This window comes from Aythya marila (genome assembly GCF_965140915.1).
Source record: "Aythya marila genome assembly, chromosome: 14".
NCBI classification, from domain to species: domain Eukaryota; kingdom Metazoa; phylum Chordata; class Aves; order Anseriformes; family Anatidae; genus Aythya; species Aythya marila.
The window spans coordinates 17,497,888-17,741,680 of NC_139055.1; the positions used below are offsets into that span (position 1 = coordinate 17,497,888).

The 243,793-nt window shown below is 44.0% G+C and overlaps 1 protein-coding gene across 1 annotated transcript; it reads left to right on the forward strand.

Moving 5' to 3' along the window:
- Nucleotides 1-35,303: 35,303 nt before the first annotated feature.
- On the forward strand, nt 35,304-242,221 carry FSTL4 (follistatin like 4). Its single transcript, XM_082771893.1, has 16 exons — nt 35,304-35,327; nt 40,891-41,026; nt 51,911-51,944; nt 102,165-102,413; nt 141,671-141,861; nt 146,161-146,281; nt 202,183-202,349; nt 215,296-215,416; nt 222,930-223,091; nt 224,082-224,216; nt 225,647-225,673; nt 230,734-230,852; nt 232,389-232,538; nt 233,156-233,263; nt 236,345-236,454; nt 239,505-242,221. The coding sequence occupies exons 2-16, from the start codon at nt 40,898-40,900 to the stop codon at nt 240,205-240,207; spliced, it is 2,526 nt and encodes an 841-aa protein (XP_082628019.1). The 5' UTR covers nt 35,304-35,327; nt 40,891-40,897; the 3' UTR covers nt 240,208-242,221.
- The last annotated feature ends 1,572 nt before the right edge of the window (nt 242,222-243,793 follow it).

Here is a 243,793-nt window from a genome sequence, read left to right on the forward strand (position 1 = left end):
GTCGTAGGAACTCGTGAGTGCAGACTTAATTCCCCCAAATCTACAGACAAAATACTCGCTTACCATCTTAACGATCCCTCTGGGAAAGCTGGCCAAGTCAGACAGTAACGTTCAGTAAATCCTTGTTATCTATGCTTGCTTTGCTAATGAGCCTGAGTATCGTATTTAAATCCCTGTAGTTGCATCTCATATATCGGCTGGTGCAAAAATAAAATATTTTCGTTCGGCATTTGGCGTATATCATGGGCAGCTCCGCTGTGCTCCAGAAATGCCTCTCCTGTTATTAGCACAGTGCAAGCCTTCGAAGGGTCACTGTGATGAATAGGATGGTGGAGGCCATGGGAGAGCAACATTTCAAACAAAAAATGGTACAGCTATTGGAGGGTAATTGAGATACCGTGTGTTTACACAGGTCTGTCTTGGAAATGCTCCTTTTGTGAACGCTAAGTTTGATTAAGAGCTTTCCTTTTTGAATCAGGGTGAAGGTGAAGTCAAATAACAAAGGAGGCTGGAAAAATAAAGCAGGACATTTCCAGTACAGCCTGGCCAGCGGGGAGCTGCGGATATTGGTCGAGGTAAGAAGGATGCAGCTCCATTGTGGAGGGGGATTTCTTACGCACCTTGTGTGACTTTTATCACAAACCATTTCTTTTGATTGAATTTGTGCTGTGTTATGCAGAATATTATAAGCAACGTTGTGCTAAAGTATTATTTATAGTAGACAAACTTCAAGAACAAGCATTCGTTGGGCAAGGCTCTCCTTCACCTAAGTGTTTTGCTACTTTCTCAAGCTGAGCTCAGAGGAACAAATTAATATTTATAAATTTGCAGAGGTCTGCGTCCCCTTCAGGCCAGTAGTAAAATCAACAGTCTCCAACCAACGCTGAGGTCGAATTCTGGGAGATGTGTTTGCTGTCCAAGTCCTGAGCTGGAGTTGCAGTGGGGAAAGCAATAGGATTTCAGAGGAAAACCAGGCAGACAGCACAGAGAACAAACATAGTTTTAGCTGCCAACCTTTGGGGATCCTCCTTGAGTGGACCGGAGCAAATGGTGAGAGTGGTTACGAGGAGCTGCTCCCAGTGCTCGCGGGGAAGGTGTGCTTTAAAACAGGTTGTTGCTTCTGGAAAGAGGGACTTCTCTTTGTAGGCAGGGGTTTTTATGGCCTGCTGCCTCATTATCTCAGTAACTTATTACAGTTTTATGTCTGTGTTGTGCTGCAAATGGACTGCCCATAATCCCCTTTTTATAGACTTAATCTGGCTGGTGATAAACGCCTGCAGGGTGAGGGAAGCATCTTCCCCTTGGTGGTGGGCACACAACGCGAGCGACTTTTGGCAAGCTGAGCCCATCCCTCCTGCCTGTGTTTTAAAATCCCCTCTGATCCCACCTGACTTTAAGGAGGTGCTGGTATTGACATTTCAGTCTGAAATACAGCCGTCTGTTTTCTCCTGGAAAGATCAGCGCCAGCTGTCAGAGCTGCAGCCTTCTGCGTGTGCACAGCGATGATCAAATTAACATCCCTTTAGGTACCTGGAAGTTAACGTTAGATGAGCCTCCAAAACCAGTTTTTGGAGATTTTGGTGGCTTAGGCGCTTACTGACGTAGGCTGGCTGAATACTAGAGATTGTCTTCTCAAACGTTCTGTGAAATAACCGTTACAATTTCACATCCCCTGTACACACAAGCTAGTTAATTTGTTTTCAGTGAACATTTGTATGAGTGAATTATTCACCCATCTGCAATATTTATCTTTACAATGGCTAGACAATTCAGCCCTGTGTGGAGATGTGCCTCTGTGTGAATTCATAAATCCCCGATCACTGGCAGGACATTTTCTGCAGGAGCTGATGATCTATTTATTCTCTCTTTTCGCCTCTCCAAAGGTTAGCCAGGGCCCTCTTGCTTTGACACGAACTGCAAGCAAACAACTTGTATAATATTTTACTACTTCCTAGTTTGAATATAAAGCTCTGACAATGCTCTCTGTAACTCCAGCTTGTCTGTTTCACAGCTCTCTTGGCTGATTATAAGGCAGCAATTTTATGTGATTTTTTTCCTCGCGCGCAGCAGATGTAATGAGCAGAGAGGATTATGTGATGAGCTGAAATGACTGAGGTACGTAAGGAATTGAAAATGCAGATCCGGAGCCTTTGGTGCTATTAGCGGTCAGTTTGGAGCCTGCTGGCAGAGGGCTAACTCTTTTAGGGGTGAGCTGCTTCTGTTCAAAGGTGTTTAGAGCTCTGGGATGGTAAGGCAGCACAAAGAGGATACAGAGGGCCATAAAATTGCCCGTAAGGATATTGGAAATCAATGTAAATGTAGGTGCAGATGCGTGCTGCTCGATCACCCCCTTGGTGCCTGGGGAATCTTGATGGGCCAAAACTGGCCTCGCTCACCGCAGGACTGGGATTGCCCTGGGCTGAGGTTCACTGCCAGGGAAGCTGCTGGGATGGCTCTGTGGTTTGGTGGCCACTGCTTTTCCCAGGGGATACCGGGAGGAGTATGAGTTGCAACTGATAGATGCCTGAGCCAATGGTTCAGAAAATTCTTAATGAGAGTCTGGGTTTTAAAGAACAGCAAGGACCTCACTTAAATAGCATTCCTCTGTGGTCATTTAGGAAGCTCTTCTTTGTTGGGGAAGACCCACCACGACAAGCTCCATTTTACTGGTCTGGAGATTTGGGGCTGGATCCCAGCTTGGATGAACTTCATCGGTTCCAGTCAACCGAGCAGTAATTTCTATAACTTGAGGGAGTACTGCTGAATAGCCGTGTCTCTGAAGAGCAAATTTGCCAAAGTATTTACTTAAGAAAATGCATCCTTTGGCTAGACCAATATTTACTGAAGTGCTAAGGATTGAGTAGTGCACTGCAATGTGCTGTGTGAGTGAGAGCTTTCCCTAACAGTCACCAAATGGTAGTCTCACTTCTTTTTCTTCTAACTGCTGAAATGTGGCCTACCAAGGATGATCCCAGAATTCCTCTCCTAAGAATCTCTTCCTTGATGCATTTTCTTTAACCCTTCCCAGAATCAGAAAAGCATGTTACTCTGCAACGAGGGAGTTTTCTTCGTCTGCACAGGAAGGGCTGTATTTGCCCCAGCTTTAAATTGTTCTGAAATGACTCACAAATCTTACCTTGAAAGTGAAGTGGTTCACTACACTGAAATCTTGAGAAGAAAGCAGCTAAAATGCTGTAACCTTTTTTCCACTGATTTTAGGATTTAAGTTCTGCTAATGCATGTGTTAATGTCTACGTGAAGAATAAAGTGCTTTACTCTTGAACTGTAATACCTGAAAGTGAGAATAGTGGAGCTGCAGTTACAGTCACACAGCAGAAATGATCGTACCCACCCTGGCTCTAACTCTTAAATACACAGAAAATAACCCGGTACGGAGTAGACAAGTCTTCTCCTGCTATGGGAAAGGCCCAGAAATGGAAGAGTCTAAATGAAAATTGCCAAGGATGAATTAGACAACAGCTTCCTGACCTGTATAATTTTGTTATCTGAGCTATAGGCTGTGGTGTGCGCCCCTCTACGCTGCTCTAATTAGAAGGCTAACTAACGGGGTGCTGTGACACTGTTAACAGGGAGACTGAAGTTTTCGGTGAACACACAAATTAGCTTTGAAGTTTCCTGCAGTCCTAAAGATTTTATGTTAATTTTCCATTTCTGCTAGGGCATATTTGCATTTTGCATGACAGTTTAGCTCTAATCATTTGTCAGTTAGTGCCAATCTGTTATCACTGGGGTAGAGCCACCAACTTAGAAACCTTTTAATCCTGCTGTGCCCTCTGTCTTAAATGGGCCTCCAGGAGACGGGTCGGGGACTGAACGTGGGTATGGCAGGGCAGGAGAGGCATTAAGGCATCAGCAGGACCCAGGGAACTGCCCAGGCTGTCTGCAAAATGCTGTAGGCTTAGCATCAGACCAAAAATGCACTGCAAGAGTGTGTTACCTCTCCGTCTTTTTCTCCCATTTCCCTTTCCTGTACAGAATATGCTGACCTGAAGCAGGAGGGCTTTTGTAACCCCTGGTTTTGGCAACAGTTGGAGAGGTCTGTTGGTGCTCACCAGAAATATCGGTTACACCAACAGCTCTTCCTTTGGTAGCTGCCTTCAGAAATGAAGGAGCACTGAGGATAACTTCAGAGCATAAATCCTCTGGGTGTCTCTGCTCTCCTGCCAGGTCCAGTTTTTTGTCCGCCTTCCCCTGAGCTGCCTGCACCCACCAGCAGGGCACAGACTTCCTTGGCTTTTTCAGACTGTCCCCTTTGACTCAGTCCCACCTCTTGGGGTGCCTGTGCATCGCCTTACCCTACAAGTTTTAGCGAGGTAGCAGCAGACCTCGAGCCTGTCCTCAGACCCCAGCACCCCACTACGTTACTCCAGCCATGTCCAAAGCTCACTTCTGTTATTTCCCTCAAAAACTAACAAGGGTTTGTCTTTCTGCCTAAGCCTCCCCAGCCCTGCAATGCAAAAGTCTTCCTCTAGACCTTTGGTCAAAGCCTGAATCTCTCCAGACCATGTATAACCAAGGTGTTTCCTTCCTTGCAATGCCTCTTCTTTGTCCCTCCTCTGCAGCTCCTCTGCAGCCAACCTCTCTGCTGCTGCAGCAGGAAAACGTCTCCTGGCCCCTTCTTGTGGGTGCAGCCCTGTTTGTCACCCGCACGTTTCCCTACCTCACCGTGCAGTCTGTTTGCAGACTGTGGAACAGTTCACACGAGCTCGCAGTTCCTCCTTCCCACAGCCCTAATTGAATTTTAACCAGCTGCTGTCACAGCCCAGGCCTCATTTGTTAGCCAATTCCTTGTCCAATTGATTATTTCACTGGCCTTGCTGTTTTAACAGCCTTATTGAAGTTCATGTAAATCATATCTCCGATTTCACTCCTGTGCTCTCTTGCTGTCCCTTTCGCGGAGATATGAATCAAACATTAATATTGATCAGCATTTAATGCCAGACACAAAGGAAAATTTGCTTTCATGTAATATGAAATATTAATAAAACATTAATGAGGGCAAAGGAGAAGGCTGCAAACATGATAGCCAGCTCATCTCTTTCCTCCAGCTCTAATACGGCATTAAGACGTGTCTGCATTACGTGGCAGCTGGGGCTTTCAGCCTCCATTGAAATTTGGATTTGATTCCTAAGTCCAGCTTGGGAAAAGTCGAGGGACTCACCACTCGAACGGATTGACTGAGGCATCTCAGGTGCTTTTATCCTCTGTACACACAGGATGGCTCCTCAAATACTGTACTCTCAATTTTAACATCAAACGTTTTATCAGAGTTGGACTGCGTTAATCGCATTCAAATGCTGTGACTCATTTAACCGGACACTTTACCCATATTCTGGTATCTGTTCTGCATGAAGTCGTGTTTCTGATGGTGTGAACTCCTGCTCAAAAAGCAGCAACTGAGATCAAGTAGTCAAAGGGACTTCGACAGATGAGTCCCAGTTTTGATTTTGGATATTGGGCTCGCTTTAGGTTATCCCTTAGGAAATTCTGATGTAGAACTCAAATGCAGTTAAGTGCCTTCTCATTACTCTCCTATTAGCTCAAGAGTGCGGCGAGAAGGAGAAAATTGTGAGTTCAGGTGTAGAGAAAAGAACCAGAAGTTAAATGCAGCTGAACGTGCTTGGAGAATTTGAAAATAAAGAAGGCAAAATGAGATGTAAAACGTGCCTTTAATCTGAGTTCTAGCCACAGCAGGAGATCACATCTGAGTTGCACCAAGACAGGCAGTGCTCACTCTCTGCTGGGTAAAGGTAATCAGGGATAAAGCAATAAGAAAATAGAAGGGTAGGGAAAAAAGTAAAAAAAGAAAAAAGGGCAATATAGGATGAGAAGAACGGAAGACCAAGAGATGACTGAGAACACAAGCATGTCTATAAAGGAAAAAGACCTCAGAGTACTGTGTTGTGAAATTAAGTTTGTTCAGTGCAGATTGCAGTGATTCCACTGGATAAATCCCTTTACTTGGGTATACAAAGGCATTGCTGGATGCAATTCCGGTGCTTTGGGTTTGATGCTCTCCTAGGTTATGCCTCACTTGGATGTTGTTTATGCAAGAGAGAAGCAGCTGTAATCCGAGAGCAATTGTCAACTAATAACAGGATGCAAGAAAAGCAGGGCTAAGAAGATTGAGAGCCACCTAATCTGGAGATCTATCATTGTACTTCAAACATCAGTTCTTGCCAGGAAGAAGAGCCACTCTTACCCTCTTACCCCAGGCTGGTTTTTCACAATGAACTTTGAAGATGTTTCATTGTTTACCAGCATCTGCTGATCGTTTGATCTCAAGTTAAGTGTAGCCCCTGCTGGATTTACGAGCTGCTGAAAGAAAGAGAAGCAGAGTTATATTTCTACCACGCCACAGAGAACTAGAGATGCTGCAGTCTTCTAAATCATCATCGCTTGTTAGGAAAACTTTCATTTTCACTGCTGCTGGATGACAGTTTGTTTTAATTTTGCTTTCTAAGTATCCTCTCCATCAATGACCTTCACCCTGTGTAAGTGGGAATATAAAGCAATTGACATGAAATCGATATTAATTCAGGAGCGTGTAGGCCTTTTTCCTCCTTTTGTAACAGATACTTATCAGGGTGTTACAACCTGGCGCTCTGAAGCCATCGAGTTTCTGAACTCAGGACTGGGCAGCACTCAGAGGGATGCTCTGAACAACCACAGGCAGCGTTGCTTGGGCCACGGCTGTGTTGTGTGTGCTTGACTATGGACCAAGAAAAAATGCAAGTTTTGTTGTTGTGTTTTATCAAAAAAGCAATCTCTGCACTTATTTCCAAGACTCAGGTTAACCAGTCCAAACTTCACAGCTGGTTCACTCTGAAATTTGTTCAGGAACTGCTTGGTTTGGCCAGTGTTTGAGTAGTGTAGGTCTGACACGGTTTTATTTTGTTTCATTTTAGGTAGAAGCACAGGTAGATAAAAATACAGTGCTTTTGTTTGTCTATAATGGGACTAAAACAGTGTTTGTCACTTGTGAACCTAGGATCAAGACTAGATTTTCCATCTGCTACAGCAGATCAGATTTTAGTGGAAGGTCAAACAGATGTTGCTGGGATTTTATTGAGATTTATTGAGAATTCTGGTGATGTGGGAGACAAAAGCTGCCACGTGGATCAGTGTGGCGTTGGAGTCACGGCAGGATGCTACATCAGCTGGCTCTGCAGGAGGCTAAGCTATGAACAGTTTCATATTTAAAGACAAAAATATGCTATTCCATGTAGATTTGAAACAGGTAACGCTGGAAGGATTTCAAGAGAAACTTGCTTTGCAAAGAGCAATGGGATAAGATGATTTTAGGGTCAACGTTTTAGGAGATGGAAGGTAAATAAGGCTGTGGTGCAGATAACAGTGGAAAACCTTCCAGACTTTCATCAGGAACTAACCCAAACAGCCTTGAACACAAGGGCTTGAGCTCAGGAGATCTGGGGTTTATTTCTGACATTGCAACTTATTTGAAACAGTGAACGAGCCTTTTTATTGCTCTCAGCCTCAGTTTCCCCTGCTTAAAAAAGGCAGTCGTGGTACGACCTCCCTTTATAACATACGTGTTATGTATTTTTTAAGTGTTCAATAAAAGTTTAGCTCTATTCGTTGCACTATGAAAAGCTTTTCCAGTAGCTCTAGCCAGTGATGAAAAAAAGAACACATCATCCAGGGGGCTGGATGCTCAGCATGTCTCCTGCCAGTGCGAGGAGAGCAGCAAGCTGCAGCTGCTGTGCACATCTGCCCTCTGCGTGCCGTGCCTCTGAGAAGAATGAAGGATTTCAGATTGCAGGGCTGTTAATCTGGTACCTTTAACCAGGTATCAATAAAAAGAGGGGAAAATGATGAATCATCAGTCTCGGGTGCTTGTTAAGTGTTCTTGTTAGACACTATTTCCAATGGTCCGTAGCTTTACCCTGCCAAGAGTAATTCTGTTCATCTTCCTGGCTGCCCAGCAGATGAGCAGAGTGACTGACAGCAGAAATATTCCAAAACAGGGGATATTAAGCAGGCACAGTGATGACTGATGTCTGCTGTTCTCCCAGTGGAGTTATCACTCCTGTGATTTACTTTGACTCTGGTGACACTTTTGCCCTTGAGGATTTCTCTCCTCCTTTGCAGAGCTCTGAGCACTTCAAGTTTTGCGAAGAGCCGTGCAGGGAGGATCTTCCCACCACGGGGCTGCGTTTCCATCAGCCACAGGAGGTGATCAAATGGGGCTTTCCCAGTGCCAGCAAGTGTCACGAATGCCCTGAGACCTGTGCCAGTTCTCTGCTAAGGTCCCGATGTCAAACTGCAGAGACCTCAGCTGGTCTGGGACTGCCCCATCTGCGAGTTGGTGCCATCGTCTCTCACCAACACAGCAGTTTGTGCAAGGGGGTGGCAGCCTGAGTTTTCAGATTAAGGCAGGAGTATAAACAAGGGAGGATCTTTAGATCCAAAACGGATTTCTGTCCAAAAGTTTGTTGGCTTTCAGGATGTGCTGGCTCACGTGGTGTTTGCAGAGGTTACTTACAGAGTGGCTGGATGGGAACACAGGGAAAGGCAGGAGAGTTATTGGTGCTTTATCAGCCGAGGCAAGCAGTGCATGCATCTCCCTACATTGACGTATGCATCACAGCATATAAACAGATGTCAAGGGTAAGTTCATACAGTGTCAGACTAGAAGGATGTGATGTAACAACTTCATTATCATATTTCTATCTTCCTAATTGCACTCCCCTTAGATCACTTGCAAGGCTATGCTGGATTTCCGTGTAATAGGATCAAGTTTTATTTGATCTTAAGCCTTTTTCAACAGGAAGCTGAAATGAAAGGCAAGATTCAGAAAAGAGCATAAAACTTATTGCCTAAATCTAATACCAGGAGGTATTTGCTCTTAACAGAACTTTCTGCCTGTAAATGTGTGACCCATTTCCCAGAGTCTCTCCGTGCATTTATTCGACACTGGGTGCAAGAAATGAACACCAAGGACTTCAGAGGTTGGGTTGGCCATGCGCTAAGCAAAGCAGCAGTGATGTGTAGGGAAGTGATTTTTGGCAGGGTGCAAAAGGAAGAAACACGCCTCCTGCATGGATTATGATTTTGGTTTCAGTCATATTAGTATCTGGTCTCAGACATCACCTCCAATCCTGAAGTACTTTGGGATGCTGTTGTCAATGTTGGGTTTAGTTGCTGGTTATTTTAAGTGACAGTTGTGAGGAAAAAATATGTAGAAAGCCCTCTTTAAAGATGATCAGCTTTTGTAGGAAACAGCCAAGGGAAAGCAACTGGTGTTTGTCATAACATGATAAATTGTGACATAGTGTTCTGCAAAGGATTATTTTAAACTTTTCCTTGTCCTACTGCACTTGTCGGAGACTGACAGGAAAGTCTTGCTGCCTCAAAGTGCTGCTGACAAGATTGAAGGTGTGTTAAGAAAACTGCTTTCTCCTGGGCATGAAGTTATTCTGACAGCCACCAGGCAAATGTATTCCAGTAATCTGCTGCCACTTCATGTGCACTGCAGAGAACTGGAGACTGCTGCAGGAAAAATAAGACCTGTGTTAATACTGTGTGAAATAATAATAATACCTCTTCATTCAGTAGAGAAGAACGGGAATTGCAGTAATTATTATTATTTTTTGCATATGTGCATATCATTATTGTAGTCATTTCACAGATGCAGACGTTGAGTTCACAAAAAGGCATCTTAAGAAATCCCACCTTCAGCTGTATGCTCGCACTTTTGTGAGAGCCTGCAGCACAAACCAGGGCAGAACTGAACGTGGGTGAGTCTCAGGCTCACCACCAGCCGCAGCTGCCCTCTCGCCTGTGAAGAAGTTGGTTTTGACAAATTGGCTTGTGTGGATGGTTGTAGCTCTACGCTATGATACAGAGCCATGGTAGAGGCACTCCATCCAAGTATGCCAGGTAGCTGCTCTAATAGGATCTTGCTAAATTGTAGAGTTTCTGGGACAGCGAGAGACGAGTGAAGAAAATGAACAGGAAAAGTTAGTGGAACCACACTGAAAAGTCTTACTGAAGGTTTTTTTTATTCAATATTAGTCTTATTCATAGCTACTGTCAGCATGATAATTGCCAGAAAGACACGCAGGGCTCCTGCTTTGGGAACCATCACTGAAAGTTGGGAAGGAGCCCCCTGGCTGGCTCAATGCCCGAATGATGCTCACTGCAGCGTGCTGTGGGCAGCCCGGGGCTGTGTCTGCAAGGACTGGGCTGGCAAAGGGCTGGTGACGGCTGAACCGTGCAGTCTGCGCTCCCAGAGCAGCATCTGAGTGCACTGCCAGGGTGGCTAGCAAAGTTAAAAATGCCTCGGCATAAAACCGCTGGGCTTTATCCTCCCCATAAATTTGCCCAAGGACTAGGAGTGTTTTAAGGCACATCAACCTAAAGAAGTTTTAGAGTATGCCGGAAAAGAGCTATAGTGCTGCAATTTACAGCCAGGAACATTCACCTGGACAATAAGAAGCCTGGTGCATTGAGCTGAAAAATATGCTGCAGTGTATGGTATTGGCTTGTTTGTAATAAAACACTAGCCTGGTACATTTTATTGGTTTTAAAGCCATTTATTGTTTTGTTTTCAGAAATACAGTATGTAAGCAAAACCAATAAAATAGTTTATTACATGGTAATTGCTCAAGAAGAGAAAGGCTTATCAGAGGAGGCATCGCGTGATCTCTTAGAAGTACTTGGTGGGTCTTGTGTATCTGGAGACAAAATGGAGGGGACGGCTGAACACCATCCCGAGTCCTCTGTTGTCTTTCCTGGGGCTGGACGGAGAGTTTTCACAAGGTCTTGGACAATTTCCCATGTGCTTTATCAGTAGGAGCACAAATGAGCCAAGAATGCAAAGCAGAAGCACAATATTTACTATTGGCCGTTCATCAGGCTTTTATTAAAAGGGCTCAGCTATCTGGTGAGGGAGCAGGGAGAATACGAGGACACTTCTGAGACCAGGCACAGGGAAGGCAACAGTCTGTCAAACTGGGATTGCATTCAGGTGGCCAGCTGTGGATGTCTTACCCACTGCAGATTTTTCTCTCAGAATTTTCAGTGTGCTTGCTCGAATTCAAGGCTAGGCTCTGCAAAGCCCTACCTACATTCTCACCTCTTTTTGCCTGAGTGGGTATGTTACCTCGGTAAGGCTTTGCATATGATAAAAGAACAGGTCCATGTGTATGTTTGTAGGAAAGGGGCCCTGGATTTCAGCACAGTGAGAGAAATCAGTGAGTGGCAAACCAACCTCATAGGGCCAAGTCCAAGGAAACACCATCAAAAGAAAATCACCAGATTTCTGATGATTTAGAACAGAGCTGAGTTTACTGTGGTTTATGCTGGGAATTCTACCAGAAGTCTCTAGAATTGGGCAAAATAAATGGCAAAATACCGTGCCAAAATAGTTAGGGATCAGGTTGTCTTGGAACCTTTATCCCAGTCATCACTGCTCAGCTCCTGTGCACACCAGCACCCAGCAGCAAGCAGCTCTTCCAAACAACAAAGAGCTTTTACTGTATAGTATTAAATTTTCCAACCCTATTGAACAATTTCCATACAGGTTAAAAAAAAAAAAGGAAAACATTTTTTCCTGACTTTCAAAGGTGCAGGTGATCTCCTTTTCTCCTTCTCAGAGGTACAGAACAGTCAGGGACCACTGTCTGCAGCTTTCAGCATGCCGCTTTGGGCTATCAGCCATCAGAGGACCACTTCTCCCTGAAGGATACCTTTGGGAAGCCACATTCCTTCCGTACATGCAAAGAACCTGAGCTTCCACCTGGCCTTACAAGTAAGGAGTGTTCGGTGCCTGCTCAGCTCCACCTGCAGCCTTTCAGCAGCCCGCGGTGTTTGCTGTGTCCCGTGCCCCGTTTAGCCTCTCCACTCAGCCATCTGTAATCAGGCAGCTCTTTCCAGCACACCCACTACAGCTTCATCCTCGTACCGCAGGAACCAATTCCAGGCTATTACTGCACTGCTTAATGATCCTGCTCAGGCTGTTTTGGAAGAGTAGTCCTTAGCTCTGCTTCTCACCCCAGGGATTTAAATAGGCTCGTATATCAAGGCCAAGCCTTGATAATTCCTTTATTTCTGGTGGCATTTTAAATCACATGGAAACCAGGAGCTGCTTCTGAGCAGGAAAATGACTTCCTGCCATTAGGCAGCACCCATCAGCAACCAAGAGCACTCCAGAAATTTATATTCTTAACTCTGGACTTGCTCCTATCTAGTGAATTGGGCTGGGACCAACAAACCGCTGTTGCAAATGTTAAATTTCTCATCAAAGGATTTGCCTTCAGTGGTGTGTTTTTGTAGCGAGGCTTTGTTTGTTTGTTTTGAATTTTTTATTTGTGTTTTACTTAGCTTACAAGCCCATGTACAATTCCATATTACTATTTTGAGCAGTGTCTCTGCGAGCTAGCACAGCAACTCCATGTTTTAGTATACTCAGCCCTGTGTGCCCATCTACTCTGGTTTCTTTGTTCTGAATTTAAATTTCTTTAGCCTGCGAGTTAAGTGCTCGTGATAACATGAAGGGAGCAAACCACTTTACATATTTCAAATCAAAATGAGAATTTTATTTTGAAGAAATAATCTGCATTATAGCAATGATGAGCAATTACAACAAATTGGTAGCATTTCAATAATCATAATCCCGTTGCCTTGTTGAGAAGACACGAGTGCACATTTTGAGAACTCCTTTACATACCACTAAGATCATCCTTCTGAAATGACAGATTTCCTGACCTTTTCCCTCTTCAGTAGGATTTTCACTGAGCATGCTGGTTTTGCAGAGTAATTGTTGGTAGCACTCCTGAACTCCAGGTACTATCGGTTGAACTTCTACCAGCGTGTAGATATTTATTTCCAGAACATGAAATTCTCTTGACCCTTCTTGAGTTCTGACAGAAATTATTGCAGAAGGATTTCTTTGTAAATAGTGTTGTTTAAATAGAAGTTTATCAGAAAGACAGGAGAAGATGATAAAGTTCTTTCATTGGAGACATCTTTATGGAACTTTGAAGTTCCCTTTTGTGATTGTGCCCAGGGGCTAAAATTATCTTCCAAGTAAACTACAGAGGTTGAAAACAGTAGAAAGACGTAATAATGCCCGATATTTCTCATTCAGTCACAAAATCAAACCTAGATCTTATTTAAGGTGCAACTAAAAGCTGACAACAGTCTAAATATGTACTGAATTTTAACCCGAGATTTGCTACACAATGTAAATACTCTTACATATTCACTGCTTAATACTAATCAAGCAATTGGAACTTAATTCATTGATATAACTTGTTTATTAATGGTTGTGGAAACTATTCAACATCACAACTATGCGAAGTTGTGCTGTGTTGGTTAATGGCAGGAGGATTTTTCTTGGTATTTGTGCCCTGATTAAATTCTGTATTTCAAAAATTCAGTATCTTTTTGGATTTTGTTATTTTTAGAGTTACAAAAGGGTTTATTAAAAACCATTGAAGTTGCAAATCACAGCGGTCCCATATTTTTAAGACAGCAAAATTTAAGGGTTAGACAAGCAGACATTACATGTTTTCCTTATGAACACTGGTGCAAGAGGAGTAGCATGTTCCAAATCCAGTCCCACACTGCTGAGATCAACAACCTTATGTGGTTTTTGCAGCTTCGGATCCATATGGTGCCGTCCAAAGTCTCCCTGTGAATATTTCTCCTTTTTTTTTTTTTAAAATGAATTTCTAAAGATATATCCTTCTGCCACATAATATTTGCCTGCAGTCTGGTTCTTCTACCCACGCTTTGTCCATTTTAGCTGTTTCCTCCCGGCCAGCAGAGAGGAGGTCAGGATGTGTGTGCCTGCGGGTGTTTGGCACATGGACGTACAGTAATGGGTAGTGCACTGAGCTCGCTTAATCGTGCTTGCATTTCTGATGTTAGCTCTTGAATTCAAGTACATCTTTGGTCTGTCTTTGTATTCGAGTTGATTGAGAGGGTTTAACCATATACAATATTCAAATTGCTTTTATGCATGAAAAGATTTTCAAGAAATCAATGCACTCTCCGAGTGAAATAATTAATACATGAACTGCCTGCCCTTTAAAGACAGTAGTAATGCTCCTTACGAAGACCAATGTACTAATATTACATGCAGTAATGTACTTTTTAAAAGTTAAATTCTTCATCGTTGGTATTTGAGTAGGACACAGAATTAGGCATGCCAAGCTGTATTTATTAGCAGAAAACTGATTATTATTACTGACCAATCTGCTTTTTAATGATTCAGCGAGCATGTTGGTTTTTATAGTAATGAATACGGGGCTCTTAATCAGGTGATCTGACAAGTGTGCAATTTGCCTGGAAAATTATGCTGTACTGAAAGTGTTTTCGTGAAGAATAAGAAAGGGGAGAAAGTACTATAAAATGTTGGCATTTAGAGGAAAAAGAGACAGGAAAAGTGAAGGAACAACACTGCAATACTTTGCTTCTGTTGTCTATATGCAGATATTTGGCCAAAACTCCTGTCTGTGCCTAGCTGAAAGCAAATTTAAGGTCTGTTGTTTTTTTTTTCTGTTCCATTGGAGGTGAAAGTAATGGTTTGTATAACAAGAGGGTGGTGTTGGAGCTATGAAAGACTGGAGTAAAATCAGACGGGTGCAGTCTCCTTGTGCCCTGGTGGCATGCTAACCTCCCTTCCTAACTTCACTTGGGGCAGTGTGTGTTCCCCAGAACAGTCACCTTTGCTCTTCTCAACTTTCTGAGTCTTAAGTATCAGAATCTGTGCTTCAAGAGAACTTCCTCTGAAGGCATTAAAAATTGTATATAAATAAAAATGGTGGAAACCATTGTTGCCTATTGCATTGGAGGACCAGATACACCGGTGCTTGTTTTTCTCCTCCTCTCCATTTTCTGCTCTTCCCCAGCCAGTATGCAAATACTCTATCAGGATTTCAAGGTAACAGGTGTATTTTCTGTAGTTGCTGTGGAAAAAAAAAAGTGCACAAATATGACAGACAATGGAAGCATGAAAGAATTCTGCTTTCTCATTCTTAAAGGACTAAATGGAGCAAGGAGGCAATTTCAAGTCTAGTCTCATAAATACCCTTATTTTTTTCTCCTAGATTCAGTATTATTTCTATATGTGCACTGACCCCATACAAAACAGGGTGTGAAGCTGGTAGAGAAAAAACACCATCAGTGAATCAATATAGGTGAACTAACCTCGACTCCAGAAGTAAAAGTGCATTGGAGAGAAGCAATATTGCATTATTTTTGTATTGTCTGCAACACCTGAGCCTTGAGTATCATTTGGAAATATAAAAATGTCCTTTTATCTACATTGTTAAACTGAAAGGATTCCCTATCTATTTGCTCTTTGTCATCAAAGGCTGTTGTCAATGATTGCATGGTATTTTGTATTGTCTTCTGTTAAACTCCAAAATGATTGTTTAGATTGAATGCCTGCAGTGAGCACTAGGTAAGTCAGAGTACGTTGTAGATCCTTCCCAGCCCTGGGAGATGGCTGCATCACTCAATAACATCTTTTCTCTTTATTACAATCAGAAGGAGCTCTAGTGCTTTTGTTCCACGATGATGAAAATTACTCTTTTTTTAACCTGTCTGGAAAGCCACTTGGTGGTGTGAAATTTGGTCTAGAGAAACTGGAATGTTTAAGCTTATATTTATGCAGGAGTTAGTCAAAGATGCGTGCAGCTGACCCTGCCAACGAGTAAATAGCTTAGAAGAGTTCACTGTAGTGTCCATCCCTCAGAGACAAAACTCTCTCTAGTTATTCATTATTTTCTTTATGGTAAAACTTGAGAGACTACCAAAAACCTGGGCCATGTTATACCAAGCACTCCATAAATTCCAAACAGTAGATGTTCTGTGCTCTGATGAGCTCACTGTATAAAGAGACAAGGCAGCCCTGGGCTGGACTGAGAAATGTGACTGTGTTTTTCAATAATCTCACATCAACCTATGGATTTTTTTGAGTGATGGAAGACAATCTTCAAATGTTATGATTCCCTGTACGACTTACTATCTTCTTAGTCTCCAAAATGTGATCCCTGAAATTCTATTTTCTTGACAAAAATAGATCAGAGATGCAGTGAGCGCACAGCCCAGCTGAGGAACAAAACAACTCACCTCCTCTAAGCTTCCGAGGCTGAACACCACAGCCCTTGGTGCTCGGAGAGCTGCAGCTGCTGAAGTGAGAAACTGCTCGTTCCTAAAACTTTGTGCAAATCACATCACAAAGTACTGCCACAACTGACTGGCCCTTTCATGAAACATTCCCGGTATTTATGGTTGTAGAAGGCGTACACTCTTATTGCAGTATTTTTTAGGTGTTATCTGCCTTGACCAAGATTTCAGCAGGGACTTAGCTAGGGACTAGTTGCAGATGGATTTCGGACAAACTTACATCTGACCTTGTTCTTGGTGCAGTCCTGCTCAAGCTGAGGCATTTCTGAGCCTTTCTCACCGTAACAGCTGAAGACCAGAGGTAATTCTGGAAGTTCAGTTCTCTACAAACAACAGTAAGAATGAGAAAAGCAAAACCAAATGCCTGTCAAAATGCTGCGCTCATGTAACGAACTGAAGTTACATTCAATAGTATAAAATATTTTTTAAAACGCACGTTACCGAAGTTAGATCACTTTTAGCCTTCGTTGGGGAGGCGGAAGGGATTCAAAATTAATCATCATCTAGAGTAGCCCAAATGAGCTCACGCTTTACATTATTTATTATGAAGATCAGTTATCATTTTGTCCAGTGTCAGTTTCACACATCCCTTGTTTTGACAGGCTCTCAATGGAATAGTTTCACGGTAGTGACAAACTGGGAACCAGTCCAGTGTCACCAATGAAGGTGGTTTGATTTTCTTAGCATTATGTTGAGAATGTGGAAGTTCTGTAGTAAGCTTGTGAAAAATTAATAGGATCCACAAAAAGAGGAATTGGAGATCCAATAATTCTTTTTTTTACCAACTTTTTTTTTGGGTTGGTAACCAGGAAGAATGTGGGAATTAATAGATTTTATTGCTTTCACTATGGAAGATATGGATAAGTACCATTCTTGGAGATGCTAAAGGGCTCTCTTTTTTTTTGTTCCATGCTTAAGTTATACTTTGAAAACTTTTTTTTTTTTTTCAGTTAATGGTTTTGTCACAAAGCACATACACACTTTTCTTTGCAATCCTAACAGCTTCTATTACCAGAGGCTATTATGGCATTTAACCGTTGCTGGTAGCCATAGCAGTAATCACTTTTCTTGACCTAAGGATGTTCTTCTGCTCTCCTGCATGAATTGCATACCTCAGCTTTTTGGATGATGTAAATGTTTCTTGTTTAAATGATGCAATGTGGTTATTGCACTTTTGAAAATATGGGGTATAAATCAGTGAGAGTGGTTGCTCCATACAGAACAAAACATAGTCCTTGCTAGTACCCATATATCACCCATTACCGAAATCTAATGCCATTTTGCTCGCCTACAGACAGAATTTATCCCATGCACCATGTGGAAAAACTCAGCTGACAAAAGAAAATACGGAACATGCACAGAGAGAAAAGAGCTGATATCCCGAGCCATAAAAATCAAAAGTGAAAAAGTTCATAATTTAAAGCTGCCCCAGGTCATAATAAATAATTCATTCCTCAATTATACTCAGTTTTTCCTTAACATAAAACTATCTCCCCAGTTTTTTGTAAAAATCAATCTGTAGACTCTTCCATATGCATGTGTATAGGATGGATAAATATATGGGTATAAAACCTACATGCCATGGTGATTTACTTTGATTTATCGAGATTTGCTTTTTGTTGATGCATAGTTATCCTGATGGGTTCTTGCTACTGCATGATACGCCATATCCCAAGCAGTAAAATACGGGTTTTCAAGAGTGGCTTCATTGGGTTTGCTCCCATATTCTGTGTGTGTAGCAAAGATGCATGAGGCAGTGCCAACAGGAGATTAACTGAAACAGTAAAGCTGAATATGTGCTTTGCCAGTAGCTTTAATTCACCCTCACTTTCTCTTCCTAGGATTGTCACTAATAGACAATCACTACTTCTTAATTATTATTTAAGTTTAATACCATGTTATTACTGCTTAATGATATGAGTGCTTGTAGCTGTGGTTGGTCAGAGAAACCACTTTGCATTTCAGGTTCCTGAATAGGTACGTTTGCAAATATTTTGCCTGGCACTTTTGTTTAGGAAGAGTTGAAATTCCACGTTTCATGAACATGCTTTTCTGAGTCCTTTAAATTCTTTTTCTCTACAAACACGTCAATTACTCTGGGAAAGGCAGTGAACTTTTCTCAGATATGAGCAAAAATAATTTCAAATTTGAATGAATATAGGCTTATTGCTTTGCTTCATTGCTTCTTCAGTTTTATTTGAAATAGAAAAATCTATATTGAATTAGGTAATAGGAGCTGTACTGGAAAGTCTTTGTCATGCAGCAGATGCAGAAGAGCTTTGCGATGAGTTAACGTGGCCTGGCTCATCCCACCCAATTTGGGGTGTTTGACTGAAGCACGCAACTCAACCTCATTTTTGGCAGTTGCCAGAACTGCTCTGTGACGTGTCTCCCTCCCAGGACAGAAAAGGACACGTTATAGTCTGAAGAAAATCAAGAAAATCAGCTCCTTCCTAAGCAGTCATGACCTGAAATGCTCAAACTCCTGGGAGGTGCCTGCTGGCTGGGCTGGGTCCTGCCTCCTTCTGCCTTTGTTCCTCAGGTGGCGTTGGTTAGGCTTTTTATCTCTACGTGAATGGCCTTCCACACTGTGGCCAAAAATATTTATTGATTTGTATTTATTTATTTATTTTACACTCAACCCCGTGAAACTTGACCGTTTTCCCTTTCCAACTGGAAAGCTCAGCTCTGCGGAATAAAAATAACACATCAGCCAGCCGGCAGCCTCGTGTGAGGAAGTAGGTAAATTTTGCTCCTGCAGAGAGGCTCAGGCAATTAAATTCGTGAGCTCTTCCCCAGAAGAGTTATAACGCTCATAGATTTGCTTCTGCTCCTTTCCCTCCCCACCTTGGCTTCCCTCGATCCCGGGCAGGCAGGATTGACTTCCAGCAGTTGGCGGTGCCTCTGGGACTGCCGATGGACTTGTTAAATTGTGATAATAATTTTAGGCTGTTGGCCACACATTTGTTATGAAATGAAGTAACTCTCTTCACATGAGCTGTCAGGCAGAAATTACTTTTAGTCACAATCAATCTAAATTTCAACTGGAGACTTGAAGGTGAAGGCTGTGAACTTTGCTACCTATTACAGGCCTGTGAAGCCATCCAAGCTTTTTCATTTTTAGCTAGATCAGTATTTCTGTATTCCTCTGCTGCAGAAAGTATTGTTTATATGCTATAACCCCATAGCATTAAACACAATAAATCCTGTATTTCAGGAAACTGTCTCCATCAAATTTGAAATTTAACTTCTTTGGGTCAAATTCTGACCCTCTCTCTTCTTCTGGGGAAAGTCTCAGGCCCCATAGCAGTAAAACCCAAAAACAATTAAAAAAAAAAAAAAGTATAACATTTCATTAGGCTCAAAATTATCCCTGTTCTACTCATGCAAATGTTTCAGGTTTATCAAGCAAATGGCACTCTTGTTCTGCTCATTATAAAATATTCACTCTTGGCATCCTGAGCCCATGAACTGAGTGAGGCTTTAAAGAAGGAAGGAGCCTGACTAAGAGACGACGAGTGCTCGTAAGCACTGTGTGTATGTGAGACTGTACAGCATACTTTGTATTCAAACATTTCTCCCATCCACCTTTTGCTTACACTTCATTTTTAATCGAGCAAAGTGAATGCAGCCCAACACCAAACCTTTACCTAATGCTGAGTGTAACGACCCTTTTAGTACTGCTATGAGGGGGCTGCTTCTCTCGTCTAGCTTTGGAGAGTTGTAAAAATGCCTTTTAGGTGTGACCCACAGATGGACTGAAAGGCACACAGAAGCAGTGCACTCATCCAGCATGAAATCAAAAGCTAATCGATGCAGATTATGTTAGATTAGCTAAGCAAGTAAACAATTAGCCAAGTTAATGCCACCTACCCTGTCTTTCTGCACCAACCAGTTCAGGAATTTGTCTTCAAAAAAGAGTGCCAGTTCCTGCTGGTGACATCGCAGGTTATGGGATGAATTTTTCAAACTTGGAGTCTTGAAGAAAAAGGAAGGAAATTTTACCAGGAAGAGGGGTCAGCTCTTGGGAATTAATAGTAGATTTTGACGTGAAACCCCCTCCACAATGAGTCTGGCCATGGTCATGGAAGTGGTGGCAGTTACAGAGACATGGGGTGAATGCAAGCTCCAGCCCCAAATCCACGATGTGGGCAGGGGACAGATGCCCCACTGCCTCTCAGGAAGACAAAGCTGCTCGAAGCCTAATCCTGGAGGTTTGGATCAACTTTTTACTCTTTAAGGTCACAGTGAAAATGAAATTAGCATCTGGACTTCTGGGACAGAAAAGCCTGCTCATTGCTTTGCCCTTTGCTTCAGGTCCCATAAAACTTCATTTGTGCAGACTGGGAGCAGCGTGGGTGTCCAGGTTTTTTTTACAATATCGCGTCTCACTTCTGACTTGGCCTGCCTTGCTTCTAGTTCTGTTTAGATTAACACGAGTGCTCCAACAAAAAGAGTAATTTAGCAATATTAAACTAGTTTGGGAGCATCTGTTTGCTAATATCACTGTTACCAAGCTGCAGAAAAACCGCGAGTCTGACTTTGAGGTTCTCCCACTAACACAGGAATTAAATTGTGTTTATTTGCACAGTTAATTCCCCAAAAACAAACATAATCCATTTTTAGCTGGTGTTTTTACATAATTGTTGATGAAATGGAATTCATCCAGTGGTCGTATCTAAAATATAACATTACCTCCTACCATTAACACAAGCTGTTTTAATTTTTTTTTTCATTTTAAGTAAGTATTGCCAACGTAATATAGCCACCGAGATTTCAGTGGTCTTCATTACTTGCAAAATTTGTGATCACTTGATTTTTTTTTTCATGTTATTATTCCCTTTGCAAAGGATTAAATCACATGTTAAACGAGGTTGTGGCCACTAAAAAAAATTAATTCACATAATGTGCTCGTACTTCGCTCCAGTCGGGGAGTTCCATAGCAGGGCAGCTCGGCACGTGTTTCAGTGGTGGAGAGAGTGCTGGGTGGGAGGGAAGTTGCTGGAAATCTAACATATTTGTCATGGGATCTGACACTGTAGTTTGATTAAACCAGCCCAGACATTTCGTGAATAGGTAAACTGCTGAAAATCAGTTTTTTATTATTAAATTTAATTTAATTAGGGTGTGCCTGCTTAGGACCAGGCAGCATCAGCCATTCCTTTCATTTGGCTTTCCCCAGAGCTTTCAACAGCAGAATTTGCTCATGTTGTTTGGTTGGTTGGTTGGTTGGTTTTCCAGTGCTGGGGTCAGATGATGGGTATAGGCATTGCCCTCATCCTCCTGATCCTTCCATCCCTGAACAGCCTCATGTGCCCAGCACACTGAGCAAGACCCTGCTGTGCTTATTGCTGCTGTGAGGGTATTTATGACTGCAGTTAGCTCCTTGGCCATTAAACGAGATTTGGTGAGTAAGTGGCAGGGGCAAGCACAGGTATATGTGCGTTATCTCACATACTGCTGTGAAATACGGTCTCATAACCTTGGTGGTGGTGGGTTTCCTCTTCCCTCAGCGCAGAGCATCCTGCTGGCGTAAAGTAAAAAGTCTGTCTTCTCAGCAGAAATTGCAGAAGGTCAAATACAATTTTGTTACCAGGGATTTGGGGTATTTTTCCACTTTAACAAATTAATTATATTTCTTTTTGATCTTCAAAGGCTTTGCTGAATCATTGTTTGTTCCTTTTTTTGGCAGGGAAAGCTGTTAGCAATTCTGAGAAATAAATTGCGAACACTTTCGAACCTGAGGCCAAAGCCTGCTGGCATTTAGGTGTTTCCAGATGGCAAATGTATGAGGGAGTGAAAAAAAGTAAACTGACACCAACATCTACAGAACATTTTTTGTTTTTACCAAAACAAAAAAGGAGAGATGTATACAGAAATTCTTAATCTGTCAGACACTGACTGTGATTTGTAAACATACTTTCTTAAACATGAAATTACGGGTCTTGTGGCTGGCTGTGTAACAAGTGAATGCAAGCAGTGATTTCCACTGTATATTTTCCCAGAAAACAACCTAAACATTCAAGAACTTTTTATTTCCTTCAAGCTAGGAAGATGATGCATACTGCAGTGATCTGGGCTGGTCAGTGCTGGTTAGAAATAGACTGCCCAAAGCTCCAGTGATCAGGTGCTGTATTTTTATGGGAAAGGATGGCTTCCCCACCTGTCCAAGCGTGCGTGTGTTAGGACATTTGGGTGATAGATGGTGACTAGCAGGGACATGGGAGCATCACTCAGCACGGGTGCCTGCTAGGTCAGGATCCAGCTGCTGATTTCTTATCACGTGCTGATAACATGACAAACACTCCCCTGCCCACCTGATAATGGACAAGGGGATCCTTTATAGAATTTTACTTCAGATTTTCTCTAGGGGGCATTTTGTTGAACTCAGTGCTGTTTCCCAGGCAGCTGCCCCTAGGGCAGCCCGGCCCCATCACACCCAGCACCTGCAAACCCTTCCCATTTTGTGAACACAGAGGTGGCTCCTGAGCTGCTCCCTGTCCCTCCTCCAGTCCAGCACGTGCCCAGGAGCTCTGGGCCTGTTCTGCTGTCGTTGCGCACACCTTACGCTTATTCAGCTAACAGTCTGTTTGAAATATGAGCCTAATCCCCGGGTAATGTACTATTCCTCTTAGATTTAACTCGAACTGATCCCTACAGAATGAATTTTTTAGCAGGACAATGTAATCTGTCCGTAAGATCTTGACAATGTGCTCCAGAAGGAAAATGGGAACTTCTCAGACTCGCGATGTAAATGAGAACCCACAAGGACACGCTGTGGCTATCAATACTGTGCAAGGAGGGCAAGATTCTGCCAAAACGCAGTGACTTTGGCTCCCCAGAAGGGAAAACATTTAGCATCATCCAGCTGTCCTCCATCGCTTCCCATCACCCAGCTCCTCGCTGACCTTCTGCAGGTGCTGTGCCAGCTCCCAGCCCTGCTGCTTGGCCATGGCTGCAGTACAGATCCGAGGTCCAAGAAGGGTCGGTAACGTTAAAGAGAAAACTTGGTTTATTTTTCTTTCGTGCCAAGTCTGTGGCTGGATTTTTGCCAAGCAGCTCTTTGTGGCTATGTGGATTTCCTTTTATCCAACAGCTCAAATGTGTCTGGGGATCATCGTAACTGATTGTTATATTACCAATACCGTGAGCATTTGTTGTGTGACACAGGTCTCTGGATGCCTCCATGGTGTAAATAATCCAAGGAACAACACAGCAAAATGCCACGTGTCACAGCGCCATGCAGGAATAAGTCTAAGGCAAAAGAGCCTAAATATGAAAGCAATCAGTTTGATGCGAGTTTGTTTGATTTGTAAATAAGGTGGTTCAAATAAAAGGATTGAGCTTTATCAAGTTTTAGTGATAGGCTGACTTCAGTTACCTGGAGGTCTGAATTGGTTCAAGCTTTAAATACAATTTCCTTTTAAGTTTAAACCATAAAAATGTAATTCAAAGAACACAAATGAAGAGAGTGCCTAGTAGACTAAAGGGAAATGGTCTTGAAGTGAATCGTATGCTACTGAAGAAAGACCTGGTACCATTTTTGAGACCTTGACATCATCAATGAAATTCTATTTATTGGTGTCATGTCTTTCCCCTCACCCTACCCCCATGTTTCTGCACTTGTGCAGCTCGGTTCTGGTCCTGCTGCCTCATCCATGCTCATTTCTTTTGGTGGAGCCCATTCTGATCTATGTAGTTATTGTGGTAGAATGATAAGCTACTCCAAATGAAGTGCTTTTGTGTATATATGTGGATTAATGGACAAAAGCATAACCATCATCTGAGATTTCCAGACACCTCCTTTCTCCATAACATCCTTACGATGTTTTCTGACAAATACCACGGAACAAGAAGGATCTGATTATCTCCCAGGCTAGAGCAGAACATCCGAAAACATGACTAGCAGTTCAATTTGGCTCAACTGAAAGTGAAATCTGCAGCTCGAAGAGAGAGTTTGACATTTCTGAAGAGAGAGAAGCTGAAAGATGCATCAAGTCAGGCATCGCAGCTGAGAGACCCCCAGTCAGCACTTTGTAGCCTCAGGCACCTGTGTATTGATCTGCAGGAAGTCATCTGGAATTCACCCACTGCTAATTGATCCAGGAGGTTGGTACAACATGCAAGGGGTATTGCAAAACGGCAGATCTTCACGTGTGTGGAAGAAAAATCTGTCATTTTTAGGGCTGAATGCACCTGGAGGGACGGTGATGGGAGGAAACATTCAAGTTTTTGCATCCTGAAAGTCAGGGGACTTCTGCCAGCGGGTTGCCATGACCCATCCCAGCTCTGGTGAGTAATTGTGGAAGTTTGTGCACTCTGATTCACTTCAAACAATGTGTTGTGCAATGACAGTAAAGAACAAAAGCCTATCAATAATCAAGGGGTTATGGTTAAAAAAATTAATGGCTCTTGGTATAAAATTGGATCTCCAGGTCTTCACTCATCCACTTCAGAACCTAGTTCAAAGCTATCCAAGGTAATAAAAGACCTTGCTAAAATAAAAGACCTATCCAAGCTAATAAAAAACTTGACAGAGTTACTGTGTGTCATTTTCCAGGGAGCTGTAACTACTGCGTTATAGCCAGTTCATTGAGAACTAAGTACAGAGCCCAAACACTGACGAAGCTTTGGAAGAAAAATGAATCATTTTTGAATTGCTGGATCAGATACAGACACAAAAGTGCTGTGTTAGAGGTTAAAACCATTCCAGGAGCTGAATGCTTTTGCTGCATAGAAAAGGATGTGACAATGAGTTTCATTTAAAGATTGAATTCATTTGCCACAGGAACAATGAGGTTTTGCTTTTTTAATCAAAATGCAGACAAGTAATTTCTTAGGCAAGCAAAGCTCTGAATTATGGTAGGGAAGATACAACATGAGTAAACAGTCCTTTCCGTAATACAGCTATAAAATATTATAATATACATATACATGAAATAAAGAAGTGATTGAACTTGTCATTTAATTGTACTATCAGATTTGTAGCTTGTGAAAATGTCAAAGAAAATAACACAGTATGTAGGATAGGTCAATTTATTAATTGTGGATAAATTTTGAGCCTACTCCGGCCTGTGCTATTGTATTTCTTGTTTATAAGCATTCACCAACTAGCTTGGATAAATAATTCCCAGCCAGCAGGTTAGTCTTTTATTAGACTTTTATAGTCTTCCCAGTTTGATTACTTCCTGGATGTCTGCTAGGATCGGTGACTGGTCCCAGGGGTCACAGAGCATCATTGCTGCCTGAACACCTGTAACTTTTCCAGTAGGAGAGTAATGTTTAGCATCTGGCCAGTCTGAGCTTCTCAGTGATCTAACGTTGGGAAACTCTGAATATTTAAAACCTTCCAAACACCACAAGAAAAGGGTTAATCTATTTATTCATGAATATCTGTGTAACTCTTGCCCATTCTCCAGACCAGCTCTGTTACGGCAACTTCATAAAATTGAATCACATAAAAACTGTACTGCAGATAAACCAGATAAACCCACTGGGGACCAAATCGCGGGCCAGTTATTCATTTTCACTCCACATCACTTGGGGGCTTTATCTGTGTAAGAATGCAGGACTCAAACCTATCAACTAGCAAAGCAAAAATGCGGGTTAGAGATGAAGTCTGGGGCTACTGAGATCGAAACGATCTGTCGGGGTGTGCTTGAAGTACAAGTACAAGTCATTGTGCTTATTCGCAGGAAAACGCACAGCGACGTGAAAGTTTCTGTTTGCTAGAGGAAGACCACTTGCGTCCTTTCTCACAGCAGGAATTTGGAGAAACCGCCCTGATAAAGCAGCCCCCCTGTTCATTCCTGCAGAAGGCTCAAACCCAGATTCGAGGTAGTCTTCAGAGCACAGACGGTGCTGCACTTCCAAAATATTTCCAGGGCAGCTGGATGGGTGGAGGCCTCTAGGCTTGAGCACATCTCCTCTCTGTGCTGTGGCACGCTTCTGGCTTAAAGCTGCTCTTACTGAAGGAGACTTGTTTGTATGTGGCTGAGGAAGCCTGGAAGGAAGGAATTATTTCCTGTTTTTTTTGTTTTCGTTTTGAGGTTTGAGGCAGGGAGAGAATATTTAAATGCAGATGTTTGATTGTACCCGTGTGCCCCCAGGGAGACAGGATTGCAAAATCTTCATTAAGACCATGTGAGAGGCAAAAAAATGTAAAGAATGAAAAGGATTCAGCTCTTCATATTATTCACAGACAGGAATATGTTGTCTTGAATATTATTTGTGGGTCTGATCCCCTGAGATCTGAAAACGCTGACACAGTGAGGAGTTTTGAACAGTTTTCCAGACATTAGGGGATTATGCAATACACGAGGAAGGTGAGATGAGAAGAGGGACTAGGGATGTTGTCCCCATCTCTATTTCTCCCTGTTTCAAATGCATTAATATTAAAAATAAATAAATAATAGCTGCATGTTTTGTAACCCTGTCAAAGAAAAAGGAGAAACAAGATACACACCGCCTGCTGTTGACACTAACTTTTTCCTTTCTTTTCCATTTGTATCTGAGCTAATGGGAATAATAACTACCCCGCCTGCCCACTGACCCAGCCGATGTGTTATTGTGCTAATCCTCCTCTACCGGTATCGACTTCTGCTCTCTGAGGGGTTGCCTTGCAGAGTCAGAAATAAATTACCCATCAGAATCAATGAAACTCCTGACTCTGGCTTACACAGATGTGGCTCTGTCACCCATACCGGCACATGATAAGTGCCTGACAATTACCTCCATGCTCTGTGCTTTGAATGGGTTAGGGCACGCAGACCTCCTTAGGGAGAAACCCTCTCATCAGCACGTGGTCACTGTTGGGCCATCGCTATTTCTTCGTCGCACCTTGGCGTTAGATGAAGTATCTTAAAAATCACCATTGGTTTTGTTAAATGGGTATGGAAACAAAATAGGAATTGAGAGCCGTGACATCGGTATCTGAGTGATATTGAGGTTAGGACGCGAAGATGAACTAATGAAGAAAACTTCCTTTTCTTCCCATTTCAACAGCTCTCCCAAAGCTCAAATAAAATTGAGAAAGCATAAATAGATCGCTGCCTGTGTTGTGCCCGGTACTCCTCGGCTTCAAGTTAGTTCAGTTCTTGAGTTGTAAGCTGCCAGATAAAGATAGTTTATTGACTTCAGACTCAGCAGTGAATTTGAGTGTAAGATTGTGAGTGAAAGGACCAAGTCAGTCAATGGGCAACTGCCTCGTGGCTGTGGGAGATCCTCTGGTACAATTAAAATCAGAGAGGAGGGGTGTGTATGGTGGGAGTGGGCCATTGGGTGGTGGTAGAGGTGGAGTCCAGACATCTACAGCAGCACTATGCAGACTTGAAGCCAAATCAAGTAAGCCAAGCGTCCTGCACCACCACCAGAGCGATGCCGTGGGTGCTGACAGCACCATGGCTGTGCACAAGTTCATGGCTCACGTGGAAGCTCTGGGCTGGGGTGCATTTTGCAGCCCTCTGCTGGGCTCTGCAGTGCTGCCCTTAAAGCAGCGTTCAGTATCTCCCCGTGAGCTGTGCTGGCATATTTGCACTGCGGCACAGATGTACCAAGCGTACCACCGCATATAATTCTGCAAAGCCAACATCTGGTGCCATTAAATGCAGTAGAAATATCGCTGTTGGTTCTAGTGGGCCTGGTAGCTCAGTTATTTATTTTGCTTTTTTTTTTTTTTTTTTTTTTTTTTCCTAAGGAAACTGAAAGCCACTCCTGTGACTGAGAAACCTGTCGGAAGCAGTCAGGGCTCTGACTCCAAGGGTTGGCTGGAGTGAGCAATACCATGGCTGCTGAAGGCTGTGCGACATCAGCAGGCTTTATGCTCTCTTCCAGGTCACTGTCTATTCTTTTCAGAATGGAAAATTCAAAGATCAGAAAGCACCTAATAGGTCGAGAGAGACAATGCCTTATAAAAATGTTATTGCGATCGACTTGCTGGAAGATTTGATTACAAGGAATTGGCAGGGAAATGATTTAGTACTAAACATTGATGACTGTAATATCCAAGAGTTATTCTGGACAATAAGATACAAGAAAAAAATGCGTCTTCTGTTACTGTGGGAGAGAGTGTTGCTAAAAGGGTAACAGAGGCTCGGCAGAGTGATGATGAAGAGCGATAGGCTTCTAACAGCACTTCCAAAGCAACAGAAAACTGTTGGTAGTAGAAATTTGGCCAAACAAGTAAAATACTTACAGAAATGTAATTCCACAGGCAGCTAAAACAAATGTAAGATTATTTTTTTTTTCTTACTTAAAGTATTTTATCAAGCAGTGCTACAAGTGAATGGCCATAAACAAGGTAAAACAGCCCAAAATCAATGTCTACCCGGGGCCCCAAGACAGATTCGTTGAAGCCGTTCAACACATTGCTTTCTTACTGGTGTGTGTTTGAGCCTTAACCATGAGAAATTTCTTCTATGGGCAAAATCCACGGTCCCAAAAATTCTCTGTCAAGCTAGATTATTTCCCCACTTTCTCCCCTCTGCCTTTTCCATCTCCCCGCGCATCGTTCCAGCTAGTTTTATAACTGCTTGTTTGGGTTCGGCTCGAGATTGGGTTACAGAGCGGCCAAATAGCCGTCCGCAAGGAAGTAAAAATCTTAGCGCTAGGCCGACCAGAGGCTCTTTATCTTTAAAATACAGCATTACAAAGCCTAATGTCCTCCAGTTTTATTAGCTGTTCTTCAGGGGTGCTTAGCTGGCAAGTGCAGCATCTGGCAGTGCCTCGGCACGGCTCTAACAGCCTGAGCGCAAAGCTCCCCACCGCTGCACAAATAACCTCTTACGGGGCACAGTGCTGGTGGCAGCAGGTCCTGCTGTCCCCTGCTCCTGTCCCCTCCAGGAGCAGGTCCTGCTGGAAGCTATCAGGGTTTGCAGGATGCGACCCTCGCAGATGGGACCTTGTGCCCCGCGGAGAGCGGTACCGCTGCTGGTGGCCGGCACAGCACGCCGAGAGCCACGCGGCGCTGTGCTTTTACAGTAAAACATCTTTTTTTTGCCCCTTTTAGCTCCCTGCAGTCAAAAAGGAGGGGCCGCAGCTGTGGTTCAGAGCAGCCCCTGATGTGTGCCCAGCAGGTACAAACCTGCGCTGGAGCCGGCTGATGGGGGGGGGCCGTGCACAGCCAGCGCCGTTCATTGACCGGGAGGGGAAAATTCCAGTGTAAGTGGTCTCCACTGGGTATAAAACAGCACCAGTGACATTTGCCTCTTCTCTCAGTGATAAAATGTATTTATTTGTGAAGTAGATCTTAATCCATCTCTGAGAAGTGTTTTTAGTTTTTTTGCAGCAGCATTTATAATGATTGAATGTGCAGCTGGAGAGGACATCTTTCTGTAGCAATGAACAAAAATAAGAATAACTTTTCAGCATTACCGTATATCAATAGCCAATTATTTTTGTATGGATGGGTTCTGGTTGGCTGCTAATGGACTGACAATGAGATAAGTCTTCCAGGAGAGAAACCATCATTTTAAAGACAGAGTGGCTGGCCTTTTAATTTTAAGGTATTACCAAAATCACACCTTTCACCTTTAAAAATTGTAAATGATCACAGTCCTCTTCTAAATCATTTCCTTGCTGTTTGGACTGAGCCCGGCTAATGCTTTGCAGGAGTTTGTCTTTCCGAGCCGCGACGGTGCCATTTACATCCCTTAATTTTTCTTGAAGAACGTCATCCTCCTTGCTTGCACTCTCCCTCCCAGCCTGCTTCCTGGCCATCTGTCTGCAGAGGGGATTTAAGGAACCTGTCGCCAAGTCCCCCTCGCTCCCGTGTGTTTCTTGAACTCCACGTACCGCACAGACATGTGCTGGCATAAAGCAGAACCTATTAAGCGATGAGATAAAACACAAAGGTGCTTCAGAAGGCTTCAAATGAGGCAGACTCACATTTCTTGCTGGTTTTTCTTCAGCTGTGGTGCGCTTTCTTTCATCTCCGCACGTTTTATTCCCCTGCCCCTGTCCATCGGACGCGGGGCGTTTTGGCGAGGAGGACGAGCGGCCCCCTCCTCTGCCCGGCTGCCCACTCACCTGCTGCAAGCCCGAGCCCTCTCAGCCCACTAAAGCTCATCGTTTTACCAGTACTCTTAAAAACAAGTTGAAAAAAAAAGCTCGCCATATGCTTCAGAACTCGCACCACGACTTCGCTGTGACATGACTGCACTTACAAATAGCCAAGGAGCCTGGAAAAAAAGCTAAATGCCTTGTTATCCGCTGTGCCCGTGGATCAAAGTGCTTTCTTGTCTTCAGATAAACACCGTCCACTGGCTTTGATGCTGTCTCCAGTGCATCTGGGTGAGGACAGCGACAAAATATTGAGAGATGGGAAAGCCGAGGGATACAGGTGCCGCTCCAAAGCCCTGAGCTGGGTCTCTGGCTGGGGGTCCTGCATCCCTGGGCCCCAGGGGGCCAGCACAGCCCCCAGCCTGCTGGGCTCTGCTTCACGGGGCTGGACACGGAGGGGGATGCTGGAAGCTGCCACACCTTCAGCTCAGGTATTTGGGGTTATTTACTCGACCCATTCGCGTGTCCCATGGAGAGCAGGCAGCCTGCTGCACCGACAGCTCCCAGGGGTTCAGAAACGTGCCTGGAGTCCCTGTGACAGTTTATATTCCAAAGTTTGCCCGGTAGCTGATGGTTCCTTCCTCCAAGTGACATATTGATTGTGGGTACACGTAGGGCGAGTATGATTGTGTTCAGTATTTTGAGCTCATCATCTGTTATCCCATTCGCATTGTCATCCCAGACCCAGACAGTATCAAATTGGAAGCAGTAGTGTAGAAAATTACGAACAAATCAAAAAAGACTACAGCTGTGAAATGAATCAAAGCACTGTTTCTACATTTAGTATTTCCTTTGGTATAAAACATCTTTTACGATTTATTTTTTTTTTTATTCTCTTGGGCTGACAGCTACGGAGGCAGGGACTGAGCACCGCGCGCACCACCGGGGCCAGGTGGGTCACTGCCCTGCCAGCATCCCGAGGCATTCACCCAACAGAGCAATCGTTTGTTAAAACATGACCGAGGCAGAGAAGACCATGTCACCAAGGGCAGCGCCTCTCTAGATGTGAGCCTTGACCCACTTTGACCACCTGAAGGACGTGCCTCTAGTGTGCAGCCTCCTCCACGGCTGTCCTGGTTGGAGCACACCAGGAGAACGGTGCCCACAAAATCCTGCCCGTTCTCAGCTCTTGACCTCGGTCCTCTCCATCTGCTGCACCTTGCGTGGGCAGAAAAGCTCAGGTTTGAGCTCCATGTCAGCTTTTCAGAGCAGCCTCTCGGTGCGCTAACGCTGTGCCGTGCGAGCAGGCTTTGAATATGTGTGTGTTTGTATGAAGATGACCACATTAAATTTAAGCAGAAATAAATGGTAATTTAACTGGCACGGATACACAAGGCTGACATAATCTCTAAAGGTTTGAGGCTGCTATTAAATTTGTTCCTCCTTATTAATTTGTGACCAAGAAGATAATGAAAAACTGGCAACTCTGAAGTTGATATAAAAAGTAAGAGATATACAGTTGGCATGGAGAATTTTATGTGCTGTCAGAGTGAAAAAGCTTTGCTAAATGTATGTAGGCAAAGATACACACTGCCATCTTAATGAGCAATTAAAAGATGGACTCGTAATAATTGAATCGTGACTCTTGTCACATTTGTATTTGTTTAATAGCCCTAGTTTTGGTTGAGTCTGGTTCCGAGTTCCTAGTTTAATCAGGTCTGATTTAGGCTTTTGGTTCAAATAACAAAAAGCGATGAGCGTGAATCTTGTTGTCCTATTACTCCCTCAGCTTCTTGTTCCCAGTGAATACGGCGTTCTTTCAAAACCTCATGCTTAATTACTGCATTTAAACAGCAGGATCGGACACAGAGGTGGGGAGTTGATTTGCTGTCGTTCAAAGTTTGGGTTTTCAAAGTGAAAATCTCGTCTTCCTTTCCACAGATCACTTGGTGGATTTTGGAAGTACTTCAGATGGATACCAGCTAATTCCTTTGCTAGTAAAATCAGGGAGCCTTGGCTGTGCTCATTGCTCTGTTTCTTCTTGCCTTTTTGTTGTTGTTGTTTGATTTTTATTTTTTTAAGCCCGATAAGAGAGGACCATCTGTTCTTCAAAACTCTTTCCCTTAAGCTAACTGCAGTGGTCATTCCTGCATGCTCTCGAATCGTCAGTGGCGCGGGGCTCTGTGCGCTCAGTCTGCTGCTCAGAATTTCTCATCAGGCTCTGGAAGCCGCATCAGTCAGAGCTGACAACATTTTGCACATTTCCAGCTCCTCTCACTGAGATGCACGAGACCAAGGCTGGCCCAGGTGCTATTTCGCAGCCCCTGTTTTTGCCCAAGTCCTGTTAAATATATTATTGGCACTTGCAGCTTCAACTCCCCTACGCTTGCAGGGTGCTTTTGCTTTATCATTGTCTGGTTTTAATATTTTTTAACCTACATGGTGGGGGAGAGTGCTGAATTCTCCTTCCAGTGGGCTGTCCTGTCTTTTTATAAAAAAATAATTGCAAACTCCTTTCTCTGAATAGGAATCTTCCCCTCCTAAGGCTGTCTTTAAAACCATCTATTTTTCTTATCCTTCTAGCTCCGGTCACTTGTTTTTGGGCCTCTCCAATTCCCAGTTCAAAGGAAAGCAACAATTATTTTGCTTCAAACTCATCCAGCCCTGAAGATGAAGAATTTATCAGCTTTGCCCTGCTCTGGAGCAGAGCTGCCGGCTTTGCTCAGGCTTTGCAGCCAGATGACCAGCAGACAACCCCTCTGCAAAGCTCCCACAGCCCTGGGGATGCACAGAGACATCCCAGGGGCTTTTAAAAGGTGCCATCTGTGAGGACAAGTACATCTTCCTCACCCGAGGATTGCCTCCTGCAGCTTAACTCGCCTCGAATTGCAGGCATTTGAAAAGGAAAGGGCCGGAGCTGGCTGGAGGATGGGTGCAGGGCAGGGTGCTGGGGTTTATAAATGGCTTCAGGCGGTGGGAGAAACTGGAAAGATTTGGAACCAGAGCATCAGAGAATTGGGAAGGAGCCAAGTGCGTAAGAGAAGTCACCAAAAAGGGGTGTTGGGACCTGACCGTGCACCTGTAATGTCAGAGAGGGAGGCTGGGGAGCTGGGTTAGGGACACGGTCACCCGTAATTGATAGAGGAGCAGGCAGGCACTTGGTGTGAGCCAGACTGCCCAATCCATCACCTGCACAGGGCAAATCTGCTCCTCGTTTAGCTGTCTAAAGCAAGGGGCTTGGGTTTGGACATGGGGCTGAAATAGGAGGGCCTGGCTTTCCCTGGGGGAGGACGGGGGAGAGCTGGGTTCGTGATGCAGGACCCAGGTAGTGCCCGTGCTCGGGGCCAGTGGGGTGCATGTGGCCTGGTTTGGGGGGGCTTTCTCCAACCCCCTGCTCCTCGGGAAGCTGTGTGGGAGGAGGAGGGGAACCACCTCTGGGGGGAAAAAACGAGCTTGATCTTGTCATTCTGCAATAATTGCCAGGGAATACCTTTCTGCCCCAAATTCAGCTTGCATAGCTGGATTTTATTCCGGATGCTTCAGCTTTTTGGGGTGGGTGGGAAAAAAAATGTGGTGGCACAGGGGGACTGGGAGCTGCCTCGCCGTGCTCTCGTTCATCTCAGCCCCAGGGGCCACGTGGAGACGCAGCAGGCACGGGCTGTGCATTTAAAACTGCACCAGAATTATGTAAAATGAGCAAAATGTGCCAACTGCTACAAGCGTGTCGCAGAGGGCATCATCCCAGCAAGCTGTGTGGGGTGAGGCAAGCTGACTTCCTCCCCACCCCGCATCCTCCGGCGGGTGTGGGTATAAATAAACAGGGGCTGCGTGGATGCTTCACATGTCTCCTGATACATCTCGTGTTTATGTCCGACTTAAGAGAAACAGAGAAATGACTAAATACTTCAAACTGACAACACAGACAGTCTGGAAGATATTTTCACAGAATAAATGATGTGGGTAAGTGGTTAGACTTTTCTTTCTTTCCTTCAGGAAACGGGAAGGAGTTGTCTCCACTGATATTATTTCTGTTTGCTGATTTTTTTTTCCCCTCTCCCCCAGGAAAGAGAAAAAGATCTCACTGAAGATACCTTTTTTTCTCTGATTAGATTTCAGCTTTATTTTTTTTTTAAAGCCCAGACCTCTTAAGCCTATAGGCCAGCTATGAAATATGCACTCATTGCTTCATGCAGAGCACTCCACAAGGACCCGCTTCGTAGTGCCCATGCACAATTCACTGCAGATGCTCCCAATCGCATTTGTGATTTATTTATTTTTAATCCAAATCGTAAATCAGCAATTTGAGATCATTGTTGTTAGGAAGAAGGAAATCAGAGCAAACAAGAGTCCCTAAAAGTCATTAAATAACCTTTTTTTTTTTTTTTTTTTTTTTTTGGTAAATGCTGAAGATATTTTGGAGGTGCAACGTTTCCCTGGCCAGAACTTAAAATGTGAAAAATCCCAGAAAGCTGCCTTTGGTTGGTATCTCCTGCAAAGAGCAATAATAATAATGAAAGAGCTTACTCTCTTAGAAGAGTCTCTTCCTACAAGCTCGTGGCTAATTTTGTGAGCTGCTGTTAAAAGAAGCAGATTGCCTTCCAGCCTAGAGCTGGCTCCTGGAGCTGCCCGTGTCTTCTCAAGCAGCTGAGCAGGGGGGTCCTGTCCCTCTCACGCTGAAGCCAATGACAAATGCAATTTAATTCCCTATAATCCAGCTGTAGGGCTCTGTATCGGAAGGAACATGGAGACTGACATGTTTTAAGAGGTCTTTCAGACTTCTGCTGCTAATTGTGGGCATCCCCTGCTTCGCGATGCATCCAGCTTGTGCCTAATTCCCCTTTGAAACCCAGCACCCCAAACCCCTTTACAGCCCCACTCCTCCCTTGTAAACACTCGATGCCTTTTAAAAAATAAATGAGCAATGATTATATTGATCCCTTTTCTTTTTTTTTAACAGATGTGATGGGGAAGAGAATGAATGAATGTAAATGTTTGCCTTCCCGCATGGCCACGGCTCCTGGACACTAGAAGCAGCCCCTGGCCACGCAGCGTGCCCCACCGCCGGCTGCTGGTGGTCCTGGTGTCCCAACGTGGGGCTGAGGGACCCCAAAAGGACCTCCCCGTCCCCTCGAGGTTTGCCAGAGGTGAGCCCCGAGTTCCCCAGTTCCCTCGGGGGATGTCCCCCCATCCCCATGGGGCTCTCCTCAGCCACCCCCGGGGCACACCACGGGGACAGCGTGGAAATTTGGGGTATGCAGCACCCCACCCAACCTTTCCAGCACCCCCCCAAGCCTCCAGGCTCCCCACGGGGCTGAGCCTCGCTCCCCTTTCCCCAGCACCCCCCTCATCCCTTGGGGGTGCCCGCCAGCAGCCCCCCGACGGGGCGCCCCTAAACCCCCCTCCCCACCCCAGCACCCCGAGGGGGCGGCCCTAAACCCCCCAACCAACCCCTGAGCCGAGCCGGGAGGGCTCCGCATCCCCTCCTGGGGGCTCCGCATCCCCTTCTTGGGGGCTCGGAGCCCCGACGGCGCTGCCCCCCCCCCCGTCCCCGACCCCTCCCGGTCCCCCCCCCGGCCGCTGCCCCTCGGGGGCGGTCCCGGCGCCCCGCTCAGGTGCCGGCGATTGGGTGGAATATGCAAATGAGGCCGTGACGTCAGGCGGCTCCGGCCCAGAGAGCTCAAATAGGGCCCCCCCCACCCCCCCACGCCCCCATCTCCAGCACCGCCGCCGCTCCCGTCCCGGCCGGAGCCGTCCCGCAGCCCCCCGGACCCCCCCCTCCGACCCCCTTCGGTCACCCGGCTCCGAGCCCCAGGTGAGTGCGAGCCCGGGGGTGCTTGGAGGAGAGCTGCCGGGATGGGAAAAGGGGGGTTTTATTTATTTTTTTGACTGATTTTCTTGATTTTGGGGATGCCCCGCTTGGCGGAGTGTTGTATTTTTTTTTTTTGGGGTGGGGGGGACATCGCTGCGGGAGCCTTCCCGCTGCCGGCTCCGCGGGGCTGCTGCCGGGGATGCTCCGGGATCGCTGCCGCTCCGCGTCGAGCCCCCGGGAGGGGCTTGGAAACAGGTGGGCACCCTCGGAGGGGATCGGAGGGGGTCTCCCCACTCCCTCCCTTTCCCCCCTTTCCTTCCTTTTCCTCCTTTTCACCCCGACTTCCAGCCTTGGGGACGGAGAGCTGAGAACGGCTCCCTCCAGGCAGGGTGGGCTGCGCTGGGGCCGGGTCCCCCCCCAAACCCCGAGCCGAGGCAGGGGATGCTGCTCCTGCTCCTGCTGCTGCTGCCGTCGGGGGGGCTCGGGTCCAGCCGCCGCGGTCGCGAGTGGGGTCGGCGCTTCCCCGCGAGGCCCCTGGGTGGCGCCGTGGGGCCGGCGGCGGCCCCCGGAGCGCCCCGACGGGACCCGAGGCTTGGGGGGCTCCGGGGGCTGCGGGCACCGCGGGCTCTGCTGGCGGCGGAGAGCGGTGTGGGGGGGTTTATCGGTGATAATCCCGGGTTGCCCGGCCGGCTGGAGCCGCCTGGGGGGTGATAGAGAGCATCGGGTGCTCCGCTGGGGTGCAGCGGAGCTGCCCCGAGCATAAACCGAGCTGAAACGTACCCAGGTGTGATAGGGGCAGCCTGGCAAGCAAGGGTTAAAATCTGCCAGATTTATGGCCCTTCATTCTGGCTGGACCGATGCTCTCTTTATTTTTATTTATTTTTTTTTTTTTCCTGGAAACATTGTAGTGGCTTGAATTTAAAGTAATATAAATTTAATATAATTCTCTGAAATATCCCAAAGTGTGCTTTTACGCCCAAACAGACCCAACGCCTGGTTCGTAGCTAAACCTCGCTGCTGGTTTCAGTGAGTTCCCAACGCATCCAAACTTCCCGTGGCTGAGATGCTGCAGATAGCTGGCGGAAAGCGTTGTTTGCCTTAATTATGGCGTGCTGAAAGGTCATCTTGGAATGTTTTTTTTCCTAAATTTGTAGTCTTTATTGCACTTGACAGGAAGTTATGGGCATGAAAATTATTTCACAGGCCACAGAAATACTGTTTAGATAAGGCTGAGGCAATTGGAACAGGCAGTGGCAGAGGAACCGAGGAGCAGATCCTTATCTTGTGCTAACAGAGCCAATTTATAGAGGCAATGGCTTGGTCCAAATGCCTTTTTTTTTTTTGCTTATAGCAACAGCCATAACTTCAGGTAATTAAGTTGAACCTTTCTTTCTAATGTGGAGGTTGTTGGAAATTATTAAAACCTATTGTGAACTATTAATTTTTCAGTACTAAAAGTTAAGCTGCAATTTAAGTAGCCCTGAAAACAAAACCAATAACTGGTTTTGGCAAATTGCTTAATATTATTACAGTCACCCTAATTGAATTCTAAAAGCTGCTGTGTTGTGGAGGAAAAAGTTGTGGGCTGCCGGCAGCAATCTGTCTGCCTGCCTACTTGTACCGTGTGTCACCAAAGTGCTTTAAACAACTTGTGGTGTTCTCCCCGCAAATGGCCGATGTGATTAGTGCCTGCCTTCTCCAAGGTGACCCTTTCTGCCTGAGCAGCTCTAAAACCTGCATCCTAAAGCCTGTGCTGGTATTAAAACCTGCGTCCTAAAGCCTGTGCTGGTACCTCTGGCTTACATCTGCTTGCTGTTTCTCTTGGTTCAGATGTGCAGCCCCAATCTTTATGCAAGTTGAGGCTCCCCCTGTATATTTGTGTGCACAAACCCATCCGAGCCCAGGATGGGGGCACGCTGTAATTGCCAGTGTTACACCAGCACCTGCAGGGCTTGGCCAAGTAACAGCACAGAGCATGGTGCTGAGCTTCTTGTGCCAGTGTTTCTTGGCAAAGCAGTGCCAGCTGCAAGGAAAGCTGCAGCTCTCCTCTAGTTTAGAGGAAGAAGCCACAAGCTGTAGGTTTACCTCCAACCTTTGTATAGTATCTGCCATAATATAAAAACCAGGATGGTTTTGGAAATAATTCCTCTGAAACCAGAGGAGGTGTTGCAAATGGATGTGATGCGTAACTTTGTTTACTGGATTTGAAAATAGGTTTAATTGGAGTGCCTGCATTACAATTACTAGCTTGTGCTTTGCATGAGGGATTAAAACCTGTTTGTTCCCATGTTGCTAAGAGCAGGTGGGTGACAGGCTCCCCTCTCCACCCTCAGTTCTCAGGGGGCTTCTAATGTTTAGCTGCAAACATCATCGTGGTGTGTGTGTGTACAACGACTTGTTTTATGCAGGACATCGTATGTCAGCTGTGATTTATCTGGGCAATGCTGTCCATACAGGCTCGTGTCCTGCTTATTGTGCTTTGCTCAGGTGAGGACAAGAGATTGGTGGTGAACTTGGCTGAGTTTATAGTGGTCCATTCCATCCATGTGAATGTTTTGGTTGACTCTGGGGAACTTTGCACTGCAGCCCAGTAGCTGTGTTGCATGGTGCAGCTGCAGACCCGATCTTGCCAGGAGTCTCCTGCTTCGCTCAGGCAGATGTGCTGCGGCTCGTCGGGGTAAGGGGGTGCTGGGGGACGGTTTGGGACACGGAGCAGCATGGAAATGCTACGTGGTATCAGAGTTAACTCTTGCTTGATATTTATAGCGTGCATTTGTTGCTTGGTTTAGGCTATTCAGATCATAATGTATATTGCTGTGTCCTTCTCCTCTTATGAGTGAGACCAATTAATGTTCTGTCAGTCAGTGTGCAATAAAAATAAGTAATTTCTGAACTGAGAGAGAGATGCTCTACCAGTTCCATTTATAAAACAAGTGGAGTTTTAGCATGCAGATGCTGCCCTTTCAGTTTCATCAGTGTTATAGGCATCTTAATCCAAACACCATCATGTTTTCTAGTGGTTATCTACTAAATATACACGAAACTGGCTGGTCCCCTCTTTTGGGCTAGGATTGTGATTTCAAGCAGCGTATGAATGAGAGGTCTCTAGAACTGCAAAGTGAAACAGTATTTGCTGTGGTGGTATCAACAGAGCATACAAAATACCTCTATAAAACGTGAGAAATAGTATTGCTCTGCGAGAGCAATTCATAATGTAACAATGTACTTGTCGCTTATTGATATAGTGACTTTGGTTTATTAAACATTTATTTGTAGCCCCAGTAACATTACATCTGAGGTTTCTAATTGGAATTTAGAGAGCCTAATAAATTTTGATTTCATCCAGAGTGCTCTCAATTCAGGGTGTTTACATTAGTGCTGGGAAAAAGCAATGCCTTAACTCCGTGGGCGAGCGGTGTGCGGTGGCTGGCGGCTGTGTCGTTTTATCGACGGGATGTCTCTGGGCAGACAAAGTAGTTGAGACCAAAGCAGTGCTGGTGTGAATAGTTACAGTCCTAAATTAATAGCGGTGCGCTAAGCCTTGGATACACCCTGCAGCAAATACATGGTATGAAAATGCTGAAATGAGTCCTGTCAAGACTGGGTATGTCACAGGGGCTTAATTTTGCCATTAGCGGGTAACATGTCTTGTTAACCTGTGTCGCTCAAACCAAGCAGCAGCCTGTCACTTGCATGTTGTCGAAGTGCCATCCCTTGCTTCATTAAGTGGTCATCATGCTTTATTGTGGGTCTGTGTTAGCACCTTCTGCTGCTGCTGTGGAAGGCTGAATCTTCTCTCAGCTGCTGTGGAAATGGAGCCAGGCTTGAAGACTCCTTTGGTATCTTCATTATGGGAAGTAAGAGCACAATCTGGTGTCCTGTCCCCAAAAAGGGCAGGTGAAGTACAGAGCTCTCAGGTCCAGACGTGCTTTTGGAGCCCAGTGTCCCTTGAAATGCTCTTGGCTGATCTTCAGGGCGGTAGCTCAGGGTTACGCACGTATGCACGACATGCGGCAGTTCCACCTGGCAACGCTTGGAGTAGCTTGCTTTTGTATTTCCAAATTCATTTAAAAAAAAGGACAAGAACAGCTCTCAGAGGGGATGCTGCTGTGGTGGAATCCTTGCTTATATCTCTCCAGTTCCTTGCTGTTGCAGAGCCAGGGCAGGGAGATGGTGCTGCTGGTGAGCAGGATGAGCCTGAGGGGGCTTAGAAACGTCCTGGCTGGGACAGAGGCAAATTAGTGAAGAAAGCTCAGCCCCTAGATCATAGCTGGAGAACTATGATCTTGGGTACAGAGTTTGCTTCAGGTCTTGTGGGTTTTACTGGGTTCAGCGGCCTCCTGGGCAGGTCTCTCGTGTGACCAGGAGTGACAGGCCCCGTGCTCCCGGTGTCGCTGTGACACCCCGGGCTGGCTGCTGGGCCCTGCGAGGCTGCGAGCTCAGCCTCCGGCAACGCCGTGGCTGAATGTGCTCGAGGCAGGTGTCATCCTCCGAGTCTGAGAGGAATAACAACATCTTCTGTCACTGCTGTGAGCCTCCAGTGATCAAAGAAACAAACAGCGGTGCCTGGTGAGGCTTTTGTGACGATTTGCTGAGGGTACAAGTGCACGAAGTGACTGAGTAACCCTGCGCTGCCTGAGGAGGGGTGGAGGCACCTCTTGGTTTCCACAGGACCACAACCGTGTGTTTGGGGTGGCTTGTTCCTTGCCACAGCAGCTAGATTTGGAAATCCCAGTGGTCCAGCTTGGCAGGGGCAGGCTGGGAACAGCATGTCTGTTAGAGGATAATCTAGGGGTAAGTATTTCACCAAGCTGCTACAGTAAGCTTCTGCGTGTTACTGAATCCGAGCTGGGTTTTGTTTTGAGATCGCTTTATGACTGTTCTCTTGTTTTCAACAGACGTGAAATGATGAAGTCAAGAAGCTTTTGGTTATCGCTCGTATTGCTTGGGGTTTTCCCGTCGGTCACGAGGGGATGGATGGACTCGGCCGGCAGCAGAAGGCACTTTTCGGATGCGGGGAGGTTGCAGCAAGAGGTACTGTAGATCAGCTGCTGCTGCAGCTACAACTCCTGTCTCTATTTTTGTGTGTGTTCAGGCTTTTTGTACTGTGAAAACAGAAAACAAGCAGGGGCATATTTCCTTACGTATTTGTACTAAACACCTGCTGAGGAGGTCAGTGAAGAAGCAATGATTGTGAAAGGACTGTGAAGCACAAGCTCTTACCCTTCTTGCGTATATCGCTGTAGTTCTGGGAGGAAAATTGTGCATCTGGCCGTTGTGGAGATACAATCTTTGTCCCCCAAAGACTTCATAGTAGGCTCTGTCTTAAGGCCACTGGGAACCATGAAACTAAATTCAATAAGCAAACCCCATCCTGGCTCTTCACTTGGTTCACTGGATTGTCAGGAGAAGCCTGAAATGGTTGATTTGCTAAACATACCTGAGCCATGGGTCATTCTGGGAGGACCAACAAACTTCGAGTCCATGTTGGCTTCTGATGGCACAACGGGGACTGAGGGCACGTGGTGGCCTTTGGGTGGCAATGGTGCTGATCCGGCCAGAGAGGACCCTGAATGCACAGCCTGACAGGGAGGTGGGACTCCTGCCTTAGTGCAGAGTGGTGGCATCTCAGCTTTCATGCTCTGGGCTTGTGGCAGTTGTGGAACAATTGAGCCTGCTCTCAGAGCTGAAGGTGACAGCATCGGCTCTCCTTGTGGTGTCAGGAAAGCCAGTGCTGTCAAACAGTTGGCTCCTGCTTAGCAGGACTTGATAATTATTTTAGTGGAGATGTTGAGATTCTGACACTGAGTTCTGTCTCAGGTGTGCTTTTTCCTTGAGGTCTCCCTTCTGTGAAAGTGAAGAAAACACTGCCACCCTCACCTCCTCTTGTGCTTTGTTGCTGTGTAGTCAACATATAGTATACAGGCACTCAAATATTAAATGTTTTTGTATTGGCTTGGATCATTTTAGCTTTTTAGAAATTATTAAATATTTGGCATGGTTTTGTATTTAAAAAAATAATTCTTTGCTAATGCGTATTAGTTATGATTTTTGAAAAAGTTATTCTGAAGAATTAAATTCATTACTCAAATGATTTATTTTAATATAAGCTGTAGAACTATTACACTACATGAAAGACATTCATTCATTTGATCTTGCTCTAAAAACCATGAAGTTATTGCACCAATTACTTGATCTTGCTTGAGGTGAAAGGATCTAAGCTAGAAATGCATTTGTTCAGATTTGTACAGAATTTATAACCGGTGTGAATATTAAAACTTTTAATGTACAAAATGCAGTTAAAATAGCTTCCAGGGCTGTAAGTTATAATGCAGATTTTTAATAAAGTAACTGTACAGAAAGCTTGTTCCCCAAGAAAGTGTTTATATGATGTAACACCAAAGACCAAAATGAATCTGGAGATCCTGAATGTAGCTGTCAGGTAGGACAGCGAAATGGAGGTAACTGCTGTTTTCTCAAAATGCATTTGTTATCTTTCAGAAAACTTAACCTTAATACATTTTCATAAGAAAAAAAACACAATTCTTTTCTGGTGATATTTGGCTTGGTTCAATTGGGAGTTCGTCTCCTGTGCAGTGGAATTGTGGCTGTTCTTCCTTTATGGTGCTGTGGGTTTGGAGCCCGTGCCAGCCAGGGCCTCAGATGCTGCTCTTTATTCCTCAGAAATGTTTGTTAGTTACCAAATACATGGCTTCTGATTAATATGTAATTCCATTAACATGCATTTAAATCATTGAATCACAAATAGAAGCTCGTAGCAATTCACTGAAATTGCTTTAAAAATATGTAAAGGGTTAATTTACAGGTCAAATAATTTGAAGTATGCCCTGATCTAAGATTCCTCCTAACTTCATCAAAGCAAATACTTGGCTATGGGTCACTGACCTTCACTAATACTTGCTTTGATCTACATAGGAACAAGTTTACTGAATCAAAAACATTGCTTAATTTATGTTCAGATTGCTCAATCGATTTCTTCATGGTCTGTGGTAGAATTATTGCAGTTGTGCTTTGCATTTATAAAGGGAAAAATAAGTCTTGAGGCCACAGACTGCAGTACCCAGCCTTTCTGCATGAGGAATTAACTTCCTAGCACAGCAGTGGTGTCTGTTTTCCTGATGCTCAGCCTTCCACCTCTCAAATTTATGGGGTGTTCCTGAGAAGAGGCTTTTCTGAAATATTTGTAGTCTTGAATAGAGCAGTAATAAACATGCATATGTAGTCTGGAGTTCCATAGATATGTAATGAATTAAAATAGAAAACCTAATTTAAAAGGACAGTGTTGGTACTAAACTGAAAAGCTGCAACTTGCTTGGTCCGTATTACTTTTGGATGCTGTTGCTGTCGTTTCACATTGCAAAACTTCTCGGGCTGGTTCAGGAGGGTGCTGAAAAGTTCTTGAAGCTTCTGGGTGCTGCACGTGTTGCACCGTGGAGCTGGGATGTGCAGCTCTCTAGGGTTGAACCATCCTGAAATTAAGTTCTGAGTGGAGTGTATTCAAAACCACAAATACATAGAGCTCACGTGCTCTGGGATGATAGTTATGGAAAAGGCTTTGCCCCTGCATTCAGCATGGCTGTTTTCATGTTAGGCTGGGCATTATATAGGTGACCATGTTTCACAGACAGCTTTGTTATCTTAGAAGGCCTTTGGTTTGCTTTTGAGGCAATAGATGGTACACTCTGGGGTCACATCTCCTTTCTGAAATGGAAAAGAATTCTTAAAAATGTAGTTTGTGAGTTTTAGGCACTGTTGGTAGCTGTGGGGAGTTTCCAGTACAAGCACAGGAGAAAAGGCCCAACCTGAACTTACCCTGGAGTTCTGCATATCAAATCTGAGGGAGAATTTGGTCAGGAGATTAGAATGGAGTGGTTTGTGCTGGGCTGGTGGAGGAGATACTTGGATGTCACTGATAGATCCTGGGTGGTTATGGTACAGACTTCTGACTTCTGGGCTACAGAACCAGAGCTGCTCTGACTTTTTAATTTGTTTCTTAGAAATACTTAATCACTTTCAGCTTTCATACCCAGCTGCATTTTTGCAACCTACCTCCTGCTGAAGAAGTCTCACAAGACACCAGAACCATGATGTGCACAGCACCCCATGCTCCCACAGCGAGCTGAGCTGTGTCCCCAGGGGCTCCTCCAGTCCAGAGCAAAAGCCGAGCTCCCTGTGCTCACACAGGTAACAGCAGCTCTCACAGATCCAAGCACTGGCACATTTGTTTTTTCCCCTTTCCATGCTGCAAGATGTTCAGCCTCACTGAGGTTGCCTTGTGCTGCAACTGGCTGTTCCCAGAGAGGAGCAAGGCACTGCTGCTGTGCTGCTGTCTGCCATGGGCTGTGACAGCACAGTTCAAGTGGATGCTAGACACAGTGTGCAAATGTTTGAAGAGTTCCTTGATCATTTTTTTTTTTTTTTTTACCAATGTTTATCACTTTATCTTGCTTTTGCCTTAAATTGCACCACCAACCTCAAAGTATCATATGCAGCTATGCCAAGTCTTATTTTGATGCTAATGGATGTAACAAACACCTTACTTGCAAGGTGCCATAACTTTCTTATTGGCATCTGGAAGCTTTCAGCTGTGTAGATTATCTATCCTTTGACTTGTTCATTAGTTATTACTTGCGTAGCACCTGAGCTGCTTAAAATCTCCAAGTAATAAATGTCACCTTCACCTTCAGCATGACTGCAAACAGCTGTGTCGTACCAGCCCTTCTGTGCCAGCCTACACAGGATAAACCATCCCTCTGGAGTCCACTCACAGCCTGAACTGCGCTTCTCCAGGAGTATCAATTATTCCTGAAATTTCTAATTATCTGCAGGTTCTTCAATGTTGTTTCACTTAATGCCTCAGCTGAAGACCACAGTTGATGATTCTGAGCAGCAGGGGAGTAATGGGGATGGTTTTGTGCTGCTTCCCCTGGCAAAGTTGTATTTCCTGATCTGACTACGAAGGCACTGCTTTGGGAGGCAAGATACAAAACTGCAAAGGCTTTTGATAAAAGCTTTTGCTTATAATTCAAATAGAGGCATAATTTCAGAGCGTGAGCTTGGAATAAGACAGGCACAGTGTATCAATTTTATATGCAGTTGAAGATCTAATATCCTGGTGTTTATTTTAAGAATTATTAGTAGTAATGTATTCTGCTGTGTGCGCGCTCTTCCTGCTTGTAAGTCAGTTTGGAGAAAGGAAGGAAAGAATCAGATTGGAATTAAAATCTATACTGTGCTAAAGCCTGCTCCTGCTTTAAACCTTAATGAAGGGAAGGGGAGACGAGGCTTTTATTTATTTTTGTATCACTTTTTGGGATATGCTGATAATTCATTCCTTGTTACCTGCATTTATGGTATCTCTTAAAAGCTGTAATTGCTGCTTGTAGATATTCTAAATTTTAACTGGTATTATTATCCCTCTAGGGATGCAAAACTTTGGCTGTAGGTGCTGGTTAGCAGTGTAAATGTAGTTCAAGGTGCACAAATTCTGTAGGCACAATTTAAAGGTACCTTCTTGCATGCAATCCCTTCCAGAACCCAAATCCTCCTTCCTTTATTTTTTTAAAAACTTCTGGTAGCATGTGGTGTGATCCCTCATGGTTGTCTCACATTGCCCAGCCCACTGGGGCTATCACCTCTCAACTAATAGCAGCCACAGCCGGCAGCAGACTGCAGCTGTGGGTGGTTTCTCAGGTGCTAATGACCTTGGATTTTGGTGCTGAAGGTGGCCAGGGTTGGGTGCCGTTCCCTGGGGAGGGGAGGGACTGTGAGGCTCAGGGTGCTCGGCTCTGCTGAGCTGTGGCACAAACTGCCTAGCAGGAATCACATTTTCTGTAAGTTTTTCTCATGTCACAGTTGAGCAACTGTGAAAAATCGTATCTAGGTGGTGAAATGCTGATATATTCCTGAAGCAGAGAATTAGATCAGAGTAAAACTTATCTTGCAAATTAAAAAAAAAAAAAAAAAAAAAAGGCAATTTTAACTCTGCTGTGATGATGTGGATGGTTACATTTTCTGACATCCTGTTCAGAAGCTAATTAACCTTAAAAGACTAAATATTGACCAATTTTTTTTCCCCAAATGTAGTGTATCCTCCATTCAAGAAAGGGTATAGCAGTGGCTTTGAAAGGAAGGCAGTTCTACTTGAGAATCCTCTCTATCATCAGGCTGGGCATTTCTTACCTCTTTAGGTTAGGAAGGATACAGCTGCATATTTGTTTTTTTAAAACAGGCTTCCTATTAGCTTCCAGATGACAACATGGAAATTTATGGAGCTGTACCTGAGCTGCTAATCTGAAGTCCTGAAATAGTGAATAAATCAGAGAAGCAGCAATTATCTCAATTAGCTACCGTATGTTTGAGCAGATGATACTGTGTGATGTGAGACATCAGATTTTCTCAGTTTATACTAGACAGGACAAATCTAAATTGCCAGCTTGTGTCCTGATATTAAGCTTTCTCCAAACTGTAGTATATGGCTTATTTTCTTCCTCATGCCTGATTTAAAAAAAAAAAAAAAAAAAAGGTAGATGTTCTCTGCCTCATTAGCATCTTTTTTCGGGAATATATTGTGTTCACGGCTGTAAGCAGAAAAATCCTGATTGTTAAACCAAGCTACATATTAGCCATAATATTGCACTACTACTGCATGTGCTGCAATCCATACACAGAGTGCTTCACCCTGTGCTGGAGGTCAGTGTAATTGTCTTGACCCCTCACTTGAGATAAGAGCATGCTCTGAAGTGTGGGGGGGAAATCCGTGGGATAATACTCTATTAGTAGGAACAGCCACTTCTTTATTAATTTGCTAAATGAGTTAGGGCTATATATTTAGAAATTGTACAGCAGTTAGGCTGATCTGGAGAGCAGGTCCCTGGAGACTGCCTGTGTGCAGAGGTAATGTCTAATTTTGTGATAGACCCAGCATGAGCCCAGCTGCATGTGCTGAATTGGCTTTATCCTGTGTGAGCACTCCCGAAAGTACCTGGTAAGAGGGCTGCTACAGTCCAATAATAAGAGATCACTTGCTGATCCAAAATGTTACCTGTTCTTTTGGCTCTTGCATCTCTTCCATTTACTGTGGTAATTGGCTCTGGCAAGGACTGCTACACCAACCTTTGCATATGGTTATTGAAAAGCGAATTATTCCTTGTGACTATATCACAATCAGTATTAAAGGACAGGACTGAAAACACTGCAAGATTATCCCCTGAATTGCTGTACTTAGGGGCAGTTGGTACCTGTTTGGTACCAGGCTCGGTACAAGCCAGACATCATGCTCCTGTGGTCAGAGGATGCTAACAAGAGAACAGCAAATGCACAGCCATACATAAATACCTGTAAATACTGGTGCGTAGGTATATTTGGTGTTGTGGTGGGTCTTCAATCATCCAGGAATAGGGGGGGAAAAAAAAGAATTCAGTGGAGACTGCAGTGAAGTATAACAGAAAGAAAACCTTTGACCATAAAGTGTTTTGGTAGGATTTTATCTGAGCATGAAAGGTGCTGTGTGCTCCTTGGAAATAATGTGACGCACACGTCCAGGGGGGTCAGGAAACAAGGAGCCTCCTGCTTCAGCAGGAAGAGCAGAATCTCCCGTGGCCTAGTCTGCCTGCAACAAGGATTTACAAGGAGAGCATTGCTGTGATGTACAGCAAGGTGTTGTGGGGATATAACACTAACATTGATGCATTTTTATACAGAGGTGTTCAAAGAATTTATCTACCCTGATACCAAACGGACCCATAAGTGGTTTTGCTGCTTGGATCCGCCACTAACGACTGTCAGTAAATCCACTTGTAGCTCCTTGGCCACCAAGCAGTGTCCTTGGTATGTTGTGTATTCCTTATGTGTAGTTGCATTTAACTCTGCCCCAAAATACCCCCCACACTTCCCCCAGTGTTTGTTCTGAATGAAATCTGATTCTTCATTCCAGAAGTACTGTCTGTGGACCCCATGATTCAGCATTAATCAGGAGCCTGTAACAGAAACTGGCTATTATGTCTTGGCAGGACATCGTGATGCTGTCTTCTGGAAGGCTGGTGTTCACTGCTATAAAGGCAGAAAAGGGCTTTGTGCAAGAAAGTTGTTAAATTGCATGAGGTTCATGCAAGTATTTGTGCAATGCTTCCATGCAGCATCTTTGGGGAACGAAGTGTTTGATAGTGGGCAGGGAACTGTTTCTGATTTTTGTGGTCCATCTAACCCATCTAGGATTAATAATTGTACTTCTCATCACTGCATCTGCTCTCATGTGCAGACACAGGTCTGGTTTGTCTTTCAGAGATGTGGTTTTCCAGTAGATAGATGCCTTGCAAACAGCGATACTGGAGCAACCATACCACACTGATTTCCACAAAAGCAATGATTATGTACTTCAGGTACAGAACAGAAGGGTCCTTTGTTCTGCCTTCAATTAACTAACTTTAAAAAGGAGGAAAATAGGTACTGAAACTGAGCCTTGACAAACAAAACTGCTGTATTACATTAATTGTTACGGTTTTCATGAAGCTTTGCAGAAGGAATGAAAAATTGGAGACAATTTTTTTCACTTAAAAACATATGATCTATGCTTTGATAAAATTAGATTTTTAGTTAAAGGAATTTGCAGTCACTAAATGGCGGCCATGAAATAAGTCTCATTTATAACCATCTGCTTTATGGCTTCTGCAGAGACGTATTCCTCAGGCAATGCATCTGAGAACTTTAATGTCATTTTTATCAAAATGGTTTGGTTCTCTACTAATGTTATTAAAACCTCTGATTTTTTTTTATTTTTATTTTTTTTAACTTGAGAGCAGTATCCTACACTTCAAAGAAAGGGTGACTGCTCCTTTTTGTGGGGATTGCCACCATCACAGCATGCGTCACGGTGCTGTGCCTGTGGCCAGACGTACCAGCAGTGTGTCTTAGCGGTGTATTAGATCATTAATAGAAAGGTCTTACGTTTAGCATGCCCTTAAGGAGGAAAATTAGCATAGTTCCTTTTGTGTTACAAAAAAAAAGATTAGGTGGAGGCAAACTAAGAAAATACTGGGGTTTTGTTGTAGTTTCACTTCACTTGGAGGGACAGAGGCCTCAGAGTTTTCTCCCCGGAGCTTGTTCTTGTTTGTGGCCACTTAAATCTGTCCATGGCTGCCAGGCGTTTTTCTCCTTTCCCAGGTTTTAGTGTATGCTGCTGAAATACTGAGTGTTCTCAGTGCCGTTGGCCTTTTCTCCATGAAAGGGGATGTTTTGGGGGAGTACCAAGCGCTGACATTCTCTGTGGTAATGAAGTGGTAGCTTGCAGCCTGACCTTGTATTCTCCCATTGTATTGCCATCAAGATTTTTCCTCTGAATCTTGCATCTGGTTTTTGGGTAGTTTGTATTTATCAGAGCTTACAGTGATAAAGAGAAATGGAGTAAAAGAAGGGGAACTTTGAAGACCAACCTTTGTTTTTTTCCTCGGTGTCTATGCAGTTCTTTCATGGAAATACCAAAAGGGTATTTAATACAAGTGAGCTGACACTTGAATTTTTTTTAGCGTGTGATTGTCTTTTTTTCTTTTGATCAATGTAATAGTTGTAATTAGTTTTAGTGTTTCTAAGCCTTTGAACTGCAGAGTATTCAAGCAGCTTGTTAAAGTGAGGGACTCCAGGGGAACTTTAAAAGTACTCTTCCCTTTTGCACATATTACATGTACACGGGCTTAATGATATCAGGCTGTATCTGGATTTTTTCATTCTGGGCCCCACCTCTTAAACTAATATTTTGAAAAGCTTTGAGAGGTCCCTGGAGTGTAACTGTCTGCACAGCTCAGAGCTTTGCCGCCTAAAGAGGATAAATGCTTTGAAGTCTGTACTAATCCTGACTGCCATTTCCCATATTTCTTGAGATCACTGAGGTAGAATCCTACGGGGAATGATAACTTAGTGTTTTTATAAATACCAACTTGTTTTTTTGTTTATCCCCCTCGGTTGGCTTGGAGGATGGCAAGGAGCCCCTTTCTGCCTTCCTGATCCTACTACTTTTCTGATAAGAAAACAACTTGTTTTCAAGACCGGGGAGAGAAGCTGCCTCTTCTGTGTATGCACAAATGGTGATAAAATATAAAATTGTCACCAGGACTGAGCCGAGCAGGCCCAGGAGATGTGTGGTGGGATTCGGCCCTGGGCTGGTGCAGGCCTCGGCTGGGCTGTGCCCAGGCCGTGAGCTGGGACTGTGCTGGGGTCCTGTGGTGACAAGACAACAAGGAGCATTTCTGTAGGTAGTAAATGAATAGCTAAAGCTACATAGCATGTGTTGTGTGAGAAATATTGAATCCTGTAGTGAAACGGCTTGTTTTGGTTGAAGTGATGCTGCCTGGGTCCCAGGCTGGGGAAGTGAGGCCAGCAGTTGTTAGCCGAGCAGGTACTGCTGTTACTTCAGGAGCTGTTTTTCCTTGGTTTATTTCTATCTTCTGTTACTTTGAAAAGCTCTATTTTTATCACATGCTCCAGTAGCAGATTTCTGGTTTCTGTTACCCCATGGCAAGGCACTAATGCAGAAAGGGCTGTGGGTAGATTTGATGAGATGCACAGCACTTTGTTTTACTTCCCTTTGTCTAAGCGTGGTCTGCAGGGAGTTATTTTAAGTGAAAACAGCACAAATAAAACCATAATAAGCATCAGGTGGGATGAAGCTCAGATGTCTAGGAAGACCATTTTTTTTTCCTATCAAAAGGAGAAAAAATTATTTTTATTTCATTCTCAGGTAAATAAACGTCTGGGACCAGTGAGCACAAAGGGAATGAAATGAAGTTAAATAAGGCATATCCACGGGGGTAAAAATCTGCATAGCGAGTGTTTGGCAGGGAGCTGGAGAGGTTGCTTCTGTTTCCTGTGTCCCTGCTGTAGGGGACACCAGTGGGGAAAAAGTAGCTTTTAAAATCTGGGAGCAGATTACCAAATCAGAGCCAAGCTGTTTCTGAGGTACATCAAATGCAGCAAGGATGGTCCTGGGGCCCAGTGGGAAGCAGCTGCTGGCACTGTCACTGCCACCTCATGGGCATCCCCAGTGCCCGTGGCAGCACAGACTGTGCTGGTGTCTGCCAGGATGTATTCGGGGTCTTCCAGCTCCAGGTTTGTGCTAAGTGGGGTTGATCCTGCATGAGTGGGCAGTGTCCAGGTCGGTGTGACACAGAGCAAGTGGTGTGCCGGGCGGTCCTCTAGAGGCCTCTGAGATTCCTCTATCTTCACTGCTGGTTGCAAGAAATAACTGGAATGGTAGAAATTATAAGCATTAGTAATTAATCCATAAATAACTTTCCCACTTGGAATTAAATATTTATTCCTTTGGAGTCTCACCATTGGTGTAAGTAGATAGTGTTGTCTGGGAATGCAATGCCCTTTGAGACTCTAAGCAATGTGTTTTTTAAAGTTTTCTGACTGGAGGTGGTAGTGATGCTTTGCAAGAAACAGGGCAGATAATGTGGCTGTGCAAATATTGAAATGAGCATGAGTAGTCTGATTATTCTGAAATTATTCAGGTACTCATGACAGTCTCTGCTAAAAAGACCCACAACTGCTCCTTCTCCCTCAATTCCAAAATCTTGCTGTATTAATAATAAAACCCCTTATAGCTGTTTCCATTTAACAATAGAAGAAAATCCATTTAAAGTAAGATACTGCGCTCTACCATGTAACCTGTTGTGGAATGATGAATCACTTCAGGTGATATATTAATCCATTAAATATTTATGGACAAACTGAAATGTATACTTGTAATTACTCAGTTATTGTGCAGAGCTTCATAGATGCATCTCTGTGACAATGACTAATGCTTTTAGGGGTTTCTGTTCATGCTGCCTTTGAACAATTCTTGTATTTTTTCCAAAAAAAAAAAACACCAAGCCACAAAAATTCTCTTTTTCGTTATAGGAATCCGGAAGGTTTGAAGTCACAAGAAGAAAAGGTAGGAGGAATTTTTCTTTCAATGTGCTTGTTGGTGTTGAGTATTCTTACACTGACTTCTTAAAACAAACATGAGTTTACAGACTTGAAAAAGCATACTGCTGCCAGGTTTCAAAGACTGCCTCCTAACACTCACCTGACAGATCTTCGTGTAGCAACTTGTAGATGTATTTCAATGAAAAGTTGCTTTTTCAGAGTGGAATGGCATTACAGGCTTGGGCATGCAAGTCAAAGTTTGGGTGCTGGTGTGATCTAAGCTCTGACCCTGGAACATGTTAGAGAGAAAAAGGCTGAGAAGTCTTTCCATGCATCAGTGTGCTGCAAATCCACTCCAAGGCATAGCAGTGTTGAACACAAGTTGTGCAGGTGCTCTGAGCACAGGTCCTGCCCCGCAAACTTCTGCATTAGTAACTAATTGCTGCTGTGAGCAGCTCACTGATGATTCCTGGCAGCTGGGTGAGTATGGGCCATCACAGAGCTCATTCTGGTTATCATTAATTTTGATTTTGTTTAGCAGATGTTTTCCAGATCATGCAGTTGTTTGCCTCATCTGTCTCAGTATAATGTAAAGAGGTTTTAACTACCATTGTTTTATTGTGTATATAGAAAGGTCAGTTCCTCTGTCTTCTTGTCCTCTGGGCAAATAATCCCTTGGCTTTTCTGTTTTTTTTTGTTTTGTTTTGTTTTGTTTTTTTTGCTGTGAACACAGATCTCTAGACAGGAGCTTTATTGCCCAGTGAGGGTGAGACAGCAGAAGCAGGAAGACTTGAACAATTGAAACATATAGCTGTTGCAAAGGCAAAATCTGGTTAGCTTAGATTTCCAGCATGCATGAGTTTGTCTAAACTTCCATTTTTTCTAGGGAAGAAATTCCATTTTATCAGAGCTCTGTCAACGTTAAACTGAGGAGGGACCATTGGTTGTTAAAGTGGCTCTGAGATGCAAAGAACATTTCTTCCTCACAGGTGTCAAGACATTGTTCTAGCTCTGCAGTGTGTGGTTCAATTCATTATTGATGCAGATTGAGTCCAGTCTTGTGCTGGTGTAAATGGGTTTAATGAACAAAACTTCGCAAAAGATTTCTGACTTCAGAAGTTATTTGGAGCTTCATAGCTTGCTTCTGAATGAAGGTAACCAGAATTTCTAGGAATTCAAATAGCAATTTTTGAAAGTAAGTCTGAGTTTATGGGTTATGAAGGTGCTTTGAAAATGTTACTTCAGAAAATCAGGTGTTTGAAGGGCTGGAGACTACCTGGAAGTGAAGAAGGAAATGCTAACATGGTGAATACATGTTGGTCACTAAAAGCTGTGGATTCACCAAGCTGTCTGGGCACGTTCAGCAATGACTAAGGATCTCCCTCTGTGGAGTTGGTCCTCAGTAGTTCCTATGAAATAATTCAACAAAAGCCTCCTTCAGAAGCCTGATGAGTATTAAAATGTTTGCAGAGCAGGTACCACTTCAGGCAAGAAAAGAATATCAGGTGAGTAAAAATGTTTATGCACACAAAAGGATTTAAATTGTTACATGGCAAGATCTGTTTTTTTTTTTTCTTCTTCTATTTTTTTCTATAGAATGGTAACTTCTGTATGGATAATGTTTTTTTTTCCTAAAGAAACCGGAGTGGACTGGAAGAGGTTGAAGGGTGGAGAGTTTCTTTTTGGAAAGGAGGAAGAACACTGTTCCTTGTCCCTGGTGGAAGAGTTGAATTTGGAAAAAGTTGAAAAATGAAACTTAAAAATATCTAACAAACTACCACAAAAAAGAACATGTAGCAAGCATGCCCTGTTTTCTTTTATCCTGTAGTCATGGATGAGCAAGAGTAATTAAAATTTTTTGCTGAAGCAAGGGGCAATCCTGGCTTACACTCTTCAGAATTTCTTTTTTCTCTTTTGGACAAAAGGTTTGATTTTGTTAGATTGAAGTTTGTTTCTTTCAAAGGAAAAAAAGCCTGGATTGTTGAATGGTCCATGTGTAAACACTGACTCACTGTACTTATTTCCTTCAACAAATAGTCCATTTAATTGATGCTGATGGTCAGTTGTGCCTGGGCTTACAGGGCTGTGTTTATATTAGATGAAAGAAAGATGTGAAAACACTCCTAGCTGTGGATGAGCCTAGTTAAACTGGGATGCATTTGGTTTCCAGCGTCAGGACTGCAAATGCTGGAGAAATTTTGAAGCTGCTCCAAAGCCCATTACAGTCGATGAATGGTTTCCTTTGACTTCCGTGGGCGCTAGATGAACAGTAATTACATGATCTTTTAATTGCTGTGGTACAGAGGGGAGATGCCTCCCTGACTGCAGCTGGCAGCCATCTTCCACTGTGATGTATGAAGACTGATTTCTTTCTGAATTTAAGTGGCAATGGCTGCAGAGCTGTTTTGTTCCTGGGCTGCCTAGCTGGTGTTTGAATATTATCCTTTTAGACTAAAGATGCTCTGTGAACTGAAAACAAAACAAAAAAACTCATTCTGGTAGTTGATTAGAAGCTGCAACAACACTTTTCCTATATTCAGTTTAATCCCATTAAGTCAAAATTTTGCTTTCAAACATAACCCACTGCAGTTTACATCCGCATTATACTCCTGTAATGGAAAACAGAACATGTTATGAGGCACCAGATTTTGTGATGCTGGGTTTAAAAGGAAAAACAAGAAACCAGCATGTGGTAAATAAGCACAGGGTTTGAATGATATTTTTTTATTACTCTTCTAAACTCAAATCAGGGGGCAAGTTAGAGGAGGCAGACCTTTTTTCCAACTAACCATTTCTTTCTTATTCCATTTCTATCTAAATACTTTTCCATTATTTACTCCATATGTTTATACACCCACACCCCATGCAGTTCTTGCAGAGAGGATGCAGTATTGGCTTCTGTGATGTTTGTTTTCTAGATTGTTTTTGTCTCCCTTACTATCTGCTGGCACCCCAGTGAGTGTGTGTTGAGCAGATGAGCTCCCTTCACTGGAGATGAGTGGGATTTGACCTGGCTGGGCGTGTCTGGGTGTACAGCTCTCTGGTTTCAGGTGTTAGCATGCTAACTTGTGTTTTTACATCAGCTGTCCAGCATAGGGCAGTGCAGAGGTGCAAGAGAACAGGTTGGGCACGGCAAACAGGAACAGGGTGTCAGGAAATGCAGCAATTTGTGCTGACTGGGTGGACACGACATGTATTTAGTGGAAAGGAAAGAGAACAGCATGCAGCGGAGAACAGGGAGGCTAAAAGGCTTACAGCAATTCAGAAGTGCTAGACCGAGCTCTGAAGGGAAAGCCCGTGAGCATTTGGCTTGACAGCAGCAGGACTTCATTTCAAAGATGAGTGAGTTTTTTACTATGTAATGAGTATAGATGAACATATGATGCTCATCTGTTCCTGTAAATTAAGGATCACAGAATTTAAGCATGTAAAGGCCATGTACATTCATATCTATCAAATTCTACACGTGCAGCAGAAGGGGTCTCTGGTGGCAGTCCTGACTATTCCAAGCACATAAGGACTAATTCTGTGACTTCTGGAGCTGACAAATGCTCCTGCTGCTGTTGGAAGTGCAGGAATAAAAGATGCTCAGTACTAAGAATGAAGTGCAGGCAGAGTATAACTGTACGGCTAAGTGTATGGATAGTCACATTAAGTATAGAGGCAGATATTCAGCAGACACAAATGAGCAAAGCCACACAATTTAATGGACCACCAGTGCTTTTTATTAGCTGAGGATCTAGCTGAAACACTTAACTTTTAATTTGTTTTTGTTGCTCACAATCATCCATTCAACAAATTAGTGTCAAAAGTTGCTTTTTAAACCATTCAGCCAAGAAATGTTCAAGCAGATTGCTTCCACTCTGTTTGTCCATATAATCTTAAATGAGTTGCAACTCCAAATTTATTCAGACAGATGACATCAAACTACCATAAAAATACAAACTATCTGTTTAGCATTAAAAGGATAAAGCCTTTTCTTTGAAGCATTCACAAGCTCTGTATTGTGGAAGTCCTATTGTATTTTTTTTTTTGTGTGTTTATTAATGATACACGATCCTCATCATTGTAGTGAGTTTACTAATCACAATGCTGAACAAGAGAACAGAGCACGCCCAAGTTGCTGTGGTTTTACTGAAAGCTCTGGAGCTGCATCAATTAGTGGTGGAAGATCCAGCCAACAGCTTAAGAAATATTTCATTGCTTGCCACTTGACGTTGCATCTTATGCCTTAGATGAAAAAACAACTCATGGTTATAAAACAGTAATGCCCTTTAGAAATTCTATTGACTTTGTCCTTTCCTTCTGCACATTTCAAATTTCCTCCTCTCCATGGAAGATGAAAGGCTCTCAAAACTTGGCAGGAATGGCAAGTTTCTCTCCTCAGACCCTTCAGGAACACAATGAAGTGATCAGCTGTAATTACTACTGTAGTAAATCACCTATTAATTTTCTATGCCATTGTTCTTTTCCTATTGCTAGAGTCCAATAAACTTGTTTTTGTACCTTAACATCCCCTGGCAAATCAGTAACCGTGACTGTACTGCACTGCTCTTTAGAAACAGCTGTGCTTCTATGATTGTGGCTGTTGGGCAATCCAAATGATGTCCAGATTACATGACACTACACAAATGTGCGTGTTTGTATGTGTATGCTACATGCATATAAAATTGGCACATTCAGAAACATGCCAGCTTTAGCTTTAGGATGTGCTTCAGATGTTCAGAGGAAAGGCTATGTTAAAAATACCTGTTTTGTAGGATCACAAGAACAATTTCCTTGTTTATTGTGCTGATTTTTAAAATTACTCTTTGCTTAAAGCAAAGATTCATGTCTTCATCCATCTGTTCTTTTAATTTTCATAGAAATTTTTATATGCCCTGAAAAATCGAGAGAATGTTTCCAATGAATGGAAATCTGACTGGATATGGATATTTAGGTCAGCGTATTAATGTTAAGCTCCTGTTTTTCTAAGCTTAAACTGCAGTCCCTCAGCATTTTTGTACATTTTGTAACATTGAATCCCACCTGATCATTCTTCACATACATGATACCTACTTTTGCAGCGTCGGCAGGGGAATAGGTAGAAATGAGGGTAAAAATCTTTCCAAGAAACTGCTCAAAACATTCTTCAGCTTGTATTTTATTGCAGAGACAGGCTAATTCAAATTAGGGGTGGAGAGTGGGCAAAGTTGTTCACTCCCACATATCAGCAATGGCGTTTAATTATAATTAGATATATTTTGTGATTCTAGGTGACAGAAGTTAACAGAGGGAGTAAAACCATGCAGATAGGGAAGAACCCACGATAATCAACTCATTTGTTGATGTGTTAGGTGCAGTAAATTAAACAGTAATAGAGATGCTCCTCGGCAGTCTCACCGTGCAGTTGGTACTGTGCACACACATGGAGCTCTGGACAAGGATGTGTGGCTGCCAACACGAGTGGGGAATTGCAGTTCAACCAGGGAGCTCGAGTTGTCTCAATGAAGCAGTGCTGATCCTGCTGGTCATCTTTTGCTCCCAAATTACTGTTTTTTCATTCATGTGGATTACTTCTGAAAATGTGAGTGCAGCTATGGTTTAGCCTAACGTTGCCAGTAAACGTAGGAAGCCCATTGCATACCCAACTGTCTTACTGCTGGAAGCAGAAGAGCTTTGCAGGCTTAAAGCTGTTGTAAATTGGTACATCAGTTTCTATTTTTAAGTACTTTAGGGCAGAAGGAATAAATTCTGCTCATAGCAGAGTGGGCATGAATGTTGGGGAAGTAAATATAGTATTTGGCTTTGTTAGAGCTGCAGATTGATGCTCCCAAAGGAGCTGCAGCAAAAGCTTGAGCAGCAGGAAACCAGGCAGCTGTTACCAGTAGCACAGGAGAAGGAGCTTGTAGGCAAGCTTAGGGTAGTGGCCAGGCTTCACCTCCTTGGATGGGGAGAAGCAGAAAATGGAGTTAAGCCAGAAAACTAACTTTGTGAGAATTTAGAGGGAGATGCAGGAAAACATACATATATGTGCTCCATACTGCTGTTCTTCATAATCCCCTTATAGAGTTTTGAAGCTGGATGTGCCTGAAGGCATCTGTTTTTTCATCTGAATGTAGAATGAACAGTGCTGGTTTGGCAGCAGGATGAGCCTGTTGTGCTGGTGGCCACTGTGCTGCCCATTGCAGCCCTGCTCATCCCTGTCACACCACTGAAGCCATCCTAGTCCCTAATGTGGGGAACAGCTGGGGTATCAGTCAAGTTTGATCTCTTTTCATGCAGAGGAAATTTACTAGAAAAAGGAGGAGAAAAAGATGCAGATCAACCAGGCTTCTCGGAACAGTTAACATCAAAGCAGAATTTACTTGAACAAACTTCTAGCTTCAGGCTACACAAGAATTTTAAGTCAAAAGCATGCAAAAAAGATACCTCCATGCTCAGGAAGCAGCAGGAAACACAACGTGAATTGATGAGCAGGAGGCATTTGCCTTCCAGGTTGGATGCTATTTAGAAACCTCACAAGAAAAATGAGCATATTTCCTGGGGCTAAAAGGAGGGTGGTCTTTTTTTTTTTTTTTTCTCCCTTGGAAAATGCCAAGTGCCACTCCTTTTGGGACCCTTCTGCAGAGTCTGCCCAGTGCCCCCAGCACAGCGTGTAGGGGCACCGCATGCGCTCCCCAGCAGAAGAGCTGTCTGGACACGTTGTGGGGCTGTGCTGGTGGTGTTGCTTGCTCCTTCTGAACTGAGATGGATTGGCCTCCTGGTCACCTTCAACCCTCAATTTAGATGAAGACTTAATAGATTAGTTTTATTTCATGGGTCTCTCTCCCTCATTTTTTTTCATCTGATAATCTCTGTGCTCCACAGCCTCTAAATTGCCTGTCTTTCCCCAAGAGATAACTAACTAAGCATTTTTCAGTCCCCTAGCATTCCTTGATTCCACTAGCCTCTCCGTTTCTTCCAGTTATACTAATCACTCCTTTAGAAGATACCAGTATTAATTACACACCTTGTCTTGGCTGCATCTTCCCCCCTCTGGAAGCACTTTTCTTCTCAACCTGACCTACAGAGCATGGCGGGCTTACACTGGTCTTTTAAGATGACTTGACCTTAAGAGAGGGATAGATTTTCAGACAAACAGTCTGTGTTGACTTAAACATCTTTAGCAGCAGCCAGGTTGAAATTCAAAGTGAGATTTTTCCATGTACGTTGGCTGTTGTTCTGGGTGGTGTGTTGCTATTCATGTGAGAAATAAATATTTCACGTAATTATGCTAAAATTGTGGAATTGTACGGGTTGTGAATGACCTTCAAGACCAAGTGTAACCATCAAAATGACCTCCTGAGTTCTGTCATTAAACCATGCCCTGTAGGGCTGTGCTACGTGTCTCAGATACCCTGTGCTTAGCCTTGTACAGTGTCAGCGTTTGGACTCGTACCATTGATTTTTGCCTATCTAGGACCCTCAGCAGCACTTTCCTCACATGGCTCAAGAGTCCTGCCTAGCTTGGTATCATCCACAAACTGATTGTGGGTGCACTTGATCCCCTCATCCAGCTTGCTGATGGAAATGTGAAACAAAACAGGCCCCATCCTGAGCCCCGAGGAGTGCTGCTCGAGGCCAGCTGGCCCCAGGCCTGGTCACTGGGATTATTTGGGCCCTGCCAGCCAGTTCTTCACCCTGTGACCTGAGCACCTGGCTAAAGCTGTGTTTCTCCAGGAAAATACTGCAGAAACAACACCAAATTCCTTACTAAAATCTAGGCCACTGACATCCACAGCATCTCCCTCACATACTAAGTGGGTCACCTTGTCACAGAAGGTGATCACATCAGTCAGGCGGGGCCTGCCCTTCATGGGCCGATGCTGGCTGCATCTTATCACCCACTTGTCCTCTGTGTGCTGACAGTAAAAAAGATCTGCTCTGTAACCTCCTCGGGTACCGAGGTCAGAACGACAGGCCTGTAATTCCCCGGATCCTCCTTCCTGCCCTTGTTGTGGATGGGAGTCATGTTGGCTGACCCCCAGACAGCTGGGGCCTCCCCGGCTGCCCAGATCTGCTGGTGAATTATTGGAAGTCAGATGCTGTTCATACACAGAGTATTGCAGGGAATGGAAGTCTCTCCCCATAATGAGAGGGTGTACACTGCTTGCACACAACACTAAAAGGTGCAAATTTATTGGAAACCTTCATATTCCAGAGAAGCAGTTAAAAAAAGCTCTATTGTAAGGGTTAAATAAAAACCGGCAGCAGATGTTTCTGATAAAGGCAGTAGAGTGTAGTATGTAAATACTCTTCAACAAGTCAGCTTCTCCAGCATGTCTCAGAAATTAACAAAATAAGCATCTCTGCAGACTTCCAGCCAGAAAGCCCAAAGTCCAGCATCGCTTATGAGCTTAATCAGGTTTTTGAGTCACGATTTTAAATGCGCTGCTGGGCTGCTTAATGTGTAAGGACATGGTATGTTTTCAATTACAGACTGACTAGGTTTCAATATGCCATTTCTTCCCGAACTGAGCTTTTACCATAAGACAGAACAATTAAGTTAATACTTTTAGTGCTTTAACTTACTGCCCAAGTATGAGATAAACTAAGACACAAATTGCCCTCTTCACGCTCTCTTAGTTCAGGCACTTGTAGCCAGGTGCCTGTGGCCTTCACCTGTGATGGGTGTTGAGCATCAGCCTGGGTGGTGCGAGCTGGAGCAGTGGGGTTTTCAGCAGGGAAGGTGCTGCTACTGCCCTCGTATTTTCTCCTGGGGCTGCTTAACTTTGTCAGGGCACCAACAAATCGTCACCAAAGCCCACGGGTGGAGAATGACTTGTGCCGGGGGGTTGGTGCCATAGCCAAGACCCTGGGTGCTTCTGTAGCAAACACAGTGTTTAAATAAGTGGCTTTTGAGAGGGTTCTGCTGCAAGTGGTAAAAGTTCCTTTCAGACATTACATTTCTAAGCAAGACTTCAGCTCGGTGATTAGTGTCAGTATATTTTTAATAGGAAGTTATGAGTCTGTAAAATGGTCCGGTTGTTCTCGGTGTTTGGGAGAGAAAAATCTAGTGTGTGTAAGGTAATGCAATTACTTTTCTGAAGGGTTTTTATTATGCACCTAACAGCACATTTACTGTACTTGGTAGACCAAAATAGAACCAGAATAGAATGAATAAGCCATTTTGATCCGTTGGGTAAATAAAACAGTTAAAGCATTTGTAAATATGTATTTAGTCAGCAGAGCTGATTGGCGATTCTGAAAGTGCTCCAGTCTGAGATAAGTAATCCAAGTTTAATAGCCTTCCATAAATATTTCCTTGTTTGTCACGAGGCAGTAGTTATTTATCCATGCCATGCTGCTTGTTTATTGTTTGATGAGATCTTCAGGAGAATATTAGAGCAGTTCATTGTTTTGCATATAGCTGTAAGGCAGCATAACCATTGCTAGTTGCTTTGCTTGTGGGATGGGGTAGAAGGGACAGGCACCATGTGCATTTAGCACGAGTGTGGTTCTCATATCTTGTCCTCCTCTCCTTCTCCTTTCCAAGTGGTATGTCTTATTGTCACTGCCTATCGTTCAGTTTTGTGAGGTTAAAATGTGCCTTTCTTCTGCTGAACTTCTACCTTCTGTGTGCAAAAGTGTCCCCAAAGATGTGCCATTCGTCAGGGCTGAATCCCTGCCCAGCTGCAATTTCTAATCAAATATAAAACCATTTGGCACTTACTGTGGAATTCATCAAGTTCCATATTTTACCAGAATGAAATTAATATGTGTGAAAAGTGATGCTGGACCTATAGGGCCTATGAATTTCAAAGCCTCTTCCTTCAAAAGGGTAAATTGGAGCCTGGCTTTTAAGTTTGTTCAGCACATTGGCCCAGCTCTGCTGGGTTGTCAGTAAACGACCGTTCCTGGGGTTTGTTGTGTGAAATAGTTGGTAGGAAGGCCATAGATGATATCCACCTTTATATAATAGCATAAAGTTACGCTCTTGCTTGGAAAATAAAAAGTACAAGGGAAAAAAGTGTCATGCTTTCCATCTGCAGAATTGGAAGTCTTTACAAATGTCACTTCTTACAAGATTTCAATTTAGCTTCTCATTGCAACTACAAAGCAGGTGACAATAGTATGCAATGACCCTTCATCTATTTGTTTTGCTTCTGCCATTGAAATTCTTTGATGTGAACTGCCTATAACGTTTGTTCTTTGCTTGTCATATTTGAATGTTTTAAACAACAATTTTTTTTTTCTCAGAATTACTTGTCAGATTTTTTTTTTTACTATTCTAAGTTTTCTGTTTTTTTTTTTTTGTTTGTTTTTTTCTTTAGTATTCGTTCTTCTTCCCCCCTATTTACTCTCCTAAAATTGTTAGTTTTTCTTAAATTCTATAAAAGTCCTGTTTAGTTTCAACTCTTCCTTATTGCCCATTAAGTACATAAGTTCATCAAGCACATTTAGCAGAATCAACATCATGGCAAACTTTACTCCCTGGGATAAAAGTCAGCGAAGCCAGAAATTGGAAGCAGCCCTGTGCAGCCTCTCAGCTGTTACCAGCACGTCTGACTCTGTTGGTACCCGTGTCAGTGAGGGATGATCCATTGCCAGAGACGTTTGTACGGAGAAACAAGGGTTTGTGAACACGGAAGCTTGCTGCAAGGAGAAGAGAGGTGCTGCTGGGTTTGAGGTGGGCGTTTCTGCACCCTGGGCTGGGGAGGATGCTGATGAGATGTACCCAGCATGCAGGAGTCAGGATTTGGGCAGCGTCTCTACAGTGAGGGAAGTTTTCAGCAATAAAATGTCTGTGTGACACATAGAAAACCCTCATGAATGCAGTGTATTATCCTAGCTATACAATAATGCTTCAAACAGTGAACCTCAGCAGCAGCAGCCGATAATTGGGCTAAATTCTGGATGAGCCCATGGATGGGGCTGTGCAGTGGGAGAGCTCACTGCCTCTCTGCTCCACTGAATGCTGATAAGGCTGGCTGGAAAAGTGTGCTGGGTTCTCGAGGCTGGGAGCTCGAGTAGTGCACAGCATCCAGGATCATGGAAAAGTGTGGGAGAAGGCTTGTTATAAAAACAAAGCTGTTTCTGCTGCTGTGGCAGGGTAAGCTGCCCATCCTGGGCTGCAAGAAGTTGAATGGATGTAGAGCTGTGGCGGCTTACTGTGGTCTGTTAGTCTGAAACCAGTGAGGAGCAGCTCCTCGCTGTGAGTCCCAGCATGGGGCATAAGTCCAAGCACATACAGGTACAGTAAATTATCCCTGAAGCCCTGAGTGCTCTCAGTACAAAGCAGCATCTTAATTAGAGGAAAATCTCACATGAAGGTAGCAGTGAAGGGGCAGAGACAACAGAAAGTCCTCTCTTTTCCTTTTGGAAATATCATAAATGCCTCCCACAAAGCTTGGAGGTTTGCATTTGGATGACATCTTGAAATGTATTCACACAGGTCAGCTGGATTAGAGGCATTGCTAAGTGATCGTTTCATTAAGTCCCAGAGTTTGTAATTGCCACTGGGACATCCTAATGCATCTCTGGGAAGTGTGGAAGTGCTGGGGAAGTAACCGGGCTTTGAGCGAACTTCAAAAAGATTTCTCTTTCAACGTGAGACAATGCCGAAAATGACTCTTCGCCACCTTTTAGTGTTCACACAACATAAATAGCATCATCAGAGCAAACCCTTGCTGATCTGTGTCTCAGGATTGTGATTCAGCCTTCAAAGGAAGATTGTTCGTTCATCAGGGCCTGTTTATTTATCACAGCTGCATTGCATCTGATTAGACAACCCCATCGTCTTCCAGGTGTCTTTACCTGAGCACCTCCAGTATTTTAAAACAGAAGTAATAATCACAGCCCTCTGTCTCTTCTCTCACCCCGCTCCCTTTCCAGCAGGTAGGAGCTGTGTGATTATTTCACGAGGTGATGTTTGCTCACTGGAGGCTGAGAATCTGGCCTCGTCGTGAGAACAGCTCTGCTTGCTGCCCCTGCCCTGCTGCCTGAGCAGCGCCTTTTGCTGGGGTTTTGGTTTTCTGTTTATTTGGAAAACCTGACGCGTTGTTTTCAGCTGTATGTATGGCAATTAGCAGAATGAATGACATAGCAAACACACTTTATTGTATTCATTTAACAACAGGAACCCGATGAAAAGCAATAAAAGTACCCAACTCGTTTTCCTTTGTATGTAATACTGTCTCAGCACTCGGGCAGCACCCTCCCCTTTTCAGAGTTCTCATTTTACGTGCGTGGTTTTGCAGCAATAAGTTCCAGACCTTCCTTAAACCAAGCCTATCGCTCATTGTTTCAGCGTGTTCCCATGGGACAGCAGGACTTCTGTCAAAGCAGCAGTGGTGTTGCTTTTGGGAAGCTGACTCGGAACAGGAGAGGATGGAGGGGAGCGGGGCCGTGCATGTCCCCATCGCTGCTGCCGATTTGTAAAATTTGCTAATTTGTAAAGCCACCCCCTAGCTGTAGCTAAATTCCTTATAAGCAAGAATAAGATGGAATTAATAGAACTAATAGCTTTTAAAGCTGGGACCCGTGCTGACAAATACAACAAAGTCCAACTTTTTAATTAATTTCCAGTGAGAAAGGATGAGTTTGGATTCTGTTTCTTTACAAAGATGAAGCTCAACATCGTTTATATCTGTAGCAAAGCAAATTCCTCATCAGTTGTTGCTACAAATGCTGCTGTAAAGGTAACTGAGTTATTTTCCATAAATATTGCCTGTGCTAGTATTTTTTTAATTACTCATCACCTATGCTAGTATTCTTTTTTAGTTCCTGGAAAGATTCCTGGTGCCACCGATGGCACCGTCATTTTCCCTTAAGGCATCCTATATGGCAGAAGGATCTCAGGTTTCCATGGATGTACCGAGGAGCTACTGGGAAAGCTCTCTAAAAGCAAAAGGTTGAGTTTCTTTTAATAGGATTCAGTTAGTCCTTGGGGAGGACACACAAATTTTCCTTTTAAAATTAAGATAGAAATCTTTGTTCTCTCTGCCCATTATTTATCGGGTAGTAGGATATGAAAGCCAAGGCTTGTAGGGAGAAGAAATATCTTTTGTTAGGCCAACCGAGATAGGAGGAAGCCGGGGAAATGGTTGAGCACGGGAGCAGTTTGTCAGGTCTAGAACGTTAATGGCAATCGTCAGATAGCAGATTCCAGCTCTTTATTCTTGAACAGAACTTGCTGATTTAAAGTTGCTGTAAACACAGTCTGCTTTCTTTCCTCGCTATCAGAATCTAATTATGTGTGTTTGCCAGCTATTATGATAAAAATGACTTTCAAGTCTCCCTTCCTTATCTTCCTTGTCTGTTATTTTTAATCTTTCCTTTTTGGGTGAAAAAAAAAAAAAAAAAAGAAGACAGTTTTGATGAGGAGTGTTTAACTTAAGGACTTCAGAAAATACTCAGATCTGGCAGCCAAGGCTTTGGGGGAGCACTGTCATGGTGGGACGTCACCAGAACTGAGACCGCAGCAGATTTCTACTTGGCGCTTTATTTCCCTTATGCTTTAGCATTTAGGTGTGATATTTTGGATTTTCTTTCTGCTGGCGGTGTGGGGACCAGTGGCTGTCTGCTAGGGTTGAGTGGCAAGATCCCGCTGTCTTCTAGGGCATGCGGCTGGGGTCCTGTCTGTGGGTGAGGAGCGTGGATGCTGGCAGGGGGCTGCAGCTGGGTGACCGGGCTGTAGCACGGGGTCTGCGTCAGCAGACTGGGATAATATTCCTCCTGGAGCTGGCTCCTATCTGAGAGGCTGTCAGAAATGAAAATTCAGGGAGCAGATCCTCAGGCAGCGATGCATTTGGCCGCGGGTGATGCCACGTTTGTGGATGCAGCTCCGTGCCTACAGGCGCAGGGCGTGCGGCCAGGCTGGGCAGCGCTGCCAGCTGGCAGCAGGGTGGTAGCCACAATTCTCTGCCTGCACCTCCTCCCGGGACCTCACTCAGGATTTAATCAGAATTAATTCTGGTAGAAGAAGTTAAAAAGTAATAATCACTTCTTCAGCCATGTTCTTAGGTATTTTTTTCCCTTAAGATTTTCTTCTGCATCTGCTGATAGGAAAAAGCGTGTAAAAGCATGACTCACTGCAATGCTAACATCACCAGAGCTGAGACAATTTTCAAGATAAAATCTACTGAAAGCTAATTATCATAATATTTAACTTCATAATGCTAGCACAAATGTCAGTCCCGTGTAAGCCCGTCGTGCCTGTCCCTACAGAGCAGTGGGGAATCCTTCAGGTCCCGGTTAGGGTTCAGCCTGAGCGCGCCGCAGCTCGTCGCTGCCTGCTGGGGGCTGGGGCACTCTGTCAGCCTTCCCCATCCAGCCCAAATGGCTCTGATGAGCTCCAAGTAATTAAAACAGCATGCGTATATTAGAGAAGAAAAAAAGGCAAGACACTGAAGTAGCAGATTACCCTCCAAAACTGCAGTGTAGCTTTTTGTGTTTTTCTTGTAATTGTCGCTTCTTCTGTGATTTTTTTTCCCCGGTGTTTGCATTTTGTTTTTAAGATTAAGAGCCCAGAAAAGTGGTTGGTGCTCTGAAGGATGTGAGCTGTGCCCCTGTCCCTGGCACTCTATGTCCATCGGTGTCGTGGTGGCTTTTGCAGAAGCAAGCCAAAGTGCCATGGATTTGACTCTTGGTGCCTGAGAGACTTCATCTGTTCTGGTGCTTCCAGGAGCAGAGCAAAGCAGAGATTTATGAGGGTGGCTAAAAATACTCCTATTGATTCCTGGAGCTATATTAGCCTGAGTGATTCGGTACGCTATACTTTCTCTGTGTGCAAACCTCATTTGGTTGCTATTTTGTGCCTTTGTCATGATTTCAGGGAGGCAAATTTAAAGGGAAAGTAATATCCATTGATCTGATACAAGTTGTAAGTGGGAATCCAGGCACCGCTTTGGAGATGCTGGTGCCTCCATTACACATAACTCCGACTCTTTGTCCCATATTAGCAGGATGTGGATTTACTGGATTTGTGTTATTTATTTGGTCAGTAAGTTGCATCATCAGGTCAGGCTGTAACCAATAACTAAACCCTACCCTTGGTCTTCAGGTTGGAGACCCCGAGATGCATCTCGGCTGTTCAGAGCCTCATAACTCTAGCTGAAGTCTCTGGGATTCAAAAATAATTCAACTCCTATTTACACAATTTTGAAAATAACAGGAATTAGCAGGAATTTCTCGTATCTTTATTTTGACTGCGTATATGTTCTTGGATGGCTTTCAGAGTTTCATGTTGAGTTTATTTTGAACGTGGCCTTTTTATCCTAAAAGCCACTGTATTATCTTTATCACAGCACGTAACCTTTCTCATGTGCGAAGTGGGGATAACACGCAGTAAACTTAGAAACATTGCGTGGGGTGGGGAAAGTATTTTGGTACCTTTAAAATAAAGCTGTTAGAGAAACTGTGTGCGTGTGTGCCAGCAATATACCCTGCGCTGGCAGGCGACAGCTTTCTGACTAAGTTCAGGAGATGACACTGAGTCAGTGACAGATCACAGCGAGCTGCTAAAAATACTCACAGGTTGGGGACCTGGGCTCAGGGCACTGGGCAAGGGCAGCTGCCTGCCGTGCTCCTCTGTCCCTCACCCAGCAGAGCTCCTCTCCTGGTGTGGTTCCTCCTTTCTCAGACTGAAGCCCGCCCAATGCCATCCGATATTCAATGTTAATCATATGGAGACATCAGGTTTTTTGGGGAACCTAGTGAAAATCAAAACCGAAGCTGTTTATTTCTGGCCTTGTGTTGTCTGTCCTGGCACACGTCAGTGATGCTGGAGGAGCTTGGGTCTGACCCAGGCTGCTGCTCAGGCTGCCCTTGGCTGTGCTTTGCTTCCTACAGATCCCAGCCCTTCAAAAGTGCTGGTCCTGCTGGGCTGACGCTGCAATACTGCATCACGTGCAGGCGGGCAGAGAAGGCCATTCTTCAAGTCTTTTTAGAAAGAGCTTTCAGGCTTTCTTGTAAATTTATTGGCTAAGGGCAAGTTGAATTGGAGCCCTTTTGAAAGAGGAGGAGCAGCAGAATGAGAAGGCTGCCAGAGAGCCTGCATGATGCTGGGAAGGAAACGCTGACAGGAGACACGGGAGGGTCAGGAAGATGTAAGTCCTGTCCTGTGGCAATTAATGTGAGAGACAGGGTTGTTTCAAAATAAAATAAAAAGAAGAAAAGACCCAGATACTTCAGAGGAAAAAGCCCTGGGTCTCATCTGTCGTACTGATCTAAATCTTGCTTGAATTGTTCATTCATGGAGGTGAGGCTGTGGCTGTAGGATGCCGGAACCTAAGAGCTGGATATGCTTTCTAGAAAAGTTATTTACTGGCGCTTATTGGTGCTTTCCACTCTTTCTCCTCCGTGTGCTTTTGGAGCAGGTGGTTTTCCTGTTGAAGAACTCTGAATATGGTTAGAGTAAAGCTCGACATCCTCAGGTGCGCTCATCAAAGCAAATATAAAGGGAAGGCTGAGGTGTTTTAGCATCAGCACCCCACAGCGGGTGCTGGTGTCCATTTAAAGCTGAAAGACAGCAGCGTGCTCCTGTCCTCGGGGTGCTGCCACTCTCACTTCAGCACGGGAAAGTTTGTTGTCCTGACCCAAAGTCCCCCGGGAAGCGTGTCCCCCTTTCAATCCCCTGCAGCATCGCCGTGTGCCGGAGCCGCCTGTTCTCCCCAGCCCGTTGCACTGGCTGCTGTGGCACTGGTAAGAGTTGTGTGCCTGGCTGGGTTTGCAAATTTGGCCTTTAGCTGCTTGCTCTCCCGTTCTGCTGACGGCCGGAGAGATCATGCAGAACGTACAGCGGGACGTGGTGGTGTGCCATGAATAATTATGGAGCGCCTGGTTTGGTCTACTGCTTGAGCCAGGTTTGAGAGGCTGCCTTCATGGGGATGGTGCTACGGAGCCTCTGCTGCATCAGGGGTGATTTTAAAGACAGAAGTGATGAAATTCAGCATCTCAGTGCCTTTGAGGACCAGCACCTATACCCTATTGTGCTGGATCTCTTTGCACCCATCCAGTGGCACTCCCCACGTGTAACGCGTAGCACCAAACGTGCTGGAGGTGTCTTCGGAGGAGAACTCCGCTGTCAGAATCAGACCGACTGTTCTGTTTAGCTGAGCGAAATTATTTCTGATGGATGTTTCTGTGGTGTGGACCAGCCTCGGATGACTTTCCTCTGTGCCTCGCCGCGATGCACCGCGCTGCGAAATGGCTTCTTTCAGCTCTCTCTGGGGAAGGCTGTGCTGTACGCTGAGCGGGAGATGAGATCGCAAGGTCTGCACTTATCTTCCCTGAAATGTTTTTTACTGTTTTTTAACAGCCCAAAGTAACTGTTACCCTGATATTCTGTAGCGACTTTTTTTAAAGATAGGGAGATTTCGTGAATACCATAGCACCGAGGCAATACTCTACAGCTGATATCTGCAAAATCTCGTCGGTTTTGTATTTCATTTCAGTTGATCCTTCTCATCACTGAAGGTTTTGGTTTAGGCTGAGAGAAGAGATGTGTGTACCTGTAATACCGAGCCAGGAAGGAAGAATGTGTGTATGTGAGCTGCTGGCTGCCCACCTGTAGGAGCTGGGACAAAACTGAAGCCTTTATGGATTTGTCCATGGTCACGGTGAACACGGGAAAGGGCATGGAGAAGCACGGGCATGAGTAGATCATGAGCACAGCTCCTTGTCTAGAGCTTGCGAAGATTTTGCCTCATATAACTCATCCTGCTCTGTCCTTCCTATCTCTCCCTCAGCTTTGCAAAATGTATTTCACGTACACAGTGTCTCTCTGCTTGAACCAGTTATCTGGCTCTCAACAGCTACTTACTCTTTCAAAGTACTCCATTACTGCTAGGATTTGATTTTTATATACACACAATCATTTTGCTATTGTGCTGGTTGTGTGTGGCTGCAGAGGCAAGAGCACCTTACCTCTGCCTGCCCGTGCGCCCCTTCTCTCGTGGCAGTATCAATATTTCTGTACCTGGTGGTAAAATTAATTAAATTGTTCTCTATTTATGAACTACTTTATTGCTTTAATTATTTATCGCTTCTGCAGCTAATTTGATTCAGGCAATATTTAGTTCTGTTTCAGTAACTTTTCATTTTGAAAACAAACTGCTGGTTCGAATTCATTGGCATTAACAGCCTGTTATTGATTAGTTTGGCCTCACGCTGTGTGATGAGGAACGAGTGGCTGTATGCCATGCGGAGCCTCGAGACCTCAGTGTTAGCAGCAAGTTAAGCCATAGCTTTCTGGGAATGGTTGGGATACTTTGGGAAGTGTATGAAGACTCGCTGATGCTTAAGGATGGTCAAACCCCCTCAAAAATTTCTGTGACTCGAGCTCGTCTTTATAGGGAGGAATAAAGTAAGGGATGCAGTAGTAAAAAATCGCAGTACCTCCTCCCACTTCTGTACATCAGTCACGGCAATGAGATGTTTGCTGCAGAGGTTTTTTCATGGTCGATAGTAACATCTGTAGTGGTGAATGCAGCCCTGCCAGGCTGTGTCTCTTAAGCTCTGCTCTCCATTTTGAAGAGCTTAATTTCAAACCCATTAAAACCAAAGGGAGGTTTCCTCTTTCACTTGTACTCATTTCATGCCGTATCTCCAGTAATGACTCGTGAGCCTTTCTCTGTATCGTTATATTCTGCTGACTCGTTATGATTGAAAAGCCTCAGGAACTCTGTCCTCATATCCAGGAGGTTAAATACCTTCTCTTCTAGCGTCTCTGGTTACCTGCGAGAAAGGCTCAAGGGCTACACTTGAAAGCAGAAAATGAAGGTCTTGTTTGTAAATTAGTTCAAGGGCAGTTTGAAGAGTGTTTCTGGAGGGACAGGAGCTTTTCTCTTCATACCAAAGGGGTATGGCTTGCATTTAGCACTTCTGCCATAAACATAACTCTGGTTTTGGTGAGCTGTGCCCAAAGGCCGAGGAAATGGGCCTGTACCCAGGGGGCTGCACAGACCACCAGGGACACGGGCCCTGGCGGTGTCTGACTAAGCAGTGGGTGCTGGGAGAGCGCTGGTGGGCACTGGGAGAGCACTGGTGGGTGCTGGGAGAGCACTGGTACCGATGGGGCTTGGGGCAGGTACACAGCGTGCGGCTCGTGGGCAGCGTGTGGGCCGCAGGGCCTTGTTGTAGAGCCCCTGCTGCCAGGTCTTCGAGCCTCTCAGGTCGCCAGGGGATAACAAAAATTCCACCCTTGAGCTCCTGTGTGGAAAAGCGAAGGGCTGGGGGAGCTTTGCCTGTAACCCCCTCTTTCTCTGGATGAGCATCCTCCGTGCACTCCATCCTATGGCGTGGTGCTCTCAGCACAAGCAGCCCTACAGAGCAGCTGCCGTGGCTCCAGCCAGAGGGAGCTGCAGCAAGCCTGGAGCGCTTGCGTTGAATCTCCAGGGATGAAGGGGCTTTATTAAAAATATAAGATCATTATCGCTAATCTTGAAAGTGGACCGGTGCATTTAACATATATAATTATAAACTTTCAAACAAGATGATTTCATCTGGCGGAGCATCTGGGAATTGTTTTTTCATTATTGCATTTCAAAGAGTGAAAAACCTTCCCGTTCTCTCGGAGGATTTTATGGGATTACTTACTGCTGTTTGCTGTTATGTATTCCTGCGAATGTTTGCATAATTATGCTCGTCTCTAATTCATTCTGCTTCCTTTTGGGGGCAGATTGCACTGTGTTCCCTGGCGCTGTGCTGGGATGGTCCCTTTCAAATGGCAAGGAAAATGGGAACAGGCTTTTCCCGTGGTCAGTCTGAAAAATGCCCTGGCAGCGTGTGCAGGAGCATATTGGTGCCCAGGGTATTTGCTAGCACAATCCATTTGTGAATAACCAGACTGAGAAAATCACCCAATAAAATGATTTGCATGAATATTTCCAGCATGAAATGCAATAGTAAACACACACTGCCCTATTTTCATCTAAAATTGTCTAAATTCCCTTCAAAGCCCCTGACAGGAGGTCATGCTGTCCAGCAGCAGCTCTGACTGCTCGTTCACAGGGATGAGGTGAAAAAAGAGCTCTCCGGTCCTGCTGACTGAAATATTTTGCTTCGTGAAGGATGTGCTTTCTCAGTACGGCTTGTAAGATGAATGGAACAGTCAAAAGTTGCTATCAGAGTGTGTTTTTACCTGATAAGAACAGTTTTGGGTTTTCAAAGTAAGGAGCTATTGGCATGATCTGTTCAGTGACATCAACCGATCTCGACTTTTCCCTTAGAATAAAACCCAGTAAAGGCAAAACCAAGACATCTACATTTCAAATTACTAAGTAAGGACTTAATTTCGTCCTCTCCTTCTTCCTAATCCTAACTTTTATAGAGAAGCTTCCCTCTTCTGGCTGTACTGGGGGAAATGTTGGTTGCTGTGGCCCAGGGATATTGTCACAGACATTTAAAGTCCAGTCCTTGAAGAAGAACCAGGGCAAATGGACATAAGAGAAAGGCAGAAGGGCGTTAGTGTGGTGCTTCTAGGCATGTTGCTTAGGAAGCATGGGTATATTTGCCATGCTACAGCCCAATGTATGGCAGCACTGGGCTTTTGAGGTGGGGTTTTTGCTCTCTGTTCACAGACTTTTGGCATTGTAGCAACTAGAAGTCCTTGTGAGTGACGCCAGGCACTTTGCAGAAGGTGGAGTGGCAGGGACGGGGAAGGAAAAGCTTGGGAAGGAAACCAACGCATGGAAAAGAGGCTTGCTTCTGGTACAGGTAGGATTTAGCCCAGATGCTTGGAGATGGCACTGCTGGGGTGTCTCTGTTTAATCAGGATGCTCTGGGGCTCCTGGTTCTTCTCTCTCTAATGGAGAAGACAGGTAGAGCGGGGGAGATTTATTGCTTTGAGCTCTGTTCTCCCAGCATTTTGATCTTTACAAAACTCAAAGGACATTAAGAGTCGAGAATTAATCCATCCTTTTCGTGTCTTAATACACCTTAATGCAGGTCTTGTGTGGTAGCAGTGGATAACTTCAGACAAACTGAAAGTTTTATTTCTCTGAGTTAGGTGCAGTGATGGAACATCTTTGGTACCCTCATCCTGTTGTTACTCTAGTAATCAGTGGGATTTGCCCCAGTCAGCATTTGTAATGGAGAATTCAATTGTAGGGCACCTCTTTCTCATGAATAAAGGCCATCATTAGGTGTTTCTAATGATGGTCCTAATCTTGGTCAGATTAGAGTTAGTAAAGCTATAAAGATGCCATTGGATTTCCCGTTTGAATGATAGCTTTTTTCCAGAGCTGCTGCTTTATTCCTTCTCCAGTTCCATAGTTTCTCTTTACATCCAGGAGCTCTGGGACTAGCAGGGACGTTGGATGCCTTATCCTCTATTTAGCCACCTGGTTACATCACTCCATAATTCCAGGAATTTAACTGGGGAAACGAGAACGGGAAAAGTTAAATAGTATGAAAATGGAAAGGGAAGAAAGGGTTTGAAAAAATAGAATGGGGAGGCCGGGACAAGTGCAAATCCTGGGCTTGGCTGGGCTGGAGATGGGGTATGGAGCTGATGTGGCCACAGCTGGGTGGCAGCTTTGTGGGAGTAGGACCAGGCAAGCGTGAAAGTGGTGGAAGTAGCTTGTGCTGAAAAATGCTCAGGTTCCTGTGGAGGAAGGATCGTGGAACATTTATCATTTTGTGCAAAAGTGATCCAATTCTGGCCTGCCAAGTGTGTTTAAATTAGATCTGTTCATAAGGCTCTTAAATCACAATCTTTTATAGGATGTTTAAAGAGTATTACACATTTTTTTTTCTTGTGATATTGCTTTCCTGTTTCCAGAGTCTGAGACAGGAGATACTGATGGAGGAGTGGGCAGAACAGACTTGCTTGGGAATAAGGATCCTCCAGAGAGTCTTAAAAGATACAAGCTAAATGGGAAACTTCTCCTTGCTCTTGCTGGGCAGGGAAGAAGCACTGTGGCTGCCTGCCAAGGGCAGAAATGTATCTTGCCTGGCAATCAGAGAAGCTCAAGGTTTATGGAAACCTGCGTCCCTCTCTGTACAGCATCAGGAGCCAAAGGGTTTTGTAACAAGATTGGAAAAGGTTTTCACTGGTGCAAGCATCATGGAAAGCAGCTGTAAGTCTGCCTTCTAGGAGTTCCCTCTTACCCTTTGAAAGGAAGATGCAAAGGGGATTTTTCACTCAGATTTATTGTCTTTTTTTGGGGGGTAGAAATGTTACAGCCCTGCAAACTAGAGCACTGACAGAGGAGGAGAAACTCGCACAGAATTTGAGCACCATGAGCAGATGACATCTCATAGGTGTTTGCACACATTGGAAAGACACTGTAAGACCTGCTGAATTTACAGCAAGGTCTCAACCAACCTATGATCTCGGTATCTAAAGTTTTAGTGATCCTCCCACGAGCAAGATACTGGCAAAATAAAGCCTTTTTGTAGACTTGTAAAACTTAATTATTTTGGTAGGGTAAACTTAATTAATAGAATTCATTGACACCTGCAGCTGAACCAGCTAACACATTCTCTCTCCTCAGATGTTTAACCACCAATAATTAATGCTATTTTGCAGTCTTCTAAAGCATCCCTGACTTTGTTCAGCCTTGGAGAAGCTGGGGCTTTCTTCTGTAAGATCAGACCTCGAACACTGCGATTCCAAATGCCAAGTCTCTGCTTTTCCTTGAAGTGCCCTGGTCTCCATGATGATAGAGAAGGGTTTGAGATGCTCTTTGTTTTTTCAATGGGCTGGCACGGTTGCTCAGCCTGATTGCGTTGTGATCCCTCCTTCAGGGGACCTTATGCCATATGGAGCTGGGCATCCAGCCCTGAGCAGTTGCTGGCAGCGATGTCCCCGTGTCACCTCTCCTGGCAGAGCCCCATGGGCTGGGGCTTCCTCCCCTCGCAGCGCCCAGCTCTGCAGCTCCACATGGAGCCCATTCACTTCTCCAGAATCCCTTTCAAATCATTTCAAAGTTAGAAATGTGGGAGTGCATACACTGTGTGAAGTGATTCCATGATAGCACTACTTGAAACAGAGGAACTCCTGTTATGCCTCTCTCTTTGCTCTTGATTTCCATCAAGAGCATTTGAAATCAATGGCTTCAGCTCCTCCGAGCATCTGAACGCCTCGCGGAAGGAGCGAGGGTGTTGCTGGAAATTTAAATAATGACTTTGGAAACCAGTAGCAACATCAAGTGAGCACATCAGCCAGTCAGTGCAGTCTCTGTGCTGCATCAGAGGAGAAGCAGACGTTGAAGCAGACCTTGCAAGGCAGTGCCCTCAGTGACACCGTGCAGGGCAAGGGTCAGCAGAGGAGACAGAGGGAAGGGGAAAGAGCAGAGCAGTGCCGTGCTCCGTGTAGTGTTGTCCAGGCTTTTTGGACCTCTTCTGCAGGCATTTTTTCTCATTCCTTTTCTCAGGTGATTCAAATACGAGTGTCATGGTTTGTGTATGAGAGCAGAGGGAAGCAAGGCACTGCCCTGATGTGGCAGGGAGGGCACGGCCGTGGTGGCTGGAGGACGGCGGGCAGTCCTGGTGCTGCCCAGGGACTGCTCCTCCATCCTCGTTCCCATCAGAGCCGAGCACATGCAGGCTGGAGGCAGATTTACACTCGTAATATCCTTCTTGAAACTCAGCCTGACAGTGCCGTGCATACAAAGAGACTTCTCATTTAGATGCCTAGGTGTGCTTCTCTTGATCAAGACCAGCTTTTTTTTTTTTTTTTTCCTTAAGCACAGAACAGGTGATTAAAGTCAGGGTAAGTTTTGCATTTGTATGACGGCTTGATTATAACTTTAAAACACGATGGTTAATAAAAAGGATCCGAAATAAAAGGGGATATTAATTTTACTTGATCTATAATACTGCAGCAGTTACGTTCAATCATTTGTAAGACAGAAGGCTGTAAAATACATCATATGATGAGGTTATAGTAAAACTAAACATCATCATAAATAACAAAACTCAACTATTTATTCTCTGATCTCTAAATAAGGTGTGATTGGAGTAAATATGATGGGAGACATTTAATTAAACTGAATGAAGAAGTGTTGTAAACATCACAACATTGCCAACGAAAACAGAAAATTAATGTGTTGGCAGACCAAATAGTTAAGACTCTAAAATGCATCTATAACAGTGTCCTTTTGATAAATGTTGCAGTACCTCTGTGAATGCTTTCAAATTGATTCAAGGACATCCAAGTGCCATAATATCTTGCCTCTCAGTCAGGGCTGTTGTCCTTACTTTCAGGCAGAACATAGCAAGAAAAGAGAAAGCTGGCAAATCCCCACAACTCCATGAGATGGGAACACCGTTTGTATCTGAGGGATTGACGAGTGCGTTGTCACAGATGTCAAACTGTTCTGATCTTGGTAGTAGTGAATCCTTTTCTGTGGATTGTTTCTTTTCTCTTTTTGGTATTTTCAGTAAAAATGTCAAAACACATGTTAATTGATCTGCTGCTATTGTTCTATTCCAGTCTCCTGCTTTATGTCGAAATTGCTAGATCCAGAAAAGGGGACGATTCTGCCTTTGTAATGGGGATGAGACCTTGTCTAGGATGCAGTGTCTGCCAGAGACAAGATTTTGAATAGTCAATAAAATCAGCCCAGTGGCTGAATTTTACTGAAGGCTGTGTCCTGCTGTGCTGCAGTAGAGAGTGTATTTCTTGTCCCTACCACGTGAAACTGCTGAGCTGCTGTTGTGTAGCCCCATTTAGATTCCCTCACCCTTTTTGTATCCTTTTTTTTTTTTTTTTTAAATTATTTTTCAAGGGCAATCTAGTTAATCATGCTTGGATTCCAGTTTTCCATCAGACAAGCTGTTGGTACCCTGTTGCTCGTGGTGTCACCATGGGGGAGCTGCTCAGGACACACGACCGAGTCCGACTCTGAACGCACCTGCCTGGCACAACACGAACAGCACCTCGAGGCTTCTCTGCTGCTTTTCACTCTAGACCAGTGCTTAATGTATGAGGAGCCTGTGTCCGGTCAGCAGTCATGTTCACACCATCAAACCCCCAGATTTCTTACTGCATACTGAACAGGTAGTAGGAATTGGCGTTCACGGGAGATGTCAGAGCCCTGAACTGAGCCCGTCGGTGAGTGCCGGCTTTGTGCTTTTGGAGGATGTTCTCCACACAGCGAGGTGGAGAGGAGTGGAGGTTAGAACACCAAGTACACCGCGCAGGCAGATGAAACCAGAGGCCATTAAAAGCCTTGTCTCTCGAAGTGTGCTTTGTGATAAAAGTACACGAAAATCCTTCACTGCAGGTCCCCGTGTGTAACAGCATAAATGGCGCTTGGAATGACACAGAGCAGCACTGCTGCATTTGCATGGTTTGACCACGTCTTTTCTGTTCCTTCTATTTTATGTTCAGTGGGGACTGGACTCATCCTTTCTGTTCTCTCTATTTTTTTGGACATAAGGCATGCAGGACCCTGCCAGGCAGGCAACTACTCGTGTGTCTCCCTCCTCGTCTATTTAAATGAGTTGGGAGCAGAGCCCCTGTGCTTGACGTTTTATCGATACTGCCTTCATTAGAAGTTCACTTCTGTTCATTAAAGTTCCCTTTTTGGATGTAATTTGTCACTTCAGTTCAACCGAGAAGAAGGGGATCTGGAGAAGTGGGGTGAATGCATTATTTCCTGAAGTTGTAGATTCCCAAAGAAGCAGATGTTACTGGCATGTTAGCTGATGCTCCCACTGCTGGAGTTGATTCAGGACCAGATTAAATTCTCATCCTGCAAGTTCAGCCCCTGTTGTAGAACCAGTCTGTGCCAGCAACAAGGAACATTCATACCCATCAACATTTAAGGACTACCCTGATTTAAAACCCTTTCAGGAGATAAAAAATCCCTGCTGCCCCGCACCTTGCAATAGCTCTGTGAACAACATTTTTGCTTGTGGGCAGCTCCTGGCACGTGCAAACTCCTGCCTCGTGGAGAGCAGCAGCATCAGGCCAAGGGCTTTTCTTTGTATTCTTCAGTGTATACTTCGATGTGTCTCACTGAAAGAGAGGAGTGTTACTTGCATTCAAAGTGCGCTTTGAAAAGCACACAAGTGTTTTGATAAGTTCTAGGAGTCACCACTTCTACTGGTGACTTGTTTTTTTTTTTTTCATAGCCTGACTTGATGTGAATGGTATCTCTGCAACCTGAAAGGAAATTGTCTCCTGAAAAGGCACCTGAGCTGGTGTTGGCTTGACTGTCATTTTCATGCTAATAGGTTATAAGAGGCTGAGTTAAACCGAAGCCATAAGAGACAGGCAGGAAACCTCTAGGTTCTGCTTAAGGTGTCATAAATATGAACACTGCTGTCTCTTACGTCCTGGAACTCTATTGTTAAGTAAAAGAAAAAGCACAATTACCATTTTTGCTTCTGAAGGCCTGTCTAAAAATTATTAATACATCAGTTAATTTTTTGCTGTGATTCCTATTCTGAACGTTTCCATGGTCGGCAGCATGGTCACAGCCTCTGCAGCCCGGTGTCCTTGCAGGATGAGACCGATGGCACTGCCTGGGCAGCCCCCGCTGCTGTGCCTGCCTTTTGCAAAAGGTTTAATTCTTCTGCCTCACCCTGCAGTGCCAGGATCCAGCAGTGTCAGCTGTGTGACACCTACCAGCACTGGGCAGAGGAACTGGAAAGCAGGAAAACGTCTTTGGAGAGAGCTGAGGCTTACGGCTTTAATGGAAAACGACGGATGGTGATCTGGCTCTCAGCTGGCCAGCACAGCGTTTCGGTTTGCTTATGGTCTTTGCTGTTTTTCCTGTTTCAGCATGGAAAAGGTGCACAAAGTCTGTGTGTTATAATAGTTTGGGATGGGGGGGAAGTAATCCACGTGTAAGGCTTCTGGTTGGGATTTCTAACCTCATCGCTGTGCCGCTCGCTATTAAGCATTGCATTTTGGTGGGGGATTTGTGCACAAAGCCAGCAGGTGAATCTGCTTCCTCGAAACGCCATCGCTCCTTGCTGGTGTCAGCTTCTTTCTCCTCCACTTTTTTACAGCATACGCCAATCCCATACAACAGTTTGGGTAATGTGGCAGGAAAATGTGAAGGGTTTAGAAGGATTTGCTCATCTGGGCTGCTTTAAGAAACTTTTCTGCAAGAAGGGTAATGTTCCTAAAACCTATTGCACTGCGCTTACATTTGCAGGGACAGCTAGTATTGCAGTGGCATTTTGAAGGAGTGTGGTGGTAAATTCCTTTATGGTTTTCCATCGATGAGCCCAACATGAAATCCATGGACATGCAAGAAACAGACCACAAACAAGACAAGGAGATGGGTATCAGCATTTTGCATCCCCTGTCCTATGTGTTCCTGCCACAGTGCAAAGCAAAGCAGTGGAAGTTGGGATTCTCCATCACAGAAGTTTCTCACTCTTCACTCCTCTTTCCCTACTCTGTACCGACTGCTCTGTCTTCCAGACTTCAGATCTATATTAATGGAAGTTTGTTCGTTCTTCTGTAAATAAATCAGGTAGATAAGAAGCAGTTACTTCAGAGTGCAAGGCTACACTCTCAGCAAAGCTACCCACAGCTGAGACTTGCCAGAAGCAAAATCAATTGCTTAAACTTTGAATATTTCAAAGAATTTTGGTACTGCATGTGAACAGAGGTGAAGAATGCTTTAATACGCTCAAGCTATGCTTCCTAGCTCCAAAACCATAGCTGATGGGAAAAACAGCATCTCAAATTTGCAGAAGTAAACAATGCCACCCCAAAATAAATTAATTACTGAAATGCCTGGTCTCAGTCCTGCAATAATCCAGCTCAGATGGAGGGCTTTGATATTCGGTAAACCGATTGTAATGCAACTGTGCTGCAGAGCTTCAGAGGAGGACTTGATTAAAAGTTAACCAGTCTGAAATGCGTTCCCAGTTGTCTGCACGAGCTGGGCATTGGCAGCGTACGAGGCTGTGTGAATGCAAGCGTTGCTGCCAGCGCGGCCCCGCTCCAAGCCAAGCAATGAGCATGAACAGAGGCACTGCTGTGCGGCTCAGCACCACCCGCTGCGGGTCCTGCGGGGTCCCCATCGTCACTTTTTCCCTGTCCCCCTTGGGCGAGGGACACCCCATTTCGGCTGGGGGGCTCCCGTCAGCAGGCAGCCGAAGTGATGCAGAATAAACGGGGGCTGCTCGTGTGCGAGGACGCAAAATGACATCTCCCAGAGCTTTTATTTATGGCTGGGATCCTGAAGACTCTTTGGGTTTCTTCAGAGAATTTATTGTATTCCTCGGTGGCTTGTTAAACTGCAGCTTCTTTAAAGTCCATGATGTGCAAGGAAGAGCCAGGAGCTCTCCTCTCCTTGAGCAAATGTCTCTGTTGTATTTAAAGGTAGGGAGGCCCCTTCTCTCTCCACAGTCGCTTTCAGCATACCCTGCTTGGCGCTTTAGGAGAGCTAACAGGGAAAATACATTACTGTGGGTTTATAGGGTGACAGACAGACTTGGTCTGCAAATCTCCGCTGCCTTTTTATTGTCTTATGTAGTGTTCAGTGCTTTTTGAGAACCGTCTTTTCAACGTTTGTGAGCTATTCTTAGCTGTACAAACTTCTGGTAGTAAAATATATTTAAGTTCCCTCTTGGAAAAGGGGATAAAGTGAGGAATTTATTTTTTATTTTTTCCCCATATTCTACCATAGTCCTTCCAAATTTTTATGGGAGAAGATGTAAAACCACCACAAGTAGAAATATTTGAAGTGTAGTGTCTGGGGAAGCAAAACCAGCGAATTGCTACGTGTACCCGTAACACTGGAGAACGTTGTGTTTTCTGTATCTGAGGACACACACAACACAAGCTGCATGTTTAGGGCTTGGTGTGCTCAAGGCACTCCTTGGGGCTGGGCACGTCTCGGGAGATGGACGTGGACCTGGGCTGGGGTTTGGTCCCTCCTGGGCTTGGATGTTATTTCCTCCAGCAGCCTGAGCAGTGCTGCTGTTCTGCAGCCCGTGCGTGTGGGCGCAGCCGCACGGTGTTAGGGAAGTGTCAGAACGACTCGGAGAGACAGAGCAAATCTGAGGAAATATTGAAGGGCAGCATCACCAGGTCACGGAAAAATATTGTTCTGAGAGTGCCTATTTCACCACCATGGTATTAAGGATAATGCTCTGCGATCGGAAATCATACGGTGTGGCAGGATGAGCTCCTGGATCAGAAGAGCATTTTGGAGCATTTGTCCCCGTTTTATCATGAAACGTTGATTTTGCTTTCAAGCAGTATTATGGGGAGGAATTACAGGGCTAGCCTGACAAGATTACCCCTCTCCAATGACAGGGTTAGTTGTGTCTGCATATGGGAGCACGAGAAGGCTTCTCTGAATTCAGCGGGATGAGGTTTGCTAACCAAAAGCACTGGTTTTGGAGTCTTTCCCTAACTCAACTCTCTTTGCATATATCTCTATACGTTTTCTCCTTTTCTATACCCATTTTGTATTCGGCAGCAATGAATTAAATCTTTCTGCTCACCTGGCTTCTGTGGTGTGCCGAGCCCTTGGCGGTGACACTGCCATGAGCCTTCGGCTTGCAGGGCTCCCAGCGAGCCCAGCAGTGGCCAGCATGTGACCATGCAGCATCTGGAATTAAAAACAGCTTAAAATGCAACTAAATGCATACGGAAAATGCAGATCTGCATAAAAACCTGTGTGTTTTGGGAGCGTGCAAGTAAGTGCAGTTGTGTTTTTCTTAATGTTGCAAACAAGTTCACCCTGGAGCCAGGGCGAGCACCGTGCTGCTGGCACGGGCAGGTTCTGCACAAAAATGTCCCAGGAAAGTCATAATTTTTCTCATCCCTCTCATCTCTGTTCCTTTTTCATTCAGAAAATGGTACAGTTTCAGCAAAGGCTGATGCCTCTCTTGACGCTGATGGTGTCTGACACAGCATTAATGGTGTAGTCAGACATGAAAAACAATGCAAGTAGCATTGATTTGTTGTTTTCCAGGTTGGTTAAGTTCCTTCCTATTGAGGGAAGGGATTTAAATATAGCTTGGTGGATTGGAGGGAATAAACACAGCTAGGAGTTCCTGTTCTCACAGACACTAATAGCAAAGCTCCCACTGCTTTCAGGGGATTCAGGGTGGGACCCTGATGGTGCTTCCAGAAATAAAAGGGGGATTTTTAGTTCACCTTTCACTGTTAGCTGTGAAATGCAGCGCCTCCATCCATGCTCACACCAAGCAGTGCTTTGGCTCTGCTCATTAAATCCAGTAATGTCTGTGGGGCAAAATGCAGCTACAGATGAGCAGAGGTATTAAACGTGGTCCTGAGCAATCAGAGCTCTGGTTACTGGATGTAACGTTTCCTCTGGCTGAGTCTGGATGATTTTCCTGTGCTTTGTCACGCTGTAAAATTTGTCCTCTGTGAGCTTTGCTCCTTCCTGCTGCTGACGTCCCCAGGCACGGGGCAGGGGCTGTGCCAGGGCTCGTTGGGCACACATGAAGCACACGTGAAGCAGCACTTCTAGCAGTTTGAGGTGGTTTAGATGCAAAACTTGCTGCAAGGGAAACTTTCACCGCATGGTTCTGCAGGCAGCACGTGAGTAGGAAAGGTCTCATCAGTACAGTCTCTGTCCTTAAAATGTTTTGGATTTAAAAAGGATAAACTTGACACATCCAAAGTTTCGTATTTTGTGGGCTTTGTGCTTCGTTTGAAGTGAGAAATTGATTTCTGCCATGTAACCTCCTGGGGAGGCAGATCTCTGGGCGCACAGGATGGGGCTCAGGTGTGGGTGGGAGCAGGAGGAGCCAGGTTAAGTCTCGTTAATGCACCGCATCTGGTGCTGCTCGTTGGGGCAGGGGTGGGGAGCTCCTTCAGTCCTGATCACTTTGGGCTTGCTGCTCCTCAGCACGGCCATATGGAGTCAGTTTGGAAGAGGAGGGGGAAGAAGGAGCAGGAGGCAGACCAGCGGGCAGAGGTGGACGTCCTAGAGTGACCAGAATGCTTCAAGGAGTATCTCTGACTTGGTGTGGTCAGTGAAGAAATGGTCCTGCAGCAGGGATGCTTTGTGTTCTCCTGAATGCGATGTGGGATAGCTCGGAGCCACCCGTAGCTGTCCGAGGGACCCTTGCAGCCGTATCAGCCCCGTGCTGGGCTTTCCCTGCTCACCCCACTGCTTACGCTGGTATCAAACTTTCCCGATAAGTTTTTCTTAAGTCTTTTGTTTGTTGTGGGGCATCCATCACCGTGCTTATTCATGGGGCTGTGAGACGACTTGGGCAAAAGTGCTGCTGGTCCCTGCAGGAGGGACCCTTCAGCAGAGAACGAGCTGAGGAATATTTAAAAGACTTCACGCAGAGATGCCCTTTGGTGCAGAAAGGCAGCTGTGGAAGTCCTGCGTTCGGTTGTTCAGGTTGGAGCATGTGGGGGTGCTTTGTTTTGTTTTCACTGTTCAGGAAGCTGCAGGGTACCTAGCCTAGAGGGAGAGATTGGATCAAGTTGCTCATCTTATTAATTTGCTCCAAATGCTCGTTGGTTCCAGATGTGCCAGTAATTCTAACTCTGTCGGGGTAAGGTGACAGCAGGGATGCTGTATTGTGAGCCAAGGAAAAGCATAGTCCTGAGGTTTCCCTGAGCTTCATGGGTGCGGGGAGTTTCAAGTGTGCAGGGAAGTGCTGGAAATGCCTCATTTAAATTCTTCTCTGGTTACTGGAGAAAAAAAAAAGCAGATTTATCATAAACAAACTTAAATTCTGTTCTGCCTTCTTTGCAGATCTCTCTCCTCACCTCCCGTGGTAGAAAGATTTGTGCTGTAAATCCCACGTGAAGTGCTCAGTTCATGTGGTGGTGGTAAACGGGACGCTCGCTGCCGTGTTTCAAACGTGAGCCTTTTATTCTCCACTCACAAGTGTGCTCCTGGGTGCACCTGGAGGGGGAAAGGGAGCAGTTTGTCTAGACAATGTGCTCTGCAGGAATCATGACCTAAGGAAAAGAAAGAGTGGAAACAGCCCACAAAGCAACTCGGGTCCTTTCTTCCTTTAGGTGGTGTGGGACACGTTGCTCAGCACGCCTGGGAGGGAGACCCAGCTGCATGGGGGCAGTGAAATTGAGAAGTGCTGGTGCTGCTGGCATCAGGAGCAGCGGGGTGGGAAAATGGGGTTTGTGTTCAATGAAAGCGAGGGGAGCAGCTTAGTCTGCATTACCCCCACCTGCTGTCGTACTGATTCTGCCTGGATCTTGTTAGCTGGATCAGCAAAACCAATCCCACCTTCCTTGTTGATGTGTGCTCAAGAGCACGTCGGGAAGCGTCTCGTCGTTGTTACACCACGGAGGTGCTGAATCTGCACACGGGAGGTAGGAAAGGGACTTTTTAACCAGAGGTTCGTGCTCTATGCTGGTGCTCTCTCTTTATTTAAACACAGCCCAGCTCTGCTTCCTGCTGAGCGCAAATGCAGGAAGCACAAACCCTGTCAGCCTGGTGTTAGTGCTGACTGCAGGAAAGTGGCACTTGGCCTGGTGGTGAGTGATGGCACCCCAATGTGCGTGGCGTGGCGTGAAACCAAGAGGATGGTGGTGACTTTCATCAGCTCCCTCTCTTTAGGGAGCTCTGCCTTCAAGTTCTTCTCGTGATTTCTACAGGATCCGTGGCCTCTTGCAGAAAGGCTTTGGCTGAAGAGGAGGAGCCGTGGCCAGGCTGCAGGCTCCGCTTCAGCTTTCTGGGTTTGGCACTCATCAACTTTAATTTAGTAATTGTGGATGGTATCAGTTTATGTTCTGCCTCCTTAGAGTCAGTCTGTGACAAATTGTTCTCTGCCTCCTCACTCCCACTGCAAATTAGTTGAAAAAGCTAATTTACAGGTGCAGCTCCTGGTAGTCCCATTCGCTGCACCTGGCCCTGCTGTTGGGTTTGTGCGGTGCTTCGGGACTGGGGAGTTGTGGTTTCCTCCTGAAAATACACCCTGTGGGTGAACCTGAGGTTGGGTGGAGGATGCAGTCGCCGTTCCAGGTTTCTCTTGCTCCTGCAAGGCTTCAATAAGATGCATTGACTAAAAGCTGGTTTAGATTGAACAATCAATTAATAACCCTCAGCGCGCGCACATGCTGCATTAATTTGATAATCCCGTGTGTGAAAGTCAGTGGAAAGAAGAATATTTGTTGTTAGTATACAACAGGAAGACAGCGTGTTCTCCAAAGGTAAATGTCACCGTATTGATCAAGATGCAGAGCAGCATCTCCGAAACCTCGTGCCATTGCCAGACTGGCTGCATTTTCAGAGAAGGTGCCAATATCTTCTCCCTTTCTCCACTCCTTTAATTTTAAAGGTAGCACCTCTCATAATCGATTGCATCGCAAAACTTTTCAAGTTCTTTGTATTTTTTTTTCACGCTGGTAGTACCGTGTAGCGTGTGCTTGGCCAATTGCTCCTGGAGAAACCTCCCTGAAGTGGGCTGCTGGTGCAAGGCTGGGGTGCTGATCTCAGGAAGGGATGGCTTCACGCCGTCACGGAGCTAATAGCATCGCGCTCAGGACAGCTGCGGGTACATCTGGTGTTAAACTACCGTTATTTAAACTTTATGATGCGAGAGACTGCCAACTCTCCCGCTTGCAGCATATAAATTATGTCAATTGCTCATGCACTTTTTTTAACCCTGATTTCTCTTGAATTATGGATGATAGACAGGGCCAGAATTTGCTTTTAGTGTTCCCTTGTGAGCATCTGTATGCCGAGTGCACTGAGCAGTCATAATCTCAGTGTGCGCAGTCAGGGGATGCATAATAGAATTTGGGCTCTGACCATACAGCTTGTATCCTAACCATTAAGGGAGGCTGGACACTGACAACTCGAGCTATTTTTGGGCCAGGTGCTGCTTTCCTTGGGGCAGGGAACGCTTTGCTGCCACGTCTGGGCAAAAGAGCTCCAGGCTGGAAGGGCTCGTAGCTGTGGGCTGCGTGTCCCAGGCGGGTTTCTGAAAGCAAAAGCCGGCGTGATGGCCTTTTTCAAGACAGCCCTCTGTTGTGGAGATCAGAGGCTGTCTTTCAGGCCTCGTTCTGGGGTGATAGAGCTTGGGTTTTTAATGAAAACGTTGTGATTGACCTTCTTTGAAGTTTCTGAGCCCGTACTCATGGCAGTGGAGTGCATTTGTCAAGCCACGCACGTAGCTGGGAATTGTGCCAGTCGTGCTCTCGTGTCGGGAGGTAACGGGTTTGGGGGACACCACCACTACACAATACTCAGCTGTGTGTGAGCAGCTCGGTTCCCTTTGCTGTAGCCAGGGTGGTGGTGGTGTCAGCGCTGTTCTGGGACACGGGGCTGCCCCAGGGACTGGGAAGCAGCCATGGGGACCCCCGGGCACAGGGCATGGAGGGGAAATGCAGGAGAGGACTCGTGTAGTGCTTGGTGAGCTCTGCTCCAGGGCCATTTGAGCAGGCTGCATCCCCGTTACTAACACTGAGCCGAAGCGGGTTGCATTGCCTCTGCAGCCCAAAAATGTATTGAAATCAGTTGTATGAATATCTCACAAATCCTGGCTGCAGTGTATCGCACCTGGCTGCTTCCTTTCCTGGTGCAACATAAAAAGGTACACTCGGAAGCTACTGGGGATCCTGCTAAAGTTGCTGGTCTTGCCACAATTTTGGTCACTGACACTGTTCCTCTGAGGAGTAAGATCTTTAAAGGGTATCAATGCAGTGTGCAGGTATCACAGCGCTGTTGCAGAAGCGAGTCAAGGCGCTGCCACTTCTCGGATAATTTCTGCAGCATTTATTGAATAATGTGTGTTTTAAGGTGTATCAACAGCAGGTGTTGGTAAATTACAGACACCAGCTACAGACATGCAGCAGAAGTGTCTGCACTCCTGTTGCATTTGAATTCTGTATAAAACTTAGGATTTTTTTTTTTTTAATTTTTCCCTGTCTGTTGCTGTCGGGAGTTGGCGCTGCCTGTGATGTTGGTATCTGCGAGCTGCGCAGCACCCTGGGCTTGGATGTAAAGGTTTCTGTGAACAGCTTCGAAGCAGCCACCCGGCCGGGGGGATTCTGTGTACTTCGTTAGCGCTCCCGCGTGAAGCCAGCCTCTCTGCAGCATATTGATTTCACAAGCATTAGCCCTTTAATCAAACAGCCCTGAAGTTTTGCACTTCATTAACTGTTCTTTGGGAGCGAAGCACAAACCAGGCACAATGGGCTGGCTGGGTGAAGTCTGCTCCTGCTGATAGCATACCAAATGCCCAGCGTTGGAAGATCTGAGGCAAAAGTTGTGCTCAGAGCAGAGGCAGCAGAGGCTGTGGAAATGACGTGGGGGAAGAAATTGGGAAGGTCGGGTATTGTGGCGAGTGTTGCTGAAGGAACAAAACAGCAGCTAATAGAGAAAAGTTTGGGCTGTGCAGTTGTATCCAAGTGACCCTTGGGATCAGAGGAGATGGGGATGGGATGAAAAAGCTTCCAGGTGGCCGGATAAATCCTGCTGCTGGTCCTGTCCCAGCAGGAGGGACGTCCTGTGTCAGGATGGGACCCCAGGTGCTCAGTCTGGGTGCTGCTGCCTGCACCTGGCTGCGTGCCTGCTGCTGCGTGTGCATCAGCCGGTTGTGTTTGTAATGCAGGGATAAGCTGTTTGCCTGTGTAATTATCAGGCCTTATTAATGCTAAGTATTGTATAACAAACGTGTTTGCAAATAATGACTCCATAATAGTGGAATCACAGAATCACGCAGGGTGGAAGAGACCTTTAGGATCATCGAGTCCAACCAACACCCTGACCTACTGAGTCCTGTCACCAAACCATGTCCCTTACTGCCCAAATCACTGCACTTTTAAAATGACTGGACTATTAATTTTTATTTTTAAGTACATGTCCAAAGCTTTATTTTCTGTTGTTTTATTTTTTTCTACATTGCTATTTTTTTTTGGACTTTCGGGCATATCTGGATGGGCCCCAGTAAGATATATAGGCTAAAAACACTCAGCAATTCCACAATATTGAGTTACATCTCTTCACAGCCTGCAGCCTGCCCCACACACATGTAAAATCCCGTGTTTTGAGATGCATTTAATGGGTGCAATTCATTAAAAAGCAGCAGAGCAGTGGCGGCTCGCCGCCGCAGAGCTGCTCGGTCCCCCAGACGCTTTGCAGGCTCAGACCTCTCCGAAGGAAACCACTTAATCCTTGGGTGAGCAAATCTGATGATAATGCTCTGTGCTTTGTTGTGTACTATGATCTAATTGAGATTTAATGCATTCTGCCTTGTCCCCGCCGTGGACTCCCTTTGGACCGTGCAGTACAAAGCTCGGTGTTAGCAGCTTTCTTTGCCGTATCCCACTTTGTGCCTTCAAAGACAGTCAGGCGTCTGTTACTTGGTTTGAGTGCGTGAAGCAGTTGTGCTGGGCAAGGTGGGAAGAAGGAACTAGATCTGTTCTTGTCCCTTCAAAATATTCTATTTGCTGTAAGCACGAGCATCGATTGAGGAGCCTTTCATTCTCCCGTCCTCCTGTTTAATAATTATGTATCTGCTACCAGTTGTGTTAAATACATCTGCGCCCCACGTGATGCTATCTAATCCCACAGCAATATTTCAGGATGAAATCAATTTAAATTGCCAAGCAGAGGTGTGCACAACAAATGCAGTGGGAGAGCACAGCTCAGGCGGCTTCTGCAGCCCCATGGAGCCCCCTCTGCAGCACCCCATAAACCTGCCCATGCCAGCTTGGGGCCATTGAGCTTCTGACAGGGGACCTGCCTCGGATTTTCAGGGTGCTAAAGAAGAGAAATGATCTTTTTTTCCACCCCCACAAACTCTGTTCCTGGAAAACTGAGCCCTGCTCCTAATGGAAGGGCATTTATGCAGGAAGAGGGCTTGTGGTTTTTAGGTTTTGTGCATTTTATCCACCGAGGTGGGTGCTGTTGAGACAGTTCCAACTTTAATGTCAACTTTTGAGAAACTTGATTTCAGTTTGGGGTTCCTCCTGCCATCTCACACTGAGAACAGTCTGTTTTTCTCTCCCTTTTTTCGCCAGACTTTTCCCTTTTCCCCTCTTTACAAGCTGCTCATTCACTCCATGTCATGGCGGCACCTGGGGGGATTTCTTTTCATTGACTCTTTCAGACCTTTTTTCCCCCAGAATGAGCACTGCTTGTTCTTCCACCTGACTGACCTGGAGGCAGCCATTTAGTCTCAGTTGTGCTGGAGTCAGTAAATCACCCCCAGGACCCCCGCAGGGACCTGCTCTGCACATGCAGCTCCCGTTGGTGTCGGCGAGGATTACGAGCGGCAACGGGGGCTCTGCTCTGTCCTTCGGCTGGCAACAAATATTTCCGTTGAAATACAGGTTTTTAAGTCAAATCCATGCTGTATTATTTAGTGCAGAAAACCTTCAAATGAAATAAAACTTTTTTTTTTTAAACGCTTGCTCTGCCTGTTGGATGATCCCAGCTCGTAGCAGCCGTGAAGTTGTTCCAACCTCCCCATGCTGGGTGTTAATGGGAGCGGGGCGGTGGAGCACATGTGCATCGACAGGGAACTCGGAAGCCTAAAAATTGAATTTTCTCCCTGCCTTTTTCTTCCCTATAGAGAAAATCGGCCCCATTAGTACAGAAAGCTGCGGCAAGGTGGCATTTGCAGTGCAGGGCTGGAAAGCAGCTGCCGTCCCCAGTGTGGTGTTGAGCTGAGGACTTCACTTTTCAGCACTGCCAGTAATCCTATTTGCCACCAGCACACGATAGCAGCTGGCTGCTGCCTTCTGGGGGTGTTGGCCCATTAGGATGGGTTGAAGCAATTCCTCTCCTCCCTGTGGGGCAGCACAGGGAGCAAGAGGTGAGCTGAGGCCAGCTCTGCCTGTCTGGGAGCAATGGGCATGATGCGAGGACTGCACTGGTGGTGAACAAGCACGATTTTTCTCTCTAAAGCAAAGGTTTTTTAAAGTGTACTTGTTCCCAAGGCCTTTGCATTCGCCCGATCCATTCATCGTTTGAGCTCTGTCGGTGCAGGGAAAAGGGCCGTCTTCAGCACGGGGTGGTCAGCGTTTGCTTGGCTCTGCTCCTTTTGTGATTAATATACAGCCCTTTTGAAAATCTTTTTTTTTTTTTTTTTTTTTTTTTTTTGAGATTATTTTAGCTTCTCAGACCTTTTCCTTCTCATAGATAAACTGGCAAGACTGTTTTTGTATTGACATTGCTAAAAGTAGTGCTAGAGATGGTTGTAACTTCAGGTAAATCAGTAAAAGCTATAGTTTCTGAGCACTTGTTCTCGCCGTGGAGCCCAATGTAGTGACTCTCATTTCTTTTTTCCGTGCTGGTCAGTACTCCCAAGGTACCGTACAAAACATTGCCCTTCTTCTTGCCTTTTTTGATCCAATTCATCTCTGCGTCTTGCCTCCAAAGCTGCCTGGGAGCTGCTCGTGCTCGTCCAAAGGAGCAAGCTGCAACGGCAGGGGCTGGGAGGGCAGCCCAGGGAGCTGCTGCTTTGTCCCTCAATTTGAAAATGAATAATGTAGTGTCTTTTTTTTTTTTTTTTTTTTAAGGGGGAAAAAAAAAGGGGGGGGATTAATTTGAACTGTAAACTGATCGGAAAGCCCATTTCCAGCCCTCAGATTTGAATGCGAGGCCTGTCCTTTTGCACAGTTTGCTACGTGCTGGGCATCCTTTGCCTGCTTTAACCTGGCAGCCCTGGTTTTCTGTGGGCTTCGTGGCCCTGATCTGACCTACGTGCAGAAATACACACAGCCTGGCCTCGCGGGCATCTCAGCACGCCTTGTTTTTCTCAATTTGTGTGGTCAGGCCTCTATTGTATTGGTGTGGATCAGCTTAACAGGGGAGATGTGCCCTGCACTGAAATAGATTTTATTCCATTACCTATCTTAAAAGAATAAGAAGTCTGCTAATGCTGCTTTAGCCCAATATACTCTGATGTTGATAACTGATGATTGTGGCTTATTTCTGCCTTTTATCCCAAGCTTTTCCTCTTCCACTATTAAGCGTGACCCTGTTTCCATTCGGTGCCTTTGCTGTGGAGGAGAAGCGATGTTTTGTTGATTTTATCAGTTGTGGTTGTTTTTATTCTCTGTGCAGAGCACTTTCAAAGGGAGGGCAGTGAATACATGTACTCCTATCTTATACAGACCAAGTCAGGTTCAGCTTTTGGCACGCTTTCCCCAGGTGAATGAATGAACAAGCATTGCTCCTGTGCCACTGGGCATCCCCACTGAGCTCCCTGGTGCTGTGCGTGGGGCACAGCTCGTGGGGGGGCCGTGCCCTCCCCCTGGGCTATGGGGTGATGCCTTGCAGGGACCCCCACGAGGGTCAGACAGCTGAGGGCCCCCTCTTTTTGCTGTTATTTGCATTGCTGCTGTCTGCAGATGGAGGAGGGATGGAGATTTAGGGAGATGGTTGCATCTCGCATCACTGAGTCCAGCTCTTCAATAGTTGTAATATTTCCCAGACCAGATCTCCAGCTGTGCGAATTAACAAGATTCGCATTAAGTTTAGGATATTTGAAACAAGAAGCACTCACTGCAGAAACCCTTAATTTGTTACTGGCATTTTTATATATTTTTTCACCTTTTCTGGATTATTCTATGCTGTGTCTCAGCCTGAGGAAGGGGTGACTTTCCTCGTTCTCAGAATAAAAAAATAAAGTAGCTAATGGTGGCGTTTCGGTGTTAACGTTCTGTGTGGATACCTTGAGTCAGTTCTAACAGTACGTGGAGCTTAAAAGCTTTTCACTTTCAAAATAACGTTTTAGTAGGTTTTATTTGATTGTGTTATCTTTTCAGTGGGCTGTAACTGCTCCATCAGGTAGGTGCTTGCTACGTGGCTTCCTTTGGCATGGAAGCAAAGGTGGGGAGAGTAAAAGGCCAGCAGTCCATCAGAAATGGCATCAATTCTTCTGTCCTTCTCTGTAGGACAAGCAGGTGGGGGAGTAACTGCTGGAGGGTAAACAAGATGTCTCTTTAAGTTAGGAGCTTAAGATTTTGATGCATATGTTTCTATCCACTTCGTACAGTTTTTTATATATCTGATCTGTCAGAACAAGTTGGAAGTTATGGATATAAATGGGTATGGCTGACACACAAATGAGTATCAGAAGATGCTGGAGTAGGGTGAGGACTTCAGAGAAATTTCTAGAAACTTCAAGGTATTTTCAATTTGTAGGGAAATGGGGTGAATAGCAGCCTGCTGCCTGAGACAGGGATGCTGGCAGTGGGTGATGTGGCAGCACTGGCAAGGGTAATGGGTACCTTTATTTTGAGAAGAGGGAGAAGAGATCTGGTATTCAGTAGCACAGTTAGCACTCTGTGGGCATCAAACTATCTCAAGAAAGAGAGAAATCCTCAAGTACAGCCTTGGGGTAATTTCCTGTATTGATGAGAAAGTAAAATCCCTTGGAAAGGGGGCTGAGTAACAGCCGCGCCTCGGGGACGAAGCCTTGAAAGACTTCTTATTAACTACACGCTGTTTGGTCTGAGAAGCATTTAATGAGTGGCCAAAATGTCAAGGTTTTTGTCCCAAAAGAGATGGTTTCTGTGAATTAACACCAGCCCTGAATGGAGCAGGCAGTGAAATAAAAAGGTCTGCACACAAAATAGAGGAGTGCTGGAATACAACAACAGCACAGACATAAACAGGGAATGGAACCAGCAGAGAGCTGCAAGAATTAGCATTAGGTGCGGAACAGCCGCGTGGTGTTGCCTAGAAAAGAGTTTCTCTCCGTATTTCTTGGGCTGGGAAAAGAACTTCATTAAAGATAACAGAACGGGAAGGGGAATGCAAATGGCTATCGATTCGGGCTGTGCCGTGGCAATGTTTCAGGCTGGCTTCGAGCTGAAGGAGCATTTACTGCTCACTCATGCTGACCAGCCCCGAATTAAGGCTTGAAGGCACTACTGGCTCCTGCACTGGAGGACAGGGAGTTGCCAGAGCAACGTCTGTAGCTGGGGAGGTTGGGGACCGTGTCCTGGTCTGTGTGTGCGTGTTTTGGTGACATCCCAATCGAAGCTGGCTGGCTCTGCCTGGCAGTGCCCACATCTGGACCCCACGTCTGAATTTCTCCCTGGGAACGTCCTCAGCCCACCGCCAGCAGGGTTTGTGCAGCCGGTGAGCTGCTAAGCACGTCCCCGGCGTGGGCAGTAACGTGTTCATCTGAGCTTTATTTGCAATCTCAATGAAATGCCTGTGTTTGTCTTTTGTGGCTCTCCTGCTGGCAGATGTCGTTTCGGGTTTGTTTTGTTATCAATTGAAATTGAGTGCGGTTTGTTCCTGGTAGCTTTATAAACCTTATCTGAGAAATGTTCAATAATTCATTTAAAAAAAAAAAAATAAAAAAATGAAGACATCCCTTGTTCTCACTAATTGTAAAGGCAGTCCTGATTTTTCAGTTCGCCCTTCTTTCTGGCAACTGGCTAGTTTAGAAAGCTTCCCTTTGGGCTCGGAAAGCTGGGAGGGATTTCAAGCACTGAGGCGTTTGGCAGGAGCTGGCTGGCTCCATGCAGCCCTGGCTCGCAGTTTGCACGTCCTGCTGCTGGATGGCTGCATCCTGCCCGTGCTGGCGGCGACGTGCACCAGGCCTGCGATGCCCTCGTCCTCTGAGCATCCCCGCTCGGTGCAGGCAGTCGGGCAGTGCTCCCACGGCTCCCATTTGTGCGGCAAAATTAATTTTGTTCCATGCAGGGTTTTGGCAGCGAGGCTCCTGGCGCAGAGGGTGAAGAGGAAAGATCTCACTGCGAGCTTGGAGGATGTGTGGACGAGGGTGGGTCTGTGCTCTTGGGTGCTCGAGGTTTCTCTAGGGTTTTAGAGCAACTGAGGAAACCATTTCAGCTGTGCACGAGCCAGAGCTGGCGGAGGCAAGGTTGAGTGGTGTGTGGGTCCAGCTGCTGGGGGTCTGCAGTGGTTATTCACTGTAAAATATATCTGTATGTACGCGTGCGGATTTCTTGTTAAAATGCTTCCATGAGATTGTTCGAGTTTCCTTGAAGCTGCTGAAATGGGAACGGTTTCAAGTTGGTGCCAGGGTATGGAGGCTTGTGGTGGGAGTCCCTTGGTGCTGCCCTGCTTGCTTTTCTTGTGCCAGCACAGGTGGTGAGTGGAAAATGCTCGCTGATTTATCCAAACTGTCCCACTGACCTCCTCTGGAATCCCTTTGAAGCCATTCCAGCAGGAAAGTTTCCCTAAGGACAGCGGTCGCCCTGGATGTGGTATGCTGCATCCTCCCCTAACCTAGAAGGAAATCACCCCATCAAGCCTTCCAGCATGCACACAGGGAAAACTTTGGGTAAAGCTTTACTTTGAGAAGATGCAAAATACTCTGAGTACGGATCATCTGCAGGCCATCTGCCGTGCCCTTGGAGACCACAGCGGGGTTGTAGACGGCAGCTGGGCTTTGTTACACTGTGCTGGCCGGTTACTTCGAGCTGATGTTCCCCAGGGCTTCACTTTTTCCTCATGTTTTCATCGTAGAGCAGTGGAGAGGAAGGAGTCGGAGTGAGGGTGGCAGCAGGGACGCTGCTGAACCATCGCTGCAGGCTCCTTCTGGGGCTTTTGCCTCCTGCACTCATTTGCGTGCTGCAGTTCTCTTATTGCCTGGATTTCTGTGACCCTTTAGCCACGAGAAGGGGACACGTGGAGCCAGTAAGAGGGTCCCTCCACCAGTTATTTCCCTTTGTGAAGCAGCTCAGAACTGATCTGTAACAATGTCCATACCCCGTGTCCCAGTGTGGCTGCAATTCTGCCCTAATGGCCCCGTTTGGCTCCAGCCTCGCACTTGTGCTGTGTGGGAATGCTCTTATGCTCGTAATATATGAGGTTCTAAGGCATCCAGTCAGGAAAACATAAATGAAATGTCTTGGGGAGAAAAAAATGTGAAAAGGCACCATGCAACCTCAACAGTTTCCAGCAGGACGCTTATGCTGATGTAGGTGTGACAGAGGAATGCTGATCCCAGTGCCGGCGCTGCCTCCTCAATCAAGTCAAGTAGCCCTGAGTCAAACACACGTTACACCTCGAGGAGAATTTAAAAAATAAATAAATAAATAGAAAACACCTGCACTAACACTAACTCCATTACAGCTAAATGGCTTTAACACTTTTTCTCTTTTTGCTCCGTATCTTTCAAGCACACAGCAAGTTTTACGGAACACCATCAGTGCTCAGAAATAGGCGCTCTCAAAACGTTTCAGGAATCCAGCCCCTCGTTTCCCTGCAGCTGCTTTCTGTGGTGCATTGTACTAGATGACAGGTAGCAGGGATCTGTGTGCAGCTATTGATAGCCTCCCTCTAGAAACATCTGTCCCTGAAAATTGCTGTCCCTCCTCCTCTCCCAGTCCCCATTAATGGAGCACTCGGATTTTCACATTTTATATTTGCCCTGTGGTGTTTGCGGAGTTAAACACTTCTCCTGGTGGAGCTGAATAAAGCCCATTCCTCTAAGTCACAAAGTACCTCCAAATAACACTGATAGCAAGCTGGAATATGGAAGTTAGGGGAATATCTGGCAATAATCGTGACATTTTAGGTTGTACCTGTGCCAGCCGCCTGGCAGCAAGCAGGGCAGGTGAAAGGCTGTGGTTGCTCTGACCTACATTATTGGGCCGTGTTTCCATACAGCATGCAAAATGTTTTTCAAGAAAGAAACTTCATTTGTAAGGCTCAAACGCACAAAACATACCCTAAAGAAAAGGGAACGTTCGTGGTGGTGCTGACACAGGTACTGCTGCGATGACACCGTGATGTCCCTGTAATCCATCACGTTGAAACCTCCTGCAGTGGCAGTTGTGTGCTTTGGTGCAAGCCTCACGATTTATACTAAGAGCAGAATTCAGGAATAACATAATAAGTTCAATGAGCATTAATTGCAGAAGCCCTTTGTCTATTCCTCTTGCAACCAAAAATAAAATGATAGAAAACTGTTCTTTTTTGAGGCAAACACAATGAGCTGGCTTCTTGGTTTTGTTCTTTTTTCTCAGTGAGCCTGAGAAATTGATGCACTGACAGAATACAAATAGTCAGGAAACTGGAAAAAAAATCTTTGTATCCAATGTGAGCTAACATCTGCTTTGTGCATATATAAGGCAAAATAAGCATACAATAAACAAAACAGTGCTTTTCCAGTGAATGGTCTTATTGGGAGGGAATGAGTCAAAAAAAAAAAAAAAATAGATTTCTGTGAGACTTTAGGATACGCCTTAGAGGGAAACTTGGCATTTTTTATAATATTAGCGATGGGTCAAGAGCAAGGTGTCCTGTGATTTTTAAATTGGTGCTATGAGCAATGGCCAAGCACGCATCTATCCGTGCCCTTTATGCTGCAGCATGGCCAATATGCTTGGCTTCTGAATTTTATCCTCCTCCAAGTAGAAGTGGATGAGGTGAGGGTCAAATTTTTTAAGTTTTGGAGTAAAATGTTAGAAAAGCTTTAAGTGAGAGACCGCTGCCTCGCAACAAGCTGCGGGAGGACCTGTGGCTCCCCCAGGTTGTGACTCCTGAGTGGAGAAGAACCATAGGAGAGGTGAGCAGTGCAGGGCAGGCAGCCCGGGGGGAAGCCTCGGGTGGTGTGTAAGGAGAGGAAAATGGGAATAAACAGAAGGTAACATGCGTGGATGGATTTAAAGCTTAATAACACAGACATCTGGAAGCATCTTGTTTGTTCAGCTTGCCTCTGGCAACTCCGTTGGTAATACAATTCGGGAGATCGCCAGGAAAACATGTGAGTCACCTGTAGTTGTTTCATGATTGGACTCAAACCTTCTCGCAGTTTCTGCCACAAGAACTTGGTTGGAGGATGAGCAGAAGGATGCACGACACTTATTGATTTCTCATATCTTCTAGAGCAGCCCGTGGAGCGCGGGGGCTTGCTGTGCTGGTCAGAGGATAAAAGACAGCCGCAAACAAGAGGAGCGAGGCGGGTCCTGAGAGCTGGAGTGAAGGAGTGGGGCAGGCGGAAGATTGATGGGAAAGATTAAAGGCAACAGGAGTGATTTGGAGCAGTGACCTGTGGGGATTTCATTGCCTTCCATCAGAGGAGTGTAGTCTTCTGACACGCAATTTTGCCAAAGAAACCAAAGTATTAACGTGATCTGTGCCCTCCACGTCTGATATTGGAAAGTTCCTGCACTCTTCACACTGTGCAGCACTGAGATAATTAAAGGCGTGATCAAGCAAAATACATGTGTGCACATGTTAGTACGTGCTACCCAAATTTTCTAGGGTGTTCACATTTAGTGTACGGGTGCCAAGGAAACATCGAGGCTGTGGGATCCTGCTGGCAGCAGATCTGGGGATGCCTCTGTACCTCTTGCACAGGGATAATGGAATCACAGTGCCTTCAGCGTGAAGTACCCATAATGGAGAACGTCAGCTAAAAATCATGATAAAGAACAATTTTATGAATCGCCTCTTCAGCAGCTCTTCCAGGATGAGGACAATCAAGCAAATTGCGCATGGTTGAGTTTCATGGCAAGATATAAATATATGTGGTCTCATGTCAGCTGCTATTTCTTCCTCAGAAATCTGTGTGTGTGCTTCACACAGATGGGATCTTTTGATTTTTACACGTCTTGCCTCTTTTTTCACGTTAATACTCTTCATACACCATGATACCATCCAAAAATATTATTTAATCATGATCTCATCATGGTTAAATGGATTTGATGTAGGACAAAATATCGCCTAATTAACTAGGCATAGTGTAGTTACTGGAAATCTTCAAGTGCCTTTCCGTGGTATCACCTCTAATTGACTTTGTAGGTCTGACAGATAGAAAGTAACACTAACCCTAATTTTCGAACATATATATTAATAAAGAAACTCATGATTTTGAGCGCTTCCTCCTGTTATTTGCAGAATAACTGCACGTTGTTACTGAACTTGGCTTGATGTTAAACTGCAGACTCAGATTAAGCAGTTCCCTTGGCGGTGCTGTCAGCACGGTGACTCCTTGTCGCAGTGCTCCTGTTCAGAGCCTGCCTTTCCTTTAGGTGTTTGTGTTGGTTTTGAGGTGATGACTGCACCGTGGCCGTGCCCCCACACCAGGTGACTCACTGCGGCTTCTCTGCTTCTACATTTTCATAACAGGCATGCAATGAAAAACCAAGAAACGCGTAGAGTAGATTATTATGAAATTCTTGCTTTATGTTTCTTTTCTCATTTTATTGCTCTCCTAACAATATGCACAGCACACGCGTTTGCTCCCTGCACAGAAGCCAGGTGCAGCAGTCACGCAGCTGAACTTCTGTTACTTCAAGCCATGAGTTACTCAAGGTGTATATTAAATATGTGCTGGGAAGGGAAGGTTTAAGGGCTCGTGCTGCAGCATTTGACTTTGTGTTATCAGCAAAAGTGAAGCTGTGGCAAGTCAAGTGTATGGGAAGTGTCTAGACAGTGTTATACGTGCATAACTGTGCGTGTAAGTAGGCGTGTGTAATGCACGAGCAAATCCACCTGGGTATGTGTGCAATTTATGTATACACGCCTGCAGGTACCAGCAATGCACATTTTTCAGCAGTGAATAGTGCCTTCAGGTGTGACATTTTAGAGCACAGGAGGTTATTTAGCGTAGCAAAGGGAAATGTTTGAACACTGATGTCGGGATGTGGGAGGAGTGAATAGCTCCTTCCCCGTTGCCTCACTGCTTTCCTTCGTGGAAGCAAAAATGTTGGGAGACTGGATATTTTTGTAATCTTATAAAGGGTTTTATTTTATTGTTTTACAACGTTTGTAAGGTGCAGCATTGCCTTTGAAGGGTATGGAGCAGAAGCTTCCAGTTTTAGATATCCCAGTCTCCAGTTTCCCGTAGTTAAAGCTTCCATCTCTGGCTCTGGTCCCGATGTGAGGTCTCAACTTTTTTCCTTCAGCAAGAACATTGGATGTCCAGCTGCCTGCAGGAGCTCGCTGGTACTTGATGGCAAACGGGCTTTTTAAATGTAAATGTAGTAATTTACATTTCTGCAGCGTCTAAGCAACTTTTTATGATAGCCATATGATAGAGCTGCTTGGGGTTTGGTTTCGCTGTGCGTGTGATGGGTTTGGCTCTTTGGTCTGAATTGAAGTCAGCGCCTGTCACTGACCCAGCCCTCCCTGAACTCTTGGGGAGTTTTGCTGAATTAAGGAACAGGGAGCAAAAAAAATTATCTGATAGCTCAAGTCTGATCTGTAACGTATTTAGTGGCATGTAAAAGGCAGACAAGGTCTCAGTCTTTATGAATTAATGAGCAGGGTGGGTGCGTGTTCTCCAGTGTCTAAGCATGGCAATAACGTCTTCATTTTCTTATTAAAAGTCTTTCTTTTAGATGAGCCAGCTTTGTGAAATTCCCGAACTCGGTTATTCTACTGCCTGTGCCAAGATTTTGTTGGTTTTCGGCTGGAATTCCAAATTTCTCAGGGGCAGCCAGAAACCAGTTTGAGGCACAGAATGTGTTTGTGGATGTGCGCAAATGGGCTTCCTCTCTCCATCAAGCTGACTTTAATGTAATGTAACAATTCAGTCACTAGCCATGTTGGGTAAACTTAATTAGTGTTGAAAAGTGGCTTGTTTTGCAAGATGATCAATTTTTAACCTAAGTAAATGACTTTCTTTGCAACTAATAAATTAAATAAATTATATTTTTCTTGTGCCGTACAGTGGGGCTCATAAATTCCGCGAGCACTTAGCTGGTAGTTTCACTTGATTACCTTTCCCATTTCTGGTTTTAATAATCCTTGTAAGAGTGGGGAAAGCAGTCACTTCTCATAACGTGGCAGGAAAGCAGCGAGGGGCGGCACGCTTCCATTTCAGTGGGCTTGGCCATCAGGATTACTGAATGTGCAAACCTTTCAGCTCTTTGCAGGGTTTTCTCCTTGCTCACCCTCACGGGTGCTCAGACAGGAGTTCTCCATCTGGGAACACAGAAGAAACCAAACTGTGAGCAAAACGAGCGAGGCATAAAAGCAAGCAGGCTTTTTGTGGCTTCTCCATAGTAACCAGGACGGTAATAGGAAAGCCAGAGTATTTTGTCTGTTTGAGAAGCCGGTGGTTAATCAAACGTTTGATGTATCATTAAAAAAAAAATTAAATTTCCATTGCAGTAGGAGTAGTGCTTGTTTTCAGTAACTAAGGTTGTATTAAAAATCAACATACAGAAAGTGCTCGAGGCTCCAGGAGGATTTTGCTGCTGGTGGTGCCCAGGGTAGCTGCTTGGGCAGGATGCAGCTACCGTGCCCGAGGAGGGAGAAAACCTTTGGTGAGATGCTTGGTGAGGTCCTCAGCTGGTGCTGGGTCCGTGAGGTCAATTTTTAGTGACTGGGACAGCTTAGGAAGGGCTTTGCTGTAGTTTTATCTGAGTTACATTTCTAGAGGCAATAATACCTCCTAAATCTTGATTTTAAGCATCATCAAGGGAAGTGTCAAAGCACGTGGAGTGGTGGACGAGCCAAGCACCTATGGGTGCAGGTCCCACCACCCAGAGGAGCAGGATGCTCACCTGGGGTTTCCTCGAGCCCCGGGCCCTCGTGCTGCTCTCATCTCAGCAGGGGCAGGGAGTGCAGCTGACCTTGGCAGTGAGGGCTCCCAGAAGTCACAACATTTGTATTCTTCAGGACGGTTTTCAGAAACTCTGGAACAATAAGTAAATTAAATAAAGCATATTCAGATACTCCTTCCAGGGACTGTACTTTTTACACTTGTCGGAGGTGCTTTGACCTTCTAGTTTATTATGAGTCAGGAAAAGTCAGTATTTCTCAGCTTGCCAAGGTTGGAGGAATTTTAATGAGTTATTGAGTCAAATAGTTAATCCTCCAACACCAGATTTTTTTTTCCCCTTTCAGATTTACAGTGATAAAAACACAGGCTTAAGGGGAACCGAGACAAATGGGGTTTTGTAGAGACTTTTGCTCGTCTTTATGAACGTGCTTTAACCCCTTGGTTGCTAGTAGGTGAAAAGTGGATTCAGCGCTGGGACATTTCATAGTGGCACGAAGTGGGTGGGCAAACAGGGACTGTGTGGCTGTTAGCAGGGAATTTTGCACAACAAAAATGGGCCAGGAGGTTGAAGTAGGTAGGTAGTGCTGATGCTCCTCACATCTGTTACGTGTAATGGGGAGGTCTAGGTAAGATTTGCTCTGTTCTCCTAAGTTAAAGAGTTCTGCTCCTTGAAAAACTATTGAAGGGAAGAGCACTGGCTGTGTTTTGGAGGGTGCTGTGGTCTCTGCAGGCCTTGTCCCGTTGGATGCTGCAGCACGCCTGGAGCACCGTGAAGCACAGGGCACACAGCACACACCAAAACCTCCCCAACAGCCAAAGCTGCAAGGGATAAATCCAGGCAGTGGGTTTGCTTCACAACTGCCTTGCTGGTCCAGACTGAGCCACTGGTGTGGGCACAGCCGGAGGCTGCTGTGTGCTACTGAGTGTTTATTCCTGCTTTAATTACGCCTTTTGCAGCATCCCTTTGTAATTCTCAACTTTGTGTACTCCAATTAGCATAGAATCATCTAATTTCCTGAAAGTCTCTTTATTGAGTATAATGTGAATCATTTCTCTGAGCAGTGGCTTGTCTGGAAGTACCCTGGTCTGTCTGAATTATGGTGATGCTCTGTTGTAAGCCATTAAGTGAGGAAACTTCAGAAGTAGAAAATGTTGTAGTGCCAGGGCACTTCTGTCAGCCTTTCAATTGTATCAAAAAGCAGGTAGTACAGGAATATTCCAAATATTTTATCCAATGCATTTTTAAAATGTTTTCTCCTTATATGTCAGTTTTCAGAGTGTAGGGATAAATACTGATGGTCACTTTTATGTTGAGAAGTGTTTTCCTATAATATTCCCTTGACTTCAGTGACACTCTTTCTTGGGGGGCTCTTTCACTCTCCGAGCTTCTTGGGGGTTATTTCTCTGTAACTATCTGCCTTAACTTCCACTGAAATCCGTGTGAATTTTAGCCCTAGGGACATTCTGCTTCTGGGTCACAAGGTGGTACCTGGACTCCCGATACAGCTGTGTCAACAGAAGCTGGAGGGCTGGCACTTGGGCACTTGCCACAGGGAAAGAAGCTCCTCGTGGGTTTTGTGTCTGCCAAAATGTTGACTTCAGCATTGCTTTCTGGATGCAAGTCATGCCCAAATGTCACGCACTGAAATTCCCTCTTTGGGTTTTATTTTAGGGTCTGGTTTTGCAAAAGCCTGAAAGCAGAAGTGGCCCCGTGTCCACCACTTTTCAGGAAAGCACTTCCAGCACATGGCTGATATTTTGATGACTCAGGGCTGGGAGATGTGAAGACACTCCAGGTTGCCGTTGTGCTGCTGTTCAAAGAGATGTGCTTTTAGCCTTGGAAACCTTTTAGCTCCTGCTCTTGGAATTGTTGTGCCACTCACCACAGCAGACGAACATGGTCTGTTAGGTAAATAGTGCTAACACTGACTTTTTCTCTTCTTGCCAGTGCTTTACGGTGAGGATGGGCTGCACGCATCATGCGAGAAGAAGTACTGTGGCCGGGGGAGCAAGTGCGTTGTGAACAAGGACACCAAGCAGCCCGAGTGTAGGTGTGTGGAAGACTGCAAGTCCAGCTACATGCCCGTGTGTGGATCTGATGGCAAGTTTTATGAAAATCACTGTCAACTGCATCGAGCCTCGTGTCTGCAGAGGAAGAAAATCTACATTATCCACAGCAAGGACTGTTTCTTCAAAGGTAGGGCAGCATTAAAAATGAATACTTCTGCAGAACTCCCATCACTCATCTTACCATAATCCTGATAAATGGCTGAATAATATGCTTTATTTCTAAGAGATTAATTTTTAAAGGATGGTTTATTCTGGGACTCTGTAGAACATAACCATGTTTTATGCAGCTCTTAAGTCTCTGGGTGTCATCACCCAAACTGTAATCAAACTGCGATCCAGTAAATAATTAACAGCACTGTGTGTATTGTGTGCGCTGCAGTTATGCTGTTCAGTGCTTACAGCTTCCAGTGTAATAACTTTTTACGAGGTGATTCATTTGGTAAGGCTCTGAACAAGACGGAGACATTCTGAAAAAAGTACGTGGTATTTAAAAAGTTTGTTGGGCAAATGAGGAAAAAAAAAAATTAATTCTCTCCTAAAACTGAATGCGGAAGCTCAGTCTCAATTAGCACAGCAGTACGGTTCACCAGCTGCTCTACAAGCTCTGGTAGTGGGGTTCACAACAAATTTAGTAGGTGGATATGCTGGGGATGTTTTGGGAGCCATCAGCTCCGTGGGTCAGCATTTCCTAAAAGGCACCACAGCTGAAAATTGCATTTCAGCCTGCTTAGGCAAATGACACAGGCAAAGGAGAAAAGCTGTTGAGACAAAGTAAGATGATTGGAAAGTGTGCCATCAGAACAGAAGAACGAGAGGCAAAGAAGTGATAAAGGTGCTGGAGTTGTATTACTGCAGAAAAGAAGGAGCGAGTCAGTTCATTGCTTAAATGCCTGTGTCCAGAACAACGCTTATCGTGCAGCTCTTCCAAAATGCTTGCTATTTTTGCAAGATTTTTTCCAGAACTTATGCAATCTTTGGATAAACTTTATAGCCACATAAATGTGTATGTAGCGTATAGGTAAAAATAGGTATTCCTTTACTCTGCCAAATTCACTGGCTTACTGCTGAGAGTTAGCTCACAGCAATATGGGCTTCTGCGAAGAATAAATTGGGTGTTTCTATCTAAAAATTCAAACCTTGCTTTGGATTTGCTGGTTCTGTGATGCCCATCGTGGGAAGCAGTGTGGTTGTGAGAACTGTGCCTGGAGGCCACGTGCAGGAGGAGAGGTACAGACTTAGGCTTCTTGGGCAGGGGAAGCCTCATATTCCTGTATTGCCTCTCCTCTTGTGCAGCGAGGCCCGAGTCTGATGGGCATTCAGGTGTGAGGGTGGCTCAGCTGTGGTGATGTTGAAGGCAGTTCTGGTTACCAGCAGGATGCACACATCGTCAGCTGTGTGTTGGGTACGACAGGAAATTTCGTTATCATCATTGCACCAAATCACTGTTGGGATGGAGACCTGTGTCTTTTCCTTTCATTTCCTGCAGGCTGTGTACCAGCCTGTCACAAATCAAGTGGGGCTGCAGTAACAGGAGCGTGTGATATAATGCCAGGGAGTGGAAGAAGTCGTTAAATTATTTTATTTCTAATGAGAGGTCTTGCAAAGGCTTCACTAGAGTGTATCTTGAAAACCCATTGTCAAATATAACTCCATATACCTACAGGAAGATTAGAGTGGGTTGCTGCAAATATCTCCGGTGACATTTACGTGATCAAATATGAAAATAATTCCTTTATCTCCAGCTCAATGGGCACTTCTGCCCCTGAGGAGTTGGGCTGTATGCACAGCTATCCATCACGGGCGCTCATTTACTAATGCTTGCAAGTGCATGGTGCTAGAGGAGCCTGTTTCAGACACAGGGGTCCTTTTAAAGATCCTTTTTGACATATCCTTGTGTGATATCCTTTGTAGTTAGGAGCACATTACTGTTCTTGTGCCTTGAAGACCTGGTATGATGTTAGTCGTGGAGATGGATCGCTTAAAGGCATGTTTGCAGGGACAGAATGTGAGCAGGTCCAGGTGAAAAGGTTGGGCTTTGGTGTTGGGTTTGCTTTAAAAAGGAGCATCAACAAAGGTTGTTTGTGCCTTGCTTCTGCTGCTGGCACCTCTGCCTCTGGGTATCGAGTTGGATCTGGGCATGGACCTTGCTGGGAGCTGCCTTGTCCCTGAGTAGGAGCTGGGACTGCAGCACGGGAAATGTCCTGGAGAGGCTGGGAGGGGAAAATTCAGGTCTTAACCTCACAGCTGCTCACCAGCCCCCCAGATCCCACGTGGTGCCACAGGTTTCCTTTCCCTGCCTCCCAAAAAGGGGTGTACAGACAGTTTTTTCAGTCCTGTACGTAGCCTTACCTTTTTACAGTGATGTTTCTGCGTTTTTATTCATTCCTTATCACATATGCTGTTAAAGAAAATGAGTTCTCATTGCAGTAATCAGTGCCTCTGGAATGGCTGTATTATACCTAATGATACAATGTCACGCTTGAATACCTTCCTGAACGCACCATGAAATGATGTCAGAAAGCAGTGGTTTCGTGTCCCACTTTAAAGTAACCCTTAAACTCTTGCAATGGGGCACTGCCTAAAGCTGCTTTTCAGCAAAATAAAAGCTTTATGGAAGGGAAGAAAGAAGTGAACTCTCTTCTCGTCCTGCATGAGTAAATAAAGTACTTTCCACCGCTGTCTGTAGAGATAAAATGTAGGGAAAAAAAGAGTTTAAGGGGCGAATAATCAGACAGAATGGGACTGAGGAATATTTGGCTTCAGCTCTCGTTGCTGATGTGGTTCCCAGGTAACCTTCTGTGTGTCCTCTCGTTTCACTGTACTTTACTCTCCTGCTTGTAAATCAAGAATGATTTCTTTTTCTTTTTTTTTTTATACAGAAATTGATATTAAGCTATTAATCTAGAGATTTATATAGTAGCATTGTAAGTATAACGTAAAGTGTAAGACTTTGCAACTGGAGAAAAATCTTAAAGGTGTAAAAAATATAGTTTCACCTGGACTTTGGGTGTATATCGGTAGGCGCGTGCTTTCTAAACATTTTCTGTCAAGTAGACGGTTTAATTATTTGAGTGTAATTAGGCTGATGAGTGGGCTCCCTCCTGTTTTATTGTCCCAGCTGCCTTCTTCCATTACGATTTAAAGCCTTGCCCTGAAGTATCCAAGTGACCACACACAGCATCCGTGTGCTCTGCCAGTTTGCCCAGTTACCAGTGAAAAAGTGGGTGGCCTTCAAGTACAGCAGAGACAAAATGACCCCGATTCCCTCCTTGTGACCGAGCTAGGTCTACCCACAATAAGCTGACAATGAAGAGGAAAGCAAAGAGCTTGGTTTCATTTGGGATCGGTCATTTGGGAAAGGATTGTTTGGGCAGCACAACTGCCTGGTGCTGCCCAGTAGTGAAAAGAAAAATGGAAATACAAACACGCTCCCTTTTTCTCAGTCAACAAAACAATGGATAAATAGGTAGGAAACCTTATACCTTATACCTTAGGAGCTTGGAACCCAAAGGAAAATATTGAAAAGCAGAAATCCTGCATCCAGAGGTCTCAGGAGAAATGTCACTCCTACACAGAACTGGTGAAACTCTCCTTGATCTGGTTGTCTTCACCAGGATGAAACATAGCTTGGTTTTCCTGTAGGAAGAGTTTCTGTTTGAGATTTCTCTACTTCATACTTCTTGTTGTGTGTTTTATTGGTTTCTTTTTAATATGTTTTTACTGTTTTTGGAGTTTCTGTAGTCGTTTGGTTTAAGTGCTTGGAGACTGGGTAACAAAATGCAGAAGGATAAAAATCTTTTCCTCTTTGCCAAAGAGGAGAAGAAATAAGTTCCTCTTCCCCAAGAGCACTCCAGTAACTGAAAGCCAGAAAGATATCTGTGCTCATGATGACAATTGTCCCACAGATGTCCAAAATGAGCAGTTGGCCTGGATATGTTCCTATTTGAAATGCCTCGCGTAATGCTGCTGTATCATTTTAGCACAGTGATTTGGACTACACTTCGCTTTTCTATAGCAGCAGTTCCTTTATTTCCACTTCTATTCATTTTCCTCTCCTTTTGACTTTTTACACCCACTCAGTCTCTTCACTCATTTTTCTCTCATTATTTTTGGCCAGCGAAAGCTGCACACACACCACTCAGTACAAATTTTCTTCCCTTCCCTCCTCTGTCTCCAGAAACACAGGAACAATTTACTTCCCTAGCAGTGTAAATACACTAGGAAAAAAAAAAATCTCTGTTTAGTGCTATGTTTTCCATTTTCAGAATGTTTAGTAGTATTTTTTTAATATTATTTTTCTCCCCTCTCTTTCTTTTTTCCTCCTCCCCATCTTCTTCTAGAACAGCAGTCCTGAAGTGCCCTGCTGTCAGTCAAGCCCCTGTTAGGGGAAGAGCAGCTGCATTATTGCCCAGGCCCATTCTGTATTTTCTCCAGCTCTGACAAACTCTCTTTATCCAGGTGTTTTGTGTTTTTCACAAAAAGCTCCACTTTTCTGGCTGGGATTTCGAGTGGCTTTGTACTGCAGCTGCTCAGATTTAGTTTGGAGCTGTGGCGTGATTTCTGTGCAGAGCAATTGACCAAATTCCTGAACTTCACATCGTGGAAAAGCCCTGTACCTGTGCTGCTTACCTTACTCATTTCATTTATTTTTTGTTCAGTCCATCTTCTACTAAATCTCTAATTTTATGAGACCTGACAGAGGTTTATGTGGAAAGATGCGGCATTAGAAAATCACATCTGTGCTCTGGTATTCTGGTCCTGTTCTTTCTTGCTCCTAGCTCTCCCAGAATGTCAGTAGTAATTTTTTCAATAATTTGGAGCCCTATTATTTAAAACACATACCTTTTTTCTTTAGGCAAATATTGGTAATTTTCCTTCTCACACTAGGTCAGCTTACGGCCCATAATAAATCATATTTTTGTAGAGATTTGGGGTGGAAAATTGAAAGAAACCAGTGTGGAAAACCAGGAGAACGGCTGAGAGGGGAGGTTCAGCCTGGGTGTGTGGAGAGGGTTTTCCCTGAAGACAGAGGGATGGGTGGCCCCGGGAGGCTGCGTGACCTCCATCAGAGCCTGCCAGAGCAGGAGGAGGCCCTGAAGGGCTCGGTGTCGAGGCCCCTTCCAGCCTGGACCATCCCACAGCCATACGGTTACGTTGTGCTCGTGGCACTTCCAACTTCTCCTATGTCTTTCCTCCGATTCTCAAGAAGTGTTTTTTTTCCAATTATAGAAAACGATCATCTTCTGCATGTTGACAGAAAACTTTCAGTGCTTAGATGTTTTTTTTTAAAAAACAGGTAATTGCAAACTTGGAGGGGGAAAAAAAACAGGCTGATACCTCATGCAAAGAACAAGCGCAGCAAGCTCCAGTAGTTCTGAATCCAGCCTCGGGTGCTGGTGCTTCATTTCTGTGGTGCTTTATTTATTGTCCATGTGTTTGTTCTCTGCTTTGTTACTTGCCGAAGTAATTTGTTCGAGAAAATAGCATTTCAAAACATCTCAGAGAAGGTGTTGAATGTTTTTTCTCATTTAGTGGTTGTAAAGCAGACAAGCAGGATTGCAGGCAGGACTGCGGGCTGTGGAGAAGTCTGCTCCGTTTAGCGCTCCGTGGCTTTCCAGCTGGAAAAGTCTGGGGGAACTCATGGCAGATTTCCCAGCTGACAATTAATATTTGCTGATTTAAACCCGCAGCGCTGCTGACAGGCTGGTTTGGTGGCAGCGAGGTGGATGTAGAGCCACTGGGAGGTGTAAAAGGAATGCCTCTGGTGGGAGGCCGGGGTCTCCAACGTGCAGGACCGGCCTGCAATGAGCTTTTCAGCACCCAGTGCCAACATATTTGGGGTTTTACGTGTTGTAAAGAAAGGTAAGTGCTATGTGTAATAGAGGTGTTTGCTCTCACTAGAGCTGATACAGTTCTTAATGCTCTGAGTACTTCAGAATTCCATGTACCAAAAGGATTTCGTGTTATTCCCATGCTGCTTTTTCAGCTCTCTCCACCGAGACTTTTGAGGAATGATCAGTTTTACCTGGCTTGTCAGGTTGAATCCTTCTAAATGTGATTGACAGCTTAATTCCTGACAAACAGACCGCATCCATCTTTGGGGTAACTCGTGGAAGTTGTATTGATTGATGTGAGGATACGAACACGAGGCAGCTTGCTCCTGGCTTTGGTAACACTAATCTTGTAGGAGGATGTTCAAGTCTTTTTAAGATTTTCCATACATTTTCATTTTAAAAGACTCTTGGTCACTGCATAGCCTTAGCAGTTGAGATGGGAAATGAAAGCAAGGGAGGAAGAGGATGGAGAATCGAAGTAAAGGATGTGGGAGGAGACCCAGGGATGTGGCTTGCACTTACCCATTGGAGTCCTGTGTCAACTTTTGCACTGCCAACTGCAACCCTCAGTATGTCAGGGGATGTTTTGGGGATGTTTCGTTCATTTTTACCTGTCCTTCTCTATTGTTTGTATCTATTGCATGCTTCTAGTGATGCGATGGCATTCTGGACTGTGTCCACCTCAGTTTTCTTCTCTACAAACCAGGTTAATGTTACCTATTTTCCATGAATTGGGGAGCTTAAAGCACAGTTAAATATTAAAGAGCCCTATGTAGGAAACATTAGAGAAAGTCTTTGCTTTCTTGCTGTTGTTGAACTTTAATATTAGCTCTCACCATTCTATTGGCAGTTTTCCAAACTGCTCATTTCTGGGTATGGAGAAAATGGAGAAATGCTGGAAAAGTGGGGCATGATAGGATGAAGAAAGGATTAAAAAGTGACACGTTTACTGAGCCTCTGGATTGCTGAATCTCCCGTGCTCCTGAGAAGAAGTTGTGCACTCAGAATTTCACCTGCCTTTTGTCCCAAATGTTAAGTTCATCTATTAAAAGATACTGCCTTTCCCTGTAAACCCTGTGCACGTTTTAGCTCTTAGACCATCCCCGTTGCACCAACCCTACTACAGCAATAGCGTTATTTTTCCCCTTACAGTTCCAGTTTTGATTCCCATGTTGCTTCCTCAGTAACTTGGAAAATTGCTCATGTGTCAAATGTTAAGCAAACAGAGCTGTGTCTAGCTGCAGACTTCAGAGTGCATTTCCCAAGGGTTGCTGGCAGGGAGGGCAGCTCATCACCAGGGCGGTACTGCAGGTGCGGATCAAACCTAATTCTGGGTGCTCTGTGGCCACACTTGGTTTTGCATCAGAAATCCTACACAAATCCTCTCCCAGAGAAGGAATATTTAGATTAAAGTTTTGTTCAGTTGAATTTCTGATCAAACGGCTTGCTGAGATTCCTTCGTGTACCTATTGTTGTTACAAGCACCTATTAATTTTCAGCGAAGCGGTGGCAGGTGGATTTTAAATTATTCCTCTTAGTGAAACAAGTAAATCACTTGACGATGGTGCACACACCATGCAGAGTTCACTGCTGCTGACAGAGGAACAATGCACAGCCTGACAGATGCTCACAGCCAGCCGGGTTGGTTGTCCTGCTTCTTTGGAAGAGGTGTAGGATGATTTTGCTGGCTTTTGTGTTAAGATGTTCTTTCTGGGATAAAACGCTAGGTAAATGATCGTGTTCATTGTATGGAAAACTGATGTTAATCTGGAGGCAGAGGTGCAGTGAGCAGCGATTCCTGAAAAAGGTTGTGTTTCTGTAGAGCATCATTGGAGTGAAAGGCTGATGTGTGTGTGTGAGTCCTCCCTGGAAAGGACTTTTATTCTATAAAACTCTGCTGGGCCCTGGTCATTGCTCTGGCTCATTTTGTTACTCCTGTTGCTGAAGTTCCCTCCGAGGATTGCGGTGGAAGTGGCCAGGCCACTGCTGGTGTGCTTCTGGGCCAGGCTCTGTGCTGAAATGGAGGCCAGGTAAAACCTTAACAGAAAGAGAGAAAAAGAGACCAAGAGATCACTTTGAAAAGAAATCTGAAAAGATTAAAAGGTAGAGATGAGCGTTCAAACTTAAGGCGATTAGGTTGCAATAAAGGCTGCTGAAAACTGACTCAAGGAAAATGAATATATAAAATGAAGTTTAGAATTAGGGGAGACTCAGGAGAGGAGATTTAGAAGTGCTTTAAAGATAAAAAGGACTGACATTTCGGAGTAGTTGATTAAAAGGTATTCAGCACAAATGCAAATTTTTACTGGGTGCTCAATATAAAAATCTTTGGAACAAATTGGAATTTCAGATGCTGGGGGATCCTGACAGACCCGATGCCGCGGATTCAATTAAGTGACTGCAAGGAAAAAACCCATACAGCTTCTGTCGGAGTTCACTCCCCTTCCTGTCTCAGCTCCGTGATTTAACAAACACTTTTTGCTAATATGCTTGAGGGAGGAACCTACAGGAGGTGTCGTGAAGTCAGAGCAATGCTACTTCAAGTGAGCACCCTGCTGGAGCTGCTCAGCAGGAGGCACCGATAAAGCCCTTTGTAATTCTCAGGCTGCTTTTTTGCATATTGTAGCGAAACAGTATTCGAGTAGGAGGCACACAAGGTGCTGGTGGTAAGGTTGTCTGCCTTCCCTCCTCGTTGGGAAAAGGACCTGTTCCCATGGATGCTAAAACTCAACGTGCTGAGCTAATGGTCTGCAGATTCGGACTCTGCTAGCGACTCTTTGAGAAGGAACTTTTTTTTTCCTGATTTTTTTGGGGAAAAAAACAACCTGAGTCAGAATGCTTGACAAAGATTAGTGAATCAGACCTTGCAACAGTCCTGCGTGCCAGGAAAATAGTAATCCTTGTGTTATAGAGAAGGAATTGCGGTCCAGAAGAGAATCAGTAACTTTCTCAAGGTCATGGAAGTGACTATCGGAGCTCTTGTTAAATCATCCCAATCTCTCTAAGGATCCCTTAAAAATCCTAAGGTGTGTGCAGTTTTTCCAGTACGTTTGGAGGGGTGAAGGAGAGGCATGGGCTGTCGGGGGCTACTGAATCGCTGTTCTTGAGTGGGGATGCAACGAGTACCAGCCAGCAGAGATGTGGCTGTGGTCCAAGATGTCTGTAAGCGTGGAGTTGCACTGTCCATGGTGCTCAGAGCAGCAGGTTTAAACCCAGGATTTAAGCTGCTGTACTTGCCCAAAATGTTGCTCCATGTGGAGGTTTTGGACAAGAAAGAGAATACTGCAGTTTTGCAAAGGCACTTGCAGCATCCTTGTCTTGTAACAGTCTTGCTGAACAAAAAAATTCCTTGCTGTAATAAAAGTGTGAGATGGAGAGAAACAGCTCATTCTTTTTTTTCCTCTTTCAGTTAAAATTTCAGAGGTGGGAGGAAGAACTGTACAATGTGGAGCAAGAAACTTGCTCGCTCTCACTTGTACTTAAATGTAACCTTCATAGTAGAAAGCCTATTGGCATGAAGAGTCCAAACAAAAGGAAGCTCCGTGTTTTCCTTTCCAGTGAGGGTTGCTTTCACTCAGAATAGCCTGATGGGCTAAACAAAGGTTCACTTCCAAGAGGTTCACCCTGTAAAAGTGTGATGTTTTCTCTCTTCCCACAATGACTGCAGTCTTGTTTCAGGGTCTGGCTCAGAGTTTTCCTGTTTCCTGCATGCCCGCTTTGCTCCTGCCCCACTGGTAATCCAGGTGAGGAGAATTAGCGAATGCAGCTGTCGGCCAGGAATAACGCGAGGAATTTTATTTTTGAAATGATTTCAGAGGACTAACTGAGGTGTTAGCGGGACTTTATTTATCCTGCTCAGAATGGCTCAAGGGAAGGAACCTGAGCACATCCAAACAGAGCTTTTGCTTTGCCGTTAGAGCTGGGACAACACTTTGCCTTAGCAGCATCATTGCCTCTTTACCAGCCTGGCACAGCAGCTCCCTCCACAGAGGTTTTTGGCATTCTTACGGTTTTGTTGATTTCCCCCAGTAAATCTAGAGTAAATACCACAAAAACATTTGCGGCGAATATTTTATTTTTTATATGGAAGTACTTTGGCTGTATCCGTGGCTCTTTAGTTTGCTATTCATGAATATTTTAGCAAATTGGCTTACTAACAGGAGTGTTGGCACTAAGCAAACGTTGCTGCCTATCTGCACAAAGTGGGGTTTAACTCAGTTTGTGCAGTTCCTTGCTGTGGAAGCCCTGTCTTGGTGCTCCACTGGGAGGACCAGCATAGCCAATTAAAGCAAGTCTCGTTAGGAAATGTGATTCCCAGAGCCTGCCCATGAGTAAAGTTTACTGAAGACTGACAGACAGCAGCACCAGCTGCCTGTAGTGGTCCCTCAGCACAGCACCTGGGTGCCTTGCAGGGGAACTGGCTGCACAAAGCAAGTCACCTGTGGGCCTGCAGGAACCTCTGATAGTTTGTTGGTTTTTTTTGGATCAGAGCTGTGCTCAGGATTTAGTGAGGGAAAGATTTAGAAGTAAAAAGAGATCTTTGCTTTGGGCCTCCCTTAACACGTGATGGGTTTTGCTGGGCTCTGTCTTCTGCTGCGTTCCTCTGGCCTGAGCCATAAAACGGTCTAAAAGAAAACTGCCTCGGGGCTGTTTTAATATGGCCAATGTTGAAGTGTTTGTGCTTGAGGGGGGAACCCATTGCCCTGAATGCCTGCCCAGCTGTCCCTGTTCCCCAACAATACAGCAGTTGGGGCTACCAAAACATCAGGGTGCCGAAGCCATTGAGCATCTTTGGGTTTCTGACACCGCAGGGAGCTGGAGCCTCGCATGGAGACCCAGCTCAGCCGGGCCTGTGGTGAGGGCCCGCGGTCACAGCCTGGCACCTCTCCATCCCCGACTTCCTGTTACTTTCCCATTTATTCCACACCGTGGTTTTCATAAAAATTCATCCTTCACCCTGCTTGTGGGAGATGTGGCTGGTTTCCTGAGGAAATTATTCATAAGAATGAAGAAATTTTCACTAATGGCAGCAAGGCCTCAGGTAGCGCCAGGCCGGAGCTCCGTGCCCAGCACATCTGGACACATCTGTCTTGGGCTCGTAATTTGGCGTTGTCACTCCTGGCGTCACAGTAAAACAGGGCCTTGTGGAACAAGTTTAGTACTCCCAGGCACATTTTGTTTTGTTTTAATGGTAAAAGAGCTTGTTAGAGCCGAACAGAGCTGCAGAAAATCTTGCTGAAGCAGTGCGGTGTCGAGGAAGTAAAGCACTATTAAGACAAAAATCCCAGCTCCTCCGAACCCAGGAGATTTTGCTGCACTCGTGCTGGAACAGAACTGAGAGATAATTGCAGGCATTTTGTGGCCCCACACTGGCTTTCAGCGAGGTTTTATTTTACATAATGAGTCGGCACAAATCTGAGCACAGGTTCCTTGAGATCACTTTAGGAAGGTGGACAGGTGGCAGCTTGGGGCTCATCAGTTACAGCCAGTTCCTTGGGCTCTGGTAAAGCCAAACTGAACAGCTTCATTTCCATTCGCAGGGGCAACGCTGCTGCAGCCTCCTCTTGGCCTGGTGGGAGTTTGGGCAGCTCCCAAACTTTTGGCTTTTTGGCTTTTGGCACTTTCTTAGATTGACAGCAGTTGTTTTTTTTTGCGTTGGGTGAATGTGTTTTTCCTCATGTTACATAAACAGGCACACAGCTCAGGTTTTTCTTCCTTTCAGTCCTGCTGCAGAGCACATGCTCTGGATCAGCAGAGGTCACATTTGTCTCCTTTACGCTTTCTTGTACTCTCCTTTGTTTTGGAGGCTTCAAAACAGATCAAGAATTGAAGAAGTGTTTAAGAAGCACTCCTTGCCCTGTTTGATGCTCGTAGGGTCATGAGAGTGGAGTGAGTTTGTAATGGCATCTGATCTGTGCTGTCTTATCTTTGGTAAGCAAAGCTCTAGGAATGGAGTAGAATAACTTATTTTTCCTGACAATAACGTACCTAAAATACTAAGAGTTATGCCAAAAGTGCATGTCTGAGAGAAAACCCAGCTGTCTGGAACCCCCAAGTCTTCTCTCCGTACTCTTAAGAATGACTCCAGAAAAAGCCGTCATCCCTCACAAGGAGCGGGAAGACCTCTGACATTTCAAAGTAATCAGGTGGAATTACTGTATCTCCAGATAGATCTTTAACCTATTTACTGACATTTTGTTAACTTCATCTCATAATGTTCATTTGATCACAAAGCAGCCTAAAGCTGCATCTGCCAAAGTGCTTCAAGAAATGTTTTGATCTGGGAGCATAAAGTTTCTCTCCTTTTTTTTTTTTTTAATATATACTTGTATGTTTTTTTTATATAACATTTGTAGATTGCTGTGACTTCTGAATGATAAGAGTTGGAAAATCTAAAAAAAAATAAATAAATATTGCTCTGAGGAAGCAAAAAAACATCTAGCTTAGCGTGTCGAAGAAAATACTTCAAATTGTTGTAGAAATAATGTTCCGACTTAGGCTGAATTAGATACTGAGTGAGTAGGTATTGTCTAAAGCAAAGACAATGTGAGCTTTATCCCTGTTAAGATATTTCAGATATTGAGCAAGCAAGAAGGAGTTTTATATGAAATAGTTTTTATAGCACATAAAGGCAGGGCTTGCCATATGAAGTTATGCATATTTCTGAGGTACCTGTTAGCACCTGCATTAATCTTTGACATTTAAAGGTTTTAAAAAGCACTTAACATTGACACAGATCTTCTACTCTGAGATCAATGGTAAATAATGTGGAGAGAAGAAACACCTGAGTACTTCAGAAAATGCTGGTCTTAATTTTGCTGTTATTATTGCATTTGGTTTGATATTTGTTACAGTAGGAGGAAAAACACCCTGAATGCTCCGTAACAAACCGCACCTAAGTAAGATATTAGCCAGTGGTTTATAGCAATTATATTTCTGCTGGCAGCTTGCAGTTATCTTTGGTCAGGAAAACACGAGCTCAATAATGAAAATTGTTTATAATCAACGTGAGAAACTGTACCTGGGAATGTGGCAGCTGTAACCAGTAGAAACTGAAATCCCTTTTTGGGTTTGATAGTACCGTGAAGTGTCCCTAAATCTTTACAGCACTGGGGAGTGGTGAGAGTGACAGGGGACCTGCACAGGCTTTTGCCAACGCGGTGACACCGCGTTGTACCTCCCTGCACCCGTGCTCTGTAAAGACACTTTGCCACCGTCTTCACTTTGTGCTGCTGATCAATACAACAAAAGGTGCGGATAAATGGAAAAATAGATTTTGTTGGTGTTAAACAGAGAGGAGAATTGACATTCTTTTTTTTTTTTTTTTTTTTTTTTTTTCCTTAAAGGGTGATTTATGTTTTTCTGTTCAAGGGCTCTTCTCAGCAGTTCCTGCATAGGCAAAACCCGTGGCTCCTCATGGGCTCCCAGTAGTCCTCTTTCCCATCAGACTCACGAGTCTTCTTCTGCAAAAGGATCTTTCTGCAGGGGAAAGAGGTTTCCATCCCAGCACGGAGTCACCCTTCAGAGTTATTCTGGGTTTTAGAAAGACCTTGAACCCCCCACAGGAGGAGTTCTGCTGATCCCACAGAAAAGTCGGCATGAAACAGGGGATGGAGAGTCAAGGATTTTTGGAGGCTGGCATGAGGGATGTCGTAGAGGTGGCTTGTGAGCCTCAGGTCTTTGAGCAAACTGCCACCAAACAGCATGGTCCCAGCAGCACGGTGTCCCCACACCCCGTCCTGTGGCTTCCTCAGAGCAAGCAGTGTCCCATCCCAGCAGCTGCCAGGCAGGGATGTCCAGTGTGGGGCAAACTGGAGGAAAGGAGGGGGGCAGAGAGCAGCAACCCCCCCGGTGGTGTGCCGGGAGCAGCTGTGGTTGCACCTGCAGCCTCCCACGGGGCACAGTCAGTTAACTGCACGCATCTGGGTGTTAATATTACCGTGCAGGGGGTAGGAAAAAAAGTCCACAGAGAGCTCTCGAATAGGGAATTCTCGGATTATGAAGCTTGTCTGGGTATCTTCTGAGTATGAAAAATTAATTTAGGTATTTATAGTCCTTCAGCTGAACTCTCTTCAATAAGTTTTATGGCTTCAGATATTACAAAGTTCAGCGATATGTGATTAAATCTGCAGTAATAACAAGAAGAAAAAAAGAGTTTCAGCTTCCCTCTAACACTTTCACATACTGTTGCCCTACAGTGCAGGGTACAAGGATGAACCAGGTGAGCTCCCACTGTGCAAGGCAGGAACGTGTCCTTGTCCCTCTTTACCCCAGGGAAAGCTGCTCCTTGCTGCAGACCTCTGCCAGCACTGCTTGTCTGCGTGTTTGGCAGACTCTCCTGCATTCATGTGACAAAACTCCCTCCAAGAAGGCTGTGCTGTCTCTGTTGATGTGTCCCAGAGCTCCATCTCTGATTTCTCCCCACGTCTTCCCGCTGTGTGTCCTGGGGCAGTCTGGAAGGAGATGCTCCCCACGTGGGACATCCTTGTCCCAGGTCCTCAGCCACCTCCGTAAGTCTCCTCTGCCTCCTTTTACTGCTGGGGATTGCATCTTGGCTTTTTTTGGAGCTGCTCAGTCTATCTTTCCAGATTGTCTTCCTCACTTTTTAATAATTCTTTAATGAAAACGCTGAACTCTCTGAGTGCTGTACATTAGCATACAAATTATTAAAGTAGTCCAGCACAGATCGATAAGAGCTGATACAGGGTCTTCATCGGTGAGCTGTAGTTACTTATTGCTGCAAGAGAAGGTTTTAATCCTTAACTAAATGGGGAACATTTAGGGGAATTTACTGCTGGGAGACTGTTCAGGTGAAGTACTGATGTTCAGAATTTCAATAAAGTATTAAATCCCTTTCAAGCTATAAAAAAATGAAAAATTTTATGAAGGAGAGTAACTCATGCCTTCTAATTTTATTTTCCTGAAGTAATTTCCCCCTCAAAACATCACTGTAAATTAATGCCTCAGTAATCAAGCCTGTCATTCTAAAACAAAATAAAAATTAAAGTATTTAAAGAGCATAACGGAAAACTGAGAATTTGTGGGAAAAAAAATGCAGTTTATAAAAAAAATAAAATAAATCTGCGCATAGGTGTTTTGAGTCTTGGTGCAAGAAGGGATTCTCAGCGTGAATAAACTGTAATCATTTTTAAATAATCTCTGTTAACACTTCTGGTGGCTACCTAAGAGCAGGCCAGCATATGGCGTGTCGGTGTGAGCGCAGATTTAGAGCTGGGCCTTCCAGCCTCATTCTCAAGCTGTTGTGAAGCTGGAAGAGCTTTACGTAAGAGGACAGGTGGCAAGTATTGAGCAGCTTGGCAGGCAGGTGGGATGCTGCGAGTGCTGCTCACTATGCAAACCTCGTGCTTTCCCTGCTCCCTCCTCGCCCGCTTTTCCCCATCTTCACATTTCTCTGCCTGCCTTGCCGCTGGTCAGTTCTCGGCGTCTTGTTCGTTGCTGGAGGAGCTCTGATGTCCCCAGCTGAGTGGGAGCTTCAGGGCACCTCTGGCATGAAGGCTGTGCTTGGGGCAAAATGTGAAATTTCCCTGTTTTGTGGGCTGGGGTGGGGGGAGAGGTGGGCAGGCTCCTTTTATGCCGCTGGAGAAATACCTGAAAGCAGCAGTGCTCGCTGCAACTTAACCCTGCAAAACTTGCTGCTCAAAGCGTCTTGTTTATTATCTCAAAGAGCAAACACTTTCCTTCATGAGTTAAAAAGCTTGCTTGCTTGAACAGCCGCCTTTTATGTACCTTTTGTGTAAGTCCTTTATGCAACAGTTGCGAATTAAGATGCTAATAGCTATTTTCTGAAGCTTTAGTCTCCAGCTTTCGAAAACAAAATCCTGGCGGTTTTCCCAAATTTCCACCATCTGCTGGGGACATCCATAAGCACTATAACCTTGTGCCTACTCTTGCAAACTTTTCAGGTCGGAAAGCGTGGCAGTGCAGACAAGGCATGCAAGGTGAGTTACATGCAGCTGCACGTCAGTCCTGCAGGGTCTGCTTGTACATCCTGATGACTTCCAGAAACATTATACAGGCGTCACTTCACATACCAGAAGGAGCAGGTGATGCAGAGCGTTGTTTCCACTTTATCCCAGGCATTTTTGCCTGTGAAGCTGCCACCCCTAAAGAAATGGTCCCACCCGGTTGTAATTAGCACGGCCTCAAGTTGTTTCATTAATGCAGGAGGGGACTCAGTTGTGTTGTTGGAGCTTGCAGAGATGGCGAAGGGCAGAGTGAGTGCCTGTCTCTTTGTGTACCAGCTCAGCAGACAGGAATGGGCCGTGAAATGGCTTTGGAGGAGCAGAGGCTGTCTGATACGACTTCTGGTGAGTCTTAGAAAGCGCAGCGTGCAGCCAGCAGGATGCCTTCTGGAAGTTAAGATAGTTTATTTTTTTTTCTTTTCCTTTTTTCTTAAACTCAAGACACTAGTGTTTTGGTCTGTGCTTTTTTTACTTCTCCCGAGGAAGCTTAACAATAGAGCTGTGTGGACTCCTGAGCAAAAGGAAATCCAGTCTGTGATTTAAGGAATAGTTGAAGACTTGGCTGCAAGCAAAGCTCCTTGCCAGGCTCACTGCAGCAAAATCCAACGGAGCAGTGCTGGCTTGTCTATGCCTATCATCTATTGCTCACATAAATGGATAGCACCCAACATTTTATATATAACCCTTGTAGGAATCACAGGTGCTGGTTGTGATTGTGAATTTTAAACATACCACGGAGGAAGAGGGGAGTGAGGCGATGCGAATAAATATGTTTTTATGTGCTGTAATGATGCCGATTTTTCATTGTGCTTAGGCTTTGGGGGCCTAATTCTGTTGAAGTCGGGATTTAATTTTTGCTTTTTATATAAATGCTATTGCATTTTATTATGGTTGGATTAAGCCTTAATTGTCGAGGCTTTCACAAATTGCACTGCAATAAGTACATGAAAAAGTGGATGTAAATATAACGTAGAGAATGAAATGCAAATATGTGCATTTGTGTAGAGCATGTTTGGATCTTGTACTCAAATTTACATTTTTAAGTAGCTGCTTTTAACCATTGTGTCTGCAGAAATCCCTTAATATTAAATAGATAAATCTTTCTCTTCAGACCGGGCTCCCATGCAGAAATAGCCAAATATATTCTTAATACAACGTAACTTTACGAGGTCGCGCACTCCATCTAACGCCTTGTCATTTTAATGGATTCCGCTTTAATTGCTCATATCCCCCAGCTGAAAGCATTTTTTTTCCCTCATTCTTCTGAGAACCAGTTGTTACCAAAAAATATCATCCGTGGGTCAGAGGCTAAGCTAAAACAATTTGCCATGCGTTTCCCTGTGCCGGGGCAGGAGCAGAGCTGAGGCTGGCAGTGATGCTCGGGCTGCGGCACGGCCCCTGCGGTGTGCTTGGCATCACGAGCTCAGGTGGGGCAGTCGTAATTCCTGATCTCCCTGTAAGCCTTGGGATAACAACGCTTTGCCAGTTGGTTGTGTAGGCTTATTCCAAGTTAGCCTCCTTTAACATGTAATTATTTGGGAGGAGGTTGGTCACAGGGCAGTGTTCAAATACAATGATGGTCCTAATGGCAATTCCCAGACCTCTGCAGATGCATTAATGCTTTCTCAGCCCAAACTGGCATCTCTTTTACCCTTCCAATGGGCTGTGTAGGCATGCCCGAGGGGCAAGGTGCCACAACACCCTTGGGGATCCCGGTGGTGGTTGGGGTTCTCACTGTGGGCACTGGGAGCCTGACCAGGGGCGGCGAGGAAGGCAGAGGTGCTGGGTGCTGCTTACAGCACCGATCGCTTGTAGTAAAATCTTCCCAACAATTCCGTTCACGTCACGTCTTAAACTGCTTGCAAAATAAATATAACTGACAGATCTGCAAGCAGCAATGCCCAGGCTGTGCGCAGAATATTTTTCTTCCAAAGCAGCCCAGAGGTGGAAGCAGATCCGATGCTCGGAGCACCAGATCGCATCCCTGCGTGCGAAGGATGAGCGAGATGTGTCCCGATATGTTCTGGATGGCAGTCATTCAAACGCTTCTCTGGGTTAATAATGAAAGCAAAGTGACCAAATTTGATTTGAGAGAGATGCTACTGAAAACGTGGAAGGCGTTACGGCAACTTCAGTGTATTGTTTACCTTAGGAAGTCTCTTTGATTGAATTTCTCTGTGAAAATTAGCAATAGCAAATGCCCCCCGGTCTTCAGCCTGGCAGAGAGGAGTTCAGCCTCCGCTGATGTGAGAGCCGCAGATCTCACCAGGGCTGCAGAGTTGAGCACACGCGGGAGAGTTTGCAGGGCAGAAAACATTGCCTTTAGCTTGCAGCGGCGTGACATACCTTCATCCCAGGGAGTCCCCCTGGTAAAACACACAGCTCTGTGTGACAAGCTTGTTTGCCATCATTTCTTGACCCTGCTCTTGGACATTTTCTTTAAAGAGGGCTGAAGGCGTGTGGCCCCGTTCCAGCGGACGGAGGCTTGGCTTTGGCTGCCGGGGGCTGGAGCCGTGTGCTGACACCCAGCTGCTGGTCCTCCCAGAGGCTGGGCTGAAATATGGTTTCTATTCATAAGTCCTTGTCATTAGTGCTGATACAGAGTACGTCATTCATATTTCAGTGGGTGGGGTTTCAGATAAATCACAGAGACAGGGAAGCTCTACTGCAACTGGGAAACCTGAGGAATGGTGTAATTAGATTTACGTATTTATATTTACATCTCTTGCTGCACTACAGCTGATGGTTGTAGGTTGTTTTTTTTGCTGGAAAAATGTTTATTTTCTGTTGCATGTTTATGTAGAATTGGTGACATCTGGTGATCACTTATAATGAGTCCTCTCAAGACAGCCAACGAAAATAAACCTTTTAGTAGCAAAGATTTGTCTTGCAGCGCATCTGAGAGATGCTGCAATTAAGACGTAATTCCTGCCTGCTGCTCTGCTCTATTCAAAATCTACGTCAGATCAAATATTCTGTTTTCGGCGTATTACCAAATGAAAAAGGTTGTTCCCAGGCTCGTAGGTCTAATTGAATAAAGACCTATCCAAATGAAAAGGGCACAGATGATCCTCTGGTCCCTGTGAGACGGGCGTGCAGAGCTCCTGTTAATGTCAGGGAGAAAGTTGCTGCGGAATCGATACAAACCGCGTCTTTAACTTAAAGGCAGTTATATCTGTGGGCAGTGCATGCAGGCCATTTTACTTCAGTTTTGTCGTCTGTCTTTGAAATATGGTAACCCAGAAGTGACAGGACTGGAGAGCCAGCTCGCAGTGCCTGTAGCATGGCGGGTCCAGGTTGGGCAGGCTGGAGGGGCAGCTCTGCTTCGGGCATCTCCCTGCTTTGGGCAGACATTTGTTCTGAAATTTCTGATCCTGTCTAATTCTTCCTGCTGCCTTTCCTTGGCAACACTTTTTAGCTGGCATTGCTGGCCTTTGGGGTTGGAATGGCTTGGGAATGGATGGGTCTCATGTCCTGTCTCAGCACGAGCTGTCACCCCAGAAATGCAGTTCAGAGAGAGCGTGGGCTTCAACGAGGCATTGTCTTCATTCAGCCATGAAGGCAGACCCATTGTTTTTACTCCTTGATAATATTATTAACTCTCCAATTAATTATGTTGCCAGAAGAAGGGTTTGTTGCTCTTCCTGAAGCATGGAAAACTTGGTTTCCCCCCTGCAACTTACCGGGACAGATTGTCAGCAGTTATTAATGTGGGTAATTGCATGTGGCCTCTCTTCCAGCTACACGATTTCCCCTGTCGCGTTGGAGTCTTGCCATGTTTTAGGGGATTATTCTTACCAGCAAGTATTCCCTAGCACAGCCTCAAAGCCCTGCTGGAGCCAGTGCCCGTCCCTGGCTGCAGGTGCCCTGATGAATTCTGCAGGACCAGAAAACTCGGCCACAGGGAAACCACCAGGCTGACCACGTCTGGCGGCAACAGATTTCCAAATGTCACCCTCGTGATGTTTCTGATTCCACCAAAGCCTTCTATGTCATGGGAAAATGCCAAAGAGCAGCGAGAACCAGGGCGTGCAGAGCGTGCTCCCAAAACGTAGGGGGAGGAGTAGGGAGAGATGAAGGCGATGTTCTTAAAATGGTTCTGTAAAATGCACAGGCACTTGAAATAGCACAGCTGTCCTTTATTCAGCACAGCACTACAAGTACCTGAGTTACCGTGGTTTTAATTTCTGGTTATGAATGACATTGAGGATGTCACTGTCTCTGGAAATGAAGATATTATCTTCACTTCCTTTTAATGAAAAAATCATTTGCCCTTATGGAAGATATCATCAAGGTTTCAAAAATGTGAGCCCCAGAGAGATGTATATTTCATCCCACTTTAACTATTTATTTAGAAAATAATTTAATTTTTTTATTTGTGAGCAATGGGATAAAGCTCTGAGGGTGGTGTCCGGCCAACTCAGAGTGCTGCTGACAACATCAGCTGCTTCTGTCGTGTTTCTTCCCATAGTCTCAGCCCAAAATGAACCACTCGGAGGGGATGCGTGGAGCTGCAGTCACACTGGGAAACCAGGCGTATCATGAAGTGACAGAAAGAGCCGGCTGGCATTAATAGGAAGTGCCTAATCACTCGTTACTCGGGATCATTAGTGCAGAAAGACAAGTGTTTACTTCTGGAAGCACATTAGGCTGCACGCGGCTTCACAGGGCACTTTGTGCAGAGCGCAGGGGTTTCTCCTGGTGTGTTTCATTGCTGCTTTCTCGTGTCTGTGTGATTATTTTACATTTTAGCCTGCTGCTCCTGCACTGTGTGAGATGCAGACCTCCTCTGGCAGACCAGCAGTCCCGGTGGTTTCATTCAGAGGTGCCCAGGTTTGCAGCTCAGCTGTACCCAGGCTGTGTTTGGGCTGCCTCCGTGGGCATTCAAGGTACGGAGTCGTACAGAAAACTTCACCTACTCACCGTCATTTTTAGCAACTTCTCCAAAACCTTGTTGTCTTATCTGCAACGTACCCTTCTGGAGGATATTGTTGATTTATCTCTGCTTGTTGTTTTTTTGCAGATGAAATTGCAAATTTCTGAGTCACTTTGATTTTTACCTCTCATTCAGCCCCGTGCAGTCAGGGGAGGAGGAGAGAGAAGGCTGCACCTGTAGGTGGTTGGCACCCAGCTTGGCTTTGAAGCTCTTGTTAAGAGCCACAGAGAGCTTGTGGCTTGTTTTTTGGTTGTTTTTGTTGGTTTTGTGTTTTGTTTTGTTTTTTATGTGGGTGGTACTTTGACTTGTTTTAGGCTTCCCACATCTCCAGTACCTGCAAAAAACATCTAGCAACATCGTGCCTTTCTCCTGAGCAGCCAGGCTTGGCTCAGCTGATGAATGGCATCCTTTGGCTCCCCGGAAAATCATATTTAGATCACCTGAACCCAAGGGCGGCTTCCTGAGAAAATCCTGGTGAATTGGAGGTTGCCAGAGGCTGAAGAGGAGGGCAGCAGTGGCTGTGACCCAAGTGTGAAGGTGGTGGTGGGTCCCAGTGCCACATCATGGTATCGGTTGTGTTGTCCTCTGCAGTGCCTGAGCCTGGTTTATGCAGTGCTGGGGAAAGTTAGGCTGTTACAGAGGTCTTGCTCACTTGAGCATCAGAAAAGGGAATGGTAAAGCTGACAGGGGTCGCTCCACTGAGCTAGAACCTTTGCGTTGCGCTCAGGATGAAATAAATGAGTACTTCACTTGTGAAGCTTGAGGATGACATAAATAGAGCCCAGGCTTCAATAACAGATACAGCTTATGAACGGCAAGCATGGGGTAGATTTTACAGGCCAGAGTGTTTATGTCTGAATAATTGCACTAAAGAAGAATCGGTAACCTCTAGGTTTTACAGAAATGCAGCCTGTTGCCTGTCTGGCCCAAGTAACCATTGCTTGGGTGGGTACTGAAGGACGCCTCCTCCTGGCACTGCTGCCTGGCAGGCTGGGTAGCTAGTCCGTGGAGCACTTTGCCTTTTTGTGTAGTTTTAGTTTAGGTTTGAGTTTGTGATGTTAGCTCCAGTAAGTTATTTAGGAGTTCTAATCATGATTAATTTGGTTAGAACACATAGGCTGAACACATGATACGAGTAAGGCCACTTCTCATTATTTCTGTCAAAATTTAATGTGCTTATATTATCGTTTCAAGATCCAGGTTTGAATTTCGTACTGTTTAGAAAACAAATACACGTCCAAATTGGCTCCAGATGTGATTCATTACATTTTGTGTTTTTCAAGGTATTTTTAACAACTGATGTATGAATGTGATGGGAAGTTGCCAGAAGAGTTACTTTATGATCCCAGTCAAGGAAACAAAGACTCTTAATCTGAAAGAAGATAGGATTTTTTTCTGAAGCTTAGAAAGAACATTTAATTACATATTTTAATGAAAGGAAAGTTCTTTCTGCTCTGCAGTAGTATAACGAGTGTCCACATGTAAACAGTCCTCCTGCCAAGGTGCAGTCGCTGCCAGGCGTTGCAGGCACTCGTGTTGATGGCTGCAAGGCCAGGAGGGTGGTGCTGGACCAGCTCTCCATGGCCTGACAGCAGCTGCCTGCGTGGGTGAGCTGAAAAGGGATGGGTCCCCAGGAAGATGGGGATAGATGGTCCCCACCATCTATAGAAAAAAAAGGGAAAGAAAGGAAAATAAGCAAGTCCAACACAGGTGCAAGGGATGTTTTGAAAGCTGATGGCTTTAACTCCTTAAGTGCCTCTCTTTTTGCTACAACAAATACTAATACAACAACAAATACTAATACAACAAATACCTTTGCAGACTGACAAAATAGCAAAGATTGGTTGGGTGGCGCTTTGAGCAGCCTGGTCTAGTGGGAGATGTCCCTGCCCATGGCAGGAGGTTGGAATTAGGTGATATTCGAGGTCCTTTCCAACCCAAACCATTCCGTGATTCTGTAATTAAGGGAGGACAAACTTACCAACTTGCAGTGCAGCTCCATTCCTAGGATTTTTATTTCTTTTACTTTAAAATTTATTTTTCTGAGAGTTTAAACTTCCCCATGCAGGGGACGTTCACTGCAGCAGCAGATATATATCCAAAGCTTCGGACATGGTAGGGACACAGCAGCCAGCTAATGCAGTTCAGAGCACAATTTATGGCAATGAGGATGCCAGCACTGAATTAGCCAGCAAACAGCTCCTCTGTGCCCTCGTATCTCAGGCCTGCTGAGAGGCTGGCCCACATTGTTACTGCACCATATCCTCGTGTGTTTGGTGGTGTAAATATATTAACACGATACGCACGCCCCGCTGAGCTGGCTGAGTTTTGAGAGATGCTGCCACCGTGTTCAGGAGGGTTCAGACTAAAACATTTCCAAGTTTTTTAGGTCACAAATTGATGCTCCCTAAACTGTTTCTGGCCCTTAATGGGCAGGAGGAATTCTGTGATCTAGTGTCCTTGTAGCCTTAACCACAATACGTGTTTGAGTGCCTTTAAGTAAGCTCCACTCCTGAAGTTGTAAGGAGTAAAAGTAATCCCACCACTACAGATCAGTCTGTTTTCCAGGTTCACAACAGATGCAGCTCTTTATTTCATTTTCGTAAGTTTAGTAGTCATCAAAACCTTTAGCTAAAGTCTCGTAAAGGCAGCTCGTAGTGTTTTCCAATCTGCATGATTTGAGGCGATTTGAGGATTTTGTATGCAGATGAGGATGTGCTGATAACGTCTGCTCCCCAGGGGAGGAGTGACTTTCCTCTCCTACAGATGCAGGCGGTGGGGTTTTTGAGTAGTGATATTCATGGCCATGATTGTGTAATTAGGCAGAAATTTTAGCAGCAGCTTGTAAAAAGTACAATTAAACGTTGGCCCCAGCCCCTCCTCCCCACTCTGCCTCCCAAAGGCCTTTGGTGCAAATTTGAGATATTTCCAAGCTCAGAGATAGTCGGCGGCTGTTAGAAAAGCTGGGGTGGAGATATGCAATAGCTGCTGAAGCTGAAGCTCAGACATTGGCTTCATTAATAACATCTCATGATCATATCAACATAAACACGAAAAAGACAGTAGTGTTAGGGATTTTGCCGTGACGTTGTGGACCGTTCCCATTTTGTATTTTAGTGCAATCTCTGCAAGCTCTGGCACTGTTACAGCAGTGCCATCAAGGCAGAATGATGGAGGAGGGTGCTGGTGGCATCCTTCCTTAGCAGGGGCTGTAATCAGTCACCATTCTTATCTCCGAGGCTCCTGTAACTGCAGGTTTCCAGCATTTCAGCCTTTAAAGGGAACGCTATAGCTGCAGTCATTCCTTTTATGACTTAAAGCCGTCCCATCTGCAAATGCTTCTGCCAGGTGTGGTTTTAAACACGCTGTTACCATCACCTTGAGCTGCACTATTCGTGTGTTATCTTGGGTTCCTCCCTGGTCTTTGTGGCATCCTTTCCTCGCATTGTAACGGCGAGGTGAGCATGTGGGAAGTGAGGTACCAGGGAACGTGGCATTAGTCAAATGGCCTCTTAGTAATGTTTTTCTTTCTTCACTTCATATATATCCATGGAAAATGCATGTTCTGGGCGCATGCCCCTCTCTGACAAGGCTTTTGTCAAGGTCCGTTGAGGAGTTAATTTATTAAACTTGAGAATATAAACTGATTTCAGAGCCTCTTTGGCTTCTAATACTGTTTCTGTAAAGTTCAGCCTTAGCTTTCTTAAAATGTCTTTTAACTTAACGGACCATGGAGATCTTCTACCTGACATGAAGATTTAATTTTTTTGGTAAAACTTACTGACTAGAAGCAGAGGAACTGTTTTGATGTTTGGATGTCTCCAAGAAAGCAGTTATGACAGTGTGCCACAAGGCTCCCAAGGCAGCAGATGCTGGTGATGCGGGGATGCTGTGTGTGGCAGGATCGGGCTCTGTGCTGCTTTCCTGGGCGAAGGCACACTTCATAAACCTGGGCTGGTGTCAATGGCTCGAGGCTTCCTGTAACAGCTTCCTACAAACCAAATGTGTGGAGGAAACAGGAAAAGAGGCTGTTGGAAGGAAAATGGGGTAAGGAAAAGGTTCTCGTGGACCTGCATCACCAAGGCCATTAACATTTTTCATAAAGAAGCTGTGGGGACCAGCATTGCCTGATGGTTCCTTGCTGACTTGAGTGCAGATCAGATCTGCTCTGATCCATTGAATAACATTCATTTTGCCTAGTGATAAGTGTTGACAAGCTAGAGGTCTAATCCATACAAGCTGTCTGGGCTTTCTCTGTCCCCCAGGACTGAGGGGGGTACCTTCAGCAAGACACTCGTGCTGCTGCCTGGGCCACCTCCTCTTACCTGGTGACACCCAAGCAGGGAGCATTGGGGTGCCCACAAGCACAGACAGCTCAGGGGCCAGCCCCACTCTCCTGGTGTGTGATGCACAGATCTATAATCTGATGGTTTGTGAGGCTGAAATGGTCATCCATGGCTATCGTACTTGACCTTCTGTTCAGAAAGGACCACAGAGTTTTACTCTGTAGTGGGGTGAATCATTCTTCCTCTTTACGTAAATGGTTGCAATTAAATGTGATAGTGTCTGGAGGAACTTGAACTGTTTGGCTGTGATTTCTAATTGTGAGTACTTGAACATAAGTTTCAGTGAGTGAACTCGAAGACAAAGGCACTGAATGACAGATCTTAAAAACATGAAAAAATGGTGACCTAGGGAGTGGTGAAGTTAGCCAGAGAAGAGTCTTCGTATGTCATAGGAAAGGTTGATCAAAATTTAATGAGTATCATAAAAAATGTTGCTCTGCTGATGTTTGCTGCTTTGTTCAGGTTCTTGGCATACGTTGTGTTTTCCATGAAGATATAGGAGATGAGAAATGCTGGGCACAGTGATTTGCAAGGAAACAACTGTGTTCAAGTGCATTTCCATAGTTTCTCCATATGTCTGTGCAATACAGACATTTCAGGCTGCGCAGGCTGAGTGGCTGCTGCCTTCAGTCCCCTTTAGCAGAGATCCAGATACGCAATCTTTTTAGATTTCATTCTCTAGAAGTGTGTCAGGGTTATATTGTTGCTACAAATCTACTCATGAATGCAGCTGTCACGTTTTCTATATGGTTCAACTTGGCAGATCGCTGAGGTTAGGCCAATGGACTTTGGCTGGTATCTGTGGGACAACAGGATGCTACCTTACATGAGATAGCAATATCTTTCTTTTTTTTTTTTTTTTTTTTCACAGCTCAAAATAAATTTATTTGACAGCCGTAGACATATTTGCTGCTTGACTGACTGCAACTCAAAACGTTTTGTGACTATTACAAATCCTAGCATGTGAAGCATAAAAATTTAGAATATTATTTCTAAAAGTTTTCAGATCTTTGGCTGCTACTACATTAAAAGAAAAAAAAAAAAAGATCAGAACTCAAGGATATTTTACTTGCTTGGAGAAACTTGAGCTGGCATCTTACTGCCACTAAATGTGTACGACGTTGTAACATCCTTCTCCACTGTGATACTGAATTTTATTCACCCCACTGTACGAAACCTCACAGTTTTAACCTTTTCAGGGCTTTGAATTTCATTTGTGACCTGTGCTGTCTGGACACAGCGAGGTGGGATGTAGATCTCTGTGGGAGTGAAGGCTGTCTGGGAACAAACCCAGGCCCCCGCGGCGCCGTGCCGTTACCGTGCGTAAGGCCCTGGAGGTGTGTCAGTCCCTCAGACAGCAGCTCCCCGGGGAGCTGAGGGGTTTGTCACTTGTACCTGTCACTCGTGTTCTGTTTACTGCACTTGAAATAAATACTGAGAGCTATAAATACGGGACAGAGATGGAAATTAAAAAAATTCCCGGTGTATGAAACAAGTTCACCGCCACAGCCAGATGTATTGGCTGCGGTGCCCTTTGGGCAGGAGGGTGTTAAGGTGCCAATCGATTTGGAAGCAATTACATTTGGAAGACTATCCTGTAAATGGCCTGACCTCTTTTGGCAGAGCCTGGTGACGGGCTTTCCTTCTCCTCCCTTTCCTGGTGGCTGTCGGGATGCAGCAGGCATCAAGGGCAGGGCCGTGGTGCCTCTGTCCTCTGCAGCACGACCGTAATTGGGGTTTCCCATAGGGAAACTTGGGGAGCCCCTTTGGGGCTGAAGAGCCCGTTTAGGCAGAGCACAAGCTGAAGCTTTGTGGGATGGGCACAGAAACAGCAGCACGAAACTGCTGCAGGCAGCTCCCTCGGGGCCGTTGCTCCTGGCGTCGCAGCCCTTAAGTTGTGTTAATTCCCTCCCAGCAGACGCTTGGTGCGGTGCTTTTGCAGATCACAACTTAGCGATTTGTCATTCGTGCTTTACCCTGGAATATCTGTCACTCTTGATGCTGAAAATCTTCAGGAAAAACATGTTTTCATCCCCTTATTTTTACAGTAAGAAGCTTCCTCCCGTACTTTAGTGACATACGTAATGAAAAATCCCACTGCCGACGGTTCGGTGTAGGGATGTTGTTATCTTGACAGGCCTCCAGCAGATCTACTCCGCAATTGGTACCCTGAACCATTGAAGGGTTATTTGCCTTGTCAGCAGCAAAGCACTTCCAGTGCTTAGATGACCATCCCATTCATCATCCATCATTACAGCGCTTAAGAGGAAGAAAAAAAAGTCCCACGCAGAAGCAGGAGAGAAGCCATCCCCCAAATTCAGCTCGGTGCATCTGTGAACTTTTACTTATTCATTCTGTTTCTTGATCTATTTACTCCTCGTGCCCAAATTTAAGCTAGAAATAAAAATCGAATTGTTTCTGTTGTCTGGGCTCCAGTGGGAGCAGGGCAAGGGGAGCAGCGTGGCGCTGTGTTTTTTTATGGTAAGTTAATGCAGGGATTAGTGAGAGCTGTAGGGCTGCCTTGGTGGGGGCAGGTCACGGTGTGCTCGTGTGGAGCTGGGCTGATCATTCTGGTCAATTGGCTGAACTGGTGTGCTAGCAGACTCCTCGTTTGCACCGTTTGTCACACAAAGATCTGATTTAACACTTTACCGATTCAGGAACTTCCATAATTGAGTGGAAAATTCTGAGTATCCATCGCAGGAGGCTCTACTGCATTCCTGATTTCTGGGGTGGCGTGTAGTGAGCAGCATGGTTATGATAACAAAAATCCAGCTTTTGGAATCCAGCTTAAATTTGGAAACCCTTGTTAACTACTGCAGTGGAGTAGTTTTGACCTTATAAAATCCTGGAGGAGGAACTGGGCTTTCACACATGCATTTACATACTGTAACGGTTACCCTTTAATCTGTTGTTGCTGGGTCAATTTAAGAGTTTTATGTGAAATTTCTTATTCTTTTTTATTTTTATTTTTTTTTTTCCCTTAGAAATACTTTTTCCCTCCTTGTGCATGTTTTCCTCTTTAGAAGTTAACATTTTATAATTGCCATAATGCCCTTTAGGGTGTATGTTACAATCTACTAATGAGACGCCTTGGAGGTCTCCTAATGACATGCTGAACAACAGGCACAGCAAGTTATTATCAGCCCATTACACACATTCTTAACAATAATAAATAGTTGTGCTTCCTGTAATCATACTGTCCTTCAGTGCTTAGCCAGAGCATCTCAGAGACTTCGCAGTTCAAGCGGGGAAGTGCATGGTGGGGAAGTGCATAAGATCAGCAGCAGTTCTGTGGCAGGTTTCTCTGAATGCTCTTGATTATGAGACTGCAGGAACACACGTTTTGGGGAGGATTACGGTGTTTATTGCAGTTAAACTGAGGATGCTGTGAGAACTGGTCACCAGCATGTGTGCTTACCCTCTGCTCTCCCTGCCTGCAGGGGCAGCAGTCGATGTAAAACATATTCCACGTGGGGACATTGCTGAGAGAAACGAGGTACCCACAGGCACTGGCTGGCTCAGAATTGCTTAAAAAGTCGGTGTGATGGAGGACGAGCAGTCAGATCCTGCAGTCTCATGACAGAAACAAGAATGTCCCCTAGAAGGGATGGAGGGAACAAATATCCAAGAAAAAAAATCACCCTAAATTCCTGACTCCATGAAACGTGGCCGCCTGCAGTAGCCTTCATCTCTGGCCATTTTTCCATGCACACATCGTGCTACAAACAAGAAACCAGGCTGTAAGAAGCAAAATACCACAGCCAGGGTGACAGATCTGTGGGATCCCTAATGCAGAGTGATGGGAAGTGCTCCTTCTGACAGCGGAAGCCGCTGAATTGTTTAGAAAGGTAAATGTTTCATAGCACAACAGCATCAGTAAAATTTACATTAGTGCCAGAGGGTTTTAAGGTTTATTAAAGCTTCCAAATAATACCTTTGCTGTCTTGAAGAATTTGATAGATGTGCCAGTCAGCCATAAAAAAGCGAGCATTGGTTACATCCCAGAGGGATCCAGCCAATTTTGCTTCCTCTAATAGGAGTGAGGCAGAGGGCTGGAAAATGTCAGGCGGCAGGTTGTGGAGCATCATCAGCCGAAGAAGACGCACAGAGCAGACGTAACATTTATTTAACAAAAGCCTGTTTGGTTTGGTTAATGGGAGTTACAGGGTGTTTGGGGTACAGCTGTGATGAGGTTTTCCGTACGGAAATTTGGGATTGCTTGCTGGCTGCAGTAGGAAGGTGGCCACGGCTTTCTGGTCACTCAGGCTCATGGACCAAGCTCTTCCTTGTGGGACTCCACTGATATGCAGAGTGAGCATAGCTAATCAATCATCCTGATCATGGCTGTACGAACATTAACCTGTTCTAGCTCAACGTGGCAAGTGACTGTGTCATGGATTTTGTCCTCAGGTGCTTCAAATGGCTGGAGATATTTTTTTTAATCTTAATTTTTGTTTTTTCATAAAGCTTCCACATAAATAAAGTACTTCTCCCCAGTTATTAACATTTCACCAGGTCAGTTCCCTTCATTTACAAACCAACACTTTCAGGTGCAAGAATTGAAACTGAAGCACAGCAGCGGGCATACACCGGTGTTTACAAGCAGATGCATTGCAAAAGAATTTGTTGGCTTTAAAACAAGTCTTCCTCTTCTTTCTTGCTGATGTTTTTTTCCCTTGTCTCTTGTTTCCGGACCATGTTTGTCAAACCAAGGATGATAGCTCTTTTTGTCCAGCTCCTGCTTTGCTTTCCTCTGCACTTGAAGCCGTAATCCTCTGCTGACAACATCTGATGTTGCTGTGTCTGTAGTTAGCAGGGCCCCAGCAGATCTGTTTGGCCACGTTTATTTGCATAGTTTGTGTTTCGGTAGCACTTGGAGGCTCTCACACTGTGCCAGGAGCCCTCTGCATGCTTGGCAAGAGCCTTGTCTCAGCCTCTGCATGGACACAACAGGACAGAAATGCTGATGGGAGCCTTCTCAGAAGGGTTTCTCCATGGGAAGAAATCTTTTTTTCGGCCCAGCCATGCTTACAGCAAAAGCATGAGGACATCTGTTGTTACTTTAAGCTGTTCAGGTTTGGGTTTTCGTATTGTGAAGTGTGATAACGGGAGAGATCTCTGGTTTGTCAGACCACGAGAGCCCCAGGCCCCCACAGGAGAGATGCAGCTCCCTCGTAGTGCCTGGGGTGCCAGCCCCAGGCACCTCTCCTGACTTATTTTCTTCATCTTTTTCCCTCAGCCTGCACAAAAACTTTGCTGCCTTCTCAGGCTACTTCAGTGCAGCGTTTCTCAATAATTGCATCAATTCATTACGCCATGAGTTTGTTTTGGTTGGGATCTTAAGTAGCGAGGCATTCTTTCAGCTCATTTTCCTGTGTAAAGCAGCTGCGTGTGGCATCTCTGCCTCTCCTGCTCCCCCTGTCCCACCTGCAGCTTCGGATGCAGCACGTCTAATTTAGCTTAATAGTTTTCATAAAGGAAAACTACAGAGTCTGGAGATGTTGTGATGTGGAGAGAGCGCTCAGCAGACCCAGGGCTGTGTGTCTGTGCAGGTAGCATCATGTCTCTGCAGTGGTGGATTTATAGCAGAGCGGGCTGTGTTGTGGATGAATTAATCATCGGACAAAGCCCGTTTTCTGTTTGTGAATCATGTATAATGCACTCCTGATTCCTGTTACTGTGTTTGTGCTCACCAAATAGTTTGGATGCGCAGCACAGGGGTTACCTGCGAGCTGTTTGCCTTGACTGCGTTCCCCGTTCGTGTGCTTTGATACTCACAGCATTGCTCCTTCTGTGTGCTTTGACAAACATCTTTAATTTTTAACAAGAAAAGAACAGTCAATACTCAGCAGGAGGTGACTAATAACGTGGCTCTTGGACTTCCTAAGAAGGCTGCAAATCCGTCCATCTCTCCCTGTGTCTGGGAGCGGGGTGTGTGCTCGTTCAGGCTTAGGCGGTGTGGAAGGTAATGGTTTCAGGTAGGAGCTGAGTTTTTGTTTATAGAGCAGCGAGTTTATGTCCTGATGCTGGAAGATTTTAATACAGTTTAAAAGCTCGCGGAGAAATAGATGGGTGCTTTTTCTTGTTGTAAAATGAAATATTGAAATAAATATATGCAGAGGCAAGTTTTAACTCTTCCAGGTTGTAAATGTCTGCTTTTAACAGTATCTACTTTGTAGTATATATCCCATTCCATTTCTGTGATATATTCAATGAGCTCCCAGTTGCTGCTAAATTATATATGGATATCTGATAAATGTACATCTTATTAACTGAAACACATCCCTAAGATAAGCAAGTTAGCTTGGGCTTTTATTGTTAATTGAATTTTTTCAGCAGTAGCAGCTGAAGGATTGCTAATGTTCACGAATTTGCATGATGTTAAACATCTGCTCCTCTGTGTGGGAACTTTGGTAGAGTTTCACTTAACTTGTAAATTCCAGACAGGAGTAAAGCAGCTCCTCAGGCTTGGAGGGTTCAGCAGTGTGTAGAGCAGACGGGCAGGTAGCACTGCGACGGGAGCACGGTGCAATTCACCAGCTTTGCCAAAAAGTCACATCTACAGCATTCAGCTCACTCTGTGCGTGGTGATAGTACAGGTCGTGGTCACTGGCACTGTTTGGGGGCAGCAGGATGCTCGCTGGGTGTCACCAGATGTCACAGGAATGTTATCGTGAAGTTACCTGTGCTAAATGGCTGCAGGGCCCTGCCTGGTGCTTTATGGGAAGCGTCCTCTGAATGATGAGACGTCAAACAGGCGATAGGACTTCTGAGAGATTAAAATTCGGGTTAATTTTTATTCATCCTAAATGGCCATACTCAAACCTAGGACTTCCAGCCTATGAAAATCAGAGCAGGGAGGGCTCAGAGCTACACAGATGTCTCTACATTGCAGGCAGCGTCTGAATTTCACAGAGCTCTCCTGATGTGCTCCTTAACCACAGGGAGCTGCTGTGTCTGCAGGCAGAGCACTCAGATGGGGGATCTGTCCATGTGCCTTGGTGAGAAGAGCAAAGTTTTTTCCTTCTTTCTAACCATGCACAGAAAGCAGGAGGCAAGTCCATCCAGTATCACCATGCCTGTGCAAAAAAAAAAAAGAGCAATTAAAGAGGAAGATGAATAGAAAGAGACAGACAGAAAATTTGCATGGAGGAGTGGGGATTTGTAAGGAGACCCCTGAAGAACTGAAGTCATCTTTAATTTTCCTGTCCCTGTATGTATCTGCTCTGTCAGGTCAGACATGCCACAAGGCTGTGGATTAGGGCTGCAAAGAGTTCATGTAATCATCTTCCTCAGATTCGGCAGTCTGAGGTTTTGGGACCACATTTTCTCAGTTTAGGCATGCAAACGCTTTCATTTTGTATGCATGAAAATGGGCCGTTGCTGATAGGCAATTTAGCTGTAAATGGCACAAGAATTAAGGAGCTATGCTCATAAATAAATTTGTATCCCACAACACTTTGATTCAGTCCTTTTCTGATGCTTCTAACAATGCCACATAAAGCCTGGATAAAGCATACAAAAGGACGGGCTGTTTGGAGGAAAAAACAACAACAACAACAAAAACCTTTCTCAAATCCCTTTAATTTTGCCCAGGAATGTTATTTTTGGTAACCATCTCTCTTCTGCCCCATGGAAACAGCTGAGAAAACAAAGCTTTGTGCTCCTGTATCCTGCACTAAATTTCTTCTTAGTGCTAGCAAAGTGCCATAGGAACAGCCGAAAATAGCTAGCACGGTCGAAGAGGAACTGTCAAATAAAATGACACCCCGGTGCCTCCTGCCTTAGAAATGACACTCTTCAGCCTGCTCCAAGCTGCTCTTTATTACTGCATTGGTGCTGGCGAAGGGTTGCCTTGAAAATTAGTGCTGCTGGAGGTCACTTCGGGTGGTGGGATTTTCTGCTGGGTTATTGTTGTACTCCCTGGGCTGCTTCTGCCCACGCCTGGAGAGAACCTCCCCTGGGGGCTTTGGAGGGACAGAAGTCTGAATCTCCAGGTGTATGTTTTTGTGCGGATAGCCACAACTGTGCTTAGCCTGGATCCACTGCTCCGCTTCTGCCTTGGGTTTTATGGAAAGCTGCAGGTTCCAGCTGCCGTATGTGGTTGTCCTCAAAACCATCTCCACTTACCTGTGGGGCTCAAATCCTCCGAAGACTCCTGTAGGTGTTTAGGTTCACCCCTGCTGTTAGGTTAGCTGCATACCAGGGGCTATGAGGTTGGTGCTCCGTGAGGTGTTACCATTTCGTTTTTGATATTTAAAGAAGCATGGATGCTTCTTGCAATCATTGCCCTGTAAGGCACCTTGCAAAATACTGGTTTACAGCCAGAGAAGTTTACCCATCAGAGAAAGCTCTGTGTTTCCTTACCTGATTTTCATTTTTATTTTAACTGCGTTCCTTTGAAGGATGGTTAATCCCCAGCCTTGCTGCTTCTCTGTTATCTGCCTTGGCTCAGGAGTGGATTGAAGATTGGTCAGGGATCCTACTGTAAAACCTGCTGCAATTCACGGAAACCAGGAGTAAAATTCTTAAAGAGGGCAATTATTGAGGGAACTGGATTAATGATCTGTCATCACAGTTTAGCCACATTCACCACTGACCTTTCACAGAGAGGATGGTCTTGATAAATGTAGTTCATTACCAAGTTCTGACATGAAAACAGAATGGCACTCGGTGTTTCTTGGCAGGCTGATCAATATTTTATCTGCCAAAGCATGCAGAAGTGCTAAACAGGATGAATTACGTAGCTGCTGCAAAACAGAGCAAGGAACAGAATTGCTCGGAGTGAGCAGAGCATGTAAATGTGACAGTTGTTGGCCACACTTTAGCAATCAGACCCTAATGCACTGGCTTTTTCTTTTACTTTTCTTCTGTCGTGCTGTTTTTCTTTGCCTGTCATTCCTTCCTTTTTCAATACAAACAGTGCCAGGCTTCACTGGTTTTGAAAGTGCTGTAAACAGATAAAAAGCCCTTGTTTCTTCAGAAGGCTCCCGGGCATGGAAGGGGGAATCACTGACATCCCTGCCCACGGGCATTGCCCTGCAGTCCCCACTTTCAGCTCCCTCTGAGGAGATGGAGAGCCACTGTGGACTGCTTCTGGACGATTTAATGGTCTATTTCTATAAATATTTGCCAGAAACCCTTGTCTTTTGAGCTTGGCAAGTATGTTGAAGTTTCATCCCGAGAGCACAGGAGGGAGCTGCACCTTGTGCGAGGTTTGTTTGAAAGTCACCAGCGTTTTCCTTTCAGGGCTACAAAGCGGGATGTCAGGCTCACAGGAGGGATACGGGCTGACCTCCAGCAGTGTGCTGGGAACAAAGGCATCCCTGCCCAGGGCATCCTGCCTCTGGACAAAAGGCATGCAGCTTTTCCTGGGGAAGGCTTGTGTTTGTTGTACAAAGCATTGCTGTCAAATCAGGTTCTTGTTCAAAAAGTGGAGTAGCCATCGACAGAAGTGATACAGAGTCTCTTGAAATGGGGAAGGTGGCTTTTTTTTTCTTTTAATTTAAAATAAATTCATAAGCTGGAATGCAAAGATACTGGTATTACATGCTGTTAATAAAGTCAATTAAAAAAATAAAAAATAAGCCTGTGCTAGCAGATCAGCTTTTTAGTTTTTATGTCAAGTGTCTACAGTATGCCCTTAGCTCTCCTCTTCTCCTGGAGTCAGCAGAATAAATCATAGCGGGGTCATGGTTAACACAGACAAGCAATGTGTGACTTTTTTTTTCTAACCAGTCCTGATATAAAGTAGTCGAGAAAGATGACCATGTATGTAGGGACCTTGTGCAGGCCATGGAGGACAGAAAGGCAGTTTTCAGCCGGTCCCAAATCCAAGCTTTCAGCTCTCTGTGCCTCGCTTCCCAGCTGGGCGGTGGAGGTGGTGCAGATCAGCATGGACAGGCAGCTGGCAGTGGTACAGCATGGGTGCTTGAAACACACACAGCAGCATCTTTAGTGCTCAGAAATGGAGCAGGGATGAAGTCCTTGGGAACCCCTCTCAGAAGAGCAGTGGAGGCCACCAGGTGGTGTCAGGCCGGGAGCCCCAGTTCCAATTGAGCCAGCTCTGGAAGCACAAAGCTCACCCTTCTGGTGTCTGTGTGGCTACAACTGCAAGCAGAACCCAAGTCCCTGGGATGTGCTAACAAGGAAACCCCACCGAGAAGCATCCATCAACAACACCTAGCAATGAGGGCTGTCCGAGATGAGATAAACTGCTAATGATGAGCTCAGGTTGTAAAGGAAGCTGCTGGAGGCACTTAGCGAAGCCGATACAAGAATGGGAATAAGTGAGAGGGCATAAAGATGATTTTTCTGTGATTTTTTTGTTTAACAGCTGTGGCTATAATACCTGAATGAACAGCAAACATAGCAGTGCTGCCAGAAACCTAAGGAGAGAGTATTTAGTTGATAAAGCTGGTGAATCCCAGGCACAGTGTAAGAAGATTACAAGTGTCACTGACAGCAGGAGATGGGAGGGTAGGAGAAGGAGTGAAACCACAGAGCTATCCTGTGCAGGACCTGTACATCCAGCACCACAGGGCTGGAAGCAGTCTCCATAGGGAAGGTAGCTGGGTTAAAAGATGAAAGAATAATGTCTGGTTAAAGGAGGGGAAGGACACAACAGGAGGGCCTCGCTGGCCTTGGCATTGGCTTGCCAAATGCTTCGAGTTGCCTAAATGCCTCTCCTCCCTTCCCTGGTGGAGAGCAGGGGCAGGTAAAATCTTTCAAGGGTGCCTCCAGAAGTGTTTTTCCCCACTGTGTTTTTTTTACTACATGAGATTAAATATATACATTATATATTTATATGCACACGCACTTTAATATAACAGTTTGAGTGCATTTTCTTATCAATCTTTTAGTTCCCCAAACAGGCACCAATTACTGCTCTCACACCCCTAGGCCAGACCTTTGGGGCTTTTTCTCATTATTTGCCCACTGCCGAGTGGCCGCACCTGCCTTGTTCTGGAACGGCTGCTTCTGCGTCACTGCAAGCCTCAGATGTCAGGGGACAATTGTCAGAGGTGTGAGACCCGTCGAGTCTGTCACATTCGTGCTGTTAAGAGATGCCAAGGGACCTGCTTCCAGCGGGGCTGAGGAGTGTCGTTTTCTCCAGAGGGAAGGGGAGGTAATGAGGTTTCGGAGCAGCCCGAACAGGGGCAGTGCTTGTCTTCTGACCTCCTGACTGTGGCCTGTGCTAACAAAGGAGAAACTGAATTGTTTTTTTAAATGAAAGATGTAGTTGTTTTACTGGTGGTTTCCCTTGCTGTGTATGCGGTGGGGTGGTGTTACCTTGCCCCTTGGGATGGGGCTGCGCTGGGTGGCTGGGCCATGACAGCAGATGTGGGGGTAGTGGGGAAAGAAGTCTTTTGAGCAAGTGTAGAGCAGGATTTGGGATGTGCTGCTGTGTCCTCCTGTCCTCTGTGCAGCTCTGTCCTCCTCCCCTAGTTTGCTTTCTTTCACTTTTTTCCCATTTTATTTTCCTGGAGGCTGCAGCGTGGCCTGGAAGTCCCCAGCTGGGCGCCTGCCCTGGGCTGTCCTGCAGCCGGGGGAGCCCGTGCGATCCTGAGAGGAGCAGTTTTATGGCTTTGTTTTCAGAGCATGGAAAACCATCGAGGGTTGTAAGGAGGCGAAGGAGATGGCTGTCTCCGGGCTCACACCACAGTGTGCGTCCGTCAGGCCCCGTGTGCCAGGAGCTGTGGTGTTCGTGCTCTGCTCCTGGCAGATACCATGTCTGCTGTGGTTAGCTGGGGAGTTTGTGAATATAAACTTAATAAAGTGAGAAGAAAGGGTATTAGAAGAGATGAGGGGGCTTCAGAAGTACTTGGGTCCTTTCCCAGTTCTGCCTTTTGTGGTCAGAAAGAGGGTCAGGGTGGGGGTGGGTCCGAAGGCCAGCAAGGGAGAAAGATTGGATGGGAAGTGCTGTCCAGGCCACGGTTATGGAGGGGGAAATTAAAAAAAAGACTGCAGAAAATAAAGGGTCTGAAGGCTACAAAGAAAGAAAGAACTGCTTTGTCATATGCTGCTTGCAAAATGTGATAGGATGAAGGAACAAGAAATGCAAGGGAAGGTATCAGGGCCGGGCGCCCGCGCTGAGGAGGGATGGAGGCCATGGGTCAGGGTGCCGGGGTGTCACCAGGGGCCTGCCTGGAGCTGTGCCTCTGCTCACGGAGGGAAACCACAGAGCAGAAACAGAGGGGGAGGCAAATTGAACGATTTCCCTGTCTTCATTAGCCTTACATACATCTCTGGGATTAATATTTGACTAGAGAGAAAGGAAAACTCCATCTCAGAAAAAAAGCCTCTCGTTCTGAAGTAGCTAAATCTGTATTTATGACAGGATTGCAAAATTGCATCATTACACTGGAAGCAGCAATCAATTTTTCTCTTAAATAAAACGTGATTGGAAGAAAGAAATTTCTTCATGCTACTTTCAGAGTAGCCATCAAATGGCCTGATGTTGGGGGGGGGGGATCAGGGAACAGAACTAATAAACAAGACTAATAGCAGCTGAGTAGCCGAGTAACCTCATTTTTTTCCATGAGATGAGACTGGTCCCACGTTCCTAGAGCCAAAAGCTCCTTGGAGGTTGTTTAAGAGAGAAGGAAAAGAAATGGGGCTGCTCGTATCCCTGAGCAGCGAGGCGCTCTCTGTGCTAGAAGGGCCTGAGCTCAGGATGGGAAATGAGCCTGGGCTCAGCCGCGGCTCGTAGCAGTGGGGCACTGACCCGAGCAGGGTGTGCGTGCCCAGCCCCTCTGACCTCCCTCACCTTCTCCAGTCACGGTGGTTTTGAAGTCGTGAGCACAAAATAGGAAGGGCGAAAAAAATCTTGACAGCGGACAGGTCTGCGGTCGGAGAAACGCCTCCCACCTGGAATTTTAATTGGGTTTCAGTTGGAGCGGGACCAGAGGACCAAAAATGATGCAGCTCAGCAATGAAAGGACAGGAAAACGAGCGATTAGTATCACAGTCTGCTGTTATTTTTCAGAGGAATAACGTTTGAAGCCTTTGGGGAACTGATCTTCAAGAGCTTTGTCCCTTAAACTGAGCAGGGACCTCAGAGATTTAATCCAGCAGGGTCAGAGGTGGGAGTTGAAATACAAAAGTTGTTTCAAAAGCACCAGTGCAGAGATTAAGGGCCTGGAGGAAAGGGCATCTAGCGGGAGCAGTGGACGTGTGGGCACTGCTGGTGGGTGATGGTTGTTGCCCACAGCACGGGGCAGCTGGACCATGGGGATGCTGATTCCTGCTCCCAGAGTCTGCCAGGAACAAGCTGGTGTAGTTTACACTGAAACAGAATTGCCCCAAAAAGAAAGTGCCCGTGCTTCATTCTGCCGAGCCTTGCTAGACAGCAGTTGAGCAGAAAAGGGCAGCAACATCTTACACCACGTCAGGCAGGTGGATATGTTTCTTCTCTAGGAGGATGCCTGTAAATCAGAGCGAGGCATTCCCCAGATAAGAGCCACCGAAGAGCTGGCGGCCGCAAGCACAGCAGGAGCAGCTTTCAGGGTCACGAAGGTTCAGTCTGATTCCTCCAGCCAAGCAGGTGTCACTTCAGAGTGAGTGACTTGAGGGCTTTTCACCGATAATGTCATTTTCCCTGGTCAGGGGCTGAGGAAGGCATTCATGTCAGCCTGCAGCAGGGCAGCGCGTGCGCTTTGTGGTGCTGCAGGCAGCGGTCACAGCCCAGGTACCAGGGCTCCCTGCAGCTCTGTTCCTTGCTGTCCTCCCTGTGGCCATCTTACCACCTTGTGCTGGGTTTAAGGATTCCTCTTCTTCTAAAAACTTGAGAGTGAGATGAAGTATTTAGTGTCGCTATGGGTTTCATGCCTCGTTGACCCCAAATCCTTCTGGTTGTCGTAGGTTGGTTCCATGTTTTGCATGGGGTTACACTTGGGTGCCATTTGCTTCTCAGAATTTTGTATTTTTATTTTATTTACTTTCTAATCACATAATAGATTAATTTATTTAATCTTTAGAAAAATGTAGAGCAGATTTAATTTGGGTGGAGATTACAAAGCCAAATATGGACGTCTGTAACCAAAGCCTTATAATCTGGAAAGTAACATGCTGGAGAGTTTCTCTGACAGCAGGATTTAGAAAATCTGTCAGCTATTACAAAAGGTGATGACTACAGGAGCTGCTAAATCACAGATCTGAGCCGTGCCATATATGCAGACAGCCTGTCTTTGGCTGTGCCTTATTTTTCCCTTTAGAAGTTCAGTCCTTTAAAAAGATGAAGGTGAACGTACACTGTCCTATAATGCACTCTTATCTTTTAGGTGACACGTGTACAATGGCGAGCTACAGCCGGCTCAAAAGCATCCTCCTCGACCTGCAGGCTCGTCGCCGGAGCCCCCCGAGCAGCCTGGCCGCGGACAGAGCAGCCCAGAAGCGCTTCTTAGTTGAAGAGCTGTTCAAGCACTTGGATGTAAATGGTGATGGGCGTCTCAGCAGCTCGGAGCTGGCTCAGGTGGGTCTGTTGTTCAATGAAAAGGGAGTTATGAAGCAGATTGCGTTTTTCATTCAAAATGTGAGTTGAGCGTAGCGCAGAGGAGCTCTGGTGAGAGCGGTCGTTTGTATCTGTCTGTCCAGCAGCAGGTAGCGGAGGAAAACCTGCAGCAGCCTGCGAGCCTTTCCGCATCTCTGGGGAGATGGTGGTGTCTCAAACACTTAAAGCTCCTCTACAAACAAAACCATGGCAGCTTTCCAGCCCCATCCTGGCTCCTGAAAATAGATAATAATCCTCACTGCTAACAGTCGTCTTCTGAAGTATTTCCAGGTAGCTGGCTTGGCAAGAATTAATTTTATTGTTTTTGGATGTGTGTAAAGTTAGGAAGAAATCTCTTCCTTCTTCTTCTTCCTGCCTTCTGGGCTGTGTGTTAGCATGTAGTAACATGACAGTATCTTCAGAACATTTTTAACAGATTTATTTTCCCAGGATGCCAAGGAAGATACTGAAATGTTGATTAGCTGATCCTAATAACATTTGAAAAGGTGAAAGCTTGAAGAGACTGTTATTTCTAATCATGGGCCTGCTGTGCTCTTGGAATTCATCTAATTGTTAAAGTGAATCAGCACAAGCAGTTGAACTGATCACTTTGTGTCCTCAGCTTTCTTTTTTCCATGTGAAAACATGAGAAAAGAGTCCTATAAATAAGAGAAAAAGCATTATGCCAGAAGTGGGAAAATATGCATATTGGCATCTCGGTTCTGCATTCTGTTGGTTTCTTGCTGCTTCTATGCCTCAACACGTAAGGCAGCAGCACAGGACCTGTCCTGTCTCCGGCTTCAATTTCTTCAGACCACACTGTGAGCTTGGCCTGAGCACGCAGCTCTCATGCAAACTGTGGGCAGGGGCAGCCAGAGCAGCAGGACATGGCATGAGCTTGTGTTTGCTGCCCACTCGAGTGCTCCGATGCTCCACACGTGAATGTTGTCTTTAGGAGAAGCAACGGGAGTGAAGCTGCGTGTGGTCGCCTGCAGGGTGTTCGGTCAGTCTTGGTAACACTGGACGTGACAAAACTTGGAGGAGCCATGGGGAGATCAGGGTTGATGAATGGCAGTTCCATGGGCCCTGGGAAGTCCATCAGTTTGGCTCAGTTAAAAACTACCAACCTCAAAATCAGCAAAAAAAATCCCCGATTAGAATGTTACCTGAACGTATTTACCATTTCATTGTCTTCCATGAGAAGCAAGCGCCTTTCCAGAGTCATTTGGAAATGACTCCAGGTCGCAGGGCAGCCCTTCACCCTCTGCAGGAGCATCCCACCTGCACCTGCTCCTCGCAGCAAACGTGAAGTGTGCTGCAGCCCCGGCATGCAGATGCGAGCTGTGAGCAAGCAGGGCAGAAGTAAGCCCGCTCCTCTCCGAGGAGAACAGTTTGCTCTGAATTTTAATCCTGACGCTGTTGACATGATGCACAATCCTGTCTGCACAATGCAAAGTGTCAGCGTAAATTCCCTTAGATCTGAGCTATGAATATATACAATACTTCATCTGTATTCAGTGATTTTTTATAAAGACATGGTAGGTATAAGAAAACACTTCTATCTGAATTCAAAGCCAGCTTTTGCATAGCTACATCTAAGTGTCTGTTCTACTCTCCAATTTTTTCCCCTTTTTACAAGAAACTTATTCTGTCAGGATATTAAACTCAGCTTGCATGGAAATAGAGGTTTGGCAGCCTGCAAGCCATTGCCATTAGGAGGAAAGAATGACCTGCATTTTAAAGGAGGAGAACTCAGCGATTCAAGGTCTACCGCAAAGTTACTGTGGGCTTCACTTGCTGATGTGCTTGGAGTCCAGGTCCCTCTCACACAAGCAAGTGTAGACCTTGGCTAGTTTTATTTTTTTTTTTCTTTTGATTCCTCTTCTAACTATGTCATCAGAATCAGTAAACGTGTTTGCACCTCTGTAGCCTTCTGCAATTTAATGGACTTAAACCAAGTCGAGCCCTCATCTAGGAGCCCTCATCTAGGAGCCCTCTCAGCCACACGCCTTCCATGTGTACACAACGGCTCACACCAGTGTAATCACCTCTCAAAGGCCAAAATAATGCCAGGCAATGCAAAGCACAGACAAGCTGTGGAAGCTCTTAATCCCGAGCTGAGCTGCACTGATCTCGAGCCCTTCTGCTGGAGCATAGCCAGGTCCAGAGCAGGCTCAGGACTCGTCTGCGGGCAGCTCTGGAGCTCTTGTGCCAGTGATATTCACAGTTCACACGTAGCATGTCATTCTGTGTTTCTTCTTGGTACCTCTAGCGTCAAAACGATTTCCACGCGCTCTTACCTGACCAGTTTATTCGCTCAGTTTCCAAGGGATTTTTTTAGGTAATAAGCAATTTTTAATTTTCCATGTTACCATCTCAACAGAAAACGTCTTGCCTTGTCAGGTGGATTTGTGAGTGATTTGTGTTGGCTCTTTTAATCTGAGCCTCTTTGCGACTTTAAAGTTCCTCCAAGGATGGGGTTTTTATTGTCCATGGATAGAGGCAGGTAAAATGGACATGGTGCAGAGGGAGCCACTGTGATCCCTGGCTGCTGGATGAGCTGTTGCCGAGCATTTTCTTTGTTTTATTTAAAAGAAAAATAGTCTCTTGAGCACCATAACCTTGTCTGCAAGGAAAAACCTGAGGCAAGTAACCTGCACTGCTGCAGAAAAAAAAAAAAAAAAAAAAAAAAAGAAGAGTAATTTTTAAAGCCTGAAAGGGGATTTTTAGGCAGCTTGGTGCAGAGGGATTTGTCCCAGGGGAGAAACTGGAAGCAGAGTCCCTGCGGCAAGGGCAGTCTGGTACCAGAGCAGCCTCTAGCACCAGGACGTGGTGAGGATCTTTGCCCATTTGTTTATTTTCCACAGCATAATTTCTTTGAGCAAAAAGGTGACGGCAGATGGTCCGTTCCTTCTATTTAGAGCCTGATTTGCCTCCTTGCTGCCAACAGACCCTATCGAGCCATTTCCCTCAGGACCCAGCAGTGTGAAGTGCCCACGTAGTCCTGCAGCCATTGGTATGCAGGGCTATTAACAGCGCTGGTAATGGGAATGTTATTTCCATTTAAAACTTTTAGTGCATTTTAAAGTCAGATTCATAAAATCTAATGAATATGTTAGAGCTGAAGTGTCTTGTGGTTGTTTTTTTTTTTTTTTTTTTTTTTTTTTTGTCCATCAATGTTAAATCAAAAGGACTAGTAAAAAAACTTGTCAGTCTTATGAAAAGTTAATCAATTTTCAATACAAAGGTAGACAAAGGGAAATTTTCATCTTTAGAAGATTGATCTTGGAAGTTATGGTTGATCTCACTTTCATTGAACATTTTTACTGCCTAGGTGAAGGGTCATTTTTTTAGCATTATTACTTTAAATTGCTCCAATATAATAGGCCAAGACTAGAATAGTAAATAAAAAGTCTCTGGACTACAGCAAAATCCTTCCTGCCTGGAAGATGCAATATTTCAGGTGTTTTCTTCATGTTCCACAATAAATTCAGAGAAGCCATCATTTTCATTATGCTTAGGTCTGAGTTTAGCAGTTTGCTAACTTGGATGTATGACTTTTAAAGCTCTCTTCATTTTTCACGTGGAATGTATGAAATGTTTAAAATATATAAGAAACAAACTGTCAGGGGCTGAAGAAACACATTATTTTTGAGTACACCATCAACTCTTGCCCGCTCTAGTCCTAAAGGCAAGGAGTACAATTTTGTCCTTACCTACAGAGGAGAGAGGAAGATCAGATGCTGATTTTTCCCTGTTGAATATTCATGTTCCTGTGCGTTGGCAAAGTGAAAACGTGTTTCTGTGCTGCTGCAGGACGAGGCTCTTAGCAGTTGTATCCTAATACAAAGCCAATACATAACCTCTTCCCACTGGTTGCTTGTTAGTACTGTGTTGGGAGGTGGCAGTATGAATATTCAGCAGCACTTGTTGAGTTTCTTTCTTCTCTTTGCCCTGTAAACCTTGTCCTAATCTGGTGAGTTACGAACGTGGCTGGTTTCCAAAGCCTCTGATGCTTCGAGGCCTTCAGAGGACTCGTGAGCCTGTGCCAGCAGCTGGCGGCCAAAGCCAAGTTTGTGCCAAGTCAGAGCTCCAAGTTGGAGGGTTTTATGGTGTTGGGACCCAAGTTATTACCATCCTCTGAGAAAGAGCAGGTCTCAGTGCCCCTCTGAGGGGAGGTATTTATCCATGGGTCATTTAATGCAAAATCTCCTGGGTCATCCAGGCCCCCCAGTCTGTAGCTTTACTTTACATGAAGATTTCATGTTTTCTTTGCCACAGCTAATGGAGCAGGAGGATCTGGACGATGATTTATTGGATTGTACGCTAGAAGACCTCCTCCGGTTTGATGATTATAACAATGACGGGCGCTTAACCCTGCAGGAGCTCTATACAGCCTTCCGTAAGTCCTGATGCTTTTGTCTGTCCTCAGTACTGAAAGCATGTGAATATCTGTGGGGCCAGTGTTGTCTGCCCAGATGTGGTCAGCAAAAATAGTCCCTTTTTGTATTTAATGGCATGGAAATTACTTTGAAAGGCTTGTTTCTGAAGGTTATTGTGCTCCAAATGATGTGCATGAACTAGGAGGTTGGTAAAAGTGTGGGGGACTTACTTTTATCTCGTGGTTTTTGTTGTGCTTCCTGGTGTTGGCTTCCAGTCAGTGGCAATGGAGAGATGTCGATGAAGAGGGTCTGTAGACCCAAATATGTGGTTCTGAATTAATCCTGAGGAAAGAATACACATAGGAAATTACTTTATTCTTTCTCTTATTGAAACCCATGCAAATGTCTTGCAGTGTGTGTTAGCTTGCTGTGGGGAAGGTATTTAACTGAATATTATGTTTCTATATTTTGTTTCCATGTTAGTAAGTGAAGGAGCGAGCGTGATGTTAGCAGATAGCTCATCACCATTTGCAAACATACCTAGATCACTGAGCTACTTAGACAGTGTCAAACAATAAGTGCTTGTGTTATCCCATTTATCTTCATAAAGCTGTGTTCTAAATTAAGCGTTAGATGAAATCCTTCCCTCTTCCCTGGAAAAGTCCCCCGTTGTCTCCTTCACCTGAATGACAGGTGAAATTTTATTGACGCTTTTCACTTTGGAATACTAAAAAGAAAGAAAAAAAACAGTAGTTTTTGTTTGTTTGTTTTGCACCAATCAGGCTGGTGAGCTACAGAGTATTTGTGCGTGGTTTATCAAAGATATTATTAATGCTCTTTAAATGAAAACAGGATTTCACCCATTGAACTGTTCAGTGTGGGCAAAAGGCTGATAATAAACTCGTTACTTTTAAGTTGGATTCTCAAAACTCTGCATATGACATTTTAAAGCCAAAGTAATTTCAGTACCTCTTAATTTCATTTTCTAAACCAGGGCAACCTGCTCTGGTTCTTGCTCTGTGAAGGCAGCTCAGTGCGTGCAGGAATCCCACGTGCAGCACACCAGCAAGTTCCTCATTGATGCTTTTTGGCAAGCTGTGATGTTAATGCATAATCTCTATTTTTTCCAAATACCCTCTTTTCTAAAGAGAATGGGTTCTGTTTTCCTTGCTCCTGGCTTTTCATTAAGGAAAAAAAAAAAAAAAAAAAAAAACACCAAACTTTGGATAATAATGTGTAAAATGCTTTAAAATTAGCCCCAGTTGTCACCTTGGACCTGTTTGAACCACATATGCATTTGATTCAACACAGCATATTCAAATCAGGAGATATACAGTAAAACATAAAACCTCATACATTAAGAAAGCTATAAAGTGAATTAACCCAGCTATAAAGGCCTGACATGCAGTTATTTGGGAGCATATTTGGATCAATGGGTTCTCAAAGTCACAGCAACTCGTAACTAAACTCCAGGAGTAGTCATCTGCATGTGTTTTTGGTTCAGTGAATTTTAAGTAGGCAATGAAAATAAGACAGGTGCAAAATATTAACCAATGAACAGAGACAGCAATCAATAAACTGCAAAAATACTGTAACAACAACAACAACAACAACAAAAGTGGAATGACTGTCTACCAAAACAATTTTGTATATGAAAAGATGCTGAAAATTGGACTTACTTCTCCATTTTCTATTTCCTAGAATCCATGTTTTTATCCAGAGCAGCTAATGGTCATCGGCTTCTAATTTAAAAGTGAAGTGCATTGCTTGTAACTTTAGAAACTTTGCAGACTCTGTAAGTGAACTTCAATGCCTGGTAAAAGTATATTTTTTTCTTTAACTTCATTACACTACCTAGGAAAAGCATCTTTAAAATTTGTGTATTAACTCTGTGCTTCATTATAAGGCAGACTTTAGCTTGCAACAGTAGTTTAGAAGTACAGCATACCACGCATTTTTCATATTTGTTGCCCATTAGGGTCATCCTTTTGTTGCTTGAAATTCACCCAAGTCACTCATTTTTGCACGCCAGCAGCAGGCTACTGGGATTGCTGCTCAGCAAGCTGAGGAACCTAACTACAAGAGTTCAGCGACATTAGAAAGTCTCGATCTAATTTATCCTCTCTAAAACTCTGTTAACGTGTGTTTCAGCATACTGTGCTCCAGTGTAGTGTTGCAGCGTTTGAAAGGTTTGAAGATGACCTTGATAATGTAAAGAGCTTTCCAATTTGTCATTCTTGTGATACTTTGGACGTTGCATTTCATTTTGAAGAGACTCGTGGCCTTTCTGTAACTTACAGAGCCACAAAATTGTAATTTCTCACTCCGTGTCTCTCTTTTGCTTTCTTTCAACACATCGTCTATCCAAGCAGGTCTAAAGGGTGAGTTGGATCCCCAGCCATGTTAATCAGCTGTAAGGGCATGAAAACTGTGTGGGTGAGAAAAATCCAGTCTCTTACTTTTTTTGAAACCTGGTTTCACCATTCCAAGTACTACTTCTAATAGATGCTGTTTTTAGTAGTAATTTCTAATCGTGCTAACCAATGGTATATACATCTTAATGCACAGCTTCAGATTATGGACAGAAATCATGGCCCTCCTCCAAACCCTATCTAAGGCATCATCTTTCTTCTGTTTTTCTGAAAGTTCTTTTATCCCCGCATCCCAAGAATACAATGTTTAGAAATTTGCTTTTGTGTATGGGGATGAATAGAAATATCTGTTAGCCCAGGATTAAAGTATCGCTTTTCAAATCATCTTAATCATGCATGAGTAACATCTGAGACAATTCAAATGTTCTCCTGGCAGCTCTGGAAAGAACAAACTTTAGGTGTCTTCTAATTTCTCATTAGTAAATTTTATTAGATAAGAAGGCTTAGGGCCATAATGAAAAGTAATTTGTTTTTAAGATGATGATGTCAAGATTTTCAAAACCAGAGAGAGTACCAGTAAGGGTACTTGTCTGTTATCTTTCCTTTATGTTGTCAAAAGAAAGGTTCAATAAATGAGTAATAAATAAGCTTAGTTTTCATGAGTACTAACGCAGAGGATGCATCTAATTAATCAACATGGAGATAGTCGAGTAAATTGGCAAGCACATCACCCAGCTGAGTCCTGTTTTAAATATTCTCAGATGAGTGATTTTTAGATATAACTTCTGGAACCGTATCTGACTGGAGGTCATTAGAATTAGGCATGTCACTTTTGGCTTTCCTGTTGTCTTCCCTAATGGGAAAGTAGCAGGTTGGCAGATGTGAAAGCCTAGCTGGAAAAAAAAAAATCGGTGTAACCTTCTAGATCTATATTATCATCGATGTGGACAGGTCCATTTGTAACACAAATATGTCGAAGAGAGGGAAAACATGCATTCCATCAAAATGGCTTTATCTTGTCAACATTGTTTAGCTAATAAGTTATTAAGCCTGTGATAAAATCCCCTTAAATTCCAGCTCATTGCCAATTAGAGCACTCTCCTGACCAACATCCAGCCTTTACAATTCACTGTACTTCAGAAAGGAGAAAAAAAGGCTTTTTGCAAGCGCCCGTGCTACCCTGTGGCATCTGTTTCCAGTAGGTCATGCTGGGTTTAGAAAGGTTTTTGACTGAGGTTGTGTAGAAGATCAGGGGTATTTCACTGGGTCAGATTAGAAATTACAAGATAATTCCCACATCCCCAAGCAGTCACAGCTCGCCGAGGTCGCCTTGCGTGCCTCACACGTTTTCAGAGTGCGGCTCTTGGGCTGTATCGTACGCTTTCCAGTGGCTCTGCACTGACATTTTGAGGTCTCAGATGTCCTGTCTGGACAAAAAAAAAAAAAAAAGACAGTTTGAAATAAAAATACTAAATCACTATTTTTCCATCCCATTACATTTCCCAACCAGCTATGCATATCCATTATGTGTAGAGAGAAAATTGCTGTTTCTCTACAAAGGGGGGGTATGTTGCTATCGATGAGATACGTCATTATCTGACAAACACAAATGGAGTTTAAAAGAGGAGAATTTCCTGCAGGAAAGAATGCAGAAGTGGTTGCAGGAGCTGTGTGCTCTTCTCGCTCTTAAATTTTCTCACATTGGCCATTCTTGTGCTGTTAAACTTTTTACAAGAAGTTTGTGTTCTTCCCTCGTTCTCCTTTACTTCAGATTTTCCTTTTTTAACTCCTTAAAATTTATCAAAAAAATGCACCATGGGTGAATTTGAACAAAGAAATGAATCGGGAGCCTGGGCTGGGCATGGTTGTTGGATAAATCATTGCCGGTGCTGCAGAGAAGCAGCAGTGAGCCTGGCTCCAGACTTAGCGCAGTGGTCCTAAAACCTCCTGCAGGCCCTAAAACCTCCTGCAGGCCCTAAAACTTCCCGTAGGTCCTAAAACCTCCCGTAGCTCTATTCCCCATCAGGCAATAAGACTGCGTGGTGAGAGGAGCCGTTCGCTCCCGACTCCTCCAGGCATCCTCCTGAGCCTCGTCAGAAGTACAGAATATAAAGGAGATTTATTTTTGCAGGGTATATTTCTGATATTTCTGTTTCGCTGGAAACTACTCGTGGATAGAGCTTTGTAATCATCACCAAAGCACCGAGATCGATGCTGGCAGAGCTCTGCCATGGGGAAGGGCAGCAGGGCCTGGGGCACGGGGGCGAGCGACTTGGTGGAGTCACAAAGAAAACATTCAGAAGCGTTGCTATTCGTGATAGAAATCCCATCTTAAGGAAAGATGTAAATAAATTGCGTTTGAGGAAAATGAATGCACACGTTTGGAAATACGTCCATAATATCTGTATTCCACGTAGGACTGGAAGCCCAGGTGTTCGGCTGAAATTGCATCTGTAAATTCCGTTTCCAGATGAACCATTTACTTGCGTGTTTTACAGACGTGGTCTCCCCGTTGGTGCGGCACGTAGGGTTGGGCATTGGTTGCTGCTATCTTCCAGCCAGATTGGTCAAGCTTGGTTAATTATATCGGACAACTATATTGTGAGATAAAATGTTTTGCTTGAGGTCTTCTCTTTAGCAATGTTGTAGCAACAGTTATCTCCGGGATCAAATCACAGTCCTAAAATAGTGACAATTTGTGCACCACACTCAGCCTCCCCAGCTGTAATCTCCTCGCTATGTAATTTTTCTTTCATGTTGCTGCAGATATTGGTACGAAGTTGGAAATAATTCATTAGCTTACCGGCATTGATTTGTTTCTCCTGTGAGCTATGTGATACCCAAACTTCAAACACGCCTCAGCAAGCAGGGGAGCGCTGGCCTCTGCTTTCGGTTTGAGGCAATGTTAGAGGTGATGTGAAGTGCTCGGGAAAGAAATGAGGTTTCCTTCAGCTGGCCAAAGCGAGCGGTTCCAGCCTGCCTCGAGGAGTCACGTGCAGCCGTGTTGCCGTGCATAAAGGCGACATTTTGGGTGTTTTCTGGAATAATTAATTTAATAGCGCGTTCTTATAGCAAAAACAAGACTAAAAGTTAAAAATCAAGCAAAAAGCAGAGATTTGAAACCGTTCAGCTAGATTTCTGCAGCAGAGGCAGAGTGGCTGAGCAGCAATGATGGGAAACACCAGCAGGCATTCACGTCACTGCAGCATCATTTAGTAACTGTGTTTCTGCAGCCGAGCTGGGATCCTGCACTGGTTTTTTAGGCTTTATTAGGACCGAACTGGCAGCATTGTGTTGTAGGGAGACACGGGCACTTTATAAAGTGGAGATACAGGAATCAGCGCTGGGGGCTGTGTGTGCTCCGATGCCTGTGTTCCAGCCCAGGGCTGAGCTGCAGGCAGGCGCTTGAGCTCTCAGAGGTCTTTGTGGGCTTTTTAAATCTTCAGAAGCAACAAACTCCTTGCCTTGCTCCTGAGCGGAGTGCAGGATGCCTGACTTTAGCACTAGACGTGATCCTGGTGCACCTGGAAATGATATTTTGACTGCTAAGACACTTAGCTGGGGACTCTGAGTGAGTTCATCCTCACTCGATTTCAGTGGGGAGGTAATTTGTGAATGAAGAAACCTTTATTGCTTTGATTTTCACTCCTGTTGTTTTCCTTGATATCAAAGAAACATTCAAAGGGAAAAAAAAAAAAAAAAAGAAAAAGAAAAAAGTAAATTCTTTTTCTTTTTAAAGCTCTCCACATTGTGAAAGCCTTCAGCTCGGAGCTCCAAGTCTAAAATGTATCGCTGGGCTCCAGCACAGTGTCCTGCACTGTTTGTGGTTCCACAAAGCAGCTGTAAGAGTTGCGATTTTCTGTAGCATTTTGTGTATTCTTAATGCTTCTGCTTCATTTTGAACAAAGTAAAAGGTTTATCTCAGAGAAAAAAAAAAGAAAAAAAAAGTGTTAAAAATAAAGACAAACGTAATCTAAGCGAGAATGCTTCCTAAACTAAAATATGGTTCTGGGGAAAAACACTAAGAATGCTCAGATCAAGAAAAAATACATTCCACGTGGATGCATGTTTACCATTGGAAAGAGGGACCTGGTTTTGCCTCAGGCCAAGAAGGGAAATGTTTGCATGTTGAGACCACAGATTAATTCATCCAAACGTGTTTGCTGTTCAGTTTGGTAGTCTGCTGAGTCTATACATTTTTACATGAGGATTTGAGTTGACAGAGTGTCCAGAGTTAAAATTTTGATAGGATTAATGGCAAAGATAGGTGGTTGAAATGATTTTGTGTTTGTTGTCAAGAGTTGCTATCCAGTTTCTTTCCTGAAAATGCAGAGATCTGATGCCTGTTTTGCTGTTTCCTTCTCTGCAGACGCATGTCTCGGTTGCACGCGGGTAGCAGTGCACTCAAATGTGAATTGCCAAACTCTAGTAGTTTTTCAAATACCTGTTATTCTGAAAGATACCATCTGGAAAATGTCAATGGGCTTAATATATAACGACTGAAATCAGAGAAAATGAACTAATTACAAGTTGTTATTGGAAACCTATCCTCTGCGAATTGCAAAGAAAACTCACTAGAATACAATGGTGATTTTAACATGCTCTTCAGGGTGCATTGATTTGTTAATCTTGGTTTCAAATGCAAGACTTTGCGATGTGGAGTAGTGCTTCTGAGGTGATGTAGTACAAACCATATCAAATGTCTACACACTCTTGCAGGAGCAGAATATCTTAATATTTATAAGTATTTATGAGTGACTCAGTGGTGCATAAAAGCAGGCAAATACCATTCCTCAAAAAATTATTTGATCCATACCAGCCACGTTCACTGAAGCAATCTCACATACACAAATAACAGTATCCTCAGTTGCTTGCAGACACGAAATTATGTCAGTGAACAGCAAATAGAAATGTCGGTGGGATCATAAAATGACTGGCAGTCCTTCAGACTGACATACGCACCTTCAGGTCACGTAGGTAGGGATCTATAAATTATAATTTGCATTTTCAATTAGCTGAGAGGGTAGAGCTGCAGGCTTTCCTATGGCTTCGTTCTGTTCTGGCAAAAGCAGAAAATCAGACCTAAACTTTCTGCATTGTAGTTCCGTTTATTTTTTTCAGTAAATGTCTTTCCAAGGAATTTGGGAAGCAAATGAAGCAAAGTCATGAAGCAAAAATCTGTAGTTGCTTTTTTTTTTTTTTCCCTAAATATAAGGGAAATTGTAATCAGTAATTGGTAAAGCTATATTTATCTTCTGAAATCTTCCTTCATCTAAGAAACACTACTGTGTATGTTCTGTTTTCCCTTCCAGGCATCTCATGGATGCTTTGAATTGCTTCTCCATCCACATGCTCTTCATCTTTTCTTCCCCAACGTGTTTAGCAGATTCATAGCTTTGAAGTCCAAAAATGTTCCTTAATATATCAGAAGAAGTGTATCTGCCATCTGCCTCAGATGCGTGGACAGCAGCTGCCCCACCTTGGCTCATGGATTTGTTTTAGGCAGCTCATGGTGCGTTTAGGTTGAGTATCACCAACGTCGATGCTGAGGGTGACCTCTCCTGTCCAGGCAGGGATCACACTGGTATTTGGCCATTTGTGTGTCACTTTCTTGCACTTTTCCCTGCTAAAGATTAGTTTTATCATCTGGTTTCCATGTTACAGTTGTGTCCTGCATTCCTTGCTCTTGGACACGTGGTCATATAACTGCATATGTGGTTGTAATTACTGTTCATGGGCCCAGCTTACTGGCAAACCCTGGAAGCCCTGTGCATCAGTCCTGTCTTCTGCTGGCCTCTCTTATCAGTGCCTGGTGTCTGTAATTTCAGCTGGGATGCCTGTGCTCATTCCAGACCTCACAGAGATGTTGGACAGATTCAGGCTGTGCATGACTCTCCGTGCAGTGCCACCAGAAGCAGCCCTGTTAGAGAGCTCCCCGGTGAGAACTGCTTTTTGAGATTGTCCATCAACCAGTTCCTAGTTCATTTAGCACATACTTTATTGACACTGTATAACACTGCAGAGCTACAGTGCTAATTTTTTAATCAAAATGCCAGAGCAGCCATCAAAAAATTACCAAGTACAGTACATATCCCCAGTGCAATGATACAATTTATCTAGAGCCACAGCTGAGATGTTTTTATTTCATGTTCTTCACAGGAGAAAATCTCCTTGACAAATCCAGGATGTCCAGATAGAAACTGAAAAAAAAAAAAAAAAAAAACAGCAGTAGGAAAGTGAATGAGCTGAATTCAAAGGAGGGTTCTGCTTTAATACTTCCAAAAAGAGGTGTTTTATTTCTTTTTTCTTTCTTTCTTTCCTTTTTTTTTTTTTTTTTCTTAAGGCACTAACCTATAGAAAAAAAGTAAAAAGCTTTGAAGATGCTTCAGTGGCATCAAGATTTGAGGTGAGGCTCAGCTGTTGCCAATGTCTGTCTTTAGCACCATCATAAAAAGCTCATTCTCAAGTTTCTGGATGGTCAAAACTTCAGGAAGAACATCAGGAGCTGTCAATAGAAATAAACGACTGAGCTCAGGCCTCCAAAGCATCGCTCTGCCCTGAGATTTTCCCCTCTGCAGTGTATAAGGTACATCTGCAGAGTTTTTGTTTCTGTTTCTGCAGACCAGTAAGCGCAGCCCCACTGAACTCTCGCTTTGAGCCACGCTCAGATCCTGCATCCTCCAGCAGAGCACAGGCATCCCGGCAGCATTATTAGAAACTTGCTGCTTGTAGCAGGAATCCGTGGCTGTGATTTACCAAGGAAAAAAAAAACAAAAAAAAAAAAACAGCTAAGTATATACCAGTCTGTGGCTTCTTTCTTTGTATTTGTCATCCTGTTCATCATAAAACCTGACTAAAGTGTTAGAAAAAGGTCACAGACACCCCGCTGGACACTGAAGGGCATTTGGAGCAATTGCCTGCTCAGTGACCAGAAACACAGAGCACCGGCTTTGCAGAGCTGTTTATCACAGCCCCAGAAAACTGCTGGAGTGGTGATGGAGTATGGAGGGGGACAGAAGGGAGCACATACGGGAGTGGGAATGACATTAATTGCAAAGCAAAGCACCAAAAAAGGAGCAGGGTGAAAAAGGAGAGTAAAAATATCCTCACCCTGTGATTACAAAATCTATAGGTACTTTTTAAATATGAAATTAAATGGAACACAGGAGAGCTTGAAAGACTGAGGTAACTTTCTAAATACACTTTCAGGATGTATTTTAACACAAACTGTATTTCACAAGGTTTTCCCACAGCCTGATTTTCTGTAGGTTCAGTGCAGGGCTCCGGTCTGATAGAGCTGCTGCTGAAATTGCTTTCAGGTACGGGCTGATTTTGAAGTGTTCCTGCAAGACGCTGTCCAGAGTGTCTGTTCCTGTGTTTTTGTTCTCCTGTCTGGCTCTGTGACCTGATTCTCCATGTCATTCATGCTTCATTTTAATTGTGGAGAAAATACGTCTTTGCACAGTGTTTGATGCTACCACGGAGTCGTCCATCAAACCCCCGTTGGCTGAAGCTATGCCTGCAGCCTGGTTGCCTTACTGCTGTTCATGCATGGAAACATTAAAAAAAAAAAAAAAAAAAGCATATTAGACCCTGGTCTGTGAAAACCCAGGAGTCATTACTGGTCCTGCCATAGCACTGGCTGAGTTCAGGCAATGCCACTGCAGTGTTTCCTTTTACACCAAAAGGTGTCATATGCATATTTTGAATATACAGCCAGGTGGCTCTTATTTGATAGCTCCTGCAGTCAGAATCCTAAAAGTATTGCTGCACGAGTGTCTCCCTTTTATATTCCACTCACCTCCCTGAGGCTATTGATCTGAGGCGCCCTTTGCCTGGCGGGGAAAAAAAAATCATTTCTGCCATGAAAATTCAGGAGCTGTGTACTGAGCCTGGAGCAATCTGATGAGAGGAAAACCAGCACTGCTACTGCCTGTCCAGTCTTAATATTGTTCTGGTTATCTAATCTATCTCCATTAGCACAGACCTCTCGAATGCTCTTAATAAAATCAGTGGCTGAAGGAAAAACATTTGCTAGTGCTTGTATGATGAGACTGGTGAACGCCACGCTGTGTCCCCAGAAGCTGCTGTTTTATGTGCCCAGGGAAGGGTTCCTCTTGAGGATGGATCTGCTTGTTTGTGAGTACAAGTCCCTGTGTAAAGTTATCATTTCCTGCTGTTTATAGCAATTAGGTTGAAAACGAGCCACCTGCAGGGCCTGGTTAGGAGGACAGGAGGCAGCCTTCCCAGGTTGATGACTGCCAACTTGTTCGTCCTCTCCTAACTCACACCAGGAGGTCCTGCTGCACCAAAAATAACAAATCTAATTTCTGTACTATCCTAGGGAGAGCTAACATGCTTTTCTGTAGCTTGCAAGCCCTGCAGAGAAAGGCTGGGGTTGCACACTGAAGACCCCTTGGTTGGGGTGGGTTGCGTGGCCCTTCCCATCCCACCCAGGAGGTGAACGCTGCTTTTTCTGCCCTAAAGCCCCGAACGAGAGCATGGCAACCCTGACACCTGTAGCTGATTTGTGGGCATCGCTAGGTTGGATTTAGACTTCTCTAGGCCCTGAAGGCAAAATTGTTTCAGAAGCTGTGGGGGTGCCCGGTTGCCTTTGGTCATTACTGGTGTCGGAGGCTGTTGTGTTTTATTTTAGCAAGACAGAGCTGCGTGCCAGATACTCCTGTAGTAGAAGTCTGCGCTGTACGCCTTTAATTCATGTAACACTGTGGTAGCCACCTAAATCATCTCCTGCCTCAGAGATGAGCCCACATGGTACTTTATGGGCTTAAGGAGATACAAAATGGGCATGTGACTGTTCTAGAGAGCACATCTCTACTTACTTTAACGCTAATTATTATTGGTTTTGTTTCGCCATTAGTCTGACAGTGCAATATAAACTACCAAAAACACACGTGTCTCTCCTAGGTGGAACAGTTTGGAGCCTGCTGGGAGGTGTAATGCATCTTCTGGCACAGCTAATAGAGTTGTTCTGCTTTTAATGCAATTTACTAACCAATCATCTGCTAAAATATAAGATGTATATTAGGCTAAATTTGCTACAGAATTGCCATTTTCCTCCTTATTATGTTTTAAGATGTATTTTTATGAATCCATTCACTCCAAGTTAGGCAAGATATGTTCATGGAAGGGCTCCAGTGTGTTAATCTGTATTTATTGAATACTTCAGTGTAATGTGATGAACAGGCCCCGTGGATTGTAATTAATGCATTGACATCCAACTGCTGCAGCTGAATGGAAGATGAAAGCGACTTATAATGGACATAACATGCATTCATCTTGCGGTGGTGCATGGACACCTACCAAGTCGAATAGCTTTTGGTGAGAACAGAAATGCAGTCGGCATCAGCAGAGCAGCTTCACTGGGGGGCCCCTCGCAGCCCCAGCCTCTCCCCTCTGGCATTTCCCTTTCCGTGCCCCCTCGCTGACTCGAGTTAGGTGAAAGCCAAGTGCATCAACAGGAGGGATTTGGCTCAGAGAGTAGTTTTCTCCTTAAATGCAGCGGGAGAGTAACTCGCTTATTCCTTTGATGCATTAGCACGGGTGGCCTCTTGAACATCATGCATTAAACAAATTATATGAACTGCAAATAACATGGTTTGTATTCTAGTGCACGAGCAGGGCTTCCGCAAATAAATAAACCGATGGCAAAAAGCTGCTTTTCAGATTTCACTTTTCAAGCTCTGCAAGTAGGCACTAATACAATTATGTCAAAAGTATGTTGAGCAGATAGAAGTAATGAACTGTTGGATTCCTTTTCTGTAAGAGGTCTTTAACAGGGGACATTGGGGAATAAAAGATTTTCCCTGCAATAGGCATCACGCATACAAGAGCTTTAAAAAATAAGAAAGAGTGGCAGGTTAGCTTCCTTCTTTTGACTCATGGGAGAAGACGGGCAGCTCCAAGCGATCGCTGATCAGCTTTCCTTTCGTTAAACTTCAGGCAAGGGAAGCCTTGGCAGCTGTAATTTCCTTTAAGGAGAAAGCAAGAGGGAAGGGCGGGAGAGCTGAGGGACTTGGTACTGCATCGCACCGAACTCTTGCTTTAATCCTCCCAGGTGGTAGCTAAGTTGCAGATCTTGCATCAGATGAAATATGAAATAATAAGTGCGTCAATAAGCGTTAATTGATCCACTAATTTCCTATAATAAAAGAAACTTTGAAGAAACCGAAAGGGCCAGTGGCAAGGCAATTTCATTATGTGTCTGTCAGTGCACTGTATAATTTACTTCGAGGGCTAAATACAAGTTGCTCATAGAAGAGGTTGAAATATCTGATGAAGCAGTCACGCTTCTTGTCAGGACTTTGGGTTTCCTTCTGTTATTAGTATTGTTGTTATTAGTTTTTGTGGATGATGCCCCATAGGAGCTGGATTGAGAGGCCCAGCCAATTTCGTGTTGGTTCAGAAGCTGTCAGATGATAACCCTGCCAAGTCTCTCGAAACAACAGATTTGGTTCAGCACGGTGGAGATAGCCGGTGCTGGGCTCTGCAAGTAGCCAAATAATAGTTTCTCTTCAAACTACCTTGTGAAGTATTACCTAATAGCCAGGCGAAGGAAGGGAGATGGTTTGGCCGTGCTGAAGTGTTAATTAATTAGTCGGCAGGGTTGGGAGCCTGGGTGAGCCCCCGGTTACCCGAAGGCTGCGCCGCTCCCCCCAGCTGACACCCCAAGCGCTTGGTCTCTTGCACACCCAGTGATGGTGGACTTTGTGTTATTTCTTGTGAATCTGTTATTCATTATACCACGTTTATATCTGAAATGCAAATTCTACATACACAAACGCTCTTTGTCTATTCCGGGTTTAAGCTGGTGTGACCGCTGGCTATCTAGTTCCCCTAGCACACACCTGTAGCTTTAATCATTTCTTTAAAAAACTCATGTAATTCCAGTGGAATTGCTGCTGTGTCAGGGCACACCCAGCTATAAATATTCACGGTCTCAGGTGCTAAAAAGCCTCCTAATGACCCATTTCTCCTGCCTGCTCCACAAAATGGCCGAGCCGTCTCCCAGTGGGGCAGCCACTGCGGGAGAGGCGTCTCCTGGCCCAGGCCTCTACGAGGTGATGGGGAGATTGAGCCATATTTTAGAAAATGTATTCGCAATTTCGTATGCTCAAACAGTGCGACTGTGTCAACATCACAGCCTCGTCAGATCACAGGGTTTTAGTTAAATCAAAATGACAGGAAATTTCCTTGGATTTTATCCGCCATCTGAAGAAATTGGTTAGAGTCTGAGTTTGTAGAGCAAACACATCAAAATGAGTTTAAAGAAGTGCTGGCAGTAGTAAGACATACATAGTAGCTATCCAGCAATTTCTTTCAGTTATTAAGACTTAATTTTTAAAATTGCCTGCAAATTATGACTGGGAATTTTTTATTGCACTACCCAAGAAAATCGTTGGTCTTCGTCCTTCTGTTTACACTTTTCCAGCATGTTTTTTACCACACGCAGCAACAGGCCTGACGACCTCTCTGTCATAGTTCCTTACAGGAGGTTTGCATTTCACAGGAGTAAAAAATATTTGACTTGAATTGTGAGTAGATGGAGTTTCTTTTGGTGGGGACATGGCTGATGACTTTCAAGTCCCTCTTCTCTTGTGTTGTATTTGTGATGTCTCACGAGTGGGACTCAGGACCAGGTGCAGACCCTGCTGGTTTGCTGCCAGTGTGGCCAGTCCCCAGGCATGTGGGAAAACAGGCAAATTCCTGGGGTTTTGGGTCTTCCTGGGTCTTGGTGTGTTGACTCTCATGTTAATACTGAAAACATCCAGGTGGCTGTAACTTGAACAGGTTCTCATTTCACTTGTGTAGTCAATTACACGTGAAGAAACTGTTTCTGCTATTCTAGCTCTAAGAAAGGCAATACAACAAAGAATTATTGATAAAATTATTGGTCAAATAGAAATGAAGAGCTGGATTCTGCAGAGTGAGAGCAAATTAACTGCAATTTGGGTCTTCCTCTGGCTTTCCCTCTGCCTTTCTCATTCTGTTTTGCATTGCGTATCAGGTGCTGTTTGGAGGAAAGGGTTCTGTGTGGTGTGCAGGCCTAATGGAAGCTGGTTTAGTTTTGTTTTCTAATATTGTTTGCCTTTTTTTTTCTTTTTTTCTTTTTTTCTTCTTTTTCCATCCCGCAGAGGTGCTTGGCTCTTGGCAATTACATTGAGAGAAGCCACCTACAGCACACGCGTTGGTTTTGAAGATTGGTTGGTGAGGTCTCACCCATCAGCTGCTGCCCGAAGGGCTCCGGTAGCTGTGCACGGAGCCTGCCTTGGTCCGGGTGCTCCTTCCACGATGACAGATCCTCAGTGCCAACTGTGTCCATTGCAAATGCACAAATTCTGTTACAATAACACCATTTCTTGCTGCTGCAAAGGTTTCCGTGCTGCACACTCCATTTCTTTTCCTCTTAGGAGAAGCCCAAGTGCCTTCTAGTTCAAACAGAAACTTTTGAAGAAAACTTTCCTTCATTTTCAGCATACCTCCGAGTGACTTTTCCCCAGAGCGTGACCTTGCCGTGCTGCTCTCTTGTCACCACCTGATGCGGTGGCTGTTTGAGCTGGGGCAGGGGGCTCGCTGCCACCAGCTGCTATTTATCTCTCTCTGCAGTGTAAGGAGCGCAGCCTGGGACGGTCACCCTGGTGCATCACCCACGGGGAGCGTGGTAAGATGAAAGCTGAGCTGACGGTGATATTGAGGAGTGATTTACAGAGAGGGTACAGGATCATGCTGTGGATTTTTAAAACCGATGTGTAGCTGTAAGTGGTGTAACAGCCTCCCTTTTGCCGGAAAGGGAACGGAACCGTGCCTGGTTTCCATCGCTGGGCAGGACCAGCTTGGGCCAGAGCCAAACTGCTCAGTGCTCTGCTGCAGGGACCTGGTCTGAGCTCTGCTGGTGCTTGACTGAAGCCATTGAAAAGTGAACTGGTTCCCCCCGGGCCGTTGCAAAGTAATATTTGTGTCTGTGTGGGAACATTTGTATTAGGCTCTTCTGTAGCTAAATCTGCTCTAATGGTGGCAGGAGAAGATGAAGAAATTGGCAAGAAAGGATTCTTTAACAAACCAATCTCTGTGGCTGCGCTCTGTAACTCTGCCCTGCGGAGCACGGGATGTCCAGCCTGACTGCCTCCCAGAGAAATAACTTATCTCGCAGGAAACAATAAGGAAGGGAAGGCAGTGCCATCTGTGCTCCGAGGCTATGTCCTTAAATCAGTGAACCTGAATTTATAGAAGTGAACCACCTGTCAGTTCCCTTGTAGGGGATTTTTTTAAAAAGCAGCAATGTGCCTTTAAATCACTAACCTTGTCACAGCAGTAAAAACAACGGGTCTTCTCCCATCATATTACCGGGCTGAAAACAGTAAATAAGAGTATATGAAAAGATGTTTTTGTGAGCAAGCTGTCCTCCAGGAGCACAGGGAGGAGCCCACATCTCGAACCTGCCAGGCTGTCTGGAAGAATTCAGGCTGGGATCTAATGGCAATATTTCAGTTTTAATTGTCTGTATGCACCTGGCAGGTATCTGTTTGCTTATATCTCCTTCCCACCTCCCCCAGAATTGTTGGACGTATCTAGTTGATGAGAGGCAAAAGTTTTAAATATACCAAATTTTATTTAAAAATAAAAATTAAAAATAATAAAACCCTCTTTGTGCCTCAGCTGAGGGAGAACAAGCTCACTGCCTGGAGCCATGGGGCAGCACAAAGGGGAAAGGCCGTGCTAAGCTTCCCACAGGCAGAAAGCATCCTTGGGAGCTCCTCACATCACCTTAGACACCAAAGTCAACCAACCCTTCTTGGGCTGGTGCCTGGTAAAAAGTTCCTGCCTTATTATGTTCGTTTGCAATACCAGTAACAGCAGTGACAGAGCTGTGAACGATGTTTTACTTCACCCGGTAGGACAGACTGGTTAATCAGAGAACATCTACTGCTCATCTGTTTTCATTTCATGAAAGATTTTAAAAAATAACAGTTCAAGCGATTCACCCAGCCAGTTTAAACGTGTCTCACCGTGGCCATTCCAAACCTTTCATCTCTGCCTTGCTAATCTTTGAGCATTTGGATTCAATGAGGTTAAATCAGCGCATGGCACAATGACAGGCAGCTCGACTGATCTGCCTTTAAGCTGCCTGGTGGCTTACAGAAGCCAATAGCCTAAGCAGCTTCCTTGCTGGCCAACACCAGAGAAAATGCCATTTCATTTGTTTGCCGTCCTTCCATCCAGACATCCCGACACGAAATAATTAATCCTAATGCAGCTCCCACGGCAGTACGCAGCTCCTGGTGGCATTGCTCCGGTGCTCCAAGCGGAGGGAGCCACCGTGGTTGCTTAACAAATTGACTGCTTAGGTTTGTGCGGGGCACTCATTTTTCCTGTAGACTCTTTCTTTCTCAGAGGGATGAAAAGCTTTCAATAGGCTTCTTTTTATTGCGTCTATGGGCAAGTAGAAATATATTGAGGAGACGTAGAATTTATCTTTACTTCATTTGCATAAAAATGCAGTTCAGACTATTTTCTTTTTCCAGAGATGTTTTCCATATTTTTCCTCTACTCAAACACAGCAGCAGTGTAGTCAAAACAGCGTTATGTCACATTGGTGCCTCTTACAACATGGCAAGGTCTGTCCCACCGCAGTTCTTGCTGCTGGGGGCAAGGACTGTGTCCTGGTAAGCTCATGCAGATGCACAATACTTGGACCTGGGAAAATATATTGACTTTGGGTATTGCTGTTTTAAGAAAAAAACATACATTGCAATTAGATACTCTCACATATTCTTGAAAGCTGACAAAGTTTTGAGTAATTTCAGTTTGTTCGCTGCCACCGCTGTGGAACAATGCAGTCACAGTTCCCGCATTGTCTGCGTTTTCTCAAGCAGAAAAGAAAGTTGGAGATCTGGGTGGTTCCCTGAACCGCTCAGATTTATTCTGGCTGCCATAAGTAGTTGAAATGATGATGATACAGTTCATATTTCCCATTTCTTGCTTAATATGAAACTTCAGTAGGAGTGTGGGGGGTATTTCGGCAGCTTGAAGTCAAGTATTCCTCCCCACACTACCCGTCATTCCTGGTACAACACCTCTCTGTGGTTTTCCACTTTCACGTGTGTTTCACATACGCTTACTTTTCTGAAGATTGGGTCTCTGCCAGTGCTTTGGTAAAGAATGCACACAGTGGGTGTGTAAAGTGCCTGAAGCTCAGTCCCATGCTGAAATCAGACGGTGCTTTCTCTATTACTTAATTACATTACTTGCAGGACTTCCAACAATTGTAGATTTTAAGAAATTTCTATCTGCTCTCACTTGTTTGCCTTTGTCCATTATCACTTTTAAAAATGTAGCAGCTTTCCCATCTAGAATTTGTGGTACTTACTCATTACATAAGAAATAAATTTTATCAGAATTAAGTATATACCTGTTGGTTGTGCTTGGGTGTCCTACTTCAAGGAGCCAACAAGGAGCTGAAAGCCTGTAGGGCATGTTGTGGGCACGCTGTGTCCCAACGCAGGATTTGTTTTGCCAGGTTATCCATCACATGTCCGAAATGAACCTATGGGTCTATGCAGTTTTCTTGGGGGATTTTTATTTCTTGGAATTAGTTTTTACTGGTGCTTCAGCGTACAGCTCCATTAGAGATTGCTCTCCCTGCCTGGAAAGCAGGGAGAAGAAATGCGTGGAGCTGTTTTGAACATGTATACTCTGAAAATATGGATAGGCAGTCACAGCATTGTTAGTGTTTTATATTTACTTATTTAGTTTCTCTCCTCTCTTTTGAAAGGCTTGGTTCTTTCCTGCTTCATTAACTACTGCCATCGCCTCCCACCTCCTTCCCGTCTCTATTCAGATGGATTGGACAGATCTTGTTAGCTTTCTCACGGTGATGATGGGGACCAAAAAGTCATTTAAACATATTTGGCAGGCCATACGTCTTAATGCTATCCAGTAATAATTCAGCAGAAAGAGAAGTCCTGTGCCTGGGGGCTAAATGAAATGAAATTAGGGCTCTGCGCTCCCTGTGGGCCAGAATCCCCTTATCTCACTTGACGTAAATGAGATGTGCATTTGAGCTGTGTAATCAAGATGGAGAAACGATGTTCAGGAGTCTTTGCTGGAGAGCCGTGGCCTGAAGGCCCCTGGGGGTGCATGGGCTGCTCGGTGCGAAACCTGTGACTCTGGGGGACACCCTGCTGGTTTCAGGGGAGCTGCTGTGTCCTGCTCCCTTGCACGTGTTGTAAATGCAAAGGGTGAGTTGCACATGGAGGCTGAACTCCAACACAACCCCAGACCTCCTGCAGCACCCAACACCTTTCCCTCTGTGCTGGGATGGTTCATCCGATGTTATCAGCTAGGATATACGGCCTCATCCTTGACCAAGCAGTGATTAAGGATGATTAAGCACTGATCAGCAGTGATTTTGCCTTTTTCATCCTATCCTTTGTTGTTTTACAGCGTTGCCTGGATATTGAGGTTTAGTTTCTAGTCCCAGGTCCTTGGCAGCAGATCTCTTATCTCTGTATTTATTGCTATCAGTGCAAGGGGAAATGTTGCTTCATGCCAATCACTCAAACAAGTTTTCCAATGGCTTTGACCTTTTGGAAAAGCACTCTGTGGAAAAGGAGGAGCAGTGACCGCAGTGCTGCTGGCGGCTGTGCACCCTCTGGAGGCCGGCAGCCGGACCCGGAGTCTGATTTTCCAGCAAGTGAGAATAACAAGCAGGAGGTGAGAAACCACCAGCCGGCAGCGATGACAGCAAGGGTGTTTCCATGCTAGGAGGATCGGCCACGGTGTTCAGCACCGCCGCAGGAGCAGAAGCTGGGGTATAAACAGGGCGCAGACACTTTTATTGCCGTGCCGTCAAGCCCTGCCCAGGGAGATTTAAGGCATTATTGCTGCAAGTAGCAGTCAGCGTAGTCAAAGAAGCGTCTGCCCTCAGTGAGGAAATGATCCAAGCTTCTTGCTACAATGAGATTTATTTTCCCAGCATTAAAGAAAAAGGGAGGACGTGTGTCCGGGCTGGGAGACGTGCCACCCCCAGCACGCTCTGCCTCGCTACCGCTGTCACCCCGCTTTGGTCCAGCTGTAAACTTCTCGTAGTGGTTACATTACTGTCTGGGCCAGAAACTTCTTCTGGGTTGCATTTATTTATATGAGCCGCACAAATCCTGGGGTTTTATTGCCCAGCTTGCGGCTTGCACACAGTTCAGGCTGGATGCCACACGCAGTGCCAGGCACAGCAGGGAACAGAGCTGCCTCGGACCACCGGGTGCCTCTTAACCCACAGTGTTGAATTATAATGCCCTCAAGGACATTAAGATTATGGCTTGGTTTTGGGTGTTAAATGCATGAAATGTATTCAAGGCAGCCCAGCAGCAGGGTGGAAGGCAGGAGCTCGGGCACCAGTTACCGTGATGCTGGGAGGAGGCTGCAGCCTCCCAGAGGAGCAAGGTCAGGGCTCAGCAGTGATGTTCTGGCCCACGTCCCCCCCAGGTAGGAGGCTGACACCCATCCCTGCCACCTCGAGAGCAAAGAGCATCAGCTTTCAGCTGGCAGTGCTACCTTCGAGGTGTTTAATGCAAAGCGACGTGGGAAAGGGGAGTGCGTTTATTGGCCCTGAAGTCATGGGGCCCCTGAGTAGATCCCTGTAAAGCACGAGTAACATCAGTGGAACTCTTCTGATGTATAGGGCTGCTGTGCCCTGAGTTTCCTTTGAAATAAAAAATAAATAAAAAAGGGAAAGCACCCACAGCCACCGAGCAGCTGTTACAGGCAGTGCGGCCATGCAGCCTGTCCCAGGATTTATTCGTTGCTGCTCTGAACTATTTTTCAGTGTTGTGCCATCAATATTTGTCCTCCTCCTTCAGGCTTGGTGCTTTCGACAGTGATTTGGGTGCTGCTGAAGGATTTGATCTGCCTGGAAAAAAGTTCTGTGACCAAAGTCCTGCCTCATTCCAGGTGTCAGGGCTGGCCTCAGGTTCTGCAAGCTCTTCTGCAAGTGTTTGCATGGTTGTAAAGGCCAACAGCAACAAAAAAACACCAAACCTCTACACAAGCAAAACCCTGAAATTAAAATGAAAACATAGGAGAATAAAGGTGTAAGAGAAGGGATTTCAGCTCTATTCTCATTTTGGAAACTTCATTATCAAGTTATGGGCTTTGATATTGCTATTGATTTCACATAGAAGATACTCAGATACCACAGTGATGCCAATCATATAAAACCCTTAGACAGATCGCTGCAAAAATATAATAAGGTGAGGGTTATAGCTTATATTTCTAATGAAAATTTCCACTAATACATAGAAATCCATAATGAAATTGCTTCTTAAATGAATTGTTATTCAGGAATTTTCTGATTAATATAAATCCCCTATTATGTCACCCTCCAATTAAATTAGACAGGATATTATTTTATGTGAGATTGTAATTAACTAGGCTGGAATGTGGCCAAGTAGCCATAATTTATACCTGGACTGTGAAGAGATGTACGAGACTTGCAATATTTGCAGTCAGTCAGGAACTACCTGAGCTTTCCATTCATCCCAAAGACAATCTATTGCCTCTCAGTCTTATGGACTGGGAACATTGTCACCATTAAGGAAAAACTGGTGTCAGTGGGAGAAACCCAAATCAACACCTCTGAGGGCAGCCACAGCTTATGCTTAAGGCCAACGTCATCGTTCGTGGTCTTTGTTAATGTGGCAGAAGTGTCCTAGGACTTCATTGCACCTCCCACCTTGTTTCAGACGTTGCTGTGGCTGAGAAATGTCACCTACACGTTGGTCTGAGGGGGTGACGTTTCAGCCAGGTTTATTTTTTATGGTTGTAAAAATAAAAAAAAGGTAATGGCAAAGTTTTGTGCATATGAGATCATGCTGTGCACCTGCACGTACACCGGAGTAATGCAGGCAACGGAGCCAGCCGAGAGGGAGTTTGAAGTCAGAAAGATAAAAAGATATCTGGAATCAATACTTTCTGAATTAGATTTCTTTTTTTTTTTATAGGATTAAAAATGTTTCATGAGTGACCCAGAGGAAAAATGTAGACTGGAGGCAAAGTAGAAATGATTACTGTATCTAATAACTTCCAGGTGTCCAGCAATATTTTGAGTAAAAGGGTAAAGTGCCAGTTTCCAAGCATTATACGTTATTAGTTTCAAAGCAATGTGTTTTTTTTGTGTTTTTCATTTGTTTGTTTGTTTTGCCTACCTTATGTTTAGTGCAAAGGCAATCTTTGCTGGAGAACTGTTAGAATAACTCCTATATTTTTTAAGATTTTTTTTTATAAACATTATGGGGTTATTAAACAGGAAGAAGTCAGTGTACTTTCTAATGCAGTTTTCAATCATTCTAGTTGTGGACTTAACACTGAAACAAAGCAAATCTGTTAGGAGTATAAATTAGCAGACAAGGTAGGTATTTGGAGCATGGTCTGTACTTAGAGCATGGCACAGTTATTTATGGATCTTTACAGGAGTTAACATATTTGTCACAGACTTGCATGAATAACGACATAATACAGTTCAGAGTTGCCCATCACACGGTATTTTATGTTTTTGCTGTGGATTGGCAGCAGCAGAGCTCAGAGGTCCGTGGCTCCCTGCTGCAGGTGTGCGCCCGGCAGCTTTGGGTGCTCTGGGGCTGTAAGGAGAGGACAGGAGGACGGCTCCATCAAGGCAGTGGTGGGATGACCACTGCTAGCATGTATTTCCTGGTTGTTTAGAAGTCATCCTTAAAATCTGGTAGGCCAGGAATAGAATTAGCTACGTGGAAATGCCAACAGATTCGTTTAAAGACAGCATTAAATACAACAGGTCCAAGCCATCCTCCATACCCAAAGCCATGAGATCTGTTGTGCACAGCAGCTCGTTGATGTCCACTGCAAGGTTGTTTTATAAACTTTCAGGGGAAAAAATGGCCAAAATTATACTCAGAGATTATCAAAAACCATGCGGAATGTTGAATTTGTCAGCGTGTATTTGCTTAGATCCCTGTGAATACAAACCTCTTGGTTCTTTCTCTGTCTTTAATAAAAACAAATCCCCTTCCTCACCTGGCAGCTGTCAGCAACAGGGAACTTTACCCTTCAGATTATCGTTTATTGAATCTCCACAAAATTGAATTGTTCATTATACGTGTCAGCTGTAGTTTACCAGAACGCTTCTGTCCCTCCAGGAAAGAGCTGATTGCTCTAATCATATAACTCAGTCTCAAATTTTGGAAATCCAGATACAGTCCTGGAGCGTGTGTGTTCCTCCCTTCCGTTTTATTGCCGAAAGTGTATTAGGATGAGCACACATCATTGCCTATCACCCATAAAGCATAGACGTAATTTAAAAGTTGAAATATATTTTTAATTAAAAGGAACCCTTTATTTTTACGAATGTCTTGCATTAACCTTTGCCTGCTCCTGATACCCATTCCTCTTAATCCAAACATACAATTCACGCCTCCTCATTTCTATGCCTCGTCCCAAACAACCAAACTTCTTGTCAATCTGGAAGGCCAATGCTATAGTTAGATGAGACTTAATTTATACAGGACAAGTTTGTACGTGGGTATCAAGTCCCTGCAGTAATTCTCCGGGGCAGAGCCAGGGATCCCCGTTGGCTCTGTGTGTGGGTGCCGTTTGTGGTTGCTTCTGAGATGCTGAGCATCCCTCGGAGGAGCTCATGTTGCTTGGATCTGCAGCATAATTCACATTTATTTGAATTAGCTGCATCTGACTTACCCTTCCACATAATTTTTAGAAGCTTGTGCAAGGACTGTCCCCTTCGTTGTGTGAGTAGGGATGTGCTCGCAGGCAGATATTAAAACTTGCCCTGCTCTACTCCCAGCACGAGTCAGGTGGTGCCGGTTTTCCCGGTAAGTGCAAAGATATTCACTCTCTTCCCAGCTTAGGTCAGACTCTGGACCATTAAAGAAAACATCTCAGTACTTAACTGGTAATATTTTAAAACAAATTACCTGATTTGCAGTGGGATTGTTAGGTCCCGCTGAGTACGACATCAATGGAAACTATTTCAGAGTTGGGTGATCACATCCACTGTACAATGCACACCGCTAGGCTTATTATAATGCCTTGATTCAGTGGAAGATAATATTTTGTGAGCAACATGTGGGGTTCTTTTGCAAATATTTTACATGAAAGAACCTGACTGTGAAGCTACAGGAAAGGAAACTTAGAAGGATTCATACATCAGGCCTGAAAATCAGATAAAGATTCAAATCCGAGCTCATTCGACATGACACAATCCTTTTTTACTCTTTAATGATTGTGAAAGATAAATGCTGTGGCAGTAGCTTCCATAGCATGAGAAATCTTGTAAGAATAAGAAAAGGTGGTTAGCGGAGGTCCCAGCAGGAACATATTCTTCACAAATTGAAGAGGGATTTACGAGGACGAGGGGAAGGAGCGAAGTGGGATGCTCTGTGCATCAATTAAAGGACTCAGCAGTACATCTGCGTGTGTCGCTGGGGCCTGCAAAGGGAGCCACGTAGTGCTTTACAGTACATTTGCAGAAGACTTCTTTGTTGGCAAATGAGGATATTTATACAGTGGCACTTTGGTTGCTTTCAGAGAACTGCAGCCTGTGGCTTTCAGTAGGAGATTGAACGCGGGACTGAGGTCTTAGAAGAGGTGTTGCCTGACATCCTGTAATAGGTAGCATGCAGAGATCCTCTGCTTTGGGGAGAAACATCATCAGATTTTGTACCTGGTGCTGAGAGCAGCCTATAATTGGTGAACGATCACAGGGCTGTATTTCAGACGTTTGCGTAAATGTCAGTGTTGTGTTTTTTTTGTCATATTATACAGTAATATCCAGTGCAGTGCTGAGCAAGGGATGAGGAAAATATACTCCCAAAGAGATTAGGTTAAATTCCTGGGATGGAAAAAAAAAAAATGGTTTAAGGCTCTTTTCCATTGAATCAGCAAACAGATTCATTGCGTTGTGCTGAGTGTTCAGCAGCAGAAGTGGCGAGTGGTGGGATCCTGGGTGCCTGACTTAACACTGAGGACTCTTTACAGCCAGCTGCAGCAAAGTATCTATGCTTCACACCTGTATATGCATGTATAATGTACAGTTGCATTTTTGAAGCATTCATAACCTTCATACAGCAATCTTCCATGTTATTCCAAGATGTTGTGTTGAAACCTTCCACACAAATGCGGATGTTTACCTTGCAATGTCTATAGAAGATGCACTCCACTAAAAACGCGTGGTGCTGCAGGAGCAGGAGCCGTGCAAGTGAAACTGCTGCTCTGAACTGCTCCCTGGCTGCCCAGCCGCATTATCATTTCATAAATTCACTGCTGTAAAAATTGTAGCAGAAATTGTTTTACTTGGTAAGAATTATGTGCTCGATATGGATTGCAAGCTCTTTTCTCCTTCTCATGCAAGCCCTGATGCTGGGATCCTGCGACGTAACCCACAGCTGTTTTCTCACTCCTAATTCATTCTAGGCTGGTACAACTGCTGTAGGACTCTGTGTATTTTCCTTATCTCATGAGAAACATTGCCATTTGGGGTAAATATTATTCTGTTGCTAATGGGCTTAAAATTCATTTCAAGTTTTCCAATTACATATTTCATTTATTTCATGAATGCAAAATGACACTGCAGAGAGCAAAGTCGGTAGCTGGCATGCGCCGAGTTCGGAGAGGTTTCACTTCTGCATTTGGAATTTGAACATGCAAAAATTAATTAATGAAAAGAAAGTTGTTCTTGTTTACTGTGAGATGCCTTGCGTTTGTCTGGGTAAGATCCAGGTGTACCAGGAAAAAAAAAGGATGGCCCGTCATGACCTCGTCTAAGATGCTTTGTACTGAACTTGCGATGGCTGGCGGTGTGCTTGGGAGCTGCTGAGTGCCATACCGTATTGAAACCCATTTGAGGAAATCTGTAGTCACTGCGGATACCTGGCGTGCTCCGCGTGTTAGAGCTGCCCCCTGCCACGCTGGTGGTGCTGAGCTGGGACCTCAGCCCCCTGCACCTACCTGGGGTGTGCTGCGAGAGGGCGAGCGCACGGCGCCTTCCTCTGGTGCCTCTTCCTTTAGCATCCCCTCTCATGGTAGCCACGGGGAAGTTTTTCTTTCCAGCTTCAGCATCAGCTCTGGATGTCAATGAAGTGCTGAGCCCTCATCCTCGCTGTCATTAAACATTCATCACCAGTGCAGGTATCTCTGTCTGGTGGTCGGTGATGGGGTCTCCACTCCCCGTGGGCTATTTAGTGTCGGAGGCCTGAGGCAGGGTTGGGTACAGGTGGATTTTGAGCTGTTGAGCACTTTGGTGGCTTCTACAGTGCAATCTGCAGCGTAATTTTCGTGTAAGTCAACCGAAAGGGAGAAGCCTGATCCGTTATGACCTTCCTTGGCATAATTTCGCGCGCCTCCCCGCTCCCTCCTGCACGCTTAGTGCAGACTGGAGATTTCCCATCTGTATTCAAGTCTGTTCTCACCTTTTGCAAAATCTGCTTTAATAAACCTCTTTGTAAAAGGCATCTGCTGTGCGTGCAGCTCGTCATTTCGCTGCCACGAGCTTTTGGCACGCTCGGAGCGGGGTGGGAGGCGAGCGGCCGGGCTGCAGCCCCCTGCCAGCCGCCGGGCACAGGTGGCCTGGGGACAACTTCCACCATCAAGGGGAGCCCCGAGCAGAGCAGCAAACCAAGAATTTGGCTCCTGCTAGCTGATGCTTTCTGTTGTTCGGCCAGTGTAAGAGTCTGGCACAATAAATATTTTAGGACAGAAATAATTACTGATGGAGCATATGGAGGCTCCACAAAGCCCAAGGCAGTTTATAGACTCCTGCAGTTTGTATCGTAGTACATATGTTAAACCTGTGGAATTAAGGAGAAGTCTTTCACAAATTAGCTTATATTGTTACTTTTCTACTCAAATTAGAGTCATTGCTGCTGCTTGTGCTCACGATTCAGTTAAAGGAAAAAGATTACCAAAGATTACCAAGAGTTGTCGTATCCTGGGTATGTTTCTGCTCTGGACAAAAATATCTGTTGTACTGTTCCTGACCAACTTCACCCTCTACTCTCGCTTTCCAGGAAGTCTGGGTTTAGTTTTGGGGTCTCTTTGAGATGTTTGTCCAAATCATTAAAAATCCAGGTTCGAAAAAGACAGTCAGAGAATAAATAACCAAATCTAGAACAAAAGCAAGATCAGACCATGCTGGTTTAAAATTCTGAATGGAAGCACGTGAGCTTCTTTTTATTTTTTTCAAGACATGTCCTGTGCAGGTGGCGTCTCCGTGACTTAATACACCGATCTGCTGCTGCATTACACCTGCAGACAGACCCAAAAAGCGTGAGTGTACGAATGCCATTCTCTGGCTGAATTTGCAAATCAAATGTACATCCTGGGAGTACAAACCTGGAGACTGGCAGAGGTGATGCAGCTGGTCCCGGTACATAATAAGGGGCAGTGCTGCCTTTGAACGTGAAATCCAGGCATTTGGAGGTTTTGTTCTGCAGACTGAAAAGAGAAATTAGAGTTCTTTGTTCGGTGATCACAAAGAAAAAATGCGTGTGTCAGAAAAATGCTTTCACATCTTTGTTTTTCATTTGTGCATGGAAAGGATCAATGAGAACAAATGCTTGGTGGAAGCTTTACAGGTGATAAATTATTTCAGATATCTTTTTCACAAAGCAGAGGAAGCAGTCGGCTAAGACCCAGCAGCTGACTCTCCCAGTGTTTCAGGTACTAATAAAATCTTAATGCACTTTTTAAACCCATGGTTCTTCCCCAGTCTCAGATATATAGAAAGAAAGATAATTTAAATTATTTCATCTCAGGCTGAGAGTTTTACCTTCTAAAAAATGGCAAACTGATTTACAAGGTTTCTTCTGTAAGTCCCTTAAAGTAAATTACCTGTCACAAGGGTCGTGGATCCCTGTCTGCATGTTTGAATAAAAAGTATAACAGATTTATGGCATTAATAATGGGGCTGTCTTTGGAAAGCTCTCCATTTGCAACAGTGAGAGCAGAAAGATGGCAGTTTGGTTATTTAGCACCCTGCCTGTCTTTCTCCTGAAGTTCTGAGACGAATGTGGCTGCTGCTGATTTCGGCTGTGCTCCATACATTGACCTTTACTGGAAAGCCTAAAAATCTTCTTACCTAAAGGGAGCATCAGGACCGGCCAAAGCTTTGCAACAGCAGGAAAGGCAAAGGACAGGACTTGGGCACATCGAGTGGGCCTGTAAAGCAGTGCCTCATCATTACATTTTATTATTTATTCTCTGTGACCAGAGAAGATATTCTGGAAAAGCCCCACTTTTGCCACTCATACCTGTTTTGCTGAACAGAATCATTTTATCTGAGAGTATAGAAGGAAAAAAAAACTGACATCCCCAGCTTTCCCCACCAGAAGAAGAAGAAAACCATTTTCCAGCGCAGAGGTTGTATCTCTGGAAAGTTGACGTGCACCTCTCCAGGCCTGGGCTCTGCCAGTTTTTAGGACTTCCCAGCACTAAATCCCGAAACCCAGAGCGCCCACAGCTGCCCATGCCCCTGTGTGCACGACTGGGGCAGGCGCAGAGCTCGCAGGGCAGCAGGTGAGGCCACGATGCACATCTTCATTTTTCCCCCGGTTCTTCAGCTGGCAGAAATCTCCAGATCAACTGACTGATTCGAGCCAAATGGATAAAATTTGTTACCGCTCCTGCAGAAATGGAAATAATGAAATTGCTATTTTAGAGGCTCTCTTTAATAAAATACACTATCATCAGACTAACGTTGTATCTCTGCAGAAATTCATATACTCGTGTGTACATCTCTGAAATTAGACTGGTGCACTTGAAATAAAATCCTGCACTTTATGAACAATTCCAGCTGGGGCCTGCTGTAATGATACTTCTATATCAGGCAGGAATAAGTGTCACCACAAAATAGAAATCGCTGCTCTTCCATGCATGCATAGGCTATTGTTTTATATAAATGTGTGTTGTGGAGCCCCAGTGACACGGCCTGTATATCTTACTCATCTGAAGGGAGTTTACGTTTCATTCTCGTTTATCTGTAAACAATCCACACAGCTCCACAGCGAGTGGAAGATGGATGGAGTCACTGATGGGAAATTTAATGCACGTCTGAAACACATGCAGACAGATAGACATCCTCTCGTTTTTTGCCAAATCAGCTCACTGCAAGTTCAGACAAAAGCACTGCTCTTTGGATGAAGTGATGGCACAGGCAGGATGCTTGTGGGAAGGGCAAAGCGAGGTCTTGGAGCCAGCCAGCAGCTGCCCGGACTCTTTACTTAAGCCGTACCTTCCTGAGGCTATCAAAAGATGGCATAATCCGTGGTCTGAGGAAGCTGGAGCTTTCCATCCTGCAGGAATTAACATTTTATTGCCCATCGTGGGCACTGCTCTTGGTCAGACTTCACGGGGTTCCTGCCAGCCCCATGAGGTCCCTCCCTGAAGTTCATAAAGCTCTTCCAGTCCCCTCCCTTGGGTCACTGGGTAAAACAGGGCTCACGGCAGCCGAACTTTTTCAAATTACATCTTGGCATGTTATTTTTTCTCTTGCTATTTATGTCGTGCCCTGATGCAGCTTTGTGATGGAAGTCGTGGCTGTAATTGATATCCTGGTCTGTCCGGTCCTGCTTTTTCTGCTGTCTGTGGTGAGCGTCTCTGGGAAGACCACTGGGAGAAAATCTTTGGAAGCCTTGCAGTTTCCCTGGAAAGCTTTCTCTAGCCTTTCACTAATGCTACTTTTTAGTACCAGTAGAGTTTAGGGCATAAGCATGAGATGTTTAATGGTAGTGTAACAGAACAGGAGACGTTTGTTGAAATTTGTCATTAACCCAGGATGGGATCAGGTGAGCTTTTTGGCATTTTCATTAGGTGGAATGGGAGACATTATAAATGCCTCCGACATAAAACAGGGAAGAAATTCTTGAAATACAGCAGTCATGCTTCCAACTGGAATTTCATTCACAGACAGCAGGCTGGGAGGGACACGTGTGTCTGAAGGACATAGTACAGTTATTCCAGAGACAGACGGGATGACCCGCCAGGAGAAGGAGAATATCCTTCTCCTCTGACAGGTCACTGGAGGGGAATGGGCACAAAGGACTCATTTTCATACTTCTGAATGCAAAGAAAATAAAGAACAAGACTTTGAATTTTGCCTACAGACAGAACTGATAGACTTTGTACGTTGTCTGTGTGTGCTGGGAGGTTTTGCTGTGCTGTGTATATGGGCATATTTGAAATGAATGATGGAGTTACACAGGGATAGAAGAATCATATTGATGTGAGCTAGCAAAGTTGGAGAAGAAGTAAGTTGGAGCAGTATCAATCATCTTTAAACCAGTATAGATGGTGTGAGCGTGAGACAGCTTTGGCCACTATAGGTGACTGGATAAAAAATTACCCTCCACGCTGAGAAGTCCAGAGCAGGCTCAGGCTGGTCCCGTGCCATCCTGCATCCATTTTGCAGGGAGGCTCCATCCGACATGACCTTTGCAGCATTTTTCTGCGCTTGGCATTGATGTAGCAGAGTCACGTGTGCTGTCTGCCTTGTGACAGAGCTGTAGATTAAAAAGAAGAAAAAAAAAAGTAAGATAAACCCACAGACAACCTTGAAGATGTTGATGCAATTGAGAAAATTTTAATGCAATACCAACATTAACGTGATTGTTTCAACACTATTAATAGTCCCAAAGTAGTATTTCTGTATCGTGCTATTTAATGAAATACCAGCGCTGAGTATTTGGGCTTATTTGCAAACCTCCTGCCACCTCGATCTGAATCAAAATAATCCCACTTCCGGTGGAGTAAGGAATAAGGCATGCATAAAAGATTAAATTTCCACAACAATTTATATTGCATTATTTTTAATTACATTAGAGTTCCTGCCACGTAATTACCCTGCAAATGTATGCCTGAGTTAAAGATGTGCAGCTTCGTTTGCACTGCTGTCTGCCGTTCCAGAAGTGGCACCGTACTTTCTGGTAGGTTTTATATGGGCATGATTTATTTGGGAACTTTGTTAGACCTTTAAATGCAAACTGTGACTCTCATGGGTGGCCTCTGGTGAGCTGGGGTGGAAACCCAGCGGTGGGGAATGATGATGCACCACAACTGAAAAGAGACGAGCACTAAGGAAGATAGACGTGATCCTTGCCTTGGCCTAATGCAAGGCCTGCACTTAGACAAAACTGCTCGGTTGTTATCTAGATGAAGTTGTCATAACTCAAAACGAGGCTGTTCTAAGCTATTAGAGCCACACGCGGAGCTGTTAATTTATTTTCATTACCGTATTGCTTGTCCGTTCGAGTATCATGTATGGTCATTTCCGAAAAGTGTGACACTAATAATGTAACTACGGAGAGAAAGGAAATTAGCATTAAGATTTTATGTGGTTTTCCTATTGATCCTGCATTAGACGTCTTCAAGGATCTCCTGCTGACACAGGAGGACGTCGCGGGCACAGGAAATGAGCTGCTCGAGGTCTATGAAATCAAAATCGCGTTCAGCATTTGCAAAGTCTGAGGAGAGTGAGGAAGTTTCCCTCTCTGTTCCCAGTGCTCTAAGGGATGGCACGAGATTGCAGGGAAAGGTAAACAGCTTCCTTGGTACTCGGCTGTTACTTAATGATTTTGCTAGAAAACACTTAGGACAATTAAGTGTGAGTGTCTGACCTGGGAACATCAAACAGTAAGAGGTTTTGTAGAAGTGAAGTTGCCCAAATTTAGAGGCAAACCTTAATTTTAATAGTTTGGGAATTCTAGTGCTAAATAGTAAACAAATATTACAGATCACTGCCATGTCAGTTTGGGTGTGTGCTGGTAGGGACCCAGTGTACTCCTACAAAAAATCCACATCTTCTGCTGTGTCTTTGATGTGCTAGAAAGGATTTTGAGATGTCTGCCTTCCTTTCTTGTCCATCGTGGGTTGCCTGCAGCGACCTTTCCCATCCACTCTGTGCCTCACCCGGGTGATGCTCCCTTGCAGTTAGTTTGGAGTTTGCTGCATTTTGCCCTGGTTTGCACATTGGCCAGTCTTTCTTGGGCTGCACAAGTCTACAACTGGCTTTTTGTGCCCTAGGGTATATATAGAGAGGGTTTTTCTTTCTCTGACAGTAGAGAAAGAAAAACCCTTTTTTCTTTCTCCTGTGTCTGGAGGAGATGTCCACATCCTTCCCGAGGTGTGAAATGCCGTCACAGTGGTGCAGCACCAGTGTTATTCTCACATGCTATAGGATCTTGGGTCCCTTTTTGTTATAGTACCGTTTTCTTCAAGGCAGTGCAATTAGGAAGAAGTCCAAAATCTTTCATTTACCTACCAAGTAATCTGAAACATTCATTCCCGGATTTGGGGTTTCTCAGCACTTGTGCAAACTAAATGAAAACAAAGCTGTAATATCCAGCAGGGCATTAATGCTGAATTGCTGCTTTACATATATTGCTGGGATTTAAACACTATGCAGGAGCCATAACCAGAAAGTTAGAGGAATGCTCTGCTTGAGCAGCAGTCTGCTAATTAGATCTCTGAGCCTTGAAGTAACCTTGTCCGGGTTTTGTATGGGTTTCTACATGAAAATTTTTTAAAACCTTCCTTCGTAATCTTAAGTCTTGAATTTGTTTCAGAGGGCTTTGACACAGCAGTAAAAACCACACAATAATATTTGTAATATTAAATTTACTGTGTGCAATGACATTTATCACTGTCACAGTGATTATCTGCCTCTAATTAGGAAAGAGCGGAGAAATCTATCAGCCCTCAGTCCCCACAGCAATGGGGGGGGGCTAGTTAACCTCGCATCTAAACCCCACCAGCAGAAGCAGTGCTTCTGTGATCAATCCATGTGGCTCTCTCTTGACACCTGCAAGATGCCAGCTAAAGGAAACTCATTAAAATGCATTTTTTAATTTCTGATGCAAATTACCATGAAGTGTGCTTCTGCAGTTCAAAATGGGAAGCGCGTGCTCAAGCTGTGCGAGCGGCCCCGCTCTGCCCAGCGAGTGCAGGACGGAGCCGTGCGTCCCCACGGGGGTGAGGGACAGTCCGGGACCAGTGCGTTGCCTCCGTGCACGAGATGGTCATGCAGTTATTTGGGCACAGCAACCGTGTTTGATTATTTTTTGTTCTGATCAGTGAGGACCCCAGCAAGGGCGTGCGGCTCGCTGCAGCCCCATGCCACGTGTCATCACGGGTGCACCCCGTGGTGTCCCTCCGTGGCTGTGTGCATGCAGCAAGACTCACTGTGCCGTGCCGTGTCTGCCCCTGCACAGAAGGAAGCACGCAGTTATCTCTTCAGAAGACATCAGCAGTGCTGTCGGGGAGTCTCGTGTAAGTTCAAAGCGGGAGTTTGATCAGCCGTTTATTTTGGGGACAACCCAGGGAAAAAGCTTCTGGCCTCAATTCAGAAAGACATTAAAATGTACGCCTTAAATCCTTCCATGTTCAGCACCCGGCTGAGCATTTACCTGGGATCAGAACGCAGCCTCCCAACGTGGCACCCCTGCCACGTCTCTGGATCCAGAGGGAGATGGCAGGAGGGAGCAGAGCACTTGAGTGATGCTCAGCTGGGAAGGAGTCACAGGAGCAAGTACGGTTTAAATATTTCCAGAGATTTATGGAGCAGAGTTTGATTTGTTTGTTGATTTATTTCAGCCTAAATAACCAGAGGCAAACAAAATACGCAAGACTGTGCTTTAACAAATTGAACCTCAGCTGTGCTGAAGTGATCGGTGGGGTGGGCGGCGAGCCCAGCCTGTGCTTTGTCTCGGTGCCACTTGCTGATGGAGGAGAGGCAGGGCATTGTGCCACCAGGCATCATCCACCGGGGGTGGCACAGTTTGGGACATGCCACCAAAGATATCAGACCTGCAAACACTGCTTTCCTTGCCTCCTCGAGAGCCTCCTACCTTACCCAGGGGCACCTGGACTTGCTGGGCTTGGGATGGGCACCTGGGCACAGCACCAGGTTTACAGCTTCCCCGACGGGATGGGCGCTCGCTGGGCTTCGGTTTGTGGCTCTAAAGAGCAGATTTACTGCGGGCACTGCCCAGCCCCGCTGCTCTGCAAATGTTCACAGAGCGATGCCAGTCGGGGCGGGGGGCGAAGGCTGTCCAACATGGTTTTCACCTGGAATAACCCTGCTGCAGATGCATTGGGCTCAGCAAATCAGTTTTTTTTTGCCGGGATAGGTATTTCAGCAAGGGCTGGTATAAGCTGTACCGGCAAAGCTCATTTTCCGCCCCTATAAATGGCACGTGGACACGGCAGATTTGCTGGTGCAGCTTGTCGTTGCAGGGCCAGATCAGCAGACTTCCCCTAGCAAGTGCCAATCTTCAGTTTAGACTTTGCCCCTGAGCTCAGCGTGCCCCCAGAATGCTTTTGGAAATCTTGGAATAACTTGCTGAAGGCCTTTTATCCATCACTGGTTTTAAGCATTTAATATTTAAATACCTTTTAATCATCCTAATATTCTTCTTATCGCCTACACATGCTGCCATTCTCTGGGGTTTTTAGGGATGCAAGTGGACCGAGGAGGGATCAACCACAAACCACGCTGCTTCTGCACTGATGGAGGCCGGGGAACATCACCCAACGCAGCGATGCTGATGGGCATTTCACAAGAACAGACCAAAAAATAGGATATTTAGATCTCCCCCCAGCAGAGGATGGAGAAAATGCAGAGCAAGATCTTTGCACGAGTCAGCCTTCCAATGGCTGATAAGGGATAAAATATAATTTATATTTTTCTGGATTACAGTGAGTTGTATTATTATATGAAAATGCCAACCAGGCTACAGTATTCCATTAATAATGAGCACGGAATAAATTACCTGCAGATGACATTTTTTAATTGAATCGCAATCTAATATCCCAGTAATATATTAGAATAATAAGAATATTAGGATGATTAAAAGATATTTAGCATTTCCATTGGCTCAGGTTTTAAGTGCTGGGTAAAAGGCAACTAATGTATATGTGTCTCATTGATTCTCAAAAAGGGGCAGGTAATTTGATGTTGTTTGGCTCTGCAGTGTCATAAAGTTCCTCTCTGATGTGTGCTTGAAGGCTGTTTGTGTCAGCTTTAAATGTTTGGTTTTTTTTCACAACAGCAGTGTCAGGGGCTACCTTAAGTGCAAGCGTAAGCTCTAAAACACTTTGCATACATCCAGCAGAATATATAGGTAATGATCACGTGGAAAAACCTTTGTTCATTCCCTGTTTCCTTCGGGATGGGACTGGGTACTCGACATCAGAGCCAAAATCCATCGGAGCAAGTGAGAGGCTTTCTGCTGGTGGCTTTGTTCAGCCTGTTTGTTTGTACTCATACGGACGTGTCCTCAGCACGCTGCTGAAGCGCTGGGAAGACCAGTGCAGGACGCGTAGATAGGGAGCAGCTTGACTCCAAATACTGCTCATGCTACAACAGTGTGATGGAAATGCCTTTTGTTTGCCCTGGAGATTTGATGAATCACTTAATTAGACCCATCCTACGCTTCCGTCTAACTCGCACAGCTCCATCACCCATCACGTTAATTGCTGGCAGGCGAAGCACTTGCTGCGAGAGATACAGGTAGGAAGAGCAGCAGCCCAGCCCGCAGCACATGGGTCGGCTTGGGTAACTCAGCAGGTTGTTTGGTAGCAGAAGTGCAACAGTCTGCAAAGTCAAACACAAAATATATAATATTTTATATCTCAGACCTGATATGGACCATCCTGCCTGGCTTCAGTACAGGGCACAACTGCATCCCTTAGGAAACGCATGAACAACAAAAAACACCCTGTTGATAACACAGCACTGTGAATCACAGCCCCTTCCCAGGCTACCCCTTCCTCCCTTCCTTTTTCCCTCCACCCTGTATCTGAACAGATCAGCCTCCGCCGAGTGACCCAGGAAAAGCAGTGGAATTGTCCATCTTCCAGCGTTTGCCAGTGCCAAGAGGTGCAGCCCCAGGCTGAGCAGCACAACCACCTTCTATTGCCACGATCTGGTATAAAATGTATTAAGCCTTAATTGATCTTTAATCGTCCCAGCTTGGTTAGTGCTTATTTATTACTGAGTAACACATACTCCAGAAGCCATTGAAATAAAAACCTATTCCAGGAGGGAAAGTGCTGACTGAAGGCTCCTGCTACCAGTCACAGGGGAAAATGGTACAGACAGAATCCCGTTCGATGAATGCCTGTGAAGAAAAAGCCAGCCTTCTGTGAACGGAAAGATAAAATGCAGCCATAATTTAACCTGTTTGCTATAGTAAACAGTTAGAATATGTTTTGCAAATTCCTTACTGTAGGGGTGAGTCATTCCCAATTCACTTGCTGCACAAATATCAGGCTTGTCAAAGAAAAAGTATTTCCTGTGCATTTCCATTTGGAAATGAAATGGGTTTGGGAGGATGTCTTTTAGAAGTGCATATACTGAAGTGTGCTTTGGGGATGTATAACTGTGTGTGCATCTGTGTGTACACGAGTTCACACATTCATATGCTTGGACATCTGAAATACGGCTACAGGGGCTGCCAATGTGAGAATTTGAAAATCATCATATGCCAGGTAGGAAGAATTAAAATAAATTGCATTGCAAGCAGTAGTAACAACCCCCTGATCTCCAGCAAGCTTTGAACCCTAAATTTAAATCCCTGAAGACAGGCTGCTGGTGTTTAAACCAAGCTGGAAGGGAAGGGGCAGCAGGAGGCTGGCTGTGCTGTGGGGAGAGCAGTGGGTCGCAGGAGCCAAGAGAGATTTTGTTTCCAGATCCTCTGCCCTTGCCAAACTGAACCATTGGAGCTGTGATGCTCTGCGCCAGGAGCTGCTGAAATGAGTTGGTCTGTTTTATTTGCTTTCTGGAAACTGTGGTTAGAATTGCTCAGCTGCTTTCAGTAACAAGATTCGAAATATATCCATCGTTGTGTCCATGTGTCCATGTCCCATGCTGGGATTTAAAACTGCATAGCGATTATTTCTACGCCACCTGCAAAGGGTTCAAAAGATTCAGTTTTTATTTTCTTTAGGAGCTGAGAGTCAAAATCCGTTAGGGGTCTTAAAAAATGTTTGGGTCATTGCACTCCCTAAAACAATAGTATCGTGGTTTAATCAGGCTTTGGGGTCCTGTGGGGGAATTTCTGTTCCTCTACAGACCCAGGCAGGTTAGGCTTGCTGCTAAGATCCTCTTATCACTTCTTCCCTGGGTCTAAGAAATGGATGCTACAGATTCAGATTTCCTGAGCTATTTCACTACATAATTGAATCAGTCTCTTTGGTCTCCAAAAGTATGTTTTGGTAGAAAAATCCATTGGTGGCAGCCGGTTTCAGTGAGAGCCAGGATGAATCCTTGAGGCCCCAAAAATCTGAACATCTGATGGCATCGTACCATTGAAGTGCCAGCCTGCTCCTCTCTAGGAAATCATTATGAATAATTACAATTTTTAATTATAGCTCCACTTAGAGCCTCACATACGCCCTTAAACAGTACTAAAAATCCTTGACATCATGCACAGGAAGTTTCTCTGCCCTGCGGTGATTTCAGGGGTTTTAACTTGTTTTATAATTTCACTTCAGCGTAAAGCTCAAGGGTTGGAAATAAGCTGGGGGGAACCACTTTGGTGCTGTTTTCCATAACAAAACGTCCTCAGCCTGCATTGCATAAACATTCAGCCGAACCCTGCCAAGCAGAGAAGCAGAGACCCTGACCTTTTAGGGTTACAATTAACTCCCTTGCCACCGTCCTTTTTATTTCAGCTTCTCTGGTGGGCAAAAAGTTTCAACACTTTAATTTGTGAAAAGCCTGGGAGCCAAGGAACGCAACAGAGAAGAAAAGAAGCAATCATGGCTTTGTCATCTGAGGAGGAGGCTGACCCTCGTGTCCTATCAAATTTAGTCCTAAATATATTTTGCTGTTATTGTGAAATGCCCTTCAGCTGGCACAAGCCTTCCTCGCACACTGAGCTAATGCATTCAGCAGCACCGACTCTTTAAGGTGAGAATCGAATCTTGTTGCCCCTTGACAGAGATGGAATAATAGGGTAATGCAACAGAACATTTTTGAAATGCTAATACTCGCCACCTGCAACTTAATTTTTTTTTTCTTATTGCTTTTTTTTTACGACATTTCACAGTCCTATAGTCTCAATAGATGGATCTGCATCATAAAAATGACACACTGATGATTTAAGAAGGATAGTCAGTCTAAGTGAAACGGATGGAGTGCTTTAAGAGTGTCAGTTTAGCACCTATTACATAGGGTCAATGTTCATTTTCAATACATCATTAAAGCATCCTGCTAAATCACTCAGAAAATGTTCATGTTCTCCTTTTTGAGCCACCATGTTAGATTACAGGGATAATGAAGTGTAACTGCACATAAATGGCAGTTTTATACAAGCATATTTTATTGTTTTCAGGGCCACTGTTTTAGGTTATTCTGAATATGAAACATTAAAATATCCCCAATGAAATACTGGGTACCTCCTTAGGTGATAGTTCCCATACTTACATTTGCAGCCAGCTACCAGCTCCATCAAATTTGATATCTACTGAAGCCATTTTCCCACTCTATCAGTTTTACAATATACAGTGTTCACTAAACTAATATCAATAAAATCAAAACTGCCCTCAGCCCAGTAGCTAGTTCTCAAATTACATTACGGAAGATGTATTTCTATTATTTTGAGAAGAACCTTGGAAACTCACTTATGTCAACAAAAGTCCCTTTGCCAAGGTCAGTTCAAGTGCAAGATGATTTTTGCTGGCTTCAGGTGCTATTCACAGCACAGAGTCTCAGAGACACCTTTGTCACGATCAAAAGTTGGATTATCGAGGTAAGGTTAAAAATCAGACCTTGGAAGGCAGGAATCAGGACTTATGAACATAAAATGTTTAACACTTAAATCAGTCTATCCCTAAAATTAACCGTTCCCACAGTACAGGTGGTACTGGGAACCACTTGGTGTGAAACCGGGTCTGCGGACAGCGTGTGCTGATACTGACAATATCAACTTCTGAAACGGAGCTAAAGCTGCTTTCACTCTACTGAGGGAGAGAAAAAAACCCGTCAGCATCCCTTAGGCTTATAAAATATTTATTTTCTTTTATTGCGTTTTGTAATGGAAAACATGCTTTTAGTTACAGAAAGGTGATGCAAGTGCGTCACGGTGGGTAGCCATCCTCTGTGCCACGTGCTGTAGGGTATGGCACGGCGGCCTTTCCTCTTGCCTTGCCACACTCTTCTCCACTCCGTGTTAGTGTAGCTGTTCCCTTCCTCTGCAATGCAGAAGGAAAGGGCCAGCACCTGACGGAGCCCTGAAGGGCTTTGCAGAGAGCAGGAGGCACTGTGTGAAAGGCTCCGGGGTGGAGGTGGCACAGAAGGAGGAGCAGAAGGTGGCACTGGCCGTCGTGACGTGGAGCAGAGGACAGCCGAGGAGCTTTCTGAGGCAGCTAATGATGCAGGCACTGCAGTTTTTTTAATGCTTCAGCTGGGAAATTCCTACCATTAACAAGACGTTTGTCTTAATGACAGGCTTATTTTAGGAAATGTTCAAAGCTAATAACTATACTCAATAATGATAGTGAACATTATTGAGTTTTCCCCATTCACCTGTAAAGGATTGTAAAAGTCTTCTGCCCTGCTGCCAATAAAGTCTTCTGCAGGCTGTACGCTCTGCAGCTCAGCTGCTGCAGACCCAACTTCTTAGCAGGGCTTACAGGGAAATGTTACTGGAGAGGGTTCACAAAACAAGGAAGAATTATGGAAAGAAAGGGTACTTAGGTAAAGGCTTTTCCTGTTACAAATAAAACCCAGCTCAATCTTCAATGGGAACATGTTACGTGAAGAGCAGAGGGTCATACTCCTCATCTCTGCTCCCAGGGGCAGTGGGTATTTAAGCAGATGGTATCCCTTCTCCAGGACAGATTTAGGGGGCCTTGAGCATCCTTTCAAGAGGAGGCATGTGGGTCTGCTGCTCTTTTTGTAGGATCGGCTCCCAGCCTTGGGTCAAGGTTGGCACAAGCCCTGCATTTCCCTTAATTTATCTAATCCGTTCAACAGGGAATGAACTGCACAGTGCCTTAACAGGTAATACTCAGCATTCTTTCAGATTCATTGTGTAAGTGAATTTGTTATTTATTACATAAGGACAAGTTGGTGAAACATAACTTTGTTGCAGTGGATTGCTTAGCACAAAATCCTCCAGTTTTCAATTCTGACTGTACTTCACATCTCCAGACCCCACAGTCCCCTGCCCCCTCTCCTGAGCTGCATGCAAGGAGCCCGTCAGCATTAACTGCTGTTCCTGGACCTCCCTGCCATCCAGGGAGGGGGAACCTTCCTCTGGTTCTGGAGAAGGTCATTTACATTTGTTTTTTAGAGCAAACTGACTTTCTACAAAGTCAATGGAAATGGTGCCATGAGCTATGGAATTCAGCCCAGATTCCCACTGAGAAAACAATTTCCACGTCCTTTCAATTTATTTTCTAGCTTTCTCTTCAGCAACCAGCCAGTGCTCCCTTCATGTTCTTGACTTCACTGAAGTGCCTGAAAAAACATTTTGGAAGATCTCTTCATTTTCTTTTATGAAGTGGCTCCGAGTTCTCCAGTCTGCCCATATTTCCTTATTATAGCACTCTCTTCCTCTTTATAAGTATGGCAATATATCAGTATTACCAGGTCTCCAATCCTTTGACATCGTGAAAGCTTCCATGGGTGATCCTGATATTGTCCTTTTACGTTAGTGAGGACTTTAATTAGGCCCTACCCTGAACCTCTCAGTTCTTGGGCCAGCTCTGGGGCTGCAGAATCAGTCTCAGAGCGCGCTGACACTTTGCTCCTTGCCAAAGCCACCCAGGAACAGCAAGCAAGAAGAGAAGTCACAACACTTAGCTTGTTTTCTCGTGCAGTAATAGCTTTGCTTTGATTTTCTTACAGAAAATGATGGCCTCAAAAGTTTCAGGTCAAAATAAATAAATTAGTAAATCGATGTTGATGTCCCATTAAGCGTAGCACATGACTGTAGCAATTAGCAGCTGCTCCCTTGGTAGGTGCTGTGCTCATGGGCTAATTATTTCGTGTTTGTCTACGCTGATCAGCAGCTGATTTCTGCAACTGCGGTCTCTTGTGTCATGCAAAACTTCTGGAAAACAGCTCTAACCTTCCTTCTGCTTTCCTTTGCTACTAGGCTTAGGGAAGCTCGACCTTTGTGGTTTTCTGTTGCACAAAGAAGGGATTTTCTGTGCTTGCCCCAACTTCAAAATACTCCCATTTGGGAGTTTGTAGCCCAGAATTTTCAAAGGAGCTTGCCCTTAGCTAGCAAATGCATTCCCTCCTTCCTCCCTCCTGCTCCCGAGGAGGGGCTGTGACAGCCAGCGCTGGCTGTGGTTCGTTTGGTGGTTTGTGGAGCCGAGGAGCCCAGGGGAGTCGTGGCGTGGCCGTGAAGGCGTGCGAATAGGCTGCGGTGTCCTGCAGAAGCGGTCATTAAAGCCTCGGCAGCGCAGGAGCTCCTGAGACAAATACAGCCAGAGAAACTAAGCATTACCTTGAGGATTACTGTACCGTCTGATTTATTCTTCTGGCATTTTACTGACAGGTCAAAGACAAAAATGATTCTGTTAGGAAGCTCTGCGCTAGCACAGCAATGCTGCAGCAGGAGCTTTTTAAAGGATCATTATTCAATCTGTTGTACGCAGCTCTGTGCAGCCATCCTCTCCTTCAGCAGCTAGCCCTCAAACACCTCTAAACCTTCAAATGAACGATTTGTGTGATATGTCTCCTCATTTCTATGGCAAACCTTAGTCCAGAAATGATCTTAGCGTGAGTTAGGCAGAAGAAAACACTGTGCCTCGGTTAGTACAAACAGATGATGCTGAGCACGGGCACAGTTTGGTTCTGGAGGCTCGAACAGGGTCTGATGGCTCCGAAAAAAATGCTGGTGCTGCTGCACGTGGATCAACATAACTCTTCCTCCAGTGAAACCCAACCAAAGGGAACTGTTTTGGCCTGATTCATATACATGCCTGCATCTGAATGTTATGCCACTGTAAAACAAGATACTAGGGGATAAAACTTTAAAGGTTGGTAATAAAAAGGTAATAAATGGGCATATACAATAGACTGATGGGAAACTTCATTTATTTCCCTGAGTTACAGATGACCTCATAACTCATGAGTGCTGGAGCGAGGCGGAGTTATGAAAGTCATGAAAGGTTATCAATAACAAGTGGAAATAAATGAGTTAGCCCATTGTGTTTACTGTTTGCGTGCGTCTCCCCGTGATAAATGTGACGGTGACATCGGGCTGATGAGGCTGGGGGAGCATTGGAGGAGCAGAGCAAGAAGCACCCAGCCTGTAGGGCCCTGCATCATCTCCATCACAAACAGGGGGTGAAGAAAAGCTTTGGCTGAAGTGGATGAGATAGGCAAGGAAGGTGGCATGGGGCTTCAGAGCACATGCGAAGGCCAAGCAAAGATGAAAATACTCCGGCAATGCTGACTTATAGTGCGAAATAACAGCATGAGGACGCAGAAAGTCTTTTGATGACATTTCTTGTAGTGCCAGGCTATTAGTTCATTGGTCACATATTTCAGTCCTGCCCCCAGTTGCCTCTGAGGCCATTTTTTAGGTGTGATGGTAACTGTTCCCCTTCTGCCCTTCTGAAAACTTTTGCATAAGCCAAGGTCAAAACAGGACATAACATCCACTGCAGACTTGAACCTTGCTCACATTTTAAGAAGAGCACTCCAAGAAGGGAGCTGTGTGTACGTAGCAATTCCACCCATAATGGGATTATAAAGTAATCTCGGAGAGGCTGGAGGAGAAACCTTGGGAAATCAGGCGTGTCTGGTTCTGGTTCAGATAGGCTGTGTAACCGCAGCTAAACAACCTCTGCTTCAGCTCACCATCTGTAAGGAAAAGATTTTTTTTACATTCTTTCCATAGAGGAATATTGTTGGGGAGAAAAAAATAGAAAAAAAAAAAAAAAAAAAATCTGAATTGTGCAGATATTCTCGTCCTGGAGAACCAGCAGCAGAGCAGCACTTGAATGGAAAGTCACCAGAGGAAACTAAAAGAACATTGTTTTGATGAGTCAGTTAAAGAGCCAACGCTCTTCCTGCTGACAGAGTATTGCACTTCAAAATTTGGTTAGAAGGCACTGTTTTGCTGACAGTACTGTCTTTCAAAGGACATGCAAAATCAACACCTGACCATCTGTAGTCATTTCAGATTCACCCATAACATTTTTTTTTGTAATAGAAGGGTTGTTGTCAACCTTGACACCCTGGACGAATGCCAATGTCTCCCGTTCTGTATTAGTCATCCTACATAAACCGCTCACATCCTCTTCAGTCGTTAATACCCTTTTGAGATCTTGGACATTTGCTGCATTTCATGCCTCAAGAATAAGTGCAGGTTTGGATCTCCCACCGCAAGCTGCAGCAAACTGTAAGAAGCCTCAGTAATACAATAAAAAGTCCTCGTAGTCCTGGTGGGAGGACACTTCAGACCTAAAATCTTCCTGAGACTGTGCTCACAAGAGACCATCCCATGCAGGCTGTTGGGTGCACTGGTGGGTGTGACAGCCAGGGTCCTCCCCGGGGTGGTGGTGTTCAGGGACATGCAAAGACAAGGACGGACACGGCTGCCGTGCAGAGCCCTTGAGCCATATATTAATGGGACGCTAGGAAGAAGGGATCTCATGACTTTTACCTCCCAACCTTTGTAACCCTACAGGAGACAAGCGTGCCTTTTCCTTAAATGTGTGGTATAAATTTTGATGAGCCCTTCCTGCCCTCAGGTACTGCTAAGTGAAGAAGCTAGAAAAAAAATAGTTTAAGCAAGTTTCCACACTGCAGTAGGCAGTGGAATGTATTAAAGGAGATCAACATGAAATATTTCTGTGCTGCCTTGCTTGAAAATATTGGGGAGCACTGATTTACCTGGTTTAATGTCCTTGGCTTTTCTCCTTCCTTCAATCACTATTATCTGTAGCTTGGGAATAAAGGCTCCATTCAGTTTGAAAGGAGCAGTTCTGCAGTGGTTTATGAATGCTTTGTTTGCTCTAACATCTGAAATATATTACTCTGAATCATTAAGAGCCTTTTTTCACAATATGTCCCTGACTTCAGTACTTCATCCTTGACGTTTCTTAAATAAGCATGGTTCTTGATTTATACTGAGAGTTAATGATTTGCAGTGCATGGAGTATAATGAAATCGCTATGGCTTCGGCGGGTGTGGGTTAAAATTACGGGCATAGACGTGCTTTAATTTGGGACAAAGAACGAGGGTGCCTGTGCAAGTCAGTCCTTGGTGTGCACCCTGGGACACTGTTGCTGTACTTCGTGGTCAGGTACAGTTGGAAGCTTGCAGCAAGAGGGCAGCCAACGGCAGAAGAGCAGGGATCCTTTCAGAGGGCCTGACCTGTACCTCTGCTCCCACCTATCCAGCAAGGTTCATCCAGCATTGCCCACAGCCCTTGCAATGGGCCAACCAGCCACTGCTCTGCAGAGGGTCTGAAGAGGTTTTACTGAAAAGTTTGTGTTGATGGTGCTGGGAGATGAGGTTTGCCTTGCTTGCAGCAGCGTTGAGCACCTTAAAAAGGGGGTGGACATTTGCTGTCCTCTTTTATCTGACCTGGACTCAAAGAGCAGCATCTTCTGACTTTGGTACTAGCTGGAGGCATTTTGAACAACCTGATCTAGTGAAAGATGTCCCTGCCCATGGCAGGGGTATTGGACTAGATAATCTTTAAAGGTCCCTTCCAACACAAATCATTCTATGATGCCCTGATTTTCACTTGTGGGGTGCCCTTTTTTATAGTATCAGAGCTAATCCTCTCAGTTCCCCCAGTGTTGGCATTGTGCTGCATTGCTTGATGTAGCCTTAGTGAAGGGAAGGGAAAAATTGTAGAAAAGACAGAAATTAGAGGTTTGGCAAAAGACAAAGCATAACTGTAAGACAAATGAAAGAGCATTCATGTCACCTGGCTCAAATAGGATAATTTAGCTAATGCTTGTTAAATCCCCTCCACCTAGGATTAATGACTGCCAGAAACACTCACTCATGGAGCTGGGGACTTGGCAGAGCCAGAGAAATCCCAAGTACCTGTAGTGGAGTCAGGCACCGTACTGCAAGCACCAGAATTCAGGGACAAGAGAGAAACAATCCTTCACATCAGTAATTTATGATGTTTTGGTGGTTTTTAGCAGTATTGCCCAGAAGTGTGGAGACGTGTCTGGCAGTGCTTGACACGAGTCATTTTGTTTAACCATGCCTTGGTTTCCCGTGCTGTCTCCTGTCATTATTGCATATTTCCATTGCAGCTCTCTAGGGCATAAGCTGCTTTTAGTTTATGTTTGAACAAAGCTTTGCAACAGGAATCCCTGATCGTAGCTGGGCCCTTTTGGTATGCTGTGCCTCACTAGTACGTGACAAATCCAAACCAAACCTTGTCAGACATGAAGTCTACTGCTGCAACAGCATTAGGACTAACTGACTGATAGCTCTGTAAATTAACATTAATTGTTTACCCAAATTAATAGTAACATAGTTGAGCCAATTAAAAATGTAGGATTGAGATGGCTTTGAATGAATGTAAGCTGCAGAGGACTATACATCAATTAAAGTACTGCAGAAAGCTTTTCACCAAATGCCCTGCAGGTATGTGTTGTATCTTAGTGAGTGAACGTCATGTTATGTTTGTGAAAATCATTTCATTATCAAAGCCACGATGTACACAATGGATAATATATACTGACGAGTACAAACCAACCACAGATCTTGTTAATACTCATACTGGCTGCAGGTTTTATGTTGGATATTTTTAATTTTTACTTTACCATCGTGAGCAATAGCTACACTTACACATTGTGTTCTGAGATTTTCCTATTAAGGAACTATTATTTAGATAAGATAGTAGCAAAAGCAATTGAGCCATCAGTGCTGATGTTCTGCACGATATAGTGGTTTTTTATGATGTACTAATTTTTATCTGACCTTTGGTGAGTGAAATGAGTGTATTTCACATGTTGTTTCCGTGTCTCTGCAAAGCTACATAAAATAGGGGGGCAGAAAGCTCTGGCTAGAACTGGCAAGGAAGGCTGCTGCTTGGGGAAAAACAGCTAAAAGAAGGACACTGCTTTAACCACTTCTGTGATTGTGTTTCCCCATTGCCAGGCCAAGACCTCATTCCCTCTAAGTGTTTTCTGTTGGTTACTTCAGCACTCTGACATGGCAACCTAGCCACTGTGCAGAGAGGTCGAGGACTGCGTGCACCTGTGTGCACAATGTGATGGAAAAAATGGTGTTTACATGTTTTGTAAACAGCAGCACGTGGGTTTGCAATCTGAGTGTCAGGACGAGCCCTTCCCAGACAGGCCAGGTGCAAACAAGCCATCCCAATTCAGTCACTAACTCCGTAGTAATAGTTCAAGTCACTACATCGGTAAGATTTGTTCCCTAGCAATGAGTTGCAGCCTTCTGAGCAGTGAGCAGATCCACTGGCTGAGCCTGTCACAGTCGTACTGCCATCTTTCAGGGACAAAACACACTCCAAGTGGGTTTGGTTTTTTCTTCACATTAGGAGTGAATTGTGTCTTGGAAAAACAGAGCATCTGGTTGATAATATTCGTGATGAGTGCTGTGCTAAAGATCTTAAAAGAAAGTATCCCCAGACACTTGATGTGATGAATATTGTTATTTGTGGCACTTGGCATATGGCTGCTACGCTGGCAAATAATTTAGCATTAAACAAGCTTTCACTTGTTCCACTCAGTTTCTTCTAGGCTGCTGTAAATGAAATATATGTTTAACGATTGTGTTTGTATTTAAGTTAGAGACTTAACCAGAAATAATTAATTATATATAACGCAACATGCATTCCTCAAAGGTTGAGTTTATCGAGCTGATTCAAGTTTGTGACCATTACATGTAAAGAAGGCATGTACCTGCTGCAAGCAGCCTAAAAGGTCAGTATTTAGCAACTGGCACCAAAATGGTGATATCCAAGATGATATTCAGTGATTACAAGGGAAGCCTCTGTGGTACAGTACCTGTACAGGGAGGCAGCACAGAGCCACTTCACAGCACGTACAGAGACCGTGAGACACGGTTGGTAGAAGCTGAGAAGGGAACAACTCAAAAATAGGAAGGAGGAATGGAAACGTGCCCATTTTTTATTTACCATCGGTTTGGAACAGATGACTAAAGCCACATTTACCTCAGGCTGGTGTGGTCAGCGGGGAAGGGGCAGGAGCAGGCCTGGTGGCTCAAACACACCAGAGGTGCTCATGAGCATTTCTGAAGTGAATTTAACAGTGAAGGGTGTTACAGGAAAATCCACAGACAAACAAGTCATTTCAGCTGTCAGAGCAAAGGATGAATAGTTGAAAATAAGGTTGGGGATATAAGATAACAAAATATTGAATAACTGCTTTCTAAATAAGCCTAGTCCGCTCTAAAGCAGCGTGTGCTGACAGGGCTGAGGAGGGCCCGGCCCCATGGCGCAGCCCGGCCGTGTTCCCCTCGCAGCCCGGCTGCTCTGGTGCCACAGCACTTCCAAGCCTGAGTGATAAGGAACAGCTGCCATAAATCATCCTGCTTTGAAGATTTAAAAGTTTCGAGATGCTAACGTTGGTCGGTACGCAAAGAACGACTGGCCACACTGGGTTTTGCTGGCATATCTCGCTTTTCTATATGCCTTTTAATATGATAGCTTAGATGATTTGTTTTTCCTGTTACTTTCAGTGATACAACATTTATCATTCTCGTGGTACTGGAATTTAAGTTTCCCACAGCAGTTACTGCAAATCTCTGCTTCAAAGTACTTTTGTGTAATTAAATTTCAGTTTTATGTGTGGATTTTATCTGTGAACCTCTGAGGATTTTTAATGAGAAATCCACAGACACGACACATGTGCAGGTGTTTGTGTGGCTTCTGTCACTACAGTCGTGGAGAAGCCTTTTCAAACGGGTTAGTTGTAGGGTGGCTCAGAGGGGGTTGTTCCATGGGGGAAACTGAGGCAGAGCAGGAGGCACTCCCTTTCTGGGAAGGACTCTGCTTTTCCACTCTCGTCCCCATCTCTGAAGCTCTCTGCAGAGGTTTCCACTCGGCCACAGCAGCTCTGGGAAGCCTGTACTTACCACTTCCCTGCCGGTCCCTTCTCAGCCTTTTGTTGTCCGTCCTGTAATTCCCTGTGGAGCCTAAACTCACAGAAACGCCGAGCTTTAAAATGCTGATTCAAAATTGTGTAGAAAGTCCCCGCTGCCCGCCGGGCCTCACGCAGGAGCGCCGGTGAATGGCCCAGCCCTTTCCACACGGTTGTTAAAAGCTTCTGAACTGCAGGAGATTTGGCTTGGAAGGGCTTAACCGAGAGAAAACCTGCCTGCAACAGAAGATGTGCTGATAACATGAAGCAGGGGATTTTCTTCAGGTGCTGGTCTTTGCTCTTTGGTTTCGTTCCCCCTCCTCACCAGAAGGGAGTGTTAATTAATTACCTGCCTCTTTCCAAATAGCTGCTGTCCCGTCTTCGCATTTCTGACTTTCTCCTAAACTTTGCATTTGCAGTATGGGAAGGACATATATGGGAGCGCTGATGCAGAAATTTTTATCAGCTGATTTATTTTTAAAATACGAGATGTTATCTGGGTGAGTGCTGCTGCTGCACAACCTTGCTGTACCCTTGCTTGGCCGGGCCGAGCCCTCCCAGCGCTCCGTACCCATTTCACCGGAGCTGCAGAGCCAACAAGGAGCCTTGCAGCAGCCAGGAGCTCCCCGGTCACGTTTAGCACGAAAGGAAAATACCTCCTTAACAGAGAAATAAGGAAATAGCTCAGACAAAGCAGACATTCAGAACTTGAAGGGCCCGGTTCCCCCAGCCTGCCTTTCTGCACAGCGCTGCTTTCTTGGCCACTGAGCAGCTTTCTGCAGGGGTGAAGGAGAGCACAGGGGGAAGGCAGAAGCTGGTTTTGTGCACTAAGGCTCAGCAAGGGTCCTGGTGAAAACACCCAAGCCCCAGGGGAAATTACCATGTCCCTGGAAGGATGGGCAGGGAGGTGGTGGAAGATCCTCACAGCCGTATTTGCACCGTTCATGCCAGCTGCAGAGCTATATATCAAATCACATCAAATCAGCCTGGAGCCTCACCCTCCAAGTTGGAACAGGCAACACCAACACCACAACATGGAGAAATGCTTCCTCAAGACCCACATTCAGCTCAGCCCAGAGCAGTTGAGTCTTCATGTCACTAATTCTGCTCTGCAGCCTGGGTGGTGGCATTTCCATACATCACGGTGCAAGTCCCTCATCCACCCGGGGTGCATGGCAGAAATAGGTGGCTCTGCCTTCTCATCACTCACTTCTGATTGCGTTGTTTTCTCCCTACTTATGTATCTCTAATTTAGGAATGAAATGTGCTCAGGTTTTATACTGCTGGCCTGGGAGCTGGGACGCTGTTTGTGAGGAAAATCACCAGAAGCCCCAGGGGAGAGACTGGACTCTGACTTTAATGAGGCAGAACCCAAATGGGCAGTGGCTGGGGTGGAAGCTGAAGAAGAGGGATGAAATAGCTCGAGTTGGGATGGCGTGAGCGTGGAAGAGCAGAGTCCGTGCATTTCTTAAGTATCCTGAGCGTAGCTGCAGTCAGAAAAAATACAAAATCCATATAATCACCGCAGCTAAATTTGCAGTCATCCATACAACAAGCAATGAAAGCACCATGAAAAGTATTACTAATGCTTATTTACAACTTGAGATGTGTGGTATCGCTGATTTGGTTGTTTATGAACGCAGTAAATATGGGAATATGAAAGAAATAAATACACCTCCTTTTAAATGCTTGGTATTTTTTTAGAAACCCTTAATCTAGGGCTTAGAAGAAGTATGAGCCTTTTTTCTGGGCTCCTTGTTTCCTGGTTCATGCATTTTTCAGTTTATCACATTCATTGCATATTGCTGGCCCCAAACTCAAAGCAAAATGAATGGAGAGTGCAAGATTGGAGCTGTTCACTGCAGCCATTTCTGATGTCTCAGTGGTTTTAAACTACATGTGAATGCTTCTTGAACCCCAAATACCCTGTGGCCTGACTCGTCTCTATTTCCAAAGTAATTTACGTACACATTACAGTGGTTCCCACAAGTCATGCTGTACTTAATGGTCTGACAGCATTTCCATGATAAACCCTGGGGGTTTATAGAGCAGCCATAAAAATTCACTCCAGGGAGAAACTTGGCATGCCATATCCTCTACCAGAAGCTATCTTTTTCTGCCTTAAATCAGGTATAAATCAGTTCAGCTACTGTAACTTATAGAAGTTCAAAAAAAGAAAGTTTAGTAGTTTCATATGTTTTTAGACCTCTGAAACACCATGCTTTAAATACAGATAGCAGCTGCTCTCAAAATTTTCATTGGTTTGAAAGAACCTGCCCACTCTAAAAAATCCCCTATTTTGAGTCTAAGAAATCTATCAAGAACTGGAAAAAACTTTTAAGCTCCTAAAAATGCTGATACTTCAAAAGAAAAAGAAAAGAAAAAAAAACAGCTATTGCTTCTGTGGTGATGAAACCACTGATGCTACTAATTATTTCTTTCAATTCCAGAAAGGCAGAGTAGAGAGTGCAAAACTACAGAAAGCAGCTGAAACTCCTCCCCATCCCCAAACCATAATGTTCCTTTTTCCTGTGCATTCAGTGGAAAATTTTAATACTTCTCCTCGGTAGTTATTTGGAGAGAGGTAGCGCAGGAAACTCTTGTGTATTTTTGACTCTTCTTAAAAAGATAAGCAAATCTTTTGAGTCAAGTGTTTAACAGTCATGACTACCAGAAGTAATTATGAGAGCCTATTAGACCATTAGCAATTTTGCTTTTCAAATTAATAAATTGACTGGGAAAATGCAAGGCTGTTACAGTGTAGGCAGGACATTGTTGACACAACATGGGAATATTTTATCAAAAATTAATCATATCAACATTGCTCTCAATCTGTGGGAAATAGGAATTTAAAATAAAAACAAATGCATTTATGTAAACTATTCTCTAAAATAGACTACTTATGACTATTTACATAATGAATCTATCACTTATCACCCTCAGGAGATTAGATAATTAAGCACTGAACAACTTATATTTATTCATGTACTTTCAAGAATGAATGAATTATCCCTTTCTGCACAAACTGAATGTTCTCTGATTAGTAACAGGAGGGCAGGGATGGGATTTTACGGTGGGAAGCGTGTTGTTTCCTTTCTTCAGAAAGAAAAGAATTTGATCTTTAGAGTACAGCATGCAAAGAAACTGCGTTTGGTTCAAAGTCAGTAAGAAGGATTTTTTGCAAGCTTACTAGCTCTGCAAATGTGCTCGATACAAATTCATATCTCAAAGCTGGGCTTTTTTTGTTTTTATTTTTTCAATATGCATGATGGCTTGAGGGAATGCTCTGAATTCCTTCTGCCAGGGCTGGGCAAGAAACACCCTTGGTAGCTCTCAACTGCAACGACTGGGAACACAGCTCTCCCTTCACCAGTTCAGACTCACACAGGCTAGAAAAGTTGTCCAACCTTGACAGGGATGTGAGACAGGGTCTTGTCCTCCAGCACCAGGGCTGGAGATGGCTGAAGATTTGCACGTATTTATGCTGAGTTCTGTAACAAGACAGGTTTTAGGCTTTCACTGCCAGGTTGGGACCTGCCTCAGGGAGTCCTAGCCTGTGGCCTTCATGAGTAATGACAGAAGAGGGCTCGAAGAACTTAATTCTTTCATGCTGCAAGCCATATAATTATGCCTTTTTATGACTTAGAAAACAGCATTACTAATTTAGTGGAGAATTTACAATAAAATACTTCCTGAAGTAGCATGCCCAAGGTCCTGAGGATTTATAAATTACATTAAGAACTTGAATTATTACAGTTACAAAATAAAGCTGAGGTATGAACATTTCTCCTTAGCTTTGGAAATCATTTTAGTATTCACATTAATTAAGTGTATAAGCCTTAGAGGAAGGCTGCATTGTGGTACCTCTTTTCCTGGGAAACCAAACTCTTGAAGCATCCCATAGCAGGGCTCCCACCAGAGGCAGAGCCAGCTCATGGGGCTGCTTCTCACAGGTTATAAAGCCAAGACTCACCCCCATCACCTGCTCTGAACTAACGTGGGAGCTGTAGGAATTCTCTGGGTTAATTAATTGTGAACAACTTTAATCGCGTTCATTAACGGCTCTAATGTTGTTAATTAATAACATAAACATTTGAGTAGCATGACTGGCTTTCCTGTAATCCAAGGCTGGTGTTCAGAAAATGGAGTTCTCTTCTGGGGTTGAGTGATGGATAATTCTTCACTGACTGCGGACAGGTGAGAAGGCCGTAAATACTGCCGGAGAAGACTGGCTTGTCAAACCTTAATAACCAGCAAACTGTGTTAACATGGCAACATTTCTTCTGGAGCTAGTCCTGAGAACAGCCGGTGTGATGGGTTTGCACAGGCACACGAACCCAGGGTGATTTGTGTGGTGACAGTTTTATTAATTCGTTCCTTCAGTCTACGGACTGGGTAGAAACTAAATCACTAATGCTAATATGAGTAATTTATGAGTGTGTTTTGCAGTGCTTTCCTGATTCAGGCCCACTGTGAACTGCCCTTAATTTCTGCAGTGACTAATTAGTTGACCACATCCCATCCCAAACAGTATCACCCCGAGCTGGAGTCTTTTTTGGCTGGATAAATCTCATGTACATCTGTGTGTTTATAATGCATCTCCCATGCAACACATTTTAAAATCCATTAGCTGCAATTAGCTCAGTTTTAAGAAAGTCTAAAACTGATCTCCCCTCTCTATGCAAAGCCAAATACTTCTCATCAAAATTATTTGGGGAAAAAAAAAAAAAAAAAAAAAAAAAAAAAAGGTTTATTGTGCTTTATCCTCTTATCCATTAATTGTTTTGATTTTTTTGATTCAGTCAGCTCCTCACCTAAGAGTGTACTCAGATAGAGAAGACTTCTGCCTATTGAAACAAATGCTAAAATCACCATTGACCTTCGGGCTGCTATATTGGGCCACAAGACAATAAACAGAATTACTAATGCAATGCAGCGCCTAAACACAGCTGCAGGACTTGGGGAATTGAGGGGAGGCAGAAGTTTGCATGCCATTAAATCAATCCTGACTTGTACCATTGCTGGAGAAACACGATGTATTTAGGGCTGCACTGTCCATGCTTCAGTTCACCAGCAAAAGGTCTCTGCTCAGGAGAGTTAATTTGGGGGTGAGAGAGAATCTGTGCTTGAGACTTTCTTTGGAGTAAGTTCTTTCATTCACTGCTTCAAACAGTGCTATTTTTTGGTGCTTTGTACACCACCTAACAGCTAGTTATAGTATTAAAAATTATTTCCTTGTCCCCTCAGCAAAATCTAAGCAATAAAGTCATTTGTCCCGTATTCTGTTTTAGCAGGACAAGACATCTGTGAACAAATGTAACAACGATTAAAGGTGGTAACGGTGTATTAAAAATATATTTTCTTTAGATTTAAGTGAAAAGATCTAATTAATGATATGAAACACTTAAAAAAAAAAAGTGAAATCTTTTTCTGCATAGTATAGCATGAGCAAAGGCAGGCAGGCAACCGACATTTACTATGTAAATTATCTCTATGCCACGCTAAATCAATGAGTTTTTCTCCATAGATGCTCATTCCAGGTTGCTCCCTATAATGACCTCAATTATACATGTCTTCATTGTGAAATTATGATTGCCTTTGGCGGGCTGCAAATGACAGCAGAGAAAAGATTTCCATGATAAAACAGCACAACAAGTAATACCTGCTCGCATTAGTATGCAGAGCTTGCAAAGGTGCAGTGCAACTCCTGCCTTAGCACCTTAAGAAGCAAAATTGGAGAGGAGGAGGAGCAGAAGAAAATGTTCGACAATATCTTGACATTTTTAACAAGAAAAGGAATTAGTAAGACTTCACGATCTTCCATATGTCACCGTGGGACTTGGTATTGCAAGAGATTTAACGTAAGAACATCAGAATAGCAGCACCTGGGGCAGTTCAGAGTCCCTGCTGCTTCGTGGCCTCTCTGGGGCTGAATTTAACAGCAGAGAAAAGGCAGAAGAAGCAGGACAGAGCGATCCTTCCTCCTCATCACCTTCTGTCCCTGGCCAGGACATGCATCCCCGTGGTCGGAGAAGGCTGACTATGGCACTGCCTTGTCCCTGGAGCTGCACAGGTTTCAGGACTGGGCTGCTGCCATCACCAAAGAGTTTGCAGTGTCCTGGCCGCCTTTTGTTGACCTTGATTTAGTTCTGTATTTTGCAAAATACCTGATGAAAGATTATTTCAGGACCTCTGATGCACGGAAACACAGTTACATCTGTTTCTTCTTAAAGGTGATTATTAGAAAGGCATTACCCCTGTATTGATCAAGTCAAAAGTGATAGCATCCCATCCCCTATTGGTGGCAGATTGGTTGGTGACACCCATTTTGTCTTTCTCATTGGACTGGGATGAGAATTTGCTTCTACTGAAATCCCAAAGCAGACTACTGGGTTTGATCTGACTTGATAAATATGAGAAGCTAGGATTGATACTGGTTGAATCTATTGAATATATACAAAAGTATTGTGTATGCACCATCCTGCAGAATTTCCAAATGAACTCAAAATTGCTCAGTTTTAGGATCAAATTCCATTCCGACCTATGTTCTGCAAGTGAGCACGCTTTGTGAATATTACCCATTTGTTCTGTTCAGTTTTATGGGTGTAGTAAAAATCCTTTTATCTCGTAAAGATTTTTAAAAACTAAAATGCGCAGTTCAATACGTAATCTAGAGGATTCTACACAAAATCATTAAGGTGACTTGAATAATTTGTACACATAGTCCAATTAGCATCAGTGTGTTTGAGGTCTATAGCTTAAGTACAAGATTCTGATTTTTTTAATAAGATTTGTGTTTTTAAACAGAAGAGCACAGCCCTTGTATCCTCCCAGGGCATCTCTGTTTCCATCCCAAGGCATCTGGTTGCATAAATGAATCTTTTCTAGTGTAGCAATAAAGCTATGGCTAAAACAACACAAAATAATCCTCTGCTAATAGAAAGACTTTTGGAACTTAATGTGCTAGTCATAAGATGCCTTCAAACACAATGTTCAGGAGAGGAGTGTGTTTTTATTAAAGTAATCTACACTAAATACATTCTTTATTGTAAAAAGTCACCTCTTGTCCCGATACAGTTCATCTAAGAGTGGCAACTACACAAGGTGTCTTCTTAAGTAAAAGTAAATACATTTTTCATTACTGTGCTTTTTAAATGAAAAATCAAAGCCTCTTAGTTATCACTTGGAGGATGGAGGGAAGCCCTAAATTCTCCTGTAACAAAACACTCAAAAAAAGTTGCTGAAGACGGAGCTGATGGGAGCCCAGCATGTGCCAGGCAGTGTGAGAAACAGCACGGGGAATTGAGGAAAGCAGCAGTAAGATGAAAAAACAATTCTCGTAAATGAATGACCCTCTATTTCATTTCTCCTCAAGAAAAGATGGTCCTCATTAGCCCTACTCCATGCTACATATTTTTGTAATTATCAGTTTTGTATCCTGTCAAGTATACTCCAAATATTTTATTCATAAAAAGGAGATTTCTTTTATGCAGAAAATAGCAGTGTTATTAGTACCTATATGTTTTTACGTGCTGCAGGCAGGTGGATGAAGGTGTCGGGGTGTTTTAACCCCCTCTGGCTGCAGTCTGGGGCCTCCTCCTCCAGCAGCTCCCCAGGGCGATGTTTAATGAGGTGTCTCTCTTGACCAGGTGATGTTCTCCTCTTCCCAGTCCTCCTCTATTACTCCTTTTAGATTTTAACATTTCAGGGGCAGAAATCGTTTGATGGCCTGCATCAGACCCTTTTCTTGTTCCTTGCAAGGAACCACCACAGCCCAAATAATAGCCATAGGTTGGTCGAACGTGCCTATTTTCAATCAATCCTTTATCAATACTATAGCGACTGTTTATTTTCAACACCTTGTGCTGTTTCTAAAGTGGCATTGGGAATATTAAGTAGGAGAACAGCTAACGGCTGGCAGACACGACGTGCAATGTTGTATTGATCTTTGCAGCCCAAAGTCAGCCTCAGACCTCCAGTAGTGAGTATGGGTTGTGGCACATGGCATTGACTTCTAGCTTGGGTGGAAGCTGGAGGAGAAAGGATGCTGAGCTGTTTGGGTACTGCTGTACAAGCCAGTTTTGCACGAGGTATCCACAGGTGCCTTGAAGCAAGTCCTACCGGGCTGCCCAAGGCTACTGAAAGGGACCAAATATTTTAGCAAACAAATTTAACAGAATTGCTACTCGAGAGTTGTTAAAGCAATTTTTCAAGTAGAGCGTATGAAAGGATGGAAAGGGATCTTTGCAAAAGTGGACGTTGGTTTTTATTTTTATTCGGTGCGTTTACATAGTGGAGACTGCACAGGGTGCAGGATTTTCCCACCAAAGCTGTTAACTCTTCAGGCAAAATCACATCCTGAGCTGTAACTCGAAATGATAAAAATGGTACTATTTCGTATTATTCCTGTTTCGTTGCCTTTGCAGAGGTGGTTCGGCTTAGCCTGCCGGAGGACCAGAAAATCAGCGTTACCACCATCACGGTTGGCCTGAGCACCATTCTGACGTGCGGCATCCGTGGGGCGCTGCGGCCCCCCATCATCTGGAAACGCAACGGCATCATCCTCAACTTCCTCGACCTAGAGGATATCAACGTAAGTCCTCCATTACTGGTTTTAGGGCTTGGATATGACTTCATTTAACAGATGATAGTTTTAAGGGAACAAGTTTTATCTCGTTATTATTATTGTGGAAAACTGGAAGCTGGCATGATAATTTTGTTTTTATGTGAATGTCGAAGGAATAAAAGCAAAACAGCTGAGAGCTTGGGTGCTTGGAATATGTTATTGCGAAATTAAAACTCAGTACTGCAATAACCCAGCATTTGCCTAGCACTGATACTTCATCCTTTGTTGCTTGATCAGTTTGGTGCAACCAAAAGTCCACAGACAGCAGCCCCAAAACTGGGGAAAGGAGCTCTCCAAACCATTAACATCTCAGGTGCCTCATTCCTAGTAAAAGAATCAGGTTCGTCAAGAGCATGAAACAACACATTTATGGCTGGCAGTGAAATCTCTTCTCTATCTAAATCAAATAAATCTCTGTCCTCCTCTTCCACTTGCCTTTCAGTCTGTTCTCAGCTCTCACTTATCAGCTAGTATTTCTGATGAGCAGTTTAAAATATGGGATAATTCAGCAGGGTGTGGTGGTACCTTCACAGGAAGGGAGATGAATCTCTTTTTTAATTCTCAGCACTGGTCTGATGTATGAGCCATAGTTTGTAGTAAAGACAATACCTGAATAATCATATAAACTTACTCATTTATTTAATAACATTTAATTATGGAGAGAGTGGGAAGTAGTGTAAAAAATATGGTCTGTATTTCATTTCTCTTTGCATTAAAGTACACAGTAAATCAGTTTTTATTTTAATTACACTACAGAAAGAGTTGATTTATATTTTTGTTCAGCTCTTGTTAATTTGATAACCACTCAGTTCGGAGTTGTTACAGTCAATACTGTAGCTCCCTAAATTGTTGTGTATTCAGGACTGCTGAAATGTGAAAAGTCTTTGTTTTACTCTTCTGCATTAATACATGAAAATTAGAGCATACAAGACAGAAATATGCACTGCAACTTAGTGCATTATTTGTTAACTCTGCCTTAGTAGGAAAATAGTGCACACTGTGTATAGGTGACTACTGTACACACAAATTCAGTAACTGTAGCCATCTAAACTTCATTTTTTTTCATCAAAGCAAGGATTACCTTTTTCAAATGCACTTTATGTTGCCATTTGGAGCATGACATTGAAATCCAATGTGAAACCAGTAAACGAGCTGCTACAGAATTGGTACAGGTCTAGAAAGGAACAGTAACAAGGATGTACAGGATTGCCCAGGCAGCCCACAGCTTGTGTACCTGACCAGATTTCTTATAGCTATCCGTCAGTGCCAGGGTTAGAATAATGACTTTGAGGTCACTCTAAATACATGGAAACCAGCCAAGATACGATGCGCAAAATCAGGCATTCCCTGCTGTAGTGGGAGAGTGGCAGAGGGAAACATGCAGATGGGTGACCTGACAGCTTACTGTCCTGTTCAGACATTCTTCAAAACAGATCTATTCTTCGACACAGATTAAGCTGAGTAAAGATTACACATGCTGTCAGCGTGCTTAGTTTAATCTATAATAAGTAAATTCAACAGCTTTGTGTGATCAGAGTCTAGAAAAGGCCTTTTCTTTCAGCAGTGTTGTTCACTCGGTCGATCTGAGATGCTGTATTTATAGGCTCAGGTTTGTCCCTGGGTCCCAGATAGGGCTGGAGCTGTGGAGATTCAGCAGGTCTGAAATCTGAAAGAGCAGTCACAGAATTTTTTAACCAGAAAATAATGAAAATTTCACACATTTGTATCATCTTTATGAAATTCTGTTTATGACCACATTGATCTTAAAGGAGCATCAGTAGTTGATGTGTGACTGGAACACAAAATGATAATCTGGGAATTGGAGCACAAACACATCCCTGAAGGGCAGCACGCGGCTCTGAGGCTTCGTTTGTAACTCCAACTGTTTTAGTTAGGATCGTGAGCAGTAGATTTTCAGGCTGAGGTCCTAGTTCCTCCTGAATTTAGTGCTGGCCCAGGTGGATTTCTGGTTTACGTACAAGTAATTCTCTTTTGCATTTGTTATTCAATGTTAAGAGAAAAAGTTATGTCCTTGTATATAACTGGATCCTGAATGATTACTCACACCTTGGACAGTCCCACAGAACTCAGCAGTAAATATATATATATATATATATATATATATATCCCATCACTTTTTGGTCTGTTTGAACTAGTTTCGCTGATATTATATCAGAAGAGCACTTTGAGACTTACAAAGAGGAAAACCAGGATTTATGCCTCAATTTTAATGTTTCATGTGTCAGTTTATGATCTCTTTCACCTTGTCATACAACACCTGGTGCTATTGCACATCAACATTTTTTTTATCTAATAAACACCTCAGCACCTTTTCCATCTTTAATTAAACTGTAAAGCTTTTTATGTTCCTTATATATCACCACCATCTGTATGCTGGTCGAGTTATTTGAGGTGATGCAATTTGGGGATTGTGGTCCTTTATTTCCCTGTAGGACTCAAGCTCAGGTGTGTCCTCTCTCTGGCTACCAAGGAGGGGCACCTGCACGTCTGCAGCACTTGTTAGGAGCCTTCAAAGTGGGAACATGCCTCTGCTTGGGGTTGATTCTTGTGTGTAGCAAGGACGGAGCCACAACATTTGCTCTGAGGTTTGTGATGTGGAAATAAGTGCAGCCACACACATTCATTGGCACAGGTCAGGATGGGTGGCAGCCTCTTGTGGGTGCAGAAACTCACATTAAACAATAATCTACTTAAAGGCACTGACAGCAGGAAAGTAAAGGCAGTGTGCTCCTTAATATACTTGAAGTCGGTTAATTAAATTACTTCAGTTTTCTTTTAGTATGCCTCAAGCAGAAACTCAATTGCATTTCTGCTTTTCACAATAAGCTTAGCAATTTGGCTAATTGGAAGTGCAACAGGAGATTAATTGTACCTTTTTAACTTCAAGAAAATCCTCCCTGCTCCTGGCACAGTGGTAATCACATACAAACCTACAGGATATTCACACACTTGGAAAAATCCTTGTATTATATTTCAATTAAACTGCTTCTCTTCTAAATGCTAATTCGGGAAATCAGATGAAAATATAAACCCAACTCTGAAAAAAATAAATAAATAAAATAAAATAAAACAGAATTCTTCTAAGAAGGTGTGAGTGCAGCAGAGGAAAGGAACCACTGAGAAGTCCTTTGTGGCTTTATTCTCTCCAGATTCTTGACAAAAGTGCTATGAGAAGGTTGACAGTATTCCAAATTAATACTAGAAGTGACAAAGTCAACAAAAACCTAGATAATCCTAAATATACACAGAACTGAGAGGCTGAAGATTACTATAAAGCCTGGTTGTTTATGTGCTTTACTTAAATCAATTTTATGAGATATCTTGATTGGCAACAAAATATTAACTTTCCATTGCTCTTTTAATCAGAAGCTTTCATAAGCTACATATTAATAATTTGTCTGTGAAGAAATGCATTAATGAGTTGTCACATAGCTATTACAAAAGAGCCATCTTAATGGTACATGTAATTAAATGATTTTTCTTGCAAACATTTAAGATTGCTTTTAGCATAAAGATATTTTTATGCATACATTACCCATCCAGATTATTTTTCCATTTCAAGTGCCTTTGGTGCTATACTTTAAAAAAGTCACATCAACTTTTCTCACGAAGAAAATAACTGTGATGTAGCTGAACCAGGTGAGATTGTACTATAATTGTAACTATAAACTGATGTTTGACTACAAATAGCAAAGTGGTTAAACTATGTCATCTTTCAAAATAATATACTTCTGCCTCCTGGGAACAAGCAGTATGTTTAACCAAATCTGTGATTATGAAAGCATTCCTCAATTTCAAAATATAAAACACTCTTCATGGAGTCAAATGTGTTTAGACAGTATTTATAGAGTATTGTTTCACATGATTTGACATCATCTCTAGACAAAAATACATAAATTTATAAACAAAATTTGTAAACAAAAGCTGATTCTACAGAAGCATGATGAAAACATACACAAACAACAGATAAAAGAATATTATCATACAAAAACAAATGTTGCAGAATTTAAGTAGATAAGAATTTGGTGAATTACCAAGTATAATGCAGGTAGCTATAACATATATTCACGAGTATTTTTCATTATTCCTTTCATAGTAATCTGTACAGTGGAGCTCAAATCTGCATTAGATCATTAATTCAAAAATATGCTTTTCATTACACATCATTAAAGTAGAGGTTTCTTCATTTCTGTGGATGCCAGTTAGGATCATATGCCCTTTCTCTCCAAAAATAAAAATAAAAAATTACAAACTCGTCTAGGAGCAAATGCAAGACTCCACAGCCAGCTCCCACCCTGTGAAAAGCACACCAGTGAATGAAGGTAGGGAAGTGAGAGTGCTTTGCAGCTAGTTCATCGCATGTCATTCTCTTTGTTTGATGAAAAATCAATAATTGTGCTTAAAAAGCATACTCCCGGGGGCTAACAAAATGCAGCTTATCATTTGCTTTATTATTTAATGTACTGTTGCCAGCTGTGTGCCTCAGTTAGCTCATCTTGCAGAAAGTGCAATGAGAAACGCTCAGTAAGAAGTCCCCGTGCCAAATTCTCAAGTAAGTCTTGAATGCTTCTCCCTCGTATCAACTTCATGCATATTCAGTTTTCTATTATAGAGACTATTTTTATTAATGAACTGTGAAAAACATGGGTATGGGGGCATGACTCAGCCTGGGGAGGACCGTGCTGGATGATGAAGTATCTCTAACAAATAAGACAGTTGGGCTTTTTGGGAAAGTATCAGAGAACTAAGCAGACAACACTATTGTGCCAGAGGATATCCCTGATACACATCATGGTGAATATTATGTGCAGTCCCAGTCGTCCCATCTCAACAAGGTTATAATAGAAGCAAAGAAGGGGAACAAAGAGGAGGCAGATACAGAAGCAGCTCTGAACAGAGAGATTAAATAAAGCAGGATTCCAACTGAAAAATAGGTAGATAATGTGGGATATAACAGGGATCTAGAAGATCATGAGCAGAGAATATTAGAGAGACCTTTGCTCTCACCTTCAGCCATCCAGCCTCTGTTAATGCAGCATGAAAACAATGTGGATTTTGCTGCTGCAGTTCCTGTCATCACCCAGGACCTCAGAGACACCTGAGATACATAGGCTTAACTCAGAGACGTAATTCACTGCTTGGAGGAAAAGCAGTGATTCTCTTTTCAAAACAGGTTCTCCACCTCCTCATACAGATCCGTGTGCCTTGCTCCAGCTGAATCCCAATCTGCAAACCCGTGCAGCAGAGAGCAATCAGGTCCATGGTGCACAAAGCATATGGAGCTCGCACAAGTCAACCCGTGGGGACATAGACTTCTCTAAATCATTTATTGCTCATAATCCACATTTCCCTGCATGTCCAGGAAGATTTGTCTCCTTGTGTATCTCATGGCTCATGCAAGATCTGTGCCTAGCTGCTTCGATGCACCTTTCATACATAGAATCATAGAATATTGGAAGGGACCCATAAGGACCATCGAGTCCAACTCCATATTCATATTAACGTCCATTTTCCATGTGTAATATTTGGAGACCAAGAAAAATGGCCAATCTTACAAGTACGAGTCACCTGGATTAGATTTCTCATTAGAACAGGCTGCCTGAAGGAGATAAATTCCTGTTAGTGCTTTTAATGTAGTTCCATTGTTAAATAATAAAAAGATCACGAAAAGATCAGGTGTGAATAACCCCATTTAATATCCTGCTAATAGAAATGAGGCTATTAAAATGATCAAACCCTGTGTCATCCTAGATGCTGCACTAATACAGTGATGTGAGTAAATTACAGGAAGTTGCATATTTAAAGCCAAGTTTTTCTCCTTCAAATCAAAGTTTAAGAAATTGCACAGTGTTTATAATATCTTAGGTTTTTGCAGGCTCTAAAATAGAGGTTAAGTGGAAAATTAATGCTGACAGTATGTTTAGAATATATAATCTCTCACTTTTCTATAGTTAAGACTACAGAACTGGTATGCACCTTGTGCCTTCAGTGGAATAGCTTATTTTGGGTCACAGTCCAAAGTTTGTAGGTGATTTCTGCAAATGCATCAATACTTTAATGGAGACAATACGCCTGATCACCTGGTCCTAAATACCCAGTCGTGTATAAGGCTTCATTTTCCTAAACTTCATATTTTTGTGGAGGAAGACATTACTCTTCACAGCGTGGGGTGGTTTTGTTTTGCTTGCATTTTTTACAGGCGTGTAGGTCACAAACCCTGTGAAATGTGAGATGTTAGATCTCGTTCTCCTCTAGATGCGTTGCGTACGCTCAGTCTGGGTGTTATAACAGAAAAGGAGAACTATAAATACAGTGTGAATCTTCTAAAAATGAGAAGGAAGAAAGGATTGAGCCTATTAAAACCATCTGCTGTGAAGTATTGAGGTAACTAGGCTGGCATGCTTACAAACATGCTTTAGAGGAAATTTGAGAATGAGAAGAATCAGGGCTCTTCGATATCTCTTGTACTCTCCAGTACTTGCCCTGACTGGTGGAATCACTGACCAAAATCCACGAATCCCTGCCTTGGTACTGTAAGGAGAAAGTTGGAGTTTATGAATATCAATTTCTCCCAAGATTGTTACTTACCTGTTCAGTCATAATCTTTGCTTTTCTCTGAAATGTCCAGTGGATCCAATTAATAGAAACATTTCACTGAATCCCTGGGATGCTCGTTCCTCCCTTCCACCAACAGCTCCAGCAGGAAGACCTACTGTGGATTTTCCTCATCATACTGACTCATGAGTTTCTCAGGATATAAAATACATCCATTTTTATCTGTACTATAATCGCACAACTATTTTAAAAGACCATTTCCATATATTCACGCCAAAAACTTTTTTGGCTCTCCAGCAAAGTCTTATGTTCTAAATTCTTTGAGCAGAAAAACAAGAACAGATAAATTAATACCCCATCAGGCTGTGTTTGCAATAGTTTTCTTGCATATACTTAAGGCTGAATTTTTCTCCGTGTAGATTACTAAAGTATAAGATAGCATGTGTAAAACCAAGAACAAATAATATTAATGAAGCATAAGTTCTCAGCTTGTCTCTGGAAATGAATTATTAAGAGCACCAAAGAAAGTGATTTAAGAGCCCATGACTAATTTAGTTTTTATTATTTTTATATGAATCACTCATGAATCTATTGTAAAAAAGATCAGAGACATTTGATTAGTGTGGAGAAATCACTTTCAAAGTGATAGCCATTGTTGTAGATTTTGCATAATAATCATCTCATTAAATGCTTGGGTACATTTTGTTTTGAAGTCCTGTAAACATTGTCAGAGCGAGACTCTGAGCAACAGGCAGGCTTTTTTAAAGTGAACTGGTTAACAGATTTTCATCACTGTGTTGTCTGTTATGAAATTGTGACGGCGTTGATTTCCCTCTAGTGGAAAACCAGTGCCACCAGTGAGCCCCAGTGCCAGGAACTGGTTTTGGCTGAAGGACGTACCAAAAGTGCATGGGGAAGGCTCCCGGCTTCCTTGGGCTGAGTGGCAAGTGCTGGAAGAGAGGTATTTAAAAGGGAAAGAAAAGTACAAATTATTTAAGAAGAAATATGAGCAAACAGTGGGGTTCTCCTAAGAGGATAGATCAGTCAGCGAGCTGTTTCTTCTGCCTTTCCTTCCGATATAAATACTTAGAAGTCGATGTGGTGAGGGAATGTCAGCCGTCTCTGGGACTCTCCCAGAAGAGTCTGATGGGGAAAATGTTTGAAGGTGTTCAATGTCTATAAGGTGCTGTCTGGTTTCAAATTTATCGGGTGCATTTGGTGTGTGACTGGGGTGGGTGGACACCGTGTATGTTTAAAACCCCATGGGGTGGGCAGCGGTTGCTCTGCAGGGCATATCCACCCTGTGGTGCCATGCTGCTGCCTGCCGTGCGTCAGGGCTTGGGGACAGCTGGAGAGCAGGGGAGCTCGTCAGGTTTTGTTCCTTCTGACCATATATAGCTGTAAAGCAAGTTTGTTTGTTTTGTTTTGTTTTGTTTTGTTTTCCTCAAAAAAATTGAAGTTACCCTAAAAAAGTAAGAAACCTGAATCTACCCTATGCCAATTCCTCCTTAAACTAAGATTTCCTGGAAAACAACACTTCCTCTTTGCCAAAATTTTCAAGTGTTTTATATACGTTTCCCCTCTGTGTTGGAACAACCCCAAGACCCGTTAAGACCTCTTGAAAAAGAGTCAGAAAAGGGCAAAAATGCAGGTGCTGGTGGCAGCACCCTCCAGCACCTCCCGTGCTCCCCAGGCGGTCACAGGGCTCGGCAGGCCCAGCTCCGTGTTCGCTCCCTCTCTGCTCTCCGTGTCCCCAGGTGTCAGGGCAGGAGATTTGTGGCGTTACAGTTGCATATTGGATTTCACTTGAGACAGAATGGGAACTAGATTTACAAGCAATATGCAATGTTTTACACATTTCTAAGCGCGGTGTCTCCGAGCTGCAGCAGATTGCATGACCAGGGAATGCATTAGAAGGGAGGAATGGGATAAATAAATATGAAAAATCTTCTGTTTGGAGAGACCGATGCCTTGGGTAATCAGTAGTGATGGAAAGGAAATACAATAGAAAAAAGTACATATCCATTTTCTAGGATCTGCTTTGTTATTTTTTGAAATGGAGTGTGTGCAGTGGTGACTTTTTTTTTTGTTAGATTACTGAGCGGTTATCAATTTAAAATGCAGGATGGTGTGGGTTTTTTTAATCTCGAAAAGTTCAAACATATCCTAAGATCACTTAATCAGTCCTTTATTTGAAGGGTAGCTGCAAGACATAAAAGAAGCTCATGAAGGGCAGAGAACTTTTTATTCCAAAAAGGGAGAGAAAACATGAGACAAACTGCTGGAGAAGTCAATTTATCATCTGTCACTAGTTGACCTTATCAATTATGAGAAATTATAAGCACAGCTTGCTGATTTTTTTTGATATATTTTTTTTTTTAAACCAGAACATGTAGTGTTATTTTATAATGAAATTCATAAAACAGAGGTGATGAACACCTTATCCTTATCTGGCTGCTTTGATGCAAGGCTCGGCTGGTTGTAGCTCTTAGAAGGGTATCTGTCTCTTGTTCATACATTTTCATCATTTCTGTTTCTTCCCCTTCAGAAGAAAATTCACCTTCAGCATTAAAGGAGGGAAAACATGCCCCAGAAGTGACTTCTTTGCCTTTCTCCTGGTTCCCAATCCTTTGCCGTGATACTATGCATAAAGATCTCTCCACAGTTCATCGTTTTGCATGTTGGGGTTAGGTGTAGGGCAGTCCCAGCTCCCAGGGGTGCACAGCGCTGCGACTCCTGGGCAGCGCTGAGATACTCGGCTTTGAAAGGTGTGGTAGCTCTAGGGAGAGAAAAATTGCACGGTACATCATTTTTATAGATGTTTATGGTTCCTTTTGACTGTTTTCAGGCTTGTAGTGACTTGGAAACCTGCCTTTGCAAGCAAAAGCCATCTGAAAACGTCGAAGCACACGGAAATGTTTCCATTGCCCTTGTTAAATATGAATTCTTCCCATTCCCTACGGCCTGCCCATACTTTCCCCTGCCAGTTCTCCCCAGGGAAGTTTACGTGAGTGTGTTTGGATGGATGGATGGATGGATGGATGGATGGATGGATGGATGGATGGATGGATGGATGGATGGATGGATGGATGGATGAAGCAAGTTCATAACATGACTCTAAAAATGTTTCATGCTAAGCAGTTTCTGAGAACTTTTATTCAAAGAGCTCTCACTTGGACAGTGTACGTTTCTGAGGGGAGAAAAGTCCTCACAGACCTGCACACCCTTCTCAGCTTGGTAAAATTGCCCAGCTGAGGACCACTTCCCCACATGCTGAGACAGCCGCTGGGCACCCTGCCAGTGTTAGCTGGCCCCATGAGCTTGCACAGCAGCAGGAGATGCACCCAAATATCCCCCGGGAGCACCAGGGTGCCCACTGCCCGCATGGGGTGGCCCCTGCCTGCTGTGGGACCCCCAGAGGTGAGAAACAAAGGATTGAAGGAGGCTCCTGGGGAACTGACGGCTTCCCTGTCCTCATGCTTTAGGGCTTGGGGTGTTACAACACTCCCCGGTGTGCCTTTATAAGATATATATGGGAGGTGTTTGTGCATAAGAATGCATGCATATATATAAAATGTAGCCGTGAAACCCTAATGCACTAATTATATCCACAGGGAAACACAAAGAGAAACTGTAAGCTGCAATAAATAAACGCGCAGGAAGAGTCATTAATTTGTTACAGAATTCAGTATTCCTTCTGTAGCAACAAAGGGATAAGTATTGAACCTAAATTTAATAACCACTTTTTCCATCCCACCTCTAGTGCCGGTGATTCTTAATAATGTTGTACTCAGTGTGAATTTACTGTGTGTGTGCAAGTGCTAATACGGGGCCGATATTTTCCTTCTGTGCCTGACGTAAATGATAGCGTTGCCTAAATCATATTTGATAACCTTTTTTTAAGTGCTGGAAGTCAGAAAATAGTTTTTAAAAGTCATAAACCATGCTTTTGCCAATAAAAGCTTCTCTTTACAAGAAAAATGCATTTGGAGGGGAAGAGAGTAATACTGTAATCTTGCATCAGTTTGTTTTTGCAAGGGTCTTTACTTATATTAATACATTTGTATGCATTGGAAAAAACAGATTGTCCATAAAAAGACAATTACAGAGCACAAACCAAGCATTCATAATATTTTTTCTGAGATAACTTAAAGGAAGCAACACACTTAAAACAGAAAAGATTTTATTGTCCTGTTTTTCCACATCTCCTTATAAATCATTCCATAAAAGTAGCCATCCTGCTTTTATTGATCTAAACTCAGTTTGAGTTGCTTTGGGATTAACTTTAAAAACTGTTATTAAGTCCCCTCCACTGCAAGCGTTTTCTCTATCTCATGTAAATACCATTTGAACAGGGGTGATATCTCTGCTATTTGCAGTCATTCATGCATCTTTGCTTTCCAGCAGGAACGATCTAGCTGACCAGAAAATAAGGCAAATGCTTGAATGGGAATTTTTGAGTAGATATTTGTAATAATGGATTGTTTAGTTTAACCAGCTCATCCCATAGTCTAGATGCTCGGTCTGCCTGCCACTGAGATGCTTTTGATGACAGGTAATGAATTTCAGGAACATCTGTGGATTTACTCTCATTGGTAATTGTACACATTTGTGCTTTGTTGTGCTGTCAGAGCGACAGGGTAGCAGATAGCGGATACAGGTTGGTTATTTCTGTCCCTCTCGGGTCAAAGTTTGTGCTTTGAGAAGAGTGAACCTGTTGTCCTGCCTGTAAACTCTGTTCTTCAGGGCTTACTCTCAGTCTGCCCTGTAACATGTCTAAAAATAGGAAAGTCCCCAAACTTCTCATTGCCCTGACAGCACTGGCCTGTCAAGGAGACAAGAGGCATGAAGAGGTTCCTCTGGTGCCAGACACAAGTTATTGGAGAAGATTCAAGAGCCAGGAGAAGCAGTGCCAGATCAATCCCATCCTGCAGAAGATGGGCCGCTTTGTACTTTTCCTTCGGGGCTGCCAGCTGGCTTTGCAAGTCTGCGGCAGGATCACAGCTTCCCTCAGAAACGTCCTCAGTGTCCTGGTTGGAAAGGAGAGCTGCAAACTGCAAAGCAGGTGCACCCCGAAGAGGCAGAAAGTGTGAGGTGTAAGGCGCCCCAAATGGTTTTGTTTCAGAAAAAAACTTTTCAATAATCAAACAAGTCTCGTTTGTGATCTGTGAACCTGGGCACAGGTTCCCTTTCTCCATCACATAGAAATGGGGACCCAAGGTGCTGGGTCTCAGCCAGCAGAGCAGGTTTGCATTCCTGTTTCATGCTGTCCGTCCTGATCAGTGTGGTCACGTCACGGTGGAAGATGTTGGCTGGGAGTTTTCAACTTTCACGAGCAGCACAACTCTGCCTTCCTGCATCTCCAACACTCACCCTGTTGCACTGGCTTCCTGCCACCCTGATCATAAATTGATTTTTACCATATTTTTGCAGTGAAATTCTGCAAAGAATTTGATTTAACATGCTTCACACATGGAGCTAATTAAGGAAAAAACATACTTTAAGCTCATTAACTGCTTTTTTAAATGTATCCTTCCGGGTTTGCACAGAAGTGTAAACATTTTGGAGCTGCAGAAGTCTGAATGTTAATGGGGTAACAAGAAAAGCTGCTTTGTATACCCACCAGTGCTGCGCTTCTGTTAACTGGAATTTGAAATATATTTCTAAACAGAGCAGTTGTGCAAAATATTCAGCGCCAAAACCCCACTAACAACTTTTATCCTCCCCGCCTATAATCAAAAAGTGTCATGCAGGAGCAGATGTGGGTAAATAAATGAAGGGGGGAAAAAGAAAGATCCTCGTCAACCAGTTACAGATCAAAGCAGGCTGATTTGAAGTAAATTTCCTTAAAAGAAAGCTTTTTGTCTTCTTCCCTGTCTCCTGCCGAGGATGTTGTCTTTGCTGACAAACAGTTTCAGTTTTCACATCAAGTCTCAAGGTTACGGCGCGTTTTCTAAGAAGCAGCATAGATAAAGGAAACTTGAACCCACCCAGAAGTTAATGTTTTAGGCAGCTGAGGTTAATGGGTAGATATTAAATTTCCCCATAAATTAAACAGCTGGAGATTGCCATCTTTTTATGTGCAAAGAGCACCTTGTTAACAACCAGCACAAAAGTTCGTATTCTCAGATGAGTTACTTTGCCTTGCTCTGAAATTGCCGCTCGTTTTCTCCTGCATGTTGATTTATGAACTTCAAAACTCGCTGCTCAAAATTCAAGCTGTGTTCCCAAGCTGTGATACTATCAAAACCACTGAACAGGTGACCTCCCTTCATGTGGTGTTTAAAATATTTTTACTAAATAATAAGGCTCCTTTCCTGTCTTTTGTTACATGCAGGATTTTGGAGAAGACGATTCCCTCTACATCACCAAGGTAACGACTATTCACATGGGCAATTACACCTGTCATGCCTACGGCTATGAAGAGCTGTATCAGACCCACATCCTTCAGGTGAATGGTTAGTAAATGGCATATATGACAATCCACTGAAAATGTTCCTGTAAGCAAAGTTGCGTGCTAATCTCATTCGCACAAAGACAGGAAAAGCTAGCACCAAATTGGCTTTGTGTGAGAGCAAACGCAGCTAGTGGCTTCTCACTCGTGCCATCACACAGGCAATCAAAAAAGGTAGCACGGGGGGACATATGTATAATTACCTGGGCTTTAGCAGATATTGACAGCTTGTTTTACAGTTTCCAGAGAGCAACAAGCAGTGTTTCAGAGCCTCTCTTAAACTAATGACTACTTTTGTCAACAGAATTGTTGCTTCGATAATTTCATCTTCCAGAAAATAATTTCTGTTGCATGAAACAGCCCAGGATATTTAAATACAGCGCTGTGTTTCCAAAACTAGCTATCCAACTTGTAGCTATATACCAGATTATTACCTGGCTCTAGACAGCTTGGTTCGACTGAGGGCCATTTACATCAGCTTGCAGATATGGCCCACTGGCTTGCAAAATGAGGGCAAACTGTTTTACGAGTGAGAGAATCACCCGGGCCATATTCCTGCATCCTCATTCACCTGCGTCCCTGGACCACGTTTGAGCCTGGTGGAATTTTTATTCTGGCGTTCACTATCTTTCCTTTGACCTCCAACTCAGTCAGATATGGAGATTGGAGATGACCTTAGCTTAAACTGGCGTTCTGTGCCATATGGAGCACTGGGGGCTTTGAGCCAGGAGCATCAGTGGAGCTGAGGAGATAGATGTGTGTGTCTCAAAAGGCACCTCGCTGCCCACATTGTTTAAGGAGCAGATAATCCCAACCCTCTGGACATGATTGATTTTCCCACTTTGTATCTGGCACCGTCAATTCCTCCTGTGCGAACCGGACACCAAATGGCAGTGAGCTCACGCCCCTTTGCTGGGGTGAGAATGGGAGCTTGAGGGACAAGCCCGTGGAGAATCCAACTCTGCTGCACATCCAAATCTATCTTTACTTCAGGCACTTGAAAAAAAAAATGTAAATCATTTTCCAAATTGATACTGCTCCCTGTCCAATTCCCTCTGCACCAGCTGTGCTCCCCATCCTCCTGTGCTGCAGGTCCCTTTGAACCCGGTGTGCTGACACAACCAGCAGTACCTCTGTAACAGGGGACACCTTCATGAATAGATATTGCAGTATTCTGGCCTGAACATACTGCGTTTTACAAGAAAATTCAACAACTTTATTACCGGAGATGCATTATTAGGAAAATTATTATTTCGTTCTCCCTGTAGATGTGCACAGACCTCTGCCAAGGAGACCTTATCAGCTGGTAAGAGCACACAGCTCCACCCAGGCTAAAAGAGACTGACACGTAGACAAACAGTAAAAAGGGATAATTATGCACTTTAAGGGGCACCACAGTGGACGTGGGGCTCAGGTTTGATGGCAGCTCAGGTCCCTGGGATGTGCCTAAGTGCCCCCCACCCGCAGCGAGTGCGCAGGGGAGAGCACAGAGCATCCAGTTGATTTGAATGAAAACCAACTTAATGTTTCTGCATAACAATTTGTCATCTTTTGAGATAGTAAACTGCAAAGTTTCAGCAATATGGATAACTAGATTGTGCGTGCTGCAGCTGGGAAAATAGGTTTCCTTCCTCAAAGTGCCATTTGTTTGATGAACGGCAGTTGAAAGAAAAGCAAGCTAACAACTTAATCTTGTGTATATTATGTGATATATTCTGAGAGCTGAATGGAGTTTAGCTGGCAGGCGACGATGTAGACTGTATCATCACTGAGAATTTAAGGCCCAAAGGCTTTGAAACTAAAACTGGAATGAGAGGAAAGCTAGCTGGAGTGTGGGGAGGGCTGGATTCAAGCTGCAAAGCTGGAGCGTACTCAATGCCTGCCTCTTAGATTTAACTTCTTGAGAAAATCACTTTATTTTTTTAATAGAAGTTTCATACCACAGCTATATGTGATATTTCTAGTTAATACAATAACTCTGTGATACAAAAGAAAAAGAAAAAAAAAAGTGTTGTCTTTTTAAAGTTGCTATGTAGTCTTTAAATACTGCAAAATGCCATGCATTCTGATTTCAGCCTGGACTTGCTAGAAAACACTGTAGGATCTAGAAATCTTTGTCCTACAGCATCTAATGTTCCCATATGAGCCATTAGGCTTTGCAAAACCAGGGTTTTGCAATTGTTAATGTGGCTGGCTGCCCACATCATTAAATTCTCTCCTGTTCTGCCTGCGTAGTTGCTTCCCCCAGCAACTGATGTTGGGACAAGAAGAGTGATGACAGGACGATGCTGCTTACCCTCAGACATACCCTGGGTTTTCGAAGGCAGAGCATGTCTCAGAAATCCTTCTTGCTTTTTAGAACCATAAAGGACAAATTGAGGAATTTCTCCTGACAGGAGTAGAGGGAAGAAGCTGAGCTGAGCTGAGTGGAGATGCAGAGAACCTAAGTACAGTTCATTGGCTCTGTTCAGTGCTGGGGATTGTCTGTGTCTGTCTGTATCAGACTAAAAACTCCATCTTCAGCTTGGGCTTTTTGCTGTTGCTGTTCTGTATTAGACTCCAGCTGTAAGGGAATGTGACAGAAATAAGTCAGCCAGAACCGGGATGTATCTGCTTGCCTGCCTCCTCCAGGGAGGGGATAATACGCTTTTAACATCAAAAAACACAGTTTTGCTTCGTTTCATTTTATTATTCTACAAAGAAAAAAAAAAAAAAAAGATTTTTTTTTCTTTTCTTTTTAATATCGAAGACAGTTTTTGTTATTATTATTATTATTCTACAAAAAAATATATATATATTTTCTTTGTAATAGTGAAGACCCCAAGTTTCTCTATTGGGAACAAGTAGGGAGAGAACCAAATGGAAGCAGTAGGGTTTATCCCTGATCCTTCCCAAGCTCTCTGTCTGTATGGGCATGTCCCTCCTTTTGGGAAGGGTGTCAGTTAATTCAGTGGTTTTGGAAGCTGCAGTCACTCTTCCAGTGTTTTCTGATCCTTTTCATACCATCTGGGGCCTGACTCATTGCTCCCACTGAGGTCCATCAGTCTACCCTACAAAACATTTTATTGCCTTTTTCTCCTTCAAATAATCTGATCCTGGTCATATCCACCCTCTTTGCATTTTCCTTTTTTTTGGTTGAAGGGGAAAAAAAGGTTTGTTCTGCTCAACTGCTGAGCACCACAGTGCTGGAGTGAGCTTCAGCCTTAGAGCATGTGGCTCTGTGAACCTCTGGGGGTTTTCAGTTCCCCCTAAGGTGTTGCAAAAAATACTGTCCTGGTGCTCCTGTACAAAATGAACGATTCCACTGAAATATTTACCTGAACTTTTGGCATAGTGGTACAGGAAGCAGTCCTACATGTGCAGCATTCATCAGGGCTTGCCAGAACTTGCTCAGCTGTTTCCCAGTATCACAGATAATTGGGAGGGTCCAGATGCTCTTATTGACAAGCAGAAATGAGAGTGCTGTTAGGCAGGAAATGTGAAGACCACCGCATGAATGCCCCAAACCACTGGGTCACATCTTCTGGACAAGAAGCATAAAACAAACATGACATGCCGCCCACATGTGACATGGTGTGTTGTCTTTAGGTTGGGTTTATCAGCCTTGTGATTCCCAGCAGTATTAAAATTTAAGTCAGTGTATTTGTACACATGGCCCTTAATGCCTTTGGAAGAAAAGGACGTGTTGAAAGGCAGCACAAAGTTTAGGAATGATAAATTCATATTTTCTGCTATGTCTTTGATCGAGAGGAGCAAAAAACAATAGGAAAATTATGTTCTCTCCTATGTATGATATTGCTTGGGAAATGTGTACAGCATATACTAACTGTAGGGAAGAAAAGCCATTTATCATTTTCAAGAGGAAAAAAGAATTTCTGAGAATAAAAAATCTCATAAAATTGTAATCAACTATGAAAATTGATAGTTTGCAAATCGAGAGACTGCTGAATGTAAGGCATCCTTTTCCTTGGTCCTTGCACTCTGGAAAACATCAGCATAAATCAGAATATCGTATTTCTTGTAAAGAGTTTTAAAAAGCTATTCGATCGTCATCCTAATGGTGAAGGTCCGATAGGACGAGGTTTCCAGTAACAGAGAGGTGTTTTAAACAGAAGTTTTGTTAATGCGGCATTCCAAGAGAAAACAGACAGGTCTGCAAACTCCTTTCAAATCATAAATGGGAAGATTAAACCATCTGAAGTAAATGATTAATGTGTTAATTCAAATAACTGCTGGAGTATATAGGTCCTGTAGCAGCAATGTATGTCTTCAGGGCTTGATGCTGCCATCTGTACGCATCGTGTGCTTTATCACCTGAGCTGTTTTACTGTAATGAATTGCTCTACTCACAAGTAAGGTACTATTCAGTATGCAGTAGTAGGCAATCTACCTAATCTCCTACTTGTTTGAATGCCTCTATTTTTTCAACTTTGCTTAAGATAATAGCCTTTTTATATTGCCTTTGGCTGCAGGCACAGTAATGGTTAGTAATGATATATATTCACCAAGGGAAATAGCAAAAGGTAATCCATATATTCCAAAGTCTGGAGCTAAAATCTTTGCAAGTTTAAAGTAAAATGTGCTTACTTGGAATGTATTAATTTGTAGCAAGGACAATAAAAATGCATTCTGCAGTTTGCTGTTATCACAAGGCAGTTGCATGCAATAATTTACCTGTGCAATGAATTATGTAAGACAAGGGAGAAGAAATAAAAAGTTTTCGAATGGAAGGACCAGGAAAATAAAAAGAGAGCAAGAACAAAGGTGCAACACATATTTTTATAGGTGAAAATAAATAGTTTCCTCATTAATTACTGCTGAAAATATGTGCACCTTGCTATAATTTCAAGTTCAGCCAATTTTCAAGCAGAATATTGATGCAGTGAGCTACCTTTTGCATTATCAGTCCGTTACGTTTCCTGCAGAGCTGAAAATACATGTGTATTTCTTAGATGCAGGTATTTGGCAAAAGAAAAGAGAGATGTGTGTAACCTGCTTTGTGAAGGACGGCTGTGGTTCTGGGAGGGGTGGTCCTTCATTGTGGCGGGCAGTGGAGCACTGCCATGTGTGTCCGTGCAAACAGAAGAGCCTTCAGCAAGCTGTTATAAGCAAATCTGATCAACCAGTGCCGATTTTGAGAGCATTAAGTGGTAGGTGCCTGGGAAGGGCTGTATCTCTTCAGAGTCACTGGGTGAGGAGGCACTGCTGGGCTTGGAGCAGAATTTTTCTGCTGCCTTTGACCGTTTGTGATGCACTGGAGAAGGGCCTGATCCTGCTCCAGGGACCCGTCTCTGGTTCGGAGCCAGGCAGAGCAGGTCTGTGCTGCTTGTGAACTGGAAGAAGCAGGTATTTGCTTTTTGGAGAATTAGGAAAATACTCAGGAGCACTGAATGCTAACTGCCAGTTGACTTCACAGGGTTTGGGCATCTAACCTGCTTAGGTCTTGTGAGATTGTTTTCTGTGCACTTAGAGAAGACAAACCGCCTCTTGTCTATGGATCTGAATAAATCACGTAGGCTTTCAACAGGCCTCAGTTCCTAAATTGTTTCATTTAAAACTGTTGCTAGTAGCAAACTAATCTTATGTGCAACAAGCACAGAGTGCAGGACCTTCATAAAATTCTATCAAAGTGGACAAAAATGACTGCATTTGCCTTACTGTGCCTGGAGATACTGACGCAGAGAAATTGAAATTAATTTTCCAAGGTACGAAAGGAATCAGAAGCTCCTGACTCACAGTCTTATTCACCCAAATTGCATGGACACTGTCTCTTAAATTCAGGGAATGGCTCTGACAGCTGCTGGCTGCTTCCAACAGCAGATCGCTTCCTTTGCTCTTCTTCCACTTGGTCTGGCACCTCCTGAAGTCAGGAGGAGCATCAACCCTGACAGTAATGGCAGGAAGAGAAGATAAAAAAACAGTAAGTGCTTTTATTTAGAAATTGCAAACTCAATTTAATAAAACAAACCTTGTCTTTTTGGTATCCTTCTGATTAAAAAGCTCTTAGGTGGTGTTTTACTCACTGCCATGCTTCTTGCAACACATTCACTTTTCTTCATAAGTAAAGGAAGTGGAAGAAGAAGAAATAAGTTCACATGTCCAGTGCAGAAGTGGAATTTAAAGACATGTCTTTGCTAAACATACACTTTTTTTTTTTTCTTTCCAGTTGCCCCTAGGCATTTCCTCTCAAATTACACTTGAACAATCTCTCTCTTTTAAAGCTATAAAAACAAGTAGACTTGAGGGCTTTCTGTCATGGCTGATTTCGTTCCAAGTATTAACCAGAGCTGATGACTCAGTGCTTTTTTAAGCAGCTGGTAGGTTAGACAGAAGTAAAATACATCTCTCTCTGGTAAGGGTCATAAAAAAATAGAAATAGAAAGATGTAAAGTATATGCTAGTGACTGTAATTATTCAAACTATCCCCGTATGGATATATAGATATATGGCAAGCTGCAAATACAGATTTCATTTTATTCTAAAGCAACTGTCAAGTGCATTTAATTTTGCCAGTCCTGGAGCCTAATGATGGACTATACAAAAACACAGTAGGGGGTTAGATACCTTAAATCAGTGATTTACAGTGGAAGTTTGTTATTGACTCATTTAGGCATTTTTAAAGCCCATTCATGTCTAAGAAGACAATCTGTCCCTTCGTTTTCAAGATGGAATTGCTGGTCTGGATGTGAAGCATATCTTCATGTTTCCTTTTATTAAGTCCCATGAGGTGAAAGGAAGGAGGGATGCTGGTGTGTTTTTCCTCCACATGAGCAATGTTGCAAATCCTCTTTAAAGTATGTGAGAATATTGTTAAGAAATAGTTAGTGGGTAGTGTTAAGTCTGGTTGATTTGAGCAATGAAGGCAGCATGATTAAAAATCAATGAACTTGTCTGAAATGGTAATATCATTAGTTGTTCTATCAATTTAGTATATTAAAGAGTTCAGAGACATCTTCCTGAAACATGGTAAATCTCATTTTGAAAGCCTCCTAGGGGAAAAAAAAAAAAAAAAGGCAAAAAAAAAAAAAAAAGCACTTTATTTGTTTAGAATAAGAGGTAATAAATGTATAGGCCATTTCCCTATGTATATTTGATTAATACAATGTTGAATAACATGGTACATCTAATAGGAAAATGATGTGCAAGGACTCAATTCCTCCCTTACTAGATTCAGTGGCATTTATACTTTATTTTTTAAGTATGTGAGTGTCTTCCTTAGGTTTTAATCCATCTTCCCTGAAGTTCAATCAGTCGCTTAATGAAAGAAAGCAGGAATGGTCCAAGTACCAAATCCCATCTCCAGGTTGCTCCCTGGCATTGGTGTATTAGTTTATTCTTTTCTCGTATTATTTTCTGTTTTCTGCCCCGAAGTTGGGCTGTAGAAAAATCTTCACTGTAGCTTACACTGAAAACCAGGACACGGCTCATTCCCTCGGCTCTGGGATCAGACCTTCTCTGCAGCGCGGGCTGGCAGCGGGCAGGTGAGCTCAACATCACCAATTCCTTGTTCCCCGCAGTGCCGCCGGTGATTCGTGTCTACCCTGAAACACAGGCACAGGAGCCCGGCGTGTCGGCAAGCCTCAAGTGTCACGCCGAAGGCATCCCTAATCCCCGAATTACCTGGCTAAAGAACGGTGTTGATATCATGCCAAAATTATCCAAACAGCTAACGCTCCTAGGTAAGAACAGAATTTTGATTAATTAAAGTATTGTAGACGGGGATTAAGGAGGATTATTTTGTACTTTAAACTAGAAGTTCTTGTACTTTCACTAAGCCATGGTTGTTGGAAATCGTGTTAGAAAACCCCTGTTCTTGCTTTTTATCTTTTCCTCCAGTGAATTTCTTGGGTAATACAGTATCGATTGATATAAGTGGTAACAGTGTTCTGCTAAAAGATGGTGTTCGTGATTCTCCACTGCCTTGCCTCTCGTGTACATCTGTGCAAATCAGAAGAGAGATGCATTAAATCAGTTCTCGGGTATAAGGACTTCACAGGGTGCAAGTCCACTGGGAATTAGCCTGTGGTTCCTGTGTCTTCCTACCCACCTCTGCAGCAGGAACTGGGCTCTTTGCTCTTGTTGGTCCTTATGTTTCAAATAAGGATGTAACAGGCATAGTGAAAGACAACAATATTTCTCTGCAAATTTCTGTGTGATAATATTGAAAACCTTCCCCCCTACCATCCCAATTGTTCTGTGGTACATCGCAGACCCCCCCCAGCACTGGTAGCACAGACACCCCTGCATGGTTGGGTGCAATGGCTCAAAATCTTCCAAAGGTTTTAGACAACAGTCCCACTTCAGAAAGCAAAATGATAGGAGGAACTGCAGAGAGACATCTCCCAAGTTTTTCATCATGATCTTATGAAGAAGTGTTTCCAAAATCAATGTGTATTTTTCTCCGCCAAAGCATTCTTTTTATTAACAAGGAGACATAAATGAAATTTCATTTATTCTTTGCACTTGGGATTGCTCTTTGTTTGATTCTGGCACAGCGTTTATTTGTGCTCATGGAAAGAAACAAAACTCTCATGAGAATTGCCCAAATATCTCCATTTATGTACGGGGAAGTGCTGTGCAGTGGGAATCCCTCACATTGCGGCCGAGGCAGCGGGGAGCAGTTAGCAGCAGTGGGGAACCCTGCTCATGGGTGGATGTCTTCCTTACAGCAAATGGAAGCGAACTTCATATCAGTAGTGTTCGGTATGAAGACACTGGTGCCTACACTTGCATTGCTAAAAATGAAGTGGGAGTGGACGAGGACATATCTTCACTTTTCATAGAAGATTCAGCAAGAAAGACCCGTAAGCTGAATTTTTCACATAATTTGTTTCTTTGAAGCATATTTAAAATGAGATGGCATACATGCAGTTTAATAGTTTAGACCATTGCATGCATTATGTGGGACTTCTGCTCATAAGGTAATGACAGCATTGTCTGTGCATTGATCAGAGGTTTGGAACTGTGTGGGGAAGATAAAACCTGTTCATCTAGAATGATGAGGCCTTTCATGTTCAAGAATCATGCTGGTATGTGGTATAGGTAACACCTTTACTAAAGTAAAGAATTGGCAATTTTTTTCAGATATCTAAGAATCCAAAACTTAATTTTTTGTTGAATTATTTATGGTTTCAGAAAAAACATTTCATTGATTTCTGTGCAAGACTTTTTTTTTTTTTTTTAAGACAGTTACCAATCAAAGTTCTCAAATACTTAGATGTTTGGAAAATGTTCTGATTTAATTCTGAGTTTATTTTATCTGTAATTACATTGCTAACTAATAAAATAGGTTTCCCTTGGCATGAAACAATCTTCTACTTCAAAGAGAAGTTTTCCCAGGAACTCTCAGTTGTGTATTTCCCATAGGAGTGTGGCAGCGTTACCTTGTCCATACTGTCCCCAAAACACAATTAATGATTTTCCTCTATGGAAAAGCTCACAGAGCCTGATCCCTTCCTAATCCTTCTGCCTTAACTACCTGGGAGATTGCCTGGGTTCACGGTGATACTAAAAGTCTAGGTGTGAATGTGATTTTGCTGTTTTCTGGCTGTTAATGTAGAAGTTGGCCATAAATATGCATTCTCATGGCAATTCTTTGGAAAAATATATTCTTCTCCTCATTAAATGGATTTATGTACTCTTATTAATATCAGTCTTTTCCCCGAGAATACTTACGCAAGGAAAATTACAGTATTTTGATAAATAATTGGACGTATCTTAAACAGAAATTCAAATATAGGTGTACTTTCCAGGAGGGTTTGAATATTAACAGAAAATGTAGTTCTTGCATGAAATTCCAAGAAGAAAATTGGCTGAGTGCATACCTGTTATAACTGCCAGTCTCAGGCTTCTGAAAGATGTCATGTTTGCTAGCTGAAATTGTACAGAAAGCCACAGCCTGTACCATGCCTACAACTACATTTGAAGATAGCATCTTCTGTTCTGTAAGACTTTGATCTTTGCACAGGCTAAAGTTGTCCTCATTTCAGTGAGGATTTTTCCCATGTCATAGCTTCAGAATTGTCTCTAAAAGGAGCAAATGTGTTTAGAAATATGTATCTGTCCTTATTTTTACTTTACTGGGATGAATGTTACAGTTTTCACAAGTTAAACAGCTCATTTAAACATGCGTATTAATTCAGTTATTTGTTTCAATGAAAATTTTGACACTGTTTTGTTTTTTTTTTCCTTTTCTTGATTATTTTCTGGCTTTCCCAATTTTCTGATGCTGCAGTTGCAAACATACTGTGGCGAGAGGAAGGTACTGCAGTAAAGTTCTTTCGTTGTAGTGATAATGTGCTTGTCTGCTTTAGTAATTCCATGATGGGCCATTCTGCACTGACTTGCCACTAACTCTGTCAACTTTTGCAGTTACCAGATTAAGTACAGACCAGAAGTTTAAATCTAAAGTATTCAAATGAGAGGTGTCACTCCAGTGAAGTAAATCCTACTGATAACTTCTTACGTTTTCCCATGATGGAATAATAGATGACCATAAAATATAGAAAAACGGGAATTTTATATGAACTGCCACCAATGCAAGTAGCCTGAGATTCCCAAGCTACATTAACATACACAAGTGTCAGAAGTGCTCCCAAATTACCATAATTGAACATGTAAGGCATAAATTCAATACACTGCATTTTTAAGCAAGCAATTTAAACTTTTCCTCCTTAGTAGCACGTATTGATGTTTACTAGGTGAGCAACAAAAACCGTGTTCTTGTCTGTTAAGCAAAAAACACCCTCAAGTTTTACTTCCCTCTATCCTTTAAATCAATGCAGGGTAAAGGTTGCCCCATTTCTCCTTGTTTTAATTGGCAGTTAAGATCTCTAGTTTGATCAAATTTATAGTATGCCCTGCACAAGGTCAACATCTGCGTATCTTGGAAGCCAAATTAGGAGAAAAGCATCCTTAAACTGCTAATTGACTCAAATATATTATGGAGGCACTTGAAGTCAAGATTGATTTGATTTTGTATGCACTGGTGCTGTAATTGTTTCCAAAACACACAGTGAGAAGCTCTCAAGCAGCTCATCCATATGCCACCTGAAGTACAGTGCCCAGAAGCATCAGTGAGGAGCCTCCTGCCTTTGGGCACTTCAGACTGCTAGAGCAGGGCATCCTACTCACTGGGAGAAGGTTCTTGGATTGTCCAAGAAGTCCAGGCATAAGACAGTTCTTGAGTTTGCCACTTGCACGTGAGGAAGCTGGGACTTTGCTGCCCTTCCAGCCTCGTGGAAGTCTCTGTGCAAAGCCTGTTTCATAAGTCGTGCCCCCAGGTACCCACAACAAGAGCTGTGCTTTGTGCCCTTGGCTTGGAGCTTTTGTCATGGATTAGCCTAAAGGATTTGGGGGGGCAGAAGGAAAGTGCCAGCCTTTAGTAACTGGTGCTGCCTAGGTCTATAGCTGAGGTCCTGCTGCTGGCTGCAGGTACGTACTCACACCAGATGCAGCTGGTCGGAGGTCATAAGATGTGGCACGATCACCTATGACAATTCTCCAGAGTTTGTGTGCCACCCACAAGTGCCAAGTGCATGGCTTTGAAGAGTGTCTCTGTACTGCCAGTGTTCCTGTAAATGGCATTACGGGCACTAAGAATTGCTATTTCCCTTCTGCTTGGAAATGAAATCTCTAGCGCATCTAATCAGTCCAGCATCATCTGCATAATGCTACATGATTTAGTACTGCATCTCTTATGCTCCTTTTTAAAGAAAGTATTTGGATAACCCTACCAGATGTATAGAAATACTTAAAGAACAACTAAGAAGTTGGTTGCAGAAAGTCTTATTATAATTCTGCTAAACAATATGGACTTACTGCTTATCAACCTTGCACATTTTAAATAAAAGTATGAGCAATTTACAGGGAAAGCACAGGCAGTAAAAGCAGATTTACTATTGATGTTCCTAAGCAAGTCAGTATCTTTAGAGTAGGTTTATTCCCTTGTCTACATTCTATAGTATTTGTTCAGCACATTCACTTGAGACAAAGAATCCAGTAAACATACCTTAAGGTGAAATCTTGGCACAGAGAAGGCTCTTAGAGGGGAATGGTATTTTTGTTTTTATGTTTTAATATAAACTCTTAATTCTGTTAGAATGAAAACTTAAGTCTAAGTAGAAATATTAACAACTGGATCGGTAGACCTGCGCTCCTTCAAAATGATCACGTCCTCACGCTCGCCAGGCCTGTGTCAACTGAAGCTATTTGTAGGATCCTATTCAGAATATTGCATAGAAGCACCTTTTGCTGTGAGTCACAGTTTTAACACAAGTAGTCGATCATTTTGCAAGTTAGTCTACCAGTCTTCCCTCAAAACCTTTCACAGACCACACACAAGGAAAACCTCCAGAAATGAATGCACATAGCCAGGTAAACATGGGACTGGAAGCACGTGCAATATTTACTCAGCGTGCAATCTAGTTTTTAGTCTTTGTACAGAGAAGATGATGAGTAGCCCAAAAGTAGAGATTTGTTTTTATGCCAGTGTTCATTTTCAGAGTGCATGCTGCTTTCTTTATTCCTGGATAAAGGGAACTTATCTTGCCAGCAGGCAATCATCAGTTATATAAAGGCATGCACTTAAAAAGTTGAAAGCCTTTTTGTTACCTTATGTAAGTTCTTAAATACTTTCAAGCATTTAGATTAAACTGAGGAAAATTATTCACGTATTGGTTCAGAGAAGAGTGTTGCCCTGTGACAGATTTGCCCTTTGATCTCCAAGGGGAGCAATGCAGATGTACATCTCAGTGGAGGCTATATTCCTCAAATAAAGAAAACTCTTGTCGTCTGCTACCCTCCTGAATTTCAGTCTTGAGTCAACAAGTGCCCATGCTTTATTTCTTCAGCTGATGAAAAAATAATAAGGATGGTAGAGCCAGCATCATCTGGAATGGTTCAGATGTGATGGGTTACATTTAGAAGGCCCTCACCATTCTCTGGTCTTTTTGTTATAACAGTTTTTTGTCAGACAGATGAGGTCTGTTGGCTTTAGATTTAGAACTAGTTGTGTCATCCAACCTGTCTTCAGTTAGAGAGGATGGCAAAAGCCAACAAGAGCCCTGGTCATAAGTCCTCTAGCTCCAAGTCTATTACTTGCCTCACTAGTATCAATCTTGCAGCTGAGCAAAGTTCCCCTTTCCCACCTGTGTATTGGAATAACTCCCCAGAGCAAGCAGTAGCAGCAGTACAATCCAGCTCAGAGTCTGTTTTACCAATTCCCCTGAGCTTGTTTATATATGTACCCCAATCAAGACTTGGCAAATACTTTGTAAGTCACAGTAAAATGCCTAGTCTGACTAGTAAAACACCTGCTTCGTTTAAAAATCAGTATGAAGATTACTGACTGCAACAGCATTTTAATTTCATTTCATGAACTCTGAAAAGAGCACGCCTTCAGTGTACCTCAGTGTTGTTAGTAAATTGTGTCATATTTTAACCAGTCAGCAGTAAAACTTGCAGTTGTTTTACTGTAAAATAAGTGGTAGGACTTGCCAAGTCACTTGCTCTAAGTCTAGATTAGAAAAGTATTCTCGTGACAAATTAAGGCCTTAATTCTGAAATACACACTCATTGTATGTGGAGTTTTAGATAAATTCACACTACTTTTGTGCATGAAAATAATGATAAGCATCTTCACAATGGTTGTAGTTTGTTGCCTGCCTGTCTTCACGTGTTAGGATTGCAAAACTTCCCTCATGAATGTGCACTCATTCCAGACAGGGCCAAGTTCTGCCCTCTGTGCATTCACCCAACTCCCATTGAAGCAGGTGGGAGCTGTGTGCATGCTGTGAGCGCAGATTTTGGCCCAAAATGCCCAAATGAAATGCTTTGTCAATATACTCTTTAAAAAAATAGTCCTTAAAAAGGTAACTCAGTTGTCAATAGGAGTTCAGTAGCTTTTTTTCTACATGCATGATCCCTCACCGTGGCATCACATTTAAGGATCCTGGCTCCTGTACCTGCCTGATGCCCTGACTGGGGTATTTCTGTTTTTTTAGAGAGGTTTAACTCAGCAAGCACCTGATTCTGAGAACTTGTTCTCTGAAGCCACTTATTTGGCACAAGAAGAGGGTTTTTTAGCTTCAAAAAACCCTCCTAACCTTACTAAACTGTATACTCAATTAAATTCTCAAAAAAAAAAAAAAACATATCCAAATTACACATTTGTATCATGAAGTTTTCCTGTGATGATTTGCCTCAGTCATGCAAACACTTGAGATGTGAGAAGCCTTGTAGACATGAGCAGGGTTTAGAGCTGCCACCACAGGAGCAGCCAAAGGAATTGTAATGCTGAACATTGTTGAGATCCGTAGAACTGGGAACTTATTTCTCCATGGTTAAAATATAATTAATAACAAATTACAAATTACAACATCACCATATCATTGGCAGATAGGTACACATCAGCATTACTGGGGGTGACAGTAGTCACTGCAAACATTTATTGGTGGTGGTACAAAAAAAAAAAAAAAAAAAAATTGAAATGATGCTTGGATCTTTCTAACTGGAGTGTTTGAAAAGATCCTGAACATTTCTCGGAGATACTTATTCCTGCAACTGCATGTAGCTGAGGAACTAAATTATCAGTGTTTTAAGGCATTTCTGCATGACAGAAATGAGAAAAAATGCTCTAACAGCAAAGCAGTGACAGACAGCTAGTTTTCCAAATCTCCTGGAATGCCCCAGTTGTGGATAAATGAGTGCTATTGCAATGCTGAAATACTCCACATTTGTGAATTACAGTTTGCAAGATTTCAAAAATGTATTTGTTTTGGTGGCTATAGTTCATTCAGATAGTTTAAGAAAATAGAGGGTATATTTTCATTTGTGGACAGCTGTTAAGCACATTCATTTTGCGTCACAGTTGCAAGAAGTCAAGTTTATTGTAATAAGACAGCTTTGAGATTAATTTAAACTAAAGCTTCTCGCTCGGTTCTCAAATTATTAGCAAACTATTTTTAATGAAATCATAACAAACCAAAGCCATAGTCTGAGGAGGTACAATAATCACACAGAGGCTTATTTAACTGAAGTCCTGCTTTGTATGTTAGCACAAGACCTGAACACCAATGCTGGTGTACAACTGCCGCCACCAAGGCAATGCATTTTTGAATGTGTCTGTACCTCTTCACTCCTTGAAGCCCTCGTTGTGACATGAAATTTGATTTTGTGAATGCACTGACTGCATCCAAATGACCAACCTTTATGTAAGGCAGATTTTGTTTGTTGGGGGGAAGTGGGCGAGTTCTTACAGTCCTAACAGCTATGGATATGTGCATAAAAAATCCTCCTCCTTTTTCTTTATCCCCCTTCAAGGCCTGAGTGTTGGGAATATGTTCTATGTCTTTTCTGATGATGGGATCACAGTCCTTCAGCCAAATGAATGTGAAATCCGCAGGCACATCAGGCCCGAAGAGAGGATTTTCACGAGTTATGTAAGTCCTGAACCCAGCAGCTATAGCTGACAGCTGGGAAAGTTTCTCTTAATCTCTTCAAGGGTTGTTACTACCAAAGGTTGACAGTTATGTTGTGACTTGGTGGGCTTGACATCCTTGAGGTTAATCATCTCCACTTGAAAATTAAGGGGACTATGCATGGGATAAACCTTGGATACATTTCCCAGACTGAACCACAGCTGGGAGGTAAATAAGGATGTGATGAGGTTTGTTGTGCCGTGCTGGTCCTCAGCATCTTCTGCTGCTGAAGCAGAGACCCACGCCATCCCTGCTTGTTGTCTGACATTTACTGCCAGCACCAAGTTTACCTAATCCTTGCTGTAGGAAATTACAAGGAAAATTTGTTGCCATGTCAGTGAATTTCAAGCACTGGCTCGTACACAGGAGCTCAGTGTAGCAGGTGGGATAATGTGTGCCTGGAGGCTCTGAGAGGCCAGTGTTTTCTGTGACCTGTGTCACGTACTCCGCTACAATAGCACACATCATGTACACACTCAGGAAACTTACATCTCCTAAAATACATCCAGAAATGCTTTGTTAATGCTTTGTTAACTCCTTCATTTACTTTTATGAAAATTCCGATTTACAGGGTAAACAGAACATGATCATGAGCCTTGCAGGCTGGGTTAGGCACTTCTACCATGGGCCATGATCTTCCTGTGAGTCTGTATTCATTGTTTTCTAAAACTCATACATTTGTGGTTGGTAGTGTTTTTTTTATCTACTGGAATACTTTAACAAAACTTAGTTTGTACATAATATTAAGCCACACTTCAGCTGTTTCTACTTAAAGAAAGACATCTTGTGTTTCTTTTCCAAAGAGCTGTAAATATTGAAGAGGTGGTTCTGGAGAAACAGCTTGAAAATCACAGAGGAGAGCAGGCCCTTAAAGAAATAATGTCAGCACAGTGGTGGGCATAAAAGGGACTTTTATCATTATTATTTGGCTGCCCTTCAGAGAGACCTCTGAGGGTTTCCTACAGATATCGTAGTGCCCTTTGCCATGGTATTGGGAGGTTTGACTTTTTTCCTCCCTTTTCTCTTTTAGCATCCTGAGTGTTTGCCATGTAGACAGTGATACCAGCCTACAATTTATAAGGGTTCCTACAACAGAAGTGTCCTCATTTGCTGTTAGAGGTGTAGCTGAGCAGTGTAACTGAAGGGCAGGTGATCCTCCCTGCTCCCCTTGGTTTGGGTGGATGCTGAGCAGAGCCCAGGCCAAGGAGCTGCTCTGTGCCTGGCACACTGCTGAGGATGAGGAGGGCAGTCTGAAGCCTGTCCGGTGAGGTCCAGCTGTTTGATGTCACTGGGTAGGGCCAAGCTGCTGTGTGGTACCAAATAAAATAATTACTTTGTGTTTTCCAGGAAAAGAAAGAAAAAAATCCTCACCCTAATGGAATCCCTATGGAATTGTTTTCTGTGGTTTTCAAAGCTAACCTTCTTAGAGCTCCAGACCCTGAACTTGTAGAAATTAATCCTCTTTTCCTTTTTTTTTTTTTTTTTTTTTTTTCGCAGGAAGAGATCTGTCCTAGAGTGGAAGGTGAAGGCACTCAATCCTGCCTCTGGGCTTCAGCGGTCAATGTCAGAGACAAGTATATTTATGTGACACAGCCTAAGCAGCACAGAGTAATGATAATTGATATCCAGACTCAGAAAGCCATACAGGTACCTACAAAGGGAAATCTTCATTCAGTGATGGCAAAAGTTCAAAAAGACTTTGATATAGGGAAATGAGCGTAGATTTTTGCCCAGTGGATCTGCTGACATCACTAAAAAGTTTGGCCTGTGTTGCTTTCACCCGTGGGGTCACACAGTCATTCACTGCTCTGAAATCTCACTGGCAGGAAGAAATTCCTTTATGGGGTGGCTGTCATCATCTCAGGGCTGTGTCTGCAGCTGGGCTTGCAGCTAACGTGGTAAAATAATGCTAGAACTAATTTCTGATATATGCTTACTGAGCTCCTCCCTGACCTCGGTTATAGGTAGGTTAGGAAGAGTGAACTGACGCAGGTATAGTTCAGGCAGAGAGTGGATCCTGATCTGCTGTAAGTAACAGAAGTTGGAGGGACATCTAGCCAGAAAATGGAACTGAGCAGCCAGATTTTCTATTGCTGGTGCTGCTGCTGATCCCCCTGTTGATGAGAAGGTAATTGTACAAAGCTGTACACATGAGCGTAAACGGTGGTACATGGGAATGTCTACAGTAAACTAATGTAATGTGTATTGTGTGCATAATGAAATACATGTGACTGTGTAAATATGTATGTCTCTTTTTTTTAAAGTCCTTGGATGTTGACCCGTTACCAACCAAGTTGCATTATGACAAATCCCACGACCAAGTGTGGGTGCTTAGCTGGGGTGACATGCGGAAATCCTCGCCAACACTGCAGGTAAGCCCTTCTGCACCCGAGCCCTTGCCCTTCCTTTGCTTGACATCCTCAGTAGCAAGCTGCTGACTGGCTGCTTGCGGGTAATTAACAGCCTTTAATGGTCTGGATGTAAAGCTGCTTTTTCATTTACATATCTAGTGTGTTTTATTCATCCCTCTTCCGTCCATCCTCACATATTTTTCCTGCTGTTTAATTTGTTTTTGAGCAATGACTGTGCCATGGGCTGGCAGCAGGATGGCTTTGTTGCCAAGGTCTATTTTGTTTTAAGGCTGATGACAGAGCCAAGTGCCATAAAGTCATCCAGCACAGGCTGGCAGCAGACTGCGAGCAGCACGAGCATGCGATGCTCCGAGTCATTTGTGCAGCCAGCGTGAGTGCAGCTTCTTTTTAGCTTGATTGAGGTCTAAAAGCAGTGGGTACCAAGAAGCCTGAAAGAGCGTACTTTCTGCACAGAAATCTGTCACTCTTTAGCCTATTGGTAGTATTTCAGCAGAGGTGCAAGTCAGGTTGAGCAACACACATTCAGGGAAAACATAGGGTAAGGACTAAGTGCAGTGCACCCTTCCCAGACATTACGAAGACCTGCAATTTTTTCTGTCTGCAAACAATTTGCGTGCATTGTGTGTGAAAAGGAACATTGAAAGGTGAATGCATTGCACTGTGCCTCAAGATTTGTAACTCATTTCAGGATTGCTAGCCTATCGCTCTCAATAAGGTTAGAGCAAAACCACCCTGTTCTCTGCTTTGGTAAAGACATTTACCTCTTCTTGTCTTTCACGTGGAAGTCCAGGTTTTCTGTCACTTTCTGCACTAAGTTGCTACTTATTTTCCTTAAACTTTATCTATTTTTTCACTTCTCTCTCACAAGCCTTTGGCTTTCTTTTTCAGTGTTGATGGAGCATAATGCAGCAGAATTTTTATCACAGTAAAATGCAAATCTTTAACAGAGAAGGTGGTGGGTTTGTTAAGTGCTTCTGAAAACTATGTATTATGATTTAAATAAAAGAGAAAAAAAATCTCAAGGGTATGAAAGAAGCATGGTCAGCAAAAATAAAACCTCAGGGACATGTTCTGCTGTTGGGTGTCAGTGACTGCACTGGAGCGGAGCCAGTGAGCTCCCTGCAGCTGCTCACACTCAGTGTGGCTCTGACCAGCACGATGCTGTCGGGGCACAGTAATGCACATCAGCTTGGACATCAAAATTAGCTTCCTTTTCTGGATTGCCCTGGGGAACTAGCTTCTCTTGTGTAGGCATCTGACGGGGCATTTTGCTGCTGCTGTATGTCATATGACAAAGTGGACACCAAACCTGATTTGATCCATCCAGACGTTCCCTTCTGTAGTAGTTATTTTGTGGCACCTGCTGCCCAACCTTTCTGGACCCATGGAAGACTCGTGAACATCTTTTTACCAGAAAATTTGCTTCTGGAGCTACATCAAAGCATTCCCAAACAGAGTGAGGGAGGCAGAGGAGAAGAGGGGCTGTGCTTTCTGACCTGAAAACCTGCCCATCTGTAGGCTACGCCAGTCGTGAGGCTGCCCAAGGCTTTGCTGGAGGCAGTGCCCCATGAATGTGGGATGAGCACACCGTGCAGTGCAAGGTAGCGTCCAAAACCTGCAGGCTTTCAGTTATAATGAGGAACAAACCTGCAGTTCAACACAGGCATTTTCAGCAGAAACAGAATGGGGGCAAATCAACAAAGTTTTCTGAGGCAGTGCCACCAGCTTGCATCACCTAGGCACTAGCACAGTTTCCTGAACAGAGTATAAGGAGACAAAATGGGCTCTCTTTACCCTTTCCAGCTTAATTTCCTCCACCCAGCTGTGAGAGGTTTCTGTAATTAAAGGAGAGATGGCTCAAGCATGTGATTATTAAAAAGAACACACCGTCTGCACAGCTGGAAACTTGTTATGAGGCTCCAGCTCTCAGATAGTCCTTTCCGTTAGCTTTATAAAGTGCAGTTACACATGTGGAGAGTGGGATTAGCACCAGCATTAGCAGATTTTTTTCTTTTTTTTCCAACTGTCTTTCCCTGAAGGTGAGCAGCAACTAATCTGGTGAAGTTCGTTCTTCAAACCCGGAGTTGTTAGCCGCTGTCATGCAATAAAATATCTTTTTTAATAAAAATGCTACTGTGTAAGTAGACCTAAGTTTCTACTAGTTCTGTGGAAGTCTGAGATTTTTCAAACAGCCCGTGCAGCCGACTAATGGGATGCTGTTGTTCAGCCATTACTGGCCTTGTGAAAGCACTGTGCGGGAACAGGCATCTTTCTTGAGCAATATAATTGGAAGAAATCTAAATGGCATGGTCAGAATGGCCATCGGAACTGAGCCTTGTAGGGTTTTAGCATTTCCTGCAATGAATTATGTAGCTATAAACTCAGAGCAGCTACTGTTGCACATTACATGAGCAGAGTATCCCAGTGAATAGACTAAAGTCGTCTTGAACCAAGCAAATAATCTGAGTATTTAACATCTTCATTAGTGAAAACTTCTGCTTCTCCATGTCCGGAGCAGTGGGGGAGCAGAGTTTCTGTGGCAGCAGGGGTGTGGGCTGTGCCAGGGGGTGGCACAGGGGGAACAGCAAAAGGGACTTGCTCTGCTCCCCCACAAGTCTTGTATGGTGCAGTAGGTGGATGAACAGGTCTTTTCCTTCAAAGTGATAATTGTGAGCTGTGAGTTAGTGTCTGAGCCTTCGAGCTGGTAAATTATCACTGCACACCTAAGTGAGATTAATAAATATGACCGTGAAATAACTGTTTATTTTAGACAGCAAGGAATAACTTATTGTGGTCTTAGTGTTGTCATGCTATTTCAGCTCCCGCATGACTGCTCTTTCTTGCAATATAAACGTCTTATGAAAGTAGAGCTGTGTACTTACCTTACAAATGTCAAGCCTCAAATACTATTTATTAGCACACCTTTTTCAAGGCAGCTACACCAAACAGTATTTTGAGGTCGTTAATCAATTTGAGTCTACTGCATCCTTGGGAAAAGCCACTCGCCACCGTGTATGACTGTGTAATCTGTATTTACCTTTCTGCTTCTCTTGCACACAACCTTGTGTGTATTTATTGCAGGTAATACCAGAGGCGAGTGCAGGGGAGTATCAGCATGTTATCCGCACCCCGTTTGAAGGAGTGGATGATTTTTTTATACCACCTACAAATCTTATTATTAATCACGTCAGGTAAGAAATCCTCTTAATGAATATTGACAGTGACCACACTGCTCACTTCTAGTGAGGATCTGTCTAATAATCTTACAGCCCTTTACAAATTTTAATGAATGAATTTGTGATTGAGCTAAGTATTCTTGTTTCCATTTTCACGCAAGAAATGGAGAAATGCCTGAGCAAATTATTTATAGTTACTCATCAGATCAATGAAACAGTGAGAAACAAACCTCAGCTTCCCTTAGCCCTTGCACGGGCATTCAGACCTCAGCTTGGTCAGCCAGTCCTTAGCAAAGCACAACATGCTGCCATGGCTTGTTTGTGCTGGGAATTTGGTGGCCAAAAATCTGGCTTCCTCATCTCAAAACCTCTTTTTGGATCAAGGATTGGCCAGAAGTGGTAAAAGTTTATGCTGCTCAAAGCATAAAGCGTGGTCCTTCCACATGTTCCCAGCTCCTTACCCATTCAAATATTAGATGTGTGTGTGAGGTGTAAGGTTTGAGCAGAAACACAATATGCACTGCGCATTAAAAAGAAGAAGAAGAAAAAAAACACCTCTACAAAGCATCAGTTTTGAATGTTAATGTGATGTAGTGGTTAATGAGATTGCATAAGTTACATACTAATAACTTGGAGTAATACTGACTGCTTCCCAGCAGGAACAGGAAGCCTCCCATTAAAGTTATCAAAATTGATGATAACTACAAAGCAATTTATACCGTTCTTACCATGTTATAACATAACAACTGCTTAATCATCTCCTGTCACCAATATAGTTTAACTAACTTAAACACTCCAAAAATCATAATGTAGCTCCTTACAGTAAGTGTAGATTCCCTGCAAGGAACACTGAGGTCACACTTAAATTATTATGTGTTGAATCTGATCCAAAATAAATAACTTTGCTTCTTGAAGCACAAAATAAGACATACTTCATGGCTTTCATTCTTAATTTTTCCCTACCTCACTTTTCCAGTTTGCTTTCAAACTATTGGTATGAATAAGAGTAGTGCCAGGAGGTAGACGACTGCTGAACGTTAAAGACTGGGATGAGGAGGTACAGTCTGGGTTTAAAGACAGGAAAATTGAACCATTTTTTTGTTTATTTTCTTTTAGATTTGTTTGTTTGTTTGTTTCAGTGTGATTAATCAGCTGCATGCAGATGATCTTCCAGGAAAAATACTAAAGGTAGACAACTTCCTATAGTTCTCCATGTGCAAAGCAGAGAATGCTGTGCCTAATTTCCTATTTCATTTGTTCAGGGCCAGATCTTTGTCAGTTCTCTCTCACCTTCAGCACAAAAAAATAATTGCTCACAGTCTAATGAGACTTACCGGGATCATGTTCTAAATTCTCCACTCAGAAACAATAAATGGCGATTCCAGCATTTCCCAGGAAGGTGAATATTTAAGCAATCTCTTCTGAGAGCCAAAAAATATTTGTATGCAAATGTTCCTGCATATGTGCTTCAGCTGCCTGTTATTTCAGATGGATATCTAGAAATGTATCCATTTTTATTAGTTCCCAGGGTAGATTGCTGCCTATTAAAAACTCTCTAAGTGCAAGGTTCTCGTTGAGATTTCAGATCACAGATTTCATGCAAGCACTGTGCCTCTTCTGCAGCTGTGTGCACATAAAACACATTCTGACCCACTTTTTTAAATTAAAGTTTATGATAAGAACCATTTTTAACTTCTTCAGGCATTTGGCCAAGTATTAAGGAAGTCTCAAAAAATGCTGTAAGGGAAAGCATTTTTTAAAGTGTACTTAAAATGCATTCATCCAGGAGAAATACAAGTGTCATATCCAATTTCCCCACACACAGTGCACTACGAATCTCTACTGCAGATATTTTGTGAAGTCTCTAATGGATGTGAGTGTAATGGGAAAATGAAAGGCTTAGCCCAGTGATTTTCATGGAATCATACACTACATTGGCTCGTTCTTTAGAAATGAAATCATTGCTGAGTGTCTCATTGACAGACGGATTAAGAATAAAAAAATAAACCCAGTGTTTTAAGCAAAATATCTATTATCTGCACGCAAGCACAGTCCTCCATGTTCCAAAAAGCAATTTTACATCTTTTAGGGAAGAGATACAAAACTAAGCACTCACTTCATTTCCTTCTCTTCACATTGAATGGATGAAAAGATGTAAAATTAGTTTTTGTAAGTCAGTGCCAGTGACCTGTGAATCCAGGGGAACACAAACAGGCTGCTTCTATGGGCTCCCTCTCAAATTAAGCAGAAACCTTTCTGGCTATTCTTGACCTTTTTTGTCTTCAGCAAAGGTCAGGTGTGCTGCAGCATATATCTTTTAGAGAGCATTTATTCTCTGCTCACTGTTGTCTGCCCTCTCTGGTGCATGAAAACAAAGACCACTTTTCTGCAGCGCACCCTTGCTCATTATCTGCCCTGAGAAATGGTTTCCACCTTTCCTGGGCTGGCAGGACGGTGCCTAAAGCAGCCTGCTCCATGCCTCGGCCTCGCAGCTCCTGCAGTGGTCCCCAGGCACCAAAGGCACAAAGTACACGTCAGAGCTGCCCTCAGATGCTCTAATTTGGGCACATTGGTGTTCACTCCGTGGTTATAAACGTAGTTCAAAGGTGCTCTCTGCCCCCAGCCTGACGGGGAGATGCTCTCTGTTGAACACTTTCATGTTTCGAGGAAGTCTTGAGTATATAATGAATTACTTCTACCTAGAACTGGAACAGATTCAATACATAACTGGTCAATGTGCTTACCTACCAAAGGAAAAAAAAAAAGAAAAAAAAAAAAAAGCCTTGCTATTCCTGTTGTAAATTGGTCTTCCTAATAAAAGACTTGGAATCAAATACCCAAATACATATCCAGGCTTCCAGGATCAGTTGCTAATTTGCACTGAAATGTATTCCTCCTTTTAGTGCATGTTAGAAGCACTAAAACAAGAGAGGTTTCTTGCAGAAACCACACGGCGTTATTGCACAGAAAATTAAGAGGACAGTTTCCCAGTTCTGATGACTCTCCTCTTCTTTCAAGCACACCATCAGAGTCATGTCTCCTCAGTGTCCTGTTTTCTATTTCAGATTCGGCTTCATCTTTAACAAATCGAAATCCGCCGTCCACAAAATCGACCTGGAAACCGTGACCCACGTCAAGACCATCAGCTTCAGAAACTACAGCTGCGTGCCGCAGGCCATGGCCTACACCCACCTGGGCGGCTACTTCTTGGTGCAGTGTAGGAGGAACAGGCTGCGGGCTGCCTCGCCGCAGCTCCTGATCGACAGCGTTACCGACGCTGTCATCGGCACCAACAGCGACGTGTCGGGCACCCCGCACGTCTCCCCGGACGGACGCTACTTGGTCAGCGCGGATGAAGACAGTGGCAGGATCAAAGTCCAGGCTGTAACTGTCCAGGGGGAGATCAAGTTGATTTATGACTTACAAACAAACATACACGTATCCGATCTGACATTTCAGCCCTCTTTCACTGAAGGCAATCAGTACTATATATATGCTACTTCACATTTGCAAACAGATGTGCTTTTTGTAGAGCTGTCAACGGGGAAAATGAATGTACTGAAGAATTTAAAGGACCCTATCACATCCAAAGACTGGCCCTGGAGCAGCCACAACAGAATTATGAAAGACAGTGGATTATTTGGACAGTATCTCATTACACCAGCTAAAGATTCATTGTTTGTTATAAATGGGAAGCAAAATACGTTACGGTGTGAGGTTTCGGGTATAAGGAGGGGTAACACAGTGGTCTGGGTTGGAGAAGTATGAAGAGCAATAGCAGTAGAGCCTTAGGCAGGCAAGTACCAGTTGGACCTTTACACTGCAACAAATGAGCAGTAGCATTGTATATTTTTACACTGGTAAAGAAAAAAAAAATGAAAAAACAAAAACCCCCTGTATAGGCTTCATGGTACAACACTGGTCTACTTGCAAGTTTTATAAGGTATGCTCTGCTAATAGGAAGTGGTTTTGAAGGGTTATTTTTTATTTAGGGGTATGATTTGTGGTTATGAGAAAAATGCTGGGAAGCGAATAATATCTCCACTGAGATATCACATAAGCCACAAAACCTAGCGAATCTGTAGAACAAAACAGATTTTGAGTTTCCGTATTGAGGAGCTTTTATGTTATGTTCAAGCCATCCGTTTTCTTTCCGTACGCCTTGCCCGCTCGCTGTGCTGGCTGCCCCACCTGATGACTGCAGTTAAAATTCACCTTTGGATGACGAGGGAAAATAAGCATCAGAGAGCAGTTTTCAAACTGCAGAAACCTAGGAGAGCGATTTAATGAAAACTGATCAGTTTTCTCTGCAGGATGGCTTTGGGAGGATTCACGGATGTGATTTCAGAAGGAGGCATAACAGAAATAGTAACTGTCAGCTCGCTTTCTTCTGTGCTTAATTTTGCTCCTGGTACTACTGAAAGCAATGTTATGAGTCCTGCCTCTTCTAATGCATACGTGTATGATTGCATGTGAGAAATTTGGCATGAAATATCCAGGCCATTAGAGTGGATAAAAGCCAGAAAGCACTGGGGGGTCAGAGTTTGTGTAAAAATATTTATGGAGAAGGGGGGCATTAGTCCTTAAGTAGCTTGTGAGTCCGGTCAGCTTGGGCACAGGATGCAAAATCTGCTCTTCAGTGGGCAGAGAATTAGTTATGGCTGTTCCCACAGGAGGCAGCAACGCTTCTAGAAACTGTTGGTTTCTCTCATTAAATATTTAGTAGTACTGAAGTCACTGGGTTCTTCACGAAATAATGGCTACAATGGCGTAGGGTATTTTAAATAGGAAACTCACTCACTTTCTAGTTGTAGCCTTAATTTTCAGGCATTCTGGGAAACAATTTTTCTTTGTATTTTTTTTTTCTCTCCATTTCTAGTACACTTCTTTATAGTCAATTATCTTTTAGTTATGAGCAAAGAGATTCTTGTAAAACCAGCTGAATTACCCTAGAATGTAACAGCTGGCATTGAAAAATTTAAGTTCAGTTCTCATAAAAGTATAGATCCATTTGCACATTTGGAAAGATATAAAAACTTTTTTAGTTGTTTTTCTTTTCTTTTTTTTTTTTTTTTTTTTTTGTAACTTTCTGTGTTCATCACCATGAAGTAATCAGGGCAAGAGCAGCTATGGCTCGCGAAGTGGTGCAAGCCATGGGAGCACCACGGCCACTGCGAACAGATGTCTGCAAGCAGGTGGATCCCACGTGCTGCTTTGAAAATGTGGGCTTGATGTTGGTGAAAGCTCTCTCTGAAGGTAAACATCTGTTGCATCAGAGCCACACTTTAGCCTTTTGAAAGACCCAGCTCCTTTCGAGAGCGACCTTGGTGCCCAGAGTTTGTACGAAGGAAGTGCTGCACACATCCAGTGATATTTTAGTGGCGCAGTAATTATTTTCCAACACAGATGCTTGAAGTCACCCATTTCACAATGCACACAGAGGGATTTTTACATGAGAAGGATGCAGACTAGCAGTGGTAATCTTTGCTTTAAATGTTCAACTTTAACCAAAAGAGAAGCATTTTAGCATGGCTGTAGACCTGAAGTATTTTAAACCATTTCGGTTCTATAGAGAATATATAAAAATCTGTTCAGACAGACGAGAACGGGAGATGAATCCTATGAATTCATTAAACATGGAGTCCTTTAAATTGCCCTTCAACACCCATAGGCTTAAACCTACATGTGTTTTCACTTATGAGCCATAAGGGTTAGAAGAGACTATCCCATCATTGCAACACAGGCATATAAAAGAGATTGGCATAGCCTTCCTTTAGCAATGCATGGTGTCCATGATTTTGTACTCATCTGGTTAGGAAACATACCCATGTCAAGAAAAGGAGGAGACCAGCTTTGTAAGTACCTTTAAATATGCACAACTCCTTTCTTGATTGAAGCTGTATCCATACATTGCGGTCATCCTAAATGTGTTTTACTAAGGCCAAACACTGCTCTCGTGTTATCTTTTATGACTTCTTGACTATTTTATTATGCCTATGTTTCCCTGTAGAGACGTTCATTGTGTCATAGATCAAATATTACTTTTTTAAGAATATTTAAAAAAAAAATGTAAATATCTGTTCAGGTAAATATTCTTGAGGCTGGTTTATATATAGGCTGTGAAAGATGTGTAACAGACCTCACTTCTTCCTGTTTGTTGCAAACTATTGGAATAGCGTTCACTTGAAAACTCCCACTTGGACCTTTCAAAGATGTTCCCTTTCTTCCCCTTCAGCCCAAGTTCTGGTGATGTGTTTTCTAAATTATCCTAACGGCTATATATCATACTTAGAAAACGAAGTACAACTTAGATTGTCCACACTACTTGTGAACAGTTCCAATGATGGTCAATTCTGACATTAAAGTGCTGCACATTTGTTACTCTGATTTTATTTTTTGTTATGACATGGAGATTTTATATATACTCAAAAAATGTCGTCAAAAAGTCCTTTTTGCCTTCCAGCTCTGTCAGAAGGAGGGTGCATTGCCTTATTTGCAGTTTCTTTCCCACTCTCTTGGTGTTTTCCACCAATTAACAATTAATTCCTACCTAATAAATTGATTAATTAATCACAGTGATTAATTGAAATTAAATTAAAGTGAAGTAATGACCATTTAGTTATTCCATATCCGTTGGGTATTCTGACACTCGGATCACAGAAGAAAATGATTCCTGGTCGACAATGAGACTGGTCCCAAGATCAGATGCGTTTTCCATTCAATGGTGAGGCTCAATAGCAGTGTAATGCAAATAGTGTTTCCCCTTAATATTTCCCTTAATATTTCCATGGTCTAAATCATTTTTTTCTTGACCTTACTATACAGCCCAGTGACTATTTTGAAGCTCTCCATAAATTGGAGAGAAAAGTCACAAGTGCCTTGCGTTGGAATCTGCGACACCCTGTTCTTACCATTTAATACACCAATTATTTTTTTAAAACCACTACCAGAAGTAACCCAATTTCCTAAAGGCTTCCATGGGCAGAGGTAGGCACACCCCTGGGATCGGTGACTGCTCAGCTGCCCCTGCCAAAAGGGACTTGGCCTTTAGGGCTGCTGAAAGACATTTCACCCCCGTGGAAAGGATTTGGCTGTCGGGCTGTGTTGACCCCCATGAACACGGCTTTGCCCGAGAGACACAGGAGTCCTGATGACCTGTTGACAAGTACTTATTTACTTGATTTATACCATGATTATGTCTTAATTACTGCAGTGCCCAGCAGCGTGCTAGGTACTGTGTAAAACAGATCAGGAGGCCAAGCTCTCTGCTCTGTAAGGAGATAACAGCTAATTCCCTGTCTGACCTTACAGCAGGTCAACAAAATGATGGAAAAGGAGGAACTGGAGCTGGGGG

Coding starts and splice junctions, on each gene's coding strand:
- FSTL4 (XM_082771893.1), top strand. CDS start 40,898: ATGATGAAGTCAAGAAGCTTTTGGTTATCGCTCGTATTGCTTGGGGTT. Junction 141,862..146,160: donor GCAGCTCGGAGCTGGCTCAG/GTGGGTCTGTTG, acceptor TCTTTGCCACAG/CTAATGGAGCAGGAGGATCT. Junction 215,417..222,929: donor CCACATCCTTCAGGTGAATG/GTTAGTAAATGG, acceptor TGTTCCCCGCAG/TGCCGCCGGTGATTCGTGTC.